Source organism: Macrotis lagotis, chromosome 1 (genome assembly GCF_037893015.1).
Source record: "Macrotis lagotis isolate mMagLag1 chromosome 1, bilby.v1.9.chrom.fasta, whole genome shotgun sequence".
NCBI classification, from domain to species: Eukaryota; Metazoa; Chordata; class Mammalia; order Peramelemorphia; family Peramelidae; genus Macrotis; species Macrotis lagotis.
This window is the reverse complement of record NC_133658.1, coordinates 24,537,519-24,825,876: the sequence shown is the minus strand read 5'-3', so window position 1 is coordinate 24,825,876 and position 288,358 is coordinate 24,537,519. Positions and strand designations below refer to the sequence as shown.

The following is a 288,358-nucleotide window of genomic DNA, read 5'->3' as shown; positions in this document are numbered from 1 at the left end:
AGCTGAATGACCACTCGTCAAGGGTCCTGGTTCCCTTTCGCTTGGTCTGGTTGACTTCCAAGGTCCTTTCCCAATGGGGGGATTCCCGGATTCTGTGAATTTCCCTCACTGGAAGTCTCCAAGAAGAGGTTGGATGAGCACTTGTCAGAGATATTATTGAGGGGGGAGCGGTGTCTTGTTTAAATCAAAGTTCTCTTGAGAGGACATGAGCTCCTGTGGGTACAGGACTGGTTTACTTTCTTCCTTGTATCCAAGAAACCTTAAAGTGCCTGGCACTTGGTAGGATTAATAAATGATTGCTGATTGATTGATTGATTGATTTTTTGATTCCATCTTCTAAGGGTTACCATTTAGTATAGAGCTTAGTGGTATGACGTCGCCCTCTAGTGGTCAACTTGGAATTCAATCTGTTAGAAAAATTCATAGAAATCAATGACTTGGAAGAGACTTGAGAAGTCATGTAAAAATAATACAGAATAATGAAGTACCAAAGCGTTATCTTGATCTGTGGAATCTTAAATTTCTCAGAAGTTTTCTGAGGTTTTTAATTCATTCATTTTGTTTTTTCATTCATTCATTCCCTCAATCTCAAGATTTACTGGTCCAACAGTTCTCTGATTCATCCAATGGTTTTCACAGACAGTTTGTTGTTCCGTTTTCAAAGACATTTGAGGTTTTCTTAGCAAAGGTACTGGAGTAGTTTGTCATTTCCCTCTCCAGTTCATTTTTTTAGGGTTTTTTTTTTTTGCAAGGCAATGGGGTTAAGTGGCTTGGCCAAGGCCACACAGCTAGGTCATTATTAAGTGTCTGAGGCCAGATTTGAACTCAGGTACTCCTGACTCCAAGGCCGGTGCTTTATCCACTGTACCACCTAGCTGTCTCTCTCCAGTTCATTTTTACAGATGAGGAAACAGAGCAAATAGGGTCGAGTTACTTCCCCAGGGTCACACAATTCCATCTGATATGAACTCAAAAAGATGAGCCTTCCTCACTCCAAGTCCAGCATTCTACTATTCCATCTAGTTGCCTTTAAATTGAGATTTACATCTCTTGACTAAGGACCTTTTTGCTTTTAGTCTAAAAGTTTGTAATTGGTTGATTTCAAATAGAAGTGTTCTTGTCTAAAATACCAAGGCTTAGCATATTGACTCCCCCAACTCTCACCTTAAGACGGGTGGGATAATTCAACTAGTTTCCCCAGTCATCACTCTTACACTATCTTTCCCATCTTCTTTTTTAAAATTTTTATTTCTTTAAGGCAATGGGATTAAGTGACTTGCCCAAGGTCACACAGCTAGGTAATGATTAAGTATCTGAAGTCAGATTTGATCTCCAATCTTCCTGACTCCAGTACTGGTGCTCTATCCACTGAAACACCAAGTTGCCTCTCTTTCCATCTTCTTACACCTTGTCTCTTCCAGATATTCTATAGTCTAGACACATTGACCTAATTACTGTTTCTCAGAGGGTGGCATCCATCTCATATCTCCATGTCTACATTTTTTGTCCCTCCTCCTGTCTTCTCTGGCTTCCTTCATGAATCAGTTCAAATGAAACCTTCTACAGGAGACCTAGCCATAGTTTTCTTCCCCCAACCCACCCCCCAGATGTTCCGGATTCTCACTAGTGCCTTATCCTCTGAGATATATCCTGCCATCTGCGTGTATCTTGCATTTTCATTTTCAAGTGTGTTGCCCTCATTAAACTTATCTTGTTGAGGCTAAGACGTCTTTGCCTTTCCTTAATTCCCCCATATTTAACATGGTGCCTGGAACATAACAAATATTCATTGTCTGACTCATATTCAAGGATATATATATGTGTGTGTGTGTGTGTGTGTGTGTGTGTGTTTAGAAATTAAATATAAAGAGAAAACATACCAGGTTGTTTTTGAAGAAGGGATAGAATGAGTGGGATCAGAAAAGGGATGATGTAGAAGATGGGGCTTAGCTACATCTTTTTTTTTAGGTTTTTTTTTTGCAAGGCAAACAGGGTTAATTGGCTTGCCCAAGGCCACACAGCCAGGTAATTATTACATGTCTGAGAGTGGATTTGAACTCAGGTACTCCTGACTCCAGGGCTGGTGCACTATTCACTGTGCCACCTAGCCCCCCTCGTATCTACTTCTTTTTTTTTTTAGGATTTTTGCAAGGCAAACAGGGTTAAGTGACTTGCCCAAGGCCACACAGCTAGGTAATTTTTAAGTGTCTGAGGTCAGATTTGAACCCAGGTACTCCTGACTCCAGGGCTGGTGCTTTATCCACTGCGCCACCTAGCCACCCAGCTTAGCTACATCTTAAAGGAAGAGAGGGACTCGCTGAAGTAGTAAGTGAAAAGGATAGTATTCCAAGAAAAGGAATGGGTTAACACAGGCACAAGGATATGCTGGAGTATTGTGAGGGAGGACTAGAGAGAAGGATAGTTTGACTGATCACAGAGTGAGAGGAGTTAAGGTCAATGAAGTTAGGGGCCATATTGTGAAAGACCTTCAAAGCAGTAGACTTTGGATCTGGAGGAGAGACTAGAGATGGGGAGACAAATAATCATCTGAAGAGAGTTATATGAATGAATGGAGATGAATGAGCTTTATCCCAGGAGTAATAAAGAGCCACAGGACTTGAATGAGGGGATCACATGGTCAGATTTGTACAAAGATTACGTCCAGTTGAAGCAATCAGGGAAAGCTTCATGAAGGAGATGCTATTAGAACTGGGCTTTGAAGCTTGTGTATTTATGTCAGAAGATGATCACTGATTAAAAAGAATTCAATGGCATCCGGGAAGCAAAGTTCTGATGGTCTCAGGAAGCACCAGTTAACTTAAAGACAACACAGCATAATTTTTCCATTTTTTCCATTCCTTGCCATATGTCTTTTGACTCTATCTCTCCCCCTGAAATCCCTCACCAAGACTATTAATGATCTCTTTTTTTTGTTTTTTGGAGACAATCAAGGTTAAGTGACTTGCCCAAGGTCACAGAGCTACTAAGTGTCTAAAGTTAAATTTAAACTCAGATCTTCATGATTCCCTGGCTGTCTTAACTGCTCTTAATTGATCTCTTAATTGCTAAATCCAGCGACCTTTCCCTTGGTACTCTTGACTTCTCTACCACCTCTCTTGGAGAGGTTTCTAACACCTCCTGCTCACTGTTTTCTTCCCTATGCCACCCCCATTTGTGGATATCTTAAATGACCCAGACCCATGTCCCTTTCTCTTCTTTCTTTCTTTATATATTTTCTCTCTCTCCTTAATTTTAGTTTTTCCCTCCTTCATTCCCTTCCATTACCGTATGGCTAGTCACATATATTTATATAGGCAATAGGGAGATTGATAGGTAGATAGATGATAGATAGATGGATAGATAGATAGATAGATAGATAGATAGATAGATAGATAGATAGAGGCACTCTTCAAAAGTAGGATCTATTTTTTTGCCTTTCTTTGTTTTGTTTTTTAGGTTTTTGCAAGACAAATGGGGTTAATTGGTTTGCCCAAGGCCACACAGCTAGGTAATTATTAAGTGTCTGAGGCCAGATTTGAACTCAGGTACTCCTAACTCTAGGGCCGGTTCTCTATCTACTGCACCACCCAGCTGCCCCTTTGCCTTTCTTTGTATGCCTGGCAATTAGCACACTTCATTCTTCATTCTCAAGAAGACCATGGCATCAGGGAGATGGTGCCATGATGAGCCAGTAAATTGGATTTGGCGGGGGGGGGGAGCTTTGCTAAGTCACTAGTCTCACTTTCTTCTCCGAGTCATCTGGTTCCAATGTCCAGATATGGTACCAACCTGAACCATAGTAGATACTTAATAAACACTTGCTGTTTTGGCTCTTAGATTTCCTATGCTTCCTCTGGTTCAGTTATTATCAGTCTACAGCTGACTCCTGTTTCTAAATATTCAGCCTTCATTTCTCTGAATTCCACAGCTCCAATTGCCAGCTGGATGCCACCTTCTGGATGTTCTCTCTTAAAGTCAAACTCAATTTGCTGCCTTCTCCTTCTACGCAACTTGCACTCCAGCCTACCCCTCTTCCAAACTTCCATGATTCTATTAAGGACACCACCATTTGGCATATCAGACTTCTCCAGTCTTCCATCTGACTCACCTCCCATATCCAAGCAGCAGATCCAGACTCACTGAGTCACTCACTTCACAATGCACCTCTTTCCATTCATGCATATAACTCTCTTCAGATGCTTATTTGTCTCTCCATCTCTAGTCCCTCCTCCAGATACAAAGTCTACGCAGCTACCAAATGAATATTTCTAAATCAAAGATCTGAGTGTGAAACTCCCCTCCACATGAAGCTTCAATGGCTCCCTATCACCTCTAAGAGAAAATGCAAACTGCTCAGACTGGCAGTCACAACCTGTTTTTTTCAAGTTAATTTCTAATGACTACACTGCATTTATTCTGTTTTCCAATACAACTTCTTGCTGGTCTCCTAATCTTATATTCCATTTCCCATCTAAGTCGCTTTGCTCATTTACACATTAAACTGGGAATGGACTGGAATCTTTCAGTGCCTTTGTTTCCAAAGTAATCAATGATATGAAGAAAAAGAACAATGAGAAGTTTGCCACCTAGAGGGAGAAAATATATTACACTGATTTACCAAAACTACTACAGAGACCAGTATGTCATAGAGAAATAATGAACTAACAAAGGCTCCATTGAACAGTAATTACTGATAATGTTTTGAGGTCTCCATGCATTAGCTTATTTGAGTCCCACAACAAGCCTATAGGTAGTTATCCCTATTTCACTAATGAACAAACTGAGACTCAGAGGTTAAATGACTGTTCCATGGTCATGAGGCTAAACTAGGTGTTCCTGTCCCCCAAATCTGGTACTCAATCCACTAAATCAGACAATCCTCTGCATTTTCTTAATTAATGCTAACCATTTACATGACACTGGGGGGGGAGGGCCAGATTGAGAGATTCAAAAGCAAAGGTAAAACATAACCTGTCCTCAAGGAGCTCACACTCTACTAAGGATGGATCATAAATGTCAAATACAAGGTAATTTGAAGAGGGAAACTGTATTTTGGGGGAGATTCTTGGAGCAAGTGCCATCTCAACTGAGCCTTAAAGGAAAGAGAGTCTACACCAATGGGATTGAATTGGTATTCTTCTTCTACTGGGGAGAAAGAAAAAGGACACAAAAAGTCAGTCAATAAACATTTATTAAGCTCCTACCATATGCAAAGTAGGAGCTTAATAAATGTTTATTGATTGACTTTTCATATGCATTAAGTTCCTACTATAAGCAAAGTGGATAGTCTGATGGAGCAGTAGATAGAGTCAATAAAACTCAACTTGAGTTCAAATTTGACCTCAAACACTTATTAACTGTGTGATCCTGGACCAGTCACTTAACCTTGCTTGCCTCAGTTTCCTCATCTGTAAAATAAGCTGGAGAAGGAAATAGTAAACCATTACAGTATCTTTTCCAAGAAAACCCCAAATGGAGTCACTGAAAAATTACTAAACAACAATATGCAAGGTAAATACAAAATAATTTCAAAGCAGTTGTAGGATCCAGGAATCACTAATTCCTAGGATCAGGAAAAGCCAAATGTAGGAGATAACCATTTCACTGAGCCTTCAAGGAAGGGCAATAGGAGACATAAGTGGGAAGGGAGTGCATTCCAGACTTGGGGGGCAGACTAAGAGACAGAATACCACATACATGAAAGAGCAGTAACCTAGATTACTGAAAGATCAACATTAGTATTTAACTTGAAAGGGAGTCGTCTGGAATCCAGTTCTGGATTACCTTAAGCAGCAAGTTGATAATAACGTGAGTTATTGCCCATACAGGTGCTACTGGTAGCTTTCAAGTGAGAGTGGAGATTCTCAACCCTGGGTCTTCATGGACTATTTGGGCATCTGTATGGAGGTGGGGGAGGGAATGGATCAGGGAGAGGAGAGACTGGAAATAGGGTCACTAATTCGGAAGTTATTCCAATAGGACATTATTTCAGATCCTCTATTATTATAAGTCACTAACTATAACTTTCTGAAGACAGGTCTGGACAAAACTGGAAATCGTTGCATACTTTTTTTAGATGATTTAATAGCTATGAAAAGTCTTTATAAACTGTGCTTCCCTTCTTCAATGACTACAATGTCACTGGTATGGATGGGTGCTCCCCTGGATAATATAGACAGAAACCCCATACTTGATCATGTTCTTCCACCAATCTTGGGGGTTGGGGGGACCCAACACAGTCAATGCACTTTTTTTAGGTGAGGTAAGATTACTTGGGTACCTTATAATGTACCTTTCATTCTTTACCCTTATTAAGTGATTGGTTCACTTCCTAACATCCCTGAAATAGTACCTTCCCACCCACTCCCCAAATTTGTATACATAAGTCATCCTTAGCACTGTAATAACAGCTTATTTACATATACTACTAATCTCTCCTTTCTCCTTCAGGCCACTTTCAATTTTGATTTAATGGTCAACTATGATCCATAACTAGACATATACATATATATATATGTATATATATACATATATACATACATACATATATAGCATCAGTGGAAGAATACTGATGTTTTTAAAAGTTGGGGTTTTATTTCAGAAAGAACCTTGAGGATGCTGAAAACATTGACCAATTGCTCAAATCCAACCTGTAGAGGGTCAGCTCCTAAGAGTCATTTACACATATTTTTGGTGACCTTTGCCACCAGAGATATGCATGCATTCTTATGCATTAAATGGATTTGTTGGCTCACCAGTGAACTCTGACCTCAGACATTCTGTGGCGTCAAGAGGTGTTTGCAGACCTAAGTACAAATATTGTAAATTTAATCCAGGAAGCTATTCAGCAGGGTTTCATCCAACCTGTCATTTCTGAGAGAAGTTTTTGTTATAAAAGTCTGAGTATCTAGAATAGACCAACACCTCACACCCTATACCAAGATAAGATCCAAATGAACACAGGATTTAGACATAAAAAACAATATTATAAGCAAACCAGAAGATCAAGGAGTAATTTGCCTGTCAGATCTATGGAAAGGGAAACAGTTTATGACCAAAGAAGAGATAGAGAACATCATTCAAAACAAACTAGATAATTTTGACTACATTAAATTAAAAAGCTTTTGCACAGACAAAAACTATTGTAAATAGATCAAAAGAAATATAGTAAATTGGGAAATAATTTTTGCAACTAATATTTCTGACAAAGGACTCATCTCTAAAATATATAGCAAACAGACAAATTTTCAAAAAAACAAGCCATTCCCCAATTGACAAATGGTCAAAGGATATGCAAAGGCAATTTACAGATGAGGAGATCAAAGTGATTCATAGTCATATGAAAAATTGCTCCAAATCATTACTTATGAGAAATGCAAATTAAAACATCCCTGAGATACTACCTCTCAAACTGGCCAATATGACCAGAAACAATAATGATCAATGTTGGAAGGGATATGGGAAATCTGGAACACTAATACATTATTGGTGGAGCTGTGAACTCATCCAACCTTTCTGGAGAGCAATTTGGGATTATGTCCAAAGGGCAACAAAAATGTGCATACCCTTTGACCCAGCAATACCACTACTAGGTCTGTACCCTGAAGAGATTATGAAAAAGGGTAAAAACATCACTTGTACAAAAATATTTATAGCAGCCCTGTTTGTGGTGGCAAAAAATTGGAAATTAAGTGAATGTCCTTCATTTGGAGAATGGCCTAGCAAACTATGGTATATGAATGTCATGGAACACTAGTGTTCTATTAGAAAACAGTAGGGATAGGAATTCAGGGATTTGCATGAACTGATGTTGAGTGAGATGAGCAGAACCAGAAAAACATTGAACACCCTTACAGCAACATGGGGGTGATGATCAACCTTGCTGAACTTGCTCATCCCTTCAGTGCAACAACCAGGGACAATTTTGGGCTATGGAGAATACCATCTGTATCCAGAGAAAGAATTATGGACTTTGAACAAAGACCAAAGACTATTACCTTCAAATAATAAAAATAAGTTATGTTATAATGTAATTTTACTAACTCATACTTTATTTTTCTTCCTTAAGGATATGATTTCTCTGTCATCACATTCAGATGACATCAATTTATAACATGGAACCAATGTAAAGACTAGCAGAATGCCTTCTGTAGGGGGATGGGGGAGGGAAGCAAGACTGGGGCAAAAATTGTAAAATTCAAAATAAATAAAATCTTTCTTAAAAAAAAGAGGAAAAAAATAAAAAAAATAAAAGTCTGAGTATCCAAGAATAAAGCAATAGAGTTTGTATCACAATATTTTATGTTGGGCATCTCTATTTGACCTGACTCTTGTCAATGTTCAGATCCATGCAGAGTTATTGTGGGAAATACCAACCCATTCTCCAAGTCCTGTTCATGCCAAACCCATCTTATTGTCTTTCAAGTGTGTCTTTCAAAAGTACTGATGAACCAGTTCTATAGAGGATTACATACTCTGTGGCATCTTGTATGTAACCAATAAGCATCCTTCATACCTGCGATTTTTCCTGAGTAAATAAAGAAGCTGAACTCTTTGTAGTATTTCAGAACCTGATGCAAACCACATTAGGCCAGTCAGTGGCCTAGCACCTCATAACCTAGTTTATACATACCAGATTCAATCTTTGGGGCTACTCAAAAGTTATGTCCTATCCAAAATTTCTTTGGGAAACTTAGACTATAACTTATATCTAAGTCTCCATGAATGTGGTCAAATTAGCCTTTAGTTTTAGTACAAGAACTCAAGATACCAACATCTATCAGAGATAGGACAATCTTTATTTCTCTCCACAGCAAATTCAAAACAACAGGAAAGCTCACTGTAGTCCATAAGGAATAAAATGTTTTGGTCAAATTCCAACATTCTAATAAGTTCTGCCAAAACCCATAAAGGCCTCCTGCTTTACATGGCTATCTTAAGGACTCCTCCATGAGCTAAATTAATTTGAAGTTGTTAAAAAATAGCAGAGGACTATCCACCCCAGGGACCCATGTAAGCCAGGAGCTGTTTAGTATAGTAAGCCTTAGAGGATAGTTAGGATTAGGATTCTCCCCAGTAGGAAAACAAATTCTGTTGCTAGAGAAGCTATTCCAATCCTATCATCAGACCTGTACTATCAGAATAAATCAAAATAGAACCAAGAGGCAAAATGCAGGTCTTGCTCCTTCATATCATGATTTACTTTTCCTTTGCCTTTAGGGTAATATACACATTTTTGGTCCAGAAAACCTTGACACTCTTCCCCAAATCTGAATTCTCCCAGTCCTTGCTACTACATCATCACCACCACCCCCCAGCTGTTGCCATCTCTAGGATCAAAAGTTTCCATCACTCCTTCACCACAGTTGCCAACTTTGAATCTAGAGGGGAGAGGCAGAAGAAGGTGTTTCCAAGGAACTGAGAGAACTTTACCCCCCATGAACCCAAATCCATTTGGCTGTCACCCTTCTCAGAATCTTGAGTTCGTTGGTGAGCTCAGTTACTTCAGTACCAATGGGACTTGCAGAAAATAAAATGCAAATCTAAAAGAAAACCAATTTTCTTGAAATTCAGATATTATGAAATTTTACAAAACAATTTCATAGATGCTTTTCTTCACCTTTCAGCCCTGGCCAAGAAGATATTGACCATTAAATTGTAATCACTCCACGGCCCCATGACTGGCAGAGACGTCATTAGCTGGGATTTTTGAGAAGGAGAAAGGCTATTGCATTATCATCTACTGGTGAATAATTCAGCCAGACTTGTTTTCCTTTCATCTTTCTTCTTATCAATGCCTTCCCTATGCTGATTGTCTATGTGAATTATGTATTATCAATCTATCTCCAAAATACCTCATTTGTACATGATGGTTTGGGGTCTCCTCCGCTGGCCTGTGAGTTTGTTGAGGACAGGTACTTGCTTTTTTTCCTTGTATACTTAGCCTGAGACACATAGTAGGTATTTCCTTAAATTTCTGCACTCTAGGAGTCATCCAGGTTAAACTCGTTAGGAAATCATTCATGACCGTATTCATAGGTTTGCAGAGTTAGAGTTCATCTAGGCTGATACTTTCATTTCTATTTTTTTAATTTCATTTATTTAAGGCAATGGGGTTACATGACTTGCCCAAGGTCACACAGCTAGGCAATTATTACATGTCTGAGGCCGAATTTGAACTCATCCTCCTGACTCCAAGGCTGGTGCTCTATCCATTGTGCCACCTAGCTGCTCCCACTGACACTTTCATTTCACAGATGAGGAACCTTGCCTGGACCCAAAGAAATTAAGTGAACTGGTTGAGGCTATACAGCTGCCTTTTCAGCAAATCCCTGAGAACCTGGAAGCCAAGTCTATTCCCCAAGTTAAGATGCCATCCAGTGCATGGAGCCCTTTAAAAAGTCTCAGATGGAGCAGACTAGAGAAAGGCCCCTTCTTGGAAACATGTCATATTGGTGCTGGGCCATTCTCCCTCTGAGAGCCAAGCCAGCCACTGTTCCTGACCTTGGCACCAACTGCTTTCTCACCTCCCTCCTCAAGTTTCTCTGCCCTGATGGTTTTCTGTTGACCACCTACTTATGGATGACAGAAATGGACTTGGAACTCAGCCAACTCAATGTCCCTTTCTCTCTTCAAATCCAATCTGTTTTCAAGGGACCCAAGAGAGATGGGCAGTTCCTGCCATGCCTGCCTCCTTATTTGTCTTATTTTTCCTTTTGCAGCTTGAAGATAGAAGCTGGCAGTGACTGCAGAGCCCGTAGAAATTTGAGCTTCAGAGCATGAAGAAGAGGCTTAAGAAATGTCCAGAAACGGACGAGACCAAAGAGACCGGGACTAATGTCTGATGGCTGTGAATTTGGCTGTTGTAGTTTGATAGCTGGGATACCTCAAGTTCCGAAGCCATTGGAAGGAGATTTCCCCCTCACTAACAGAGATCACCCTCATATGTAGGTTGAGTTTGTGAGACAGAGTCCTAGTCTCTTTGGTCTCATCCGTTTCTGGACATTTCTTAAGCCTCTTCTTCACGCTCTGAAGCTCAAATTTCTACGGGCTCTGCAGTCACTGCCAGCTTCTATCTTCAAGCTGCAAAAGGAAAAATAAGACAAATAAGGAGGCAGGCATGGCAGGAACTGCCCATCTCTCTCGAGTCCCCATCACCATCTTCCTCAACTATTTCAGGGGACTTTCCCTTGGGCGAGAGCTAGGATTCTCTCTTGTATGAACTCAGTTATCTCAGTCCCAGTGGGAGAGCTCCTTCACTCTGTATCGCTAGTCTCCTCTCCATACCTTCTCTGATTTCTATTTTACTATTGACTTGAATAAATGGATTTCTTTGCTATCTGCTGTATGTTCATTATGGAACTGGTGCTGGCTGGGGAAAAAAATCAAGCCTTGGATATAAAACTTGGGGTTCTGCTCTTATAAGAAATGGCCATAGGGGGTAGCAGATAGAGCACTGGCCCTGGAGTCAGGGGGACCTGAGTTCAAATCCGACCTCAGTCACTTAATAATGACCTAGCTGTGTGACCTTGGGCAAGTCATTTAACCCCATTGCCTTGAACGAAAAAAGAAAAAAGAAAAAAAAAAGAAAAAAGAAATGGCCATCATTAGGCTGAACCTGAAAATCTCATCCCCTTAACTAATAATCTAAGGGATCAAACAGATCTACTTCAACTCTGGCATTCCCTTTCCTGAGGACAGCAGAGTGGCCAAGCTTCTGGTCCACTCTCTTGACAATAAACGATCCTTAGAGAAGGGGGAAGGGAAGAGGCTAGAAATGGCTATTCTATTGCCTTCAAGTCATACAAAGACATCCCTATACATTATAGGGGAAAGGATTCAACTCACACTTCATTATATTTCAAAATGTTTGGTTTTCTTTATTTTTCAAAATCACTGGTATTTAATTTTATATATTTAAAAGCATGATTCTCAGCATGGGTGCATAGATGTCGCCAGTCTCCCCAAGGGGTGCGGGACATAAGCAATGATAAGAACCCTTGATGCAGGAGAGACGGTCTTTGCTACATTGTAGTTACGTTAAACTATTTGATAATAACTCAGTTGGTAGTCCAGGGGTCATTTTCTCATGCTCACTTATTTTCCAAGGTAGGGTTTTACCAGATTTTTACATCCTGACCTCGCTATTACGGGATGGAATTCAGGACTTTATTGAGGTGGTCACAGGGACAAGGAAACATCAAGGGAGCAAGGGTCTTCCTCCTCTCTCAGCTCCAGGGCTGAAAAAGGGGCACTAGGGCAAAGAAGAGAGGTAAGAAAGGATCATAGGGCCATAGGCCTAGAACCAGATGGGCCATGGATCTAGAACTCATAGGCCATCGAGCTCATTCCCTTCATTTTACAGAAAGAGAAACTGAGGCTGAGAGCTTAAATAACTTGGCCAAAGCAGTCAGCCAAGTTGTATCAAAGGAGGGAGGTGAATCACCATCCTAAAAACGTTGGGATCTGTCTACGATCCTTCGCATCCAAATGCAGTGCTCTCTTACCTAGGACCTTCCAGGAATGGAGCAGACTTGCTTCTTTTTACATTCAACTGCCTTCCCTCTCCCAAGAGAATGCCCGGCAAGGGCAATATGGTGCTAAGGACAGATGGCAGGATCTATAGTCAAAGGTCCTGGTTTCAAATCCAACTCTGCTCCTTTGTACCTGAGTGCCCCAGTTTTATTTACAGTCGATGGTTCTCTGGCAAGGGTTAGACTGGTTGCTCTGTGAAGGAACCTGAGTCACTAAAGAGGCAGCTAGTAGGCACAATGGGTAAACTGGAGTCAGGAAGACCTGAATTTGAACTTGACCTCAGACACTTCCTACCTGTGTGACCCTAGAGAAGTCACTTACTCTCTGTCTCAATTTCCTCAGTTGTAGCATGGGGATAAGAAGAGCTCCTACCTCCCAAGGTGGTTGTGAGGATCCAGTCACTGTAAAGTCTTTATCATAGTGCCTGCCTGTAAGCATTAGAGAAATGTTCCTTATTATTATTAATGACCCTGAGATCTGCCTCACCAAGAGAGGGCGCTAAGGAGAAAACAGACCTGGAGAGAAGTCTTCCTCTATTGCAGGATTTTAGAAGAGAGTTTTAGGAGAGATGCCACTCAGAAGTGGGATCAGGGGAGCATCCTCCCCTCCACTCCTACTTCCTCACCCCTTCAGCCCTTATCTTCTACCTTCCATCCTCCCACCCTCCCACCCCCCATCCCCCATTCCTGCCTCCATCCTTTCATCTACCCAATTTTCTCCTCCCATCCCAACCATTCACTTCCATCTTCCCACCCCCACCCTCTTAACCTCTGTCCCCCACATCATTCTCCTATCCCCTTCCTCCATCCCTTCATTCCCTCACTTTATCCTCCCATTCCCATCCCCATTCTCCTAATCCCTGCCTCCAGTCTCCATCTCCCCCACAGTGTCCCCCCATTTCCCACCCCTACTCTCAGTTCCCTCATCTCCAACTCATCTTTTCATCCCCCATTTCCCCCATCATCCTCCCACCCTAAACCCCCATTCCCCCATCTTTTTTAGAGAGGTTCCTCAAACCCAAGACTTCACAGAAATCTAAGAGGTAATAGCCAGAGGGTCAAGCAGTGAGGTTTAAGACTGGGACATTTTTTGAGTTTGTTTTGTTCTGTTTTCACAGCAGATCCTCATTCAGGTGGTCTGAGCTCTAAGATGTGTGACAAAGAAGTGGGAAAACTGGCAATCCTGTCCCTCTACCATCTTTGATCTGGCTCCAGCTGGCCCCATTTCTAAGCAGATTTTGTTCTTTCCCCCCTTGCCTCTACCTCCTGCCCTTCTGGTTCTCCTGGAGGCTCAGTTAAATTCTCACTTTCTACAAAGTCCTCTTAGTTCTCATTAGCCTTCTCTCTATGGATCATTTTCCATCTATTCTATATACATATTATTGGAGCTAGGTCATTCCATGCTGCCTCCCCTTCCTTCCCCTCATTAGAATGCAAATCCACCCTCCGCTCCACCCAGTGTTGGAACTGTTTCTGTCTTTCTCTGTATCCCTAGCCTGGCCAATGGTACTTGATTAATGTTTGTTGGCTGAATTTGACTTGTTAAAAAATCCATATCTGACTTAATCTCATTTTTTTCTGTGCTGTGAATTTCAAATATTTGTTATACATGAAAATGTCTGGCTCACTCTATCCCTTGGATCCATCAGCTCTCTGTCCTGAGGTGGATGCTCTGAGTCATCGTGGGCGATCTACAGTCTTGGTAGACCTTAAGCTTGACCAGGTGATTCTAATGGGGAACTAGATGGTGTGGTGGACCTGAGTTCAAATCCAACCTCAGACACTTGACACCAACTAGCTGTGTGACCTTGGGTAAGTCACTTAACTCTGATTGCTTCATATCTAGGGCCATCTCCAGTCATCCTGATTCATATCTGGCCACTGACCCCAGATGGCTTCGGAGAAGAAACTGAGGTTGGTGACTTAGCATAGTCCCCTCCTCACACAAATCCAATTCATGTGCTTGTCATGGCATCACCTTCTGATGTCATGGTCTTCTTTGAGAAGAAAGGACAAACAACCTTTGAAAGATTGATTGACTCAGTGACATGTTGTCACTTGCTTTTCAACTTGTGGGAGGTGGCGTCACTCAGTCTGTGACTGATGCTCATCTCCTTACCTTTATGTACCTGGAAATTGTCCCTGACTTGTTATCTTGGGAGGAACGGAGAGGCAAGGACCCATCTTCTTTTATTGACGTGGTTCCTTCTGAATCATCTTCATCTCCTTATGAAAATTATCAAGAAAAGCTGGTTCCATCTTGTAGTCATCACCAATCCCAAATGATCAGTCTGCCAGATTTCATAACTCCTTTTAATACTCTTTGTCCTGAGTCTTGCCTCATGAATCATGGCAAAAACCCAAACAAAGAAATTTCCTTTTAAACTATGCTAAGGGATGTACAAATATTATTCATTTTATCCCTCACAACAATCCTGGAAGATGGTGTTATTAGCCTTAGTTTACTAATGAGGATACCGAGTCAGAAGGGATTTCCCAAGGATCACACATCTTTTAAGTCTCTGAAGTCAGACTTATTGACTCTATGATCAAGATTCTCTCCACTACCCACCTATGATTTCATTGGTTTAGGTACTCCCAGATGAGGGAACTCCCTTCACCAACACTGATGGGCAACTCGTTTGCAACCTACAGTTTTCAAGAGTCACCTACAATGTTGAGAGGCCTGGTGTCTCACACAGAAAGTGGACTGTCCATCACAGACAGGAACCAGGTTTTCCCCATGATCCAACTCAATGACCCACCATGACTCCAGAGGGCCTGTGATGACCCAGAGCACCCACCTCTGGACAGAGAGATGATGATTTCAAGATATAGAATGAGACATACATTTTTAGGCATGCCAAATGTGAGGATTTGTTTTGATCTATTATATTTATTCATGACAAAATAAGTATATTTTTGGAGAGAGGGGTGGAAAAGTCTAGAAATAAATGATAAATAAAATGGGTTTTTTTAAAAATACAAACCATAGACTCGATGACTGGGAAGAATATCTCTTCAACTTACAGATGAAGAAACTAAAGTCCAGAATGGAAATGGCCTATCCAAGGTATTAAATAGCAGAAAATAGATTTGAACCCACATCTCCTTGACTCCAGACCATACCAAGACAATCTTCCCTCTTCCCAATGTTGACTTTGTCTCCCAGTCTCCATTTGAAAGGAATAGTGGAGAGGGCACCAATGCAATCATTATTCTGCTTCTTCCTTACCACTGCCTCCAAAACAAACAAGGAAAATCCTGTCGAATAATGAGACCAACCCACCCACTAAGTCATGCAGTCCTGGGCCTTGAGTCAAAAAAGAGCTGAGTTCAAATGTAAACTCAGATGTTTGCTAGTGTTTAACCCTGGACAAGTCACTTTACCTCTATCTGCCTCAGTTTCCTCAACTATAAAATGGGGATAATAATAGCATCTCTCTCCTGGGTTTTTATGAGGCTCAAATGAGATATCAAATTATTCTATTTAGGGGTGGCTAGGTGGCGCAGTGGATAAAGCACCGGCCCTGGAGTCAGGAGTACCTGGGTTCAAATCCAGTCTCAGACACTTAATAATTACCTAGCTGTGTGGCCTTGGGCAAGCCACTTAACCCCATTCCTTGCAAAAAAAAAACCTAAAAAAATTATTCTATTTAAACACAGAGTAAGTATTTCTTTGTTTTATTGGCTGTATGCCTCTTTCTTTCCTTTCTTCTTCCTTTTCTTATAGACCTTGAAATGTGTATCATGGGAGAATAGTGAATGTGTGACCAGATGTAATCAGTCTTATGAACAATTTATTTTTCCTTTTCACAAGGGAGGATCCAATTTGGAGAGGGGTGGAGGTGCATTTGCAACAATAATAGTAGTAATAGTAATAATGATTAATGATAATAATAACTTAAAGATAAAATGTACCAATTGGGCATTTTTAAATTAAATAAAATGACACTGATAGAAAAATACATAGTTATATAGAGAACCACCTTCCTGGAAACTGTACCTCTCCTTTATGTTCTTGTAAATAAGACATTCTCCATCCATCAGGGATAGGTCAAGAAGCTTCCTCCACCAGTCTTTAAAGTGGAAATGTCAAGCTTCTCCTGGATACTTCCCTTTAACCCTCTATGTGTTCCCAAGAAATCAGGAAATAGTTGTAAATATCCGAGCTGCAGGGCTGTGGTCAGATTGGCCTCTCTTCAATTGTGTCCAGCTATTTTCATAGAAATTATATTTTATTTAGATTGGGGTTTGATTCTATCCTTTCCCCCTCCAGAAGCAGTAGGGTGTAATGAATGGAAATCAGGATAGAGAATCAAGGATTGGGTCTGGGTTCAAATTCTGCTTCAGGTGTTTGTTATCCGGGTGACCCAGAACAAGCAATTTCATCTCTCTGGGCCTTGGTTTCCCCATTTGCAAAATGAGGCAGCTGGACTGGAAAGCCTCGAAGTTCCAAATCTAGTTCACCCTTTGATCTTCTCACTAAAATGTCCATTTATATTATTTAAACTAGAAAAACAAAAAAAAGACAGAAGTGTTGGACTTGACCTTGGCATTCAAGCAAAATCAGTCATGTACATAAATCTCTGTAAATAGCACTGGAATTCCACAGAGAGGAGTCAGAAAATGATAATCTGATCTGAAGAGGGGAAGAGGATGGGTTGGGGCATGGGGGAACCTACCTCCTTCTTCTCATCCCCTCCATTTCCCCTTCTTCTCTTCCTGTTCCCCCTCCTCCTCTCCCCCTTCCCCTTCTTCATCACCTCTTCCATCTTTCCTTTGTCTGTTGTCCCTCCATCCTTCCCGCCTCCTCCCAATCTCTTTTATTTCCTCCTCCATTCCTCCTTTCTCTTCTTTCCCTTTCCTTTCATTTCCCTTCTCTTCCATCCCTTCCTTCTCCTCCTCCTTTCCCTTTTATTTTCCTTTCTCCTCCACCCCCCTTCTCTTCCCTTCCTTCATCTCCTCCCCTCTCCTTCCCCTCCTCCATCCCTCCTCCTCCTCTCCCCTTCTTCATCACCTCCCTCCTTTCTTTCTCCTCCAACCCCTCCTCTTCCCATTCTCCCCCTCCCTCCTTCTGTTTCTCCTCCATCCCTTCTTTTTGAGCTCCCTGCCCCCCTTCTCCTTCGTCTTCGCCCCTTCTTCTTCCCTCTCTCCTTTACCTTCCTCTTCTTCCCCATTTTCCTCCATGTTCTCCTTCTCCCATAACTCCGGGTCTGGGTCAAGGCAGTGAGTTCAGCAGCGGCAGGCGGGGAAACACTCAGGAACAGCAGCTACTGGAAGGGGGGAGCCGAGAAGTGAGAATGGAGGTGAACAGCTTTGTCCTTGGACCCTGCCTTGCCATGAGCCGAGGACGGCCTGTGGTTGGAGCTCTGACCACCAGAGGGCAGCTGTGGGCCACGATGCTCACCACCGTTCCCAATATAGGAGAAAGTCAAGAGCTTAGGTTCTTCCTAATTTGCTCCCCATCCTCCGCTTCTGCTATCCCCTCCTCCCCCTTCCCCCCTTTCCCCTCCCCTCCCCTCCTTTTCCCTCCCTTTCTCTTCTCTCCTCTCCTCTCATCACTTCCCATTACTCACCAACACCATTCACCACTCACAACCCTCCTGGCAGAACAAGTACAGTCAAACCAAAGTGACATCTCATTCTGTAGCCCTAGCTCACAATTTGAACATCAGTCGTTAGAATCATGATTGGAACCTTCTCTGAAGTCTTTGGCTTCCAGCTTCCCTTCCAGGACCACCCTAGATTCCCCATTCCTCTCCCCAAAACTGCTTTCTATTCCTCTCAAATGTGAACAGTACAGATGGCCACAAGAGAGCTCTCCCAAGGAGCCAGAGAGACTGTGAGTTTCCCCAGGGCTTAGAGCCCAGTTTATTGAGGCCAGGGTCGGTGTCTCAATCTTATCTTAATTAATGAGCTCTTCATGAAAAAAAGATGTTTCCTAGTCACAGGACTGTGATATGATATGAGGACTGACTCTTGGCCCTGGTCACCTTGGTCTTCCCCTACCCAACTCATCCACCAACTAAACCTTCACCCTGTTCACAGACCAAGTCTAACCAAGCCAAGATGAACTTCTAATCCAGTTACATTCTGATCCCCAAATTTGACCCCATACTGAATCCTAATCTAGTCATAACCCAAGTCTCAGTTCTGGTCATATACTGGGTCCTAATTCAGCCACAGCCTAACCCCAATTTAACTCGCTATATGTATTCAGTCTACGATTAATTAATTAAATATCCATGGATCAATTGAGATTTAGATTAAACCAAAAATCTTTCAAAATCCCGATCTTATTAATCAAAATTATTAATAAATAAGTATTTATTTTAATCGATGTAATTTACACATTAAGATTTGCAAATATATATATATATATATATATACAAACAGGTATAGATATATATACATATATATATACCTGTTAGTATGTTTATAAAATCTCATTTTGTTGATTAATCTCTTTTCAGTCAAATTAAACTTTCCATGAACCAATTTTGGGTTTTCTTGGAAAAGATGTTGTATTGGTTTGTCATTCATTGCCAGTTCATTTTACAGAGGAGAAAACCGAGGTAAATAGGGCAAAGTGACTTATCCAGGGTTACATAGCTAATAAGGGTCTAAGATTGGATTTAAACTCAAGTCTTTCTGACTTCAGGTCTGGCCTTCTATTCACTGTCACGCACACACACACACACACACACACACACACACACACACAAACATATTCAGATTTATGGATTCTGCCCACCCATCCCTTGAGCAGTACCTAGAACCATTTGAATGAACCAGTGTCCAAGAGCTGGAAGCCCATGTCTCCATGGGCCTGTTGCATGACCTCCCTCCCAGGATTTCTGTAAAGATAAAATATTATATAAATACTAGTTTTGTGGTTCAATATATTTTCCCCAATTCAAATATTCCTGTGGATCTATTTGTGTGTTCCCTCCAACATTGGTGATCACAACCTATTCATGTCTGTCTATCTTTGCTGCCCCATCAGTTGTCTACCTAGGGACCTGCCTTCCTTCCTAACTCAGGTCAGCCTGTCCACCTGCCATCCCTCAACTTCACCACCTGTCTAGTTCTTCCTCATTTGGAACCATGGATTCACCCAGTGATGTCCTTTGCTCTTGTTTAGCTTCAAAATTCCTTCTGGAGAGCAGGGACCTATTCAGTCAATGGGCATTTCTCAAACAGTCCTTGTGTCTCTGTCTCCCCAGCACCAAGCCCATAGGTGCCTGGCACCTAATAAATTCTTATTGATTGAATATCTGATTTGTATGGGGACCTCACTGGGGGCCTCTCATTCTGAGAGATGCCATCTTAAAATTCTACTTTCTTGGAAGCCTTTCCAAAGCCCCATCCATGCTTTCCTTCCCTCCACTGATTCTCTCTGATTTTCTTCTGTCTACAGTCATTTGCATTTTTATCTTCTCTATTAGACTGGGCAGACTGTTTCTTGAATTTCTTTGATTTCCCAGCATTCATCATCTGGCCCAAAGCATATTGATTGACTATTCCATGTGTCGTAGCCATGTGACATGCAGTCTAAATTTGCTTCTCCATAATTTCCACCCGGGGTGCCCATTTCTATCCTCAAGAGTCAAACAAAACCAGTTTAATCCCTCATTATCTCCACCCCCTCCACAAAAAAAAAGAAAAACCAGTTCCCTTGCTTCCTTCCCTGATCCTGGCGGTGGTGACATCTCCCACATACACAACTTGGACCTCAGATCCCCCTCCTTTTCCTTCAGTTCTTGCATCACCAATCACCAAATGCAAGAATTCCTGTTGACGTGGCTCTTGCTCCCATCCTTTCCTGTCTGGCCCCATTGCCATCACTCAAGGCCAGATCCTTGTCACCTCATGCCTGAACTATTCCAACCATTTCCTCAATGATCTCCCCAACACTCCTCCCTTCCAGTCCTGTCCTCCCTGCACTCAATTATCAGACTAATCTTCCTAGAATATTCCTCTCCCTGGTTGTGCCACTCAAGATCTTTGATCCAAGGACTCTTCCTGCCTTCACAACAAACACTAAGTGACTTACTTGATCGGCCTTTCAAGATACAAGGAGAGTTGCTATCTCGATTCCATTTCCCTCTTTTCCTAACCAGGGACCACTGAGCCATAGGTTTGATCTCCAAGGGACCCTTGGCAAACGTCTAATCCAGCCCCCTTATCTCATTTTATACACGAGGAAACTGACCCTCAGAGGTTTAGTGATTTGACAGATTACAAAGGCATTATTAAATGATGTATGGCTACGGGCGGCTAGGTGGCACAGTGGATAGAGCACTGACATTGGAGTCAGGAGTACCTGGGTTCAAATCTGGCCTCAGACACTTAATAATTACCTAGCTGTGTGGCCTTGGGCAAGCCACTTAACCCCAATTGCCTTGAAAAATCTAAAAAAAGATGATGTATGGCTATGACAGTGGGACTCTAAGGAAAGACCACTGCTGCAGAGTTGATGCTTAGAGTTGTGATGTTGGAGAAGACTTTTGAGAGTCCCTTGGACAACAAAGACAGCAAATCACTCAATACTTCAATTAATTCAGGCTATTCCACTGGATGATCAAATACAGAATCAGAGGCTGAAGTTCAAATACATTGGTCATATAATGAGAAGATGACACTCGTTGGGGAAAAAACCCTAATGTTGGGAAAGATTGAAAGCAAAAGGAGAAAGGAATGGCAGAGGATTTGTTGGATACTTAGTACCATAGAAGCAACAACCAGGAGCTTGGACAGACTTTGGGAGATAGTGAGGACAGAAGGGCCTGGCATACTATGGTTCATGGGGCCATGAAGAATTGGACAACGACAAATGTCTTCAGTCAATCTGTCAATCATATAGGGGTGAATCCAGCCCCCTTCTCCCTGACTTCTACCCCCCCACCACCCCATTCTCATTCCTGCCTTTCTGTTTCTGCCATCTCCCTCATCCCTACTTGGTGCACCACTCCCTGTTCCTTTCAGAATCCTTCCCTTTCTTTAAAAGCTGACTTCAACTCCACTGGCTCCCATGATCCACCATCTCTGGTTCCACCCAGGCTAACCTTCCTGTCCCTGGTTGTGACACTCAAGACCTTCAATCCAAGGACTCCCCTCTTCACAACAAAACCTAAGTGACTCAAAATCAAACCCAACCCCCTTATGGTATAAGACCCAGATCAGTTAAGGGACCTGCCCAAGGTCACACAAGCAGTAAATGGCAGAATTAAGATTCACTCCAAACCCAGAATTCTGTTTGGGATTATTAATTTTAAAATCTATCAAATAAAGTAGAACCCAAGAACAAAATTACATGTATCACAATACATCTATTTGTTTATGCTTTTATATATCACATGTACATATTTATATAGTATATAAATAAACATAACTGATATCTACCTAGTACTCACAAATTTGCATTTTGTGGACATGTTATTCAACCTCAAAACAATACCAGGAATCATTTTTGTTGAGTACAGGACTATCATTATGATTGGGCAGTTAGGTGACACCATGGTACATACCACCAGGCCTGGAGTCTGGGAGATTTATCTTTATGTGTTCAAATCTGACCTCAGGCACTTAATAGTTGTATGATCCTGGGCAAGTCACTTAACCCTGTTTATCTCAATTTCCTCATCTATAAAATGAGCTGGAGAAGGAAATGATATTAAATGAGCAGGAGAAAGAAATGGCAATGGGCTCACCAAGAGTCGGACACAACCGAAAACTGACTAAACAGTAACAATTGGGTTTTTATCATATTTCAGACAAAGACAGAGTCAAAAAATGTTAAGTGTTTGAATATGGTCACAAAACAAGTGTAAGAAATAAGATTTGAACTCAGGTCTTCCTTCATCCCTTATGATCCATTGTCTTTCAGTTATACTGTACATTTTGGCAAAATAGAACAAACAAATAAGTAAATTAACAAAGACACACTCCGAGTGTCCCCTTCTAAATCTGTCTAACACTGCCTTCTCTTTGCCTTTGTCTTACTTCTTTTTTGTTGTTCATTCAATTGTGTCCAACTCTTCATGGTCTCATTTGGGGTTTTCTTGGTAGAGATACTGAAGTGGCTTACCACTTCCTTTTCCCGTTCATTTTACAGATGAGGAAACTGAGGCAAACAGAATTCAGTGACCTGCCCATGTGGAAATTCCAGAAAGATATATTCAGGCTCAAAATGAGAGAACTTCCTAACAATTAGGATAATAATTCCCAAAGTGGAATGGGCTATCCTTGGGGGCAGTGACTTTCTTCCCCCCATCACTAACACTGATCACAGGATCAGAGATTCAGAGCTCGAGAAGACCTAAGAGGTCATCAAAGGCAAGACCTTTCTTTGGTAAATAAGGAAACCACGGCCACCCTTTGGGAATGTTGTAGAGAAGGCATTGGACTAGACGACCTCAGAGGTCCCTTCATTCTCAAAATTTGTAATCATCTGGTCTGGCTCATCATTTAATGGAGGAGGAAACAGAATCAGAGCTTAGCTTACTTAACTATGTTCTCTTAGAGGAAAAAGTTGAGATTTGAACCCACGTCTCTCATTCATTGTGTGCCATCTTTACACCAGGCTGCTACTCTTCTTAAATGTGCTTCCTTTTTAGAGTAAAGCTCAGTGATCCCAAAACACCCCTGAAATGGCTCTAAGCCAACAATCTTTAATATCTAACGTCATCATGAACATCGACTGTGAGCTTGGGTTGGGCTCCATGTCTGAAGCAGGGCAAGGATGGAGTCTAATTAGGGGAGAGATGAAATTATAGGTTGGGATAGAGATAACCTTGGGTGCTACATGGCTTGGTCCATGACTAGAACACCAGGAGAATGTCACTGTACCAGAAGGGCAACTCCCCATGGGTAGGTACCAATAGTGAGAGCTGCCATTTAGATTTTTAGCCTTTCAAACTGCTTTCCATACAATTTTTTTTTCACCTGATCCCCACAGAATCCTTGGGAGGGGAGTGCTATTATTATCATCCTTTATTTTACAGGATGGGAAACTGAGTCTGGGAGAGGTCAAGTGACTTACCCAGGGTCACATATCCCAAGTGGGACTTTTTTTTAGGTATTCCTTATTCCACTATGCCACATAGCTGCCAATGAAAAGAATTCAGCAAAGGGCAAAGATCTGGTAACAAGGAAGATATAAGATTTCCTCCTTTCTGGTCTACCTTAGGATATAGTAGATTCACTAGAGCCCTAAAAAGGAGGGAGGCAATGTCAAGAAGTCTTGGAAGACTTGGAGTCCAGAAGATCTGAGTTCAAATCCTGCCACTGAGTGTTCTAGTTCCGTGCCTTTGGGCAAATCACTTAACTTTTCACAGTCTCTTAAAAATGAATGTTATGAAAATATGCTTTCCATGACTCCATATATATAATAACCTATATCAAATTGTTTACCTTCTCAATGAAAGAGGGAGAGAATTTGGAATTCAAAAGCTTTTAAAATGAATGTCAAAATTGTTTTTATGTGTAATTGAGGAAAACGATTTTTTAAAAAATATTTAATGAAGTGAATTATACCCATGTGAGAGGCAGTAATATCCTAGTGGATAGAGATCTGAGCTCAGAAACAAAAAAGACACGTATTCAAGCGTCACCTTTAGCAGTTTACATCAGCTCCTTGGTGCTCTGAGCAACTCTCTAGGACTTTAAGTAACACAGAAGATGGCAATGTAAGCTGGTAGTGAGTTTCCTCATTTGGAAGTTCCCCCTATCAAAGAAATCATCAATTCAGGTCCTAACCCTATTCCTAATCATACATGTAGCAAGGTTATGAGGATCAAATGAATAGATATCTATCAATCACTATGTAAACACCAAAGTAAATGCCAACCAGGGGGAAAAGGCAGCAGAGTTAAGTGACTTGATCAGGGTCACATAGTAACTATCAGGTTTCTGAGGTCAAATCTGAACTCAGATACTCCTAACTCCAGGGTTGGTGCTCTAGCCACTATGTCACCTAGTTGGCCTGCTAATCACTATTATTATTTAAGGGGGTCCTGGATAACCCCATCTGCTGTGTGTCAGAAAATGATTCTCCTTGGGTGGGGAGGGGGGAAGGAATGGGACTCTCTCACATGCTGGTAACTGGCTTCACTGTTTGTGTCTCTGCCTTCCATGGAACCTGAACCATCTTTTTTCTGGCCTCGTTGGCTTCTTTACCGGAATGAAAACCCCTTGGTGGGGGGGGGCTATGAAGCAGCTTCTAATGGACAACATATGGGGTAGGGATGGGAAGGGCAGGTAGACTCCAAGTTTCTCTTTCCTTTCCAAAAGGAAACCTCTTCTAAGAAATCTTCCCAAACTGTAATACTCAGCCTGTTGGAGTAGAAAGTAGAAAATAATTCCCATTCCTAAGGAAGGGAGTTTTTTAAAAAAATGTTTATTTTTACTTCAAAGCAGTAGTCATCAACAATCAGCAAACAACAGTATACAAAAAAAGATTGCATAAAACACTGTGAAGCTCTGTGATGGGTGTTTTTAAATGAAGAATATATGAAATTTTACAAAGTAAAATCCTAATTGCCCTGTTTCTTGGTGTCCCTTTTTGACATACCTGTTTTTCCTATGTATTTTTTTAACATTTTATTGATGCTTCTCTGTCTTTCTTTCTGTCTGTCTGTCTCTCTTTCTGTCTGTCTGTCTGTGTGTGTGTGTCTGTCTGTCTCTATCTCTGTCTGTCTCTTTCTATCTCTCTGTCTCTCTGACTGTCTCTTTCTGTCTGTCTCTGTCTCTGTGTCTGTCTCTCTCTAACACACACACACACACACACACACACACACACACACACACACACACACACCTCATCTCTATCACTCCCCACAGACTTACCCCTCTCTGCCCCATAATGAATGAAAAAAACAGTTTTTAAGCTCTTTTCAAAGCCAAGGACAATGCTAGCTCTGAGGAATCAAATAAATTACTATCTAACATGTATCTAACGCCTACTATGCTCCAGCCCTGTCCTAATCATTTTACAATCATTATTTCATTTGATCCTCACAATAACTCTTGCGTTGGTATCATTATCATTATTATGATTATTCCCATTTTATAGTCGAAGATGTAAATGTTAGTTATGATTATTACTTGATCGGTGTTTGCTTCCATTTCTTCAACAACAAAAACATTGTAGGATTCTCACCATGCTCAGGATTTTATACAATTATCTCTTTTGAGCCTCTCAACAAGTGTCAGAGCCTGAATTTGAACTCTGGTCTTCCTGACTTTAGTTCAAAGATCTACCCACCTAGTTGCCTCAAAATATGGGCTTCTTGAGAATAGGGGTTGAGACAGTCTTTGGATCTGGATCCCCAGCAAGCTGCACTGTGCCAGCAGATGTAAGTGCTTAATAAATTCTTATGGATTGGTTGAAGTGGGCACCGTTCATATTCACCTACGACTGAAACATCCAGAGCTACGATGATACACATTCCCAGACTTTGGCTACAATGCTCCCCCCAGGGCTCTCTGATTAGCCTTGAGCATCTGGGAGTCATTTTCCTAATGCTGTAGATCATGAGCCCCCACTGGTGTTCTTCCTCTCATAATTATCAGTCAATATCAATTAATCAGTCAGACTTGTTAGCTTTCATAATGGGTTATTTACTAAACTGGCATAATAAAAACAAATAGTATAGGGGCCGCTAAGTGGTGTAGTGGATAGAGCATCAACCCTGGAGTGAGGAGGACCTGAGTTCAAATGAGGCCTCCGACACTTAAATAATGACCTAGCTGTGTGACCTTGGGCAAGTCACTTAACCCCATTGCCTTGCAAAAAGAAAAAAAAGGAAAAGGAAAAATAAATAGTATAAGTCATATCACCAAAAAAGCTGTAACACAATGCCACTAGAAAATGTAGACATGGTAGGGGTATATGAAGTGTTCAAGAAAGACTAGCACCTCTGGGACCCTTTTCAGGGCTGCTCATTCACTTTGGGGATCTATCTGGCATTCGGTTCTCATTTAAAAAAAAAAACAACTATAGCATGTGCAGAGTTCACATTCCCGTAAACCATCTCGGCAGATGGGTTAAGCCAGGCTGAGGGTAACAAACTCTTGGGGGACATCTACCCCCAAGACTGCCCCCCCAGGCAGAGTGGGTGGATGAGAACATTTTGTTCTAACAAGTATGAAAACAAGTGAAGCAGGAATTGTAGGGAGCTTAGAGCTCGGTCAGACATCTAAGATGTCAAAGTCAGCCACTGCATTCTGGGCCATGGCCAGTTGTGCACATTTTTGTTTTGCCACTTCGGTGATGCTGGAAAAGAGAGTGAGGCTGATTTGTGTAACTCTACCTCAGTTAAATTCAATTTATTCTCCAGTCAAGAGACATCACCCCATGATTATACTGGTTCTCTTTGAAAATGAAGGACAGGGGGCAGCTAGGTGGCACAGTGGCTGGAGTCCAGAGACCTGAGTTCAAATATGACCTCAGACACACACTAATGACCTAGCTGTGTGACCTTGGGCAAGTTACTTAGCCCCATTGCCTTGCCAAAAAAAAAAGAAGGAAAAACAACAACTGTCGGGCACTGTGACAAGTGACGAGGATACAAAAAAAGGCAAAAGCTTGTCCCTGCCTTCAAAGAGCTTATTATCTTATGAAAGCAACCCCAAACAAGCAAATATGTATACGCAGCTATGAACAAGAGAAATAAGAAATAAGGGACAGAAGGAAGGCACTAGAATTAAGAGGTATTGGGAAAGGCTTCCTGTAGAAGATGGAATTTTAGTTGGAATTGGAAGAAAGTCAAGAGGACTGGGAGCATACCAGAACCAAGGTCAAAATGTTCTTCCTTCCCCTCCCCACCCCCACCTAACTGATTCCTTATCAAAAAAAAGAGCAGCCAGAATTGTTCTCTCCTGGTTTGTGAATTGTTCAAATCTCTCTCAGTTCCAGAACAGCTTAAACATTTAATGAATGTCCCACAGAGTAGCACCAGGCTTCCTCAATCAATAGGCCTGTCTTCCTGTTATGCCATTATTCTAATTTATATGACTTTTCAAGGATTTTTCACTCCTAGGCCAAGCTAGGTATAGAGTTCACAGGGTGTTGGACCTGAAATCAGGAAGATGAGTTCAAATCCAGCCTCAGACACTCACTAGCCATGTGACCCTGGGCAAGTCATTTAAGCTCTGTTTGCATCTGTAACATGAAGATGATAACCTACCTCTTAGGCTGTTATAATGACCAAAGAAGATTTTTGCATGTATGTGTGTGTGTGTGTATATATACACACACATACATATATATGTGTGCATATATGTACATATATGTACACATATGTGTGTATTTATAACATGTGTTATAATTATTATTATTAACACATTAACACTCTAATAGCATTAGATCACTTATTTTAAGTGGGGTAGGGTGGATTTACTCAATTGACATCCACTCTTATACTTTTATACCCCCTCATTTTATACTCTAAGATTGTAATTAGGGATCAGTCCAGGTTGAGGGAAATTCAGAGTTAAAGGAAACTTTGGAGATCATCTAACCAGCCCCTGCTCATTTGCAGCCCCCAAGTGGGATTGAGCTTCAGTTTGGAGTTAGAGTCAGTGTGTGACTGAGGGGTGTCATCTCCACAGTGGAAAGAACCTTCCTAACAAGTCATCAAGATCTCCCCTACCTCTTCTCAAGCATGCCCTTCGTGGAAGGGGGGGAAGAGTCTGGGCAACAGAGCAGAGGTGGGGCTGGGAGGTTCAACATTTGAGCCCCCCACCTGTTATTCCAAAGGGCACCCAACCCCCTGAACCCTCAGTGACCTGTGTATATGCTTCCTTTAATAGAATGCTTCTGGGAAAATGAGAGACAGACACAAAATCCCCAAGCCCCATTGGAAACCCTGCCTGGGCCCCTGCTTTTCCAATAAAGAGGGAGGAGGGAAAGCAGAGAGGACACAGAGCTACTCCCAACGCAGCCCTCCCTCCACCACCAGTAAAGGATCCCACTCACCATGCCAGAATGGAGTAATGTGAGCCCCTCCTTGCAGTCTCTGAATCTCTGAGAAGGTGAAGAAAGGAGACACTCTTCCCCGCCCCCCCCCGGGGGGGTTGGCTATGTTCTCCTATAAGTGTAGAGCCTAAAGAAGTGGGGTTTAGGGAGGAGGGGAGAAGGGAGAAGGGAAAATTGAGACATTTGTCGACAACACATTTCCTTGGCTCTTCTACCAGACTGGGAGGAGGGGTCCTTGAGATCAGTATCTGGGTCTCCCCCATCAGACCCGTGGCTCCCCGGGCAGAGTCTATGGCTCTCCATAAGACTAGGAGCTCCCCCGATCAGTATCTGGGTCTTCCCCATCAGATCCATGACTCCCTGAGAGTAGGGCCTGAATCTGGGCAGCCAAGGAGCAGTATCTTCATTTCTTGCTATTTCGAGAGTCAGACTGGCCCTTTGAGGAGGACTGGCCTTACAAAGAGACAGAACAGAAGATCATCTCTAGCTCCCCCCATGAGACTCAAAACATCTTCGGAACAGCTCTGGACCATATCCAGCTTTGTCATGCTTACATGATATTATGTTTAATAAACAATTAATTAATTTTATGGGGTTGTTAAACTTATAAAATTAGAGGATTTAGACCCAAAAGGACTCTTAGAAACTGTCTACTCCAACCCAATCATCTTACAGATGAAAAAATTGAGGCCAGGAGAGATGGAAAGGACTTGCCACGGTAAACTACAAAGCAATTTTCAAAGCCAAGATATCAAGTCCTTCTGATAGCAAATACATACTTAAGGGTGATCTATTCAGGATTACTTTGGTGTATGATTCCTTTCGACTAGATGAGATTCTTTCCTAAATTCTATGATTCTATGATTCCAAGGGCAGGTTCTTTCAACCACTTCCACCTGTGTTGAATTCAATTAAATTGAGGAAATGGATCCAGACTTCAGAAGGCCTTCAGACTGTATTCCACCACTATTCCAGTTCCAGACTATTCTGTCCCCCTTCTAACCTCATCGTTGGCTAAAAGACAAGAGGACCTGGGAGAGAACAATCATTTACTGGGTAACTTTTCCCTGTAAAGGTAATCTGCAGGTGGTCAGCTACTCTGCCTCTGGGTAAGGCCAACTCTGCAGACGAAATATAGTTGACTCAACATCCAGCACCAATAATCTCACCATAGACGAAACCAAAAGTCAAAAGACACCCCAGGAGCTGGGAGAGCTAACTTTATATCTGATGAAGATAGAAACTGCATTTCCTAGTTACTAATCACATACTGCATTGTTCATGACAAGCCTTTTTAGAAAGACCCCCATGAAGACAAGTTAACTGTTCACCAACATTTATCCCATTAACTGAAGATCAGGGATTTCATCACTGCAAGCACTCCCTCCTTCCATGCAGATTGAAACCTTTTCTTCAATGTACAACCTCAAGAGAGTTGGTTAGAACCCTGAGGAGTTAAAAACGACTTGCTCAGAGTTATGGTTGGACTTGAACCCATGCCTTCCTCCCTCCAAGACAAACTCTCTTCACTGTGCGATGACTTTAGACAACAGAACATGAGGGAATACTGAAATTCTTCAAAGAACCTGATAAGATCTCTCTCACACACACACACAAACTCAAAAATAACAAATATATTTTTTAAAATGCAGTGACTTCAGTACAAAGGTGAGCATAAAATATATACCCATATATAAATAAATTATTTAGAAGAGTCTGGAGACCTTGGACATAGCCAATGCTAAATAATATCATGAAAAACTTAAAGGAGTTATTATAGTTTAACCAACAAGCAATGGTAGCTTACTAGTGTGGTGAAGAACAAAAACAAAACCAAATATGAAGAGCAAATGGCAATGAGTTGGTGGATACAGAATTGAGACAACTATAACGACCTGTTGAAATAAATTGTTGATGCTAAGAAAAAATGGAAAATGAATAAAAGAATAGAAAGTGACAGAATTATCACCATTTTCTGAGGCAGTTTAGCTGATGAAAATCAACACAAAAAAGAAGCCAAAAGACTCTTTGAAACCGCCCTAGGCAGTAAATACTTGATCCCCTTGCTAAGTGGAGGAATGTGGCTGCCAAGGTCAACACTGATTTAGAATTGAAGCTCATTCATAAAATCCTATGGGGGATGACATTGGAAGATCAAGAACAATTTTGCCTCAAAAGACTAGTAGCAGTGGAGGGAAAATTGTGTTGATAGAAAGCTTGGCAACAAACTAAGCTAAGAAGGATATTCCCAAAGCGTTGAATGATGAACCTGGAAGGAGAATAATGGCCATATCTGAACTGGGATATCAGAGTCTTTCAATGGAATGAGGAAATTGAAATGGCAGTGAGGAAAACAAAGAAAGGAAGAGAAATTGGGTCCAACTAAGGATGCACAGAGGAAGTCAATGTTGAAGGTGGCACCATTTTGAGTGAACCGAAAGACCAATTCTCATAATATTAGTAATCATGGGCATATCCAACATTTGGGAGAAAATCTCACATCTTTTTGTTATTTTTAAAAAGTGATCAATAAAATATCAATAACCACCAACTTGTATGCCTGCTTTTTCATTTCCACAAAAATCTTTAGGAGAATCACATACCTACATGTCGATGTTCTCAGCACAACCTATCAGGGCATTCATTAGAAAAGGAAAAGAAGGGAAGCAGGCTTTTCCAAACAGTAGTTTCTGGCAGAACATTCTTTTTTTTCTTTTTTTGTGGCAATTAGGCCTAAGTGACTGGCCCAGGATCACACAGCTAGTAAGTATCTAAGGTCAAATTTGAACATCCACTCCTGTGTGATGCTTAAGTCCACTGCACCACCTAGCTGCCCCATAGTATAATATTCTTATACTCATGCTTTTGATTGAAACAAGCAAGGAATACATTTATTCTCTGCTTTTTCTTAATAGAAAAAAAAGAATTATTAGAACTTCCTTAAAGATTCTACTCCAATACAATGTCTCCCACACATATGTCAAAATCATATAAGATTGATACAGTAGAAAAATCATTGACCTAGAGTTGGGGGAATGTGAGTTCTAAGTCCACCCTATGACATTCTACCAGTGGGAGCTTAAGAAAATTTTTCTTACCTTCCCTGGGCTTCAGTTCTCTTAGCTTTAAAATGAGGAGCCTGGATTGGATGACCCTTGATTACTTTCCAGCTTTGAATCAATGAATCATTATAATGCTATAGAACCTGGGAGAGCTATAGGGAAGAATGAAGCACTCACTCAACCTCTACCTATTAAGGTGATCCCTAGTTCTAGATTCATATCCAAGGGTAGTTTAGTGATACGGTGGACAGAGTTCCAGCCTGAAGTCAGGGATATCTGAGTTCAAATCTAACCTCAGACACTTACTAGCTGTGTGATCCTTGGCAAGTCACTTAACCCTGCCTGCCTCTGTTTCCTCATCTGTAAAATGAGCTGTAGAAGTATATCACTCCAATATCTCGATCAAGAATACCCCAAATGGGGTCATGAAAAGTGAAGACTGACATACACACAGACCAAGATCAGCCCTGTTACTGGCCAGGGAACTTGACCTCTGAAGAAGGGGTTATTATTCTCAAAATCTCTGGCTTTAATACCTCATCCACCCCAAAACCTCAGGAAAAAGTACTTAAAGGTCAGGTTTGGTTCATATCTATGGCATCCCCCAAAAGGAATAGAAACTACACAATGTACTAAGTAGAACAATTATAGGACAGCTATTTATTTCATGAACACAAAAGAAATACTTACAACACAAAGGCTCATCAGAACACATTGACAAAGATTTAAACAGGAAGCAATGATTTTGTAATTATTTCTTTATCCTCGCAGGAAGTTGATACTTAAACACCAAACATGAGACATTCTGTCAGACTGCGCAATCAGAATTTCATTCCCATCTTGGTGCTATACCCTATGAACAGAAACTTCAAGGTTCTTCTGGCAAGCCAGATCAGAGTTGAGTCCCTCTTTCTGTCGGTGGACATTCCCAAGAAGCACTGTCATAATTGCAAGGGGCTTCTGCCAAATATACCAGTGGAGAACCCCAAGAACCTTAAACACCCAAGAAAACAACTCCCCCAAAGTACATCTTTCATGATCACTATGGTTACCTATACTCAGGGAAAGGAGCACAAAACAGAATAAAACAGAATGTATAGCTAGAGGCCTGAAGCTCGAGAAGAAGCTTCCCTAGGAAGCACAGGTGTTCAAAATCACTTACTTCCAATAGAAGACATCAGGATGTAGAGTAACTCTTTTTAAGGTCTATGGAGTGGCTCTTCCCACTTCAGGCTTGTACTCAATCCCTTCCCTCCATTGCCATCATGGGGTTGAGAAATCGATGAGTCCTCCTAGAGTGCCATGACTGCAGCTCAGTGGCAAGGCCCATGGCAAATGGTGTCCCTCAAAGGGACCCAATCCAGTTTTGATCTATGGGTTACTATCTAGAGCTAATCAGTAGAAATTTCTCTTCTTATATCCATTACACTATGATCCTCAGATCCTTGGAAGTTCTAACAGCACAGGTCACTTTGCCCAATGGTTCTATGATTATTAATGTCATTGTCTTTGTCCATCAGGAAGAATGTCCATCATAATCCAAGTGAAAGAAGTATTTATGGGTACTGATGTCTTCCATATACTTCTTAGAAGACAATGGGCTGAAAGAACCAAACTGTAGAATATTGCAGTCTCCTAAATAAAATCCATAATCAATCATCAAGGGCATGGTAACTAAAGAGCCAATCTACCTCGGGAGTCAGGTCTCTTAGCTTTAAAATGAGGAGCCTGGATTGAATGACCCTTGAGTCCTTTCCAGTTTTGAATTAATGAATCTATTACCCTTGAGAGAGAAACACCTGGATTCAAATCCCACTTTAGACACATCTAAGCTTTCTAACTTAGACCAGTTACTGAATTTCTCAGTACCCTAGATAATTCTCTAAGGACAGCTAGAGGGCACAGTGGATAGAGCACTGACCTTGGAATCAGGAGGACAGGAGTTTGAATCCAGCCTCTGACATTACTAGCTGTGACCTTGGGCAAGCTACTTAACCTGATTGCCTTGCATCCAGGACCATCTCCAGTCATCCTGATTCATTTCTGGCCTCTGGACCCAGATGGTTCTGGAGGAGAAAGTGAGGCTGGTGACCTAGCACAGCACTACCTTACTCAAATCCAATTCATGTGTGCTTGTCATGGTGTCACCTCTCTGATGTCATGGTTTTCTTCCAGAATGAAGGACAAACATTAATTAATTAATAATTCTGGGCAGTTTCAGATTTGTATTGGTAGTGGAAGATTCCCCAGGGAAAAGTCTGCAGACTCCTGGGGTTTTCCCAGGTTTCCCAAAAGTTAAAAACATTTTCATAATGACACAATTCACCTAGTAAAATATTCCTCCTTTTTCCAACTACATATCTGTATGTGGCTGAATTTTTTCACATATTCAAAACAACACATTGCAAAAGATTGACTGTAGAGACAGATAAATGAGTCCAGTTGTCTTCTCTTAAGTCAGACATTAAAGAAATCTGTTAAGAAATATGTAAAAACAATGCCATGTTTCTCATAAAAATTTTATTTTGGAAAATGTAAGTTTTTTCATTTTAGTATATTATTGTTTATATATTTATATATAACAGCATTTTAATGTTTATTGCATAAATATTAATAACAAATAAATATAATAAATTCAAATACAAAATAAATTAACAAATAACAGATGATGCAGCTTATCATTCTTAATGGATTAAAGCTATAACCCACCTGAACAAATGCTCTCTGGGAGCCTACAATAATTTTTGAAAGTGTGAAAGGGTCCTGAATCAAACAAAGATATTTGAGAACCAGTTCCCTATACAAATAAAATCAAAGATAAGGCATTTTTTAAATCACTCTTTAGTCTTGGTCTGCTCTGAAGCTCTGGGTTCATGAGGATTCACTTTCCCATAACGTGAATTAATCAGAATTCTTTCTCCCACTCCAGCCCCTACCACCATGACTAGGAAGACTATAACCATGAAGATATGTACTTACCCCAGCCAACTGGCACTAGATGTTCCAGGACAAGCTGAACTTTAACTACCTGTAAAAGAGAATTGATAATGAATTCCCTCATTAATGTGATATTGGAATCTGGGTTTCTAACAAGAAAGAGAGTTCTGGGACAGTATCGGCTTCAAGAGTTTCCTTATGAATCCTTAGTGTCTTGTATATTTTCCACGAGGTAAAATAAAGACTTTCCCATATCCAATAACTATTTTCTATTGAATGCCTATCTATTAAGGAGTTGGGGACCTGTCCTCCACATTTGAGACACCTGAGAAAAGAGTTGTACTTCAGTTTTATCTTGGAGATTCTCTGGGACTGATCCAGTTGGGCGAGGGAAGGATGAGTCAACAAAAGAGAACTTGATCCTTTGCGGTCAAGTCTACAAAATGGAAGCCAGTCTCTACGAGTCTAGTCTTCTTGAAGACCTTTGGCTTACAATAGCACATGATGAGTTAGCACAGATAGTGATCCTGGAATTGGAAGAAGAGAGAGAATAGTTTACCTAAGGTAATAAGAAAAAAGTTTCCTGGAGGAGGTGCCTAAATTATATAGGATGGAGAGGATTTTAGGTTGGGGAGGAGGGCTAGCAGTCATTCTTCTTAGGAACGACCTAAGGAATGGAACTGGGAATAACATGGCATGGGGGTAGGGGCAAGGAAGGAGGAAGAGGGGAGAGGGGAAATCTGATTTGGTAGGCTGAAGGCCAAAGTCACTAAGATAGGAGCCAGTACTTCAATTCCAGACTTGCCCCCTCCAAAAGCCAGGAATCACATGTTTTCTGGTGACCAATCAACACATTTTCCCCATTGGCCTTAATTCATTGTTTCTGGGGTGGAGTGGAAACTGTGCTAATGGACTCTGGCCCTGGGCTATATTTAAATGGCATCTTGGGTAGTATGCCAGGCTCCATAACTCCAACTCAACAGGCCAAGTGGTCCACACTATCCAGATGAACCCACAATGAACTAGCCTTTCATTTCCTGTGGGTCTTGAGAGCCAAGGTCAAGGGCATCTCTATCAGAGGCTGCCCCCAGTCCTTCAGCAGCAGAAGGACCCTTAGGAACCTGCAGAGGATGCAGCTGTATCTGGGGAAGCAATAAGCTGCCCTTGGGGACTTCAGGACGCCAAAGGCAAATATTATTCTCAGATCTTAGAAATGACTCATGCTCTGGAATGAATGTCACTTCCCTCAACTTAGAGAGAATGATGGAAAGGATATATGGAACTCTAGGTGATGAAGATATCAGCAGTCGTGTTTTTACGGTAATAGGGGCAGAGATGGAGCAGGGACCATGGCTATGAGCCTCCCAAGGAGGAAAATGCACTGGGTTCAAATCTCTCCTCTGATGCCTATCTTTGTGATGTCCTCTAAAATCTCCTTAGTTCTCATTCTGTGATTCTATAAGGGCTCCCTTTTGTAACAGAACATCCCCAAGGCAGGGACCATACTCCTCCCACACATACCAGCTGCAAGTCTTGATTAGATTCGCTTTTTTAAAAAAAAAATTTAATTTTTAACTATACTGTGTGTTCTCTAAACCAAAAGATAGGAGTGCCAAAGACTTGGTCCATTATGTATTTATTCATGCATGCTTGCTTTTAACAAACATTTATTTGCAGGGTACCAAGCCAAAAACTAGGGAAGAAATATAGTTAAGAGAGAGGTATCTCCACCCCCCTTCCTGAACTTACATGACTGGTACCATGGATAGAGTACAAAACTTTGATTCAGAAAGACCTGAGTTCAAAATCGGGCTCAGACACTTACCAACTCTATGATATTAAACAGGTCTTTAATCAGTCTCAGTCTCCTCATCTGTAAAATAGGAATAATAATAGCATCTCTTACCTCTCAGGGTTCTTGGGAGGATCAAATGAGATAATCTATGTAAAGAGGTTTGCAAACCATAACACATTATATACAAAGACTTATTAGTATTATTATTATTACAGTCTACATTTGGGACTCTGTTTAATCCTTATTTTATACAAAGCAAGAGTTTAATAAATTCCTACTGACTGACTAGGGGATGAGGCAGCACCTTAGATGGCTTTACTATCCTATAAGACATGATATGTGGTTTAGAGAGAAGCCAGTCAGCATAGAGTGCCAAATGCCTAAGGGAGACAAGCTGGGGTCCTGGCAAGGGAGGAGGGGAAGTTGTTTACACCAAGTGACTTCTCTGTTGGACACTGACCATTGCTTGGCAGCCCCCCTGGGCCTTGGCCTTGATCCCATCACTTTCCCCCTCCCCCATCTCCAAGAGGATGCTAGGGGCTCCATCCACCATGTGACAAATTCAGATCACCGCAGTGCACTAGAGCAAAGGGGAGTGGGCAGAACTTCAGGGTGTCACAGCTAAAAGAGGACATTAGAGATCTTCGAATGGGAGAGATTTTAGAGGATCTGGAAGCTTTGATGGGAAAAAAATTACATCTTTACTTTCACTAATTTCTAAATGAAATTTAGCATTTCCTTCAATTATCTTAAAAATACTGCTCTGAAAAGTCTACAGTCTTCACCCGACTGCCAAAAGGATCACTCACACACACACACACACACACACATTAAGAACCCATGCACTATTCCAATCCTCCATTTGACAAATGAAGAAACTGAGGCTGGGAAAGGTAAAGTTATTTGCCCACAGTTATAAATCAAATAAATGACAGAACCAAGACATGATCCCCTATTTTTTGAGGTCATTGCTCTTCCCAAACTGGCAACTACTCTCTCTCTCTCTCTCTCTCTCTCTCTCTCTCTCTCTCTCTCTCTCTCTCTGTCTTGCCTTATACCACTCTCTGTTTCCTTATGGGAATTTCACCTCCCAAGAGGACTACCAGTTCTTCGAGGGCAGATACCTTGTCCTATCTTAGACAGAGAGTATGTCACAGTAGGTAGAATGTTGTCAGAAAGATCTGGGTTCAAATCCTAACTCTTGCACTAACTAACAAGGAGAACTGGAATAAATTACTTTAATTCTCTGAAGTCTCAGTTTCTACACCTTGAAAACAGGGGTGTACGGGTCATTTTACAGGGAGTTTGTAAGATTCCAACTAGATCATTTGCAGGGAGTCTCAGAAGCAGAGAGTTTGCAAACTCTGAAGCACCATAGAGACTTCAGATGGACTATTATCCCTCTACACTTAAGCTACTCAGGAAGTAGACAATCAAGATAAAAGCCATTGATCAATGAATGGATGCCATCCAAATATCAGTGTTGAGGTTTAGGGTTGATGGAGGTCATAGATGAGAAGAAAAGAAGGGAGTGGCAAGTGTGATCACAGTCACTCTGATATCACCTTGGAGGCCCACTACGCCTTGTTTTCGAGCTAGATCTATGATTCCATTGGGAATTCCCATGAGCAAATTCCTTCTACCAATACAAAGAGACACCTACTCCATAACTTTTGATCTTAGAGGATTGTCTGGCGCAATTGGGAGGTTAAGTCATTGCCCAGGGTCACATAGCCAAAGTCTGCCAGAGACTAGTGTTGAATATGTATATATTTGTGTCTATATAGGTTTTATATATTATTTCATGTTTGTGTTATGGAATAGATATTTTCCCATATATGTTATAGAATGGTATATGTGTGTATCATCTCTCTCTCTCTTTCTCTCTCTCTCTCTCTCTCTCTCTATATATATATATATATGTATATGTTACAAAATATATTCCATATATATTTTCATAGAAATGTATATGTTTGTGTCTCTATATATTTTATTTATATATTTCATGGAAATGTTATAGAATATGTTTATTTCCTATATATTTTATAGACCGTTATTTATGTGTCTTTATAGCTTTATATTTTTTGCAGATGTTAAAGAATATATTCCATATATTTTATAGAGATATATGTGTGTCTATATATATGTTTTATCTGCATATTTCACATATATGTTATAGAACATGCATATTTCCTATGTATTTATACAGGTATATGTTTATGTCTGTTTTATCTATATATATTTCATATATATGTTACAGAACATGTAGTCCATATATATTTTCTAGAAATGTATATATTTGTGTCTATAAATGTTGCACCTATGTATTTCATGTATGTTATAGAATATATTTCATATCTATTTTTATAGACATGTAAATATTTGGGCGCATTATTTGAAGCAAACACTGAAGGCTGGGAAGGATTTTGCCAGTGGAACCCTATTCTGGGGAAACATTATTCAGGATCAAAGATTCACAGCTGGAAGTCCCTGTGAGACCCTCTGGGTCTTTGTGTCCTTATCTGCAGATCAAAGAAGCTGACCAGGGAGTCCTGACCTGCTGACCCATTCTCCAGGGGACCCGAAACAGTTAGGACTAGCCCTCCCAAACACCCTGGCCCTAGGCCAGCTCTCCCAGGAATCCAGTTCAACAAGCTCTCCAGGGCCAGACACTGGAGCTACAAAGAGAAATCGATGGAGACCCTGCTCTCTAGGCATCTAAAAACAAAAGGGAGAAATAATATAGCCACAAATAACTATGAAGCAAGGAGAGACAAAAAAAGAAAAGCGATATCTAAGAAAAGTGCTGCTTTAAAAAAATTTGAGGAGTGAGCCATCAGCATCACCTGGGGAAGGGAATTTTTAAAAGCATCTGACTCCAGGGAGCACCTAAACTGTTCCTTTGATCGAAGGGAAAGAGATTGGGGGAGGAAATAGTCCTTTATGAGCCTGGCAGGATGGTGATACTACATAAAGAAATAGAGAAGGTACCCAGAAATGGAGGACTGGCTCATGGGGATTAGGGAGCAGTATGTCTGCCCACCCTCACCTCTGACTGGAGCTTCAGGCAGAGTGGTCCAGTCTTGGACTCTTAATCCAGATAGACCTTAGGGATGGTGCCAAGTTCCAGAAGCCCAGGGAGTCAAGAAAAGGACTGGCATCTCTTGAGATGCTTGCTGGATTGGGATCAGAAGATCTGGGTTTGAACCCTGACTCAGCCTCTTGCTAGGCAGTGACAAGCCAATCCCTTGGAGCCTCATTTTTCTTACCTGTAAAATGAAGGATTTAGATTAGATGGCCTCCAAGGTCCCTTCTGGTTTGAGTTTATAACCCCAAAATCAGGTCCCATGTGCTTAATCCCATCCTAATGCCCCCAGTCCTGAGAAGCTGTGGGGTGCACTTAATGATAGGAACTTCTCCATGAAGGAAAGTGGGAAGAATTGTCACCCAGCCCCAGACTTTTTTCTAATCTCATGAAGCCCAGTTTTAGGAGGTTACGTGATGTGGGAGAATGGTATTTCCTCCGTAGTTAGAAGAGCGTTCAAATCTCCCTTAAAACTAACTACCTCTGTGTGGTAAGTTATTGAAATTGTTATTGAATAAGTTATTGAAGCTCTCTGGGCCTCAGTTTACTCATCCATAAAATGAAGACAAGGAAGTAGATGGTTTAGAAGGTTCCTTTCAATCTAGACGTGTTATCCTAAAGAGGAAAATGCAGCCAAATTCCTCAAGGATATTCTAGAATTTCAGACTTATACCAGAAAAAATAAAAACCATTCCCCTCTATCATCCTCTAACAAATGTGTCCAAATATTTGCTTAATGACCTGTAGTGGGGTGGGTGGGGAGAGTGTTCACACCACTGTAGACCGGCTCTCCTTAATTAATCCCTGTCTCTGACATCTTTTAAGTAGTACGTGAATTCAGTAGATGTTCCCCCACCACTTCTTCCATCCCAATCCCCAATTTTCTCTTCTCCAGATCAAACACCTCCCCAGATTCCTCAATGAACCCTCAGAGAGTATGGACTCAAAGCTGGACTTTGTACATTCTTAGGTCAGCCAGGCAACAAATCCCAGAGACCGTTATTGATCCCAGGTCCTTTGGCTCCAGAGCCAGCAATCTTCCCCCAATGCTGCACTGATAATGCAATTAAATGAATTTGGAACTGGTTGAATAGCTAGACTCCAAGTGTGGTCATTCATAGTAAAAATGTTCATTGGGAAGGAGCTCTCGAGTGGAGTGCCCCCGTATATCTATGCTTGACCTGGGCTATTCAAAATTTTTTTTCAGACTTGGATAAAGACCTGGCTGATGATGAGAAGGCCGGATACTAGAAGTGAGAGTCAAGCACTGAAATATCAGGTTAGATGCATTGCCTCTAATAGAATGAAGTGGATTATGGAGATTCTATCTGGGTTCAAGAATCAACCTCACCAGTATAAGACAAGGGAGGTGTGGCCATTAGGCATTTCATGTGAAAAAGATGACTCTGGAAGGATTGTGGAGCAGGTGCTGATCTGCATTGAAAGAGGGAATTTCCTTATTGGAAATTCCCTTTTCCATTGAAATCAACAGATATCATCCAAAAAAAAAAAAAAACCTTCCAACATTAAAACCCCCAATAATCCAATCTTGTCCTTTCCAGCTTCCTGACAATTTAGGTGAATCCTCCCTCTCTCCACTAAACCTTGACCTTCCTAGTCCAAATCCTCACCACCTCTCCCCAGAACCATTTCAGTGGTCTATTTATTCTCTCTTCCCTGCAGGCCACCCTCCATTCAGCTGCCAGAGGGACTTTGTCTGAAACACAAGTCTGACCTCAACGTCCTCCTACTCTACTCTGGCTCCCTGTTATCTCCAGGAACTGGGATAAAATCTCTGATGTTTAAGTACAGCATCACCTGCATTCCTGGAACTTCCTACTCTCACACTTTCTCCCCTTCTCCCCATTTTGCAGTGGTTCCACTTTGCAGCCTGGAATGCCCTTTGGTTTCCTAGCTTCTTTCAAGATTCAACTCAATTTATAGGAGACATATCACAGAATTCTCAACTGCAAGTCTTCTCTGAAATTAGTTTACCATCCTAGAGTCAGGAAGACCTGAGTTCAAATCTGAATTCAGATCTTTACTAATTGTATTACCCTGAGCAAGTCACTTAATCTGTTTGCCTCAGTTTCCTCAACCATATAATGAGTATTTTTTTTTTACCTTGGAGGGTGATTGTGAGGATCGATTGACATCTTTGGGGAAAAAAAAGTGCACTTAGTCTATCTTTATAGTTATCATAGAAATGTTCATTGTTTCTTCCCCATTTATTCTGAACATCTCCTGTATATGGACATAATTATTTATGTATTTTATCTACAAATGGAATAATAAGTCTTCTGAGGGCAGGGACTGTGGTTTTATCTTTCTTTGTATAACTGAGGCCCAAAGTTCATTGATCTAGGACTCTGTAGTGGTGGAGTTCAGCTTCACTTTGTCTCTTGGTGGAGGGCATTGGTTTCCTCCAATGAGGAGCAAGTCCTCTGCTAAAGAACTTTGGGACTCCAGTTACATTTGGATCTGCAGGACTCAGCCCAGTACTTTAATAATTGTTCAATGACTAATATGGAAATAGAGTTAATATGATTGTGCATGTGTAATATATCAGATTGCTTTCTATCTTGGGGAAGGGGGAGAGAAGGGAGGGAGAAAAATTTGGAAATCAAAATCTTACAAAAATGAATGTTGAAAACTATATATGTAATTGGAAAAAATATTGTTAAAATACTATTTTTAAATGTAGGAATTTGTGCATATTTATTAAGATGGGTTTGTTTTTCTTATTTCATTTTTCCAGTGGAGGTAGCAGTATGAAATAAAGAAAATAAATGCTTTTAAATGGAAACAATAATAAAAAGAATATCCTGGAAAACTGCAGATAATGACAATGATTTTTAAAAAATATATTTTACAAGGTTTACAAACTGTATTTTATTTTATTTACTTATTTATTTTTAAATTTTTTTATTTATTTAAGGCAATGGGGATAAGTGACTTGCCCAAGGTCCCACAGCTAGGTAATTATTAAGTGTCTGAGGCCAAATTTGAATTCAGGTCCTCCTGACTCCAGGGCCGGTACTCTATCCACTGCACCCCTAGCTACCCACCAAGCTGTATTTTAAATGATAGTATTGTTTTAATAAAACTTACTTGTTGGCTAAATGGCTGATTGATTGGGAGGTGACAGTTCTGCCATCTCCTGCCCTGTTCATATACCAACTGGAGTTCTGGGTGGTATGCTTCAGGAGGATCATTGATAAACTGGAGACTGCAGAAGAGGCCAACAGATTCAAGGGACTAAACTAACAATGTACTGAGTCCTGAGGCTACAAATAAAAGGAAAAGACAATCCCTATCTTCAAGCATCTTAAAGGTAGATGACAAGCATGACCAGATAGAACCCTTTCCAATATGGAAATCCTGAAAGGATCTCATCAATGGGAAAAGGAGGTTGGAAGGATGTTCCAGAATGAGAAGACAACTGAGTAATGGAGACAAGAGGCCAAGAGAGTCAGCAATGCTGCCTGGAGAGACCAGGAACTCAGCTCCCCAGCTGGGCCTCCATAATATTAGACATTGGACCTTCCGTAATATTAGACATTGATTAGATGACTCAGAACTGATCTCCTCTATATCTCCATTTTTTCTAACACGAGCAACTAGATGTGGATAGAGCTCCAGGGTTGGAGTTAAGAACGAAGACTAGAATTCAAATCCAGTTTCTATGACCCTGGGAGGTTACTTGCACTTCTGTCAGCCTCGTCCCTAAAATGGGGGTAATAGCACTACCTACCTGCCAAGACCACTGTGAAGTTCAAACGAGGTAATAAAAAGGATTCAGCACAGTCCTGGCAATGCTATTGTTATTGCTATTATTTTTTTCCACAGGAACAATCTAAAATGATTTATGTACTCAATCTTTTGCCAAAATCCAGGTAGCTATCCAGCATTCCTCTGACCCACCGCTTAAATGTGGTCTTGTCTGGGCCTGTGATTTCATCTCTTTAGGGAAGTCCCCTTAAGGAAACCCCCCTCCCCAATGAGATTCACTGCAGCTCTACAGTTCAGCAAAGTAGAATTGCTTAGGAAGACCGGAACTTTCCCTGAATGGCCCAGCTGGCCTAGGGCAGAGGGAGCACCCCCTCCCTCCATTCTCCAGGGTCTCAGTGACTTGATGGCACACAGAATGGGGAGAAGACAAGCAGAGCAGGACAGTTTGTTTCCAAGAACCACATTTGATTCTTTCCATTGGAATACCTCTTAAAAATTTAATGACCCAGTAAAAAGGGGAAATAAAAGAAAAAGGATGAAGGCGAATCTGGTCTAACCTGTTCTGGATGAGACCGTGCTGTCTCTTTATAATCACTGCTTTCCTATTTTGATGTCCATCAATCCTCTCTTTAGATCAACAATTTTCTTAGGGCTCAAAATCAAGTTCCCTGATGTAGTAAACATAGACTTCTCTTTTTAAAAAACAATAGGATGATACTTGGCCTTCTCTAGTCTTGAGGTACTTCTTTCAATTTTCCACCACCTTTCAAATGTTACTCCTATGTGTCAGCTCTTTCAGGACCCAAAAATATAGTTTATCTCAACCAGGAGACTTGAATCTATCAAGACACCAGGTTATTTCCTATAATCTCCCAATTTATCTTGGGCATCAACTCTTGATTAACCATATTTGTCCCATTCTTTTCAGTCCAAAGACCGTTCTTCTTGGCAAGAGAAACAGATCTGTCCTCTCTAGGGTTAATGCTCATGGTCCTATATGTCCCCAGGCAGTAATTCTATCCCTTCTTCCAGTCTCCTCTTTCTGCAAAAAAAACTTTTTTAATCTCCTTTTTGAAGTCAGTTTTTCTTTGTTACTTCAGTTATCTCTGAATTTTGGAATTTCTTTTTTTTTATTTTTTTTATTTGCTTGTTTTGCAAGGCAATGGGGTTAAGTGGCTTGCCCAAGGCTACACAGCTAGCTAATTATTATGTGTCTAAGGCTGGATTTGAACTCAGGTACTCCTGTCTTCAGGGCCGGTCCTCTATCCACTGTGCCACCTAGCTGCCCGAGTTTTGAAATTTCTAACTCTATTTTTACAATAGTATGATCTACTGTTTTATTCAATCTCTCTTGCTTGTCCTTGCTACTATCTTGGTTTAATATCTAAGCTGATGGGAGTGTTCCTTATGCATTCATATTGAACCCTTCAGACTATTCTCTTTTTTCCCACTCATTATAATTTTTCTCTTTCAATCAATTAATCTAGTAAGAATTTGTCAAGCACCAACTCTGTTTCAGTCTTTGGGGGGTATTAAAACAAATGCTCAAAGAGCATACATTTTAACAGAGTCACATGGACAGTCTTCATTTTCCTCCTGGCTATAATCTGATTGTATAGACTTCAAAACCAGGCCTCTGTTACTTCCTACAGCATCTGAGATCTCCTCATCCTGAAATATCCATGTGGCCTTCTCACCTTGGAATATGCTTCAGATACTATACATGTCCCATTGGTGGCTGCCGTTTTGTGAAGGGTCCTTTGTTCCCCTCCTAGCCAAGTTCCTAATTTCCAGACTTCATAGCTATCCTGACCAACTCCCATTCACTACTTTTAAACTCTCTTTGAGGTGTTGAATGTAAGCTCCTTGAGGGCAAAACCTGTCTCTTTTATTTATTTTTTTGCTAGTATTTCTCTCCCCAGTGCTTAGTGTGCTACATAGTGAGCACTTGATAAAGTTTGTTTCCTTCCTTCCTATATAAAAATTAAATATAACATGCCTGGGGAGAAGGGGGATGGGGAGGCTGGCAGCTGAGGGTCTTTAAGTCCTCATTCCAGCCTGCCCCATTACAAGATAACCTGACATACTACCTCCTTCTCTGGTCCCATTTCTCCCACAGCCTCATTTCCTCTAAAGTAGTCATATACTTTGGGGCCTCCTAGGATCATCTGTTCTTCCTCTGACATTACTATAGTCAGAGATATCACATATGAAATTTTGCATGGGCATGTAGCCCACCACCATTTTCCCTTTGTTCTCCTAAGCATCTAAAGTGCCATCCCCAGCTGCCTATAGATATAACACTCCCTCAAAACTCACACAGTCTCACTCAGGACCATTATCCAAAACATAATAGCAACAGGCCTACTGGTAGGCAAAGAAGACAGCTTCCATATAGAGGATGATTTCTGATACCTCCAGTATAGCCCTTATCGAATCCGTGGGGCTGTTGGCTGATACCTAAAATGCATTTAATGGAAAATAAAGATAAGATTAAAATGTACAATTTAGCCTTGGGGAAAAGCAATCCCTAGTGATTAGATTCATATGGATGACTTAAGTGTGGTGGCAGAACCAATTAGGGATGTCTAGCCTGAATGGGCAGATTCAGGGGATACCTAAAAGTCATCATCAAGCATTTGAGGGACTGGCACATAGAAGAGGGATTCAGTCATTTCTGCTAGACCTTGAAAGGCAGAACCAAAAATAACTGGTAGAATTTACAAAGGTACACTTTTCAAAGTGTCATTGGGAAGGTCTTCCTCAAATTTGGAGTTGTGATAGCATTGTGAGTTCTCTACCACTGGAAGTATTCAAGTCAAAATGAATGACCACTTGTTCGGTTGATGGAGTGGAAGGAAAATTAGACTAGAAGTTAAAAGACAGTGCACATTTTAGACCTCCAGAAAGTGCTTTCTCTAGACCTATCTTGAAAAAATAACATCACTATGTGAATGACTCACAAATATACACATGTATAAACATAAGTATTTACCCATATGAATATTAAAAAGTGTATATATATATATATATATATATATATATACATAAATATACTTGTGTATGTGCCTATGTCCAGCCTCAGTCTTTTCCCTGAGTTTCAATCCTGCATTGCCCATTATGTATTAGACATTGCCATTTCAAACCCAACATATCCCAAACTGATCTCATTATCTTTCTCCCTAAATCCTCCCCTCTTCCAATGGTACCACCATCTTTCCTATCACCAAGTTTTACAACCTCAGCATTATCCTCACATCTTCTCTCTCTCTTACTCACTCCCACTTTGGATCAGTTGACACATATTGCCTGACCCCTCACACCTGACCTCTTCTCTCTATATCACTCACAATTCTACCTCCTTCATTCAGACCTTCATCTCCTGGATTATTACAACTTCCTAATGCCTCCCCCAGTTCATTCTACAGACTGCTGAGCAACTGATGTTTCATAAACACAGATCCAACTATAGGACTTCCGTACTCAACTGACTCCAGTGATTCCTTAGTATTTTTCATATTAAATATAAACTCCTCTGTTTAAAGTTCTTTCTAACCCTGTCCCTAACCTACCTCTTCCAGTCTTGTTGGGCATTATTCCCCCTCTGAACTCTTCAATAAAAGACCAACCTTCTTTCCATCACTTATACATTCCAATACATCTCTAGCCTCCTTTGTAATGTAATTTGTGGAATTCCTTTTTTCTTTGGTTTCACTTTATAGCATCCTTCTTTCCTTTAAGATTCAGTTCAGGTCCCATCTTCTATATGAGAAGCATTTCCTGATCCCTCTCCCTACCTGCTCAAGCCCTCTTCCTATAACCTTGCTTTTAATTATTTAGGGTAAATTGATATTGATTCACTTTCTATGTATGCTATGTACATACATACATAACATGCATTAGAGAGAGAGAGACATGTCTATATGTATGTAAACATACACCTGTCTCCCCATCAAGATGGAAGCTCATTACAAGTAGGGACTCTTTCATACATCTTCTTGTCTATCCAGTAACTAACATAGTATCTGGTACACAGTAGGAGCTTAATAAATGCTGAATAATTGACTAAATCACATACTTTCTGCTCCTGACTCTCCAGACTTTTCCACCTCTCTCTCATCCAAAATATTCCCCTGCTCCATTGGTCTTCGCCTTTGACTGGAAAGTTTTTTTTCCCAGAACCACTACTTGAAGTATCCAACTATATCAGTTTTCTCCCAGTCCCACTCCTGATCTCCTCATTCAATATTGTCTTTTATGAGTTGTCTCCCCCCATGAGAATGTAAGTTCTTTAAGGGGAGAGACAATCTTTTTACTTATATTTGTTTTCCAAAAGTTAGCATAGTGTTGAACATATGATAAATGCTCTGTCTGTCACCTCATCTGTCTATCATCTCCTCTACCTACCTATTTCTAGCTTTTTTCTGTTACCTACCTAATTATCTATTTGTATATCTCTCTATTCCTCTATTTGCCATCTATTTCTATCAACCATCCATCTATCTCCTTGTCTATCTCTCTGTTACTTGCCACTTACTAGCTCTGTGACCTTGGAGAAATCAATTAACCTCTCTGGATCTCAATTTCTTCTTGTATAAAATAAGACTGGAATACACAATCCCCATGGTACCTTCCAGCTCTAAAATTCATAATAGAAGGTAATTTCTGGAAAGCTGTTTTTGACAAGGTGAAACGTGGGAAAGGTAGAATTAGGAGGGGGTGCAAAAAACCTCTGACTGAGGACTGAAAAGAGGCCTAGGCAAGGGAGGAGGGCTGGGAAATGGAGACTGGAGTTGCCAAAGATAAACCACCCTAGTGTCACAATTTGGCTGCCATGACCTGCCTCTGACCCCATGCCCTAAATAGAAATTCTCCCACCTTCTCGCTTCCCTACCTATCCTGAGTCCTGCTTCCCAGTCCCCTGAGACCTGCCTTCAGCTCGGGGAATGCCAAGTGAATTTGATAACAAATAAAGAGTAAAGAAATATCTTCCCTTTCTCCAGTAATATTTACATTTTCCCAGCATTCCTCTGGAAGTAATGATCCCCAACAAGTGATTGCAATAGTGGGGATTTCAAGTATATGGAAGAGCAATGAAAATATTTTTGGTTTGGTAGCATTTGAAATTCAGGGCATGTGCCTTGTCAAACAGCGTTCCTTCTTAATGTGTGATACAGAAAACTGCCTCAGTCTCAGAGTATGGAAAGGAACTCTGTGAGTCTGTATGTCCTCACCAAATTCTTGTGAGGAATGAGCTCTATAAATCTTCAAGTATTAAATGAAGTTAATTATTATTTGCATAAGTCAGGGTCACAGGTGCTTCAAGAACCAGTCCTCTTTTCCCAAAACTGGAGACCATTTTGATTTGCATAAAACCACAGAATTCCAATGAGAGGGAAATTTAAAGAGCCAAGAAGAAGAGGAAAAGGTCATAGTTTAAGGAAAATAATGGAAAAGTAACTTCTTATGACTTTGTATTCCCTAACTCCATTTGTCTTCTATTGGTACTGTCAAGAACTAAGATCCTCTTTGAGTCTCTTTCCGGTACTTAGTGGATTGATTTAATAAAATGTTAAAATTATTTCTAAAATAATTCATTGAGGGAAAGAGATTTCTTTCAAAATTATTTGTAAGGGAAGGATTCCTGGCCTAAGGAAACAGACCAATATTGCATAAAATTGTAAAGATTTTGTACAAACAAAATTAATGTGACTAAAATTAGAAAGGAAACTGGAGGAAACTTGTTTCAATAAACTTCTCTCTAAAAGGCCTCATTTCCAAGACATATAAAGAATTAAAGAAATTCCCAACTGACAAAAAATGAAAAGGAATTTATCAAAAGAAGATATTCATGTTATTAGTTAATAGTTAATGAAAATATACTTCAAATCACTGTTAGAGAAATGAATATTAATGCTATTCTAGGTCCTATATCAGATTGACAAAGATGATTTTTAAAAACATTTTTAAAAAGATAAATGTTGATGGGACTTCAGGAAAACCAGCACAATAATACATTGTAGATGGAATTGTGAATTAATATAGTCATTCTTTAGAGCAATTTGTAATGATACCCCAAATATCACTAAACTGCAATGCTATTTCATCGAAGAGATATTACTACTACTGGACATTTACCTCAAAAAGAAAAAAAAGTATCCACATATACAAAAATATTTATAGCAGCTCTTTTTTTTATGATGTTAAAGAAAGTGGCTTTGGTGGCCTGTGGTACCACAGTTGTTTCACAATCATGCTTTTAAGTGTGTCCCCACTCTCTTAAGAACTGGGATACATATTTGTGAGAATGGATCTAAGATTTAGAGGGGAAGATATTTTCTTGCTATACCATTTGAGTTAATGCTTCTGTTCTGAGTTTGAGCCTGCTAGTTGATTGCTAATAAGGGGGCTTATGAGCCTAATTTTATAAAGTTGGTATCACAGAAATCTAACCTGAGAGTTCAAGTACAGAGAGTGTTCTAAAGGGGGGTGCTCCACTCATAATTCCATATGGCTGCATAAATTATGGCTTATACATCTAAAGGGATATTATAGCACCATATGAAATAATGAAAGGAGGGATTCAAAGAGAAGATTTCAATGAACTGATGCAGAATAGAGTGAGCAAAACCAAGAGAACAAGTTGTTCAGTGACTATAATATCATAAAAAATTTTAATTTAATAACATTGAACAATGCAGTGACTAGTAACTACTCCAGAAGGCAAATAATGAAACAAGAAACCTTCCACCTTAAAGGTGATAGATTCAAGATGTATAATGAAGGGGCAGCTAGGTGGTACAGTGGATAGAGCACCGGCCCTGGAGTCAGGAGGACCTGAGTTCAAATAAGGCCTCAAACACTTAATAATGACCTAGCTGTGTGGCCTTGGGCAAGTCACTTAACCCCATTGCCTTGCAAAAAAACAACAAAAAAGGATGTATAATGAGATTTATTTTCAGATATACATGGCTAGCATATAGATGTACTTCCTCTAATAGACTAATTTAACCTAAGAAAAAGATACTATTTTAATTGAGGGACAATGGAGTAAAGAGAGAGGGTGAGACAGATTATTTTGGTATTTGTCAGGTATAAATAGGAATAATGACTAGACCAGAGGACTCCTGGATGGGAAAACTCCTCTCCCGATGGAAATCAGCACCATCTCCAAAACTGATGGAGCATTGAAGAGTTAGGTGATTTTTGCCAGCCTTCCTGCTATCAAGTCTGGCACTCTCTATCCCTTTAAACCATCCTTTCTCTCAAGTAAAAAAATTCTAACATTATTTTAAAAATAACAAATATCACCCTTTGTCCATCATGTCTCTGTTTCATTTTGCTGTTTCCTTTTTTTTTGTTTGTTTGTTTTTGCAAGGCCTTGGGGTTAAGTGACTTGCCTAAGTTCATGCCACTAGGAAAGTAATATGTGTCTGAGTCTAGATATGAACTCAGATCCTCCTGAGTCCAGGGCTGGTGCTCTATCGGCTATGCCACCTAGCTGCCCCTTGTTTTTCCTTTCTGATTCATTCACTGAATTAATCTTTACCTCGTGAAGAGATCACCTGGGTCGTAGAATCTGGTCATCCTGTTGCAGGAGAAAGAGGGATAAATGTGCCCACCCAGAGATGCCAAAAATGTTGCCAGAGCAACTAGTTTGGAGAGATACAAGCTGTGGTTTGTTTGAGTGAAGAAGTCACCAATCTCTGACTCAGGGAGGTAATTTACAGGTTTAATTTACAGGTTGCTCATAAATTTCACATGTCACCAAAAAGTTCACAAGTTACTGAAAGGTTCACAAATTAGGTCCTTTGGAGAAGTAGCTAGAAAGTGAGTTTCTTGAAGGACAGACTAAGTAGCAGCAATTGAAGGAAAGAAATGTTAAAGTGAAGACAGGAAACCACTGATTGAGATAGTAATGGAGTTAAACAAAGAAGAGATGATTGAGGGAGAATAGCAAAGGGGATAGGTTAAAGAGGTTGAGTTTCTAAGAAAGAAATAAGGTTAAGCAAAGAGGATGGTCAAGTTAAGAAAGGGAAAGAAAGGGAAAGTAAAGAAAAACTACCAGGAGGCAAGTGCCTTAGAACAACATAGAACCTGTCACATGAAGCTGAGACCCTATTGGTCCAGAAACATGGAACTCAAACACATGGATTCAGCTTGCAGAAGGAAAGTACCAGAGGGTGGCTAGGTGGTACAGTGGATAGAACACCAGCCCTGGAGTCAGGAGTACCTGAGTTCAAATCTGACCTCAGACACTTAATAAGTACCTAGCTGTGTGGCCTTGGGCAAGCCACTTAACCAAAGCCAGCCATCCAGGAGTCAAGTAGGAAAAAAAATGAGGGTAAGTAGGGGTAGAACCTTGCTCAAATATATTTCTATGTTGGGTAAAAGATGGCCAACACCTGGTAAAAGAGTGTTAGAGTTTATTGAACATACTTCAAGTGTAGGACTTATTTCATACCTGGTATGATTGCTAAGTATTAGGCATGAGTGATAGTGCTGCTTGTTGAGCATGCTTGACCTCCATTGGCGCCACTCATGTTCCTGCCCTAAGAGCATGACCAAGGTCAGTCACATGGCCATCCACCAAGTCAATACAGAAGAATACTTTAACAGTTCAGAAAAATCTATAAGATCATTACCAATTCAATAAAAGGGGGCTACAACATTTCTCTGTGTTCAAGAGTTCCCCTGCTACAATTCCTTTTCTGTTAGTATGTTCTGGACTTCCAAGGACCATTTCCTTATAACAGAATCATAATTTTGGAGCTAGAAGGAACCTTAGCTGTCTTCTAGCCCAAAGTCCCTCATTTTACAGATAAAGAAATCGAGACCCAAGATAGTAATGGATTTTCCCAAGATTACACAGGGAACAGGTAGCAGACCTAGCCCTTTAGTTTAGATAGTCTGATCCCAGATCTATTATATTTTCCCATTTCTTCAAATAGGTTTAACCCTTTTTTCCTGTATAATATCTCTTCCAATTCTTGGAGACTGCCATCCTTCCCCAATTGGGAAGTATTTTGGTGACCCAAAGGATAGAGTATTGGGATGGGGGTCAGGAATACTTGCAGCCTCAGACACTTACTAGCTGTAATAACTCTGGACAAGTAACTTAAACACTGCTTGAATCTCACCTGTAAAATGGAGATAATAATAGTACTTGATTCCTAATGTTATGTCTCAAATGAGATTATATATGTAAATACCTTTAAAACCTTAAAACACTATATAAATGATATCATCTGTTACTTTTATTATTATCTATATAGGCCTCAATTAAGCAATGTCTGTACTTTCTCAGAAAAATAAAAATCCTTAGATTAGACTGCTACAGGATTCTTTTTCCTCAAGGCCTTGGTTCTCAAGTTTGCCACCTCCTAGGCAGAAGGTGAGATTTAACTTTTCCTGTCCACAACTCTCCCTATTTCAGATTTGGATCTTTTGGTGAGAAACCTTGCCCTAACAAATGGTGAACATAAAATACATTTCTCAAAACTTCTTGTGGGTTAGACCATAATCAAACTATGACCATTTGTCCAGTAGTCAAGAAACAATTCTGAAGTTCAAGATTCCCCAGTATTTTTTTAGTTTGTTTTTTTTTGCAAGGCAAACGGCGTTAAGTGGTTTGCCCAAGGCCACACAGCTAGGTCATTATTAAGTGTCTGAGACCAGATTTGAACCCAGGTACTCCTGACTCCAGGGCTGGTGCTTTATCCACTACACCACCTAGCCGCCCCAAGATTCCTCAGTTTTTATAACTCTAAGTTCTTTTAAACCCTATTGGTCTGCAAATGAAAGAGTGAGAAAAGCTGTAGAGGTTATTGGACAAATAGCCATAGTCTGATTTTGGCCTAATCTAACAAGAAGTTTTGAGAAATTTATTTTATGTTCACCATTGGTTAACACAAGTTTTCTCACCAAAAGATCCAAATTTGAAACAGGGAGAGTTGTGGACAGGAAAAGTTAAATCTCTGTTTCATCACCTTCTGCCTAGGAGGTGGCAAGCTTCAGAACCAAGGCCTTGAGGGAAAAGAACCAGAAAGGATTGTAGCAGTCTAATCTAAGGATTTTCGTCTCTCTGAGAAAATGCAGAAGTTCCCTAGCTGAGGTCCACCACTGCATCTGAAGATGGCGGTTGTATGCTGTTGCTCATTGAGGAATAACCTCAGAGAATCTAGCTTATCTGCCCATTCGGTATAAATGCCATACACCTCAGTGAATTTTGTAAAGACAATACCAGGAGACAAGCTAAGGGTCCTGTAGTTCCCGAGTTGTAAGTGGCTTTGGTGGCCTGTGGTACCACAGTTGTTTCACAATCATTATGCTTTTAAGTGTGTCCCCACTCTCTTAAGAACTGGGATACATATTTGTGAGAATGGATCTAAGATTTAGAGGGGAAGATATTTTCTTGCTATACCATTTGAGTTAATGCTTCTGTTCTGAGTTTGAGCCTGCTAGTTGATTGCTAATAAGGGGGCTTATGAGCTTAATTTTATAAAGTTGGTATCACAGAAATCTCACCTGAGAGTTCAGTACGGAGAGTGTTCTAAAAGGGGGTGCTCCACTCATAACGAGGGAAAACAGGGAACAAGAAATATAAGGATCAGCTCGGAAAAGGGGTGCAACATTTTGTCTCCTTTGCTTTCCCATTTTTCTATCAAGAGGAGATATGTTTCATTATTTGCTTGCCCAGAATTTTACTTCCTATTAGTGCACTTTTTATTTATTTTGCTATAAATTATTGCAGTCATTGTGTATCCTGTTGTAGCTATTGTGTATACTTTTAAAGTCCTTGTGCATAATGTTGTAGCCATAGTGTAGACTTTTGCAGCCATTAGCCGTACTGTTGCAACTACTGTGTATACTGTTTTAGTCGTTGTTTATATTGCTTTCCTGGTTCTGCTTACATCACCCTATGTTCAGCATAATGGATAATATGCTGAGCCTAGAATCTGGAAGAATCATCTTCCTGACTTCAAATACAGCTTCAGATACTGGCTGAGTGACCCCATGACAAGGTTATATACCATAACCTTGTTTCTCCCAGTTTCTTCATATGTAAATAGGAAATAATAGCAAACCATTCCAATATTCATTGCCAAGAAACCCCCAAATGGGGTTACAAAAATTTGGAAATGACAGAAAAAAAAAGATCAATATCAGTTCAAAAGAATCTATGTGTTATGAGACTTATTACATATGACTTAAAGATAAGGGTGTTGTCTCCTGCAGATAATATAACATTCAGAGAGGGAACTAAAATTCTGCGTAAACAATATGAGTCAGAGAGTTCATTTGACCCCTATGGCCTATGTACATTTTACACAGATCAGTCACCTTAGGAAGGACTTATTTTTATTCCATGGATGGGAGGAGCCTCAACAGGCAAGGTAAATATTAATGAGGGATACAGGTGGGTAAGAGTAATCCCTCATCCTATAAATAACTTAATCCATTGGCAAGTTGCCAAATTAGACAATAAAGACCCAGGCAAGCCCCAGACAGGAATACTACAGAAAGTACTCTTCTTTCTGTCTTTGCTCCTGATGAGCTGTCAAAAAGCAATAATAGTTTTTAAAAAAAACAGTCTGAATGAAGGCAGGAGGAAGACATAATAGATATATTTTAAGTGGAAAAAAATTTGATTTTTTAAAAAATTAATTTTAATTTAATTTATTTAAATTTATTTTTAAAAAGAAAATGTCATTTAATGAAAATTCTAGAAATTATAATACCTAAAAATGAAATAGATAACAAACATAACACTACTTAGACCCAAATTCCAGAAACCTTTCTTTGAACTTAACGACATGAATCCAACAATTCAATTACAATAAATTTAGTCATTCAAAAAGTTCTGCCATTACCATCACAAATAAATTCATTTTTCACAGGATTTGACAAAACATTAAAAAAATATTTCAAGACTTGAACATAGCAGCAGTATGTGGCATTACTTGCCACAACAATAAAACCATAAAGGAAAAATTAAGCTATTAAGAGATCTCAGTTCTGGTAGAGATAGGCACCATCTATACAGAAGAAACTTGAGAAAGAAGAAACTGATATTAATATATATCTGGCATTAATTAGCAATAGAAAACTTGAATGACATATTACCTAATTTCAGGTAACAACTACAACAAATGAAATCTTCAGAAAGGAATCCAGAAAATGAAAATGTATTTGCAATTCTAGATTCCCTTCATTAGTAACCAAAAGCAAAAAATCAAAAAGATTAAAGGGAATCCATAGGGTCACAGAGCAGGAAAAAAAAAAAGTCCAAAATAAGTAATTCAGCATCATTTTTTTTAAAATGTGACTAAAGAAGTAAGAAAGCTAAAGATAATTGAAAATTAAAGAGAGTTCCTGAAAACGGAAGTGAAAGGTTTCTGTTTATGTGCAAAGGGCAGAAGACAAATAAAATGAAAGTGCAACTTAAATCAAATGAGGAACAGAAAATTTAAGGAGGTGACTCTGTCAATTCTCTGCAAAGTGAGAAAGTAGAACAACCAGATAAGATCCATAAACATTGACTCAGTGGCCCATGAATTACTAGCAAGGCCCATTTACAAGGCAGCTTCTTCCCACACTGATAACACCTATCTTAAAAGATTGCCTCATCTATTTATTACCAAAGGATGACAATACCAGTGACGCCTTCAAATACAGGCTTTATACAAAGCATTCACTTAAAAAAATCTATAAACACCTACAAGAAACCAATATATTGGATGAGGGGCATCATGAGGGTGCCACAAAGTTCCAGGTGTATGAGCAAGTTATTACCAATTCAGTAATGATTAAACAAAGTACCACAGTGTTGATACTGCTTTTGTTGATTACCACAAAGCCTTTGGCTCAGTTCCATACCCATCACTTATTCATGAACTACAAATAAAATAGAGTCAAGTATGGACTCTGGATTGATGTGTACATGGAAAACTTCTTTATTTCAAAGACATCATTTGAGATTTTGACACAATTATAACAAAAAAATTGATATAAGACATAGGATTTTTCAGGAAGATAGTTTAAACCCATTATGGCTTTGCCTGGCTGTTAATTATTATTTTTCCTCTTAAAAGAGCTAAAAATAACTTCTAGATTAAAATGCAAATAGAACCAAATCATCTTGCTAATCACTTTTTTGTCCAGGGATGACATCAAGCTATATTGCTCTAGGCAAAAAGCATATTAAAAAGTTGGGGGCAGCTAGGTGGTGCAGTGGATAGAGCACCGGCCCTGGAGTCAGGAGTCCTTGAGTTCGAATCCGGCCTCAGACACTTAATAATGACCTAGCTGTGTGGCCTTGGGCAAGCCACTTAACCCCATTGCCTAGCAAAAACTAAAAAAAAAAAATATTAAAACATACTTCCTGGTCATGTAATAAGGTGTCAGATCAGACATTTTCTCTGATCCCCATTACCTCCCAAATCTCTCTGAAACAGATAAAACACGCCAAAGATAAAGCAACTTCATTTATTTTTATGGTCTAGGATACTCAGAATACAAAAGAAGATTAAAAAAAGTCTTTTCAAACCTAGGAACGGAACTCACTCAGTACCCCCTCCTCCAGACCCCATGTTACTAGCAGCAAGGTTACACTGGCAGACCCAAGCACACAACCCAGGCTAATATCAAAACCCACCCCTATGCCTCAGCTCTCCATCCCTCTTTCCCTTGCCATGAAGACCTTGACCCCCAAGACATGGAAACTTGGACCTCAACAACCAGGTTGGTCACAACCTTTCAAGAACAAAAGCCTGTCAAGGATTGCAATCTGAAAGCACTGAAACCAGGGGCAAAACAAAGTCTGAACTGCCAGTGGCAGGTTAGAAAAGTCCGGATTAGATGCTGAATTGACAGATCATCAGGATAGGGCACTGTTCTGAGGGAAAAGTATAGCATCCAACTGGGGTCAGTTTTGACCAACTGAAAGTGAGTTTGATCAGAAACCTAGTCTTAAATTGTGATTTTTTTTTTAAGGCAATCACAATCAGAAGGGAGGGCGTAAGGAAGAAAGTGATAGGAAAATATGGAGAAGAGGAAGTAACTTTCCACTGAAAGTTTTTTAGAAAAAAAAAAGAAGACTCAAAGACATTAAACTCAGGCAGATGAATCACCAGGAAAAGTACTAACAATAGAAGGAAACAAGTCTAGTAAGCAATTTCAGGTATCTATGAAAAAGAACTGAAAAATGAAAGAAAATTATCCAGCACTTAATAAGAAAGAGAACCCTCTGGAATTTGAGAACATGGAGCCACAAAACATTGCCACTGAATGAGAATGAGAGCAGAATTTGTATTCTTCATAGCAAAAATAATAAACAGAATAGAGAAAGTTCAATCTGCAAAGTCCATTAATAAGGGAGGGAAAAGCTCCATTTACTCCAAAATGTCCACAGCAGAATTTTTATGATGGCTAAAAATTAGGAACAAAGTAGTTGCTCATTAATTGGAGAATGGATAAACAAACTGTGGTACATGCATATAATGGAATGTTAGTAAGTGATAAGAAATGATGTATGTGTGATAAATATGGAGAATATAGAAAGATCTAATTTTGCAGAGTGAAGAAAGCTATTTACATAATAATTATAACCATATAAATGGAAAGAATGACACACTAAAAAATCAAAAGTAAATGTAAATTCTCATCTCATAAAAAAACACATTATGAATGCAAATACACACAAAAGAAAGATAATCTTGGAGAAAAGAAAAAAATTTAAAGGAAATGTGTTTCCTATTCAAGCAAAACATACTAATCTCAAAGATAGAATGTGTAGAGAAGTCTAATGATCAAAGGTCTACCAGAAAAACAGGATGAGGAAAAAACCCTTACCTTTATGATAAAGCAAGACACAAAAGAAACCTGCCTGGTACTTTTAAACATAGAAAATACAATTCTAATTGAAGGAATTCACAGATCACCTCCAGAAACAACAACAACAAAATCGAAGTTGCCAACACCAAGACATATAGTGGTTAAATCTAATATTTCAACTGAGAAACAAGTTCTACAAGCTATTAAGAGAAACAAAGACTTTCAAATACAAAGGAAAGGACATTCAAAAACTGAGAAACTCTTCTGATTCCACTAGAAAAAAGGAGAAGGGAATGGAATAATGTATTCTGAAGAATAATGGAGGTCAGAAAGAGTCCAGGGTGACTAATCCTGCAAATCTAAGCTTCACCACATAAAACAAAAAAAAAATGGAGATTTAATAATAAAGAATAGTTGAAACATTTTTAGAAAGAAAACCAGAACTGAAGAGATTGTTTGCCTCTCAGACACCTCAAACATCTGAAAAGCAGGAAGAGTGAATAAATATAGCAGTTAAGGACAATAACAGCAAAAAAGTGACCATAGAGAGACCAGAAAGAGACTTCTTTCTAAATATACATAACAGGTTGAAAGTAAAAATCTGGTAGAGGTAACCATAAAGAGGCATGTTGAAGGCATTATGGACAGCACCTAGTGACCTTTCCTACAGGTAAATGCTTCATTTGGAGGATTATATTATGGCATGGAAGGGTATGTGAAAGGCAATAGGGGCAAGGGAGGCAGTGATTCAGTAGAGTCAGGATTCAAGGTTAGCAAGGAGAGGAAGGTGATCTTACGGGTCTAGAAAGAGAAGAACCTATAGGGTGAGGCAGTGGAAAATTAAAAAGGGAGGGGGAAGCCTCACTTCGGAGGTGGAAGGAGTTCCCCCAATAGTTGTTCCTATGAATGAAGAGAGATGGCCCATAAAGGGAATCTATAGCCTTATACTGAATGAAGTGGGGGGGTCTAGAGCTCAAAAAATTGACTTATCCTTAAGCAAGTGGTACCTGGAGGAGTGAGAGAGTCCAGTCACATGGAGGAGATTTCCAGCAAATGCAGGGAAAAAGATCAATAAGAAATGGTATGAATCAGTGGTGAGCTGCATAATCAGGAACATGGTGGGTGAAGGATCTTTGTGCAGTGCTAAATAGTGCAGTGGATAGAGCACCAGACCTAAAGTCAGGAAAACCTGAATTCAAATATGGCTTTGAACCCTTCCAAACTGTGTGACCCTGGGCAAGTCACTCTCCTCTGCTTGCCTGAGTTTCCTCATCTGTAAAATGGAGATAACAGTTATACAGACCTACTAGGGTTGTTATGAAAATTCCCAAGAAATATTATGAAAGGTAGGGCCCAAGGTTTGCAGTTAGAATTCCAAGGTCCCACTGAACTCATAGATATGGATGATAATTATAAATACCTTGGCTTCCTTCAGATAAAATACTGAGAACATAGAAGAAGCTGTGGTCAAAGGACAGCTACGTGATGCGGTGGATAGAGTACTGGCCCTAGAGTCAGGAGGACCTGAGTTCAAATCCAGTCTTGGCCACATAATAATTACCTAGCTGTGTGATCTTGGGCAAGTCACTTAACCATACTGCTGTTCAAAAACTAAAAAAAAAAAGGCTGTGGTCAAATGTGTAGAGATTTATCAGCCTTCTGAGGTCAAAACTGAATGGGAAGAATGAGTCTAAAGCAACTATGTGGGGCCTGCTATGTTCTTTCAGAATGGACCAGGTGGTGCAATGGATAGAACATTGGGCCTAATTCCTGACTACAAATCTGACCTCCAACAGTAGGCAAATCATTTCAACTTTGTTCACCTCAATTTCCTTATCTGTAAAATGGAAATAATAATGTATTCCAACAAAGTGGTCATGCTGCCCCTGCTTAAATACCTCCAGTGACAGGGAACTCATCCTTTGGGGGAAGCACATATGTTATTTTGTTATATGTTATATGTAAAGGTTTTTGCAAACCTCAAACTTACATTATTAGGAAGCATCCTGACTTCAAGCCAAAAATCTGCCCCTCTGGAATGCTTACCATCAATCAATCCATATTTATTGAGCAATGCAAATCTGATTCCTTCTCCACAGGACAGCCTTCCACAGGACTTACCTGGAGACATAATACACACATGGTATCCTTAACATCTTTTTTTCTCCAAAGTAAACATCTTGCAAGCAAATCTCAAATGTCATCACTTTGAGGCTTCCTACCCGCCAGGTCACTTCCTGTGTACCCCTCTGTTTGGTGGGGTGGGAAACATCAGAATAGTTACTGTTCCCCACTCTCCTGCAGTTAGGTGATTTGACAGACAAAGCCCTTGTTAGAGAAGCAGAAAGATTTGTTCAATTGCTGCCCCTAGTCTTTCTAGCAGTGTGTCCCTGGACAAGTCACTTGAGTTCTGTGTGCTTCAGTTTTCTCAACTGTAAAATAAGAATGATAATAGCACTTTCTTCACTTGAATCAAAGGAGCTAATGTTGGGGTGAGGGAGGTTTTATTTCTTTTTTATTTCACTGATCAGATATCTTTATTTTATATATGTATGTATATATTTATATCTATGGATAGATAGATAGATAGATAGATAGATAGATAGATAGATAGATAGATAATAGATAGATATTGTTTTATTTTCTGGACACTGAGAGTACCACAAAATACTTTCCCCACCCAATCCCTTTCCACGATATCTACATCAAAAAATAAATAAATAAATAACCCAAAACATTTAGTCCACATATAATTTAACTAAAGGGCTTGTTAATTCAATACAATGAACAATTCAAAATTCAATAAAGATATATGAAGCTCCTTCTAGGGTGTCAGGCAGTAAAGAGACAAAAGATAATCCCTGCCCTCTGGGAGCTTACAAGCTAATGGGGGTGACAACAAACAAATAAAAACATTTAATACTACATTCTCCCAAAATGATTTCTCAGTATTTATTCATATTTTTTTCATTATTGATCAATATACATGTTGTTTCTTTCCTTTTATTTTTTTTGTTTTCTTTTTCTTTTGCAAGGCAATGGGGTTAAGTGGCTTGTCCAAGGCCACACAGCTAGGTAATTATTAAGTGTCTGAGGCCGGATTTGAACTCAGGTACTCCTGACTCCAGGGCCGGTGCTCTATCCACTGTGCCACCTAGCCACCCATCAAGAGGTGATGTAAATTTTCAGCACGAGCCTCTGACACCGTGGAAATTTGCAAACCATACAAATCAGAGGTTGAGTTAATGTTTGGTTGATTGTTAAGATCAAGATAAGAAAATGATAGAAAAATATGAATAATGATGTTTGAACTTTAAAGTATGTTGCTGGTACTTTTTTCTTCTAGAGAGCCAGTTGTTAAATATTTACCAGCAAATAATTGAAGAAATCTATCGTATTTGAACTCATCATTGTCCAGTTTTCTTCAGGTCAGACATTCTCAGTTCTTTCACTTGGGGTTTTGAACCCGAGGTCGGTGACTTTGTCTGATAACTTTATTTCAATGGAATTGAGTTCCTTTAGAATCCTATGAATTTTGTTGTTCTCAATTGTTATTCTGAGGACTACATAAGGTTCACCAGATACCACTGCAGGGGACGCAAGATACAACAAAGAATCAAAACCTTTATTCCAACTGATCCTCTCTCAGACCCAAGCCCCTTCATCATCTCTGCTACTTTCCTACTATTGTTACTGTTTTATTTTATTTTGGGTCTTTTTTTTTTTCTTTTTTTTGGTTTGTGCAGGGCAGTGGGGTTGGGGTGGCTTGCATGTCATACGGCTGGGTGATTGTTGGGTGTACGGGGCCAGATGTGGGCTCAGGTGCTCCTGGCTCCAGGGCTGGTGCTCCATCCACTGCGCCACCTGGCCATACCTACAATTAGTATTATTATTTCTTAATTTTAATTTTAACTTTTTTTCTCTCTCCCCTTTATCGCTCAAGTGAGTCTATATTTTTGGGGGGGAGGGGGTATTTTGTTTACTCTTAAACAAGAATATTTTATTAATGTATAAAAAATTGTACAAAATGAGAATAAATAAATATTAAATAAAAATATTGTCTAATGCATGAATGTCCTTCAACAAAAATTTAAATGTCATTTACTTGACTGGTACCATCTTGGAGACAGAGTATGCGAAGATAAAAATGAAATGTCTGTGACCTCAAGGAACTTACATTTAAAAGGAAAGAAACAGGGGCGGCTAGGTGGCACAGTGGGTAGAGCACCGGCCCTGGAGTCAGGAGTACCCGAGTTCAAATCCAGCTTCAGACACTTAATAATTACTTAGCTGTGTGGCCTTGGGCAAGCCACTTAACCCACTGCCTTGCAAAAAAAAAAAAAAAAAACTAAAAATTTTTTTTAAAAAAATCCTCCAACAATCAGCTCTTGGAGGCTGGTTAACACTGGCTCCAGTTTATTCCCCTATTTAAAGGGCTGTCCCCTGGATCAGCTTTAGATTTGTTCTGTTGGCCCCAAAGGGCAGCAGTGGGTGGAAACTGGAATGGCTTGGTATATACCCAAATCAACCCCAAAGTGTAATGAATCAGCAGCCTTAGGAAATGGTGGGCTCCCCTCCCTGGAGGTTTTCCAAGGGCTGAATTTGTCAGTCATGTGGCAGTCTTGAGGGGTGCTGACTGGGGGCTGCCTCAGTCAAACTGAGACCTGTCAAAGACCTTAGCTTCAAAAGGTCTAGGTATCCACTGTATCCATAGCTTTCTCCTGTTGTTCTGATCCATATCTGGCCGCTGGACCTAGATGGCTCCAGAGGAGAAAGTGAGGCATCCCCTCACTTAAATCCAATCCACTTTCATGTTATGGTATCACCTCTCTGATGTCATGGTCCTCTTCAGGAATGAAGGATAAATAGCAGTAATATCAACTCCTGGCCACTGAGATTCCTTCCAGGGTCACGGGAACTGAGTCATCTGAATGAAAGGAGAATAAATCTTTAAAGGAGATAGGCTTCTAGTCTTATTGGTGCAAAACCCTTCTGACCTCATCTAGACCAATCCTCTCCTTTTTACAGATGAGGAAACTGAGGCCTAAAGAGTTAAATGACTTGTCTAAGGCCACCCAGCTAGTAATTGTCTCTTCCTGCCAGAGTTAATTATTATAAAAGAACACAAGAAACAATAGAAGAGCCAGCCTGCTGTAGACAAATGGTTCAATTCAACCATTTGCAGAATTCCCTGAAGCACCTGGGACCCATCACATGTTCTGTTTGGGTTTTTTATAAGACTGGGCTTCCCCTCCCAGCTCTTCTTCTATTAGCCCAGCATAATTTCCCATCTGGATTTCCAGACTATCAAAGAGCCAAAGTGAGGCCTCCTGGAATAGGATCCTATACTGTTTCCTTGGTTCCCCGGGAGTGCCCCCCCCAAATCCCACAATGACTGCCTGGGCTTCTCCAGGCCAAGGGAGAGTCCAAAGGTGCCCATGGAACTGGTTAGGAATGGGGAATGTTTGGGGCTCCTCTGCCCCCCATCTGGCAAGGCCTAAGTTCTCTCCCATCAGGATCAAAGCCCAATCTGTCCCACCTCCCTGGCTTATTTCTTTCTATTTTTTTAAAATTTATTTACCCAAGCTCTAGGCTGCCAAATATGTTTGTTTACTTATGGATTTCCTGGTGCTGGAGAAGTCACCCACAGTGAAGGAGAGAAGGGTATGAGATGCCAGAGCTGGGGGGTGGGTCTGAGCAGTTGGGAACACAGCTGTTCCATCTGACCCCAGAGGAGCGACTCCCCAGCTCATCCAGGGCTGCATCTGGAGGCCACATCTGGGAGCAGTGACTTCCCTTGCATTTTCCAGGGGAGAGAGTAAGGATGGGTGTGTGTTGGGAGAACTAAGAGAGAAAGGGAGGGGAAATGGTATGATTCATTCCAGACCACCCAGGAGGCTGCAGTGCAAATCCAAAGGGAACCTTGCCACCCCTTCCATGTTCTGTCGCCTCACCCTGAATCTCTGCCTCAACTGACAGATACCCATCCAAGGGCTGTTGGCAATAACTGGCTTTCTCTATGGGATGGACTGCATTGGCATGCCTTGGCCTCAATGGCATAGCCTTCTCTTGGTTTCACCCTCATCTCTCTGACCTCCTCTCTTTCTCCTTTGCTCTCTGTAAGTGAAATTAGCTCTGAATTTGGAGTGGCAGATTCAAATCCCAGCTCTAACACTTACTAGGGAACCCTCCAGGACCATAGTTACAAAACAAGTACCAATCCTATTGGTAGAGTTTTTTCACTGGGAGATGTTTCTACCAATGGAATAGATTTTTAAATAATTCTTTAAGTGTTGGTTAATCCATTGGAGAGTTTATCCATCCTCACAGTCTCCTCTAGTCTCCCCCCACCCCAGATCTTAATTCTGGGCTAAGAACCCTAAAATGAGAGCTCAGCAAATGCTTGATTCCTTTCAATCCCAGCCTCCTCCTGGGGCCATGCTGGTAGTTACTCTACCTCTTGCTGCTGATTCTCCAGACCTTTAGAAGATCACAGGTCACACAGTCCAGTCCCATGCACCTTCACCTAAGGGCAGGAATGGAGAAACATAACAACAGTTCTGTGACCCAATGCAACCTCATCTCCCTCGCTACCTGCTTCAGTTTCTCCATCTGTAAAATGGCAACAACAATCCAGATAGTCTGCTGCCAACACTGGCTGCTTGTCCTTCCTCTATGTTTTCTGTCTTAACTTGCTCACTGGACCGTGTGCTCCCTGAGAGTTGGGACTGGTTTTATTTTGATTTTCATCTCCTATGCCTAAATACATTCTTGTTGACTGATTAACTTCATCTCTCTAAGCCCTAGTTTCTTCAATTATAAAAGAGGAAAAAACTATCTATGATATCACAGGGTTCTTGTGGGTGCCCACATTGAAGGGTTTCCATGAAAAAAGTCCATTAGCATCCTTCCAGGGATATAGAAACGAGTTAAATCCACTTACCTCACAACACACTAGCCAATGTATGTCACAGGCTTTGTAGCCATCAAACACCATTAGCGTGTTTATTATAATAAACATGTTATTATTAATAGTAAAATATTTATTATTATTATTATTATTATTATTATAATTGTCCATACCTCAGCAGTCAAGGATCTGAATGGTGACTGGACAGTACAATAGTAAAGCATCCCTCCTGGAGATTAAGGGAGAGATGGTGGACCACAGGTATAGAGTAAGGTAAACATTTTCAAATTTGGCCAATGTAATGATGCTTTCTGTGACTTAAACAAGCCTCCAGGTATTATTATGTGATCCAGTTTCTCAGGAAGCATCACAAAGTCTCCCACTAAGTTGATCAACTTCAGTCTTTATTGAATAATATATAAACCTCACAGACATCCTCTCATCTTCCTACCCCCTCCTAAGTCACAAGTGCATTTTTGAAGGCACCTTCTGGAGATAATGCCCTCCCATTGTGATCTAACCCAAGAGAATTATTCTAATAGAAGGTAATTCCAGATGGAGTGGAAGAAAGGGACAATCCCAGACAGGTGGAGTCATGGGAAACATCCTTATAATGGCATCACATAGCTATCCACCTGTTCTACTAAAATATGAGTTGGGGTCATGAGGCGATGATGGTTTCCCATCATCATCTTTCTGGGACTCATCATTCTCTCTGACTTTCTGTACTGAAATTGCAACTTTTTCACAACAAGCTGAAGATGGCCTGGGAAGTGAGAAGCCAAATGAAAATAGGATCAGGCAGGATGGGCTGATGCCCAGTTCCCCAAGACATGGAAAACCTCATTCTGGTCCAATGTGACTCAGTCCTCCAGAGAGTGGGGTGCTAAAGGCAGCCAGATGAGTCCCAGACTTCTGACTAAAAATCTATTGAGCAGACCCTGGTCCTCTTTCCACATTTTCCTGGCCTGGAGGAGCTTCTCAAAAATGACCTGGAAGCCCTGCTGAGTTCTCATCCCTCCTTCTAAAGTTCTGGCAGCTCCTCAGTCTTCTTTTCACTTTGAATTATAGTCTCTCTTCTAGCAAGTCTATCTGGATGAACCCCAGCTCCTTCTGCAGTCTATCCACTCTGTCTCTGGTCCTTGCTCTGACTCTCAATGAGTCTTGTGAGTCTGGTGTCTGTTATAAGGTTGGTTGCCCACCTACCATCTCCCCAGAAAAAGACTGAGAATTAGAAGAGACTTCTAATTTTACATTTTACAAATGAGGAAACTGAAACCCAGGGAGCTTAAAATCTTACAAGTGGTATTGGGTGGAATCTGAACCCAGATCTTTTGACTTCAGAACCAATGCTTTTTCCACTTACTTTCTCACACCAGGGGTGCCTGAATCTGTCCTACCCCACCCCCGAAAAGAGCAAAGGAGCCACAGAACCTGATCTTCACCAAGTAATATATAACCCACAAATGGACTTTATGTATAGTTATGTTTGTCATGCAATTTGAAAAGGAAATAGAGAATGAAGAATAAATTGAGGAGGAAAATTCAGGATCTTCCTCCCATGGGAATTTGGGAAGGTGGGCAGACAGGATACCACTCTCCAAGTCTCAGGACTCAACATTTATGGATGGAGAACATCCTGGGGTCTGTCACATCAGGCACTCAAGTACCAACCCCTTCCATCTCACCTATCTGCATATCTGATCTGAGGTAGACTCTAAAGGGTCCCAGACCAGTCTGTATCCTTCTAGCCCTGGCTTCCCAGTGGCATCAGGAGAAACTCCACAGCCTCAGGAAACACCCTTCCCCCTTTCCTTGGCAGTCCAACCCTGCTTTTGGCTCTCCACCATCTGTCTCTTCCACTCCCCCTTACTTGATCCTTTCCTACCCAGAGGCAAAGCAGCCTGAAGAATGGGCAGAAATATTACCTCCATTGGAGGGCTCCTTTCAAATTAAACATTTGCCAGATATGGCGACTTCTGAATACCATAGATACCACACATGAACACTTCCAGATGTGTGGGCAGACCAGGCCAGCTTCTGGACCACAGTCTCCTTACTCTCACATGGATTTCATATTTCTTTTGGCATGGAAAGTGATGGCAGTCACCTCTCCCCAAGTCCCCATCTCTGGGCTACCCCAAAGGTGACAGAGATGGGTTGGTGTGACAGACCCCAGGATGTTCTCTGTCCATAAAATTAGGCAGGTTTCCATGCCCACTGCCCCAGCCCTTAGTGAAATTGCTGTCCCCACCATTCCTCATCTAAGACATTCCATCTCCCAATTGCCTTGTTTTTACTGACTGCCCCCCCATGTCTGGGAGGCATGCCCCCCTCTCCCTCCTCCTCTCTGCCTCTGTAAATCTAAAATCAGGAAACCTTCATTCCAAGGCCTTCCCTTTATGGCTTATCTCCAAATTATCCTCCATTTAACTTGTTTGTACTTAATTATTTGTATGTTGTGATTATACATGTATAACATATCAGATTGCTTTCTATATTGGAAAGGGGGAAGAGAAGAAAGGGAAGGAGATTTTACAAAAAAATGAATGTTGAAAACTATCTTTACATGTAATTGGAAAAAATACTATTAAAAATGAAAAAAAAAATGATTTTTATGTTGTCTGCCCCAGTAGACTCCTTGAGAGGAATGACAACTCTTTTTATCTTTCTTTTTATCTTTAAAGTTAAGCACTGAAATTCTTTCTGGTATATAGTGGGTGCTTAATAAATGATGGCTGACTGATTGCCAGACCAATAATAAAAATAACAACTCATAATGATTTAAAGGATATCAGAAAGTCCCCTTTCTTTAAAAAAAAAATGGCTCTTCATTGGAATCTTGACTGTTACATAACAGCTACCCTGACTTTGGGAAAATCCCTCCAGTTCCCCAAGCTATAGTTTCCTTTTCTGGAAAATTATAAGACTCCTTCGGGCTCTAAATTTGAGAATCCCAAGACATTTTACTATTCACTGCAGTACAAATGAAGCTGTCGGGGTCAGTTCAATCCAATAAGCATTTATTAAGCTCCTGCTATATACAAGGTCTTGAAGCTTTCGATAATAAGGGCAGAACAGACACTGAAAGAATGGGAACTTTGGTGTGAAGGAGCATCTCAGAGATTTTGGAGAGGGTTAAGATACAGGAAATTATTATTATCATTATCATTATTATAGAATATCCTGCTGGTACTGTTATATAGCAGAGACATTGCCTGGAAAACACTGGAGAAATTATATAGACTATAATAGTGTCCAAAGTACTCAAAGAAACATCACAGAGCAGTGTTTTTTTTAAGATTTATAACCCCCATTCTTCTCTATAGCCTTGGAGGTAAAGCAAGTATCATCTTGCCCATTTTACAGAACAGGAAACTGAGGCTCAAGAGGTGAAAAGTTTGGCCCCAAAGAAACACCCAATTAGCCTGAGAAACAGGTTTTCTTTCTTTCTTCCTTCCCAAACCCAGGACTTCTTCCAATGAATATTTGCCTCTTGGAATTTTTTAAGAGCAATAAAAGGAGTATTTTAACCAAGCTGTTTAATTTGGGAGCCAAGGGCCTCCAGTGTTCTGGGCTGGAAAGAGCTGCCAAGACTTTCTCTCTTCTGTAGTCTGGTCCAGTTGTCTCTGAATCACCCTGGTGAAGAGTCACTTGTCTCCCCTCACCCCATATCCCAAAGAGCACATTATGATTCTTCTTGTTGCCACAATCAATCCATCAAATCAACATTTGATAACCATCTACTGTGGCAGAGTTGGAATTGATTATTTAGCATGGGAGACACTGGCACAGTATGGCAGCCCTGAGAGTGGGTGCTGTGCTCTGTGAACAGGGCAGAATGGAAGCAGCTCAAAGGAAAGATGGGATATGTAAGTTTAGAGTACCCAACCCAAATATTCACCTGCACTATCTGTGCCTGACCTATGGTAGAGCCTTCTGAGCTCATATGGATCTGATCAGCCACAATCAGACACATTACAACTCATCTATAAGATGGTGTTATCTTTTGGTCTTCTTCAATAATGAAGGCCAAGAACCAGCCAGTTGTGCTGAGCACTGGGGATTAAAAAGGGGAAAGGGGGGGGGGCAGAAGACAGTCCCTGCCCTCAAGAAGCTTGCAATCTAATGAAAGAGATAACATACAAACAAGTATAGATAAAATGAGCTTCCTATAGGATAAATAAAAAAGAATTAACAGAGGGAAGGTACTAGAATATCCAAGTCAACTCTGCAGGGCAAAGGAAGAAAGATGCCACCTGTATCCTGATAAATAGAAGTATGTATAGAATTTACTTTCATATTTGTGCCTTATGGTAGCCATCTATAAGGGAGAGGGGTGGGGAAGGAAAGGAGAAACAAAAGAAATTTACACAATAACTTTTTGTGTATTTAAATGAAATAGTGCTTAGTGAATTTTTGTTTTCATGTGCAATCATCTTTTTTTATTGTACTATGTTATAGAAATGCTTGTTTTATCCCATAAATAAGATAATAAAACAATTCACTATTTTTTTAAGAAGAGGGATTTGGAAAGGGTTTCTTTAGGCAGTGGGATTTTAGTTATGACTTAAAGGCAGGCTGGCATCAGAGCAGAGATGGGAAAGTATCTAGGCATGGGAACAGACAGAGGGAATGCCTGGAGCCAAGAAACAGAATGTCTTATTCTTGGAAGAACCAGGAGTGGTTCTTGGGTGGTGAGGAATAAAAAGACTAAAAAGTTAGGAGAGGACTGAGTTATGAAGGGCTCTGAATGTCAGATATAGTCTTTTATATTTGACCTCGGAGGCAATAGGGAGCCACTGGAGTTTAAGGAGTAGGGTAGCAACATGACCAGTTGTACAGTTTAGGAAAATTCCTTTAGTGGTTAAATGGAGGATGGATTGGAGTGGAGAAGAGACTTGAGGCTGGCAGACCACCCCAGAAGCCTACAGTAATAAGTCCAGGTGTGGGGTGATGAGGGCCTGAACCAGGGTGGGAGTAGGGGCAGAGGAGATAAAGGGACATATTGGAGAGATATGGTAAAGGTGAAATCAATTGCCTCAGCAACAATTTGAATATGGGAACTGGGTTTGAGAAATCCAAGATGACTTATAGTGAGTTTGAGACACTGAAAGGAAGATGATGCCCTCTACCATCCTAGAAAAAGGTGGTTAAGAGGAAACATAATGTCAGCTTTGAGCATTAGAGTTAAAGATATCTGTTGGCCAACCACTTTGAGAAGTCTGAAAGGCAGTTGGAGGTATAAGATCAGAGATCAGCAGAGAGATTGGGGCAGGAATGGTAGATTTGAGAATAACTGTCATAGGGGTGGCAATTAAATCCATGGGAGCTGATAAGATCACCAAGTAGTGTAGAAGGAGAAGAGAAGAGGATCCAGGACAGAGTCCTGGGGGATACCTATGATTAGAGGGCATGATATGAAAGAGTCACCAGCAAAGGAGGCAGAGGATCATGAGCTTAGCAAAGCATCTGACTTGCCATAGACACTATATAATAATACTAATTATTATATAATAAATACTTATCCCCTTCCCTTTCCCTTTTCTTCCCACCCTTCCAAAATAATGATAAAAACTATTATTATTTCTATATTGCTTTAAGGTTTGCCAAGCATTTACAAAAGTTAACTTATTTGTTAGGTTGGAAATATTGAACCTTGAAGATTATCCTCGCTCCTGTCCCACCCCTTTCTCCATAACATTCACAAACACACACACACACACACACACACACACACACACACACAAGCACAACACATACCAAAGAGAATAGTCAAATGCCTGGCAGACACCCAAGGCTTCCTTTGGGAAGAAGGCCAAGAAGACAGGAAGGAAAATTACTCTAGGAGAAAAGTCACTTTTTGAGATTCTAGAAGCTCCTAATATTTTTGTCCATGGGTGGTGTGTATATACCCTCTGATCTGGGGATATCTGCTGAAATATGCACAGGACTACCACCCCTTTTATAGAGTCCTTTTTGTTGGAAACAGAAAAGCCACTGGGGAAGAGGGGAGCCTCCTCAGAGAGGTCCCTACCTTCAGGTGAGCCAAGATTTGGTACCCTAAGTTAGGTCTGGTCTATGTTCACTTTGGAACTTGTGTGTATTCAAAAGAGCCCATATTCCAGGCTGGGCATAACTTTGAATGATCGGAATGTCTGGGAAACTGATATCAAGGGCTGATTATCATCTGACAAAGGGGGTGCCAGGAGCCCTGGTAGGAATTTTTAAGGGTGCTATTAAAAAAAATTCTGATGCAGAGTAAGGGAAGCCATGATGTCTTGAAGCTGTACAAAGCCTTGGGAAAATACAATCCTTCCCCAAGTTTGACCTCCCAGGTACCTAGATTCAGGGGCAGGCTGAGATTTAGGAAATCAGTTTGGTGAAGTGGTAAGTCCCACTAGTCTAGGAATCAGGAAACCCTAAGGATAGATTTACTTTACAAACAAGAAAGTTGCTTCCCCTCTCCAAGACTCAGTTTTCCCATCTGTAAAATGATGTGGGGTGGACTTGGAAACCTCTAAGATTTCTTCCCTCCAATTTAAATTCAGGTTGGTATTTCAAGACCTGCACAGTCTGCCCATAGATTTCCTTTCTAGACTCAGTTCATGTTACAACTCTTCCCACAATCAGCAGGCCAGTCAAATTGCCCTGTTTGTTCTTCTCTGAATCCCACAATCATTTCCCATCTCTGTGTCTTTGCCTAAGTTGACTGCCTCCCAGATTCCATAGTTCCTATCTAGGGTCAGGGCCTTTCCTGATCCCACTGCTTTTCATTTAATAAGCACAGACAAAGAGCCAGGCAGTCTGCTAGGTACCAGGGGTCATAATAGCATAGAGACAGAACTGGAAGAGACCTCTAAATCTCCTAATTTTGTGGATAAGAAAACTGAGACCCAGAGAGTCCCAGTTTGACTTGTCCAAGCTCACATAGATTTGTTCTCAGGCCTTCCACCTCTGAGGCACCTAGATGGTTCTAAGGATAGAGCTCTGGGTCTAGAATCAGGAAGGTTTGAGTTCAAATGTGATCTCAGACACTTACTATGTAACCCTAGGCAGGTCAATTCACCCTTTGACTCAGTTTCTTTATCTGTAAAATGAGATGGAAAAGGAAATGGCAAACCACTCTAATGTTTTTGCCCAAATGGGATCAAAAAGAGTCAGATGTAGGGTTGGCTAGGTGGCATAGTGGATAAAGCACTGGCCCTGGAGTCAGGAGGACCTGGGTTCAAATCCATTCTCAGACACTTAACAATGACCTAGCTGTGTGGCCTTGGGCAAGCCACTTAACCCCGTTTGCCTTGCAAAAACCTAAAAAACAAAACAAAACAAAACAAAAAAGAGTCAGACCTGAGTGAAAAATGACTGAACAGGTTAGTGATGTGAGAGTTGTACCTGCATACAGTAGGCACTTAATAAATGCTGATTGGTTGATTAATTGACTGTAAAATGGAAATTTCTTGAGGTTAGAACCATTAGATGGATTTTTGCCTTTTATCTCTAGCACCTTTCACAGAGCCTCACATGAAGTGGACACATTAAATACAAGTGGAATTGATTGTTTTTAAAACTCTGATGAATCTTACAGATTTAGGGCTATACCAATCAAATCCCTGTGAAATATTTTCTAGAACCAGACTGAAATAATAACAAAATTCCACTAAAAAAGAAGTCTCAAATCTCAAGAAAAATCATGAAAAAAAAAGTGTGAGTGAAGGAGGAATGCTATTGAATGAGCAAACCTCAGGCTAGATCATAAAATAGTAGTAATCAAAATTATTAAGCCCTGCTGGGGAAATAGATAAGCATCTTCCCATAAATGAACCTAAGACCATCACCTTACACCCTATCCCATAATCAATTCAAAATGGAGGTCCAATCTGAATTTAAATAGTTACACCATTTTTAAACATGAAAAGAGATGGAGATCAAGAACCTTTCCCAACCATGGAGAGGAGAATTTTGACCAGATAAGGGATTAAAGACAAAATACACAATTTGACACCATAATATTAAAAACTCCACTGGGAAATCTGGGATGCTAATTCATTGTTGGTGGAGCTGTGAACTCATCCAACCTTTCTGGAGAGCAATTTGGAATTATAAGGGCAATATAAGGGCAGACCCTTTGATCCAGCAACACCACTACTGAAGAGATTATGAAAAAGGGTAAAAATATCACTTGTACAAAAATATTCATAGCAGCTCTGTTTGTGGTGGCAAAGAACTGGAAATCGAGGGGATGACCATTGATTGAAGAATAGCTGAACAAATTGTGGTATATGTATGTCATGGAACACTATCACTCTATTAGAAACCAGGAGGGATGGGAATTCAGGGAAGCCTGGAAGGGGTTTGCATGAACTGATGCTGAGCGAGATGAGCAGAACCACAAAAACACTGTACACCCTAACAGCAACATGGGGGTGATGATCAACCTCAATGGACTTTCTCATTCCATCAATGCAATAATCAGGGGCAATTTTAGAGTACCTGCAATGGAGAATAACCATCTATATCCAGAGAAAGAATTGTGGAGTTTAAACAAAGATGAAAGTCTATTACCTTCAAGTGTCTTATGTACTACATAATTTTGCTATCTGTAATATTTTTTTCTCCTCAAAGATATGATTTCTCTCTCGATCCATTGTTGACCAACAGTTACATGAATTGGCAAAGATGATAAAAAGCATGGAAACAATGTAAAGGTTCTCAGACTGCCTTCTGTGGGGGGAGGAGTGGGGGGAAGGAAGGGAGGGTGGGAGAAAAATTGCAAAATTCAAAACCTTACATAAAATGATAGGGAGGAGCTACTATTGTATATAACTGGAAAACAAATGAAATATTAATAGAAAAACTCCCACGTCAATAAAATCAATGAAGAAAAAGTAAAAATAAAAACTGTAAAGTAGGAAAATATATTTATATCAAATGTCATTGACAAAGATCTAAAATATAAATATAAAGGGAATTAACATAACTATTAAATCCTTGATGATTCCTCAACAGATAAGTGAACAAAAGAATTTTCAAAAAAAATTGCAAGGGGAAAACTAGGTGGTACAGTGGATAAAGCACCGGCCCTGGAGTCAGGAGTACCTGAGTTCAAATCCAGCCTCAGACACTTAATAATGACCTAGCTGTGTGGCCTTGGGCAAGTCACTTAACCCCATTGCCTTGCCAAAAAAAACCCTAAAAAAATTGAAAGAATAAACAAATCATTTAAAAACATGTTTCAAATTATGAATAGTAAGATAAATGCAAATCCAAACAACTCTGATAGTTTAAACGCTCAGCAATGAAGAAAGGATTGAATGAAAAATATCCATGTAAAACACTGGAGATACAAATAAAAAAAGGGGAGATAGACCCTTACCTCAGAAAGCTCATATTCTAATGGCAGGGAGTTAGATGGAACTATCCCATGATCCTTATGGTGCAGCAGCAAAGGTAAATGGTGATGCATCCACTTCAAAGTCATTTCTACTAGTAAAATCATATCCTTTCATGATGCTGAGCTAGTCAAAAATGTCAAAGACTTTTACTACCAAGAATTTTCTTACTTTAGTAAACTGGAAGAGTCAGAGGCTACCACACCTTTCTATTGATGGCAATCTGTCAGTAAGAGGAGGTGGCAACAAAGGTGGCCATGGTGGATTGACTCACTTGGTATCTGCGGCTACCTCTCTCTTGCCTAGCAGCTTCAGTTGGATTGGCTTGCCTGAAGATATAGCAGTTGGTGGGGATGGCTGGCCCCTTCTGCAGAGATTGTTTTCCCAGATGATAACTTTGGAGACCAGGCCAAAAACAGTAGTCTGGGTCTGGAGCTCTGCTTTTCCTGGTCTTACCTGCTCAGTGGTGGCAGTTTATCAATAGTTACATGAATTGGCAAAGATGATTAAAAACTGGAAAGTGAATGTTGATGGGGAGGACATACATGCTAATACATTGTTGTAGAGCTATGATATATTCCAATCATTCTGAAAATCAATTTGTAATTAAGTCAGAAAAGCAACTAAATAGACCATATTCTTTGACCTAGAAATCTACCATCACTGTGGCATATAAGTAATATAAAATCTCATTTTTCAGTTAAAAAAAAAGATTTAAGTGGGCGGCTAGGTGGCGTAATGGATAAAGCACCGGCCCTGGAGTCAGGAGTACCTGGGTTCAAATCCAGTCTCAGACACTGAATAATTACCTAGCTGTGTGGCCTTGGGCAAGCCACTTAACCCCATTTGCCTTGCAAAAAAAAAAAAACCCTAACAAAAAAGATTTTAAAAATCCACAGAAACAGCAAAAGATTGGTATGAACTGATACAGAGCAAAAGAAACAAAATCCAAAGAACAATTTATACAATAATTATAATAGTGTAAATGAAAAGATCATGAAAGGAAGTCAGATACTTAGTGATAAAAAACAATGATGAAGATCCCAGAGAAGTGAAAATGAGTCCTCCCACCCTCCTCATGAGAGCTCAAGTCTTGGATACACATTGCATCAGTTGTGTTGGCTTAATTATTTTCCTTACTAACAAAGGAGTATTTAGTGTGTAAAGAAAAATAGAGTTACAAAGAAATTACCCATATGCCAAAGTGTATGGAGTAGCACTTCTAGGGTGAGGGTTGCTCATCCACCTTTGGTGGTTTGGCACATGTTCCCACCTGGGGTGACTTATCTGAAGATAAAGCAGTTGGTTAGGATGGCTAACCTCTCTCACCTGTAGCTCTAAGAGGTTACAGCATGTGCAGTAGCTACCCATGAAGGAAACAAATTCAACAGACAAGCCAAACAAGGAATCCAGTTTGGCATGCAAACAATGAATTGTGTCAGCTGGGGATGGGGGATGGGAGCTTCATCCTTGACACATTAAAAAGACAAGTTCAGGGGACCCCTTAATAGTCTTTAATATGGGTAACCAATGGACCTCAACACCAGCAGTGACTTAGAGGGTGTCTAGTAAAGAGGGTGAGGTTGATGACTTTACACCTGTACTTTCTGACTTAAACCAATTCATGCTCAAATCTAGATATTATCAGTGATATCATTAGTCCTCTTTGAAAATGAAGGATGGAGGCAGCTAGGTAGTACAGTGGATAGAGTACCAGCCCTGGAGTCAGGAGGACCTGAGTTCAAATTCGACCTCAGACACTTAATAATTACCTAGCTGTGAGACCTTGGGCAAGTCACTTAACCCCATTGCCTTGCAACCCTCCCTCCCCCCCCCAAAAAAAATCTTAAAACAAAGTAGAGCAGAAAATGAAGGATGGGGGAAGCTAGACGGTGCAGTGGATAGAGCACCAGCCCTGGAGTCGGGAGGAACTAAGTTCAAATTTGGCCTCAGACACTTAATAATTACCTAGCTGTGTGGCCTTGGGCAAGTCCCTTAACCTCATTGCCTTGCAAAAAAAACAAAACAAAAAACAAAAAGAAAATGAAGGATGAATAACAGATGATGTACCCAAAAAGGCATCCTAAAGTGTAATTTTAATAAATAAATATTTTAAGCCTATAGAGCAACTGCTAACAATTGTATTAGCAATTATATTAACTATTTCAAAGTTACTGCTTTAAACTGTTTCAAGGATTAAATAGACTATATACTTCACATTATCCACCTACTAGGGTATTATTTTTTTGTCTTTCTTTAGGCCAAAACAATAATAACAGTGGAAAAACATAATAAAATAAATCTAGGACTTTAAGGCTCACAAAGTACTCTACAAATATTACCCCATTTCATCCTCATAACAACTCTGAGTGATAGGTGCCATTATTATTCCCATTTTACTAATGAGGAAATTGAAGCAGACAGAAGTTAAAGTGACTTGCCCAAGGTCACACAACTAATATGATCTGAGAAAGAATTTACATTTAGAGCTTCCTGACTCTAAACCCATTGCTCTATCCCTTAGGTCACCTAGTACCATTCTAACACATGCTAGATGCTTAATGAATGGTTGGTTGGTGGTTCTTGTCCTTTGTTATCAAAGAAGACCAAAATGGGGGTGGCTAGGTGGCACAGTGGATAGAGCAGCAGCCCTGGAGTCAGGAGTCCCTGAGTTCAAATCTGGCCTCAGATACTTAATAATTACCTAGCTGTGTGGCCTTGGGCAAGTCACTTAACTCCATTGCCTTGCAAAAAAAAAATAATAAGACCAAAATGACATCATTATGTTGGACACAAGTTACAGTAAGTCTAACTGTGGCTGATCAGACCAATATGAATTCAGAATGCTCTACCACAGGTCAGGCATAAATTGTCCATGTGAACACCTGGGATGATTACTCAAAACTTACTTGCACACTGACTTTGAGTTGCTTCTATTCTGCCCTTTCATAGAGCCCAGAACCCCCTGTGATGAGGGCACACCATGTCCTGTGCTAATGTCTCCTATGCTACACAACCAATTCCAAAGTTCTTAAGAGAGACCTTAAAAGTGTCTTCATATCACTTTTTCAGACCCCCCTCCCTTGTGAGTCTTTCCCTTATGTGAATTCTCTATAAATAGTCTTTTTGGCAAATAAATAAGGGAAATATATATATATATATATGTATATATATGTATATATATATGTATATATTTGGCATTTGAATAATATGACCAGCCTAAGCAGTTTGGTTCAGTGTCTGTTATCCTCTCCTGCCAGGAGATCTTCAGAATCTTCCTAAGACAATTTAAATGTAAGCGATTCAGTTTCCTGACATGGCACTGGTGACCCTCCAGGTTTCACAGGCATACAGCAATGAGTCTGTTAAGATCTCCAGTTTGGTGTCAGTTCTCTCCCATTCTTTGTTGCAATCTCCCAAATACTGAGCTAGCTCTGGCAATGTGTGGGTCAACCTCATTGTCAATGTATACCTTCTTGGAAAGGACACTGGCAAGGGAAGTAAACTTGTCCACAGTATTCAGAACTTCTCTATTTATGCTATCCACTGTTCCCTGTGGATTATATGGATGGTGTGGTGCTGGCTGATGGAGAACCTGTGTTTTCTTGGTTAAACTTAATAAATAATAAATAGGAAATTGAGGCTCAAAAGATTAAGTGGTTGGCCAAACAGCTAGTATTAAAGGTGAAATTTAACAAAGGTCATTCTAACTCCAAGTCCAGCAGGTTCCTTTGGCCACTATATGACTAGAATGATATAATTCCTAGTAATTGCCTTATATCTGTGTATCTAAGGATCAGAGGATGTCATAAAGAAGGGGAAGGGGTCCAAGAGACAAAATTCTTCCAACTTTGCCTTTTTTTCTAGTGCCTATCTTGCCAAATAAAACCAAAATAAGGCAATGGCCTGCCCTAGAAACTTGGAAAACTGAGTCCCCCACATGTGCAATGTGAGTCTTCACTATCATATTTATCATAGAATAACCTTGACTTATCACACAATGAGAGATTAAACCCTTGTCTGTCATGGATAGACAGGAAGATACATGTATTTACCCCCAAAAAAATCATATCCAAAAAATAATAACCTAATTCCAATCCTGAATTTTTGTCCAGGAGCAGGGAATTGGTCAGATATATAATTCACAATTGTTATATCCGAAATAATAAGAAGAAAAATCTCAAGGTAAAGAAGCAGGGAGTGGTGACCTCAGAATCCTTCCAGGGACACTGATTTTGGGGAATAGGAAGTAGGGAGAAGCCTTAGAGGAGTTCACCTGGGGTGCAGCTGCTTCAAAGAAGGATCATCTCAGAGCTTCCCATTTTAACCCATACTCCTACTGAGATAGGAGCCAGTTTCAGCTGTCTCTATCCACAAAAGACTGCATATACTATCAGGGTTTTCTAAATGTTAGTAGTCTAGGACAAAGTCCAGGTCATCCTGACCTGGTTACAGCCTTGGAAATTGTGTCACAGAAGCAGAGTTAGGATATCTTCTAGCTTCCAAGTACTATGGCCAGACAGAAGCAAAGGACTTTGAATAAAGGCAGATAATATGAGATAAGGCTGGGAAAATAATCTGGAGTCTGACTGTGATGGGCCTTGAATCTCCGGGGAAGGAGTACAGACTGTATCTGTCAAAAAAAAAAAAAAGCCAAGTTATCGATGATAGAAAAGCATAAGAATAAGGCACATATGTCCAAGGAACAGGTAGCTTTCAAAAGAAGAAATGCAAACCCCCAGGAACAACTGTATGAGATATTTGAAAAGGGTTTTATTTATCTTGTGTTCACAACTAGGGAAGGGAGATGGGCTGGAGGGGGTTGAGAAGGCTTATTGGGCTGATTAAAACACATTTTAAACCATAGGAGAAAATGCTCCAAATCACTTATAATAAGCTAAATACAAATCAAAACAATTCTGAGGTTTCACTTCACACCCATCAAATTAACAAAGATGACAAAAGTCAGAAGTGGACCCCATCAGAGGGGATGCAGGATGACAGACACACTAATTCTAAGTCATGGGGCTGTGAATTCTCCCACTCATTATGGAAAATAATATGGAATTAAGCTTTTTAAAAAGACACTTTACTCTTTGATTTAGCATTACTACTTCTGGGCATAGCCCTAATTAGGATAAACAAATGTAGAGCAATTTATATAATGACATTGCTATTGGAAAAAGGAAAGACTTTGAAAGATGTAAGTACTCTGATCAACTCAACTCAATGATTGCCCATGATTCCAGAGGCCAGGCAATGAAGAATTCTGCTCTCCTCTTTGCAGAGAGATCAATACTCGGAAAGAGACATGTATTTTCAGATATGATCATTGGGGGAAGTGTTTTCTTGATTGTGATTGTGTGTTATGTGGGGACTTTCTTTCCAGTGAGTAGAAGGACACAGGAGGGGTAATAATAATAATGATGACAATATTAATAATAATAATAATATTTATCTAACACTTCATGAATAGTTCATTTGATTCCCCTGGGAGACAGGTTGCCATTATTAACCTCCATCCTACAGATGAAGAAACTGAGGCACAAAACTTAATGCTTTATAAGTGAAAAAAATCCTGTTAGAGATGGGAAGTTCCCACACATATGAAAATATTTATAATAACATTTTTTGAAGGAGCAAAGAATGAAAGAAAAGTGGGTGTCCATTCTCTGAAGAATGACTGAACAAATTGAGATACACATATGTAATCAACTATTATGGAGCTAAAAGACATGATGGATATGAAGAATTCAGAATTTGGAAGTGAAAACAGAACAATTTTATCACCAACAACTTTAATATATAATTGTTTTAAAAAGCTTCAACCTCACATAAATTCATGGTTTTCTTTAAGATTTTGTTCTTGGTGTACTAGAATGTTTTTGTTGATTGCCAATGGTTAGGCTCATTATTTTTAAATCAATTTTATATTTTAAAGCTAATTGGGGGGGAATAAAATATTAGATATTAGAATAAAATAAAATCCACTTTTGAAAAATTCAGAGAAATTTGGAAAGACTCTCATGAATTGATACAAAATAGAGTTAAGTGGCACATAGATACAATACTAGCCTTGGAATCTGGAGAACCTGAGTTCAAGTCCAGTCTCAAGAATTTACTAGTTGTGTGACCCTGGGTAAGTCACTAAATCCTGTTTACCTCTGTTTCCTCATCTGTAAAATGAGCTAGAGAAAGATATGGTAAACCTCTCTAGTATCTGTGCTCAGAAAACCCCAAATGGGGTCACAAAGAGTCAAACAGGTTTGAAACAACTCAACAATAATATCAAAGTAAGTAAACTCCAAAAAAGCCATTCAAAGAGCTTGATAAAATAGAGGAAATCAACAATGAAAGAATTAAAAAATCTAAACCATGCTGTGATTAGCATTTGACTTTAGAAGATTGATGCCTTCTACCTTTTGGCAGTGAGGGGATGGCCTATGGGTTCAGATCCATACCTTTTCAAAGAAGGCCATTATGATTTGTTTTGTTTAACTGTATTTATTAGATAAACAAGAGGGTTGGGGGTTAAAGGGGAAGGGAGGAGAGAAGATTATTGGAAAGTGTTGATAAAGCCAAAACAAAGAGCATCAACAATTTTTAGGTCATTTTAGACCAAGGCAGACCACACCATGTCTCAGAAGGAAATGAAGGGACAGCCGTCAGTCTTGGCCCAAGGTCAAGTGTGATACACAGTCAACAGAAGGGAGGAACATCAAATCCAGACCAGCAGGACAGAACAGAAAACTAAGTACGAGTCAGGTCCAACAAGCCACAAGAAGGAGAGAGGCGGCCCAAACCAGACAGACACACCATGGAAAACATTGGCACGGAATGGCTAGGAATTAAAACCCAGGAAGAGACAGAAATAGACTGGGGTTCAAATGGAGGTAATAGGGGGCCTCTCTGCTCAACTGAGAGCAGGGTGTGGACACCACACCTGTTCTGAATCTCCAAGGTTCACATTCAGAGGAATGATTTCATCAGATCTCTACACTTCGAGATTAAGCTGATAGAATTACTGTGTTGGAAGGTTTGGAAGAGAGATAATCTCATTTATTCATTCAGTCTTTGTTCAACAAACAATCTTCCTGGCCCTCTGGATTCAATTACCATCTACCATCTCTACCAAAGGCCAAGGAGCTGTCAACATGGCCTTCTAAGAAAGAGTGAGGAAGCAGTAGGTGCCAGACAAGCCAAACCCACCACACTGATCACCATCTTCCTTCAGACTCTGAGGGAGACAGCCCAGGATCCTGAATCCAAGATCCTTGGGAATAGCGTATCCCACCTCCCATATCCCTCATTTCCAGACCTTGCAGCAATCACTGAAGGAAGAAATCATCCTAGAGGAAGGGGTCCACTTTCCTCATCACCACCAGCACCAACTGCTAACCCCTGCCACCAACAGACAGCTAAGATAGACTTCCAGGTTTTAACTCATCACTCTCTCACCCACCATATCCAATCTGTTGCTAAGCCTTGTTCATTCCAGCTACAAAATAAGTCTACATGTCCCCTTCTTTCCTCTGACATTGCCATCACACTGGTGAAGACCCATATTACCTTATGGCTGGAATGCTGAAATACTCGGCTAATAATTCTCCTTGCCTCAATCTCTCCCCACTGAGATCCATTTTCCCCTTAGCTGTCAGATTGACCTTCCAAAATACAGATCTGATCATGTCACCCTCCTTTTCAATAAACTTTAGTGGCTACCTTTTAACTCCAGAATCTAATATAAAATTTAACATATATAAATCCGCTGTTTGGTTCTGTAACCTGCTCCCTTCCTCCTCCTTTGCACATCATTTCTCATTATATTCTTTATTATTTTTTTTTAGGTTTTTGCAAGGCAAACGGGGTTAAGTGGCTTGCCCAAGACCACACAGCTAAGTAATTATTAAGTGTCTGAGACTGGATTTGAACCCAGGTACTCCTGACTCCAAGGCTGGTTCTTTATCCACTATGCCACCTAGCCAGCCCTACTTCTCATTATATTCTACAGATCCATGAACCTGGCCTCCTTCCCATTCCTCACTCAAGACATGGTACACCCCATTTCCCTAACCAATCTGTTTTCCCCTGGGTGTCCCCTAGACCTGCAGATCTTTCCCTCCTGTCTCTCACCTGTCGTTCTCCTGGCTTTCTTCAAATCCCAGCTACAAAGCCACTTTCTACAAGATGATTTTCCCTTAGCCCTAGGATTCCAGTCTCCTAAAATGTTAGTGTCTTCTCTTTGGGATTATCTCTTATTTATGTTGTATGTGTTTGTACATAATTGTTCATATTGGGTTGTGAGCCCCAGAAAAGCAGAGATTATTTTTCTTTTCTTTGTTTCTCTATGGTTTGGCACTATATCCAACTTCTATGTAATAAATGGCCAAACACAGTTTGAATGAAAATGGACCTTGACCTCATGACGCTTCCAGTCTAATAGAGGCTAAGCCAGAAGCACAGGTGGCAAAGTAATGATCAGGTAACAGGATAGCTCTGAAACACTTCATGTCCCTATTGCATATACTTTTATTTATTTATATAATTTTTAAATAAGTACAGGTACAACAGAGATAGGGCAGCTAGATGATGCAGTGGATAGAATACCAGGCATGGAGTCAGGAAGACCTGAGTTCAAATGTAGCCTCAGACACTTACTTTTTGTGTGACCTTGGACAAGTCATGTTACCCTGTTTACCTCAGTTTCCTTATCTGTAAAATGAAATGGAGAAGGAAGTCACAAATCATCTCTCTATCTTTGTCCAGAAACCCCAAATAGGGGTCAGGGAGAATCAGAGACAACTAAAATGACCAAACAATAAACAAAAGCTGAAATAGGGCCTGGAGATCTGTTTTTCACTAGTCTAGGATGCTCCTGGGTGAGGAAAAATTCTAAGGATATAATTCTGCAACTTAGAGTCTTATAGGCCCAGAGTCATTTCACCAAAAATCAGGACTTGAACCCAGTTCTTCTGGATCAGAGGCCAATTCCAGTTCATTATGCATGTTGCCTCTCATACATATCTGCAGTTTGGAGTGGAGAAGGGGAGAGGGGAGGTATAAGCTAATTTTTTTACTCAACAGAGATATGTGGTCAAGAATGACTGGAGATGGGGCCGCTAGATTGTACACCGGATAGAGTACTAGCCCTAGAGTCAGAAGGACCTGAGTTCAAATCTGACCTCCCACATTTGCCACTTAATGTTTGGGTGACCCTAGGCAAGTCACTTAACCATGGCTGCTTTGTAAAATAAATAAAATGCAAAATAAATAAATAAACAAAAATGCTCTAATTGAAAACATGTAATTAGAAGGACAACCTAGAAAGTGTTCCCATCAATATCAGTATAAGCTGAACAAATAATCATTCCATAAGTTCCTGTTATGAGCTGGACACCATGCACTAGTGATATAAAGAAACATAAAACGTCAGCTCCTGCCTTTGCAGTCTAACAGATGATGTTTGTCCTTCATTTTCAAAGATCATGGCAAGCACATGAATTGGATTTGGGGGGGGGGTGCTATGCTAAGTCCCCCAGCCTCACTTTCTCCTCCAGAGCCAGTTGGGTCCAGTGGCCAGATGGGAATCAAAATGACTGGAGATGGCCCTGGATACAATGCAATCAGGGTGAAGTGACTCATCCAAGGTCACAGAACTAGTTAGTGGCAAGTGTCTGAGGCTGGATTCAAACTCCCATTCCCCTGACTCCAAGAGAGAGCTCTATTCACTGTGCCACCTAACAGATGAGAAGACATGAAAACAACTATGTATAGAGCAGCCATATATGGGATAAACTGAAGATAATGAATAGAGGGAAGATGTTAGATTTAAGGAGTATCCCAAACTGGGCCCAGAATTCAACATAATCACCCAATTGGTCAATCAATAAACATTTATTAAGTGTCTTTTGTGGGATGGAAACAGAAAGTGCAAAGAAAGTAAACACCCCCACGAGAGACCAAATGTACTTCAGGAAATTTGAAGGAGCCCAAACTTCTCTCAGAAACACAGGGCCATCCCTTTCATCCCAGTATTCTCCTCCTGTGATTATAAGGCAAGTTATAGAACCCAACAGCCACAGAAGAGTTTAAAAGGAGAACCATACAGATGAATGTGGATGTGAACAGATAGTAATATAGAATGATGAAGAATTTTAGAGAACAACCCCAAAAAAGGGAGCTATAAAGGAAATACAGGATGATGAAAAAGAGAAGATGAACTCATCAGGTGAAAGGAGCAAGAGGTGAATGGGAGATGACTTGAGTTCTCCAGGGAAGTCAAAAGAAAACAACATAGAGGGGGACTACCTCTGGCAAGTTTATAGGACAACAAAAAAAGAACTACTCAGGATTGGAAAGCAAGGGTAAGATGCCATCTTCTTCTTTGTTCGAGGCATCATCAAAGTCAGTGTCATCATCTCAGAGTGTCAATATTTATTCAGACTTATTCAAAAATTACTATCTTCGTGACCTTGGGCAAGTTACTTAACCTTGATTGCCTTGCACCCAGTTGTCTTAATCCATATTTGGCCACTGAACCCAGATGGCTCCAGAGGAAAAAAGTGAGGCTAGTAACCCCCCTCACTCAAATTCAATTCTCATGCATGTTGTGGCTTCACCTCCCTGATGTAATAGTCTTCTTTGAGAAGGACAAACATCATCATCATCATCAATCCAAGGGATACAAATGCAAACAAGATAGTACCTAGCCTCTCATGGAGAGAACAGAAAGGAGAGCTGGGAAACAGGGGGAAGAGGAGCTAGTTGATGAGGAGGAGAGTTGTGAGTGACATGAAACATGGTAGGAGCCCCTCCTGAAATGGTAGTACCAGCAGGCATCATTGAATCAGAAGAGTGGGGACCTCAGGACAGAGGTACCTCCAGAATGGGAAGGCAATTAATTAAAGGAGGAAAAATCCAGAGAATCAAGTCATGACTGGGTCATCCATCAGTCAGAAAACATAGATTAAAAAACCAACCAAGTTCTAGGCAATGTGTTCAGAAGAGTTCCAGAGAAAGATGAGAATCATATATCCAGATCCAGAAATAACCTGTACTGAAATGAAAATTGAAACCACCAGAGCTTATGAAATCACCAAGAGAAAATGCATAGAGAAAAAAACTGGAAGAGGACTTTGGAGGACAGCCACAAATAAAGGGAGGGATGTGGATAATTATCCAACAAAAGAGACTGGAAAGTTGCAGACAGATAATTAGGAAGAGAACCAAGAGAGAGCAATGTCAAGAATACCCAGGAAAGAATATCTAGTACCTTGTGACGAGGTTTGAGGGGTGCTTCCTATAAAAAGAGAATGACATACAACATCTATGGAGAGAGAGAATATATTATGCCAATTTCCAGATATCATATTACATTTAAAAGGGAAAAGACTTGGCCAAGCTCACGGGGCTAAACGAACAAGAACCTCAGAGAAAAAGAAAGATGAAACCCCTGAAGTGATGACATCTGCACCACATAGAAAGGGCTAGAAAATTCCATGCGCCATCTTGGCCAAGCACTATCATCTGACAGAATCCTTATAGATCCTCTGGGGAGCCACTAACCCTAGTCCATTTTACTGACCAGGACATTTAGCCAAGGTCCCTCAGGGAGTTAATGTCAGAGTTGGTATGAGACTCTACAGCTCCTGTCTACTCAGAGGTGAGAAAAGTATGTAAGTTCAATGCAAGTCTTCAAGAAGCAAGGAAAAGACAAAAAGGTGGATTTCAAACAGCAAAGGGAAGGACCAGGAAAACAGGGATAGGAGAAATCTCCAATTCCCTTCTCCCCCTCCCCAAAAAAATACTAGAGGGAGAAGTTATCTCCAGGGGAGGAGAGAAGACAGGAGGAGCCTGCCCCCCCCAAAGAAATGTTATGGATTTCATCTTTGTCTTTGTATTTTCAGTATATACATTCCAGCACCTGGCCTATCAATGTTTAATCAATACTTACTTATCAATACAATGATATTCTAATTGATTGGTGTTCCTTAAGGAAGGAAAGAGAATCAAGAATATTTAAGTAGGGGAGGGATAGAGTGAAACAGAGATGATCGTGAGCCCAGTTGAGAAATCTCCTGAGGATATATATCTAGGGAGATTGTTGGGGGGATTTCAATCAATAAACATTTACTAAATGTGTTTAATTATTTATTAAATATTAATTTATTAAATATGTCAATGAGTCATCTCCTACAGAAGTGGTGAGGGAATGAAAAGAATGTGAAATTAGGAATCAGGAGTCATGGGTTCAAATCCTGTCGTGACTACTTGTATAATCTCAGGCAAGTCATCCACCTTTCCTGGTCTCGGTTTCCTCCTAAGGAAAATGAAAGAGTAAATAATTTCTCAGTTCCCTTCTAGCTCTAATAGTCTATGAAATGCAGCTTGGGGGTTAGATGGAAAGCATCTTAGACCCTCCTTCAAGAGAATGGGGCAGAAGGACTTGACCCAGGACTGGCAGAAGAATTGACCAGGATATACTTCCAGATCAGGATTACTCAAACCAATCAATGACATTGAATCAGCAGTGTTATATTATGGAGAGAGAGTGCTGGGTTTGGCAACCAGAAGACTGGAAGATTTTCCCCTCAAACAGCTTACCTCAGTTTCCTTGTCTGCAAAATGAGAATCATCTAGCATCTCCCCCCAGAGTATTATTGTGAGGATCATCTGAAATGAGCAGGTGAAGTGCTTTCCAAACCTTAAAATGAATTATGTAAGTAGCTATGGAAATGTTAGGCATGCCGACTGCTATTATTGCTATTATTAAACCAAAGGAAGAGTCAAGAGTTGGGGTCAGTTCATGAGTCCCTGATCTCAGGAACATGGAGATCAGGATTCAAGCCATAGATTGGAATGGAGGTCGCCAAGTGAGGAAAGTCTAACTCTGGAGTCCAAGGAGACCCTGACTCTGACACTCTTACTATAATCTTAGGTAAATCACCTCACTTCCCTGAGCCTCAATTTATTCATCTGCAATAATAACAACAAAATAATAGTTAATATTGAGATTTACAAATATGATCTCTCTTGATCCTCAGAGCAATACTGGTGCCATGATTATCTACATTTAACAGTTTGAGGAAACTGAGGAGCTGGAGTAGATGACCTTTGAAGTTCCTTCCTTCTCTGGATTCATGATCCTCTGAGCATAAGAACTCAGAGTTAGAAAGAGTGGAAGGTCCTAAGTCTCCAGCTCCTTGACTAGAAGTCTCCATAAAGAACAAAGGGTGGAAGGAAGAAGCCAGAAGGGAAATTTTTCTTAAATGAGTTCAGAGGGAGCCACAATGAAATCCACTCCAATTTAGGATGACAGAGCTCAAAGTAGGAACATGCAGTAAAAACCGGTTGGACTGGAAGGTCCCTCAGGTCTCCAGAAACATTGACATTCTGAGATTCTATAATAGCCTGAGAAGGGAACTAATGGGCTCTGGATAAAAAGTGAATGAGACTAGGATTCATTTGGCTTGTGGGGAATGAAAATGAAATTGAATATGGGGTAGGCAGGTGTTTACTGGTAGATGGAAGAAGAATTGTAAAGATGTATTATGCTAATATTTTTTATGATTGAAAACACACATATCATCAAATCAATCAGTCAATCAAAATTTATTTGTATATTATGAACCAGATACTATACTAAGCATTGGAAATACTACTACTTCCACTCACCACCACCATGACCACCATTCCCGTAGCATTTTAAAGTTTGAAAAGCACTTTACCTATATGAACTCATTCGATTTGTACTATAACTCTGAAAAATAGGTACTTGCTTTACCTCTAGGGAAACTGAGGCACAGAGGAAGTGACTTGCCTAGGAACACATGACTGGTAAGTGTTGTAAGTAGGGTTTGAATTCAAATCTTCATAACTGCAACCCTCAAATTCATTGTAACACCTAAGTCTTTCCATTCTATAATGCCAGTGGGTGTGGATTAGATGCTTTCTCCTCCCTCTCTCCAATTCAATAAATGCAGGGTTGAATCCTTCCCAGGTCTTTCCTATATTCTCCCTGAAAGATAGTTCAAGGCAGAGGCATCAAAATCAAATAGAAATAGAACTCACTTAACTATCCAGAAGCATTCCTACAGGCCATGTATTGACCTAAAAAACCAAATATTCCTATTATTTTCTTCTATCACATTTTTATTTATTTTGTTAAATATTTCTTATTTTAATTTTATATTTTAATCTATTTGGATAGAACTCTGGAGTGATGGAGGCTGTGTCTTTGATTCTGTTTGGTATAGGATGTATTCTTTTCTCCATTTAATTACTTGCCCTTTTTCTCTCTCTGAATATCTAAACAGATACATCCAGTCAAAACAGTTAACTTTTTAACCAGGACTCAGTATAAAGGACCTTGGATCCACATGGTCTTCTCTTCTATTTTATGTAGGTCATATCAGATGAAAAATGAATAGCACAATCACAATATTTCAGAGTCCCCAATTAGGAAATTTTCTACCATTCAGACAGAAGTTTGGCTCTCTGGCCTCATAAATTTATATTTATCTCCAACCACTGATCCCCTTATGTTTGAAACAAAAATAACAAAGGCAACATTTAAAGAAGACATCAGAGTATATGATAGTGTCTGTTACAAAGGAGACCTAGGTAGAAAAAGTTGGGGGAAAAAAAAAGCAGACCTTTAATTTAAAATTTCTTCCCTGTCCTGGCAGAGGTAGATACAACCAGAAACTTTAGCCTAAATCTTCTGTACTAAGATGCTTGTAAAAGCCTGCCCATTGCTCAGCCTTCCTTTCATTTTCTCTTTTCAGCCTCTCCTGTTTCCTCCTTTAGCCTGTTGTCCTAATGGAATAAGTTTTCCTCTTAAATTCCTGGGTGGGGTTGGGGACATGTGGGGAAATTTTTCTTTTCCTTATTCAGGAAAGATTTCATTTGAAAGTGGCACACGAGTTGAATTTTAAAGGCAGCTAGGGATTGTAGAAACCTAAGTGAGGAGGACATTCCAAGTCATCTGGGAAGATCCTGGACCAGAGAGGGAAAGCTCGAAGAGACTCCCATTGCTATAGCATGTCAAAGTTGATCCAGTACTTTCCTCATGATCCCCCCACCCAGGGAATGATCTTCAATCTGACAAATGAGGAAACTCAGGTTCTAAAAGGGTAAGGGGATTTCCTAAGACCTCATAACCAGTAAACAACAGAGTTGGAATTCTAACCCAAGCCCTTGACCTTCCACTGACTCTCATAAGTTGACCAACTATTACAAACTGAAAATGATCTAAAGAGAAATTAGACAAAGAAAACTTAGCCATCACATTTTTGTAATGAGTCAAAACTGGTCATAGGATCGCATAAGATTATGGATTTAGGGCTGGAATCTACCTTCTTTCAACTGAGATGGGAAAGTATAAAGTATGTTATAAACGTGAGGGACTTTTAAATGAATCTGTGAATTAAGTGACTGAAAAAAGAACAAAGAATTCAGAGGCTGTTACTATGGGAGCTATTGTTGCTTGTGTGACTGGGGGGGGGGGGACTTCTCAACCTCTCTAGGCCATGAATTAAATCCATATAAATTCAAGACAAGGACTTAACTGGCTAGAACTGAGATAGGAGAGCTAGTTTGAGAGCTAGTTTCAGTCTTTCTGCTTCTGAGTGGATGGCTCTTTACACAACTTCCTCTATCCCTTCATTCCTCATCCCTCTTCTTTTTTAAAAATTTTATTTTGTTGATATAATACCTCCTCTATGCTACTCCTTCCATTTGTTAGATTCCCAGAAAGTGGTTGCTGTTTCCAGGTTCTGGGGTAGCCTGTGAGTCTGTATATCTAATAAGTCACAAATCCCCACCAATATGTTTCTCACTAACAATCAGCCAGGGAAAACAATTAATAGAAAACAAAGGTATTTATTCAATGGCACTGCAAGGATGATAGCTGCAAAACATTTCCCTCTCTAATTTTGGGCACCCTAAATACATATGCATACATATAGTCCCCTAAATTATATATATATATATATATAGTCTGTGGGAAGATTAGGCGCAATGGTAATGATGCACTTTTGTAGCGAATACATGTGGCTGAGGTAATTCATAAATCCAATACCACTGGGTCTCAATATTATTGATTTCTTCATTGACTCTTCACAAAGCTCCCTGCTAAGCATTGTAAATATGCTGGATGAGTAGTTTGGCTGATCTTGCTATTCACCAAACATGACATTTCTGCTATAGGAGTTGTTCACTAGATGAATCACTTTTCTGGATTATCAGAATATTATTTTTGATACATAGCTATATAGTCTCTCCCATTACTAGCTGCAGGCTCAGCTGCACCCCTTAACTAGAACATCGCTGTGTTCTCTCAGAGGAAAAAAAAGTGGAGACCTTTCAGCTAAGACTTGCAAAAGTCTAGTTCTGTTCCCTTAGATCCTTAGCTCTGAGGCTTGCCAACTCCTAGTCAAGGAGTGGAAGAGCCAAGGATTAGCATTTCCTTTCTACAACTCTTCCTGGGAAGTGGCTGAATCCCGTTAATGAGAATATCACCCTAACTCATGGCAACTATCCATTATGTTTCTCATATCATGTTCAAGCTAAGTCACAACCAGGCCACATCCATTTGCCCAACAATCACCAAATAGTTTTTGGATTCAGCATTCCCCACTTTGTTTTAAAACTTTAAATTCCTCCCTGATGACCCATGTAAATGAGGAGATGGGGAAAAGGAGAGAGGTAATCTACTGTGCCTGTCAATAAATCAAGGTTTCTCATTTCTATAAAGAAGGTAAAAAAAAGTACATTTTCTCAAGTTTTCTCCCAGACCAAGCTTGGGAATTATAAATATTTAGCATTTAGTTTAGTTTGGGTTTTATACCCCCATTTACATTGCTGTAGTCACTGAGTCTACTATTTCTTAATTCTGTTTCTTCCATGCTTCACCAGTTCATTGAGCTTTTCCAATGCTTCTCTGAATCTTCATTTTCATTGCTTCTTAAGACCCAGATATATTCCATTATATTCATGTGTCATAGTTTGTTCAGTCATCTCTCTCTCTCTCTCTCTCTCTCTCTCTCTCTCTCCTTCCTCCCCTTTCTCCTCCCTCTTTCCTATAATCACCTACTTCTCCTTCCTCTCTCTCCTCTCTTCTAAATTCCTCTAATTAACTTTCAATTAACTTTCATTCCTCCCCCTTGCATGGTGCTTGGTGCATTGGTTGAGGGTCTTCTCTGCACCAGTCATTAGGCTAAATAAACATAAACCTTGGGCATTTGAGGAAAGGCAACCAGAGGCCCTGCCCTCGAGGAGCTCAGCTAGGACAGACAATGTGCAAACCATACAAATAGCTAGCATTTTGAGGGAAATAAGTCCTGCTCTCTAAGTGAATTCTACAAGGTCACACAGCTAATAAGTGTCTGAGACAGGCTCTAAAGTCAGGTAACTAGACAGAGAAGAGATATTTAGGAAAGTCATCTGAAAGGAAAAGATGTATGTGACAACTGGGGAGAAGGGAAGGTGACTGGGCTCCAGACCTCCAGAAGAAGATGGCGCTGGAACAGATTCTTGAAGGAGTCTGGGAATGACAAGAGGCAAAGCTAGGAAGGGAGTTGGCATGTTCCATACTTGGGAGATGAGAAATGGAGCATGATGTATATTGTGATGGAGAGAGGAGGGGGGAAAGTCCTCAGTTCTCTGCAGGGGAAGGGTCAACTTCTTATTGCTCTGATTCTAAAGCAGTGAATGAATTCTTCCCCCCCCCAAAAAAAAAACCTGCCTGACTACTAGGGAAGGCAGGACTTATTTCCCTCAAAATGTTACTCTAGTGAAATGTCCACAACATCTTTCCTGGTCCCCCCACCCCTCCTACCATCTGCTGGAGCATGGCATCTGGAACTTGTTTGTTTTTGCATTTCTAGTGCCTAGGACAGTGTCCCCTACCCAGCAATCCCTTAATAAGTAGGTGTTGTCCGTCTGATTGATTCCAAGGAAATGATCTGCTTAGAGAGTGAGTTGGCCATTTTGCTGAAATGGGCTTAAGGTGTAATTACACCAGCAGGTTGTTTATCAGGTTTCTGGCATCTCTGAACCACCAAAGGAAACATTCTGAGCAATTGAGCTGAGGCCACAGGGGATCCTGGTCAGAAGCAGGCATAGACCCATGGGTTGGAGGCTAGGGAGGAGGCCTTTTGATGAGAGAGAGAGAGAGAGAGAGAGAGAGACAGAGAGAGAGACAGAGAGAGAGAGACAGAGAGACAGAGAGACAGAGATTGAGACAGAGAGACAGAGACAGAGACAGAGATAGAGGCAGAGGCAGAGGCAGAGGCACAGAGACAGAGAGCAAGAGAGAGAGAGAGAGAGATCAAGAGAGAGACCAAGAGAGAGAGACCAAAAGAGAGAGACAGACAGACAGAGACAGACAGAGAGGCAGAGACACAGAGAGAGAGATACAGAGAGAGAGACAGAAGAGAGACAGAGGCAGAGGCAGAGGCACAAAGAGAGAGAGAGAGAGAGAGAGAGAAGAATGAAGAGGAAGAAAAAGAGGGAGGGGGAGAGGCACAGGCACAGACAGACAGACAGAGGGAGAGGGAGAAGGAAAGGAGTGGACAGGGAAGGAGAGAGAGGTAAGTGTTCTGGGCAGAAGGTATCCCTCAGGTCAAGAGTCTAGGAAACAGAAGCTCCTGGGAGCTGACTTACACAGAGAATCATTAAATCCTCTTCCAGTTGGAGAAATCTCTGGCCCCTAGAGAAGATTAAGTTAATTGAGGACAATCAACTCGGCCCAAGGGAAGAACCCTTCAGAGGGAAAAGGAGTATATGAACAGGCAGCTTTCAGATGAGGAAGTTAATGCCATCTATAGTCATATGAAAAAATGTTCAAAATTACTATTGATTAGAGAAATGCAAACTTAAACAACTGGGAGGTAGCACCACACTCTTATTAGTTTCACTAATATGAAAATGATACATGTTGTAGATTTGTGAGAAAATAGGAACACTAATGCGTTGTTGGAATTGTGGACTGATCCAACCATTCTAGGGAACAATTTGGAACTATGACTGGTAGGCAATAAAACTTCATATACCTTTGGATCTAGCAATTTCACTATTAAGTCTGTATCCCAAAGAGATCAAAGAAAAAGAAAAAGGACATATATGCACAAAAATATTTATAGCATTCTATTTGTAGTAACAAAGAATTAGAAGTTGGGGATGAACATCAATTGCGGAATGGCTGAGAAAGTTTTGGTATCTGATTATGATGGAATATTAATGTCTTTTAAGAAATAATGAGCAAGTAGATTTCAGAAAAACTTATAAAAACGTACATAAATTAAAGCTGAATGAAATGAACAAAACCAGGAGAACATTGTACACAGTATCAGCAACATTGAGAAATGATCAACATAAACGGACTTTGCTCTTCTCGGCAGTACAATGAATGATCCAAGACAATTTCAAAAGACTCATAACGGAAAATGTTATCCATATCCAGAGAAATAACTATGGAAACTGAATGTAGATGCAAACATACTATTTTCACTATTTTTTATTTTTTGCTTATTCTTCCTCATGGTTTTTCCCTTTTATCTTCTTTCCCAACATGACTAATGTGGAAATGTGTTTAATGTGATTTTACAAGTAAAACCCATATCAGATTGTTGTCATGGGGAGAATGGGAAGAAGAAAAATTTGGAACTCAAAATCTTATAAAAACAAATGTTGAAAACTATCTTTACATTTAATGTGAAAAAATAAAACACTATTAAGTGGGGGAGAGGAAAAGGGGGGGGGGACATGATCTCAAGTGTCTAGCTAAGAGAACAAATCTCTGTTGTGAATCAAATTCAAAAAAGGCAGTTAGGGAGATTAATTAAATTCAACAAACATTTATTAAATACTTTCTATGTACAAAGATAAAAGGATACATCTATAAAAGGCCTTTGCAAACCTTAAGGCACTAGATACATGTGAGCTATTATTATGAGGCCAAGAAGCAAGGACAGTAATTGGTAATGAGCCCTCCTAGAATATTACTTTGTTTCGTGGTTTCCATTGCGACTGACTCTCTGTGATCCCATTTGAGGTTTTTCTAGGCAGAGTTACTGGACTGATATGCCATTTCCTTATCCTGCTCAGTTTACAACTGAGGAAACTGAGGCAAACAGGTGAAGTGATTTGCCCAGGATCACCTAGTGAATCCAGGGGTAGTGCTCTATCCTCTGCTCCACCTAGGTGCCTCCCAACCATCCCTACCTAGATTCTAATGGGGGAGATGCAAAATATATCCACAGTGCTAAGACCAAAAGTTTTAGCATCATTTCTGTACTTTGAAAACCCCCTCTATATAAAACATCCAGTCAACAAACATTTATTGAGCTTCTCTTTTGAGTTAGGCTCTATGCTATATATATAGCTTAAACATAAATTACATAAGCACAAATATGTTTGAAGTTGTTCAATACAAGCTAGGTGGCACAGTGGATAGAGTGCCAGCATTGGTCAGGAGGACCTGAGTTCAAATCCAGTCACAGACCCTTGACACCAGTTGTATGATCCCAGGCAAGTCACTTAACCCCAACAACCTTGCCAAAAAAATAAATAAATAGATATTTGTAAAGGAAGACAGAGAAGCAGGTGACCCAGATCAGAAAGGATTTCATGCAGAAGATGGTGCTCGCCTAAAGATCTATCAATCAACAAATCTTTTAAAATAGAGCTCAAATTAAAAATATAACATAAATTGTTAAAATAAATTTAAATCCATTGAAATAAAGAAATACATTTGCCAGCCACTATGGTAGCCATTTGGAATACAACTATGGAAGTAAAGGCTAGGGGGAATGCAAGCAATTCCTACCAGGGGTATGCAAGCAATCTCTGGGAGTCAAAGTCAGACAAGGGAGTATTCGCCTTCCAGGTTGTCATAGGCATTGGGAGCTGAGCCATTGGGGAGGAGATTGTCAAGGCCTTTCCAGTAGTAAGGATTATTGTTCTCTAAGCTAAGTTGAGAAAGTATTGAAGAAAGATCAGCTAGTATGACATAAGCAAAAAGGGATCAGAAGCTGGAAGTAGGCCTAGAGTACAAAAGGTGGTCAGAAACAAGAGAGGTTAAATTCTAAAGCTAGAAGGAAACTTAGAGATCATCAAGTCAACCCCCCACATACAGAAGGGAAAACTGAGGCTCAAAAGTTAAGGGACTTGCCCAGGGTCACATAGGTAGTAGAAGAGCTGAGATTCAGACCCATTGCCTGTGACTGCAAGCCAGGATCTTTCCACTAAGCAAGACTGTAGTTTGGGTGGTGAGGGATCCAAGGGGTAAGTAGAAAATGCTACCCAAAACCAGGCAAGTGTTCAGAGAAGCTATGGGTCCAAACTGATTCAGTCTGGATCTAACATGTCTTCTTTCATTTGTCACATCTATCAGGACTGGTATGGCAAGTGTGCCGACATCCTCTTGAGTCCTGGCATGTGGTCCTAACTGTATTTGCCTAAGCAAACATTAGTGATGGGCATGTCCTTGCCTTTGCCAGGATTCCCCTGTACCCTGAATGCAAGTTATCTCCAGCAAATCATTGATGCCTTTTGTCCTCATCTGTAAAATGGGGCTAGTTATACCAAAGGAGCATCCTTCCCTTCTGGTAAAGGACCAGAAAAACTGAAAAAAAACAGAGACCATTCACCTTGCTCTTCCTCCTCTTTCCTTCTCTACATCTCCCAACCCTTTACATTAATTCCCATTATCTCCTAAGAAGTACATTGTCCATCCAGTCTCTCTTGAAAATGTGGCTCTTTTACCAATACCAAACCCCCCTAAATGAGCTCTTCGCTTACAAAAATAGCCCCCCCCCAAATCACGAACTCCTCTCTTACTAAATTCTTATCTCTCTCTACTGGCTTCTTCCTTGGCTCCCTATAAGAATGCAGGGAAATATAGGGCAGTTAAATGGCACAGTGAGAAGAGCATCAGTCCTGAAATCAGGAGGAACTGAGTTCAAATGTGACTTCAGACACTTACTAGCTGTATAACCCTGGATGAGTCAATTCACCCTGATTGCCTCACATCTAGGGCCACCTCCAGTCATCCTGATTCATATCTGGCCACTGGATCCAAATGACTCTGGAGGAGAAAGTGAGCGTGGTGACAAGCACAGTACCCCCTCAAATCCAGTTCACATGCTTATCATGGCATCACCTCCCTGATGTCATGCTCTTCATCGAGAACAAAGGACAAACAGCACAGATATGCCTAAGTCTATTCCATCCTGTCAAAAGAAGGTCCTCACTTGACCTCACCAGACTTTCACACTTTCATCACATGTCATTCCTCTGTCCCCCAGCCAAAGTTTAAAAAAATCTTCTCCCATTGCCTCTACTTCTTCCCTCTGTCATTATTCCTTAACGATATGGCTTCCAATCTCTTCAGCACCATTCCTCTAACTGCAATTGTCCCTTAAGACCCTGTCCTGCACCATTTTTAATTTTCTTACTGTATTCTCTCTCCTGATAACATCATCAGCTTCCATGGGTTCAGTTATCATCTTGGCACAGATCTTTCTTATCTAGCCTTAGAGAGGGCTAGGTGGTACAGTGGGTAGAGCCCTGAGGCTGGAGTCAGGAATACCTGAGTTCAAATTTAGCCTCAGATACTTACTAGCTGCATGACCCTGGGCAAGTCACTCATCTTCTGTCTGCCCAGTAGATGATAATAAAGGGGCAGATAGGTGGCACAGTGGATAGAGCACAGGCCCTGGAGTCAGGATGACCTAAGTTCAAATCCGGCCTCAGACACTTAATAATTACCTAGCTGTGTGACCTTGGGCAAGTCACTTAACCCCATTGCCTTGCAAAAAACAAAACCAAAAAAAAAAAAAACAGTAGATGATAATAAATACTCATTTTTCTTCTAGTTGCTGTTCTGAGTTCCAATCAAGGATCCCCAAAGGACTACGCATACATTTCTAATCAGATGTCTCAAACTCATTATATCCACAAGAGAACTCATTTTCTTAAGCTACTCCTCTTCTTCATTTCCCCATTTCTATGAAGGCAGCTAGGTGACTCAGTAGATACAGCATTGGACTCGAATCAGGAAAATTCATCTTCTTGAGTTTATATCCAACCCCAGACTTTCACTAGCTGTGTGATCCTGAAACTTTAATCCTATTTGCCTCAGTTTCTTCATCTGTAAAATGAGCTGGAGAAGGAAATGGCAAACCACTCAAGTATCAGATCCCGAAGAGTGAGACGTGACCAAAACAAGTGAACAACAAAAATATCAGGTCACCACCATCCTTTCGGTCAGGAAGGAATATTTGTCTCAAGGAGGTTGGGCTAGTTTCACCTAAAAGGAGCAGGGAAGGCATTCTGTAGCCATGATCAGACTGTTGAGATTATTTCCTGGTTACCTGGAATAGAATCACAGGTTCATCCTTTGAAGGCATAGTCAGTCACTACTGTGGCAAGCCAACACACCACTCTGACTCAGACCACATGAATGTGAAAGCAGAGGGAAGATGACTCCAACCAAATTAAGGCTGTAAACTTATTGAATTGCCTTTTAATTGTTAAGTAAGCTTCCTTTTATTGAATGCCAAATAGTCCACAAATGCTTCATTGTGTCTCAATTCCCCAACCTGGACCCCACCCCCTCTTGATTATGAGCTAGACTGGCCTAGAAGAGCCTCAGCAGCTGTGGTCCTTTTTGGCCGACAGCCTTCAAAATAAAGCCAGTTTCTCCACTGATCTAAAGTTCAAATCAAATTCCTCACTCCCAGGAATGTCTAATGATGTCATGGAAAGAACATTGGCCCAGGAATCTGAGACTAGAGTTCTAGGCCTGGTTCTGACACCATATATGTAAGTATAAACTGGTAAAAACCAATTTGGTATGGCCCCAGCCCTGCTCCATTGCCCCATCTGTATTAAGACTAACACACCTGGAAACTGAGTGTTACTCCTGCCTGGATCCTTCTTCCCAAGCTCCAGCTTGTTTGGAGCAGAGTGAAGTTTCTTGGGTCCCTTGCCCTCATTTCTTATTGTTTATTTGGCAATTCAGAAAATACCATCATTTCACTAGTCCACATTATCCCACTCTTTTCTCCCACAGATGATGGGGAAGCCTCCTGTGAGTGCTGTTATCTTCATAATTCTAAGTTTTAGCCCTGAGTGGGCACCAAAAACACTCCAATGTGAGCTGCCCTCTTACTAAGGGCAATGGAGGTCGCAAAATGAGACTCTTCCCCATTAGGGCCTACACTTCTCCTCCCCATCTTCCACCGTGTTTCAGTGATGCTGACGCCCTTCATCCAAACAACCTACTCCTCCTTTGCAGTCCATAGAGTCATGTGGTCATAAATCTTAGAAATAAATGTTCTTCTTGTCCAATGAAAGCAGGAATCCCTCTACAACATCCTTGGGAGGTGACCATCTAGTTTATACTTGATCATTTCCAGTAATGGGAGCTCACTACAAGAATGAATGAGTAAGCATTCATTAACCCCTTACTGTGTGCAAGATCCATCCTCTTTTGTGGGCAGTTTTCATTGTTAGAAAGCTTTTATATGTAGCCATTCATCTCCCTGTAACTTCTTCCCATTGGTCCTGCATTTGCCTTTTGGAACTACATGGAGCAAGTCTATGACCTATGAATCTACATTTACCGTCAGTACATCATCTAAGATTCATACCTCCAGTTTCCTCTGTTTTTATGGGTTCTAGAATCTTTCCAGCCTGGACACCACCCCTGGACCTATTTCAGTTCTTCAAGGTTCCTCTGGCTCCTAGAATTACAGGTGGTCCTCCAGATAGGGTGTGACCAGTGCAGAGAATAGCCAGTGTTCCCTTCCCTTCAAGATGCAGCTCAAGCACCATATTCTACAGGAAGCCTTTCCCAATCCCTCTAATAACTGGTAGTTAATGACTTTGTACTTATTTCTTTTTATTCTCTCTTTTTTCTTTGAGCACTCCTATATGTTCCCAGTGTTTTACCATGTAGTGTTTTACCCTCCTTCCAAGGAGGAATCATTTCATTTATTGTATTGCATACTCAGGCTCAGATATATCTAATAGAAGCCCATTGATTAATGGATTTAACGATGCTTGTCAGAAAAATGAAGGTTCACATCTTACCTATGGGCAAGTCACTTCAGTTCTCTAATAAGTCTTATCCATAAAATGGGGATAAGACTATCTCCAGTACTGACTTCACAGACTCAAGGGAACTAATGCTTCAGAATATAAAATGCGTGTTGTAAATTAGAAATCATTATCCAAACACTCAATATTACCATGACTATTGTCCTTATTGACATCTGACAGAAGACAACTATGTCAAACAGCTAGTCTATAATGTTCTTGACATCCCTTCCCTACACGATCCCCAAATTGACTGGGTTTTCATTGCATTTAAACTACTGTCTATCCCAATCTCACAGGAATCTCCATCTGTAAATGATCCTGATCAATCCTTTCCTTGCCAGACCATTTTGTTTGCCCTTCTTTGGTATCTTGTAAATAGCTATATACATGCATATACATATATATATATACATATACACATATATGCTCACTGCCTTCCCCCATTGCAATGTTGACTTCTTTTGTCTTTGCATGCCCATCAATTTGCCTCAACTAGTCATAATCAACTCCAATGATGGTCACAAAATGGCAGCTCATAAAATTGATTGATATATCTCTCAGTCTTTCTTAGATAACCATGTTAAGTTTTTTTAACCCAAATTTAACACAGATCAAACTTTTTTTTCCCGGTTTACTCTCATCTTGGGAGATTTGCCCATCATTCTGACCTATCAAAGAAGGGCATTGTAAATCATAGTTTGCCATACAACCTATAAACAGTCATCTTCTAGCTTCATGTCACAGTTATAGTAGACAGAACAATGAATTTAAAGTCAGAAGTCAGATTCTACTTACCTCTCCTCAGCTGTTCAATGATCAAAGACAATTTTAAAAGACTTGAGATAGAAAATATCATCCACATTCAGAGAAAGAACTAGGGCGACCAAAGCAGACCATTTTCCATTTTTAAAATTTGTTTTATGCTGTATGGTTTTCCCTCTCAAGGTTTTCCCCATTTGTTCTGACTCTTCTTTCATAACATGATTAATATGGAAATGTGTTTAACATAGTTATACATTTATAACCTATATCAGATTACTCATCATCAAGGGGAGGGGGAGGGAAGAGAGGGAGGAAAAGGTTAAAGTCAAAATCTTATCCAAAATGAATGTTGGAAACCATCTTTAAATGTAATTGGAAAAATAAACAAATTTATGTTTTAAAAAACAAAGAAGATAGGTTCCAATGATGACTCTACTACTTAATACCCTGGGGACCTTGATACTTGGGACATTTCACTAGTCACTTCAGTTTCTCACATCGGTTTCTCCCTATGTTAAATGAGGGTGTACTAAGCTCCTCGTTTGGGTAGTACAGTGGATAGAGCTCTGGGATTTCAGTAAAGAAGAGCTAAGTTCAAATCTGGCCTCAGACATTGACTAGCTGTGTGACCCTTAAACCCTGTTTGCCTTGGTTTCTTCACACATAAAATGGAGATAATAGCACCTACCTCCCAGTCCTGTTGTGAGCATCCAATGAGATCATATTTATAAGACGTCTGACACCTAGTAGAGACTTAATAATTTCTTTCTTTCTGTCTGAATCTACATCCTCTTTCACTCATAAATTTGATAAACATGAAATCTATGCTTTTATTAAACTGATAAGGAAAGATTCGTTAAACAACATTGAGTATTGAATTTGGGCAAAATCTCACTTCTGCTAATTCCCACCTGTATCACTTTGGACAAGTCACTTCATAACTCCTCATGGTTTGAGTCTTCCCATCTGTAAAAGGGGAGGTTGGGCTAGCTGGTCTCTGAGATCCCTTCCTCATCTAAAATTATGATTTTGTGGCAATCAGGGTCAGTATCTGAGAGGATGAAGCAGCAAGTCAAGAGCTGGGACTCAGACCCAGATAAAGGAGAAGGAAATAAGCCTCCTTCTATTCACACTGACTATAAAAATAGCCACGTCCTCTTTTCCCATTTCACCTGGAAGGTATTCCAAGCAAATAATAACTGGTCACGGGGCGATAGAGATAAGAGAAGGTAGTGAAAGTGATAATCCTTGGAAGATCAGGACTGGAAACTCAAACATACCCAAATGTGCGGGGACATGGGAGTAGAGGGGCCCAGCTTTCCTCCATCCCAGTGCATGTTGGGGCAGCCCTGCCTCTTTAACAGCATCCTCAGCTTCCCAAGTTCCCTTCCCCCAAGCTCTACAGGGCCCTGCCTCAGAAAACATTGGCCTTACTGTCCTCTCTTCCCTTTCTGCAGTAAAACCCAAGGGTCTTCTCAATGGCAGCTTTGTAGAACCTAGTTAACTATGGCCTCCTAGAGGTGGCTGTGGGGGAAGGAAGGGATGGAGGAGAGGGCTCTGTCCAAAAGGTTAAGCAGAGACCATCTGTGTGGGTACCAGTCACAGAAGAACCCTTCGCTGCTACCACCATCATCCCCACTCCCCCAGCCCCTGGCCCTCACACACACACACACACACATCATCTTTACACCCTGAATACAATGAGACATTGACAGGGGGAGACGCCAGGTCCAGCTTCACTTGTGCCAATTATCAGGGTTGAGAATTAAGTTCAAGGATGGAGAAAAGAAGGGAAAGGATGCTCTTGGGAAGCATGTCTCCCAAGTCTCTCGATGTCCCCCTTTCTGGACCTGGATCATGGCTCTGGCTCCCCAATCTCCCACTTTCCCAGCACAGAGTAAAAATAAATCTTACAGTCTTTTGCCAAGCATTTGTTAAATGTTTGCTTTTGGACCTTCTGCTAGTGCTAGTAATTTATTGGGGCTCCTGTCCTCAAATAGCTTGTATTGAATTGAAGTCCTCCCTCCTAAGAGGGAGTATGTGTGGGAGAAAATTATATTTGAAAGAGGATCCTTAAGGGAAAAAAGTTTTAAAAAGAGGCATCTGCCTCAGTTTCCCCATATGTAAAGGATTCCTAAGGAATTTTCCAACTTCAAAGGACAGAAGCTTTGCTAGTGGACTTGCAGGCACCAGTGGAGACAATTTATCTGGAACAAGGAGAGTCCTGTCCCAGTACCCAGCAGATCACAGCTGAGAGACAACCACTAAATTTCAGTAAGACTGACCTTGAGTTAGCTGGGATACAAGAAAGACTAGACAAGAAAGTCTGCCTCCCACCTGGGAGAATGAGGACAAATCACTGAATGTCTCTGAGCCCCAATGTCTTCATCTATAAAATGGGACACTGGTTCTTGCACAATTGCCATCTCGGAGCTGGTTTGAGAGTTTGATAGGAATGTTCTAGAAAGTGAATTGTTACAAAGGGAAGGGTGGTGTGATGGAATGAGTTCTGGACTGGAAGCCAGGAGACCCAAAATCAAGCTGTGGGACCCCAATATCATCTATAAAATGGGGATGAGCACCTGGATCGATCTACCTTTACCCAGAAGCATCAGGGACAGAAGGGGTCTGGTGATGTCAAGCAGATTTTTTCACATGAGTATTTTGAGGGCCCAAGGATAATGAGTCCCTGACCAGAGGGGGAATACAAAGGGGGAGGGATGTGGTGTATGGGAAGAAGGACATAAGGAGAAAATAAGAGGAAAGTAAGGAGGTATTGCTGGGAGGAGAGACTGGTGCCCAGGAGGTGGAAGGGACATGTAGAGATGAGAAGCTCTAGAGAGACAATGCAAATGGAAAGTTTACTAAAGCATGGAGAAGGGTCACCAAGAGAAGAGCGACCTCTAAAATAAGGGTATAGGGGTGGCTAGGTGGCATAGTGGATAAAGCACCAGCCTTGGAGTCAGGAGTACCTGAGTTGAAATCCAGCCTCAGACACTTAATAATGACCTAGCTGTGTGGCCTTGGGCAAGCCACTTAACCCCATTTGCCTTACAAAAACCTAAAAAAATAAAATAAAATAAAATAAAATAAGGGTATAGGCCTCTATCCTAAAAGATTCTGAATATTGAATCATAAAGCCAAAGTTTGGGATTCAGGTTAAATTCTCACCTTGTCTACTTTCCGTTAACTGCCCCACCCCTTGTCCTTGTCCACAGACTGACCACAGTCCTGAGGAGAGACTGACCCTGCCCCTCCCTCCCAACTCTAGCCAGGGGGTTGAACTCTAACATTGACCCATGGTCTGACCTCAGCCTCTGGATCACAGATTCCTTCCCTAAGCCCCATGAAATGTGAGTAGCTGAGAAATGCCACAGTGCCGAACCTTGCAGAATCATTCTGTGTTGGGTGTGGATCATAGCAAACATGGCAGGCAAGAGAAGGGGGGACAAACAGACTCCTGGGGAAAGCCTTGGGAGAAGCTTCCAGGTCCATGCCCACATAGTCCAAGCTGCTAAAGACACTTCCAGGAGGAGGAGAACATGGGCCAGATGGCAACATCCATCTGGGCTCAGAACACAGAGCATCTCTTCTCCTCTCCAACTTTGGAGAGCTGAAAAAAACTCTGCAGTGTCCTGGTCTCTCTGCTTGTGGCAATCGAGTCACAGACAGAAAGACAAGAAGAGAATCAGATCACAGGACTTTGAGCTGGAAGGAATCTTGGTCCAAGGAGCCCATTTTACACAGAACTAATGACTCACCCAAGGTCACAGAGGCGATCGAGTACCCAGATCGGAACCCGTGTTCTCTGATGTCCCAAGACAGTACCAGTCCTCCAGTAATTGTTTGAGTCTGGCTTCTAATTTTTTATTCTTGGACTTTTCAGACAGATACCCTAGATCTATGGAGATTAACTAAAGAATCACAAAACCTTAAGAGTTGGAAGAGGACTTCAACCCCATTAGAGTAGCATGGCCTAGAGGCAGGAAGATTCATCTCCCTGTGTTCAAATCCAGTCTCAGTTAGTTACTAGCTATGTGACCACCTAGCTGCAAGTGATTCTGGGCAAATTACTTAACCCTGTCTGCCTCAGTTTCCCCATATGGAATAAGAGTATAATAGCAGCTGGCTGGGAATGATGTTGGAAACTTTTGTCTGTCTCAGTTTCTCCCGTAAAATAAAAGTAATAATAGTAGCCACCCTGCAAGATTGTCGTGGTCAAATGGGATAACCTTGTAAAGGCACATAGTAGATGATATCCGAATGATTATTCTCTTTCCCTACTTGTTGATGATATAATGGACATCCTTGGAGAGTTAAAAGATTGGTGCAAGGGGCGGCTAGGTGGCGCAGTAGATAGAGCACCGGCCCTGGAGTCAGGAGTCCTTGAGTTCAAATCTGGCCTCAGACACTTAATAATTACCTAGCTGTGTGGGCCTGGGCAACCCACTTAATTCTATTTGCCTTGCAAAAATCTAAATATACATACATACATACATACATACATATATATATATATGTATTATATATATTTAGATTGGACCAAGACTCCCTCCTGCTCAACTCTGTAACCTCTGAATTTAGCAGAGTGGTCCAGTGGTTAGAGCACCAGCTAGATATGGAGTCAAGGGGACTTTTGTTGAAATCCCACTTGATTGGGGGTGGCTAGGTGGTGCAGTGGATAGAGCACCAGCCCTGCAGTCAGGAGGACCTGGGTTCAAATTCGGCCTCAGACACTTAATAATTACCTAGCTGTGTGGCCTTGGGCAAGCCACTCCACCCCATTTGCCTTTCAAAAATAGATGAGCTGAATAACCTAGGGCAGCAACCTCTGTAGGGTGGTAATTCCTATAGGACTTCTCTCACAGAATGTATGAGATTCACAGAAGAGAATGTATATTTAAAAAAATGCTTTAGGGGCGGCTAGGTGGTGCAGTGGATAAAGCACTGGCCCTGGAGTCAGGAGTACCTGGGTTCAAATCCAGTCTCACACACTTAATAATTACTTAGCTGTGTGGCCTTGGGCAAGCCACTTAACCCTATTTGCCTTGCAAAAAAATTCCTTTAGAAATGTCCTCAAATGTCCTTCCCAGCTATGTGACGCCCAGCAAACCAATGAGGCTTTAGGAATCATTAACATCGGGCTCACCCCTGCAGTACTTACTTCCCAAGCATACTGTCAGAATCAAATGAGAACATATAGATATGATTTCAAATATAATGTAAACCTGAAAGTCCATAAAAATGTCAGTTAGGATTGACATGAATTCTTCCTTCCAGAGCCACCCAGAACAAGTTAAAGTCCAAAGGATGTTGAGGAGGTCCCAGGACAGTTGTATAGATCATATCACTAGAGGGAACAATAGTCATTGAAAGTGAATGCAATAATAACAACATTGTGTGATGATCAACTCAGATGGACTTGGTTTTCTCTACAGTACAATAATCATAGATAATTCTAAAGGACTTGTGGTGGAAACTACCATTCACATCCAGAGAAGGAACAATGGAATCTGAATGCAAACCAAAGCTTTCTATTTTCAATTTTTTAAATTTGTTTGATGCTTTAGTTTTTTCCCCTCTTGTGGTTTTTTCCCTTTTGTTCTGATTCTTCTTTCACATGATTAATATGAAAACATGTTTAACTTAGTTATGCATGCTTAGCCTATATTAGACAATTCTGTCAGGGGCGGGAGGAAGGAAGGGAGGAAGGGAGAAAAATGTGAAACTCAAAGCCTTACCAAAAAAATGACTGTTGAAAACTATCTTTACATGTGGTTGAAGAAAATAAATAAATGTATTTTATGAATGCAAAGTCTGGGTTGTATTAAGTCAGGGAGGCAGGATTTCCAAGAATATGAAAGTGATAGGAGGAATAAGGCAAGGATGATCCCATTGTACTCTCCACAGACCACAGCAAGAGATCTGTGTCACTGGCACAAGAACCCACTATGGAATGGGGGGGGGGGGCTCAGAGGAGGGCCTCTAGGCTGGTGAAAGGTTTTCCATTTCTTTTAAATAGGATGGACTGAAGAAAGAAGAACCAGTTCATCGTTAGCCTGGAGCTGAGAAGACTTAAGAAGATTAAAGGTCGTCCTGCTGTTCTATGTGGCCTAGAGGACCCCACTAGGGGTCTTGGGGGACATCACAGAGAGATGGATCTGGATTTGGTGTCTCTGTTCAATTGACTCTCTCCTCCCACACCCTGAAGTCATTATAGAAAGCAAGGAACAGGTAATGAATTATTAATATGTTTAGAAGCCTTGTTAAAACCCTGTGATCCCCTTAAGGATGGGGGATTGGACCTGAGATTTCATTGATATGGGGAGAGGAAAGTTCCATTCACCCAATCAGGTCAACATCTGCTCTTCCGTGTGTTCTAAAATGCCAAGGTGAGGTGACTTGTTCATAGTCACAGTGGGAGTGGGAGGCAAATCTCGCACTGCGCTCTTCCAGGTTCACCCCGGCACACCCAGATCCTTGATGGATTTATTTTGGCCTTTGTTTTATTTTCCCCAATGACTTGTACAAACATTTTCTTCTTGATGCAATTTGAGAGGCAGCTGCCCAGCCACACCTGTCATCCCCTTGTGAAGATGCAGGGCAGAGCTGAGGAGGGAAAATCACCTCTCTCCTGCTGGAAGCTACCTCCTGATGTCTCATTACATTTTTGGCCTCCATGTCACAGAGCTGACTCAGCTTCTAGCAGCCAAACTGTGATATAGCCTTCATCGGGGAAAGCAATCCCTAGGACCATTGGCCTTGGTGTCCTAGGAGCTGATACTCCCACATTCTGCTGCCCAGGCTAGCTGTCAGACCAGCCTTCCTTGGACTGTGAGCAGTCTCCAAATGAGAACAGGGCCATGGATAGGCTATTCAAGGAGGAAAAGACATTAGATATTATTTAATCCGAGAAACAAAATGAATAGAATATGTCACAGTCAAATAATAAAGCGCAGATGGAAGGCTGTGATCCACTGACATTGACCTTCTACTTGTTCCTGGCTAGGGATGCTCCATCTCCAGTCTCTTGGCATTTTCTCAGATTGTCCCCTAAGTTTGGAAGGCTCTACATACTCTTCTCTATTCCTGGTTTCCTTTAAATCTGAGTTGAAGATCCACCTTCTGAAAGAAAACATTCCTTTGTTGTTTTTGTTGTTGGTTGGGGTGGCGTGGTGGGGGTGGGGATGGTGGGGGGTGGTGGCTCCTTCCCTCCCCTTGCCTATCATCCTTGCATGGAGAAACACAGCATTGCTACAGAAAATCTGGAGAGTATTTTAAGAGGTAAGCCTTGAAAAGGCGTTGTGAAAAAAATGATTTGTTATCACCATCTAGCCCCTTCTATACCTCATTTTTCAGATGGGGAAAATGAGGCCCAGATCCTGAGAGGTGGTTTATACAGGGAGGGTATTTGGAATAGCTGAGACCAACCAAACCCCGATCTGCTGACCCCCAGGCTGAAGTATGTCCATTTATGTAACTTTGCTCCTCCCAAGCCCCATCCCATTCCTTAAAGTTAAGGCAGTAGATTCTCCTGTTGCTTTCTCCAATAGCAACAGACCTTCCATAGAGTAGGTTCTCAATACATCAATATGGATTGATTTTGGCTTGTTAAAAATAATAGGATTTTGAGCTGGAAAGGATCTTGTTCAGTCCTTTCACTTCAGTTGTGTTTGACTTTTCATGACCCCATTTGGGGTTTTCTTGGCAGAGATACTGGAGTGACTTGCCATTTTCTTCTCCAGCTCATCTTACAGATGAGGAAACTGAGGCAAATGGGATCCTATTTCTTGTCCAGGGTCACAAAGTTAGTAAGTATCTGAGGTTAGTTAGATTTGAGCTTTTGAGATGAGTTTTCCCGATTCCAGGCCTCTATCCCCTGTACCACCCAGCTGCCTGAGAAGGTGAAGCCACAGCGAGTCCCTACCTTCAAGGAGTTTACAATCCAATGTACGTAACTTTCCTTATATTTTGTTCCAGTCGGGGATGTATTGGTAAATATTTAACAACTGGTTGGCTTCAGCAAGCTCTTGTGAAGTCTTACTAGATAGCCAGGCACTGCTAGAGAAATAAAGACAGAGAGAGAAAAAGAGCCTTGCCCTCAAGGAGTTTATATTCTATTTGGGGAGAGCAAAACATAAATAGAAGCACAAAATAAATGCGGAGTAATTTCAGCGGTTGGGAGGGACTAGGGGAATCCCAACTCTTTTAGGAGGTAGCATTTTGACCCTAGTCTTAAAGAACTAAAACATCTGGGAAATAGGGTCCCCAAAAGAATAAGTGATTTGTCAGGACAATTGCAACCATCTCCTAAAAGGACTCCTATCCACTCTATAGCCTTTTTCCATGCATCCGCACCATAGCCAGAGCTATCTTTCGTTTCAATGTCTCCCTGTTGCCTCTAGAACAAAATACAAATTCCTCACTTAGACACATAAAAGTCCACCAGGATCTGGATCTCACCTAATTTATCATACTTTATGCATGTTCATTCATTCATTCAATAAACATGGATTAAGTGCCTACTATGTGTAAGGTAGGCTAAGGCTAGGAATACAAAATAAGCAAAAGTCAGCCTCTACCTTCAAGGAGTTTACAGTCTAATGTACATAACTTTGCTTTATACTTTGTTCCAGTTATGGATGTATTTGTAAATATTTAACAACTGGCTAGAGGGTAGAATGTCATTGATACTTTTAAGCTTACACCAAATCATTAAGATTTTTCTCTTTCACTTTCTCTAATCTCAACAGTCAACAAACCAATCAACCAAGCCCTGATTTATGGGTTGCCCATTTCTAAAGTGCAAATGCCCACAATGAAAAATGTAATAATCAATCTGGTACCAGATAAACTGGTCTATCTGCTGTTCTCCAAAGTCAATACTTGACTTTCTGTCCTTTTACCTAAACTGTGGCCTTGTCTACAATGCCTGCCTTTTTGTCTTCTGGCTCAGAGCTCTGGCAAACCTCTCCTGACTCCTTTGGTTCTGGGGTTCTCAAAAGGCTTACCAGGCTACACTTTTGAGTTTTGCTACAAGGGACACAAAATTTTGGAGGTCAGGTTATTCTTGATAAAAGAAAATTTACAAAATAATTTAGTTTAATATAAATTTGACCTACCTTCCTAGTCTATGGGGTTCAATAAGCATAGAATTCACAAAATAAACACAACTTGTCTATTGCATGTAGAACCTAACCTCAAAACACGTTAGACCTTGAACTCACCAAGGACTCAACAAAAACACTTTTTATTAAAGAGAAACCACAACTGCGTCTTCCTTAGTGTTGCCAACTTTGATGTTCAGGGAGCTGTGATTTCCCTTGGCAAAGAATACTGTGCCATGAGCAATAAATTTAAGAATTTATTTCTCTGGGGAGTGTTAGATCCTTGCTCCTCAAATTATCATAATAGCCATAACAATAGAGGACAATTCTATAACATTTTAAGGTTTGCGAAGTTCTTTATAAAAATTATTTCATTTGATCCTTACAACCATCTTGAGGTACTGTCGATACACCCATTTGACAGATGAGCAAACTGAATCAGAGAGGGTCGTGACTTATTCAGGATCACATAGCTAGCACGTACTTGAGGAGGATTCTGAACTCAGATCTTCCTTACTGGAAAGTCCAGTGCCCGATCCCCTGTGCTATCTAATTGCTAAGTCATCTCGGAGAGGTAGGTGTTGTTAATATTCCCATTTTACAGGTGACAATAGCTAAGGGACTTACCCTTATCTAAGGTCATACAGCTAGTAAATGTCTTAGCCAGGACAGAACTCAGGTCTTCCTGACTCAAAGATCCAGTGCTTTTTCCCCTGGAATATATAGCTGCCAAATTATGATTTATCTATATTACTATATATAAAATATGTATTTTATCATATAGATATCATATATTTGTTGTATATCATATATTATGCTTTTATACCATGTTATATCATATATGTGTATAGTATGCCATATATATTATATGCATATATATTTGTAGTAGATCATATATTTGTATTTATCGTGCATAGGTATCATACATCATACATATTTATAAGTATATCATATAACATATGTGTATCACATATACTTGTAATATGCATATGTTTTCTGTATCACAAATATGTGTTGCATTCAGACATAGCATGCATATATCACATAGGCATTCGATGTATTCACATGGCATATCATGTTTGTGGTACATGGTATATGCGCCACATGTGTGTATCATGTATGTTTATAGTCTACCATTTCATATATATCACATTTGTAGTGCAAACTTGACATATATTTATATATCACACATGCATATTATGTATCATATATTTATAGAATGTCCTAGATGGAACATAATTTCCCCAAAATTATGAATTGTCTTTCTGTTTTGTTTAGTTTATGTTACCTACAGCCCAAGGAGGTGATTAGTTAATGCTTGTTGGGCTACCCAGTCACTCTGTCCCATTCACATGAGATAACAATCAAGTTCAAGGGGTCACATCGGTGAGAGGACCAGCCCTGTGAACTTGGTATCAGTCGTGGGGATCTAAGTATAAGGCCCGGTAGAGTTGATGGTGAACCTTTATCAAATGGATGAATCCCCAGCCAACTTTATGATGCCAGGGCATGGCCCTTGGTCTGAAGGGCATCTCCCAGGAATGTACCATGTGCACCTACCTAAGATGACACAAGGGACTCTTGATGCTTCCTCAGTGACTAAGGGGTTGAAGAGGCATGCTTTCTGCCCTGCCCTTTCCTATGAAGGTCAAATGGGAGGGAGAAAGAAGCAAAAGCAGGGAGGAGGAGGAAGAAGAAGAGGGGGGGAGGAAAAAGAGAAAGAGGAGGTGGAAGAAGGAAAAAAAGAAGAGGGGGAGGAGGGCTATGGAAGAAGAGGATTCACTTAGAGTTGGGTAGTGAAAGGAACCCAGGACTTGGAAGCCAGAGACAGGTTCAAAGCCCAATTCAGCTCTTGCTGGGATATCACTTGGAAATCACTCTCTGGCTTCCACTGTGCTCCTCCAATGTGTAAATACAACAGGAATCTATTAGATTGCTGGTCTCCATCCCTTTTTGATCATGCACCGCTCCCCAGCAGCACATTTTTCTCCCTGAGAAATGAGTATAATTCTCTTTTTCAAAAGGATTTTTAAAAACCATTATTTAGTTAGTCGATCTGTATTTATTAGACTCTGCTGTGCTAAATACCTATTCTTCTCTGTCTCGCCTGTTCTTCCTCCAAGAAAAAAACCAAAACCCTCGAAACAAATGTAATCAAAAATGGCACAACAATATGCTTCACTTTATATATTACATTAAGAGCTAACATATATTATTGTTGGTATTGCTGTTTGGTTATTTTTCAGTTGTATCTGACTTTTATAACCTTTATAGGTTGTTCTTGGCAAGATATTAGAGCATTTGCTAATTCCTTCTCCAACTCATTTTACAGATGAAGAAACTGAGACAAATAGGGATACTTGACCTGACCAGGGTCACTCAGCTAGTAAGAGTCTGAGGCAAGATTTGAACTCAAGAAGATAAGTCTTCCTCTCTCCAGGCAACATACTCTTACCTACTTTGCCACCTACTTCCCAGGGTTGTTGTGGAGGATCAAATGAGATCATATTCGTAAAACACTTTGCAACCCTTAAAAGGTTATACAAATATAAATGTCAGCTATTATTATTAGCTAACAGGATAAAGATAGAGATGACTGTATAGGAGGCAAACCCCATGATTGGCTATCTCAGGGAAGAAAGGATGTGACCAGTCTTCCTTCCTTCCCTCAACAAGTTGATCATGCATCCCTTGGGATAAAGACATAGCACCCCCTTTCCTTTGCCCCTACTTTGGAGAATATTGGACTGGAAGATCTCAAAGGCCCCTTCCAATTCTCAATCCCAGGATTTCATAAACCACAATTTCAGATCCCTGGTCAACAGCAGAGGGAGAGGCCCATGACTTATTTTATCTCCTTAAAACCAAGGACAACTTTTTTTTTGAAAACTTGGGGACAGGATGGAAAAATTCTCTTGGCTAGAAGGACTGGGGTATTTTTTTCTGTGCATTGTCTAAGAGTAGGTGGATTCTATGGATTAGTCTGAAAGTTATTTACTTGGTAAGAATCCCCTTTTATTCATACATTTCACTTTGAGTGAACCCTAGGCTGACCTGGGGCTGCAGAAGGAATGAGAGCAGGTCCAGAAGGCTACAATGAGTCTTGGGGGCTAGAACTCCCTATTCAGAGCCCAAGCATCTCAGAAATAGAGAATGTTTCTCTGTGGGTCACTCATGCAGGGTGGAGTTGTTAGCCACCTCCTATGTACAGTGCATTTTGGGTACAGAAATGAAAGACTCCACAATCTTCATCCTCATGAACCTCACGAGATAGAAATCAGTCATTCCACAAACAAAGATTAACCTTCTTCTATGTGACAAGGACTGTCCTAAGCAATGAGGGTTCAGAGAAAGACCAGAACAACCCCTACCTTCTAGGAGATCATGTTCTAGTGGGCATGTTAACATACAAACATGTGCATACAAGACGTAAGTATGGATATGGATATCATAAAATGTGAAATGTTTAATCAGAAGTCCTGAAAACTGCTTCATGTTTAATTGATTTTATGGATCAAGAATATCAGCAGTTACTACTTCCTGTTACCAAATGTATACTTTTCAGTGTTTTGCATTTAACATTTTCTTAGTGGGTAAGAGATAATAACTATCCCATACCTGATTTATATTGCATGCTGAATACCACCCTACTCCTCCCTTTTGGGAAGACCTTAAACATAAGCCAACATCCAAACCTTAATGGAAAATGACTAAAGTGACCAGAGAGATGAGTCTTAAATGAGCCAATGAATGGGAAGGAAAGGAGTCTGATTCCTCTTCTCGGAGGTTAAGCTCCCCAAGAATTGAACCTGGCTCTGGGAAACAAGAATAGAGGAGCTCTGGCAAATGCCAGCGGAAGATTGCTCCTCATCACTGGTCCTAGCACTTCTTTCTATTAAATAAGGTAAATAAATATAAATGGAAAATTATTTCAAGAGTGTTCACAGCTAGTGAGATCAGTGAAGCCTTCACGAAAGAGGTGGCACCTGAGTTAGGCTGTGAAGGAAGCTAGGGAATCTAGGAGGTGGAGGTGAGCAGGGAGCCTATTCCAGTCATGGGGAGCCACTCCTGCAAAGGCCCAGAGGGGTGAGACAGAATGTCATTTTCAGAGAAGAGCAGTGACCAGGCTAGTTTGACAAGAATGGAGATGAGTAATGGGAAATAACACTAGAAAGGTATCTAGGAATTAGATTGTGAAGAATTCAAATGTCACCTTGAAGATTCTGAATTTTATCCTAGAGACAAAAGGGAAACAGTAAAGATTTGGGAAAAGTGGCAGGCTGACACTCCTTTTTGTCTGAAACAGAACTTATTCAGTTTCCTCCCAGACCCTTCCCTATTCCAAACAACTGAGATCTGGCCTTTAGGAACATTAATGAAGCAGCTACAAAGAGGATCAACTGGTAGAGGGAGGGAGTGACTGGAGGCAAGGGAGTCAATGAACATTTATTAAGTCCTTGTTATATGCCAATCTCTGTGTTCAGCATTGGGGATACAAAACAAGACAAGAGACACATCCCTGACCTCAAAAGCTTAAATCCTAATATGGTAAATACTTCATAAACAAACGAGATCCAGGGGCAACTAGGTGGTACCATGGATAGGGCACAGTCCTGGAGTCAGGAGGACCTGAGTTCAAATCTAGCCTCAGACAATAATTATGTAGCTGTGTGACCTTGGGCAAGTCACTTGACCCCCTTGCTTTGCAAAAACAAACCAAAAAAAAGATCCAGTTGTTGCTGTTGTTCACTCGTATCTGACTCTTGTGATTTTCTTGGCAGAGATAATGGAATAGTTTGGCATTTCCTTACCCAGATGATTTTACAGATGAGAAAACCGAGGCAACAGGATTAAGTGATTTGCCCAGGGACAAGAAAATTGCACAGGCCAGATTTGAACTTGTCCTCTTGACTCCAGGCCCAGCTCTATCCACTGAATGACCCAACTGCCCCAGCATAGATGAGATATAATCTGAAAGGGGAAGGCATTTGCATCTGGAAAGGTCAAGAAAGACCTCCTCAGAAGATAGGCTTGGAGCTTAGTCTTGTGGGAAGCCAGGAAACCTAAAAGGAAGAAGTGAATGGGCAGATCATTCCAGGCATGGGACACACTGACACCAAGATGGGAAGGTAAAATGTGTGCTGATGGATCACAGAATGTGAGGGGTGGGAGTCATGTGTAGGAAGAATGGAAAGATAGAAAAAGGGGGCCAGATTTTGAAATGCCAGACGAAAGCAAATAGGAGACTATTGTGATTGTTCAGGGGAGAGAAGTGATGAGAGCCTAAATCACCTTAAAGGTTGGATCATAAGAGAAAAGGAGATAATATCATGGAGGAAGGATGGACAGAACTTCACAACTCACTGGAAGTGGGGTTTGAGGGAGAGGGAAGTAAAGAAGATCAGTCTGGATGATTGGGATGTTAATTATAATACCAGAAGAAATAGGACAATCTGGACAAAGGTCTGGGGACATAATGACTTCTGTTCCAGACAAGTCAGATGGGAGATGACAGACAGCTGGTAAAATGGGAGTTGAGTTGGAAAAAGATATATGAGGAATAGATACGTAGACTTGGGAGTCATCAACACGGAGAGGATACGCTTCCGCCCTTCTGACGATGGTGCCACCTTCCTCTCAGCCATCTGGTTCATCTCTGCCTCTTCCTACTCCCTCAGGTCTCAGCTCCAATCCACTGCCAAGTCTGGTTCATTGTGTATAATTGAATCAATGGAAGCACCAAGGAGGAAAGTACAGAGAAGAGAGAGGAAACAAGGATCCTAGAGGATGATCACGCTCAGAGGTCAGGTAAAGACTGATTGGCTGAATGGTTAGAGATGTACATAGAGAACTAAGACTGAGCAGTGTCACTAGAGCCAAGGAACTGAGAAGAATGGGTTCAAATCCCACCTTAGATGTTATCTACAAGTACAATGTTAAGCAAGCTATGCCTGTTAACAACTTTGGGCCTCAGCTATAAAATGTATAATGACTTGAGTTCTCTTTCAGGTCTAGACATAGCATCTTAAGAGAGATAATTTAGGAAGGAGATGTTAAAGTATCATGAGAGAAAAGGAGATAACTATCTTGGAGGCAGGATAGACAAAGCTGCAAAAAGGTCATTGGCTTTACCTGCTAATTTTTTGTGATGGCAAAGACCTGGAAATTGAAGGGATGCCCATCAATTGGGGAATGATCTAAGAAGTTGTAGTATATGATTGCGATGCTATAAGAAATGAGAGAAGGATGCTCTCAGAAAAACCTGGGAGGACTTGTGAAATGTTCCAAAGTGAAGTGAGCAGAACCAGAACATCACAACGGTAATATTATATGATGATCAGATGTGAATGACTACTTTATTCTCAGCAAAATAATGATCCAGAATAATTCCAAAGGATTTTTGATGAAAAATGCCAGCCACCTGCAAAGTAAGAACTGATGGACTCAGAATGCAGAGTGAAGCAGACTTTTTTTTATTGTTCTTGGGATTTTTTGGTCTGCATTTTCTTTTGCAAGGTGGTTAATAGGAAGATGTTTCACATGACTGCACATGTATAATTAGTATCACATTGTTTGCCTTCTCAAAGAGGAAAAGAAGGGGAGGAAAAGAGGGAAAGAATATAAAACCTGAAAGTTTTTTTAAAGAATGTTGAAAATTTTTGTTTACATGGAATTGAGAGAAAATAAAATAAAAATGAAATAGATTTAGCAGTGAAGGTGATCCTTAGTAACCTTGGAGAAAGCAGTCTGAATTGAATAAAGAGGTGGGAAGGAAGCTTGCAAGGAAATGAGAAGTGAGTGGGAAGTGAGTAAAAATTAAAGTGAAACCTGTCAGCTGTGGAGGATAAGAGAGATCCAAGTCACTTCCCTTCTCCTGTTTGCAAGTTTGCAGAGTTGTGATCCTAGAGCAGGTGTTCGGATGGGCGATTTAAAAACAATGCATTTCAATACATTCATTCCCTTGGTAATCGATGATGTGTAAAGACATCGTTCTCGAGATGCCCACCGGATGCCCACTGTCTAAGGGGTCCGTGACGGCCTGGATCGAAGGGGCTATTCAACAGCCTGATTTCCTATTTGGGTAGAGTTCGCCTCTAGCTCTAAGGAACCCAGAGCGCAGGACACAGAGAAATGAAGGGGCAGGTGCCCCCGCCGCGGTGCCCTCCGTGGGGGCGGGGCCCCCCGCCGCGGTGCCCTCCGTGGGGGCGGGGTCCTCCCGTGCCCTCCGTGGGGGCGGGGCCCCCCGCCGCGGTGCCCTCCGTGGGGGCGGGGCCCCCCGCCGCGGTGCCCTCCGTGGGGGCGGGGTCCTCCCGTGCCCTCCGTGGGGGCGGGGCCCCCCGCCGCGGTGCCCTCCGTGGGGGCTTTCTCCTCGTGGCGGGGGGCCATCCGGGGCCTTGGCAGGGAGACCCCGAGGCGGCCGGGCCGCGTCCTCGCTGGGGGCAGGGCGGCCTCCGTGGGCGCCCCCCCCCCCCCGACAGGCGCCCCCCCCCCCGCGTCGGCCGCGCAGGCGCGCTGCCCGGGCCTGACGCCGCTTCTGCCCTCCGCGGCCCGGGCGCATCCGGGTCCCTCCTCCCCTCCCCCCGGGCGGCCTCGCCCCGCCCCCCGAGGCCCCGCCCCCGGGAGCCCCCGCCCCGCCCCTGCCCCGCCCCTCGGCGCGAGGGAGCCCCAGACGGAGGCACCGGCGCGAGAGGAGGAGGAGGAGGAGGAGGAGGAGGACGAGGAGGAGGCGGAGGAGGAGGAGGAGGAGGACGAGGACGAGGAGGAGGAGGAGGCGGCGGCGGCGGCGGCGGAGCGCAGCAGCGGAGCGGGAGCGGGAGCGGGAGCGGGAGCGGCCGCCGCGGCTGCCCTGTCCGTCCCGACCCCCGGCCCGGCCCGGCCCGGCCCGCAGCTGTCCGGCCAGTGAGTGGGGGGCGGGGCGGCAGGGCGGGCCTGGGGAGGGGGCAGTGAGGGGCGCCGGGGGCTGGCGGGAGGAGGGGCCGGGGAGGGGCGCCCGGGGGGCATGAAGATGGGACAGGGCAGGGAGGGGCCGAGCCGAGGATGGGGTCTCCATGGAGACGGGGGTGACAGGGGCTGAGGAGGAGGGGGCACCCGGCGGTGATGCTCGGGCGCGGCGGGCGCGGGAGGGGAGCCGGCCCGTGCCAAGGGGGTCCTGGGCCTCCCCGGACCCCCCCAGTTCCTGCTGCTCAGGGATGGGGCAGGACTGTCCGTCCTCACTCTAGCCCCGAAAATACACTTTCTGTGCCCGTTGGAGAGGAGCCCGGACAATGGGAGATGCCCTCTCCTGCCTTCAGATGGTCCTGGGCATCAGCCATCCCTTGGCACCGCTGTGCCCCGCCAACTGCCCCCCTGCAGGCCGTCAGAAGGGGGGGCGAGAGTTGGCTTCACGAGGCATCTGTGTCATCCCTAGACACATGGACCTCCGAAGAGGGGAACCTGCCTCTTTTCTGGGGTCACCAGAGAATGCTGCCCCCCCTTCCAAAGGGTGTGGGCTGCAGGACAGGGGCATACCCAGCCCTCAGCAACCTGCACACAAAGTTTCTCTGCTCCAGGCAGTGGTTCCCTAGGACTCCAGAGAGTGCTTTGGGGGTGGACTGGAGGTTCAGAAAAGTGAGGGAGGCGCGGAGAAGGACCTGGAAGTCACCCACACACACGCCTGCCTTTAGAAGGGTTCTTTCCTTGGCCCGATGGGGCTTGGGGGGGGGGGGGTTTCTCTGGCATGTTCTCCATGGCATCCCTCCCTTTCCTTTGTGGAGATCTCCCATTTGTCATTTATCAACAGTTCACACCTTTGGAGTGCTCCCACTCTAGAGAAAAATCTCTATTTCCACTTGAGTATTAACAAAAATCCACCTTCTACGTAGCCTTCTGTCCTTGGTCTCTATTATTTGGAAGTATTCATACACATCTATACTGTATATATTCACATATATATCCACACACATGTACATGTATATATGTATCATGTATGTGTGTATGTATGTATACATATATATGTACACATATATATGGGATATAAAAAGTCTCCTTTGTTGCTAGCTCCTGCGTGGGTGGGTGGGGCACCTAGAAGAGACTCTACAATCAGAATTATAAGGGCAGGGATATAAGAGAGTTATTAGGTCATCCATCCATTTTCCTGATTTTGTCAATTTGGAATCGTTCCATACATTTGTGGCTTAGTATTTTATCAGCTCATCCTAAACCCAGAAACCTTGTGCCTCATTAAAGTTGCTGGGCTTAGTTGGATGCCAGTGTACATTCAGCCTTTAGTAAAATGCAAGAGCAGAAAATGTGGTCTTAGCTCTTCCCATTTCCATGGTGTTCAAATTACAAGGTGGTGCTTTTTTTTTTTAATTTAACCTTTTAGCAAAAGGTTTTCTTATGGGTCCCCTTTGCTTTGATATGAAGTTCCCCTGTTTTTAATAGTCTGGTAATGCAGCTCAGCTCACTGGCTCCTCTTACAGGACTGCTGGGAAACAAATGCTAGACTACATTTTCTCATTGTCCTGATTCTCTGGGGCCTACATTCCTGCAGAATTTAATGTTGACAGGCAGACTTGGTCTTACTTTGTCATTTTGTATGTCTGCAGGTGAATTTTACTATAAAGGGAACCCCTTACTCTATAGCCAGAGACCCTGCCATCATTCCTGCCTTCTTTTTCATTTCGTTTTTATCTTTTTTCAGGTTGAGCTTGACAGTTTTTAGAGTTGTTTCTACAGGGACAATTATATTTTCATATATGATTGCTTTAATCGGTCTCCTCAGCTCCAAGAATAGGACATGTCTCCAAAGAAATTTTTGGCCTCACCATTTTGAAGGGGGAGGCAGTGGTTAAGAATATGCTAATGGTAAATAAACTGCCAAATGTTAAAATCATCTAATATTGTCTAATCCTTTGATATGGCTAAATATAAATTATTGATTGATTACCTTCCTATGATTCCTTTTTTAGCCAAATGCTTTTGAATCTTTGAATCTTTTAAGAGAAAATTGTTTGTGACATAAATAAAATTTATATTCTTCCTGTGGAAAAAAGTTATTTTTATTAGGGGGCAAAAATTGTTCTGCTACATAGCAGTATACATTTTCAAAGCGTACATGCTCATCTTGGGTTTTATGATGGTGGAAACTGGCAAAGACTGAACTTTTCCTTTGGTTTTATGTCATACTGTTTAACAAGAACCCTTGGCAGGATCTTCAATATCAATAAATCAACTCCAGGGAATCAAATTAAAAATTTTGAATTTTGAAGGATTCCAAATTTATCATGAACTGCCTATGTCAGTTTGATCACTGCTTGAGAAGTGTTTAAGAATCCTGTAAATTCAGGAGATTTTTGGTCAATAGAAAGACCTAAGAGAGATGCACGGAACCTTCCACACACCGGGATTCTATTCATCTAAAGCCCTGCAAACTCCATGTCTGCTATTTTATAGTATAAGGATGATGAGATAATGTTGGTAATGATGTTCCTGGCATAATGCAGAATTGTGAAGTTACTTCCGGATTATCACAGAGAGATTCTGTTCATACTAGATAGTATGAGAGCTATATCCTAGCACTAGATAGATCTATCCTCCTTATCCCGAAATGCCTTATACCTGGACTTCTCAAACTCAAACAGCTCGTTGTCCTCTTTACTGCTCTCTCACCCCTGGTGGATTATTTAGCCTTTTATTCTTTTGTACAGAATACATAATCAGATTAACGGGTCTTTGTGAAAAGAAATGAAGATTAGGATAGTAATACAATAAACATAAAACAGACCCTGAAATTTGAGACTATTGGTATGCTTTGGTAACTCTCCATTTACTAAACTATTTGAATGGAGCACCACCATTTTCCCTTAATAAAACCAGATATATTTAAAGTTAACAAGCAGATGAATTCTGTGTTTGCTTATTTTGCTAATTCTAAAATCAATCAACCAGAAAAACATTAAGCAACAACACCTAGTTAGAATTTATTGTGGATTAAGTTAAAGATGTTTCTGCTGTTTAAAAATTTATAATCCATAAATTCACAGTTTTAGAACACTTTGTGACTGCCAGATCCCATGAATCAGTGGAAACTACCTGGTCCTGTGTAGTTACCTAACAGCAAGAAAGATTCCACTGCCAAATTATTCTTTTGATTCCTATAACCCCGTGGCATTCTTGATTAAAAATTGAAAGCCTGTTCAGAGGAATCTTAAAAGCATGTCTGCCTGGCTTTAACATTGAATCAAAAACAATTTAATTCTTGGTTTTTCTTTCCTTCATTGATCATAGGTTCATAGATTTAGAGCTGGAAGAGCCCTTAGAACTCCCTTTGAGATTATCTCTAGGGTACTAGCTTCTAAACTTTGATGGTTTGCTCCTACTAATACAAAAGCACCCTTCCCATGTGCATATTTACTTATTGACAAATTATATACATGCTACTGTAATAATTTCATCCATCATAAAAACTTACACACAAAATAAGCATTTTAAAAGGGGTCTTTAGGCTCTTCAACTTTGGAAAAGATGAGAAAAAAACTAAGAACTGCTATCAACCCTTCCACTATCCCTCATAGCCAGGCCAGGGGCTAGGCCTGCCACTGTGGGGAAGGGGAAACCCTGATGACTGGGGTGCTGGGAAAAAGGGTCCTCTGTTGGTCCTGGTCCAGAGCCTAGTGGTGAGAACCCAATTTAAGGCAGAAACAAGCAGGTGAGATTTAGGGCCAATGAGAAAAGGAATCCTGGGCTAATCTGGTGATCTCTGGCCCTCATGGAGGGATTTTTCAGTACTTCAAGGAACATGATTAGAAAACTCCAAAATCAGAGGCAGGTTTCCACCTCTTTCTGCCTTTGCTGGTTTTTAGGAATTGTGACCAAAATAAAAATCATCCTCTGGCTAGTAATGGGGCAGGAGCAGTAGGACTGGGTGCTCCTCCCCCTGGGGAAAGGGTGGGCAGAAGCTATGACATTGATCACCTTTATAGCAGCAATATCTCCCACCTAGCCCCAGCCTTTCTCACCCTTCTAGATCAAGATGAAATAGCATTAGAACTTGGAATCAATGGGAAATCACTGGAGTTATTTACTGGGATCCTGGTCAGACTTGCACTTGAAGAATAGCACTCTGGCAGCTGTTTAAAGGATAGATTGGAGAAAGGAGAGACTTGAGGAAGAACCAGTCAGGAGGTTGGCCAGAGGAGAGGTCCAGGGGACCTCTGGGAGTCTGAAGTGAACAAGGGCTAGAAATAAGAAGCTAGAGTGACGGGTCACAGGTGACTCCTACATTGCAAACCTGAATGACTGAAAGGATGGTTGTGCCCTCCATAGGGTTAGGAAAGTTTGGAAGAGGAGGGAGCTTAGAGGAAGGGCTAATGGAATGATAGCTATATTGTCCTGTCCTGTCCACCCATGTGCTGTCCTGTGCCACTCTCTGAACCCTAGCCAGAAAGAAAAGGGAGTGGGGGGGGGGTCAGTGACAGGGTTCATTCTCATGACTGCCTCCCAGGGCTACTTTTAGGAAGTGATCCAGGGCTTGGGGGGTTGGGGAGAGCAGGGAGGATTATTACCAATGCCCCTTGTTCAGTTACTGTTGTGGGTTCCCCGGGAATATATGTGAAGCTAGGGGTCCTTCACCTGGTGGTCATTATTTGTTATAGATATAGGTATATTTCTTTTTTTTTTTTTAGGTTTTTGCAAGGCAAATGGTGTTAAGTGGTTTGCCCAAGGCCACACAGCTAGGTAATTAGTAAGTGTCTGAGACCGGATTTGAACCCAGGTACTCCTGACTCCAGGGCCGGTGCTTTATCCACTATGCCACCTAGCTGCCCCAATATAGGTATATTTCAAAGTAATTGTTTTCATTGGTAATCTCTGTATTTTATGCAGTTACAAATATTTTGAAGAGTCCATAGATTTTACCAGATGGCCAAAAGTCCCTAACTTAAGAAAGATTGAAAACTCCTGGCGTGGGTTCTAACTATTCTGAGGTGCCCACTCCTGGCCTAGAATCAAGAATGTCGGTACCTTGCACAGATGAGGGAGATGAGAGAGCGAGGAAGTATTGTGATTTAAGCAAAAGTATAAAATGTGTTGGAGACAAGTCGTAGGATCAGCAGAAGGCTGTGCTTTAATCCATTCTTCTTTTGGCTGATCACACACTTTGGGACCAGTCCACTGCCCCCTCTTTGGAGACAGAATTCATTGATAGCCCCACTTTGAATTTATCAGTATCCATGATGTATTTTAAAGTATGGAAGGGATTTTATTTCTTAACTTCACTACAGTGACAATCAGTGATGGGTGTGATGAGTGACACAACATGTCCATCATCTTGTACAATATCAGCCTATTGGTTTCTAACACAGGGCTCTTGTCTTATATGATCTGGGCTTGTAGAGCAGCAAGTTACCCATTCTGAATAAACTGTTCTTTCTAGCAGAAGTTTCGGGAATCATCAGAGTATCTCTTGTTCCTCAGGAACAACCTGGACCATCTCCTCCCCCACAATCTACCATCCATCAAGACCATCCCACCTTGTACAAAAGAGGTGGGCTCCTTCCAGTGATAGTTCTTAGCTTTTTCTCATCTTTTCCAAAGTTGAAGAGCTACACCCCACAGCTGTTAAGTTGGAAAGCAGCTGTTTCTGCTATCCATTCTTCATGGCATGAGGAATTTCATTCAGATTGTAGGAATGGAGTCTGCCTAATAGTAGCTATTCTTATATAAATGTGGATCTATTTAAGGTCTAGAAAGAGTTTTCCTCACAACAATCCCATGAGGTAGGTTTTGCAAGTGTTGTCTTTATTTTGCAGATGAGAAACCTGAAGCATCAGAAGCCAAATGACTTCTTATCACATAGCTAGTAAATGCTAGGCAACATTTGAACTCAGGACTCTTTTCTGAAACAGACAAGGTGGTATGATGGAAGGAACAATGAGTTTTGGAGTCCAAAGGCTTCAGTTCGAATCTGAGCTTTGTTCTTTGATGCTTGTGTGATCTTGGGCAAGTCGCTACCCCTCTGGGCCTTGGTTTCTGTATCCACAGTTGTTCCCGAATAGTAGTGATGTTTCCTCTTTGCCTTAACTCCTTTATTATTGCTATTTGCAAAAAGATTATACAGCAGTCTCCTACAGTGAAGTGATTGGCATTGACTTCCTTTTAGCTATCATTGTTTGCTGGGTCTAGTTTAAATGTGTCAAACACTCCCTTCAGGAATTGGGGAAAATTTAACAAATTAAATACAAATACTGTACAACATAAATAGTGCTGATTTGTGGTTTTCTCTCATGTTCCAGTGCCCTCCCCCCACCCTCAAGATCAATGACCTGGTCTGTGAAATGGGAGTGGGAGAGTCTGGAGGACTTGGCTCAGGGCTGGTGTTAGAACCAAAGGAGATGTTGTGTAGGAGACTCATCAAAGTTTAATGATTGTCAGTCTTTGTTTTGTCCTGGGTCTGTGTGGAGACAGTTATACTTGACATGGTCTCTCCCAGGTTGGAGAGCTGCTGGTACCTTAGGCATGAAGCGCTCTTCTCAATAATAGTAATAATGATAGACACAATAATAGCAGTTGATATTCATTTGACACTATGTGCAGGGGTATGCTCAGTGCCTTACAATTATTTTCTCATTGAATCCTCACAACAATCTGAGGAGGTAGGAGGTTGGTTTACAAAGGAGGAAACTAAGGCAAACAAAGTTAAGTGACTTGCCCAGGGTCACACACCTAGTGAGTATCTGAGGAGGATTTGAATTCAGGTCTGCTGGACTCCTAGTCCAGCTCTGTCCACTGCCACACCTGGCTGCCTAGGTTCTTAAAAAGGAAGACTGCCCTCTCCCTGCAAAGTTACATTGCTTCCATATGACTAGATTCTGCTTGGATTCCCTTGCCTGCCTTATGTGCTCTCTACAAGTCAGTCCTCACATTAACCCTAGCAGAGAGCTCTTTATCTGACAAAGAAGCTGAAGTCCATCACAACCACTGGATTGACTGTTGTATGATTGGGGCCATGGTCCACTGGTTCATGCTTCCTCCACATTCCTCTCCAGACTGTTTCCCTAGTGGACAGGAAGGGCAGAGATGGTCTCTCTTTTGTACTTAGTGCTCAGCACAGTCATTGGCATTGTTGATTAGTAGATTGTTTCTAGAAATAAAATTCTTTCAAATATCTCAATCAAACAACAAGTACTTGAATAGTTAAAATGAGTGGGCTTGTGCTAGACCCTCCCAGCCGTACAAAGAAACATACTGGTAAGGATAATTGGCATTCGTCTTGATGGCTAATTAACATTTTGTGCTCATTATTATGATTTGAGCCCAACAACTCTATAAGGTAGGCACTGGGATTAGCTCCATTGTACAGATCAAGAAATTGAGACTCAGAAGATATAAGTGACTTGCCAATGGTGATATACTTAGCTAGTGTTGGAGATGGGAATGAAACCCAATTCTCCCAGTGTGCTCTACTCTTCCAAATAAAGCCCTTACTTCCTGGCAGTTTACTTCAGTTGGGAAAAGTGTAAGACATGCACATGAAAATAATAACAGTGAAAACAGAGTTGGGATTTGAAATTCATTCTACTTCCTCACTTTAAATGAAAGTCTGCCCTTTTTTCATGACCCCAGATCCTAAGCAGTAAGCTCACACCTGATGCTTCCAGGATGCCCCCTTCCAGTCTTCTTCAGGGACCTTTATTTGAAGTTAATCTTGCAGTTTTTATGCCAGCTTCTAATCTTTTTTTGTTGTATTGCATTGCTTTCCAGGCTACTCTCCGAAATTTCTCAGTGACTTTATTTCTTGGCTCTTTGTCTCTTTTGCCACCCATACTCTCATATCCTTATTGGGTGACTTTTAATAGTCATCCTGACAACCCCTCTGCCATAGGGTTCCTCAGCCTTTCAGTCATCTCCTTAGTCATCCAGCTTCTGTAGAGTCACAGCACGGTCTCCCGCATGCCTTACCAATTCTCAGAATGTACCTCCTCCTAGTTCAGAAACTTTGACATTCTTCTCTGCACCCATGCTTCCTTACATCTAGCCTCTGCCATGAAACTGAGACTGTTCTCTCAGAAGTCTCCAGTGGCTTCCTAATGACTAAATCTGATGGCTACTTTTCAGACCTTACCTTTTTTGTGAGTGTGTAGATTTTGACAATAAGCCTGGATATTTCCTTCTCTTCCCTTCGGAGGCATTGAAAACAGCCCACTTCTGACTAATATCTGACAGTTATCTAGTGACTGTAGTTTGCAAATTGTCTAACATACATTATCTCACTTAATCCTTATAACAATCAATCAGTGAAATCAATTAAAAATGTATCAAGCTCCTTCACATCAAGGAACATACTAAACTCTAGGATCCAAGAAGAGAAAAAAGATTGTCCCCACTGTCGAGGAATTCACATTCTAAGGAGCAAATAAATATGTAGAAACCATGTACAGTCTAGATAAGAAATAATGAAGAGAGGGAAGGCACTAGAATTAAGATAGGATGGGGAAAGCTTCCCTAGAAGATGGAAGGGAGATACTGTTTTGTTATCATTCGATCTTTTCAGTCATGTCTGACTCTTCAGGACCCCATTTGGGGTTTTCTTGGCAAAGACATTGGGGTTTGCCATTTGCTCCTCCAGCTCATTTTATAGATGAGGAAACTGAGGCAAATAGGGTTGAATGTCTTACCCAGAGTCACACAGCTACTAAGTCTGAAGCCAGATTTGAATTCTGGATGATGAGTCTTCCAGACTCCATCCCCCCACCCCACCCCTCTCCATTCTCTCCATTGTAGCTCCAGTAGGCTCTCTAGGCATTCATTAATATTCCTGCTCTGTAGGTAAAAAAAAAAACAAAACTGAGGTTCAGAGGGGTTCAGTGCACCATGGAAACATCAGTTATTATCCTAATAAAGTGATTTGCTCAGGATCACCCAGGTGAATAATATCAAGAGGGTCAGGTTCTGAGGCAAGTGTTTGCCCTGGAATTCTGTATCTGAGTCTAAAACTTTTTGCATCATGTCCTGCCGACAGCAGAGAACAGATGATGAAACATGTTTCCAGAAGCCTTCTTTGTCAGATAGCTGGACGGAAAAAATGATACATCATATTTCCGGACATGGACATTGCATAGCTTTATTTTGTTGAATTGCTTATTGGTTACAAGAGAAGGTTTTAAAAAATTTAGGGAAATAGAGTGTATGAAGGGTAATGCAAAAAATGATAGCATTGATGAAATGTCTTTTTTTTAAATGCCAGAACAAGGAGAAGTTCAGAGGGACACAGACAAATGAGACAATGACTTTGGAACAACGTGCTGAATGAATGATAGATATTCTTTAAAAATCAAGTGAGTAGGGGGCGGCTAGGTGGTGAAGTAGATAAAGCACCAGCCTTGGAGTCAGGAGTACCTGAGTTCAAATCTGGTCTCAGACATTTAATAATTGCCTAGCTGTGTGACCTTGGGCAAGCCACTTAACCCCATTGCCTTGCAAAAAAAAAAAAAAAAACAACAACCCTAAAATAAAAAATAAAAAAATGAAGTGAGTTGTAATTAAGACTCACTGCTTCATGCACAGTCATCAGTTTTTTTTCTTCTTTGTATGTGGAAATGATAATTTTCTCTGGTATTTGTCAAGTTCAGAGTAAGGTTGTCCTTCATTCTCGAAGAAGACTGTGACATCAGAGAGGTGATGCCATGACAAGGACAATAAATGAGTGGGGGGCTAAGTCCCCAGCCTCACTTTCTCCTCCAGAGTCATCTGGATTCAGTAGCCAGATATAAATCAGGGCGACTGGAGGTGGCCCCAGATTTAAGGCAATCAGGGATAAGGTCACACAGACAGTAAATGTCTGAGGCTAGATTTGAACTCCTGTCCTCCTGAGTCCAAGGCCAGTCAGTACCCTATCCACTGCAGCCAAGTAGCTGCCCTCAAGTTCACAGTAACAAATATTTAAAAGGATTTTTAACTTTAATTTTTAATTTTTAACTTTAGTTCTTATACCTCTTTAACAACTTGATTTTTATCTTCCTGAACCTAAAAAAGAAGTGTGAGAGTTCCTCAGTCTACTTCTCTTCTATTTTCTATCCAGGAATGATCTCATTCATTCCTACAGCTTCAGTTATTCCTCTTCTAGTTCCAACCTCTTGTTTGGGCTCTATATTTGCCTCTCCTCAGGACATTTCCACTAGGTTGTCCCAGTGCTGTGCCTCTAATTCAACATACCCAAAGTCAGCTTGTTATTTCCCTTTCCTCATTCTATTTCTTCATCTGACTTCCTCTTTCTGTCCTTGGTACCACAATACTCTTGCTCATGTTCATAATCTTAGGGTTTATCTTTGGCTGGTCCATCATTTCTCTTACCCAATCAGTTAAGTCTTGGCAGTTCATTTCAGTTATACCTCTCAAATTTTTCACCACCCTTTTCCCCTCCAATACTAGAAAAGACAAAAGGTCCTTATTTTCACCCACTTAAACTACTGTAATAGTTGTGGCATAGAGCACTAGGCTTGAAGTCAGGAAGACCTGCCTTGACAACTTACTAGTTATATGACCTTGTGCAGTTCACTCATCTTCTGACTTAGTTTCCTTATTTGTAAATACCTAAACTAACCTTAACTTCCCAGGGTTATTATGAGGAGTAAATGATATTGTATACAGAAAATAATTGGCAAACTTTAAAGGGCTATATAAATGGTGACTGTTATTAATATTATTACCATTTCTTCCCACTTCAACCTTCCCCCCATTAAAAATATTCCTACCATAATAATCATTCCAAGGCAAAGATCTGGTCAGATTATTCTTCTCCTCGGAAATCTTCAATTACTCTCTAATTTGTCTCTAAGTCAAAGATCTCGACCATAGGACTCCATCCAGACTTACCATAGAGACAGAATCACAAGGCCTTTCAGTAAGGAGAGACCTGGGTTCTGATGGTGGCTTTAACTCTAGATTGTGAATGGGCAAACCATTCCATCTTTCTGAGCCTCAGAATCCTCATTTGCAATGTGGTAATTATTAAAAATACCTTCTCCAATCAACAAGCTCACATTAAAAGCCTCTCCTTTGTATGGCACTGGGATACCAAAATTAAAATGGCAAAGAATTGTGGGAAGATAGTGTATAAAGGAACTCAGATCATCTGCAAACACTCCAATAAATTTCTATAAATAACTATAAATGCATTCATCCAGGTCAGAACTTCAGGAAAAGACCATGAGGAGAAGCCTCCCATTAGGATTATTGCAATAACCTGCTGTGGGGTCTTTCCCCACTCAAATCCATCCTCCACCAAAGTGATTTCCCTAAAGTGAGTATCATCCCCCACTAAATAAACTCCAGTGTCTCCCTCTTGCCTCCAAAATCAAATACAAAATTCTCTGTTTAATATTCAGAGCCCTTCATAATCTGCCTCCTATCTTTAGAATTTTCTTACATCTTTTTCTTTCACTTATATTATTCAATCCAGTGACACAGGCCTCCTAGCTTTCCACAAACAAGGCACTCCCTCTTAGATGTCTGAAAAGCAGTTGGAGAATGTGAAATTGGAGACATCAGAGACTGGAACAGGAAAGGTAGATCTGAGAGTCAGAAGAGATGGTAATTAATCCATGGGAGCTAATGAAGTTACCAAATGAAGTAGTATGAAGGGAAGAGAGAGATGAGGACCCAGAAAAGAACCCTAAAAAATACCTGTGGTTGGGGGGGGGGTGATCTGGAAGAGGATCAAGCAAAGGATACAGAGAGGAGTGCTTTGAGAGGAGGAGAACCAGGAGAAAGTGGTATTTGGAAAAAGACCAAGAGAAAATGGAGTATCAGCAAGATTAGAGTGATCAACAGTGTCAATATTGCAGAGAGAGGTCAAGGAGAATGAGGTTGGAGAAAAGGCCATTGACAACTAACAGATCATTAGTAACTTTGGAGAAAATAGGTTTGGTGGAATGATAAATAAGGTTGGAAGCTAGATTGTAAAGGGTTGTAAAGAATTGTAAAGAAGAGGGGTAGCTAGGTGGCACAATGGATAGAGCACCAGCCCTGGAGCCAGGAGTACCTGAGTTCAAATATGGCCTCAAACACTTAATAATTACCTAGCTGTGTGGCCTTGGGCAAGCCACTTAACTCCATTTGCCTTGTAAACCCCCTCCCCAAAAAAAGAATTATAAAGAAGAAAGTGAGAGGAGAAAAGGTGGAGGCACCTGTTATAGTGCCTAAGTGGAAGTCTTACTGAAGAGTTTCTCTACAAAAAAGCAGAAGACAGCAGGGGTGGAAGGATCAAGTGAGAATTTTGTCAGGATGGGGGAGACCCAGGCATATTTATAGTAGCAAGGGGATGAACCAGTAAACAGAGAGAGATGGAGAATAAGTGAGAGCTTGGAGATGATGGGGGATCAATCTCCTGACAGAGCAAATAGGGTGGAATGGGGTCACTTGAGCTTGTAGAGGAATTGGCTTTGGTAAGGAGTAAATACACTTCATTAAGAAAAAATGGAGAAGGATTTCATGGCAGGTGGCCTTATTCTTGTCTGCAATATATGAGCTGAGATTTTGGAGGTAGGAGAAGCTGTGGGAGGTCTGAGGAGGGAGGGATGAAAAGGTTTAGAAGAACTGTTGTGGAAAGTGGGAGAGTGAGTGATAGGGGAAGTACAGTAGGATTGCTGAGCAGCATGGTCCAGTTGAGGTTGTGTATGATAAATCTGTGGTGGGCACAGTCAAAGCTAGTGCATGATTTTCTCCATCTTGGTGTAGTGCTGTATATGTAGGTGATGAATGGTGGGAGTGTTCCAAGTCTGAAACTTGGCAGGGGTACACTAACAATAGGATAAAGGGGCCAGGCTTTGGAGGTCAGTTTAGTTGGATTTGTTTACCAAGGGTGATGTCCTGGGAAAAAACTGAGGGATCAAGGGACTGGAGGTTATGGTGCAGACAGAGAATAGGATTTGGTAAGAGCAGGCAAAGGGAGAGGTAAAAAGGCAAGAGACGGTGATCAGAGATGGGGGATTTCAGAATTCTTGAACACAGAGGTGATACATTTTGGGGTGATGGCAAGATCAAAGATATGACCCTCTGTGTGTATGTGTGGCTGTGATGGGATGAAGTAGTAGGTCATCAGAAGTGTACGGGCTGAAGCACTAAGTGATTAGGCTGTTTCAGGGAGAGCCCATATGTATGCTAAAGTCCCCTAATTTGACGATAGGAGTTAAGGAAGAGAGAAAAATTGTAAGTCATTGAGGGAGGGGAGAACCTTGGAGGGTTTGTATTTACCAGGATTTTGATTGAATGGTAGATATGAATAGCATGAATTTCAAAGGAAGAACATTTACTGAGTAATGGAGGTGGGGGAGAAATTTGAATTTGGGGTTGGAATTAGGGTTAACCCTAGGGTGGAAGTCAGGAATGGGATTTGGATGGTGATCCAAAGGGCCACCCTTGGGAAGTATCTGAAGTCTTGCAGGAGACCTACTACCAACACAATAAACATTTCGTTGAGGCATAGCAGAATTATAACCCAGGACAGAGTTCACTTTGAGTTTGGAGGCAAAAAGGAGGCAATAGAAAAGAGGTCAAAAACAAAGCCCAAGTTGAGCCATTAGAGGGCTGAGTCAAAGCTAGTATCCCTTCAGAAGGCAGTGCTAGCCTTAGCAAAAGCATCCAGGAGCAAGTAAGCTCTGCAGCCTATACCATCCAGGAACATGGAAGAGAACAGCATCTGATCCCCAAACAAAGCACCAATCCAGAAACTGACCCTCAAGGAACAGAAGAAAATGCCCAACTCAGTGAAGAATACCTTGGTCTGAGAGAAGCCCAAGAGGTAAACCCAAAAGAAAATGTGACCCCATAGCCAGCCCAAAGAGAGCCTCAGGAAAAGAGCATTCTGTACCCAGGGACTACAAGAGAACCTAGAAGAAATGAAATAGGAGATCTGAAATGTAATGTTAGATGAAATGACAGCTAGGGTAGAAAGATTGACAAGAAGAACTGATGCTTAAAACATGTGGTGATAAATCTTATCCAAGAATTAAATTCTTTAAAAATTAGAATAGACAACCAAGATAGCATTGAGTCCATGTGATGACAAGAAATAGTAAAATTTTAAAATTGGAAAAGCTGAAGAAAATGTAAAGTGACTATTTATAAAACAACCATCCTGAAAAAAAAGGATCAAGGAAAGACAATCTAAGAATAACCTTAATACCTGCTAAACATGACCCTACCCCTACTCACCATTACCAGCACCCCAAAATAAAACAAACTTTGGATACCACATTTCAAGAAATTGTGAATAAAAACTGCCCACAAGGCAAAGTGAAAACAGGAAGAATCTACCAATCTTTTCTTGAAAGAAACCCCCAAATGAAAACTCCCAGGAATTTTATAGTCAAAATTTAGAGCTTTCAAGTCAAAGACAAAATAGTGGAGACTGACAAAAAGAATTCAAGTACCAAGGAGTCACAGTCATGGTCACACAAAACTGTAGGAGAGGAGAGCTTGCACTATGGAAGTGAGTTTAATTCTACTAGAGGGAAAAATATGTCTTAAATGAAAGAGAGGATACTGACGAAAATGCCAGAACTGAGTAAAATCTTTGAAGTACAACTTTAGGAGTCAAGAGTAAGTTTAATGATATTTTATCTTTTGAAAGAGCCTACATGATGATGAATTATTTATGAATTTATGAATTATTTACATTCCAAAAGAAATAGAAGAAATTGTTCTCTTACAACCAAAAAGATAAATATGAAACAGTCCCTGCCCTCAAAGTGCTTGCATACAGAAGAGATACAAGCATATATAACAAATATTTATTAAATAAGTAAACAGTTCAGGATGGGAGGAGGGCACCAGTAACAGAAGAGTTTGTGGAAGGGTACATGTATAATACATCTTGAGCTAAAATCTTTTTTTTTTTTTAGGATTTTTCAAGGCAAATGGGGTTAAGTGGCTTGCCCAAGGCCACACAGCTTGGTAAATATTAAGTGTCTGAGGCTGGATTTCAACTCAGGTACTCCTGACTTCAGGACTGGCGCTCTATCCACTGTGCCACCTAGCCACCCCTTGAGCTAAATTTTAAAAGGAAAAAAAGGGACATGGTTAGACCTCCCCATTAGGAAAATCATCCAAGTAGTTGAGGATGAAACAGAGAGGAGAAAGACTTGAATCAGGAAGAATAAACAATTGGAAGGATCTCAACTAGGTGGTGATGTGAACAGTTAATAGATTTTGTGAAAATAGAAGTGACAAGATTTGGTAACTGATTGGTTTTATATATATGTTGAAGGACAGTAAAGAGGCAGAGAGTTAGTATCCTTGGGTAGCCAGAAGGAGAGTCATGGCCTCACAGCAAAAAGGAATGTTTAGAACAAGGATGGATTTGAAGGGAAAGAAAAGTTCTGTTTTGGATTGTTTGAGATACCAATAGAACACCTAATGTGAAATGTCCAAAAGGCAGTTGGAGGAAGGGAGAGAGACTAGGGCTAGATATAATAGACCTGAGTGAACCCCAAGTGAGAGAGCAAAGGCAAGAATGAACGCAGCCCTGGAACAGAGCCTTGTGGCAGGCACTCCTAGTGAAAGGGTGGGGTGTATATGAAGAAATGTAGGGGTCAAATCAAAAGAGAGCAGGATCTCAATAATCCTGAGAAGAATTATCTCTTCTCCTTCCAGGAGGAGATGGTCAACGGTCAAATGCTACAGAGAGGACTGAGATAAAGCCCTTAGATCAGGGAATGAAGAAAGATCCTTCCTTTAGAGAATCATTGCTGTTGAGTGATGAGGTCAGGGACCAGATTGCAAAGGATCAGAAGTCAATGAGACTCTAAAAGAAAATGAATACAGTGAACTTATAATTCTTTTTCTAGTTTTGCCTTGGAAAGGGAGGGAGCATTTACTATGAGAGCTTGAGTGGAAGGAGCATTTGGCGAATGTTTTCAGGCTAGGGGAGACTCCTGTGTCTCTATAGTCTGTCGGGAAGGAACCAGTGGATTGTTTGGCAGAAAGTGAAGATTACAATGGAGGGGACGATTGGGGGAAGGATTCAATCTTCAAGAAAAGAAATCCAGGCTTATTGTGAGGGAAACATACATGATCATTGTTAAGATGGATGCCAGCAAAGTCATTTTATTCTTCTATTTGCACTCTCCTTCAGCTCATGTGCAATAAAAAGACCTTTGTACAATAATACTTTTTTTAGTTTAGTTGTTTGGTTTTTTTTTGCAAGGCAATGGGGTTAAGTGGCTTGCCCAAGGCCACACAGCTAGGTCATTATTCATTATTCATTATTAAGTGTCTGAGTCTGGATTTGAACTCAAGTACTCCTGACTTCAGGGCTGGTGCTCTATCCACTGTGCCACCCAGCCACCCCAATAATACTTTTTTATTAAAGTTAGAATTGTATTATCTCCTCCTCCTAACCTGTTCACTTCCTTCCCAACTCAACTGCCACCTCCTCCAGGAACCCTTCTCTGATTAGCTACAGACATTTCCATCAGACTCCTAATCATTTCTTGTTCTATGCAGCTCTAATGCACTTGATCTCTTGTGTAAAGTACTTGTGTTTTATCCCCCATCTAAGTTACTAGAGGGCAGGAACCAGGTCTTATTTAAACATTCTATTTTTTCTAAACTTTGTCTTCTCCATATTCTAGAACAATACTCTGCACTCAGTAGGCATTTACTACTTGTTGAATGAACGTTACAGCAAGTGCTATAGGAATTCAGAAGAAGGAGAGATTTGAAAAAGTCTTCAAAAAGAAAAAAGATGGTTCCAAGTGATATCAAAATTATAGCCAAAGAAATTTGTAATTTTTGATAAATTTTATTTTTTCAGTTTATCCTCGTACACTGTACTATTTTGGCATGGGGTTTTTTTAAGTGTCATTTAAAATAGATTGCATTACTATTAATGATTAAAATGGTCTCTCATAAGTCATTAAACTTTAAAGAAAATATTTCTTTCAATTTCTGTTTCTCCCTATCTAGAGAGATAACTGGAACCACCGAATAATAAAGTACCTCCCTAGTGAACTGAAGGACTAGATAGATATCAGAGTGTCCAGTTGGGTAAATTTAGGTAGGGGTCTAAAAAATCCCAGATGTCTTTGATAGGACTGTACACACTCCAACTCGTCCAGTCCCTTGTGAGCCAGCTGGCTGCACCCTGTCTGCCGTGGGGTCAGAAGCCAGAGTGCAGCCACTTCTCTGGGCCAGCTGGCCCTGGAGAATTTGGTTGGCATCAGCTGGCTCCTCTTAGGGAAGCTGGTCTTGGCCTTCTCTCTGCCCCAGGGACAATCTCGAATCATAGAGTCGTCCATGGTCTCATCTCTGGAGAGTCAGACCAGGCTTTGTAGTTGGCTCTAAATATATGAAGTACAAACAAAGCCACTTTTTAAGAGTATTGCAAGTTTTCCTCACTTCTGAACAATAAGATTAGGTTACTGTAAATTGAGCACTAAAGGAACTATTATTTGAAGGAACACTGCGTTTTGATATTTTTGAATTATTCAGTTTTGCTTTACTATTTTAAAAGTTCTGATTTTCATAGATCAAGGCTTCTTAAAGTGTGGTTCTAATTGTTCTTCTGAAGGAATAGTCATTTGGGTCAGCAATGCTCAGTAAATCTGATCATTAAAGCATTAAGCTTGTTTTTAAGTAGACTCTCATTTTGAGTCCCTAACTTAGCAGATGCTCCTGTCTATTAGAGCTCCTTCCTCCTCTATCAGTAAATTCTCTTCCATATTAATTTTGGAGTGGGAACAAAAGTGATGTCAATATGGTACTGCCGATGGAATGGCTTTTCAATTTATTTGATAATGAGTAGATTCTTAAGATCACATCCAGTCAGGTCCTTAAGTTTTCTCTTTCCTTATCAAAATTTATTTATGCACAGTGTTTATGTCAGCACCAATTAGATGTAATTCCTTGTCTTAAATTTAAGGATTTGAAAATATAGAGTTGATTTTTTTTTTTGAAGAAGAATCCAAGTTTCTAATCCCAATGTGTTTTGTCTTCAGTGAAAAAGGAAGAACAATGGTAGGCCATGTAAAACCCAGTCCTGAACGGATTGTGGTTTATGGGAAAGGAATGGGGGAAGGAAACTGTAGAAGGGCCAAGCATTCATTTTCTTTCTTTCTGTGGAAAATAAATTTTACAAAGCCTCTTAAGAAACATGTCATTAAAGCAAGTGCATACTTTACCATTACCAATTAAAATGAAGCCAGGTTTACTAAAACTTTATCCCTCTGTGACAATAAAAAGTTATGGTCATGAGACATGGATGGATGTGTGCGTGTGGGCTGCTGGCAGGTATGGGTTGCCAGTGTAAGCAATCCTGTTTAACATTCCTGGGTGCATCATTGTTTTGCTATGCAGATGCACACCCAGATGTTTATAGCTATCGATTTCCATAACAGTCATAGGAAACTTCTTAGAGGATAATTGGAGGAGAAGCAGGCCCTTATTTTCAGGACCCCCTCCTAAACCCTCTCTTAAAACCATTCCCAAGTGCCTGAGTGCTTCAATTCTATAGTAATACTATATGGGGTGATTAAAAAAGAGCAATTTCTAGGCTGTGCCCAAAGGGAAGACCTAGCCTTAGTAATAATTCTTGATTCTGTATGCCTCCCCTCCCTTTAAAAATGTAATTAAGCACTTTATTTGGCTGCCTCTGGATTCAGGCTGACAAATATTAGATTAAAATAAAGGTGTTTATCTACATAAACACTCTTAGAAATAAATCAGAGATACTCTTATGCAAAGATATGCCAAAGTACCATTCTATGATTTTTATTGGTAAGAGTTAAATTCTTTGTGATATAATTTAAATTTCCCAACTCTATTTCTGTTGATGGCATCACCATCTCCCCAATGACTCGGCTTTAAAGCTTCAGAGTTATTTGTGACTTTTCCTCCTCCTCCCACAACCAATCACATTTGCCAAGTCCTGTCTGTTATTATTCTGAATTATCCTTCATACCCAGTCTCCTGCTAATTTGTAATGCCACCATCCTATTCAACCTGTCATCACCCTTCACCTGAACTATTTTAATACAAACCTAAATGGTCTCCCTGCCTCTTCTCTCTTCCCCTTCCAATAGCTATAAAAATAATCTTCCTAAATTTCACCAGGGCCCCTCAGCTTGATCAGGAATTTTCAATAACTCTTCATTGTCCACAGGATTAAGTACGAACTCTTTAGCATAGCCTTGAAGTCCCTCCCAAGTGTGGTTGCAACACCCCACACACACACACACACACACACACAAACTTTATTTTATATACCTCTGATTTAGATACATTCCATTCCAGCCCCACTGGAAAATGGATGGGACACTGGTTGCCGGTTTCAGCTTTCACTTTCCCTATCTCTCTGGGTTTATTTTCTCCTTTCAGACCCAGCTGGGAGGATACTTCCTCCATGAAGCTTTCTCTGACTTTCCTCAAAGGCTCAGCTGTTCTTGTCTTGATCTTAATCTTCGCCCTGCCTATTTATTGTACTGATCTCTGTGTCCCATCCTCATGCCCCAGTTGTGAACTCCTTGAGCAAAGGGACTGTAGCTTTCCTCTTGGTATGGGAGTTTCTGGCACATAAGCACAGACTAGAGACTGCTGTGGTGGTGGGCACATTCTCTGCAGTTGATGTCTCACAATAAATGGGTGTCAGAAATAGGACTTGAACCCAGGTCTTATCTGACTTTGAGCCTGGCTGTGAATTCATTGACATGGACAGCAGAGTTCCTTGGACTTGAAACTATTCTAAAAGGGATTTGGAAATGGAGCCCTAAATACAAATGTAGTTAATTCCCTTAGTCAGTGCTTCTAATGGAGTATGCATGTCTACAGCGCATTGTGCATATTGCTTCCTAAAGGTTGTCTTGTAAGTCTTCCAAAGACAGAAGATGAAGGAAGCACTGATTTCTTAAGAGACAAGTATTCAGATCTTTGTTGAAAAGAAACCCTCTGGATTCATTGCAGATCACAGCTGTGGATTCCTTTTTTCCATGTCTCATTTTTCTCACTGTGAGTTTATTGTCATCACCATTTGGAGTTTCAGAATAGTACAGAAATATTGCATAGTTAGTTGAGGATAAGGAGAGAAGGTTATAAAACAAGTTGCTATATAGAAAGTGCAACTGAAAGTCATATTTTCTTTAAAATTATATTTGTTCTCTTTAGTAGATCTATTAGTAAATTATTTTTTAAAATAATATCTATTGTTTAAATATCTGGTCATACAATGTAAGAGTTTTTTTTTAATGAAGTTACTAGGCCCTGGGCAAGTCCCTTACCTCTCATGGCCCCTGACAACTCTCTGAAAGTATAAATGAACACACCAGGCCTATTGGCATTAGCTAGAATTTTTTCCCTCTGCCAATGAAATCTAAAGTCAAATTGACTCTTCCCTCTCCCCCATGGGAGTTTATTGGAGAGAAATCAAACAAATCAAATTTGAAATCATCCTAAGGAAATGTGAACTTGTTATAATTTCAAATATAGAGAGTACCAATACTTCACCTGAAGCTTTGAGAATGAAGGACAAACATCATCAAGGTTGGGTAGGGATCAAACAAACTTTTATAGAATAGAGTTCATTTCAATAAATATTTAGAATCTTCCAACAAGAAGAAATCTCAGGAGATTATTTGGTTCAGTGCTTTGTACACTGTGGCAAGTGGGTTTTTATTTTAGTGTTTGCCAAACTGATTTGCCCAACAGAGCGTTTGAAGGCTTCGAGAATCCTGACAGAACTCATAAAAACTGGCCTGGGACTGGTCTACAATCAGTTAAAGAGCAAATGGAAATTTTAGAACATAACAGAGAAGTTTAAGTCTGAGTTGTTTTTTTTTCCTTTCATATTCTTGTTTGATGGAGTCCCTATTTACATTGAAAACTATCAGAATTCCTTGGAAAACACAATCTAAACCATTCCTAACAGTAAGAATCACAGGGAAAGTTACAGAATGACTTCAAAATCATTACAAAATTATTTCGAAGCCCAGGATAAGAAAAAATTTCAAATAATAAGACTATCCTAGAATGGCATGGGCTGCTCTGGAAGGTGGTCATTCCTCCCTCACTGAAAACCTCTAGGCTGGGATTGCATTACCGGTCCAGCTATTCTGGAAAAAGAGCTGGAAAGTCACCAAAACATCCATGGGGGGGGGGGGGGGGGCTGCTGAACTCAGGGTGGGGGGGGGACACTTGGAGCCACAGGCATTCAAGTCTTCAGAGAAAGTCTGTGTGTGTGTGTGTGTGTGTGTGTGTGTCTGTGTCTGTGTGGCTGTGTGGCTGTGTGGCTGTGTGGCTGTGTGGCTATGTTTGTCTGGGGTGGGGGGGAATGCACATGAGTCCAACGAGATAGCATTATACAGTTAGAAGCCATAAATAGAAAGAGTTCAGGGAAGAGTGATGAATCCTAGGACCCTCCTGAGAAAAGGGAAGGGGAGCCGAACAGGAAGAATTTATGAGACTTTAGATATGTTATCTCATTGGAGCTTTACAGATGGGAAAACTGAGGCAGGCGGAGGAGAAATGACTTGCCCACAGCTAGCATCCAAGATGGAATTTGAACTCAGATGTTCCTTTCTCCAGAAAGGGTACATTAAGAAGCAAACAATGCAAAACCAAAACTTCTCAATGAAAATAAGATTAAAATGAATATTATGTGTTCAGTGCAAAAAAAAAAAAACAAGGAATCCCTGCCTCCCTTCAAAATTCAGTTCATGCATTGGCCTTCCCCATCACCCCATCTACCATTGTTATCTGAAATTATTTTGTATTTAGCTTTTGCCTACTTTGAATTTATTTATAAGTTTATTTGTTTTTTCTTATACATATATATTTCTTCCCTAGAGAGTATTGCGTACCTGAAGAGCAAGAACTGGGCTTGGGGCAGCTTTCTGTTTTTTTCTTGGTCTTTTTCAATCCCAGAACCTAGCACAGTGACTGGCAAATAGGAGCTGCTTAATGAATACTTGAGACTTGATGACTTTATTGTTTCTCATGATGCGGTAGTATATTCCAAATCATTCACAAGATCCCATATAGCATCATTTGTCAGGTTGTCTCCCAACTTTGTTTCCCATCCCTTAATTCCCCAGAAAGCCTGCTGAGGTTTTTGGGGGTCTGTGGGATTTTTCTTTCTTGGTGTATATGCCCAGCAGGAGAATCTCAGGCCCCAGAGGGCAGACCCCATTTAGGGAGTTTTCTCTCATAATTGCAAATTGTTTTCTATAATGGTCAGACCAATTAGTAGTTCAATCAAAAGTGCTTGCCTTCCCACAGTCACTACTATCGACTATTTCAATTTTTTGTCATCTTTGCCATTTTGTATTTTCACTTGTCTTATTACCAATGACTTGGAGCAGGCTTTCAAATAAGTATTAGTAGTTTGTGGTGCTCAGTTTCTTTAAAAACCCAACCCAAGTTATCTTCTCTGGGAAATCTTCCCTTTGCCTTCCCAGGAATTTTGCCTTTTGTGCCATAAAAAAAAATTAAATTAGGATGGATCACTTTGCTCTTCTCAAACCTCCATGAATGCACACCATTGGACTTGTTCTTGGACTTTACTAAGGAATCAATGTTACAGGGTCGTTCTCTACAAAGAAAAGTATGATAGTTGTCCTTTGTTTAGTCATTAGAAACTTTTCATGATTTCTTGAGGACTAATAGTTCTAAAATGACATTCCAAACTATTTTATATCCTAGAGTTATGTTACCAGGCTCTGATTTATTTGAATGCATCTAGTTGTTTTGGAGGGTTGGGGAAGAGAAGACTGTAATTATTTCTTTCTCTGTTTTTATTTCACTTTACACCCTTCTGTTACAATTAGAATTTCCCTGTCCATCTCTGCATACCATATTTTCCAGAAAAAGATTAAGATTTTTTTTAAACCTTTGTCTTCTAACTGGCCTTTATTACTGGTTCTTTTTTCCTGTATATTTGGAAAACAAAATTTTCAGTGGTCTCCCACTTGCCTTGATATTGAGAAATTATTTTTATTAATATTTTTGTGTTTATGCTATTTGGCCTCAACTTGAGACAGAGAAAAATCAGGGTTTTTTGTTGACATTTTTAAAGGCAGAGATTTTATTGAAATAAACTCTATTTAGGATAGATCCCTCAGCTTTTTTCTGATGTTAATACTTCTTGTGTGGTAGGTAGCATTCTACTTTTCTTTGCTTACATCTTTTGACATTCCTATTCAGTAAAACTAATTAAATATCTTAGAGATTCATTCTGTCTCTCACAGTGAGATCAACTCAAAGGATTACTGGCTCAACACATTGATAAAATTACAGGGATTAGATAAGACTAGATTTCATTGTGCCTATCCGGCATTATTTGGTAGACACACAAATGGTGAGAGTTTAGAAGAGACCAGTAGGATATTTCTTAAATGAAGACGAAAAACCTGGCATAGAAATGAAGAGAGTGTCGAAAGTGTACTCTTTATCTGATTTCAAAAAAAAAAAGAAAAGAAAAGAAGTCTTCTGCATCTATATATGACAAAGCCAAGATATTTATTGCAGGTGATTTCTATCCAGTTTTTATCTATACAGATTTGACCCAGTTTGAATTTTTTCCTCTAGACATTTGCAAGGAAAAGATGAATTTCAAAACCAGTTTTTTCCTGCTCTGTTTTGTCTGCTACTGGATAACAGAATCCTACAATTCTAGTCTCTGACTGAAATGGAAATATTATCTTACGGCGCTCTTAAACAGTTCAGCTTACAACCTATTTTGTTGCTGATGGGTTTTGGCAGTTGTTTTAATGTACTTGGTTAGAGGTGAGGAAAGAGCTGATGCTACAACTGAAAGTTCAGTCCTTTGAAAGCTGGCCCTCAAATGTTGTTTCTTGAAAGGAATTTGAAATAACTATTTGACCATCTTGATTCCCACTAGGCTTTGGATTTATGGGCAAGGGCATCCCCAAACGTTTCTTAACACTGTCCTGCTTTACCTTACAACAAACCCCCCACAAAACAATCAAAACTTAAGGAACAGAAATTAGGGGAGGTACCATTTCTAACCAACTATAGGACTTTTCTCTCTCCAGGAAGAATTCTCAGTAGGAATTACCTAGCCCATCAAAGAAATTGTTTATATGTGCTAGTCTTACATCCTTCATCTTGTTAGGGTCTTTTATTAGGACAAAAACTCTGGCTAATTCTACCCATCTCTAAGGATTTTTAGCATAGTGGACCAAGGGTTCATTAGAGATGATTATCTCCAGGTTGGTTGCAGTCATGAAGGTTTTGGCCGCAGCATCTCTCTAAGACCTTCTGCTAAAGTTTAGAGACATTGTAAGCTACATGGATTCATATGATCATGGGTATTGATTAGGAATGGATCTTAGAGGCCATCATGTCCAAGGCCTTCAAACTGAGGACCAGAGAGTTCAGGGACTCTTACAAGTCACAATTCTAACCCGTATCCTGTCTCTCCAAATCTAGCACTTTGCCCTGGGAAGTACCCCCAGTGATGAAATCACAGATCCTTGATGTACTGACAGACATTTTCTTCTACAACTTTGACTTGTTAACTATATTAAAGATAGCCCTGAAACAAAAACATTTCCAAAGTGAAATGATATTCCTTGAAGGGTTAGGTGGTGTTATTGAGGGGATACTTGTTCAGGTTCAGATTTGATTAGATGACTTTGGAGGTCCATGGCTACCTTGATAAACTGTGATTCTGTAAATTAGTGAGCCAAATATTGTTTCATTTATAAAATCTGGTGTGTAGGCTACTTTACCAATAATATGTCCAGTTTATAAAAATCATGCATTTGTTATTTAACTTATTCACTTTGTTTTTAAAAATGTTTTTCAAGCATATTGAACAAAAATACTTCACTGAATAAATATTTACTGCCTAATAAATAACTTTATTAAACCTAGAATTTACATTAATTAGTAGAGTGGCTAGAGCACTGGCTCTGGAGTCAGGAGGACCTGAGTTCAAATCCAGCCTCAGACATTTGATACTCACTAGTTGTGTGACGTTGGGCAAGTTACTTAACACTATTGCCTCACAAAAACAAACAAAAAAGGAAAGGAGTAAGCTGTCAGAATTTGGCTTTATAAATGAAAATCAATTTCCTCAACCAGAGTCATCAAACATTCTACAACCCTCCCAATTGTAGTTGGAAACTATGTAATTGAGAAATATTTATCAAAATAAATAATAATAACAAAATAACCATAAAATAAAGATAACATTGATATGTGACTTTCCAAGTCAGTATACACCTGCAGGGATTTTTATGTATAGTTTAGTGGGCCCTGTTTCATTTTGTTTTAACATCATTAATTATACTTGATCTAAAAAAGAAAAAATAGTTAAGCCTAGACATCCTCCCACTCCCACCCCAAGAAAAAAAATTGTTTCATGAATGCTTAAGAGGACATCAACTTTCATCAAAACAACAAAATCTTAGGCATGATTTTTAAACATGTCTATTTAAATATTATAGGAATAACCATAAGCAAAGTGCCTAAATTACTTTGATCATGGTTAGAAAGCAGTCAATTTGTGCTTTCTTCTTTCCTTTCTTTGTTTACATTTCTCAGCATTTTATCTGGATCTGTCTTTCCTGGGCACTTATGACCAGTAGTGGGATTCAGCTGGTTGACACCAGGTCGGCAGAACCAATACCTACCTTTATGTTGAGTTTGGTAAATAGATGTTAAAATAGCCCTTGTAATCAGGGTTCTCTCTAAGTGGGCACCTGGGCAGTTGCCCAATGTGGAAATCACAAATTTTCACTTCTTATTCTTTTTTTTAACATTCTTCTACACAATTTTCTAAGCACCCATAGTAATGTTCAACTCTGCTTGTAATATTTATTTATTCATTTCTTAAAACTCATTATACTTTTGATGAAATACTACATTTTAATTACCTCATTTTTGTTACTTCAGTAAACAAACATATGAAGAGAAAAATGCCAAACAACCAGGGGTAACATGTTGTCATTTGTTTCTGCTTTGGGTTACACCCAAAATTTCCCCAAGATGCTATGAATACCCTGGTGTTCCCACTACAGTGAAACCAACAGGAAGCTGGGACATAATGAACCAATAGAAATATAAATTTCAAGGGTTACCTTATTGCCCATTTCAGAAGCTTTGGAAGTAAAAGAAAAAAAAGAGTTAGAATAAGTCGGATGAGCTTTGTTTCTGCCTGTCATACACCAGTGGCTGCTGTGGTCCCATGACTGCTTTTGCTCCATGAGGATACATTTGCTTCATAATCTAGTTTTGTGTAGTTTTTTCATTGTTCTTATCTGAGTATTAAATGCATGAAACATCTATTAAACTATCAGTATATCTTTTTGCATACTTAAAACAGTCATTAGATCAGAGAACGGATTGTTAATTTATGGGAATCCCACCACTGCTTACAACATTCATTTTAGGCTCACTTTGCCCTCTTAGAGCACTCTGTTTTAATCTAGTTTGAGTTTAAACCATGTACTTTGAGCTGTTACCTGGTCTCAGAAAAAGTATCCTTTGGTAGCAAATGAAAATTTAAACATTGTTTTCTCAGTTAATAAGATAGAAAATTCTATAGCCTACTGAATGACAAGTATCCCTGGACCAGCCCTGAATGAGAAAGAACAATTTCTTAAAATAATTATTTGGGTCTTCTTTAAAGACACAGATGACTACCATGGGAGAATGGGACAAAAGACAGATTCACATGTGCACATCCCCCACCAGCTTCTCTCTTCCAAATCAGTTGAACTGGACAGAAAGTTAACTAACATTCAGGTGATTTCTAAGAACTAGTAGACAGCTAAGTGTTAGCAAATATCTTTTTTTTCTACAAGACCATTCCTTTGTTTAATAAATATTTCAGGTTCTTACTATGTTTAAGGAGCTGGCTAATTGACTTATGAGTAAGCTCATCTTCCAGGTGAAGTTGCCCTTGAGTCAGCATTGATAAAGAAGGAGACTTGAGTTCAACTCTCAGATGGACCACCAACCCACTTTGTCAAGTGAACTCACTTCAACTCTCTGGGGCCCCATCTGCAAAATGATGAGTATTAGAGGATATGACCTATGAGATCCCTTTAAATCTACGATGTTCTAGAACATGTAGAGATGCATGGATGGGTATGATGAAATGTAAGCTTTATACACACACATACACACACACACACACACACACACACACACACACACACACACACATCTCCCTTGATAAAATTTAAGTTCTTGAGAGTAGAATTTGTTTTGTTGGGTTTTTCTGGTTGTTTTTTTGAGCTTTTTTTTTTCCCTTGTCTTTATATTCCCATTTCCTAGCACAATATCTGACCCTTAAGAAATGCTTATTTACTGAAGACTACTTTGCAACTTGTGTGACCTTGAGCAAATGGACCTGTGTCCTTATCTATAAAATGATAAGGACCAGAACCAGTAGAGCTGAGCTAAAGAATCAGAATATTAGATGGGAAGCTTCTTCAAAGATCCTCTAATCCAATAAAAGCCATCTTGCCTTTGTTGAAGACAACTAGGAAAGAAAGAAGTCACTTCTCTCCTGAGAAAGCCCAGTCCATTTTGGTTTGACAAAATATTCCATTTTATCAGCTGCTCTAAGGTGATGGATGGTAGGGGTAGTGCTCTGAGATTGCCTTCTCCCACCTTATCATCTTTGCATTACTCATTTTTTCCCCTTTCATCCTTCTTATTTTCTGTGCCCCAAATCAATTTTGTCCTTCTCTTTTCCCTCTTTCCTTCCCTTTTCCTTCAAGCCATTTGTGTCATTTTTTTTCTTAGACACCCAATGCTGTTATTTCCTTGTTTCCTTGTAAAGATTACATTGAGATAGAAATTGTTCTTATAAATTTCACACAACATATATCTTGAGGGCCAGTCCTTCTTAGTTTGGCATGTCCTAAAGCTGCTATAAAGTTAAGTCTGCCCAATACATTCCTTGAAATTCTTTTGGATTCCTAAATGATCATGTTATCTCCAGAAAGTATATTTGGCTTTGCTGGAAAGCTAATTTAGGTATAAAATGTTAATTCCCTTGACTTTTAGTGTATCATATGTCATTCTTTGGCATTGGCAAAAAGTCTGTGCAGTTCAGTTTAAAAAACATTTTCCTTGTGCTAACATGTAAAACAGATCCTTGTTATTGTAGTTTTCAAGCTTGATGAGTGTCTCAGTGAGCTGGATCTGGGATTGATAATTTACTAAGAATTCTGTCACTCTTCCTAGGAATCTCAGTAATCTGCTCCCTTGTTTTTAGTATTTCCTGGAATGTTTCCTATATAATTTCCTGCAATAGAGAAGTCAGACTTATTCTTCCTGTTTGGGGAAAAATATAATATCTTCAGTTTATCTCTCCAACCTCAGTTCTCAAAATCCATTAACTTTTATTTGCTAAGGTTCCTAGAATTCTTTATTTGGATATGGGGGATTTTTTTTGCTTGCTTTCTTATTTATTTTTGTATGTGTTATTCTCTGACCTCTAATTCCCCCCCAAAAAAAACCCTGTTTTTTTATTAAATCCTTTGTATTTTTATAAGTAGTCTTCATAGGTTGTTCTAAGCTCTTGAATTTCAAGCCATCTTGAGCCTTCTTTATTTCATCCTAATAACCTTTTCCTTTATTTTCTTCAGTCATTTCTTTATTGATAATAAAATGTACTCCTTAGAAGGCTAAGTTACCCAAGCTCTTTATTCTCTTTCACTTCCCATGTCTTCTCTGCTGACTCTACCTTCACCACATCTCTGATGTACAGCACTTCTTTCCTCTTGACCCCACTAGTACCCTGGGGCAGGTCCTCATCCCTGGACTCTTCTTGGCTGGACTATTCGAGAACCTTCCAGTTTGTCTCCTACCTCAAGTCTCTCCCCACTGCAGGCCAACCTCCGCCATCACATTGATTTTCCTAAAGCACAGGTTTGACTGTGCCATTCCCCTGTTCCATAATCTGGAGTCACTCCTTTCTGCCTCCAGAATCTGTTCAGTTTTTGAAGCCCTTTTTAACTAGCTCCTTCCTCCCCTTCTGGTCTTCTATGCCCTTCCACTCTCTCATGTCATCAGGGATGTTCTAGTTCCTCATTCTACTCATTTTTTTCCTGCCTGGCCTCCAATGCTGGAATCCTCCCCCTCCTCACCTCTTGGCTTCCTTCAAGCCTTTTCTAACATCCCCCTTCTGCAAGAACTGCTTCCCAATTGTCCTTCATCTGTGTGTCATCTCCAGTTCATGTTGCCAAGGCTGGGCACAGTTGTCTGCATGGCGCTGCCTCATTAGACTGAGAGTCCCTTGAGGGTAGGTCCTGGTTGAGCCTTTCTCGGGTACATAGAGGGTACTTGATAAATATTTGTGACCCAACTCTTATCCATTCTAATGTTCTTCAAAGCAGTGTCAGCTTCCATAAAGAAAACCTCAGAGTTCACTAAATTTTCCTCTCCTAGTTCAGCTTCATGTCTTTTTAATCCAAAGCTTTTTTGGTTTGCTCATTTCTTTGATTGTTCCCTTCTAGAAAGCAAATTTTGTTTGAAGGTTTGTGGCAGTCCCATTTTTCCCCTTCTAATTCATTTCCTTTGTTTTTCATCATCTACATCATGTTGGGCCAGTGACAGGGGCTGTTGAAGGCTATGCCAACCAAGCTGAAAAGACTTCCCTATGGGCTTGCTCCTGAGCTGCAGGTCCTGCCCAAGGGCCATCACCAGGTTGTCTTTAAGGCAGTTATTCTCATTTTGTTTTTCAGTTAACTACAAAACTAGACTAAGTGCTTGACCACAGAGAAAGCTTGCTGGGGACATGGTGCCCAGAACCCTGAGCCCAGAGTCAGGAAGACCTGAGTTCAAATGTGACCTCAGATGCTTGTGTGACCCTGGGCAAGTTACTTCACCTGCTGAGCCCAGTTTCCTCCTCTGTTAAAGAGGGATACTAATAACCGCTTCCTCCCAGGGTTAGAGAGCCTGACACCTGACCCAGGGCTGTGATGAGTGCTGGCCACTGCCCTCCAGGAGCAGCATTTTGATGTGGAAGACAGCCTGTAAAGAGCAGAGTACCAATGAGATAGTCACTGCCAGCCACTGGCTTAGGAGCTGGGAAACTGGGGAGTAGGTGCAGGGGAATGGGAACAGCAAATCACCATCAGTTTGAAAATACACAAATAATGGACCTGTAAAAATAGTACAGCAGGTGGTGCAGAGGATGGCACCCTGGACTTGGGATCAGGAAGACTCATCTTTATGAGTTCAAATCTGGCCTCAGACACCTACCACCTGTGTGACCCTAGGCAAGTCACTTCACACTGTTTATCTCAGCTTCCTCATCTAGAAAATGAGCTGGAGAAGGAAATGCCCAACCCTCTAGTGTCTCTGCCAGAAGACCCCAAGTGGGGTCAAGAAGAGTCAGACATGATGGGAAATGGCTGAAAAGTGGGGCGATAAACACAGACAGTAGGAGCAATGAGAACATCAGGCTTCCCAAGGAGAGTCATCGATTATTTCCCAGTCACCCCTGCAGTTGTGAATAAGATCACAAATACATTGAGAAAATTACTCTTGTCTTAGCCTCCTGTCCCACTGCTGCAGACATCCACACCACAGAAGCTGGCGGTACCCACCGGGTCATTGCCAGGGTCATGCTCTCCCATTGGTTCCTGGGCAGAGCATCACTGAACACTCCAGTTTAATCTTGCAGAGGACCTGTTCTCCAAAGGTACATCCCATGGATGATGACACCCCTAGGGATGCCTGGAGGCTGGGTATAGGCAGGCTCACAGAGGGATTATGATTGGCATCTGTGGGGGCAGTCCCAGACCCTTGGACTATTGAAGCAGGCGTTAAGTATTTCCTATGTGCCACTTACTGGGATAAGTACTGGAGAGACAGAAGCAACAGGAAGTAGGGTCTCTGCCATCAGGAGCATCGGAGGAAAGAAAGGGGAGCTGAAGTGGGAGTGAAGAGCGGCCCACCTAGGGCCGGGTGCCAAATTCCACAGCATGCAGAAGCAGAGCCTGCTGGGCCTGACCCACAAGAGGCCCCTGAAGGGACTCACCCAGGGAGACGGGGGGGGGGGGGGGGGGGGGGCAAGGCAGAGTTCTGGTGAGATGTCTAAGGGCCAGGGCCCTAGAGACAGGGATAATCTTAAGATCTTGACCTGTGGTCTCCCTGGAGCAGAGCCTCAGGGGGTCTCCAAACAGTGCAGTAGTAGGGACCATGGCTAGGCCTCCAGGCTCAGCATTCTGCCATCCTTGTTTTCATCTATTAAGTGTTCCCCAAACAACTAAGAGGACGAATCTTGATCCTTCTGCTTCTCATGACAAGCAGGCCACCCCACCTTTTCTGGCCCCATGAGCTTTGGATTTCTGCAGCACTGAAATGTAAATGCTTGGCATCGGGGGGACTCCATGGCACACCCTTTAATAGAAGGAAGCTGACCAGGTGCCCTTTTGCTCAGAGAAACTCTGGTATTCCTCTGGTGCTCCAAAAGGGCATCAATAAGCCCCATAATTTATACAAATATGAACACTCAGGTTTGGGGGCCTTTAGACCAAGCAACTCTAGGCCTCCATTTTCTCTGGAAGGTGGGGGGGTTGCCTTGTCCTTCACTCTCCAGGGCTCCTCCTGCCTCCCAGGATCCCCCATCCCTCTGGGCACTCCAGGACACATTGCTTCTGGCTGGCACCCAACCAGCAGGCTTAGTTGGGCAGGAGACTTCTTCGTTTTCCATCTTCCCAGAGGCACTCCCTTGGCAACCAATCTGTTGGTGAGGGGCTTCTGCTAAATTGAATTCAGTTGTGACTGGTCCAGCTTGGGGGAGCAGCTCAAGCTTGTAATCCATCACCTTTAAGGAGCCAAACTCCCCCAACGAGGCAGCCTTGTCTCTTCCTCACCCTTACCCACTGCCACAGGAGCATACATTTTCTTCCCCACACCCCTCCCCTCTTTTCTCTAGCTAGCTTCTTTTGTTAGCATAAAATATCTGTAGAGTTGAAGAGAGCAGCAAATAATGCTAAAGATGAAGAGCATGGGAAAGAAACTGGGGTACCTGAATGCCTCTTCTTCTCCTTTCCAAATTCCCTATGCTTATGCTCTTTGAATTGACCATTTCCTTTGTAATCTGATCTGATTTATCAACACATATTCTTCCCCTTAATCCATTTTTTACTTTATTAAAAGTTTTCATTTTATTTTTAAATTATTTTATCATGAACTTAAATATCAAATAAAATGAACATTTACACATACAAAGTTGAACAGAAAAAAGAGGATTTGTACTTGTAACTATGAATTTCTATTTTATCCAGCTTGCTTTTTCCTTTTAAATATATATAAATTCAGCATGTAGCTTTCAAAGCTATCCTGCTTGTCTGTGTTTCCTTCTCCCCCTTCTTTCTATTCTCTTTGGTCATTTTTAACGTACTTTTACCAACCTTTTCTTCGTGGTGTTGGAGAAGGCAACATTATCTTTAGCCACCCCCCCCACCTTCCAAATTTTGAGACAATAAAAATGCATAATCAAGCAATGCAAAGTTCCACCTTGGTCATGCCCCACATGATGCATCTCACCATGAGACTATCGTGCTTTCTCATCAGCAAGCGTGTTGACTCATACTTGTTAGGGAAAACCAAAAACATCAGAATACTCTATTACATCTTACTTTAGAATATAGCTTCTGGCATGATGACAATGGGAGGGCAGGATGGCGGATCATTCTAATTCTAAAAATTTAAAACTTGTCTCTTTAGATGACATGTTGGCAGTTACTTTTCTTTTACAAGCTAAAAAGTAATATCTTACAAAAGTAATTAAATCAGTTGTTCTTTTTTATATTTTAACTTGGAGTCTCCATTCCTTCCCCCCCCCAGAAAAATAAAAAAGAACTGCATTTTTTTTATATTTTCTGTAGTGAATCCAAAGCTTATCTTCTTAAAAACAAAAAAGATAGTTGGAGAAAGAGACCAGGGTGACCAGGCATGACAGAAGACCACACAGACTCTGTTCTCTCTGTTTCCCTTTTCATAACTATGCTTACTGATTATATAGGAGTTTTGGACAGAATGGTGTGATTTGGTTTCCATAATCTATGGCCTATATTAAGGGTTTGTTATCTGGAGTCAGAAGGACTCATCTTCCTGCGTTCATGACTGATCTCAGATACTTCCTAACTGGGTGACCCTGCGCAAATCACTTAACCTTAATTGTCTCAGTTTCCTCACCTGTAAAATGAGCTGGAGAACAAAAGTGCAAACACTCCAGCATCTCTACCAAGAAAACCCCAAATAGGGTCACACAGAATCAAACTTAACTGAAACCACTGAAAAACAACTTTTCAACTTCTCTCTTGACTTCTCCAGCTAACGCCTAATGATGGTGTAGTGAGATAGTGTTCTTTGATGTTTGTTCAGATTCCACAGAGAGAGAACAGCCTACCTGTCCTGCCTGCCCTGCCCACTCTGCCCTACCCTGTCCTGGAGAGCTGAGATGACTCTTTTATAGCAAAGATGGCAGGAAGCCCACAATTCAGTGTCAGAGCCATAAGTAATTGAAAATTCTACAAGCCTGGCAGGAGTTGCTAACCAAAATATAGTGGTCTTGATTTACCAGGTGAAAAGGATTGTTCCACATTAGTTTTTCCTGGCCATAGGAATATATAAGCAATCACTTTGGTCAGAACCATTTTTTAATATGAAAGAGAACTCTCTCACCCTATATCAGATTAGGTGTAAAAACATAGTGCCATTTTTCTTTTTAATTCTTTTTAATTCCCCCCACCCCACCCCAACCTGCATATATTGTTTGTTAGCCAGGTTTTCACGATTCATTTTTGTCTTTCACATAGCACCATAGAGTTATAGGATCTTAGAACTAGACAAAGTTCACCTAGTCTAATGAGAATTCCCTTCTTTTTCTGCTCCCTAAAAGTACACCTCTATTTCCCTGATCCTGCCTCACTACACACTACGTACCATCCTATATTCTCCTGTTTTCAGACTCAAAAAACTATCTATTATCTGATGTTTCTGGGATAGACATAAACCTGTCCCTGACCGCAAGCAGATGGAAAATGTCTAACTTTCAATTAATTTTTGTGGGGGGGGGGAATAGATTAACTTCAGTGAGCTTCAGTTTATTTACTTGGCTGCAAAATGAAACTAATCAGGCCTTGTTTGCTGAGAATTAATTGTCTTATAAAATACTTATGAAAGAGAAGAGACTGACGGTGCTAATCATTTTTAATGTACCAACTCTTCATGACTCAGTTACAGTAAAATGATTCATTCCTTGTGGAATGTCTGTGACCTGCTCAGAATATTTGGAAGGAGAGCAGCATAGAAACCAGACACACCCCAGAATGTTGTGTGTAGACTATGGTTCAGCTGTCTTACTGTCTCCCTGTTTCTAGTCCATCTGACTAGAGTTCCATTTAACAGAATAAAGTGATAATGACAGGCAAAGAAAGAACTTTGCAGCAATAGTGTTATGTGGAACAGCCCCAGAAACTGAAATACTTTTCCTCTGAAGCAATTTCATGCTGAGATTTTGCTGACCTGAAGAATACTGTCTCAATCATGATGGTGAAAATACTGTTGTATGATAACTGAGCTATGCAGCTTCTTTCCTCAGAAACCAATATCTGAAATGACCCCTACATGACAGGCCTTTAATTCACACAAGTTGGCGATATGCAGATTTCTATTAAAGAGGTGATGGTGGGGCAGCTAGGTGGCGCAGTGGATAAAGCACCGGCCCTGGAGTCAGGAGTACCTGAGTTCAAATCCAACCTCAGACACTTAATAATTACCTAACTGTGTGGCCTTGGGCAAGCCACTTAACCCCATTTGCCTTGCAAAAAACCTAAAAAAGAAAAAAGAGAGAGAGAGAGAGATGATGGTTAAACTAAGCACTTTCCTCTGAAATACTCCCCTATTCCTCTAGAAAATAGTTCAGTTTGGGTTCAGCTTTGGTAATGTGGGACATGGGCCCTGGAATAGCCCCAGTTCATTCCTAGTTGAAGAGAACATATAAACTAGGACTAATTGTAAAGATCTTAGAAAGCTCTAGTCTTATTCTAAGGAAAGAGGAATCTTGTTGGAAAAGCAGGACTAGGCATTCAATGCCTTTTCTCCAAGCTAGTGAACATCAAGATAATTTAACCCAGATGATTCAGTCACCACCTTTTAAAACTCTGTAATAAGGTAAATTCCAGAATTTCCTTCAGTGTAGTCTGGTGTACTATTAAATACTCTTTCAGTTCATTTCTTTCATACTTACCTTTTATTGTTAGTCCTATCAAATAACCAATGGCCCAAAATTGAAATAATTGTAAACTGAGTGCATGACCATAAGGAGGCCATCAAAGAATCGTCTCATACCTATTTCTTGATCTTGGGGCACCATAATATTTCGGTTCATACTTTGGAGGAAGGAAGCTTATTATTGCCTCATAAACATTCCAAGGAGTTATCCATGGTCCTTGGAGACAGGGAGCTATCTCTAATAGATATTTGACCTGACTTCCTTCAGAATTCTAAAATATTCAATTAGATTTTTGAAAATCTGTAGTTTCTTAAATAACTAGAGATTCCCCAGTAATTAAGCTGCCCAATTTTGATTTTTCATCATGAGAAGTTAGTCTAGATTTGCAAAGGATCCTCCACTGCCAATGGATAGTTTTAGAGAATGTGGGCCTATCCTAGGATTTAGCATGTAAATTGAAGCTCCTGATGCTTTCTATTGTCTCCATAGTTGCTATTGCCTTCTCGTAATGAGGGTATCTTTTTATTTCAAATTCTTCCCTTCTCTCCCCTTTTCCCCACCTGTTAAGAAGGCAAGAAAAACAAAACCCATTATACATTTATATTGTTTTGCAAAACAAATTTCCAATTAGCCATGCCCCCCCCAAAAAAAACAAAAAAAAAGTTAAAAAGGGAAAAAAATATGATTCATTCTGGACTCTGAGTCCATTATCTCTGTCTAGACAAGTAAATAGTATATTCACCATAAGTAACCTGGAATTGTAGTTAGTCATTGTGTTTATCAGAGTTACTAAGTCTTTCAAAATTAATTACCTTTATTAAATTAAAATGTTCTCCTGTTTCTGTTAACTTCAGTTTGCTTCAGTTTATCCAGGTCTTCCCAGATTTTTCTGAAACTATTCCCTTCATCATTTCTTAAAACACTATAGCATTGCATCACATCCATACAGCATAACTCACCTGGCCATTCTCCCAATTGATGGACATTCCCTCAGTTTCCAGTTCATTGCCATCACAAAAAGAACTTGCTATAAATATTTTTGTACATATGGATCCTTTCCCCTTTTCTTTGATCCCTTTGGGTTATAGATCTTGTTGCAATATTGCTGGGTCAAAAGATGCATACAATTTAATAGCTTTTTAATCAATAGTTCCAAGTTGCTGGACTAGTTCACAGCTCTATGAACAGTGCATTGGTGTTTCTATTTTCTCACATCCCCTTCAGTATTTGTCATTTTTTGTCAACTTAGATGACTGTGATTTAGTATTTCAGAATTGTTTTAATATGTATTTTTCTCATTTTTAGTGATTTAGAACATTTTTATGTATTTTGTGATTTCTTTCTCAGAAAACTGCATAACAATTTTTGACCATTTATCAGTTGAGAAATGGGTCTTATTCTTCTAAATTTGGCTCAGTCTCCTATGTAGTTTAAAAATGAGACCTTTAGCTGATAAGCTTACAAATACTTTTCCCAAATTCCCATTTTCCTTCTAATTTTAGCTACATTGGTTTTGTTTTTATGAAACTTCTTAAATTTTATGTAATAAAACTATATTCATTTTTTTCCTGGGAAGCTCTCGATTTTTTATATGTTTATATGTCAGATCCACAAATATGACAGGTAATTTCTTACCTGCTCCACAAATTTGCTTATGATATAACTTTTTATGCCCCCACTTTTAGCTTATCTTAGCATAGTATGTGAGATCTTGGTCTTGCCTACTTTCCACCAGACCATTTTCTATTTTTCCTAATTGTTTTTGTTGAATAATGAGTTTCTGCCCCAATATTTGTAATCTTTAGGCTTATCAGATACTAGCTTACTGTGCTCATTTGCTACTGTATATCGTATACCTTATCTGTGCCACTGATCAACCTATTTCTTACCCTGTCCCAAATTATTTTGATGATTACAGTCTTATAGTTTGAGTTCTGGTATTTCTAGACCCTTTTCCTATCCTATCTTTTTATTGATTCCCTTGACCTTTTTTACCTTTTGTTTCTTCAGTTATTACTTTTTTCCCCTAGATGTATAAAATAATTCTTGGCAGATCGATATGGTATTGAATGAACACATTAATTTAGGCAGTATTGCCATTTTTTATTATATTGACATCCTATCCATGAGCAATTAATATTTTCTCAGTTATTTAGATTTGTTTTGTTTGTGTGTAATATTTTGTAATTGGGTTCATATAATTCTTTTATATGATTTGACAGGTAGATTTCCAAGTAATTTTTTTTAACTTTCTGCACTTATTTTAAGTGAAATTTCTCTTTCTATATCTTCCTGCTGGATTTTATTGATAATATACAGAAATTCTGATGACCTGTGTGGATGGTAGATATCCTGCAATTTTATTGAAGTTGTCAATTGTTTTAATCAGTTTCCTATTTGACTCTCTAGGATTCTCTTAAGTCATCATATAATATGCAAAATGTGATAATTTTGTTTCCTCTTTTCCTGTGCTTATTCCTTCAATTTCTTTTTCTTGTTTTCTAGTTAGCATTTCTAATACAATATTTAATAATAATTGTGATGATGGACATCTTTGCTCCATCCCTGATCTTATTAGAAAGGCTTCTAGCTTATCCTCATTATAGATAATCCTCTCAGTCTGGTTTCCAGCCCTGCTCAGCAGCAAGTGAAAGTCAATGGCTACTGGGAGTAAAGCCCTGCCTAGAGCTTAGTGGAGCATGAGTTGTAATAGGAAAAAGGGGACTGTGACTCGAGGTAGAGGAAAGTGTGGACTTGAACCGGTCTACCAGTGGGTGAGATGAAGAAGGGGACTGTGACTTGAGAATAGAGAAGAGTGTGGATTTGAACCAGTTTACCAGTGCGCTGAGATGAAGAAGGGGACTGTGACTGGAGAGTAGAGGAGAGAGTTTTAGTGAGAACAAGAAAATGAAAGGAATCAGAAAGGACTTGATTTAAAATGAAGACAAATTTCCTAACTCTAGAGAGCAGGCATTCTAGAGAGCATAGATCTACATTATGATAGCTGGGATTCAGAAGCACTGAGTTAGGGAGAATTTGAAAGGGTGGGAGTTGGTAATCATTAAGAAATGCATCCAGCTTTGAGTCCCCTGGGGACCAGGCAGTCAGGATGGAGGTGGAGCAGATGAGTGGTAATGGGAATGTCCAAAAAAATCCAGTGCTCTTAATCATTCCTCTAATGTGCCTTTGCTTAGAAGCAATCTCACTGAGGAGTCAATATCTGTGGGCTATGTTCTAAAATGTCATTTTGGTTTGTTGGTAATAAACAGTGCTTAAAACTTTAAGTTCCAGGCTCTTAAGTTATAAACTTCCTGATGGAGGAACCAGAATCATTTTCTTTTCTCTCTTCCCTGTAGTATCTAATACAGTGCTCAACACTGATGCATACAATACTGATGATCTTCTAAAAGCATCTTGGGGGCTATGATGTCAGAGTCTACTTGTTCCTCTATCTTTATTGGAGAAAACAGTTAAAATAAATTTTGCAAATATTTTCCATTTTTTTAATATTTGTAATCCAGCTTCCAACTTGAATGTCTTTGAGAAGACTTTGTTTAGTTGACTATTTTGCCATGCTTTTTTTTTTTGGAGGGGAGAAGGGGGAATGGGGGGAGTAAGATCACAGCTAGTATGTATCACGTGTCTGAGATAGATTTGAACTCCGATCCTGTGTCACTTAGCTGTCCCCGCCATGTTTTCTTTAAATTGATATTACTGTCCACTGCTTCTCTTTGCTAAATAAAGTAATACCATTCATTATTGTTTTTTATACTTCTTTGTGAGTTTATAAACAAATTTAAGTTCAAAGTCAGTTTTATCTTTGGCAGGAGATGCTTGCCCAGTTTATGGACTCTCAAGCTGGTTAAACCTCTGGAAGAAATCTTTATAATCAATATTGATTTCACTTCTTTTGTCCACTTTCCATTTTTTGATTTTCAGTTCAATAATTTCTCATTATTATTCTTTATTCTTTTTTATCTTACCTCTAATGTTTCTGTGGTCTGTGCATTGACAGTTGACTCAGGGATAGTTCTCCCATCAATAACAAGTCACTTCTTGCTTATTAAAATATCTCTTATTTATAGTATCATTTATGGCTTCTGTGTCCAGAGCCTACTGAATTGCTTTTAAATGTTCATGATTTTTTTAAAGCACGACTCTCCTGTGTAATCTACAAGTCTTAGCCTTATTTCATTTTTTCAGATCCATACTTTGCCACATTTCTCCCCAGAAATGGTCAAAATTCAATAAAAATAGTATATTTAATTTCCATTAATGTCAGTAGTTCATTTCTCATAAACCATTTATTTGTAAAATCCTGAGTATAATTTTTATTTTTTTAAGAGAAACTAATCCACCAAATCTGACTTTTCCCCTCCTAAACTGATACTATGAAAGCATTTTCTTACAGAAGAATTAGCTGTTAAGGAGCTGTCAGTCCAGATTCATCATGCAGTTTGGGATTATTGGTTTTAATAGTCAAATGCCATTTTATAAGTCCCTTCTGGCTTTTTCATTTTCTTTTTTCTGTTAATATCCTTAAAGTTGTCATTGTTTTTTAATCCTTTACCAGTTCTATAGAAGCTCTAGTGCATATTCATTCAGCAGAATTTTAAGTCAGCATCTTTAAAATGGCATAGAGAGTCATCCTGAGCATCGGCCAGACCTGGACTGTAAGGTCAATCCTGACATAACAGTCATTCGTTCTATTTCATGTTCCTTCTCCAAAATGAAATAGAGATCTGTGAGCACAAGGGCAGGATTTCTGTCTCAAGAACTATATGGCTTTTCTTCTTGCCTGTTATTCTTTGATGTGTGGACCCTTTTTAATGGCAAACTAGTCTGTTTTAACTTCCATAATGAAATGACAGCTTCATTTTAGTCTCAGTGAGCTGATATCTTCTCTGGGACCGTCCCCAGTAATGATGTCACCAAGGCTGTGAGAGTACTCAGTTTGTTCACCTCTTTGTTCACTGAGGCCTCTCCGTGTTGGGACTCACATTCTCCAAATACTTGCTAGGGAAATTTTGTGTTGTTCCATCTTCTCATATCTGTCAGGGGGTTGCCAGTTTTCAGAGGCATGTCTTATCTCCTGTGATTCTCCCAAGAATCCCCTGGGGAGACTGGCATTGCCTTGTTTTACAGCTGTCAAAACCCACTTCCACGTTTTTGTACCGTCGGCATGTATCTAGATTCAGTTCAACAACCATAAGTGCAGGGCCCTGTGCAAGGGCTGGAGACACAGAGCCAGCTCTCAGAGGGAGCTGCCCTTCTCCTGGAGGGATCTAAGACCAGGAAGGGAGGGATCAGTCCAGACATTGAGAGCAGGTGGATCTGTGGCTGGCCCATCTCCACTAGGAAATGGTGAAGTTTTCTGCCCACTGATCCACCCAGATTGTCCCGAGAACAGTGGACACCTTGCCTGCCTGGCTAAAACACAACTGCTAAGGCTGACTGTGTCTTGTTTGCTCTGAAGTGAAGTGCCCCATCTCTGGCTCCCCGCCTCAAGGAGTGGGGAGGGAGATGCTGGTAGAGAGTGGGGAGGGCCAAAGCTTTCACTGCATGGGGCCAAGTTACGTTATTGATCCCTATGGCCCACGTCATGGGAAGGAGCCTCTGGCTGCTTTCTTTTCAGAAAGAATGCTCATAGAGTTGCTGGAAGAAGAGGTTGGCTCAGGCTTTCATTGGATGTTTTGGGACAGAGATGCTGGGGTTCTTTAGGATGGGGCTGCAAAGGAAGGTTCAATCTGTGTTTCTCTTTCTTTTCTGTAACTCTCTCTCCTTTTTTCCCTCCCTCCAATTTACTTCTAGCTGTTCATTCTGAGATTTACTCTCACAGAAAAATGAATGAAATCAACCTCCCAAAGACCTGCTTAAAATTATAATCCAAGCATGTCACTAAGGGAAGGTAGGAAGGGACTGTCTGATGCCAGTGGTTCTCACAACAAATTCTAGTCCCTGGTCATCATTAAACTAAAGGTCTATGAAGAATCTATGCATGGGGGCTTCATCAGTGGGGAGCGGAGAGGGCCCAGGAAGTTTAGTTTTTGTTTTAGGTGCTTTTCGGTGCTTTTAGGCCTTCATAAGGTCACTGATTCCATTTTCAGATCTCCACAAACATCTCTGCATTTGCACAGCAACATCTTCCGATGCCAGCTTGCCAGGTACTTTCACCTGGAAGCCCTGTGGCTTCTCAATTAAAGATGTCTAAAACTGAAGACATCACTGCCCTTCCCCCCAAACCTATAGCTCTTCTAAATGCCCTTCCTCCTTTAATGTGGTCATTGCAGACTCTCTTAAACCCCACAGCCCCTCAGTGACTGAGCCCAGGGAAGCTCTGTACTCTCTCCAGTCTCCTCCTTTCTGTCCATTCACCCAGCTGCCATCTTTGTCATCAACACTCACCTTGACAGCTGCCTCCCATGTGCTCTCCCCTGCTTATCCTCTCTTCCCTTGCCAATGTGTCTCTCACACCTACCAAAATAATCATCCTAAAGGACAGGTCTGGCCATATCACTTCCCCTGTTGAAAAAGCCCTCCCATGGCTCTTGATAAAATGTGGCCTCTTGCCTCCCTTTCCAGTCTTACTGTTTTCTATGGAGGCTCATACCACATTCCAGCCAAACTAGACTATCTCCTGCATTCACACAAGCCTCTCCCATACCTGGGATGAAGTCCTTCTTCAGGTTCATCGCTGAGAATCTTGTCTTCCTTTGGGTTTCTGCCTCCTCCATGAAGCCTTCCTCCACTTCCCTACTTCCCAGTGGCTCTCTCCTTTCTCCAACTTCCTAGATTTTTATTTTTCTAAGTACATAGGACCATGTTGTATACCTCTCAGGAGAAGGAGGGTTCCTTGAAAGCACAGTCTGTCCTGTTTTTGCCTTCTGACTAAAGAGAGGACTTCTAAGAGAGAGTAATTCTATCAGAATTGAATCAGTTATTTTCATTTTTCAGGTTTTGTGGTCAAAATTAAAGTAAACTTTGTAGGCCATGATTTCCATTTTTTTTTTGTCTTGTTCAGAGTTGGCATCAAGGATGCAGTATTGTTGAAAAGAAAAATAAGATTCAGTTATTTTATAGATATCAGAGCAGTTTAGCTCCCATGTTAAAGAAAAAACCAGATGGTTGCCAGTAGTTCATCTACCTAATAATTAGATATTTTAAGCTGAAATAAAAGAAGAAAATAGAACAAATTTTCTCTTCCATGGGCTGTTACTTTGGGGAAAAAACATTTCTGTGTCTTTTTTTAATCTTAGAAAGGATAATCTACCTTATGATCCTGTTTAAGGAATAATCAGTGAATTTAATTATAAGCAAGTTAGCAATAAAAACTATTGAAAGTTCCACAAACAGATGTTATTTTTATATCTCAAATTCCTTTTGTTATTCATTTGATTTGCTTTGGTGTCACATCAAAGCAAGGGTTCTTTGACTTTTTTGTGACATTTTGGCGCAGTCTCATGAAGCCTATAGGTCCCTTCTCAGAATAATATTTTTAAGTACATAAAATAACATGCAAAAAATTACAAAGCCAAGAATAGTGAAAATAAAGTGTGATTTTTTTGCCATTCACGTTCCAGACCCTCTGAAATCTCTCCCCAAATTCCTTGGGGGACTATAGGCCCTAAGTTGAAAAGCTCTGCATTAAAACAAGATAGAAGATAGAAATGAACTGAAGTCTCTTTACAAAATTTCAGTGTTAAATTCTTACTTCTTTTCATCTTTCTATGAATAAGTTCCATTGATTGACCATTTTTCTTTTCCATTAATATTATATTGCATATAAATCTACCATTAAGAAGAGGAATAAATCTTTTATCTTTTGGCTGGCAAATAAATTTAATGGGGTCACTGAAATATCATTCAGCCATTTACCTCTTTTTGTGTGCTGAATGATTTTCTAGAGACTCAAAATAAATATTTGCAATTTTGAAAAGTTTCAAAAGGAAAGATGTTTGTCTTTTTTGGACAGGGAGGAGAGGAAATAAGTTGTTTTCTCATTAGGATCAGCTTGTAAAACAATCCTCTTAAACTGATTGCATTAAAAGAAAAATGACTTAACTGGAAATAGAGATATATTAAATCTTACTTTTAAATTGCAACAATGCTGCCTACCTGAAGCACAGAACAAACTGTAGCCTCTTACTGTGAAACTCTCTTTGGCTATTTTCCTTCAAGAAAGACATAATGGAGTCAGACAGAGATCCAAAAAAAGAGCACCCAAAATTAACAATGGGATGGAGAAGCTGTCACATAAACACAGACTACAAAGCTAGTACTCTTTAACATGGAAAAATGAAGCCTGTAAAATCATGAATATGCCAGAACTAAGTAGTCAGGGAAGACCAAGAAAAGCATACTGAAATTTTAAGTCATCTCAAAAAGATTGAAATGAATTTGTTAAGAATAGATTCACAGAACAGTCTTAAAGAAAAGCATTGATTTTTCAAGGTCGATATAATAAAGAACTACCCATAACATGGATCCAACCTCCCTTGGTATCACTGTCATGGACAGACTATTGGGTAAGATAGACTTGTTGCCTGAATCCTTGTTGGATTTTGGTGTTCAAGCCAATGTATATCTTTTTATATTTGAACACAGTGGTTTCTGTGTTTTCTAGTACAAGGACCTGTTTTTAATACCAAATAATTTCACGGACACATACCCAATCAAACATGTGATAGTACCTGTATTGTTGAAATTCATTGATTAAGAAAATACATAAGTGGTGCAGTGGATAAGACAGAGCACCAGCCCTGGAGTCAGAAGGACCTGAGTTCAAATTTGGTCTCAAAAACTGTGTGACCTTGGGCAAGTCACTTAACCCCAAGGCCTTGCCAAAAAAAAAAAGAAAGAAAATACATGAAAAAGAAAAGAAAATACAAATTGAAAAAACCCAATAACTATGAATTAGTAATGCTTTATTTTCAGCAAACTTTTAATTTCTCTCCTTGACACCTCTCACCTCCATTATAAAAGGGGAAAGAAAACTCTTATAACAAATATGTATAATCAAGAAAGACAAATTCTCACATCATCCATGTCCAAAAATGTATGTCTTATTTTGCATATTAAATGATCTCCAGTTTGTCAAGAGCTCAGTCCTATCATTGTTCATCATCAATCCTCTGGAGCCTAATTTGAACATTCCAATTTTTGGAGGTGATATTGGAAATCATTCACCTATCAGATAAGTTTCTATGTCAAACCATCCAGTGGTGGTGGTTCAGTCATTCCAGTCATGTCTTACTCTTTGTGACCCCATTTGGGATTTTCTTGGCAGAGATATTGAAGTGTTGGCTGCTTCCTTCTCCAAATTGCTTTACAGATAAGGAAGCTGAGGCAAACAGGGTGAAATGAGTTGCTCAGAGGCACCCAGCTAGTAAGTGTTGGCGGCTGAATTTGAACTCAGACCTTGCTGACACTTCTCTCAGTCACCAATGTGATTTTCCTGAAGTGCAGGTCCAATTGTGTCCCTCCAGTGCCTCCCCAACTTTGTATACATATAAAATCCTCTGTTTGGTCATCAGAGTCCTTCATAGCCTACTAATCCCATTTTCCATCCAGACTGGGCTCCTGTGGCATTGTTCCCCAGGCCTAGAAGGCATCCCCTCCTCACTTCTGACCTGTCTTCCTTTAAGCCCCAGCTAAAATCCTACCTTCTCCAGAAAGCTTTCCCCAATCCCTTTTCATTCTTGTGCCATCTCTCTGTTTATATTTATATGTAATCATTGTCTGTTGCCTCTTCCATTAGGTCATGAACTCCCCGAGGGCAGGCACAGTGCTTGACACATAGCTAATAAATGGTCATTGATTGACTAGAAGTGTTCAGATGTTGTCAAGGACTACAGAAAATTGGAAATAGTTTGATGAAGAAGGAGACCCAAGCTATACATTTAGAGAGAAAAAAGTGTAGGATTGGACTGGAGGATCAGAAAGAGCATCTGAGGGAGGAAGAACATCATGAGGAAAGAAGCATCCTGAGGGAGCATTCAGGAAATGAATCCATTTGGTCTGAATCAAGGAATCAGAGGAATAGAAGATAAGATTGGAAAACTCCTGCCAGTCCAGTCCTGGGAAGGGCAGTGCTGAGTGGGGTGTCTAGGGCCTAGGAAGAGACTCAGGGCTTCAGTGCTTGATCGTCACTTGGACTGCTTCAGTGCCATGCATTTCCTTTGTACCAAAGCATTTCCCTTCACTTACTGATCTCATCAATCTAGTTGGGTTTATGATGGTGGATGTGAAAGATGTTGATCTGAACCTCATTTCTGCCAAATCAGACCCCCACTCATTGGAGTCATCAAATACTCTGTTTTTCTTTTGGCCTCTGGCTGAAAGTGAATTTGGGGGACTGACTCCCCTTACATCTGAATTGGTCATTTTCTTCACTGTCTCTGGACTGTCCCCCTCCACCAGTTAGGAGTTTCTTGGTTAAGGCCGAGTGGAAAGTGGGGTGTCTGGGACCTAGGAGGAGACTCACTAAAGCCAGTTAGGAAGGTCTTGGTTAAGGCCAAGAGAAAAACAGTAGAAGTCTGGGCACGTGCAAAGGGATATTTGGCTTTGAGGGAGACTGCTTAGGAAGAACTTTGCCAAAGGTGAGAGAGAAAAGGAGAAGGATGAGTCAGAAGGACTCCAATGTCTCCCCCCCCCCAGGAACATGGAGGACAGTGTGTGACACTGAGAGAATGTCATCCTTCCTTCAACTGGCCCTACCCTGCTCCAACCATCCCAGCAAGAGCAGTTCCAAGAACTTGGGGTAATCATATTAACCTGAAATAGCAGCCTTCAGTATGCACAGTGTGGGCTTATGGCTTTATTTAGAGGCAGGGGATAGAACCTGAAACAGGGAGTCAGAAAGACCTGAGTTCAAATCCAGTCTCAGATTCTACTAGCTGTGTGACCTGGTCCAGCTAGGCAACAGTTGTGAGGATCAGAGGAGATCATATTTGTTAAGAGGACACCTAGCCTGGTTCTTAACACACAATCTTCAAGAAACTGACCCAAGGAACTTTTATTTTAGAAATAAGTATTTGGGTTTAAGAACTTTGTTATATAGAAATTTTTGTTGTTATAGCATTTGGTATAATAAAACTTGATCCTGTGCTTTGAATGTATTTCAAGCAAACAGTTTGCAACTGTTAGAAAAGTGAGTAAAATGGGTAGCAGGCTCAGCTTGATAGATGCTCAGCTTGGTGGTGCAGTGGATGGTGTGGACCTAGCATCAGCAAGGTCTGAGTAAAAATTCAGCCTCCAGCACTTATAAGCTGGGTGACTCTGAGCAACTCACTTCACCCTGTTTGCCTCAGTTTCCTCATCTGTAAAACAAGTAGGGAAAGGAAGAAGTATCTCTAGTATCTCTGCCAAGAAGATGACCAAATAGGGTCACAAAGAGTCAGATATGACTGGAAAACTGAGCAACAACCACCACCACTAGATAGTTTGACACAGAAATATAGCTGATAGGTGAGCAGGTTTCCAATGTTACCATCAGAAGTTGGAATATTCAAATTAGAGAATGAGTTGTTAGATTTTATTTTTACCCAATCACATAAATATATAATATTTTAAGGTAAGATTTACAAGATAAAAATCCAATGATAGTCTTTACAATACCATAGTTATTATTTATCTTTTATAAAAAAAGAGTCACTCCTTATGGTTTCCCAAAGTATCTTTCATCTTCTGGGTATTTCTCATAGAAGAATTACTTTTTTTGGAAATTCCCAGCTCTTCCCATTTGGACAGAGTCCATCTGTTCAGGTCATCACAGAAGATCTTTTTTTTTAAGATTAGACTGTACCTGTGGCAAAGCAAAAGTTCTCTCTGTGGAAACATCTTAAAAATAATTTAATTATTTGCAGATTTTAAATAGATAAATTTGATGCACATCCTTGTTTCAAGGGGGTACAAACAGATACAAAAACTTGAACTTTTTCAGGAATTATGCATTTTTATGAATACTTTTGAGAACAACTAGGCTCAAAAATTCATATAAAGAGAAACATGATAGTTTTCAGGCAGTTGTCCCTGAAGATAAATTGGTCTAGCTATCTGTGATCCACTGACCAATTTCCAAGTAGATATTAGGTCTCTTCCAGAAAACCTCTTAATCTTGATTTCAGTAATAAAAAAAATTTTATTTTGTAATTTTCATCAGGGTATTTTTTCCATAGTCTAGAGAAGAATTATAATTTAATAAACTTGAGGGAAGAGATTAATGCTTTTGCTCACCTTTACTCCTCCATTATTTAGTAGTTCCTTCCCCAATGTGTATTGAAAATGTAGAAGCTACTCAACAATTATTACTACATCTACAATTATATAGAATAAGTACAACAAAGTACTTTCCTGGATTTTGGTAATTCCTACAAAGGACTTTTTCCTCTTTTAACTATGCAGAAGGGATAAGTCAATTTCTTTTCCCTTAGGATTCATTATGGAATTCTTATTTCACTAGCTCTGAGTAGCCAAGTTATATTTCAGGCCTCTTAAAACAGAAACGAGGCTACATTTGAATAGAGAATTTTTCTTTTATTTAATGTACTCCATTTCAGTGGGTTTCCAGCTTATCAAAACAGTAAAGTTAAAATGTACCATCTCCTATGAAGTTACTTCCCATGTGCTCTATATTTTTCTTGCATATTCTCATATATATATGTATATATATATACATATATATATATATATATATATATATGAATCACCCCCATCCAAATGTGGGCCTTCAGGGGAGAGACCATTTCTCCCTCTTTCTCTGTTTTGGGGGCATTTTGAATATTTGTGATTGAGTTGTTTAATAAAATTTTGGTATCTTCGAGTAGGGTATAATTAAAGTATTTCCTGTTTTTTCCTCAAAATTCAGAGGCACAGTTGAGATGACAGAACACAAACCTAGACATCAGAAGAGGATTTGGGGATCAACCAAGCTAAATTGGTGGTTGTGGACAGGTCGTCTTTACCACCCATATGTCAGATGAGGAAGTTGTAATAAATGATTTCTCTGAGCTTTCTAGTCAGTCTTTCTAGTTGTTTACTCTGCCTTAATCCCAAATAGGATTTTTAAAAATGTTTTAGAAATAAACTTTGTGATATGGGTTTTGTTTTCAAACTCAGCCCTTTTCCCCCTGTTCTTCTCCTCCTCACTTGCCTGCCCTCCCCCCCACAAACCTCCACCCTAAGCCTCAGTCAATGACTCCTTCCCCAGACCACTATTTCGTGAGTCAAGGTCCAGACTTCTCTTCACCAGAAAGAATCCCCAGAAGTCTTTTACTCTTCATTCTGCTCCAGACAGTTGTGGCTCAATGGTCCCCCCTTTCAGTTCCCTCTACTGGGGTGTCTCCATCACTAGACCAGTTCCTTGAGGGCAGGGATTTTTGCTTCCTCAAAACATCACCTTCCTGATGTCATTAGACAAAACAACAGTAATATTCTCAGAAACTTAGTAAATGCTTCGTGAATTCTTTATCTGTCTGTCTTATTTAGAGAAAGAACACACATTTCTCATTCTTTCTTCATCATCATATAAGGAAAAAAACTACAAACTTCCCAGGCTTCAATTTTTAGAAGTCCAATGAATTCCTATTTCTCCCCCCCTCAGTCATCCCCCTCCATCTTTTCATTACTGCGTCTTACATTCATGGCCAATTATTCTGACTTTCTTGTTCACATATATAATTTGTTATTTCTTCTATCAGAAAAGAAATCATAAAAATGATTCTTTAGTTCTTTTTATCCCTTTTAAAAAAATTTTATTTTAAGGCAATGGGGTTAAGTGACTTGCCTAAGGTCACACAGCTAGGCAAGTATTAAGTGTCTAAGACTGGATTTGAACTCAGGTCCTCCTGACTTATCTACTGCACCACCTAGCTGCACCCCTTTTTCTCCCTTTTAATAAGGTCCTATAAATTGTGTGTTGGTACAACTTGACTTATTTTTCTCCTAATCTTTTTTACATTTCTTTTAAAAATATTTTTAAATTTTTGGAGGGATACCACAATTTTCAAATCTGTATTCTCTTCCTCCCATCTCCCCTTCCCTTCTCCCCTGAGTAAACAAAAAAACAAAACCCACTGCAAAAAATTTATACTTAATCAAAATAATTCCCAAACTGACCGACAGATTTATCAGATACTGCTGTACTGCCCTAGGACATGGAAATGACATGAAAGAAAAATGAAATCAGAAATAACATTTGGATTGCTATAAGCTCACACATGCAGTTTTAAGAGTATCAATGATGATATTTAAGATGTCTCAGAAGAAGGTAGCTACCAAAGAATTTATTTTTAAAAAAATCACCAGATGACATGGATGGTTGGTTAAGGGCCCAAACTGGTATCAGAACAACCTGGATTCCAGTGTGACCTCAGCCCCTACTGACTGCATGGCCTGGCTGAATCAATTAAATCTCCATTTCCCAAGCTATTCTCTAAGAAAAGCTACAGAATGGTGTGGATATGTATGTCATATCAATGAAAGCATAGGTTCAGATCAAAATAAGAATGCCGTGAAAAAAACTATTCAAGTACACCAATAATTACTGACCCATGTGTCAGCTTTCTTTTATTTATGTGTACTTGTATGTAAAAATGTTTACATTTTCTGTACCTATAAATATAACTGTATATGTGTGCAGTTATGAACTTGACAAAAATCTAGTAAATATGAATAGTTCTATATACAGTGAGCAGAAAATAAAATTATGGACCTCCTTATATATAAGTGTGTGTAATTGATTTGTCTTACTAGTTCCAAAGCTATCCTGCTTATCTGTATTTCTCTTAGAACATCTTTCTTTTCATTTTTATGAAAAAATTTTTATGCTCTTAATCATTATTTTCTTTATTGATCATTATCATTAGCTTCCTTCTTCTTACCCCCCCCTCCAAAATTCATTTTTCATTTCATCCTCCCTCCAAAAAAATACTTTTTTAACTAAGAAGCATAGTCAGGGTCAACAGAACATGTTATCATATGCCCACTTTCTCACTTTTTCAGAAATCTTTGAGGATGTTCTGCACATATATCAAGTATAGGTGAAAATATAGGAAGTTAAACAAGTCAAACTTCCACAAATAATTTTCATCTTTCCATCTTTACAGTTATATAATTGATTGAAAGGTACAGAAAAATATAAGATCCCACAGGGATTGACTATTTAAAGGTATTTGACTCAGCAGCTCATGCCAGATTTTTTGACAGAATTTAACAAATCATAAAAGTGATAAATAATTTTGCTCAATCCTCAGATTTTTAACATGGAAGAGTACTCCATAGCCCAGCCCCCCAGTTGGGTGCACTAGTGTTTGCAAGGGATGCCAAGCTAATTATATTAAGACCTACAGCTCTGTGGAACTTTTTAAGATGCACAATGGATTGTAGAGTTTGACTCTAGAAAAAAAAATCACACAGTTCATGATGTGATCTGCAGTTGAATGGTCAACCCAAGGACCAATTTCCCTTTTCCTGGTCAGACACAACTTAAGACCAGAGCTGGATAGGAGAGAGATAGCAGGCTAGAGAATCAGAAGCCCAGGTGACCCAAAGCTCAGGGCAGAGACAGTGAAGAGAGAGCAGCAACTTAGCACAGTGACAGCTGAGACCTGGGTGTGTCCTAAAAGATGATGTCCAAAAATGGGGGATGAGAAAAAAATAGGAAACTGGCCCTTTATCTGGAACAAGGAATGGATGGTCCTCATGTCATAGCATGCACACTCCTCTCCTTTCTGCTATTCTGTTATCAATAAACTGTATGTGAGAATGTATTTTGTACATTCAGAAGAAAGAAGCAAAAAGGTATAATGGATAAAGCAGCTGGCCCTGGAGGCAGGAGTACTGAATTCTAATACAGCCTCAAGTCCTTATTATAGCTGTGTGACCCTGGGCAAGTCACTTTACCCTGTTTGCCTCAGTTCCTCATCTGTAAAATGACCTGGAGAAGGAAATGGCAAACCACTCCAGGATCTTTGCCCCAAATGGGGTCAGGAAGAGTTGGACATAACCAAAATGACTCAAAAGCAACAAACTTTGTGGAAGGTTTATTTTGTAGGAAAGTGTATGTTGTGTCAATAATGTTTTAAAATTAATGGAATCTAAATGAACTCCATGTGCAGCATTCTCTTGCTATACTGGTGTAAATAACCTTGTCTCGTGTAGTTTAGCCCTTCTGTGGGTCAGGCTCCTCTTCTACCAACACCATGCAGGGAGCCAAAATAAACAAAGCTGAGCCATGGACAAACTGAAAGCCAAACTACTCACTGCTGCAGGAAATTTTCTGTTACCAGGGCTGCTTACAGAATGGAATTCTTTAATAAATCACATCTTCTGTTTCATACAGCTAACAAATAAACATTATATGAACGACCAATTGTAAAGAATCAGCACTAAATTAGAATTATAGTGATGATAATTGCCTTGATGATTGAATAAGGTGTTCAAGATTATCATATGAATATTAATTATCACTGTACTTTGTAAGCCAAGTAAGCATTCTGGCTGACAGAATGCTATTATAGAAAAACAGTTTCAAAATATAGACTGCGTGGTTAAACCATATGAGTTAACGTGATAGTAAAGATATCACAAAGACATACATAGCTCTTGCAACCTAGTTTATAGTTGCTGAGTCAAACAGCCACATTTCTAGCTCTAAATCATAATGACCTAATCTAGATACTTGATTGGAGCTCCATGTTTCTGTCCTATGTGGCCCTTCAACAGGGAGGATCAACACCCACCTATGCCTTCTTATGCAGTAGGATTCTTGCTTGTGTCTTCTCATCCCATATATCTTTAAGGTTTGAATTTCATTTTTTCAAAGAATACAATATCAAGGAGGTATTACCATGACATGCATCTGAATTGCATTTAAATGAGGGGGGGCTGTGCTAAGTCACCAGTCTCACTTTCTCCTCCAGAGCCATCTGGGTCCAGTGGCCAGATATGATTCAGGACAACTGGAGATGGCCCTGGATGTGAGGTTGTCAGGGTGAAGTGACTTGCCCAGGGTCACACAGCTAGTCAGAGTCAAGTATCTGAGGCTGGATTCGAATCACCTTCCTCCTGACTACTAGTCCAGTGTTCTATTCACTGCACTACCTGGCTGCCCATACATCTTTAACAGGGAATCCACTTCACATGCCAGGTATCTTTAACTTTAATAATATAATATTAATGTTGTCCAGAATTTTGTTGACCCTTAGTAATGATTTCATTGTATATATTGTTCTTTTTCATTCTATATTACTTTATCTGTTAGCCATATATTTATCCTAGGCTATGGTTGTAAGGTAAGAGTCATTTGTTGGAGACTCTGGTCCTGGGGAGCACAATGCCTGGGGCCCTGGTTCTGGAGAGGAATGGTCTGTTGAGTGAGTCAATGGTACCACATTATGTCCTGAATATCCAAGGTTGATTTGAGAAATACAGGGAAAGGGAGAGGGAGACCTGGAGGTTTGAGAATCTGTTGGTCATCGAACAGAAATCTCAAGTGAATATTTCTAGTTGGTCAAAAAACTATTATTCTTTTTATGCTTTGTTCCTTTTTAAAAGAAGTGTTTTATTGGTGATTTTCTTACACAGCTGTCATTTGCAAATGTCTCCCTCCTCCACAGAACACCTTTTAACAAAAAGTGATAATTTTTAAAGGCCTAGCAGATTGACGATCCCTAGCCATCTACCCTTCTTGCTTCTCCATCTCCACTTCGCCCATAGTGACCTGCTTCTGTCTTCTCAGGTTCCTTCTGATCTGAACACTGATCAGCGCTCTACATCAGTGGAGTCTTTTTTCCCCCTTTGCATGATTGTAGTCAGTGTGGTCACCAACATGACTTGGGTCTATTCACATCAAGGAGATGCATCCCTCGGGCCTCCCCCCACCCCCACCCCCCGTGCTGGTTCTCCTCCGTCTTCCTTTTAAGGACTCTGGTCAGCAGGGTCTTTGTTCCTCTCCAGGCTTTTCTGAACTTAGTCAAGTAGAAGGTATTTATTAAGTAACTACTGTGTGTTGGTTTGAACAGCTGGGTAGTGTGGCAGACACCCTGGGGACTCTTACTGAGCTCAAGCCCAGCCTCAGACACTCCTAGCTGTGCAACCCTGGGCAAGTCACTGACCTTGCCTGACTCAGTTTCCTCATCTATAAAATGAGCTGGAGGAGGAAATTGCAAGAAACCCCCAATGAGGCCAGAGTCAGACACGATTGAAATGATTAAGCGACATCAAAGTCCCAGGCACTGTACCAAGTGCTGGAGAGACAAGAGGAAAAGCTTCTGGTCCTTCATCTGACATGCCATTTCTTCATCATAATGCCCTCTCCGGTAGGGTTGGACAAGGGTTTCCAGAATCACAAATGTTAGGTCTAGAAGAGACCTTAGAATAATCTTCTTATTGCCCATTTTACAGATAGGGAAATTGAAGCCTAAGACGTTTCCAGAGATCACACTTGATCAGTGGTACTGGTGGAACTAGAATCCAAGTCATGTTTTTCTACTCAACTCCATTTATGACTCTGAGGAAGACTGTGACTTGCCTATTGAGTGGCCAAGCTGGACTTCGGCCCAGACCCACTGACTCGAAGCCTGGGGTTCTTTCCACATAAGCCACAATACCTTCTACTCCTTCCTTTGTTCTTCCTAGACTATTAACCAGTTCATAGCTGACTCAAGCTTAACAGTTTTGAAAATGATAAAAAAATGTTTTATTAAGCACCATCTGTTTAAGGGAGGAAATCATTTCACCATTAAACAGAGGGAATGGTTTAAAACTTAGTCATGGCTGGTTCAGAAGCCTGGGAGACTAGTAAAACCAGTCATGAAAGTTGAGAATGCGCTGGGTCATTTTATATGGCCATCATTTTCTGGTGTTGGCTCGATGGGTGAGAGGGACCTGTTAAAATTGCTTCCCAGCTTTCTCTCCCAGCTTTCTCATGCAGATCTGAGGGTAGGAAGCTAAAGCAAAGGGGAAATACTGTATTTGAGGAGAAATTTGTCCAAACAAAGCCAAGACTGGGGGGGGGGGGGAGAAAAAGAGTGTTTGGGTTGTCATTTTGTTCAAGTTTTCTTGCTTCAAGTTTGCTTCCAGTTTTAAAAGGGGAAATACCATGGGTGGAAGTTGATCTCTGACCAGCAATTCTCTGATACAGGCAGTTCTTGAGATCCTGGTATACAGGATGGGAAATTAGAAATGAGTAATTAAAGTATTTCTTTCTGGCAGCAAGGTGTGCAGTGAAGAAAGCATTGTCTACAGTGAGCATGACAACACCTAGGTGTGATCTTGGGAACCAGGGAGGATGGCAGTGCCCTTGACAGATAACGAGTTCAGTTTTGAACTTGAAGCTTTAAGTTGTTTGTGAAGATTCACTTCCAAATGTCCTGTAGGCTGGGATTTGTGAAACTGGAATTAGAGGAGATGTTAGAGCTCGACAAAAAAAAAAAAACCCTAAGACTCATCTGCATAGAGATGATGGTTAAGAAACATGAGAGCTGCTCACCAAGCAAAATAATAGTAAGAGATGATGAGAGGGCAGCTAGGTGGCACAGTGGATAGAGTACCAGCCTTGGAGTCAGGAGTACCTGGGTTTAAATTCGACCTCAGACACTTAGTAATAATTACCTAGCTGTGTGGCCTTGGGCAAGCTACTTGACTCCATTTGCCTTGCAAAACCTAAAAAATGAGAGAGAGAGAGAGAGAGAGAGAGAGAGAGAGAGAGAGAGAGAGAGATGATGAGAGAGGAGAGACCCAGGTCAGAGCCTTGGGGCTACTCACAGTGGTTGTTCCCCGAATGAAGATCCCACAGAGGACACTTAGAAGAAGAGGTCCGAGAGATAGAAGGAGAACTAGGACATAACCGCAACCACAAAACCTAGAGAAAAGAGAGAATAAAGGAAAAGAGGTGATTGATAATGTGAGAGACACCAGAGAGGTCTCAAAGGATTAGGATTGAGAAAAAACTATTAGAGTTGGCAATTAAGAGGTCACCTGTACCTTTGAAGAGAACAGATTAAGCTGAATGATGAGGTTATAGAGAATATATATAGAAAAACCTGAGAAGCAAAGTGGAGGCACCTGTGATAGATGACTGTCTCAAGATTAGCACTGAAAAGGATGAAAAATATAGGAAGATGAAGTTAGTGAGGAGGATAGGGTCCAGTGAGGTTTTGTAAAGATGGAGAGGGGAGACATGGATATGTTTGTAGACAGCAAGGAAAAACCCAGTAGTTGAGGAGAAACTGAAGATTATTAAGGAAGATGAGAGAAGGGGCGAGTTCCTGGAGAAACCAAGTGAATAGGATCATTTGTGTTTATAGAATGACTTGCCTTGGCAAGAAGAAGAAAGAAATCTTCAGGTGAAAAGAGTTGAAGGAAGATTTGGGGGCAAAAGGCATTTAAGTGATGTGAGATGAAGAGGAGGGATGGTTTTAATTTTTTCAGTAAAATGTGAGGCAAGGTCCTCAGCTGCAAGCATAAAGGGAAAGGATGCTCTCAGAAGTTTGAGAAGGGCTGAAGAGGTTTGGAAGAGCCACGATGGTGAGTGGGAAAATGAATCAATTAGGAATGTGCAAAAAGATTGCCTTGCTTCAGTGAGGGCCTTGTTGAAATGTTGCAGATTTGTAGTGGATCCAGTAAGCATTGTTGCCAGCTCCATTCAGGAGCAAAGTAGTAAAAGCAAAAACAGCAGATGGTGGGAGAAGTCCAGGGTTTGAGGTTTGGCAAGAAAGATAAGGGAGCAAGGAACTTGAGTCCTAAGAATGGTGTTGAGATGAACTGGTTTGCAAAAGAGGAGGAGCGTATAGCCACTGCCCAGGATGTTGTCCTGGGAAAGAACACAGGGTAGAGGGAGTGGAGGTCACCAGAAGAATGAAGAACATGAGTAGGGGTCATAAGGTGGAGGGGAAAATAGAAAGATAAAAGTTTATGATCAGATAAAGGAATTTCAGAGATCACAAACTTGAAAGGAGCACTTGGCAACATCGAGGGTATGCCCATCACTATGTATAGCCAAGGTGGACATGAGGAGTAGGTCATGGGAAAGAAGTAATTTGAAGAACTGAGAAGTTCATCATTTATTTAGCCATTCATTCATTTATTGTAAGCTATCAGAAAAGACCAAAAAACTTCTAGAGAGAAGATAAATTTGTGAATAATCCTTCCTATTTATTTGCTCTCCATGTCATTCTCTTTTCCTGGTTGACTCTAATCTACTCCCACCCTTCTTCTCTAGCCCCTCTTCTGAAAAAAAAATCTAGCCTAGAATTTTGAGGTTATTGATCTGTAAATACAGCAGTCTCTAAAAAGGTGGTAACTGATGATCAGTCTTTTGCTTTCCTGTCTTCTTTAATCTTCCTTACAAAGATAATCTAATGAGATTTTCCCCGCTTCCCTTCATTTTTCTTTTTCTACAGCATATCCATGAGCTCTGATTTCCAGTCTTACAATTTCAGAATGCCTAACATCGGGTTCCAGAATCTGCCTCTCAACATATACATTGTGGTTTTTGGCACTGCGATTTTTGTCTTCATACTTAGTTTACTCTTCTGTTGCTACTTAATCAGGTAAATCAACTTTGTGCTTCCTTTCTATGTCATTTCAGCCTATTTTAAGCAATAAAATAGATAAAAGTAAATACATTTTCAGAATTGATATTTGATCACCCATATATATGACTTTTTTCCATCTAGCAATTCAGTTATATAAGGATTAGATAGTCTTTTTTTATAGTTTTCCTGGTAGATATGGGTAGATCCATTCCCACAGGTTTCGAATTTCCTCCAATCTTCATATGATCATCAAGAATTATACAGAATCACTGTTCAGGAATGTAGGATATTGTCAAAAATGAAGAACTCTGATACTATACAGTACACTTCAAAAATCAAGTTTCTCTTCCCTAAAACATTTAAGGTTTTTATTTCTCACTTGACAGGTTGATCTTTTTCAGTAGATCTCTTTCCAGTCATAAGCAATTAGATGTCACGTGTACATTGGTCTTTCTGCAGCACCAGCTACAAATTAGTTATGTCTAGTTTTGATGACCTGGCTTAAAATAAAAAAAATCTAAGAGTAAGAATATATGACACTTTTATAAAGCATGATGAGTGAAAAGAACTTTTTATGTTAGAAGTGGAAATGAGTCACATGGTATTAAACAACTATATAATTAATATTGTAATATGTTTAATTATAGTTTGGAGTGAAAAAAAATCATTGTACAAATTGTTTTTATAATAACGTATTCTAACAGTTCTCAGAGCCAATCAATTCTTCCTAATGGTTCAAAACCAAAGAATACAATCTGGACTTTTTTGTAACAGTGATTTCATATGATATAGCTATGCTGTGTGTAGTGAGTTATTTGCTCTTCTATGAAGTTCTAATGCACCTAAGCCCCCTCTCTAAATGAATATTTAGACCTTGGCCATAGCTCTAACTATGTTGTATTTTCCAAAGTTAACTGTAGCTGTGCCAAGAGAAGATCCTCTGTTTTAAAACCTATTTTTTAGTAGAACCCTTGTTTTCCCAGGCTTCTTTCGTACAGTTCACAAATTGGTTGCAATTGAGTTTATTGAAAAGTGTTTCTGAAATCTGTGTAACACATAGAAGTTGTAAACCCCCACATGGGCAAGGCCTCAAGTCAATTTGGTTACCAAAAGTACAGATGACATGAAGCTGGAAGGGATGACAATACACTAGATGATAGGTTCAGGCTCCAATAACATCTTGACAGGCTAGACCATTGGCCTGAATCTAATAATATGAAGTGTATCAGGGATAGGAATAAACTCAGGTTTCAAAAATCTACTTCATAAGTACAAGCTGGGGGAGGCAAGGGAAGAAATCAGCTTGAAAATGATTGGCAGGTTCTGGCCCCTCGTTCTGGAATAATCCATGCAAGCATGATCTTAATGAACCCGGCAATATGTTGTCTTAATTTTCTCCAGCTTTACCAGCAAACAAATGCTTTGAACAAACAAAGGCATTGGATGGTAGGAGTAATCTCAGATTAGGGTTTAGCAAGGTCTGATCAGTGACAGGAGAAGGAAAGAAGGACCTGAGGGCTCAGATAGGGAAGGGAGAGAAAAGAGCTGAGGAGCAGAGGGAGGGGAGGTCAGCAGAACAGGATCAGGTGTCATCAAGAAAAAGATGGAAGGAGGGGCAGCTAGGTGGCGCAGTGGATAGAGCACCTGCCCTGGAGTCAAGAGTACCTGGGTTCAAATCCAGCCTCAGACACTTGATAATTACCTAGCTATGTGACCTTGGGCAAGCCACTTAACCCCATTGCCTTGCAAAGAAACTAAAAAAAAAAATAGATCTTCCTTACCCTGTTTGCCTTGCAAAAAACTAAAAAAAAAAAAAAAAAGAAAAGAAAAAGAAAAGATGGAAGGAGAGGCAATGGAGTGTCATGTAGGAGCACCAGGCAAGCCCTTGGATCAGGACCATCATGTTTCTGGGGGGGATAATGCCTAAAAAATGGAAGCAATAGGAAGGGGCTGCTTAGGGGAAAATTCCTGGCAGAGTGGCTTGGAGTTTCTACTACAGATAATGGGAGTGAGGAGCAGCAAGATGAGTGGTAAATAGAGCAGGAAGACATATCTCCCCGAGTTCAAATCTGGACTCAGATTCTAGCTGGGGGACCTTGGGCACCTAATCCTGTTTGCCTCAATTTCCTCATCTGCCAAATGAACTAGAGAAGGAAATGGCCAACCACTCCAATAGCTTCACCAGGAAAACCTCTCAGATGGGGTCACAAGGAATTAGATACGCCAAACAACTGAATAAGAACATATTCGGGGAGGAGGGCTAGGAAGTGGAGGAGAGGATTATATGATCAGGCATTTATTTGTATGCTTTAGGAAAATCAATTTGTCTTTTCAGAGGATAGATTTGGAGTTGGGAAAGACTCGAGACAGGAGCCTAGAACAGTGATTCATCAAGAGGAGATAAGGGCCTGAAGTCCTCAGCTCTCCCTTTTGTAGCCAGCCTCCTAGTAAAAACTGGCCATACTTCCTCACCTCCCCTTCCATTTACTCTCTGCAGTCCAGCTTCCTTCCTTAACTGCTGAAGCTTTTCCTTTCAAGGTCACCAATGATCTTCTCACTACTAGCTCCAGCTGCCGTCTCTTAGTCTTCTTGATGTCTCTGCAACATCTGAGGCTCTTGGCCATTCCCTTCTTCATATTCTCTCCCCTTTGCTGGATCATCAGCTTTCTCCTTCCTGGTCCTCTACTTTATAATTTCCCCCCAAGTCTATCTCATCACCTTCTTCTCCACAGCTCTAGTCCCTCATCAGCTGGGTGATCTTGAGCAAGTCACTTATCCTGATTGCCTCACATCCAGGACCACCTTCAGTTGTCCTGATACATATCTGGCCACTGGATCCAGGTGACTCCAGAGGAGAAAGTGAGGCTGGGGACTCAGCACAGCCCCCCCCTCCAATCCAATTCATATGCTTGTCATGGCATCACCTCCCTGATGTCACGATCTTCTTCGAGAATGAAGGACCAACAACAGTCCATCATCTCACCAGAGTAACTCCCAGACATCCCAGACTCATGATGGCCAAAACCAGTATTAGGTTTTCTCCTCACTACCGGTTCTGGAGCGGGAAGGACTTACAACATAAGGATTCATTATGGGGACTAGGAACATTTATCTTGGAAAAGAGAAGGAAGACTCGGGGAGTCAGATTGCTGTCTTCGAGAATTTGAAGAGCTTTCTATTTGTTTCACTTCCGAGGAGCAGGAGACTTCACTGTAAAGAGGCAAAAATAGGCCAACTTGCTGACAATTAGACCAGAACAGAAAGGGATGGGGCTTCCTGGAGGGGGCATGGCCTCCTTGACTTCAAAGAAAGAATCGATGATACTTGTTGGAAACGTTCTAGTGGAGAGTTTATCTTCGGATGTGGTTTGGATCAGATGGTTTCTGAGATCCTTCCAGCTCCAAAATTCTGTAATTTTGTGATCATTTAAATAGAACGGCTTTCAGGACCACTAGAGTCAAGAAGAAATAGATATTATAAATGGCATTTGGTAGATTATAGGCAATTTGCCAGTTTAATGCTTAAAACCAAAGCTATTAATAGAAATGATAGAATAAATTTCACATGAAGCATAAGGAAAAGGAAACAATTATTAAGTGAGGCTTAGGAGAATAAAGTATTTCATTTCACTCCAAAATGTATAAGGGCCCAGTATAGGCTGTTGATTATTTTAAAAACCCACTAAGTCCTTAATCTTATTAAAGGAGTGGAAAAATCCTAATAACATCTCTCAGTCTCTTCTGTGTAAATTCTTGAAAGCATGGATTTATGCAATGGCATTGTACTTCATGGAATAATGTATTTTAATGAGCCAACAAAGGAAAAAGAGAAGCAAATAATTTTATTTCATTTACTATGAAAACAAAAGCAAAGGAATAAAATCTGATTGTCAACAGGGATAATTTTTTCATTATACAAAGCTAACACATTACATATGTAGGTTAGCTAATATTTTGAATTTTCAATTATGGAATTTGTTTATTCCTTTTTAGCTTTTCAAATTCTAAATTTAGAAGAAAAATAACTTGGTCTGGAGAACTAAAATGTAATATCTCAGTTTTAATGGAATACAAAACATTTTAGTTGTCTATTAAGGAATATATGAATGTTAAGGTAAATTTTGTGGTTTCATATTCATATTTTTCGTGATTAGAAAAATTGTGTTTCAATTTATGGGCAATAAAAAATTATATGAAATCTTCAGGCTAGAACCAAGCTATTTTTTATTTGGTGGTATGTAAGCCATTATCTAGAGGCCACTATTAGATTTTTTAAAATGTTATTATATGAAGAATTATGTTCTGGAAATAAATATGGCTTGCCATAGAATTATATGATGATGGCTGCTCAGCTAGCAGTTTAATTATCAGTCTTCTGTCCATGAGACTGGCAGTTTTATTCATTTCTGTATCACTTTTGGCATGTAATAAATGAAAATAACTTTGGGTAATAGTTCTGCTATTACTGACTACACAAACATTGACTATTTGCTTTTAAATCAATTCCTTGAGCTTTAAGAGAGTTTTGGAGAGGCCGAAAAGCTGGAGACTCAGACTCATGGAGCTTTGCTTTGAGTCCCAGCCCTGCTACCTAGTGTCCTCTTCTCTAAGGTGGGTGGGCCTGGACTGCCTCAGAGCTCTCTTCCAGGGCTCAGTCTGTGACTCCTGAGATCAATGTGCTTTCAGAAATTTCACAACCCTGAGAGATCCAGATTTAGAAGAGAAAAAAAGTGTAATGCTGGCAGGCTACAGTCAGTTCATTCAACAACTTTCATAAAGATGTCACTTGTTAAAAAGGCAGGTGTGAACAGATCCCTCTGGGGGAAGCTCCCTTCAGTAAGTTCATTGAGCTCATGATTAGAGATGCTGCATTTTTAGATTGGAGTTCTTGCCACCAGTTTTATAATAATCCTGGGGAGGGAGTGACAATTCAATCTATCAAAAGTTTTTTGCCTCTTTTTTTTCACTTTTATAGCTTATTCCCTTAACATCTGAGATAAATCATAGCAGTTTACAAACTTTTAAAAATATGAAATATTTTTCTTTTTTAAAACTTAGTAGTATATTGTGCAAAAGGTTCAGTTTTAACTAAAAACTTACATAGGAAGTTTATATATATTTGGCTTGTCATTAACCATAAAATATAAGGTGTACTTAGAATAAAATGTATCCAGGGCAAAAGTTAAGTTCAGGGTTTTGGGGTTTGTTAGTTTATTTGCCATTTTCCTCAGGAAAAACACTGTGTGTGAAAAAATTTTAATTTACATTAAAATTTGTTCATCATTATTAAACTGTTAGGTGCATTTCATTTTCTCCCACCATAAAAGCATTTCCTAATATGCTTGTTGAGGTGAGAGGGTGATGTAATTCAAATGAAGTCAGTGCTAGGTACTGAACATGCTATGTCATGGGAGTCTATAAAAAATGAAAACCAAATGGACCCATTAAAGAATGATAATTTGGATGACAAAAGAATTCTTCGTCTTATAAAACAATCTCTTTCAATAGTACATCACTAGAAGGAATCTTGGAGGCCATTTAGTTCAACAGCTTCACTTAGCAAATAAGGAAGGAGAAGTCATTTGCATCAGTCATACAGCTAATAAAGAAGAGGATGATGCACATTTATGCACTATGAAGGCTTACAACGAAATTTCCTCACAGTAATCCTGTGAAGCTTGTCCCTGGTACACCTACTACACCCCCTAAGGAAATGGAGGGGCACCCCAAAGGAGCGACTAGAACTCTGGTCTCTCTTAGTTCTTGTTACTTTGGGGCTCAATCCCAATGTAGAGAAATCCAAGGGACACAGAGAAATTCTGCATTGTACCTCTGGGTCCAGTAGGTCTGAAAGGCCTGGACACCAAACACCTGGAGTCAGTGGGGTTGAAATCAGTGGGGAAAGCTTCCTAGACTGGGGTCCAGAAGGATACTGAAGGTACTGAATGGAGTGAGTGTTCTGTGGGCAAACAACTCTCCCTTTTGGCTAAAGTACATTGTGGGGGTAATATGAAGTAAAGGGGGGGGGGGGAATAGTCTTTAGAAAGGTATTTGAACTTTAATCAGGAATCCATAGTAAGCCAATGAAGATTACATCTCTACCACAATGAACAGTCCCAATTTTTTCCTGTTGTATAGGAAGAACCACCAGTGGGTGTGCCCTTCCCCTTGGCCCTCTTTGTGTGTGGCCCTCCCACGCCCAGCATCCTGGAGGAGAGACCTGGTTTCTCCCATTGCTTATATGAACTAAAATTACTGGAGTAATACATCCAGGGAGATAGAGGCCTCCCAGGCCTCACCATCTGCCTTGCTTGCTACTCTGTCCAAAGGTCCTCTGGCCTTCTAATCACCTGTCATTATGCCCTCCAGTCCCCAGGCTTGGCCATCTGACCCCAGGGCTTCCAAAGGGCTCCTCAGTCTCTCCATTGGTCCTGCAGCTGAAGTCTGTTATTTGTCTTGTCTTCTCCAATTAGATGAAAGCAGGAACTATCTTAATTTGTCAATTTTTTCCCCCCAAAATTAACCCAGTTCTTGGTTTGCTCTTTTGTGATTTGAGATATGGGATCTCACCTTCTTCCTATTCTTTTCTATTTTTTTAGGCTAAGACACCAGGCCCACAAAGAATTTTATGCCTACAAACAGGTGAGATAATAAAAGGAGTTTGTCTCTTTTCTTCCATTTGGTTTCTTTGCTGAAAAAGAGAATCCATACTCTGAACTGCTGCTTGGGAATTGTACAAAGTCATAAGGCTTCTTTCTTCTAGTGCTTAGCATGGAGACCAAGGCCACCTAGGAGCTGGGTACCTTGGAAAGCCTGTCAATTAATCCTTTTCTAATTTTAGCAATGAAATTTTAGGCTGTTATGAATTAATATATCCAGATCAAGTTTTTTACTTAGAACTTTGAAGCTTCAGAAAACTAAGAGCCCAATGTAGAGCCCATGGCAATGGAGAGCCCAATGGCAGGAAACAGACCACAGCTTGGTTTTAAAAAAAGTTGTTGGGCCAGTTGGAGTGAGTTTTCTTTTCTGTTATATGTAAGGAATCTGTTGTTCCTACATTTAATTTTTCATTTGCCATTTGTAGATGCTCCATAAATTTGAATTGAACAATAAAAATATTCATTTCAAGCAGATGCATATATGAAACGAGAATAGTTAAATGTAGAAAGAGTTTGGACCAGGGGTGGCTAGGTGACGCAGTGGATAGAGCACCGGCCCTGGAGTCAGGAGTACCTGAGTTCAAATCCAACCTCAGACACTTAATAATTACCTAGCTGTGTGGCCCACTGCCTTGCAAAAACTAAAAAAAAAAAAAATTGGACTGAAAACAGGAGGAGCTGAAGAAAGTATGAATAAATGAATAAGCTACTTACTGAAAGCTGTTAAATTAAATTTAAATGGGTACATTTTAGCTCTAACCTAATTTAACTGAATGATTTATAAAGGCAACAACAATTTCATTTGTTATAGTATTTAATGATCCTTGAATGAAGTAAACTGCTTCTTCATACTCTTTCTAATTTTTGATCACCCTCAAATCCAATGCATATGTATCAGTGTCTGCCTAAGAATCCTTTTGACATTATTTTCAAGGAAGTCTATGTGAATGCTGCGTATATTGCTTTAAGTTTGGGGCATCCAAAAGTGAATTGACTCCTGTATTTGGATGTTTGCATTTTCTGATTTAGTGTGCAGATATCCACACCATAAAGAGTTGTTGGGCATCCCATTAAGGAAAACAGGGCACAGGATGCTAGCTGGAGTTACTGAATGTGGACTCTGGTTTGCACTGATCAGAGTCCCTCTCCTAGCTTTTCTGTCTAGAGTTAAAACAGACTAGACTTTAAATGGAAATTTTGAGGGTATCATTCAATAAACCATCACTTTGACTTTGATTTCGGTGTTGCATCTCATGCTAAGATTGACTGTCATCTCAGACACTACACCCACTTATCAGCCTGTGCTCTGCTTGCCTGGGAAGTAACCTAGCAAAGAGTTCAACAGAGACCTGAAAGTGATGCCCCGTCCCAATGAGCCCTTAGTCCAGTACATCCGACAGTTCTCAATTTTCTGGCTCAGTAGTGATTGCCAAATTTGGCCAAGTAAGCCCCCAAAAGTACTTTTAACTGTTAGCAACAGTCTCCCATTCCTTGAAACAATCTTAAAGGTTCTTCAAAAATAACAGTTTTAAGTTACTATTTTTCTTATCTTAAATATGAATGGTAAAAAAGGTTGACAAAGGGAAGAAACATCAGTAACAGAATTGTATTATTTAGCATTGGTTGTCCCTTAACTTTAGCGAGTAACTCACCCCAAACATCATGTTCTGATGTTGGAACATTCCCACGCCAGCCCCCAGTGGGCGGGCTCAGCTAGAAAGTGAAACTGGACCCTGTGTTCAGGCAGAAAGAAAAGCTTCCTCCAGAGGGGAAAGGAAACTTTTCTTTGAGGGAGTGAGATTAGTAACAGTGTTGGAAAGGCAGAGAATGGAAATATGTGAGGATTATTTTTTTAACGTCACTTACCCTAAAAGTCATTTTGCTTCTTTGGTGGGAACAGGGAAGAGATCTGTCTCTGTTCTAGAAGTTTTATTCTTAAACATGACTTCCTTGCTTTTCTATTTTAAATTGAAATGTAATTCCTATAACATCAGGAAGATGTCTTTCCTGAAAATACTTTGCCAGGGTGGGGGGGGGGCTGCTTCTTAAAGTTGGAAGAGATTTCATCATTCTGATATGCATTTTAAATGTTGTCTCTTTTTTTCATATCCTCCAGTAAAGAGAAACATTTAAATATTTAGATTAATTTTTAATCAAAGCATAAAATTGTCTTGGGAGTGGTCACTGAGCATAATTCATAAAATGATTAATTAAAATATTATGTGAGTTCATTCCATACAAAAAAAAGTGATAAGCATTAAACTTCCAAGGGAATGATCTACTTGTGCAGAAGGAAAGCTGCTAAAACCTTTGTAAATAGAATAACAACAAATTCTGAGGACACGAACAGGTCAGCATAAAAACTTAAGCTTTTATTTTTCAGGTTATATTAAAAGAAAAAGTAAAAGAATTGAATTTACATGAGGTGAGTAGTGAATCTTATGTGGTAGTTAACCACACACATTATTGTTTTAAACAGACCCCTGTTCTGGAAGCATGAATGGCATTTCTTAATAGACTTCATGCAGGTGGGGCCTGGGACTTGTCTCTGAGAAAGCCAGACAGTTTGGGGGAGGTGGAGTTGAAGGCCAGAGCTGAACTCAACTATTTTCTCTCATGTGGAGGTTTGGTAGGGATTCCTTTGGGTGGTTTGGCCTCCGGCTGCTTGTGAGCAAAGACCAGTGGTGGGGCTGGAGGACCAGAACAAGGCATGACCTTGATGAACCAAGCCGAGCTGGCCCACCAGGGGCCCCTCGGGCTGACCTTAGGAGCCTCACCCGCCAAACACCAACTACATTCAGGAATGCTTGTCACTCCTGTACCGGCCATCAGCTTTAAATCCTTGGTTAGCTAATAGATAGTGTGATGATAGACTCAACTAACACTTCATATGTTCACCACAATACTTGTCATGGCAGAGATTTTTCTCTGTGCTTACTGTAACAAAGACCTTTTAAAAAATGGTCCTGGGGCAGGTAGGTGGTGCAGGAGGAACTGAGTTCAAATCCAGCCTCAGACACTTATTCCCTAGCCATGTGACCTTGGGCAAGTCACTTAATCCCATTGTCTTAAATAAAAAGAAATGGCTCTGGCCTTCCGCGCAAATATAGAGCAGGCCATAGGCCCAGGACAGTAGAGCCGAAAGTGCCTACAGAATCCATCTGAGGTGTTTTTATGGGGAAGACCAAGGTCAGCCCTCTGGCAGAGGAGGCCCCAGGGATGTGGACAAGGAGAGGTGAGTGGGAACCCACATCAGGCCCAAGACAGGAGACGGCAGGTCAGGTGTGAGGGCTGGGGTGATAGGACTCTGGAGGCTGGCCTCTAATGTGCGTGCATGAAGGACAAATGGGCAACCTGAGGGTTGGGAAGGCTCTCAAGGCCAACTGGCCCTGCCAGAACCTCTTCTAGGATGGGGAGGTGAGGGGCTCAAACCTGGGCCTCTTCCATCCCTTTGGCAGTTGTACAGAAAGCTTAGTGAGGGGGAAGATGAACTAGGAGATTGTTACAATAGGCCAGGGAGGGAGCATGAGGGAGGGCCGGGTGGAGGGGAAGGGGGCTGAAGGGGTGCAAACAAGATCTGGCAACTGAGGGCTCTATGGGCTAAGGGAAGGGCCATCTAGAAGCCCAGGTATTGGGTTGGGGCTTTTTCAAGATAGCTATTTATTATACAATTTTTACTACAACTTCCTATTTGTAAGAGTGTCTGGGTTTCTCCCCCTCCTCCACATAACCCATAACCACAGAGATATCTTCACCTAACTTAATGGGTGCTAGAAAAATACAAAATTAGGTGAAAGAAGTAGTTAATAATGGTAATGCAGTTTTATAAATCAGGCAGTCAGCCAGTGACATTAGAGTGAGTTCTGTGACTTTTTTTTGGGGGGGGGGGGGTTGGGTTTTAAATGTCTTATTATAAAGTGGTCTTATTATCTAGGAGATGCTTTTAGCTAATAAAGTTTGGGGGTTTGTTTTAGGGGGTATGGGTCAGACCTGTGATGTCATTGTGGGGGAGGGGACTTTCCATTTTAGCAGAGATTACTAATCTTTTGTAATTTATAGCTTTAGAGAGATTTCAGGTACATTGAGAGGTGAAGCTGACCAGCATCACATAGCCAGTAAGTGTTAGAATCAGGATTTGAACCCAGGTCTTCCTGAGTCATCTAAACTAAATTCTTTGAAACTTTGGCTCTTTTACCCAGTCTTTTCTAACAGAGCTCTTTCAGGTGGGAGTGTCCCACCAATCTGCTGAATTCTAACCTTTCCAAACCCCAGAGCCTGTGTCTGATAAGCTATCTGGCCTATCTGATATGCCTCTTTAATGGTGGTGAGTTAGAGGTTGGCATTTCAGACTTGGGTGGTATCAGTGTTGAGTTCATCAGGCAAAGAAAGAGTCTTGTTTCTTCCTGCAACCCCCTCCTGCTTTCAGCACTTTCTGGGGGATCACCTGCTGACCCCACTTTCCTCCACCCTCCCGAGGCTGCTGGCCCATCTGGGACTCAGAACTTGAGAAGGCCCTCGCTTCAGTCTTCTCCCAGGTCAGTGAGGGCACCTCGCCTTGACTTGGCTCCATCCTCCTCGGATTGCTCGTGGCCAAGCCTTGTCCCAAGTGTTTTTCTTTGTACATTCCTGTAGCTTAACCAAACAAGGCCTGTGCTCAGCACCCTGTGGTGGATGAACGCTTCCTGACTGAGCAAAATGGTTATGTGTTGAATGTTGTTTTAATATTGATACTGAAACCAGGAGGCAGCTGAGGTGCCATCCTGTGGGAAGCCTCGGGTGACTTGGGCCAGGCCAGCCGGGCAGCCTTGACTCCTTCTGGCTCAGGAGCCTGGACCAAGGCTAGACCATGGCAGTCTTCAGGGGGTTCGTCTGTGACCTCCTGGTGAGTCAAGGGACCCAGCTATGGCCCGGTTTTCATCATTTTTCACCAAGTTTTGCTCCCAGTTGCTCTTCAGTGTCTAATTAAAGAGATGGTTGGTGATCACCCAGAAGGGAAGCAGTGATGCCAGAGTGCAACTTGGCTCCAAGAAGAGTTCATGGCACATGACCTTGGAATTACTACGCTTAATGCTGTGGATTATCTAAATCTCAACAAAAGTTTGGATCAAGGATCTAATGCTTTTCTTTAGGAGATGGAAAACCATGGATCCAAGATACAATACAGTTAGGCAGAGGGTGTCTTGAGAACACCAGTGTGGGGAGAGGACTGGGGTCCATCATGGGTGAGGGTTGGGGGAAGGGCCTGGGTGGGTCAGCCTGAAGGAAAAGAAGTGGGGGACGTGAGAGCTGCCCCAAGCATTGGAGGAGAACCCAGGTTTGCCCTTGCTCTCCCATCGCACCTGCCTGTAGCCATCTAAGCTCAACGTGTCCATCATCTTTTTCCCTGGTGCCTCCTCCTCCTCCATTCCCCATTACTGTAGAGGACACCACCATCCTGCCAGGGCCCCGGACCCCCACACTCCTCACTAGCTCTCTCCCCCCCATTTCCAAGATGTTACTAAGGCCAACTGATCTAAACAGGGCACCATCTCTCAAATATGCCCCCTCCCTCCTCTCACATGCCCCCCCACCGTCAGACCCTCCGTGCCCCAGCCTAGAGGGTTCAATAGTCTGATGGGCCTATCTCCTTCCAGTCTGTCCTCCCTTCAAGGCTTCACAGTGCTCGAGGGGGCTTTTCTAAAGCACAGGCTTCATCATGTCACATACCCTCCCAATAAATTCCAGTAGCCCCTGTGGCCTCCAGGATCAACTACAAAATTCCCTTTATAGCTCAGCCCCCTCCTATCTTTCATTCTTCTGACATCTTCCTCCCCACCTGGGGACACCCCGCCCCAGGACTTTAATGCTCTCCCTTTCCCCTCCATCTACTGAGTTACTAAAATCCCATCTTCTATAGGAAGCCCCTCCTTCTGTTAATTCTTTCCCATTTATTTCTATAGCTTGCTTTGTATAGTTTGTTTCCATGTTGTCTCCACCACTGAACTGTGAGCTCCTCGAGGGAAGGGCAGGTTTAGGGATGTTTTGTACCCCTTTACTTAACCCAGCACCCATCAGAGGTATCGATTGATTAGCCCTAGAGAACCGACCCAGAAGGAATGGGTAGAAGTCTTCCCAAAAGGGTAGTTTCAACTTGATGTCAGAAAAGCTTTGCTCTAGACCTGAGAGGCCAGATGTCCACTCATCAGGTATGATGGAGTGGGGATTCCTTCATGTCTGCCTGAGGCCACCTGGAATGGACCCCCAACGTGCATAGGGGATATCATGGAAGTGAAGAAGACCATTTAGGAAAAACAGTGGGAGATGCAGAAGAATGCATAAAGGATTGCAAGAAGCTGTTGCCTGGGATCATGTGAAGTCTGTGTGCATACTCTAAAGAACTGTAGAAAAGAGAAAAGGAAGGCAGCGTGTCATGGAAGAGGAGCTGGCCTCAAAACTGGGGGACTCGACTTCAAGCCCAAGCCAGCTGGTGGCCCCTGTCCCTGGGGCAGTGGAGCAGAGCTCCCGAGGCTGGCAGAGGGTGGCACCAGCAACGAGCTTCGAGAGGAAAGAGGAAAGCTGGCATGGATTCGAAGCTCTTGCAGTTGGTAGACCCTTTGACAGCATGGTCGTTGGAACATCAGCATTGCCCGGGGATGGAATCACAAATCCTGGGACTGGTCCTGGGTGAAAGAAACCCACTTGGATCAGCAGGGTCAGGGTTGTCACTCAGAGAATTACCAAATTCTGATCCAAAATTATTTAATCCTTTTCAAGGGGAGGATCAGTTTGGGAATAAAAACTGTGAGTGAATAAGCAGTATTTTCATTCAAACCTTGGACCTTGTGATACAGCCGAAAGTGGACTGAAGCTGGAGTCAAAGTCCCTGACTCCCTGACCCCGACTCTTTTGGACAAGGGACTTCCTTTCTGTTCCTTTGCTCCCTTAGCCGGCCAGCCCCTTTCAGCTCACCAATATGCTCCTGTGACCCCATCACCTCAGCAGTTATGTCTGAAACCACAGGACCAAAGTTGTAAAGGCTTTAGGGCCAGGAACCTCCCCCCATGATTATGGGGGAGCCTAGAAGTCCCTCTACATTTGAGAGGCTTGAGCATTGGGGCAGGGGGCAGGTGAAGAGCCCCCATCTTGGGGGGGAGTATGCTTAGAGTAATGGTGGATTCATTCTGATGTTTGGCGACTACACACCTCAACAGCCTCATCAAAACAGGGTTCACCACCACTGTCATCCAGCCTATGAGAAGGGCTGTTTGCTTATGTGAAATAACGGAACGAACAAAATGTGGGTTTTATCTTAGGGCCTGTTTCCATGTTTGTGATCCCCCCCACTCATATACACACACAGGTACACACATGTGTGAGCACCCATACACACATGCATGCATGTACCAACACACACATACACACTGACACACATGGACATACATGCACACACCTATACTCATATACATGCATACACAAGCATATGGACACACACCGACACACATGGACACACATACACAAGCCCACATACATATATATCCATGCACACACCGACACATGTATGCATGTGTGCGCATACACACCGACTGGTACACATGCACCATCCATCTCTACAGGTTCAGTGGAGGCAGGCTGGAAAGGCTCAGGCCCTGCCTGTGACCCATCCTGGCTTTGACCTGCAGAGAAAAGGCCAACCTGCACAGAGGGGAGGAAGTTCCTTATCTGGGAGTTTTCTAGATCAATGAAGTCCTAGATTCAGTCCCAGGCCCATTGATATAATAAAGAATTAGAAACTCTTTTTCTCCCTTTCTTTTCAGTTGGAAAGGGTTCATTTATAAATCATGTCCCCAAAGAGCAGGAAAATCTCAAGTTAGAGAACGTTATGCTCCTACCCCAGAAACTTAAAATCCTGTTGGGGAACAAACATGTCAACAGCCTATCTGGGGCACAGCCAAGGGCTGGAGAAGCCACCAGGTGGATGCTTAGATTAGAAGCTGGAGGGCTTTGAGCTCATTCTCTGCCTCCAGCCACTTGCATATGATCCTTATTCTAGAACTGGAAAGGTCTCCAGGACCATCTAATCCAGTACCTCTGAGGCTTTTGGAAGGCAGATGATTTATCCAAAGTCATACAGGTCAGGAAGAGGCAGAGGGAGCATTTGAACTCAGTTCCTCTGATTCTGAAGGCAGCTACCGTCTGCATTGAGGGTATGTCCAAATAGTGACAGTGCCTAAGATGGTTCAAGATGTATAAGGATAATGTCATTCCTTGTGTCTGATGTGAGCCACTCCCGAGCATCCTTCTGGGGCTGGAGGCTGTGAGACCCAGGACCTTCAACCAGGAGAATGGCTTGGGTTTATCCAGAACACAAAAGCCTCCCTTGCTCTGAGGAAGGCCCTGTATGAAGAAGCGGGAGCAGCAGCGTAAGGGACTGCGACTTGACCCTTCCAGGGGAAAGCTATTTTGGGAGGCCCTGACCCGGTGGTCAAACTTGGGTCAGCACTGACCCACCGAGAGGAGGGGCTCAGCCCACCGCTGGCCCAGACCACCAGGACAGCTGTCTTCCCGAAGTGTGCTGTGATAGAAACTTCTTTTCATGGTCACTGGACCTAACTTAATGGGATGCTGTCCAGACAACTTTTTAAGATATGTTTTTGTTGTTTTTCTTTTCAAATGTCAGATGAAAATAGGTGCTGACAGACCTAGGGGTGGTGCCAGTAGCTATAAATAGCATTTTACTAGAGGCAACGGGTTGTTTATAGGGTTTCCATGTCACAGCAGGAGCAGCAGAAAGGGGAGACCAAATCCATGTCCCTTGTGCGTGCCCAACCTTTCCCATGGACTCTGAAATCCTCACATGCTGCCGTATAAATAGCATGTGCTCCTATGGCCTTGGCCAGCCCACCCTCGGAGTATCCTGATGCCCATTCCAGAGAGAAGGTGCCCTAGCTGCTGAGGAGCCCTTCCACGCGAAGCTCTCAGATAATCTTCGGTGGAAAGTTGGCGTGTATATTTAGAAGCTCTCTGCTAGGGGCTCTTGGCTGCCTCCCTGGCAGACTGGGACACTGCAATGAGGGGCCACCAAGGGGGACTGGACTGGTCAGATTCACACTCTAAGCTTTTCTCTTTAGCGTATTTACGTAACGCTGCCTCTGGTGAAGAAACGTAAGCGTGAAAGGTGACTTCCTCATGCTGGGAGTCGGCAGAGCTGGTGACAGAGCCAGGCCTACAATAGCTCTGCTCTTTGGGTCCCTGTCAGAAAGCCTGACCCTCAAGGTTAGCCCAGAGAACACCATAGACTGGCAAGAATGCCGCTGATGCTTCCATTACCTTTTTGATGTTTTCATGGTTTTATTAATCACAACACATCTGAATCAGATTAGCAGGCGGCCGAAGAGTGCCAAGACAGGAAGCTCAGACCTGAGTTCAAATATGGCTTAAGATGCCTACTAGTTAGTCTGCCTCAGTTTCCCTGCCTCATAAGATTGTTGGGGGAATCAAATTACATATTTTACATTATAAATTACATATTCTTAAAGTTTTTAAGAACCAAGATGAGCTACTTCTTGTTGGGGGATCTGCCTCCAGTTATTTTGTGGTATATGAACAGCCTCGTCATGACCTCTCTAGAGGTGTGAGTAGCCAGATAGATCAAAGAGCACAGCTTTGAGCTGTCACCTGGAGGGTTCACGGGCTTCTGCATCTGGTGTCTGGTTCTTTGTTTTGTTTTTCCAAAGCTACCTCCTATTTGAAAGACAGGCACATCTGAGGGAGAGGCGATGGGCCCCGACAGGTGGGAGGCCCTGGAAAGGATCATGTAACCCCTGGCCTGGGCTCAGCTCTTTCCCATGCTAGAGTGCTTCTAGCAATAGATTCTTCTCACTCGGGAATGTGTCTTTCAGATCTGTGCAGTTTGTTTAGAAGATTTCAAGCCCAAAGATGAGTTGGGGATCTGTCCGTGTAAGCATGCCTTCCACAGGAAGTAAGTATGGCCTTATTTCAATGTCACAGTATATTTCCTAGCTCATGTTGGAGACAGAGCATTCTGTTGTTCAGTTTGAAATTAAGATCCTATCAGGAATAGGTTCAAATACTTCTATGTATCCCTCTACCCTAAAGGCACTGGCCAAGATGAGACCCCTTACCTTGGCTGTCCCCTTTGAATTTGAGCTGTGTTTACTAAATCACAGAAAACCCATTTACTATCAGAACTATCTTAATGGAGAACAGTATGGGCATTCAGAAGCAGGAGGATAATCCAGGTGACTAGCTCACTTTTGTCTTCACCGATGATTCCTTCTGCTTAGAAAGGAAAGATTCCCAGTTGATAGTATTTTCCCACTTGGGGTACAAAGTCAAGCTCAGAGGGTGAGAGTGGATGACAAATCATCAGGACATGGAAAGGGGAAAAGGGAAGGAAAACATCTTGGCCAGGCTCTAGGAGCAGGTGATCCATCCAGCCTCCTATCCCTCTGCCCTGGTTGGGACCAGTCCAATGGAAAACCATGTCTCTGGAGCTTTCCATTTTGAAGTCATATCTCCTAAAATAGTCTGCACATGCTACACAATTTGATTTTTAAATCAGAATCTGGAGCTTCCCAGAAATGTCTTCCTGAGGTCCCTTTTATTAGTCCTAACAAAATTGCATTTGCTCTATTTCTCTATAAGAAGTTAATTCTCCTTTCCTTCTTACCTTTAAGTGATATTGAGTGCCAAAGAATACTCCAGAGTATGGCCTTTCAGTTCCCTCCCAGGGAAGGGAAGATCTCAGGGGTTTACTTGCTGTCTGTGTAATGGAGAGACCCCAACAAAGCCTGAGATACCCTACTCTCCAGAAGGGACAGTTTTGGTCCTGCCAAGGCCGAGCTGTTACCTGTCAAATCCCCATAAGCCAAGACGCACACAGTGCTCATGGTACACTTTAGTTTGAAGACTTAAGTAGTCAATGTATGCGGGTTTTGAGGGAGTGTTACCTGCTCCAGAAATGGGCAGGGAGCTCCTTGGCATGATGAAGGGACTACTGCCGCACAGGCAACTGATGCCCCACTTCCTCCTTTGTCTTTCCCTTTCCAGATGCCTCATTAAGTGGTTGGAAGTTCGAAAAGTGTGCCCCCTCTGCAACATGCCTGTTCTCCAGTTGGCCCAACTGCACAGTAAGCAGGACCCTGGCCCCCCACAGGGACCCCTCCCTGGAGCAGAGAACATAGTGTAACTCTTCCCAGGGACAGACTCTCACACACACATTATCAAAAAGAACCCCAGGCAGAGACTGGCAAGTCTCTGAATTGGCCGTTCCCTGCAGTGATGCACCAGTGATCCCCATGTCTCCTGAGGAGCTGCCTGGAGCCCAGATATTTGGATCTTGTCACCATCAGAACCTTCTGTGACCACCCGATGCCCTGGCGCCAAGGGCCCAGCAAGGCCTGAGCCTGCAGAGGTGAGGTCAGGGAGCATCGGCTTCAGGAGGGTCTCCTGGGAGCTTTGTCATGCAGTGCAGCCCAAACACTTGTGTCCAAGTAGAGTTTGTCTGTGCTAAGCAAGAGTGGGTGACGGAAACTGTGATCGAAAGGAGAGAGGGCTGAGCCTTGGAGACCAGCCTCCCAACCCCTGCACTACCAGGTGACAACACGGGCAGACCCTGCATGAAACTTTGCAGCAGCAGAGTGCTTCCTGTGGTCCCCGAGCCAAGTTGGCCAATAGTTACTTCATGAGAACCAGTGGTTGGTGAGGTCGGCAGTGCTAGATCCAGGCTCCCCACATTCTTCCCTTGAGGGAGGCTTCCTTGGAATCCTCTGGTTCTAATGAAGATCCTGAGTGGCCAGGGGCCTCTCTCCCATGGGCAGGGGCATTTTCACCTGGAAACATGACCTGTGCAGGATTACACGAGGGCAAAAGGAGTTTGTGACTCTGTTCTGTAGAACTTCACACTGGATTTTTGCTTCTATTCAACCTCCAGGCATCAAATAAGATGAGACAGATTAAAAAACCGTGAGTGTTTGGCAAAGTCTGATAGAAACCATCATGTTCTCATTAGGACTTCCAGTCTGCCAGAACTGAGTACCCAGACTTTTTCAGAAGCGATGGTGGCAGCCAGGAGACCCAAGTGTTGATGGACCTGGTCATCATTATCCACAATCACACCCGTCCATGGTCTGGGCTACCAATGGATATACTAATGATTGCATAGTTAGTTTGGACACAAACTCCCCTGAAAATCAGTATCCATCCTTAAAAGAACCACATACCCAAGACTAGGCTGAGCCAACTTGGCAAAGTGAAGAATGTTGTTCCCTCAACCTTTTCCTTCCTTTTGTTCTCCAAAAACCTGCCTATTCAACCCCAGTTCTCCCCCTTGCTTCTGGCTTTCCTCTCTCCATCTCTTGTTTTTATTAAGACAAAATGTCTTTTGTTGAGTTTCAAGTTAGTTCCATGGCACTGCACTTAAAACATCCCACAGAGGGAGCACTCAGTATTTTAAAATATATTTGAACTTGTAAATATTGTCTTCAGCAGCACTGGGTTAAGGACCCACTGGTTGTGTGTTGTTTTATACTTCTATCTGGAGCACTTCATTAGTTAATACATATTTTTAGATCTTAGATGACTTCTTTTCTCCTCAGAATTTTATAGAAATGACTCAGAAGTATCTGATCTTTGGGGATACCAGAATATTTGTAAATTAACCCTTATAAAGAAGCAGATGGCCTGGTTAGCTATTTTCCAAAGTCCATCCTACTTGGCATAATTTCTTGTCTGCCCTCTTCATATCCAAATAGGCTATAATGCCTTTATATTTTACCACAGTAGTGGCACCTTTTCATTTTGGCACAAGGCAGACATGAGATTGAACGAGAAGGAAGAGATTTCCTCTTCAGGGTCTTTAAATTTTGGCTGTCCCCCTAATCCCCACTATCCATTAGAAATCAAAAAGGGAAGCATCGAATATTGAGTTCACCTTGGAAACCCCTGCTTTGGGAGCCACCATCAACTACTTCCTATGTATGAGCTATGGGTCATCGGCAGACTGCATGGTTTCCTTAATGAGGTAGTGGAAGTGAAGGCTATTTTTGATAGTCAAGCTTTAACCCGTTCAGTTCCATGCTTGTTTCCTGAGCTTCTAAGGGAAAGGATACCAGTTACAAGCACCCCTTCCTCCCCTCGGACTTAGAATGTCTTTCCTTTTTCTGTATTTCTGGCAGTCACTTAATGTTGGGAAACCAATAGATCTGCCTGAGCTTCAATAAAACAGGTTTACAGTAAAATATTTTTAGTGACCAACGTCAAGAGAGAAGGTATGGCTTGTCTCTAGAGCTCTACAGCTTAGTTATATATTGTTTACAGCCAGAACTTAGAATTTTCCAGGAATGTGGAGCTTTGGAATAAGTGCCATTTCTTCCATATAGGGCTGGCTATAATCAAAAGAGAAATCAGAAAACTGGGGATTGGTGAAGAAGCCTTTAGCTGTCTGAGCTTCTCCTTCCCTTTCAAAGCAAATTTCTTCTATCCCAGCTGTCTGAGCCTGTGTCCTTTGGGGCAGGCTGTCAGACCGCCCCACTTCGTTGGGTGGGGACCTCACCAAGTAACTTTATTTTTTAAGGAAAAACATTTCAGGCCACTATCTCAAATACTGTTTCCAACTGCAAGTTTGTTCAGATATTTACTGTGGAATCCCGGCTGAATGCCAGTCCACTAAAGACCAAAGCAGCAGACCCAAAATGTCTTATCATGTGTGGATCAGAAAATATTCCACCTTGGTACAGTCATTACAGACATCCATCTCATGTCTACACTGTGGCTAATGGTCTAAGCAGAGAGTCAAGCCAGTCCCCACCGGTCCATCTTGACCCTTATTAATAATATGCATTGTGGACTGATGTTAAGATCTAAATGGATAGTGGTTGCAAGGTGAGGGATTACAGAAATCTGCACTCCTAGATCTGCCTAGTCATCAAACTCCGGTAGTATGGAAGGACAGCATGTCAGAAGGCAAGCACAGCTCTCGGTCTCTTAAGCTTCATGACTCTAGTAACCCTGATCCAGTAGATAATGGAGGTGTGAAATCTTTATGCTGGGTGGGACTGAAGTGATCCTTAAGGCCAAGGCAACAGGTCCCTGCTTGAAGACCTTCACCAGTTGAATTCTCTGCCCTTTCCCCGATGGGTTCTGCACTGATGGAATTGGACTGTTTGTATACTCCTTGAAATCTGGCCAAAACGATGAAGAACTGTTGGGTTATTTGTAGTTAGAAATTTGACACCAGTAGTAAATCCAAGATTGAGAAAGAAGAAATGAGGAAGGAATCCTTTTGATCCTTGCTTCAAGCCAAAAGCCCTGGTCAAGTCTCCAGGACCACCCACTCTCTTGTCCCTGGGTGAAGAGCCAGGGGGATCTTAGCTGTTTGTTTAGAGATTTGAGGACCTCTGCCTACTTACTGATCCATGCCTTTTGTGCTCTTAACTGAAATGTGAAGAAAGGAAGTTGAGAAGTTGAACTGTACCAACAGGCTCCTAGGACCTTAGAGAAACACTTTCATTCACCTTCTGAAGCTGCTGAACTGGAATTTATCATGTTCATTGGGATTTGGGGGAGAGGACTTGGACACTGGGGTGCTTTGCTCCCTGGATGGCAGTCCAGGCCTTCCCAGCTTCCTTAGCTATTCCTGTTACGAAATAAGTCAGTTGGTCTCTTCTATAGCAGAGTCTGTGGCATTTTTCACTTCTTCAGATGAGTTGAAAGGAGAAAGGATACCTGCCAGGAGGCTCCTGAAAATAATGAATACATGAACAAGCTAAAAAGTATTAAATACCTCCTAGCCACGCCCAGCATTGGATGAGGATACCAAGGCAGAAATGAGGCAGAGGTGCCCTGCCCTCAGAGGGTTTCTTCTGGTCTAATAGTGGAGATAACACTTGTAGAATCAGTAGAGCAGAAAGCAGTTGTGCTTGAGTTTTCCCCATTTGCTCACTCCCTCACTCCTAGAACCAGCCTGGATCACTCATCAGGGGTATTGTTATTATCTGGATGCCATATCACCCCATCAGGACTCACTGGCAACCTGATCAAACCCGGATGACCAACAGGCCAGCACCCTTTGCTTCCAACATGGACCCAGTTCTGATTGGTCACTAACCCAGCAGCACTGGAACCAGGGGCCTGCATCCTTCCATTAGGAATGGTTCTTTCCAGGCCAAAACCTCTCCCTGCTCTGATAGCTCATCTAGTCATTGTCCTGTAGTGTTCATGACTACCTCAAATGCACCATCCCCACAGCTGGGGTGGGGGAGATAGTGGCCCCCGTCGGGGCACTCAGCAGCTGCATCCTCACACATCACCCCAGCCCCGTGATGCACCCCCAGAGCCCATCCCTGGGATTGGCTAACTGGTGACAAACATTTCAGAGAGGAGGCCTCAGCCCTCCTGTTGGTCGTAGTCAGTTCATCTGGAAATACAGATTCCAGAATCACGGAACAAATTGAGTTAATATTTTTGAAACACATTCCTTTCCAGTAAGGCATATCATTGGCTTGGTTGCAACATAATGAAATTCTTTGTTTCTATACAAATTAGAAACTTTCCATTCCCTCCCTCAGCCTTGCCATAGATGCCCTTGGTTTGACCTTTTCAGTGCCCAACTCATAGTGATCAGATCTAGACCTCATCAGAGCCTGAGTGGTGGCTTGAGCCAAATTCATGGGAGTGGCAGCAACAGGCCTTGTTCTTAACCTCCCTTAGTTTAGCCAGGTCTTTTCCATTGATTGTTAGAGCTCATTGAAGCTTTCCCCTTAGCCTCAGCAATTCCCTAGTAAAGATGAGGACTCCAGATGTGACGGGCAGCAGGTAGAAGGAAAGGAGCCACAAATGGCTTTCTTCTCCCTCCCCACTCCCAGCCCCCCTCCTCCAGGGGACTTACTTGTATGTGGAGGTCAACCTGCACTGTTGTCCAGTGAGTGTGTTGAAGAGGCCCAGAGTCTAGTGGCAGCTAAACTAGATTGTAACCATACCATGCCATGGAGACACCATATTAACATTTATTTTCCTTTCTCTTTTAATTGCCTTGAGGAGAAAGCATTTCTTTTAAATATAATTCCTTCCCTACACATCCTTATGTCCTGTTTTGAAACAAACTGCCAGGAGTGGAGTCCTCACTAAGCCAAACCATGGCTTACCCTGGTTGGGAAAGGGAACCTTCTATGGGTGAATTTTGGGGATCATGGAGGTAGGCCAACTTATCTTGATTCGGGTCTGGTCATGGTTTTTGAGGTCATGAGAACACTGTTAGAGTTACCCATTTTTATTTCCGTAGTTCTCCATTGGTCAGAGGAAGGCATTATATTAAAACAGAAAGAGCACTAAATTCAGAACCGAAAGAACCAGGTTCACATCCTGACATGTTACTCAAGGCTTGGCTTGGGCAAGTCACTTTTTGTCTCTGGACTTTTGTCTCTGTAACCTAAGGATCCTGGACCGCCATTCTAATCTGGGTATTGAGTAATATGGGATGATACACCACCCTCCCATGGAAGAGTCTCTTGTAGGGTCAGTGAATGAGTCCTATTCAGAGCTCTTTTCGGGTCACATCTCACCTCTCCCCACTCAAATAAGTAGGCTGAAGGTTTGCAAAACCCCTTCCTCACAATAACTCTTGATATGGGGACTATCCTCTAAATTGGATTGAAACTCAGCGAACTTGTCACTTGCCCTAGATCATACAGCTACTAATTGCAGAGTCGGGATTTGAACCCAGATCTTGTGACACCAAGTCTACTGCATGTCCCACTCTGGTCACTCACAAATTGTACAACAGATCACACCTGTAGCCTCTGCTCTGAAGATCTCAGAACCAGGTCCCATTTCCCCCTTGTCTCTTCTCACTCTGGGCTGGGCCATATAAGGCTCTTTGGTTGTCCATGGCCTGTTCTAGCCCTGGGCCAAAAGCACTTGAATCCTGAGCCTTGAAGCTGAAACTTGAAAGAAAAAGCACTTTTCAAACCTTCTTGAACTTTCTCCTCTCTATCCATCTCTCAGATACACAACCAGACTTGAAACATTTCTTTACCCAAACTGCAAGGGATTGTTGAGGAAAGGGAGGAATGTTATCCAGTCTTTATTGCAATGAACTTTGCCGCTGGTTGCGGTGTGGCTTTCTGGGGTAGTAAATTGCTGTGTTGTTAATAAATGAAGATAAGAATCTCAAAAATTATTGTAGACTGCAGAATGGAACAGGAAAGCAGGCCTCAAATGTTTACTCCCATTTTAGAGTATATAAAAGTATCTTGAAAACAAAGTATTTTGAAGGTTAAATTGAGGACCTAGGTTTGTTACAAGAGAAAAGGAGTTCTAATCAATGTTATTTAAGTGTCTATTGTCTTCATTTGCTAGAAGAGTGGCCAAGGACCCCAAAATCTGAACTGTGTACCTTCACTCCCCCCCCACTGTGAGATACGAAATCTTGATGCTGGAACAGATTTCTCCTAGAACTCAATCCCTACAAATGGCAATAAGACATTTCTGAATAGGGTAGGGCCACCCAAATCCTGATGCCAGCACCCAGGCCCCAGAATCAGTGCCATTTTGTTGACTGGGGACACAACTCCACCTCCTAGTCAGCTTGAACAGAGTATGCCAAGATACTGCTCTTCAGGGAAGCTCTCCCAAGATTCCTGTTTATCATTTCTTGACCCTTAGGATGACTGGAATGCCATTCTCCTTTAACAAAATAGTTGCAAGTCGAAAGGTCAGGATTACTAAATGTCAGTGAATGTCTCCAATGGAAAAAAACTAGACAGTTCCTCCCCTCCCTCTGAAAGGGAGTGTGTCTAATCACTGGGTTGGTGTCTTGTGGCAGTTCTTAAAGGTAATCTTTGTGTGGTGTGCCCATGGGGTTATTCAAATAGATAACATATAACTCCTAAGAACGTTTATGAAACTCTGAGCCTCTGGTTTCATAGACATATTTGTACACTAAGAATTCTGCAGCAGAATATTTTTTAAAACATTCGCTGTTTTTGTAAGCTATATTTTTGTATATTTAATTGCTATTTTAAAATTCTAATGCGTCTTTTGCTAATCACATTCTTGTTTTAAAAAAATAAAGTTTGCATGTGATTGACTTGAAATGTAAATAAAAGCAGATTTTGAAAACACATATTGTCTGAATGACATTCTTTCTGTCTGTAGAGATCTTTATTGGGATCACCCAACCAAGTTCCCAGTCTGTCCCTAAGTGTGATGACCCCGGCCGAGCCCTTTGCTGTGAACATCCCACACTCTGTACTTGACAACAGCAGCAATTCTGCTTTCATTGTGAAGGTGAGGAAAAGCCATCTGAGTCATGAAGCACTTGTGCCTCGGAGACCAAGAAAACTTCCAGTACACCGATGGGAAGGCAAAAGAGGTTTCTTTGGAAAGAGCTAATCACTATTTCTTCCTCTCATTTCACATAATTCTCATTCTAACCTCTTGACTCTTGGTGCCCAGCTACGAGTTTTCCAGTGGAGCTTGGACAACACCAGGAGTGAGCTGGAGAGGGCCATGGCTGCTGAGTAAGGCAGTTAAGGAGGGAGTATGGGGAAGAGTTGGAGAGTAATATTCTAACGCAAAACAACTTAGCCCAGCATGCCACCATGGCTGCTGTGGTCATGACCCACGAGAGAGGTGGACACGTCTTCTCTGGACCTGGTCCAATCCTCTTCTATACTTGCCCCCCAAACACCCACTCTAGAAACAATTTTAGTTTGTTCTTGAGAAATTCTTACATTCATTTCTTACCTCTTCATTCCTAGTCTGATATGCCTTGGCCTGTGCCTTTGGGGCTTACTTGAGGCTTCTAGGTATATGACAAGGGTTAAATCTTAGTCCCAGATTCCCTGCCCAAAGAGACCACCACACCCTGTGGTTAGCCAATTGGTGGTGGTGACAGAAGAGTCGTTCACTATGCCAAGCCTTGGGAACTGCAGGACAGTAGCCACAGGAAGGCTTTGAAGGTAGGATGACCTCCATCCTCAGAGAAAGGTTCTAGAGATAGAAGCAAAGAACTAATGGGTAATCAATAAGCACCTAAGACAAAGTCTCAGTGGATCTCAAATTCAGAATTGAAAAGGGCATTAGCAGCCATCTGGTCCAGCCTCCTTATTTGACAGATAAAGAAACAGAGAAGAAAGAAGCCGACTCTTGATTCTTTCCCCAGCACCATGCAAGTTGAAAGGGCCAAGCTCACCATTGTGTACCTGGATCTCTTTTGTGTCCTGACTAGACAATAATCAATACACTTTTATTAAGAGGTGTGCCAAGCCAACTTGATAAGGGATGATGAAGGCACACCTGGTTCTTTGAGTCCTCACTGGAACAGACCATGACTAGCAACAGAATATCATATATTAATTAAGCAGAGAGGATATAAAAGCCATCAGTGTGGTGATAGGGAGGACAGCAATGTGAGGAGATGAATCACATCACCTGCAGCAGCATGAACCTTTAGGAGGTGGAGGAGTAATTGGGGATCAGGAGGTTGAGGTCTCATTTTATAGGTTTTTGGGGTGAACAGACTAACTTCTATGCCTTTTGGGGGTTCATTAGCATATCCAGATGACCTCAAAAAACTATCAATAACACTGAAGTTGACACAATCACATCATCTCAAAGTTATCTTCATGTTTTTGAGGGTCTGGACCTGGGGAGGTCTGGAGTTTGTCTGGTATTGGTGTATACGTATAGGATAATTGGAATAAGAAAAAGAATCCTAACAGCCTGAGTGGCTTCTGCCTATATAGCACCTATCACCAGGATGTAAATTTTGGCCACTGGAGGATACCATTTGGAAATTCTGTTTATTCTTTAGGACAGTTTTTAAGTGACTTCCAGGGTCCCTTTTCCAATCTCATTTCCTATTGCCTCTTTATCCTGGCTTCTTATAAACCAACTCTACTAACTGGAAGGGAGCCAGTCAGAGAATCAAAATCAAATATAATTTCAACCCATGGATGCTTTGCAAATTCTCATGTCATCCTCTGAGGGCCAGGCCTCCATAAGATGGTATAAATAAGACATAAAGCATTTGCCTCCAACATGCAGGACCCCCAACTCTTACCAACTATAGGTACCAGGCATCTCTCCATCTTGCCATATTGCCTTGGAAGCATTCTCTCCCCTGCCCCTCCCTGGATGAGTATCTCCTGCCTGTCTAGGACCATCATGCTAGAGGATAGCTGGGTCACAGCAAGGCACAAGGCAGGGAAAAGTCAACAAGAGATCAAAGAGAAGAAAACTTGGTGAGAATGTGGACCTATTGACAAAAAAATCTACACAAACAGGATACCTGTGGTCTAGTCCCAGCTTCTCAACCAGATGACTAAATGAGTCACTTCCCAAACTGGGCCTTCCTTGACTCGGCCATAAAATGAAAGGGGTTACATTAGATCCAACTTTTTTCCATCTCCAATATTTGGAGATTCTCTCCCTCTTCCAATGTTCTTGGAGCACTTTGCAGCACCACTCAGACCCTGGGTGGCCGAGCCTCATCCATGCCCAATCCCAATGATGAGCAGCGTCTCCAGAGTTAAACTTGCTCCTTTTCCCTCTCCTTCTCTAGGATTCTAGGAGTAACCCTGAAGGGTGAGGAATACTTCTGGGTTGTCATTGGTTCATGCCCACCCTCATGTGTTTCTTCCAAGATTATCCATCAGTCAACTTTAAGTAGCTTCTAGAACGGGGTATTTACTAAGGTGATGCAGTGGTACAATTTATACAGAATTGTCACAATATAGTTGCCCAGGGAAGTTTATCGGTAATTGTACGTCAATCTCATGATAGCATGCTTTCCCAGGTTCTACACAGTGGACAATGCTCTCGAGATTTCCCAGTCACCAATAAAGTGAAACAAGGCTGTGTCTTTGCTTCCATGTTTTTTAGCATGATGTTTTCAGTCATATTGTCAGATGCCAGGATGAACCTAGCACCAAGGTCAGCTACCACATGGATGGTAAATTCTTCAACTTGAAAAGGCTGCAAGCCAAGAGCAAAGTACATGGAGGGTTGGTGCATGATCTTCTATTTGCAAATGATGGTCCACTCAGTACACTCTCTGGAACTGAGATGCAATGAAGTATAGATTGATTCTCTGCTCTTGTGTGAATTTTGACCTAACAACACCAAGAAAACCCAGGAGTTCCATCAGCCAGCACCACACCATCCACACATGGAACCATTGTTTACAGAAAATGAAGAAATTTTGAGTAATATGGACAAATTCACTTACCTTGGCAGTGTCCTTTCCAAGGAGGTACACATTGACAATGAGGTTGACACACACATGGTCAGAGCTAGCTCAGTATTTAGGAGACTACAAGAGAAAGTGTGGGAGAGAAAAGGTATTAGCCTGATTACCAAACTGAAGATCTACAGAGCCATGTGCTGACTTCACGTCTGTGAAACCTGGACATTCTACCATATCAGGAAATGATCACTTCCATTTAAATTGTCTTAGGAGGATTCTGAAGCTCACCTGGCAGGAGAAGGTACCAGAAACTGAGGTCCTTTCTAAAACTAAACTGCCCAACATGCCAGCAGCACTATAGAGACTGCAACTATGATGGATTGAACACACTGTTAGAATGCCAGATGAAAACTACTGTATTTCCCCATGTATAAGACACTCCTATGTATGAGACACACCTTAATTTTGGGAACTGAAATCTGAAAAAAGTATTACATAAAGATATTGAATTCAAGTTTTATTCATCATAAAATTCATGCAACCCCTCATCACTGTCAAAACTCCTGTCCATTAGCTTGTTTTCATCTGTGTTTGATGACAAATCACTGTCTCAGGAGAGGCTCTGACTGCTCTTCTACCTATGCTCTGGTCTGTGGTTGACCACAAGCCCTTCCTGGGCAAGTCTGGTGGGTGGATGCATGCTCAGTTCATTATGAACCTGAAGCACCAATTGTGTCCTCCTTGGAAATCAGTCACTTCTTTTTCATCAGCAATTCTTCTGGCCTGCTGAACCATCTTTGTGGACACAAGAATTCCAGTGGCCTCTTGCTCTCCAATCCATCTCTTCAATTCCCTCTCTAACTCAGGCCATTTGACTGCCTTGCCTCTCATAGCCTTCTTCTGCAGGTGTGTTTTCAGTTGGGTTTCTTCTTCCCATAGCCAGTCTTGGCTTGTTTCCTCAGTTGGAGGAGGACCAGACTGACGTTCAGCAGCATGATTTCCATTCACTTTTTCAAACTGAATCAATATGAATTTGAACTCAGCACTGTAAGAAAATCTCTTCTGAGCCATTTTTAGGCAGAATGAGGCAAAATGTAACCTAATATACCAGTAACAAATGTAAAACAAAGCGCAAAGACAACAAGCATGAAAAAGCAGGAAATGCAAGTCAAAAATTCTACAGCCACTGCATAAGATGCTCCCAGTTTTTAGTTCCCAAATTTTTTGGAAAAAAAATGCATCTTCTAAATGGGGAAATATGATATTTTATGGAGAACTTACATAGGACAAGCACTCACAAGGGTGTCAGAAGAAGTGATACCAACACAGTGGATAGAGCACTGGCCTTGGGAGTCAGGAGTACCTGAGTTCAAATCCGACCTCAGACACTTGATAATTACCTAGCTGTGTGGCCTTGGGCAAGCCACTTAACCCCATTGCCTTGAAAAAACTAAAAAAAAGTGATACCGAGACTGAAGGTCTCATTGAAGAACTTTAGAATTGAGTGTACAGCCTGGGAGACCCTGGTACAGGACCACCCAGCATGGCATGCCCTCATCAGAGGGGGGGGCTACACTTATGAGGAAGGCATAATGGAAGCAGCTCAAAGGAAAGATGGTATCTGTAAGTTTACATTACCCACCCCAGGGGTTCACATTTGTGCCCAACCTATGATAGAGCTTTCCAAGTTCCTATTGGTCTGATCCACCACAGTCAGTCACATTGTAACTTGTCTCTAACCTAGTGGTGGCAAGAACCAACCAACCAACCAACCACCCCCTACAAAATTCTATGATGCACACTGCCCTCAACCATCCAGAACTGTCATTTAGGACACCAGTGAGAAGGTAGAAAGGTAAGTACCCTCCAGACTCTTTGAAGCCAAGATGGGAAGGAGAAAGGAGACCTGGCACAGACTTTACCTTCCCCTTCCCTCCAGGGATGATTCCTGTGTAGCGCCAGAAAGCCACATGCTCCAGTGTCAAATTCCTTTCTGTTCTTCCCTGTTGGATGATTTATAAATGATCCCTAAAACTTCCTTGGCCTATCGGAACATAATTTTTTAATAAATATTTTATTAATATCTCCAACTACACACAATGGTAGTTTTTTACCAATCATTTTTGTGCAAGGCTTTGAGTTTTTATAATTTTTCTCCCCTTCCTCTCTTCTCTCCCTGCTGCCCCCAAGAGAAAGCAATCAGTAACCATTAGATCGAAATTGAACATGTTGTGAGAGAAGAATCAGATCCAAATGGAAGGAAGAAAACGTTAGAAATGGCAAAATTACATAATAGGTAATATATGACAACTTTTTAAAAAATTGAAGGTAATAAGCTGCAGTCATCATTTAAATGCTGCAGTTCCTTCTCTGATATGGATGGTACTTTTCCATCACAAGTCTCCCGAAATTGTCTTTTTGCTGCTGAAATGAACAAATCCATCATAATTCTTGGGCAATGTGTAAGCTCACGTACTTTCTAAGACTTGGTCTATGGCCTCTTCTTGACTGAGTCAATGGGATTCAGACATACTCTCACATAAATAATGTATCAAGGCTGAAATGGTGTAGAAGTGAGGTCTCTTACCTTAGACCACACACTATGCTCAATTGTAGGGGCCATCTTTAGAAAGGATTGTCTACATTTGACACTTCCATTCCCTCATCTCCCACTTCTCAAATCCAGTCACTTCTCAAATGCAATCTGGTTTCCAACCCCACTGAGCAGTTGAAGCTATTTTTTTCAAGGATCTCCAAAGATCTTTTCCCAGGACTTATTCTCAACGACTACCTTTTCTTGGACAATCTCACCTCCCTTGGCCTCCATGATGTTCTTCTCTTAGGTCTCTTCCTATAGTCATCCATCTAACAATTATTTGATTTCCCTTGATAGATCTTAGTGTCATTTCCTCTAAGTCTCCCTCCATCTACATTTTCCCTTGGTGATCTCTTCATCTCCCAAGGTTTCAAGCATCTACATAGATGACTGCCAAATCCATATTTACTAACCTAAGCTCTCTGCTGAGGTCCAGTCCCATATTATTGACTGCTTGCCACACATTTCAAGAAGACCCAAGTTCCAATTCTACCCTAGATGCTATGTGCCAAGGTATGACCACAAGCAAATCACCTTTCTCAGCCTTTTTCCACATTTGTAAAATGAAGATGTTGATTTGTAAAATGAAAAAGTTGAACTTGAAGGCCTCAGTGGCCTTAGTGGTCTTCATATGACCCATAAATAGCTTAAAATCAACATGCCCAAATCAGAACTCATGTCTCCTTTCAAATGTGCCCATTTCTGATAATGGTACCATCAACCTTTTAGTACCCAGGTTCCTGACCTTGGAGTCACCTCAGAGTCTTTACTCTGCTTCAAGTTCCTGGTTTAATCATATGGCAAATGTTGCTTATCTTTTCCCACAATATTGCTTGTATCCATCCTTTTCTATGCACTTATAACCTCTGCCCCATTTGAGACCTCTTATCACCTCATACAGCAAGCATTGCACCATTCTCCCAATCACTCCTTGAATATCTGACCATATTATCCCATCCCCACCCACTTCTCAAACTTCTTCCATGAATCCTCATTGCCTCTAAGAGAAAACTCAAAACCTCTGCCCGACATTGAAGGGCCACCAATATCTAGTCCCCACCCAACTTTCTACTGCCACTCTAGTCATATATAGTCCACCATATTGGACATTGCATTTTACCTCTGAGCCTTTGCCTAGGCTATATATGTGTCCCCCCATGCCTTGGCATGCCCTCTTTCTTTACCCCTACCTCTTCAACTCCCCAACTTCTTTCCAAGCACACCAAGTCACCTCCTAAAAGAGACCCTCCTGATTCCTCTCAACTTACTTTGAGTCAACTTAAATGTGTCACATCTTTCTGATTAAAGATAAATTCCTAAAGGGCTTTGGTCTGATGCAGGGTGCAAGCACATGGCATGTACTTTCTTAATGATTGCTGATTTGAACTTAATTGAACTTGACAGAGAAAGGAAGCATTTTATGTAAATACTCAAGGTCAAGCAAAGACTTTCCCTAAGGAAAACAAACACATGGACATAATTATAAAACACTTTTTATACAAATAAAATCAGATTTAAATAATTGGAAAAATATTAATTGCTCAGGGATAGGCTGAACCAATATAATATAATTGACATTTCTACCTAAATTAAGCTACTTATTCAATGCTATTCCAATTAAAGTACCAAAATAATTTTTATTGAGCTAGAAAAAATAGCAATTCATTTAAAAAGGTCAAGAATATCAAAGACATTAATGAAAAATATTTAAAGGAAGGAGGACTAAGCAATCTTGAATAGATCTTAAAATGTATTATAAGGCTGTAATTATCAAAACTTTTTATACTGGCTAAGAAATAGAATGGTGGATCAGTGGAACATAGTATGCAGTATATAATTTTGTCAAATTTATATGAATATACATCATTCCCTAATTGAGATATGAACAAAATCATAGACAGTTTTTGGAAGAAGATACAAAAACTGTATATAGTCATGTAAAAAAATGCAGCTAGGTGGCATAATGGATAGAGCACTGGCCCTGGAATTGGAGGACCTAAGTTTAAATCTGGCCTCAGACACTTAATAATTACCTAGCTGTGTGGCCTTGGGCAAGTCACAACCCCACTGTCTTGAAAAAATGCTCTGAATCATTATTTATCAGAAAAATGAAAATTAAAACAACTTTTTGATATCATCTCACACCTATCAGATTGATTAAAATGATAAGGAAAAAATGACAAATGTTGAAGGAAATGTGGAAAAATTGGGACACTAATTCACTGTTGGTGGATTTGTGAAGCGATGCAACCATTCTGGAGAGCACTAGGGAACTATGCCCAAATAAATACAAAACTATGTACCTTTTGACTCAGCAATACCATTATTAGGTCTATTTTCCAAACTGACCAGGGAAAATGGAAAAGAATCTAATTGTTCTAAACTGTTTATAGCAGCTCCCCTTGTGGTGGCAAAAACGGGAAGTTGAGGGGATGCCTACCAATTGGGGAACGATTGAACAAGTTGTGATATAAGATTATGCTGGAAGACTACTGTGCTATGCTGGGTATTTCTTTCACAGCATGACTAATATGGAAATATGTATGACATGATTGTGCATGTCTAACAGATCAGATTACTTGCTATCTTAGAGAAGGGGAAAGGGTGAGAGGAAGAAAACTTTACAAAAATGAATGTTGAAAACTATCTTTACATATAATTGGAAAAAATAAATTAATTTTTAAAAAATAATTAAAAATTTTAAATTTTAAAAAATTAATTTTTAATTTAAAAAAATTAAATTAAAAAAAAAGAAATGAGCAGGTTGATTTTAGAAAAACCTGCAAAGACTTGAATGAAATAATGAAGAGTAAAATGAGCAGAACCAAGAGAATGAATACAAGAGCAATACTGAAGGAAGAAGCTAACCACCTCTGTGTGGTATGCATATGTGTGTGTATTTTCCCACCTTCTATGTCAAATGTATCAATAAATATATTTTTTAAAAAGGGAAATAAAAACCAAGCCCTGGGGATGATTTCTTCAAGGGGCCAGTGGAAAGGAAGGAATGGATGAATGGGTTGATACTCCCTTTCTAGAGACATGGAAGATACTTATTTCATTGACATCAACTATTTAATCATCGTAGAGAAAGGTGAGAGAAGAGAAATATGTTGAGTTGAAGATGGACAGAGAGTCTGTGTCCCCCAGCAGACCAGAGCCTCCCTAAGGGCAGGAACCATGTCTCCATCATGTCAAGGTCTCCTGATCTCCCAGAGGACTGAGCCACAGAATTCCAGAATCAGAAGGGACTCCAGAAGCCAGTGATTCCATCTCACATCATCCAACTTTTACTAGATCACTTTTGTTGCTGAGTCACGTCTGACTCTTTATGACCCTCTGGACCATACTGTCCTCGAGGTTTACTTGGCAAAAGAAACTGGAGAGTTTGCCATTTCCTTCACCAGTGGACTAATGCAAACAAACAGAAGTTAGATGATTTGACCAGGGTCATTCAACTAGCAAAATGTATGAGGCCAGACAGTCCCAACACTCTATCCACTGAGCCACCTGGTTGCCCTGGCAGATCACTAAATAAGAGAAACGCATTACCTCCCAAGTCAGCCCGTTCCATTTGGGCATAGTAGTAATTATTCAGGTTTTCTTTTCATCAAGCCTAAATCTGCCTCTCTGCCATCTCCACCCCTTGTTCCTAACCCCTGCTTAAATCATCTTGGTCCCCTTCCTGTGGCCTCACTACAGCATGTCATTGTCTTTTGAAGTGGGGTGCACAGAACAAAGCCCTCTGCTCCAGATGTGGCTCAAGGACAGCAGGCTCCTCAGATTCTAAACCCCTTGGGCTTCCAAGTGCAGCTGAAGGAAAACATTTACTTGATTGCTCTATAACCCTCCTAAGTCATCCTAAGTTTGTGGGCCACCAAATCCCCCCTCACTAGTGGGGCCACATATTCCACTCCCTTGGTCTCACAGTGGCCAGCATGAAGTAGTACTCAATAGGGAAGGATATAGGACCTTGAGATAGACCTGGGAGCCTAATATCTATCCCTTTCATATTTAATGGGAGAAGCTGGAGCAGCTCAAGAATGCTGGGAGAAAATTCTGGAATAATTGGGATCCTTGGGAGGAAAAAATCTCCCTCATTTCCTTCTCTTCCCCAAAATAGGCTTCCAGAACCAAGATTCCCAGTAAGAGAAGAATTCAAAGAAACTCTCCCTCCCTACACCCACATCTGCCTCTGAGGGAGGGAGGGAGGTGCCTAGGCTGACCCCGGGACTCATCCATCCATCTGCTCCAGACTGGAGTCTCTTTGAGGACAAGTGACTCTCCACTTCCAAAGATTGTCTCCAAGAGAAGAGATGTGATATCAAAGAGAATGAGAGAGGGACCTAAGTCTTCTCCTCAGAGAATCCGCAGGACCCAAGTATCCAGGGTCTTGGGCCACTGCTCATCCAAAGGACCCACCAGATTAGCTTGTTTCCCTTTCCAGAACTACTCAGAAGAGGTGTTCAAGGCACAGGCTCTGTCTCCCCCACCAAAGTTGCTGGGATTCCTGTCTCCCATTTCCTATTCTAAACCCATCAAGGACTGGAAACATCAAACCAGGTCGGATGAAGCATCCGGGTTCCAAGATCAATTTTAGCCACTTGGCACCTATTTTGCCTTAGGAGAGTCTCCGTTTCACTGGGTCTCAGTTTCTTCATCTGTAAAGAAGGAGAATGTTCTGTCTAACCTCTGAGGTCCCCTCCAGTTGCAAATCAGTGTTTATATGAGAAGGGGCAGAAGAGTATCAGCCTGAATGAAGGAATTCCAGTCACCTGGCTGCCTTAGAGTCAAACTGCCTTGGAGAACCAGCCTTCTCCACACCTCTGTATAGATCCTCATGTCAACAGAACCAAGATGCCCAGGTCCTTGGCTGATTGACATCAGGCGGGCATGAGCCTCAGGCAGAATCAGAGATTCTAGGGAAGGGCGTTACCTCTCTGGCATAGCCCACTGTGGGAACAGGAGCCAGCCAATCTTTGGGAGGAAGTTCCAGGCCCTTCAGGAGTCACTACAAAGACAAACCACATCTTTGAGCTGCTCCTGGACTCAAAGGGGTTTGGCATGACCAGGAAGTAAGACGAGTGACAAGGGGAGACATTTCTTTTTTCTCTTTTAGGTTGTTTTTTTTTTGCAAGGCAATGGGGTTAAGTGACTTGCCCAAGGCCACACAGCTAGGTCATTACTAAGTGTCTGAGGCCGGATTTGAACCCAGGGACTCCTGACTCCAGGGCCGGTGCTTTATCCGCTGCGCCAGCTAGACGCCCCTGGGGGAGACATTTCTATAAGCCAATATCAGAGGTTTAGAGATGGAAGGGAGCTTAGAAGCCCTCTGGTCCAGCCTTATTTTACAAGTAAGAACAAATGTTGCCAGGTGAGCGTAAGTGATTTACTCGTCACACAGGTAATAAGTGGCAAAACAGGGGTGGCTAGGTGGCACAGTGGATGGAGCACCGGCCCTGGAGTCAGGAGGACCTGGGTTCAAATCCAGACTCAGACACTTACTAATTACCCAGCTGTGTGACCTTGGGCAAGTCACTTAACCCCATTGCTTAGCAAAAAAGAAAATAAGTGGCAAAACAAGCAGGGTCCCAAGGTGAGGATTCCTTCTCAAAAATGAGCAGGTGGGCTCCCCTCCCTTCACAGGGAAGGCACCTGATCCCTAAGGTGAAGGAACCAATACCCTCCTTTCTCCCTCTTCTTACAAATCATGTGGGTGGTCACACTGGCAGGAAACTACAGCTAAGACGTCCAAGATGTCCAAGGGTCCCCGACTATGTGATCAGGGGCAGGTGGAGAGGATAGTATAGAAGAAAAAGCATTAGCTCTTTGGTGTATCTGAGGACCAGGCTCTGCCCCCCAGCTTGGCTGCCTCCACGTGGACAAGGGGAAAGAGGCCAGTTTTACATCTGTCTAGGAGGGTCCTAAACTTGACCTTCTTCTCCAGGTCAAAAAAGAGGTCTCTTGAGAGCAGAAGCCCCTTCCATAAGGGAGGCAGATGATACTGCCCCCCCCCAAAACTCCTGGGAAACTTGGGACAGAAGCATTTCCACAATAGTGGGAGGGCCTGCCCTCCAGTCTGGGCTGGGCTGGGCTGGGGATTTTCCATCCCCTGTTCCCATGCCTGCCCCTGACTCACACCCTGGCTGGGAAGGGAACAGGGTGGTGGGGGTAGGGGAGACCAGAAAGGCCAGGGTCTGGGCTGGCCATGCCCAACAGAATCCTCCCACTCATGGCTTGTTCTCGGGGGAGAGGTAGAGGGAGGTAGCGGGGCCCCTGCCTGTCAGTGAACCCCGTGGGCTTCACATGAACCCTGCGGTCCACGCACAAGCCTGGCTCCCCCACATCTGCCAGAGTGAAGCCTGGACACCGGACGCTGGAATCTATCCCACGGGGCACGCTGCCCCCTGGTGGTAGCCAAGGCCACCGGCCCAGAGAGGGGAGGTGACAGTTTGGATTCCTTCCCCTGGGGCTCATTGACAACCAGATTGGGTTGCATTGGTGGGCTGTGGGGGTGTGTTGAGGGGGGCTAAGATGAAATAAAACAGGGATTGGCCCCAGAGGTTTAGATGATATGGTGACTAGAAGCTGACATGATGTGGCAGTGAGGCATGATGATGATGATGATGATGATGATGATATTTATATTGCACTTATGTGCTATGCTTTACAATTTTTATCTCATTTAACCCCCACAGCCCAGGATGAAGGTGATATTATCTTCATTTTACAGATGAGAAAATCGAGGCAGACAGAAGTGACTTTCCCAGGGACAGAGAGATCGTATCTGAGGCTGGGTTTGAATTTAAGTCTTTCTGACTCCAGACCCAACCCACTATCCACTGTGTTGTGGTTGTGCTAGAACAAGAGTTCTCATCATTTGTAACATTCCATCACTCTCAGATATTTTGTTTTCATGCCTGAGATAGATCCCAAGCCATGGTCCACTAGAGATCTTCTGCCCCTACTTCCCACCTTGTTCTCCATGGTAATAGAGCATTAGACATCTGAGCAGTTGTCAAAAAAAACAAGGTGCCAGAAGCCCACACGGTCAACCCTCCCTCTCCCACGAGGCCTACCAGGGTACATCGGCCCTTTAGGAGGTTGTCTTGCGCCATGATGCTTCTGATGGACTCTTTTTAGCCAATCATTTGGAGAAGTCTCCTTGGCATTAATGGACTTTCTTATTTTCTTCTCAATCAGAGCTCCAATTAGTTTTAAAAGTCAACCAATCAGTTTGGGCCTTGACTCCCTCTGATGCCGCAAGAATATTCATACGCTGATGAAGGAGAACAAGCTATATAAAGCCACGGCCAAGTTGCAGACAGCCTCATCTAAGTAGCCTTGAGACCTGACAGAAAACGTCTAACAGAAGAATAGCACGTATTTAGAAGGCAGGAAAAATAACAAACAAAACCACTAACTCTTCCCAGAACTCAAATCATTTATAGGAGGAGAAACACGTTGGAGGCGCAGATCAGACAGCTAGTGTCAGAGCCCACATTTGAACTCAAGTCTAGATCTGGTGATTTGTCCAAAGAGAATTCAACTAAGTCAGAGTCAGGAAAACTGGGGTTCAAATCCATGGGTGCCCCTGGATAAGTCATTTGACCACCTAGCCCTCAATTTCCTCATTTGGAAAGACAAGTCTGCATGGTCTCTAAGGGTCTTTTCACCTCAGCTCTATGATTCTGGGCAAGTCATCACTGTTTCCTCAGCAGTCAACAAAGCATCTATCAAGTGTCTCCCATGTGCCTCAGCTAAAAACTAGGGACACTGATAAAATTTAAATAGTTCCTGCTTGTGCAGAATGCGTAGAGAACATATATACATAAATACAAGGTGATTGGGAGAGGGATACCTGAGCAGTTGAATTGAGGAGTGTGGTCACTGCTTCCAAGGCCAACACCGCTGCTACTTCGACCATTGGCTTTCTAATTCTGGGTTAAGTTGCAACCTCTCAGGGCTCCCAGCAACCTCTTTCAGTCTAAATTTCAAAGTAGCGGCACTTCCACACTCTAATAAAATCACAGGCTTGGGGGGGTGGCGCACCACCTTCCTGGGCTGCTGAGGGTTAATCAAACCATGGATACAAAATACTTTGGAAACCTTAAGTTGAATTAAAAATTGATTTTTATTATTAATAAGAAAGTGCCCTCTTCTAGGGCTTTCCTTGTGAAAAGGATTTAAGATTTAAGATAGGACCAGTCTCAGGGCAGCTGAGTTGGACATGCACCTGAACACATCTTAAAGGGCCAAGAAGGAACCCTGTTAAGGACTGCTGTGGTGTGGGAGCAGGAGCAAGCCAAGCTTTGGGGGAAACTCCTAGGGACTTGGGTAGGCACTCCCAGGACAAGCCTTCTCTCTGGACCATCCCCTGGGGATATGGGATGGCCACGGAGGCCAGATTAGCTGAGATTGGAAGACAACACACCCACTCTGATACTGGTGACACCGCAAGAGTCTTTCACACAAGGCTCGACAGACATTTAGCAAATGGATGAGAGGAAACGTTCCAAGTCCCCAATAGCTAATGGGAAAAACCACTGGCCACCAAAGGAGACCACAGAAATGCTTCACTACAAACCAGACTGCTCAGGGAGTTTGTGGGCAAGGCAAAAGCTTTCAGCATCTCGCCATGCTAAATGGCTCCAAGACCCCAGAAAGAAGAAATCGTTATCAATGGCTTTGAAAATTTTCATCAAGAGAAAGAAGGTGGTACCACAAGCACTGATCAATCCTCAGATCTCTAAGACAATCCTTCATGATGCAGCTTATGTGGGCAGGATATGGAGTCTAATTCCTGCTGCAAACTGGTCCGGAGAACTGGCAGATGAGGCAACTCCAGGGATATAGATGGGCAGAAATCTTGTCTAGGATCTCATGGAAAATTTTGATTTCATGAGTTTCTTTCAATAATCGTTTCCATTTTGTTCTTTGGTCCACCCATTAAGATTTTATTGTTAAATCTGCATTTGGGTCTTTTGTTTGTGCTCTCACCTGATTACTCTTTTTTACGTTATGGTTTATAGAGGATGTTTGCAATTTCTGTGCCCAATACATGGTCAGTTTTTGTAAAAGTTCCACATGATGCTTCTTTAGCAGTCCTCATTCTTTAGTGCTAGCTTCTCTAATGGTTTAATTCTAGATTCCCTTTTATCTTTCCATTAAGACTTATGAAAAACTGAGAGGAACATTGAACGTTCCAGCTAGCGTCATATTACTAAGGATGTCTCAGAGCTGTTCACTTATAGGTGCTAAACAACTTGGAAAATATATTTAATATTGGTATTGGTTTGTCATCTAGGGTTCCTTTCAGCAGTTTCCTAGCTGATCCCTTTTCATGGTTGCTTTATTTTTTGCTTTGTCTGAACATCATTTCAACTCCTGGTTTTGGGATTCAGCTGATGTATAGTAAAAAAAAGATTTCCAGTCCCTCATTTTTAATATATATCTTTTTGGGGGGGTTCTAAATGTTTCATGTAAAATATCAATTTTTTTGAGTTTTCTTTTATCTAATCTTTCACTTTTTTCATTTTATTGTTTAATCCATTCACATTTAGTTATGCATTAGATTAAAAACGATCAAATTAAGTGGTTTTCCAATCCTCCAGATGTTTCATTTTAGCCTAATCCATTGTAAAGGCAACCCTATTACTACCGTCTTCCCCTTACCCTAAGTCCACTCCCACCCCCCTCTCATTCATTACCCATTTCCTTCATTTTGTTGGCTTTCTTATTCCTTTTGTCTAGCTATTTTATTCTTCCCACTTTTCCAATAGTCAGGCAAAATTCTTCACCCTTTCAACTGATTTTATTCATTAAGCTTTAAGATTTCATTTTCTCTATTATTCTTCTTTCCAATATTTCTTTCCTGGTCATTCTAAACTACTTATCCTACCAGAGAATACAAGATGTACAGAAAGTAAATACAAAGAACACAAAGCATTTTATCTTAAGAGTAAAAGGATGCCAACAACTACCTCTTAGAGGAGGTGGCATCTGAATGCTGTTCTGAAGGAAGCTAGGGATTCCTCCAAGTTGACATCAACATATTACTGTTTGTGTTGGTAAATATTCCCCCAGAAGAATGCAATCTCCTCATAGGAAGGGAATTTCTCATTTTCCCTAGTACCCAAGATACTTCAGATACAAGAAACATTCCAGACATAAGGAATGATCAATGAAAAGGCAAAGTGGTATGTTTTTTGAGGAATGAAGGGGTTAATTTGTTGGATGGCTGAATTCCAGAGGGGGAGTAACATAAAATGAAGCTATTAGAGTAAGTTGGGGCCAAACTAAGGATTTTAAAGCCTAAAAGAGTCTGTAATTTATTCAAGAGTCAACATACTAGATACTAGACTTTATTAAGGATAGTGAGATGATCAGATCTGGACTTAATGAAAATCATTTCACAAATGCTCTTTGCAGCGGATGATGCCGGGCTTGGAGTTAGGAGGACCTTTCTAAGTTTAAATCTGGACTGAGCCACTTAACAGCTGGGAGACCCTGAGCAAGTCACTTAATCCTATTTGCCTCAGTTTCCTCATATGCAAAATGAGGTGAAGAAAATGGCAAACCACTCCAGTATATTTGCCACAATAACACTAAATAGGGTCACAGAGAATTGTTCCCAATTGAATTAAACTGGCCAGCTTCAGAAAGTGAATAATAAAGAGAAAGACCTTAAAAAAGGAAATTTTTCACTTCTCACACAAATTAAATCAGATTTAAATAACTGTGCAAATATCAACTGCTCATGGATAGGTAGAGCTAATATAATAAAAATGACAATTCTACCCAAACTAAACTATCTGTTTAGTGCCCTACCAATCAAAATTCCAAAAAATTACTTTAACGAGTTAGAAAAAAATTAAGTAAATTAAGTAAATTCATATGGAGAAATAAAAAGTCAAGAATTGCCAGGAGCTTAATGGAAAAAAAATGTGCAGGGGTGGCTAGATGGTGTAGTGGATAAAGCACTGGCCTTGGAGTCAGGAGAACCTGGGTTCGAATCCGGTCTCAGACACTTAATAATTACCTAGCTGTGTGGCCTTGAGCAAGCCACTTAACCCCATTTGCCTTGAAAAAATCTAAAAAAAAAAAAAAAAAAAAAAAGTGCAAAAGAAGGTGGCTTAGCCCTACCTAATCTAAAATTATATTATAAAGTATCAGTCATCAAAACTGTTTGGTATTGGCTAAGAAATAGAGTGGTGAACCAGTGGGATAGACTAGGTGTAAAAGAAGGAGATGATTATAGTAATCTGCTGTTTGATAAACCCAAAGAGTCGAGCCACTGGGATAAAAACTCCCTCTTTGATAAAAAACTGCTGGGATAATTGGAAGTTAGTATGGAAGAAACTTAGATTAGACCAACACCTCACACCCTTTACCAAGATAAGATCCAAATGGTTACAAGACATAGACATAAAAAACAATACTATAAGCAAATCAGAAGATTAAGGACTAGTCTACCTGTCAGATCTATGGAAAGGAGAGCAGTTTATGACTAAGGAAGAGTTGGAGAACATCACCAAAAACCAATTAGATGATTTCGATTACATTAAATTAAAAAGCTTTTGCACAGATAAAACCAATGTAACCAAGATCAAAAGAAATGTAAATTGGGAAACAATCTTTACAACTAATGATTCTGACAAAGGACTCATTTCTAAAATATACAGAGAACTGAGTCATATTTTTAAAACAAAAAGCCATTTCCCAATTGACAAATGGTCAAAGGATATGCAAAGGCAATTTACAGATGAGATCAAAGCAATCCATAGCCATATGAAAAAAAATGCTCTAAATCATTATTAGAGAAATGCAAATTAAAGCTTCTCTGAGGTACCACCTCACACCTCTCAGATTGGCCAATATGATCAGGAATGATAATGATCATTGTTGGAAGGGTTGTGAGATATTTGGGACACTATTACACTGTTGGTGGAGCTGTGAACTCATCCAACCCTTCTGGAGAGCTATTTGGAACTATGCCCAAAGGACAACAAAAATGTGCATACCCTTTGACCCAGCAATACCACTACTGGGTCTATACCCTGAAGAGATGAGGAAAAAGGGTAAAAACATTACTTGTACAAAAATATTTATAGCAGCCCTGTTTGTGGTGGCAAAGAATTGAAATCAAGTAAATGTCCTTCAATTGGGGAATGGCTTAGCAAACTGTGGTATATGTATGTCATGGAACACTATTGTTCTATTAGAAACCAGGAGGGACGGGATTTCAGGGAAGCCTGGAGGGATTTGCATGAACTGATGCTGAGTGAGATGAGCAGAACCAAAAAAACACTGTACACCCTAACAGCAACATGGGGGTGATGTTCAACCTTGAAGGACTCGCTCATTCCATCAGTGCAATAATCAGGAGCAATTTGGGGCTGTCTGCAAAGGAGAGTGCCAGCTGTATCCAGATAAGGAGCTGTGGAGTTTGAACAAAGTTCTATTCCCTTTAATTTAGAAAAAAAACAGATATCTTTTTGTCTGATCTTGTTACCTCTTCACTTCTTTAAGGATATGATTTCTCTCTCATCACACCCAATTTGGAGCAAGGTACAACATGGAAACAAAGTAAAGACTGACAGATTGCTTTCCCTGGGGGGGGGGGGGGGAGTAAGATTGGGTGGGAAATTGTAAAACTCAAACAATATCTTTAATAAAAATTAATTTTAAAAAAGAAGTCTTTTTAAAAAAGTGGGAAAATGAAATTAATGAAAGAACACTACTTAGTATAAATGAGAAAGCAACAGGGAAGGCAAATCTGCTTCTGATTCTGTTTGTTTGAATTAGAAGGACCAAACAAAAATGACTTTTCTTACCCAAGTAAGGAAAAAATGAGAGACAACCTATTTGCCCTTGAGGAGCTCAATTTGACATCCCCAAAGTACATCTTCAGTATGAAAGAACAAGCAGATTTGACTGCTGAATCTCTCAATATTTGAAAGCACAAGTGAGCAGAAGAGAACAATGTACACACTAACAGAAACATGGGGTGATCAACTCTAATGGATTTGATCATTTCTGCAGTACAATGATCAAAGACAAATCTAAAAGACTTGTGAAGAATACCAACGACATCCAGAGAAGATCAAAGCTTACCATCTTCAATTTTTTAATTGTCTATATTGCTTTTTCTCATTTTTTCTTTTGTTTGGAAGTATTCTTTCACAGCATAAATAATATGACTCTATGCTTAGCACTGCTATAGAAGTAGAATCCTATATATTACATTGCTCTCTGTCAGGGGAGAGTAGAGGGGAAAAAATCTTTAAAAATGATTGTTGAAAACTACCAATACATGTAGTAGGAAAAAGAAACAGAAAAACAAATTTAAAATCACAGAGTAAGGGGTCACAGAACTGGAGGGCAAAAAAATTCTGCTTTCCAAAAAGGAAAATCTACAAAGTATATATGTCAATGCTAGAATGTATGGTTATTATATTGCAGATTAAGTGCTAGGAGCATCCTTGGAAGATATCTGCTCAGTCAGCAAGCATAAAACATGTTGGGCCTTGGGGATGCAAGCACAAAGAATCAATCCCTACTTGCAAGAAACTTCTAGTTTAATGAGGTTGACAATAAGTATATATAATAAAACATGATTGTTACATAAATGAAGTACTTAAATAGAAAACATCTGAGCATCAAAAGGGGGAACGGGATTCAGTGATGGAGTGTATTCTGGACATGGGGATGGCCAGCACAAAAATGGGAGATGCATCCTAAATGAGGAATCCAGAGGAAAAGTTAGTTGGGCTGGACCCCCATAGTGCAGGGAAAAGTAAATTTGCACAAAAACTGGAAAGAGGGTGGAGAGAGGCCAGGACTTTAAAAACTAAATATGGTTTATATTTTTATATTTGATTCTCAAGGCAATCCCTCAAGCCATGGAGTTGCTTTGGGATGGGAGTTATGGGGTCAGATTTGCAGTAGAAAGGACTGATGTGTGGATTGATTTAAGGCAGGGAGACCATCTGGAAGAGGGCTTGAACTAAAATAGGAGCTATGTGAGAAAGGTAAATTTTGGAATTTTGCAGAATCAAGGACAGTGGCAAGATTATGAAGCTGAGACACTGGAAAGAGGAAAGTGCCTCCAAAAAAACCAGCAAATCCAAGAGGGAAGGATTAAGGAATTCTATCCCAGTTACAGACCTGTCAAATTGTAGGTCTTTGGGCATCCAGTCTGAATATCTAAGTTCAGGGGAGAGGATGGCTCTGAAGATCTGGGAGTCACCCGCATGGCAGCTGAGCAGGAGGCAATGAGGAAAGCATTCAGAACTTTGGAGAGAGTGGTTTCAGTTGGTGAGGTTAAAGTTAGAAGGCAAAGGGCTGAGAAGTGGAAGAGAATATAGACGTCTTTATCAAGGAACATGGCTGAGAAGGGGACAGGACGGGAGCCCAGAAGAGAGGGGATCTAGTGAAGGTCTTCATTTTCTTGGTGGCTGTTTGTTTTTGAGAGGGAGGCTTGGACATACTTGACAGCAGAAGACTGGAAGCAACAGACCCGAAAGGGGGAGGGAGAGGAGTCAATGGACTTCAGATGCAAGGGATGGAGTGTACATTGCAAAGATAGAGTGGGAGACATCAAGGAGTTTTGAGACAAAGGGGAGAAGAGGGAACTCCTATCGAACAGCTTCTGGGGGGGAGAGATTATCAATTAAGGAGAGGGCTGGCTGGCTTCAATGAGGATTCATTTGAAGTTGGATGGTATGAAATCCAGGTGACAGAATTTCTCTGACTTATACAAGAGTGGGTACAGTACAAAAGGTAGAAAATATCAAGGGCTGACAAAGAACAGTCAAAGAAAGATGATCTCAAATACTAAAGGATGGTGAGAATGCAGGATTAGGAGAGGAATGTATGGAAATGGAAAGATAGGTCATGGTCTGATGTGAGAATAACATTGGCCAAGACTAATTGGGGAAATGGCATATTTGTGGGCAAAGGCAAGATTTAGTGAGTGAACTTTGTGTGTGGATGAAGAGGAACATAAGGAGACTGAGGACAGAGGATGAGGGAACTTGACTCAACACTTATTTGAATCTATTCAAGTCCCCTTGTATAACCAAGAGCTAAGTCAAAGAAATGGCAGACCAAGTGAAGTCCATGAGAAGGGAGGGATCAGTTGTCATAATAAAGCATAAAGGGTGAGAGGCACTGTAGTAAGCCCTGGAAAGAAAAACACTAAAATGGGAACTGGAGAGAGGTACCCAAATGAGGGTGGGTCAAAGGGACCGGAGTGATGGCTAAACCGAGTTTTGACTGGGTGGGAAATTATAACTGTGTGGAATTTAAAAAAAAAAGTATTCAGTGAAGAGGGAAAGGGGAGTTTGGAAGTGAAAATGGAGAAGAGGATTATTCTGACTCTCCATCCAGCAGCACTGTGTGGGGAACAGTATTGCAAACAATGGAGAGGGGTACATTGGTTTCTTAAGACTAATGTATGTGAGAGAGAGAGATATCCAGTATAAAGAGAAGTTTGCTCAAGGAAATACTACTAGCTTATAAGACTTAAATGATGAGTGATACAACAGGGCCTATCATGTTCACCAGGACCCTGGAATTCCATCTGTAGATGTTCCCAGTTAAGCGGATCCTCCAGTCCACATCAGGATTCCCATTTTTGCTTTGGTCATTTGATTGGAAGGTCAAGGAAATGTGGTTGTAGTTATCATTTACCAAGGGTTTTCCAAAACTTTTAACAAGATCTCCTATACTATCATGGTAAACATTACAGTGAGGTGGATTTTTGAAACTCGGGATAGGAATTAAGGCTAATTCCCCAATTTTTAGGCTGCAAATGGGCAATTTGTCTTACCAGCAATAGCAGACAAGGATAGAGCCCTGGCCAAGGTGCCATCAGTCAAGGAAAGACTATGAGTGTCATGGCAACAATGGCTTAAAAGTTGCGTCCAGGTAGCCCAGCCAGGCTGCCATCCCAAAGTTGCCACCTAGTCCTCCCTGCCTCCTCTGCCCTGGACTTATCTCAAGAATTATATTTAGTTTTAGACACCATCTTCTAGGAAAGGCATCAATAAGCCACACCAGAAAGAGGTACCAGATAGAAAAGGGCATTGTCAAACGATTTGCTGAAGGCCTGAATCTTGAGTTACAAGTCAGGTGTGTTGGAAGATCTGAAAGGACCCAGCTTGTTCTGTGTAGTCCCATAAAGCATAGTGAGTGGGACAGATAAAAGTTTCAAAAAAGTCAATTTAGAACTGATGTCAAGAGATACTTTATCACTTCAGAGCCAATGGGCTGGTTTCAAAGAGACTGGGTTCTTCCTCCTTGTCAGGTACCTTAACCGGGGTTTACCTGGGGATGGCCTCCATAACTGTTCAAGTCTCTCCCAATTCTAAAATTCTGTGATCCCCAAGTTTCAGTTGTCACCTTGGTAAAACAGGGATAACACTCAAGCTGTTGTTGTGAGGCTCTCACAAAATAACAAAGCATTTGTACCCCACACAACAGCATAGAAATGCTAACTTGCTAGTCCTCAAGTGAATAATTCATTTTTGTTTCTACCCTTGTAGCACAAGTGTTGCCCCCCCGAGGTCTCCCGTCCCCAACTCGGCTCAATTCCACACATTCCTTTTGAGACCCAGGGCTAGGACCACCATCTCCAGGAACATTTGACTGTCTCAAGCTAAGGTCTATGCCAGTTAAGTTGGCTTTTATCTGTTCATATGAGCCTTTTCTCCATAATTTGTGGGCCATACCTCTAACCACAAGGATACATGCAGGCTACATGGCAGCATCTTGCATTTATAGAGTTCAATAATCGTTCAAGTACTCTTTTAGGGAGGTCACACAAGTACTATCTATCTCTGTGCAAATAGAGCAGATGAGGCTGAGAGGCAGGGACCTCCCTGCTCCTCTACCCTTTAATGACACCTTTCTCTTGGTCCTACTTCCTAGCTACCTGATCCCTCCCTTCCTAGTCCCCACGGATGGATCTTCATTCACGCTGTCTATTCACCTGAGCCATGGCCTAAGCCTTTGTCCTGGGTCCACTCTTTTCTTGCTATACTCTCTCACCCAGTGATCTCAGCTCCCAACATCCAATTACTTCTATACATTAAACTATTCTCTGATCTATAAATCCATTCCTAAGCCCTGCCCTGAGCTCCCATCTCTAAAGTCACCAGCTGCCTTGAAGACATCTAAAACTCAACATTTTCTGAACACAACTCATCATATTCCCAAGTCACCTTCTGAGTCACCTGGGTTTGCAACCTGTCTTTTCTCACAAATCCAGCCTTCTACCAAATCTTTTTTCAATCTTCTCAACAATAACACAATCCCTTCTTTCCACTCACACAAACACCACCCTGATTTGGATTCTCGTCATCTGGCCTATAGTTAGGGCTATGTGAACAATCAATTCCCCCACACTATTTGATGCTATAATTACACACAATATCTTGAATGGTTCCAGCCTAGTGGAAATACATAACAGGAATTTTAATTATTTGCACTAACTGGCTGCCACAAATCTTTCCCTGGAGTGCAGCTCTAACCATCCACCTGCAGTGGCTCTTGAGCAGCTCCAGGACCAAGCACAAAGACGACTCTGGTATACTCCTCCTCCTCATCTATCTCTTGACTTCCTTAAGTAGCCCAAACCCCACCTTCCACAAGGGGTGTTTCCAAGTCTCCTTCAATGGTCTCTCCTGGAAGATGCCTCTGGCCATGCTTCACGTTTGTGGCTCCCATCAGAATAGAAACCCTTGAGATCAGGATGTTAGGCTCTTGTGCCATTCCCTGGTGCAGCCACCCAGGGAGCACCAGGGCTTGAGTCAGTCAGGATTCGGTCCAGTCCAGTGCTTTCTACGCCCCAATGTGCTACCTTCCCAGTAAAGACTACAGTTTCAAGAGAAGCTGACCAGAGTCCCCCCTCCATAGTGGTAAATATCCTATGACTACTCACCCTCACTCCCATGATAACAGCAATCATTCTTTCCCCTCAGAGATAAAGATCATTTAATTCAACCATAACTTGGAGAATATAAAAATGATTATAGTATATCCACAGTGAAATTTTAAAAGCTGCTTTACAAAAAAATAAGTTTTTAATACATCATGCATACATAAATTCAATGTTCAAAATAAAGAGGCCAAGTTCTCAGCCCTCTCCAAAACAGTTTCCAGTATTCCAAGGCCGTGTGTATACAGGTATAGAAACACTGATGAAGCAGGCAAAAGTAGAGAAACAAAGGGTAAAGAGGAGATAGTGAGGGCAGGCTCAGAATCGCTGTGGTCTGAATAAAATACATAATTGCACCAAGCCAAACTACTTAATTTACATGGGCAGCAAGAAGGATGAAAGGACAGAAAAAAATAAGGCAATTCTGGTCAACTGAAATTGTTGCAAGTCTCTCTATAATGAGTCTTTTTTCTGTCTACATCCTACTAATCTAACACAAGGGCAAAAAGTAGACTCCAGGGAGCTAATTTCCAGCTCCAAAGTTTCATTCCTCACTGGTTCCTGATCACTGCTCTGTATAACCAACTCCATGCTTCTGTTGACTAAGTTTCTGAAAGAGGTCAGGAAAACAGATTTGCAAATGAAACTCTCTTAGTAGTTGCTGTTAAATGGGACTAGTGCTGACACTAACAGATTGAAGTGCCAGAAAATCCTGACTTGGGCTTTTCTAGAGACTAATTACTACGCTAAGATCAAGGGAAAATGGAATGGGCTATTTCAGCACACTGTTAAGGAAGCACATCCCCAACTAGGGGCAGGAATCAAATGATCAATAGCATACATTCTCTCATTCTCGTTCTTGTATTCCAGAAGTTAGTATATTGCTAACAAAATAGCAGTTGTGCTTTTTGTTGAGACACCTAATTAAAAACATACTACAAGAGATTAGGTAAGAGTCAATAGACTGGTTAACCATTGAAATTCAAGCAGAGAGCAGATCTTTGTTCCTTTTTAACCCAGAACCCCCCAAAACAAAACTGCTAACAGGGTTTGGGAAGACTGGTAGAGGGCAGGGAAAGGAAGGAATAGTTATACCTGGACTCACAAGAAAAAGCTTTACTCATAAACAATTAGAGGACAAAACCTTCATGTTTAAGGGAAATATTTGCTCAAAAAACTCTGGTACCTAAATCAAGAGCCAGAACTTCATCAGCCTGGGCCCTCTTTGGCAGCTGAGGCTTAATTATGCTATCGGCACCAATGAAGTAATGCCAAGGGGCCACTCACATGTCAATTCTAGGAAGAGGAGTCTTGGACTCAAATTTTCAAAATTCCACCAATCACATCTTTTTGATCCCCAAACTGCCTTCTTTGGCTTCCTACTCGACCCTCAAACTTCTTCCTTTAAACCACTTTTCCTTAAAGGGGGGAAAGGAAAAAAATGCCATGCAGGTTGAGAAGACAGACTAGAGGAACATGAAGAATCTGGGTGAGGACAGCACCCATCCATGTCCTCCCTACTCTAGGGGAACAAATGGCAGCCAGGCAGAGTGGTTAAGTTTTTTGAGGGGAAATAATTTTGATCCTGTAATTTCAGAAAATCCAGTGTTTGGACTAATTAGCCTATTTAGATACACCAAACCTCCAAGTTGAAAATTCAAGTAAGATTTAAATTTTTTTTCCTCTGCCAGACTCTAAAATTATTTTCTTCTGATTACTTCTGATTATTCTCCCCAAAATAGCAAAGCATATATTTTCCATAACTTACACAAACATTTAAAAATGTTATATTTGTTTTTAGTGAATTTCAAATAAAACCTCCAAATCATTTTCTCCGGAATCTGCAGCAGTCACCAAGTTCCCACCTCTTGACAACTTGTCGATTTTATTACTTGCTTGTCTTTTTGGGTTAACAAAAACCACCAGATTTTGCTTTATCAATTAGTTCATTCACATACAGACTATACAAGCTATGTGACTAAGAATGTTATGTGTCTCAATAATCCAGTCCACAAAAAGGGAAGGAAACACTGCCACTCTTAAAAGGAAATATTTTCAAAAAATACTTTAGCCCAAGATTAAGAAATTATAATATAATCTGACAAATTGCCTTTTTAAAACATACTAGTTTTTAAAGTTAAGTAAAATGGCTCACAAACCATTAAACTTCTAGAATTGACTACACAGAGCCTTTCAGAATAAAATACTTTTAAAAAAAGATACACATACACACACACATCATAGTTACACTTTGACATTGTCATCAACACAAAATTCTGAAAACCAACACTTCAGTAGTAACATGGAGAGAAAAGACTCCCAAGAGTATCTATACCAAAGATGTGATTACATTAGAATACAGACAAGGTAACTGACATTTAACATTCTGGATGAGACATGAACAGCTGTCTGAAGACAGACCAGCATCCCTGAAGAGGCTCCATCAAGTGACACTATTTCCCACACAGCAGGTTTACCGTGACTTTACTGAATGAATTTAAACAGGGGATACTCAATGAATGAGCAGAGTCCACCCCTCTATATTCATTTTAGAGGTTTCTCTTGGCATAACTCAAGATTTCTTTTCACAACTTAAAAAAAATACTTCTGTCCTTTCTCTCACTTTGATTCAGGTCATACTCTATTATTATAAAAGTCACTGGAATACATTTCTTTTTTTTTAAAGGGAAAAAAAGTCTGCATATTCCATTGTGGTTGTGGAAGGCTCTGGTGATTTCAGACAACACATCAGGGTAATCTCAGTAGCTCTAGGAGAGCGCCCACTGCTCCAAAGTAACCCTAGAAAAGCAAAAAAGTTAATATACTTATTAATAAGGTATAGACAAATGCATGTTTCTAAATAATTACTAAAATCAAAGCATAATTGGGAGAATATGAGAATAGTAGATATGAGACTCCCAATCTATGTTCATATGTTCAGGAAAAGCAACATGCAGAAAAAACACAGAACCTTATTTATGAAGATTTCTAGTTGTTCAGCGGCAGGGATTGAGATCTCTTGCATCAAAGAATATCCTGCTTCAGATATAACTTCAAGAAAGGCAAGATAATCACATATTAAAGATGCGATTACCACAATGATTTTGTTTTATTTCAGGGTGGAAAAGTAGGCTATTTCCTATAGAATTTCCCTATTTCAGCCAAAAATTGGGAATTTTTCTTTTCAATACAGCAAAACAAAAATCTACCACTTTGAGCTTTATAGTTGCATACCTTAAATTATTCATGCTAGGCACTCTTCCTCCCAAAAGGAAGAAAACATTAGTGTTCATTATTTTTACTTCTACTTCAAACCAATGAAAAACACAGTAATTTAACTTGTGCCTCAAACATTAACAGAAAAAATGTATTTTAGTTTATGATTTTTTTTGAATGGGCTTACCTCATGCTCTGAAAAAAGTGCTTTCAACTGTCCCTTGGACCAATAATCCAAAGCATAAGCAAGAAGTCTCATGGAAATGGTATTAATTCGCAAAAAATTTCCAACAAATATCACCTGGTTAATGTTCTGGGCACAATGAAAAAAAGGCAGTTAGATGTCAACATGGTTTCCATTCCATTTTTAAAACCAGACCCAAATAGCATTTCTTTTGCTTATCTTTAAGACTTATTTAATTAGACAAACTTTATTGGGGGGGGGGGGGGAATAAAGGGTTTAAAAGTATTTGAAAGAGCCAGGTTGCTATTACTTGTTCATGAGCTTAGCTTTCCTAATTCTAAGCCCCCTTTTCACAGGATGCCAGAAAAGGCAGACATCTCTGCAATAAGTGACCCTCATCTAGTATTTATATTGTATACCCAAATTCCCATGGTGGAATCTCCATCTCCTTCCCCTTATGTATAAAACGAAGGTTGATGGTATCTCTCTCAGATTTTATACTACTTTAAGAACAGTAAAAAATTAAAAGGAACAAATTTCATTTCAATTCATAGTAGAAATGAAAGAAGAAACATACTGATATAAAATGGATTTGTTCTTGTTATGGTTGGCTTTTATTGTTTTGTTTTGGTTTTGGTGAAGGCAATCAGGGTTAAGTCAACACAGCTGGTAAGTGACTGAAGCTGCATTTGAACTCAGGTCCTTTCTGACTTCAGGGTCAGTGCTCTATCTATTGACCTCCAAGCTGCCCCCTAAAATGGAACTCAAAGCCTTAATATAAGCTGATATAAATGAGGTGGTCGCATGAAAGCACATCAGGTATATTTTCAAATACAAGGTTCTTAATTTTAAAAAAATGTCTTTTTTGCACTTTATACACAAATGTCACTTTGCAAAGTAAAAAAGATGCTTAGAGGGGGGTGTGCTTCCTTGGTACTTCAGACAAAACCACACATTTCCAACACTAAACACTGCTCTGACAGGAGCCACTAAAAATTAAAAGCATCTTGTCTAAAAACATACTACCACCAAAGGTAAAACACCAAAACTGCCTCCCCAATTCACTTTATCTGTAACTCTATTCGTCATTAGGGAGGGTTGCATCTTCCAGTGACAAAGAGTCCTGGTTTATTAGGATCAGAGCATTTAAAGCCAGGAAAGCTTTATATGCCAAAGCTTAATGTTGTAGAAAAATACTATACAAGGGAGCTAGAGTCAGCACTTCCCACCAGTGACTTTCTAATTTAAGAGACTACAAATAAAGCAAATTTTATAAACTCTTATCTATCCTTTTTTTGGTTACAGATTCTTTCCTTAGCTGTAAGTTATAACCTCCCTTTCTTTTTTTAAGATTTTATTTTTTGAGTTTTACAATTCCCCCCCCAATCTTACTTCTCCCCCCCCCCACCCCCCAACAGAAGGCAATTTTTAGCATACCATCTATTTAGAATTAGTTGCAACATATGGTAAAAGATACTGGTCTCCAAGTCTATTTTCTACCAAATTTTTCTCCCAATTTTTACCAAACAGATTTCCTTACCCATGGACAGTGTTCTTAGGGTTATCAAACACTTGATTGCTATGTCTGTTATTCATTCAACTAATCTACTTTTCTTCTCTTAATTCATAGAAAAAATAAATATCACACCGAGGGCAACAGAGAAGTACCCTCTGTGGAAGATAAGATCCATTAGAACAGAAGAAGTGTTATTCATTAAATTGAAACCTCCCCAGAACCCAGCATCTGGCACTTAACATACATTTACTGCTTATGGTAGGTGAGAGCAATGAGAAACATGCTCCTCCCCTGAAGCACCCAAAGCAAAATTCAGCCACAAAAGAAGAGGAAATTAGCAGAAAAGAAGGTCTTCAGTTCACCGGATTTAAGCCCTTAAGCCCTTGTAGTGAAGTTATGGCAAGACATGCCCAGGATGGGCAAGCCTGGATAGACTGAGAAAAGACATAAATGTCTCCCCCATTAGGTTCCTTAGAGGCAGGGACTGTGTTTTGCTTTTTTGCTTGTGTGAAGGGGGCACTGGGACTGGAGTCAGGAAAATCCGAATCCAGCTTCAGACATTTAATAGGCAAGTCATTTAACCTCATTTGTAAAATGAAGATAATAATATCAAACTTCCAGGGTTGTTGTGAAAATCAAATGAGATGATAATTATAAATGTTATTATTATACTTTATTTGCAATATAGTAAACACTTAACTAGGCTTGTTAACTTGACTTTTAATGCATGTATACATTAGCCTTTCAGTACTTATGTGAGGAAGTAGCTATCAGCTGAATATTTAACTTAGCCCTTTTAGGGGTCTTCCATTATGTGTGGAATGGACACCGATAGATAGATAGATAGATAGATAGATAGATAGATAGATAGATAGATAGATAGATAGATAACAAGCAAAAATGCTTAAGAGTTCAGCAACATAATGAAAACCAGAGGGAATATAGGGACTTGATGCTGACCAAATATGATGACTACTTTTAATATGAACAAGTAAGATGGTAGACACTGTCCAAGGCTCACCTAATTTTCTAAATATACATAGTCTTGGGCACAATCCCTCTACACCTCACTTTCTTCACCTTATGGGGGGACTAAGGGGGAAGTGAAATAATAGCTTGATGTGAAAATTTACTTTAAAATATCTTCAAATTCTATAAGTTCATGTTAATAAATACCTGTCTTCAAATTTCCTTCTAATTTTGAAGTTATAGGGAAAAAAAAGATTACATTAAATGAGCAAGCTACAAAAAAGCCAGAGTATACCAAAACCAGTCAAATTACTGAAATAAAATTTATATAGTTCATCTGCTACATCTTAATGGGATGTATATAACTATCACTAAGCAGCATATCAAGTTGTTTACAAAATGAAGTCAGTACACTGGAAAAGCAAGAATTTCTGAACTGGCCAAAAGGGGAAGGTCTGGAGAGGGAGAAAAAGAAAAAGAGAAGGCACTGAGTGTAGAGAAAACTAAGCCTTGGTTTCCCCTTTCCCCACTAGTAAATTTGAGGTTGAAAAGACTCAGCCCGGTCCACCCCCATGTTAAACCAACTCCATCTCAAAATCCTGGTACCAGACATCCCAGTGCCCAACACCAGGGAGTGGGCAACATCAAAGCAAGCACTCTCAGAACACTGGAGTTTCCAGTGTCCTCTTTTCAGTCCTTGATTAAAAGAAAATGGATCACTAAACCTGTCCCCAGTAGGGATATTAGGAAACTGAGGGCTCATTGGGAGAATAAAGTGACAAATGATACCTCCCTCTAATGAAGCAAGAAAATTTGCCTGAAGGGTTTTTAATTAAAGCTTACAGCTACTTAAACTATCAATTAGAAGAGAAAGGGAGAAAAAGGCAAACCAAAGAGCAGGATACTCTACTAAAGTCACTGCCCCCTGCAATAATGCAGACTGTTTTCCTCAGGTCTAGGGTAGTGGACGGAACCATACAAGGTCCATTCTGGAACACAGGACACTGAAGATGGGAGAAGCCCAAGTGCAGCTATGTGACAAGGATTCTTGGATAGTCATGGGGGCCTGGACAGAGGGAAGTCTTAGGGGATAGTAAAAAAACAATGAACAAATCTTTCCCTACTTTGACCTCCGATACTTCCTCGAAGTATCATTTGCCTTTTCTACAATCCAGGTCTGCCCTGATCTTCCTGATATCATAATCACTCAAATCTTTTCTTATCTACCAGATATTTCCTGCTTCAACACAATGTTGGAGGCCTAGGTATGGCTCCAAGTGACAGGATCATTATCAATAAACTGTAAGAACACTGGCCTCTCCCTCACACCCTTGGGAGAAATAAGATAATGTAAGAAAATAACTGACTTATGGAGCCCTTAAAGGTTTTTTGGATCTTTACAGCAGCCCTGTGAGGCAGACAGTTCAGGGATCACCCACATTCTACAGAAGATAAACCGAGGCATACAAGGTTTAAGTGACTCGCCCAGTCACACAGTCTGTGCTGAAATTCAAACTCAGGGGTTCCCAACTCCAAACCTACCCTTATCAAGTTAACTAAATGCTGACTTCAAACAGAATTCTCCAAATTAGGAGGCAAAGTGTAAAAAACTAAATGCTCCTTTAATGTTAAGCTCCAGCTCACTGCTTCTGCCCAAATGAAGTGAAGATCTGTCTTGGTTCTTTCATAGCCCTGTACAATGCTGCTTGACATCAAGGCAACAAGGCAGCACTGTAAAGAAGCTGAAAGCCCCAAGAGAGAAGTGTCCAGTCTCCTGGGACCATTGGCCCGGCTTCCTCTTTGCCCCACAGTCCCCTTCCCTTCCCTCTTGACCACCAGCTCCCCCCCCACCAACACCCAGAGTCCTTGATGCTGCCTTCTCCTCCAAAATGTTACTTTTATTCCCACTAATGCTAGAATCTCAAGAGTCCCCCAACACGTGGAAAGACGTCTCTCTCTGTCTCTCTCTCTTTTTTCCGAGGAGTCATGAAAGATTCGTTTCTCTTATTACCTCATTAAGGGCACACATTCGTGCTATGGAGCCAATGTTGTTGGTGATGGTGATCAGAGTCGCTCTGGCCAGGTCCTCCTTACTGACTGCCTCTCTTTTCTCCTTGCTCATCATGTTTCCAAAACTATAATGAGAATATTGAAAACCCAGCACTATATGAGGGGAAAAACAAGGCAGTGCAAAAGATATTGGACACTTAGTACAGTTAAACTCAATTCTGAAACAAATAAATTTTTATTTTAAAACTATAGGGGAATTAGCCAAAGAAAAACATTTGTGTCAACAGGAATACAAAAGTAATCTAAACCAATAAGCAGCTATGTAATAGGGTTGCAGTGGCATTTTAAAGATGAGCAGAAGAAAATCAAGCTATTCAACTGGGTCTGTCTTTACTTATTACCTCAATCCACTGGAAGTCATTCAGCCTCCTCAGTCAAGGTCCAAGAAGATTCCGGGCCTTGAACCACTTGGGTTCATTTGATCCCTTTCCTTGTTCCTTTCCCAGCCCCAATCCCAAACCTTTCTTGACCACTCAACTACATGGTTGTTCCCTTTGGATTGTTACAACAAGATGTGTGACACAAAGCCGCTGGCCAGAAGAAAGCTAAAATATCTACTCCCCAATTTCCATAAAGTTAGTTTAATGAATACAAGAGAATCATAGTCTCTGGTCAATACTTCTGGAACTCCTTAAACTCAAGGTATTTAAATAGAGAATCAGATTTCTTTGAAAATCTTAGAGGCATTAAAACTAGTGTGATATCTACAACTTTTTCTTTTGTGTATTTTTTTTTTTGTTTTGCTAGGCAGTGGAGTTCAGTGACTTGCCCAAGCAATTATAAAGTGTCTGAGGCTGGATTTGAACTCAGGTCCTCCTGACTTCAGGGCCAGTACTCTATCCACTGTGCCAGCTAGCTGCCCCTCTTTTATGTATTTTTTAAAGTGAATCTTTATTGATAAACCTTCACTTCATCTAAAATTCCTCCTACTATTCTCCCCCCCCACAAAGACCGATCCAATAACAAAAACTGTTTTATTCAAGAGAAAAATAAAAAAAAGGAAAATAATGAGAGCCAAATCAATTATCATAATAAAAAACTGAAAATATGTAGACAACGTTCTGTGAATCTCCCACCCCTGCAAAAGAACGAGCAGACACCTACAATTATTACAACACTAGAAAAAGTAAATTGGACAACTATACCTAGAGGGATAACAAATTCAAACTGCAAACACATTGAAACTATAATTATTAGTTTAATTACTTACCAAAAAATTAGCCAAAAAAAGTGCTTAAAGAAATGCTATCTGGTCACATTTTCAAGTACATAAAATTAAATCACAAAGCAGACATAAAAATATTTTATTCCCAACTCCTCTTTCCCACACACAATCTTACCTGGAGGCTACAGCCCAGCCTGGCAATGAAAACCTCTCGTAGTCCCCTCCATAGATGTCTCGTACTAGTTTATCCACTTTGGTACTATCTCCACGAGATGCCATTTCAAGAGCCTCTTCAAAAGTGGTGCAGCCAGTCAGAAGACAGCAAAGACCAAAAAAGGTTCCTCCCCCAAGACTTTGATTAAAAAAACAAAAAAAACAACAACAGAATATCACACATTGCATCATTCTCTCTATACTTCAAAACAGAAACAGAAGGATAAGAACTTTTTTACAGAACTAAAAGCACCGCCCCCAAGACAGGCACCATGAACCCCCAACTTCAGTTTATCCAGAGAATTCAGAAACAGAAAGATGACAGTCTCATCTAAGAGCAAACAACACGAAAATGTCAACATTTAAGACAATTCATATCCATGCTCTAAACACATTCACCATCTAGTCATCCAAGCCAACAAGGAAGGAGAAAGTGTTCTAAGCTGATACACTGACCTGTTGCACATTTTAAAAATGAATAACCTCACAATGTGCAAAATCATCTCAGACAAATGCCAAGTGTCAAAAGACTGGAAACTAAACTTTTCAGAAAGCTACACTAAAAAGTTTGGCTATCAATGACAAAAAAAGAGAATCTATTATATAGCAAAATAATTAAAAATGTCCTCAAAAGCACACTTTTCAATACCTTAAAAACTGAACTAATATTAAAATTATGTTGAGGACTACCTTCATTGATGGACCTTACCTGGTACCAGTAACACGCTTATAATTATCTTTGGAATATACTGCCAAGATGCTAACCCCAGAGCCGATGTTCACCAGAAGAAGAGGATATGGATTTTTCAGATTGAAGGGTAACTTCCGACATTTTTCAGAATCAGCTGGGTTTTCAAAATAATAGCACTGTGACCGTCCATTGAATCCAACAGAATCAATGTATAAAATTCCTTTAATTAAGCAGTCTAGTTCATCAAGTTTGCAAAGCTGTAGATCACCTATCTGTAATGAAATAAAAAAAATTAGGTAATTTTTTAAAATGTTAAAGGTAAAGTCAAATTCTTCCAAAAAGAGTATTTCCTCCCTCAATGGAAAACAAGACTAGTCATGAGAGTCTATATCTTACATGTTTTATAGAAGAGAAAGGGTAACCTGTTTGGGGAAGGGATTGGGGAAAGGGAACAGACAGACTGGGCAGTATGATGAAATCTAAATATCCCACACACCTAAATATATTTTGCAAATGTAAGCTCAAGCAGGTCTATTAAGCTGTTTTTCTACAGCCAAATACAAATGTGTCTTTATCAACTGGCCAAGTAGAAAACAAGTCACTCCCTCATACAAAAAAAAAGTTTTTAAATTACTAAAGCAACATGTCTATTACAGAATACCCACACATAATTGCATTTATAAACAGAAGAACTAAATTCCACATTCTTCAGACCAAGGGTCTATTCAGACTAGTATACCTTCACTGAAAAGAGTATTGAAAGGCAGAGACCAAGGGACAGGGTAATGCACTGTTAAGTTTAATACTCTGAAATTTTCAAAGATTAGGAATAGTCTGATAATATTTCATTTATGTCTAATAACCTAAACAAAATGTTTCCAAGTTTAAAAAGCATACACTAGGGCAGCTAGGTGGTGCAGTGGATACAGCACCAGCCCTGGTGTCAGGAGGACCTGAGTTCAAATCTGACCTCAGACACTTAATAATTACCTTAGCTCTGTGGCCTTGGGCAAGTCACTTAACCCCATTGCCTTGCAAAAAAGAAAAAAAAAAGAATATGGGTTTCCTAGTCATGAGCAACCTAACAACTTTGCCACACAGGGAAAGGATGCCTGCCCAAAGTGTGGCTCTCCTCTGGGGATGATGAACATAAATTGAGGAGCCTGAAAATAGATGAAGAGCCGGAGCCCATCTAAAGGGAGGCTGACGCATGGCCTGGCAGGGAAGAGGGCTGGCAGAGAGCAATGCCACTGAGATAGTTACTGCTACTTCCTCTCCTTCTGTGACCATGTCTCTTCTTCACAGAGAGGCGATGCCTATTTGTGAGTGAACGCAAGGTTTATGGAGAAATTTTTTTTTAATTTTTATTACAATGTTACTTCATTAAATGCCTTTTTGGGGTGAAACAACAATGATCTACAAACTTCAGAATATCTTAAGATAAAATAGTCATCTGTCCTACCTGAAGAAACATATACCTATTAGAGTATACCAACTTCCTATGATTACTTAGTTCCTAATAACTAAATACTTGAAGTTTTTTTTTCTACTTGACAGAAATTCATTTTGTTGATAACTATTGCTGTTTCTGGAGAGGGATAGTTTAATCAGTAACTTGTTGTATTTCTTCATTTCTTTGTTAGACCAACTCAACTATCCTTCAGTAGGATCTAGAGTGTCAGGTTTTTTTTTTGAACCCTTAATAGCATCTTTTTAAAAAATTTTATTTATTTGAGGCAATGGGGTTAAGAGTGACTTGCCCACGTAGTGGATAAAGCATCGGCCTTGGAGTCAGGAGTACCTGGGTTCAAATCCAGCTCAGACACTTAATAATTACCTAGCTGTGTGGCCTTGGGCAAGCCATTTAACCCCATTTGCCTTGCAAAAATCCTAAAAAAAAAAAAAAAAAAGAGTGACTTGCCCAAAGCCACAGAGCTAGGTAATTATTAAGTGTCTGAGGTCAGATTTGAACTCAGGTCCTCCTGACTCCAGGGCCAGTGCTCTATCCACTGTGCCACCTAGCTGCCCCTTAACATCTTAAAAAAAAAGTTTAATTCTTAGCTACCAAAGAGCAAACTTCCCAATATTAAGAGATTACCTGACTCACTCTCATTCTGTTTGGGGTTTATTATGACTTTTTTGTCATGTTTTGTCTAATCAGTCTTTCCCTCTCTTTTACTTTTCAAGGTTGTTTGTTGTCCTGAAATGTTCTGTCTCATACTTCCATCTAGTGAACCTGACCTGCAGTCAGTGAGTGCCTCTTACTATGAATTCACTAATACAAGTTATTGAGAATTACAAGGCACATTCCCCTCCTGAGAAAAGTCAACATATCTACTTATACAAAATTAACTCCTTTTCCACAAACAATTCAGAAGATCCACAATGTCTCCATTTGGGTACCACACCTCAGTCGATGGTCAAAAACATCACATCTAACCTTCTGGTGATGGGTCTCATGCTCCTTTATTACATTTATCAGACAAAGTTTCATACTCTATTATTATTTCTTGAAGTTGACTATACTATGTATGATGTGTCCCAAATATCTAAGTGTGGTTAACTGCACAAAGACTTTTGGAACACCCCATGGCTTTTGCATAACAAATCTGATTCACCCCTAATTTTTCAGGAACATAGCTAGTATGTAAAATGAGGATATTTGTTCAAAATAAAATCAGCCCCAGAATGAATCCCTATGGGACTGGCTTTAATAGACTTCTCTTTCCAGATGACTGAGACATGATGTAATTTTCCAGATGATTTGGACCGCCACATAACAAATCATAATGAATGACAACTTAGAAGTTGCCTGAGAGAAAATTAGGATCATGGCATGCATGTGATTTTTGCCTTCTTCATTACCTCCTCTCAATTTAATAGTCCAACACCCAAGCTTTAAGAATTCATGACAGAAAACAAAGGAAAAAAATCATTTTAGTGGTATAAATGAGTTTCTAACACCTGTAAGAAAGGATAGGAAGGCCTCTAAAGAGTCATTAAACGGGGCAGAATTGGGAACTATGTAATCTATGTAATTAAAGGACAATTTGACTAATCATTTTAGCTTTTAAAAAGATAAATAATTCATTTATAAGATTAGATGTTGGAGAATTAAAATCACAAATCACTTTTTACCATTAATAGTAGAGGTTATTATTTTCTTAGCCTCAAATGACTCAGAATAATGGTTAATTAAAAATAGGCCCACGTAACTTTTGTGTCCTTATATCAAGGTACTTTCCAGTCACTGATGGATACTTTTGGACAGCCACTTGAATGAACTGTGTTTCAGCAGCAAGTGCTAAATCTGAAGTTCAAGGATATGGGGTTTCAATATCATCAACTTGTTAGCATTTCCTACTGTGTGATCTTAATTAAGTCCCTATTTGAGACTCAGTTTCCTTATTGGTAAAATAAGGATAGCACTAGATGTGTCAGATGATCTCCAAGATCTCGTTCACCTTTAAAGCTATTATCTTGAGATGCCAAGTAAAAAAGTTTTCCAAAAATATAGATTTAAAATTATGTTTCTTTCAATTTGTATGAGGTCTTTTTAAATTTTAATTAAAGAAGTAGTCAGAAGTGATAACAACAATGACAAACCAGAGAACCAAAGAAGAAAACTACAGCAGACTTTTCTTGAAAAGTCTATGTCATAACCTTTCAGGACATAACTACACCCCCCCCCAAAAAAGACTACTTTGCTGTACTTTTTTCACAACTGTGAGCATGAATCAGCCTTTCCAGCACCTGCCCTACAGTTCAAACAGGAGGCCAGTGCTGACATGCAAGATGTCTTCAAGAGGCAGAAGAGGACAATGGAAAGAGACGTGGACTCAAGAGTCAGCAGAGTCTCAGGCTCAGGACCCCTGGATCCAAGATTCCAAGTCCTTCTATGAGTCTCTTTTCCTCATCTGTAAAATAAAGAAAATTCCCAGCCCCCAGTTTGGAATATTGTCAGATTCAATGAGAAAAGGAAAGAAAGTCCCTACAAAAGTTCCAGGTAATGTGCTAAGCACTTTGCAAATAGCATCTCATTGGAATCTCACAACAACCCTGGGAGACAGGTGCTTTTACAGATGAAGAAACTGAGGCAGTCAAAGTAAAATGACTTGCCCAGGGTCATACAGCTAATAAGGTCTGACACTGGATTTACACTCAAATTTGCTTGACTCCAGGCCCTATGGTGCATTAACCACAGCTACCTTCCAGGGATATAAAATGTCCACCTAAAACTTAGTAGAAGAAAATTCAGAGACAATTGTGTTCTCTATTTTGTGGCTTTATTTCCCCTCTTGGTCAATTCACCCAATCCAAAAATGTTTTGTTTTTCAGGAGGAATATACGAGGAAGGGAAGAAGAAGTGTCTTAGCCACCTCCTGAAACTCATTCCTAAACTCCATTTCATTTGTTTTCTACAGAATTAGAATACTGGGAACTTAGAAGGTCCTTAGAAATCATCCAGTCCAATCCTCTTATTTTACAGTTTAAGGTGTCTAAGCCTGAATAAAAGCACACAGAAAACTAAAATATCGATTTCCAGCTTCTCTATTTATTGGATTTTCAAAATTTCTATCTATTTTCACACACACACACACACACACACACACACAGAGTTTCTCTCTCTTCCCAGGTAACAGGTAATGAAACAAAAGTAAAGTTCTTATGGTCTAGAAGGACTAACATGCCAACATTGGTCTAAATACAGTACTTAGATGCACAATGTTCAATGAATCAAAAGGAAGGGCAAATAAATCCCTTCTTCTTTGCTCTCTGTAACTTGAAGAATACTGGTTTCGAGCCATAAAAATGAAAAATGTGTTTCAAAATAGCAATTAACTTTGTTACATTCTTTTAAAAACAGGACTTGAGGTAGTAAGGCAGAGCCAATGTTAAGATACTTATTTTTGTCCTTTTTCAATTAATATTTGCCTGTCTTCCTTTAATTCTTAAAAAAAATTAAAATTGAGTCATTTGGTAACAATTCTGAAATAACCTAGGAAATATAGAGTACATATTGATATATATATGGCCTAGCAGTGAAAAATTGCTTCTCAAACATTTCCTTCCCTGTTTGTGTTTAATTTTTTTTTCCCTGTTTACCATACAGAGATCAAAAACCAAAATGTTAGGGGGTGGCTAGGTGGCATAGTGGATAAAGCACTGGCCCTGGAGTCAGGAGTACCTGGGTTCAAATCCGGTCTCAGACATTTAATAATTACCTAGCTGTGTGGCCTTGGGCAAGCCACTTAACCCCATTTGCCTTGCAAAAACCTAAAATCAAAACAAAACAAAATGTTATACTTTAGTGACTGATTCTTGCCATCATACATGAACAGGAATTCATATTAAATTTGATCTTAACTCAAAAAGCTAAATTTAGAAGGTTAGGACTTAAAATAGTTAAGCAGATGAAAATGCTTCCACCATTATTTACAGTACTATATTAAATAAATTATTAATCTACAAATTGTATATAAGCTAAAAGAATGCATACTGTAAGAAAATCTTGCTCAAATTTGTATGCTCCCCCTCCAGTGGCACAAAAGACAGTGTGGAGACTTGAGAAGTTTTTATCTCTGCCCATTTGAATAAAAGCAGGCATGTCATGAGTAGGAAAGCGTATAAAGTGCAGATTGCCTTTACGTCCACACAAGGTCAGATCCTTCAATTCAAGGTGGACATCCCGAATGCCAGTGGACCCATATGCCACATTTGAGGTTAGGTATTTCCTAATGCTTTTAAGACTTTCCACTTCCTCCTCCTCTTCTTCAGCAGTGATATCTTTGGGTTCGAAATAAACCAGCTTGACCAAGGTTCCACCAATATCCAAGCCAAACCACGGAAAGACTGAATAGGAAATAAAAGGGGGAAAAAAAAAGAAAAAAAATTCTTATTTTTTTCTGCAGCTGCAATAACCACAACAATAAACTCTAATTCCTGTCTACCAATTAATAAGCAATCTGTGTTCATTCCCTGAAATTTACAAAGAAACTATGGATTGCAAAAATTTTAATTATCTTATTTTCAACACAATTCAGGAGAAGTCTTATTATACTCTTAGCATAGGCACTATTTGATGGTGAACGTACTATTTTAAAAAATTCAAAACTTAAAATACTTCATTAAATGCAATCACTTGAACTATCCATATTTTTACATCTAACTTGCATAGTTTCCCTCATTTTCATATTTAATTGCAAAATCAAGAAAACATCAAATCCAAAGAGTCACATTCAGATCTAACAGAATGTAGACTTTAAAAACGTCATCTCTGAGGGCAATTTTCCTCTAGCTATTGCCTTAATTAACTTTTAACAGTCAAGAAAATACTGTGATTCTGAGTAAGGTGGTTAAAATTTACCCATCAGGACTGGGTCTAAAAGCAACTAAACAGAAATTCACATAGAAAAATTTTTTCCAAAGCACAAGGTGAAATAAGATCTCAAAATCATGTAAGAAAGTACATAAAATTAGGACAAAGGTCAAATTTAGAAATTAAAACTAGTTACTCTATATCTCTAGGATGATTTTTTTAAAGAAAATGTTAAATTTGACAGTCAAACTGTTTAAGGTATCTAAAAGAGTGCTTTACAAGCATAAATATTTGGGGAAAAGGATTTAGAACAATGACTTATTGTCCCTCCTCCTCATCCCTATCAGCCTATGGGAGGAATATCTATATGAAGTTATCAAGAATGCCATGGTTAAATTTGCCATCTAAGCAAAAACTAGTAACAAGAACTGAATTTTGATTGGGCAGTTTACCAAAAAAGGGAATTTCAAAGATGTATCAAGACTAGGAAAAGAAAAGTATCAAGAAAACTGTATCTCTGGTTCATTGGTCAAAGATTTAAAGTTGGAAGAAATCGTTTTACAAATGAACAAACAAAAACCTAGAGACACTAAGTATCCTGGTTCCCTACCCTAAGACAGCACTCCTTCCACTAGACACAAAGAAAAGAGCGAAGGTCCCTCCAAGCCCACCCAACAGTGTGGTCTCACCCTCAAGGCTCACTCAGATAATAACATTCCTTTGGCTCATTAAGGTTTTATCCTAGTAAAAAATTAGCTCTGGGGATCCTCAACCCAACCCTGGAGCAATCATTATCCCCATTTTAAGAGGAGGAAACAAAGTAAAAAGAGGAGACTTGCCCCGGATCCCACAGCTGGTTCTCACTCAGGTGCACTGGACTCCCAGCCTCCCATCTGGTACCTCCATGTGCAGAGTCAACAGAGGGACCGCAGCACAAAGCCAACAAGCATTCCTGAAGCAGCTATGTATCAGGCCTCCTACAAAAATTAATCGCTTCCTGCAACTCAAGGTTGATACTGAAATTGCTACTCAATTCTGAAATTATTTTGATATTTTAATTTGTCAAAAGCAAAATGCAAGTGCTTGAGTTCTCAGGTTTATGTAAGATATCCATTTGAAATCTAACAAGTTCTAATAATACCTCTGTTTTAAAGTTTTACAAACATATAACGTAAGGTTGGAGGAGTTTGATTCAAGAAATATTACTATTCTTGCTTTGTAAAGTTAAATCAATGCCACATTAACTTTATTTAGCTTCTATTACCTATAAAAAGGTTAACAATAAACTGAATGATACATTGTGGTTTTATTTTGTCAACTGAAGGAATCTACAGTTTTTCTATTATTTTCTTCTCCCATTCTCTGAAATTCCCTCCAAATTTATTCAAACCCACACCACAGAACAAAATCTGCCAGACAACTTCTTCAAACTCTATTAATAAAGCCGGTTCAAAAAAAAATCCCACTTGCCCTCACAGTTTAATTGAGAAACAAGTAATTATTTTAGTTTCAAACACAAAATAAAATTTATTTGAAAACATCAACATAACTAAGAGGAAATTTAAGTCATTCTTAATGGTAAAAAAGGATATGGATTGCCACTTGCATATTTAAGATTAAAGATCATTTTTTTATTACAAGTTGATCACCTTTAAATTCAGTCTTCCCACCATGGGAGTAATAAAGCACACAACCAATATGTATTTTCAAAAATGCATATTCTGCAGTCACCACATGAATACATCTAAAAGTATTGAAATAATAATGATCTGTGGGAAAGTTCTACCTAGGTCTTCCTTTGGTGACTGAAAATTTATTCTAGCCATATATGTAAAATGAAAGACTATAGAGATTTAGCATTATTAAAACTTGGCTAAAATTCCAGAATGCTATTCTCCTGACTCAAGAAAAGCACTAAGAGTATTATCCTTACCCAAAGAGATTGAAAAAGTCTTGATTGCTATTTACAGAAAATATGTAATTTCTAAAAAGTTCTGACTTCAGTGACAGTTTAATAATACAAAGTGTCCGGAAAGCATTTTAAATTTTAATAGCTTAAAACTACCCTAACACTCTTATAATTGTTAATTACATAAATCAAATTCCTCCAACCTTAGGTTATATGTTTGTAAAACTTTAAAATAGCGGTATTATTAGAATTTGGGTTTCAAATGGATATCTTACATAAACCTGAGAACTCAAGCAGCCACATCTTGCTTGACAAATTAAAATACCAAAATAATTTCAGAATTTCTCAGAACCAAGTAAAATTTCAGTATCAAAGGAAAAAAGACAATGAAGGAAAGACAAAGGATAATAAACAAATCATTCTATATGCCTTTGCATGGTTTCTGATCTTGACAATGGATCAAATTGTTCATCCTGGTGAAAGGTCTAATAGAAGGCTGTTTTTTGATGGTTAAAACTTTTTCTGGGGGCAGCTAGGTGGCACAGCTGATAGAGCACTGGCCTTGGAATCTGGAGTTCCTGAGTTCAAATCCAGCCTCAGACACTTATAATAATTACCTAGCTTTGTGGCCTTGGGCAAGCCACTTAACCCCATTGCCTAGCAAAAACCTAAAAATAACACCAAAAAAAAAAACCCACCTTTTTCTGCTAGGTAACCTACATTTCCATTATTTCCTAATGTTTTGCCAGTCAAAGGGCTCAAGAAATATTACTATTCTTGCTTTTTAAAGTCAAAACCACATTAACATATCTATTAGATTATACATATCTCCCAGGGTCTAAGTCAAAGCTGTCATAATTGCCCCTGATAAGCTGTTATCTGCAAATCTACAGAATAAAAACAAAATTCACACTTTTATCTCCCTGAAATATTTCCTTTTTTACTTATTAGGTGTCACAATTGGTTCTTCCAGTTATGTTTCTAGAATTTTAATGAATTTTCACACTGGGATGTGCCATTTGAAATGAATAAGGTCCTAATATTCCATATTATATGTCCCTAGTATTTTTAAAAGCATATCTACCATACTTAAGGAGAATATATAATCCATACATTACCATTAAGTTTCAATACACAACATATAAATAATGTAACCAAATGATGAGAAAGTTATTTCTGCTCCCACAAAAGGGGCAGTAAATCAGGGAATCAACATTTATACAACACTGCATAAGCACTCAAATCAAGAAATACTCCCAAAAGAGTCAAAAAGGCAAACACTAAACAAGGATAAGGAGACATCAAGTTATGAATTCTAAGACTCTGGATTAAAGCTTTAAAACATCTTTACTGCTTTTTTAAAAAAGAGCCAATTTGGAAAATCCTTCCCACCCACCCCTACTCCTTTTTTTTTACAGCCTACAATATAGAATAAGGGGTTTTTTCCCCTTTCTCTCAATAAATTAAGTTTAAGTAAGATGTGTTTGATAGCATAAATACAGTGCTTTTTGCTTGTCCTCTCTCCAGATAAACAAGAGAGCAGAAATGCTGAAACAGACCATATCATTACCCGAATGCATGATTCATATGTGCAGCCCATTGAAGACCCTGAAAGACAATAGATGCCCTGCACTATTTTATCACTGCATAATTCACTTTCCTTTTAACTATATTTAGATACTCTCAATGTTTTCTATTCCTAGTTTTATTTCTATGAGATAATAGGTCATGTTTGCTTTGGATTCGTGTACATTCAAAGTTGGCAAAACACTCCACTCATTTTGTCACAAGTGCCAGCTAGAGGTTCAACTAAACCAAAGTCTAGCAAGAGAATAACAAAACACCCCCATGCCTTACCATGATCCTCTTTGCCCCAATTCAAAACATGTCATAATTTGGTGCAATTCCTAGCTCTGTGGCAATAACAAGATGAGAAAACAAGGGTCTACTAAGTTGCATGTTCAATTTTCACAAACTCCAGAGGCTCATTTTCTAGGATAGAGGGTTAAAGCCATCCCCAAGGGGAGTGCAGTTATTTTAAAACCATGTCATTAAGGGAACCAGCCAAGTGCAACAAGCTTGGCAATACCAGAGTGCTAGCTCCCTGCCTGTTCTCTCGTCTATGGGTCATGGGCACCTTCCTGTGTCCATCTGACCTCCTGGTCAGATGACTTTTTCTCCCCCACTCTCCTAGAATCAACTCATTAAAGATTTGCTTCAATCTTAGATTACCTGGTATATCTAATCTAATCCCAGGACCAAGTGAGCCTCATCCTCTTCTCTCACTTCTTACTGATTGCAAAAATGGACACCCTTGCACACTAATTTTTATCAGTGAGTAGGCATGAAGGCACCTCCGCATTCTTGCACATCCAAATCTCACTCATCTTTCTGGGGGGGCAGCTTTAATCCTACCTCCTCCATGAATCTCTTCAGAATAAAATGAACACTACTCTCCCTACTCCTCTAAACTCCTACAGCATTTTTAAGTTTACATCATTCGCTTTGGCCCTTGCTTGTTCTAATTATTTCATATATATATATATATGTAGTTCCCTGAATGAAAACTTGTAAACTTGTAAGACAGAAACCCTATTTATTATTGTTCCAAAGTGTCTACTGCATACACAGCAGCTAATTCTAATTGAAGAACAGGTTTCAAGAAGTTCTCAAGTACTTTAGAAGACACCAAAGGAGAAGTGAGTTGAGAAAAAATAAAATGATAAATAGTCAACAGTCCGAAATCAGACTTAAAAATTTTTAGAGCTAGATAATACCTTAGAGATATTCATTTTATATATGGAAATTAAAGCCTAAGGGAAGGTTAAGTAACAACTTGAAAAGCATTAAGTTAGTGAAAAGCCAGGAGTTAATTAGCAAGGCACAGCATATTCCCTGAGCAAAGAAAGGTTCCTTATTTAAGAGGGGAAAAAAAGATTTAGAAATAGTACAGGGTCCAATATAAAGGGATAGATAAGCTAACATTCAGAAAGAACAACTACATATACTCAGGCAATCTGAGCCAAAGAAAGGAGGGGAGAGCAAATTAAAAGTCACATACTTCATGCTCATAAAAATACACTAATGGAAGGGAGGATGAGAAGTCAACAACCAGTGGAAACCTTCCAAATTTCCCAGTCATTTACCCAGCAGAACAAAATCAAAATCAGCATGATAAAATTCAGTATTAACCCAGCCTCAGCCCAATCCGTATTATTGTGTAGCTCTAGAAATCTTGAAATGTCAACAATTCTTGGAAGCAAATAAGACAAGGTCAGCAACAGAGCACAAATGGCTTCCTTTGATTTTAGTGTCAGCACAGCAAAGTAACCTGATCTGTCACTCAGGTAAAGAAAGAACATTAGAAGAAATAACCAAAAGGGTTGTTCCTCTCCTGAGCATGACTCCCGCTGATCAGGAAATATTAGATGATAATTATATCCTCCAAGATATCCTTTAGAAAACATGTGGTTTCCTCCATCAATTCGTATGGGACCAGGGAAGTCATGTTTGTTCATAAGCAAGAGCAAGGACATCATATAGAAACAGCATATTAGAAACACATATTAGATAGGTGTGAATTCACTTCCTGAAATCACCCCACAAATCTTCAAACATTCTAACCTTAGGCTTTTTCATCAAGTGGAAATATGAAAACAAATGTCCACATTGCTTACAGGATTTGACCAAAATGCAAACACCTAAGGGACCAGTTTCGCTTCAAAATAAATGGCCACAAAACAGCAGCCACCAGACTATCTTTTGATGGAGCCTCTAGGAATCCATCGCCACAAACATCTAAGCCAGGAAGACCTGGGTTCAAGATCCAACTCAGACTATGTGGGTATGAACGAACTCCTTGGACTCTGGTCTAGATATAAGTTGCAGGAGGGGAGGGAATCCAGCCCCTAGCCTTAGAATAGTTGATTCTTCTCCAAATGGATACAGAGCCTTTAAGGAGATCATTTGTGTTTATCATCTCATTGGAGTAAATGCAATTCTTCACTCCTAGAACATCGGGTGAGGAACAATACTGCTACCTTTCAGAATCTGTATTATTAAAATAAGGAAGCGAAAAGACTAGTAGTCAAATATTCAACTTTGCAATGCAAAATAGACCTACACTCTCAAAGCCAGCTTCTGAGATGAAATGAAATGTCAACGTGTTTGGTACAACCACAATTCATGAAGACCATATGGAATTAATATCTTCAGATAAAATATTCTCACTTTCTCCCCGTATTCTGCACAAAATTTTTGATGCCAGGTCAAGAATCCTGATTAAGTGACTAAAAAGTTGCTTCATGCCCTGAAATTAATTTGTATGAAGTTCAGTTTCACTGGTCGTTTTGCTGTCGAACGTTAAGTTTCTAAATAATCGTTTAAAAATTATGAAACGCGGTGTGCTACAATGGGAAGCGGAGCCCAAAGATGCCCGGCACGGGCTGGCACGGGCGGAATTCCTCCCGGGGCGAGGGCTCCTGGGCCGGGCAGGAAGGAACGATGCCCTGCGCTCAGGAGCGGGGCGCAAGGCTCGGGTCTTCCGTCCGTGGGGCCCCGACCCCCGGCGCCCCAAGGAGGCAGCTGGGGCCGGGGGCCGCTTCCAGAGGACGGCTAATGCGGGGGGAAAGAGCCCCGGGGAACCGGAGGAACACTGTGCCCGGGCAGGGTCTCGGGGGCCCCAGCCGTGCAGCCCCCCGCCCTCCGGGGCTCAGTAGGGAAGAGAAGGGGCGAGGGAGGGGGCGGGGAGGAGAGGGGCGGGGCGAGCCTGGGCGGGGCCGAGGGAGGGGCGGGCGGAGGAGCGGGGTGGGCGGGGGCGGGGCAGGGAGAGGAGCGGGTGGGAGGGGGCGCGCGGGGGCGGGGCGGGCGGGGGAGCGGGTGGGCGGGGGCGGGGCAGGGAGAGGAGCGGGTGGGCGGGGGCGCGCGGGCGCGCGGGCCGAGGAGCGGGTGGGCGGGGGCGCGGCGCGCGGGCGCGGAGCCGCGCGGGGACGCGCCTCGGCTCCGCCGGCCTCCGCAGTAGGGCGGGGGCGCGCGCGCGGGAAAAAAAAAAAAACCGGCGGCGGGGCCGGCGCGGCGCGGGCCTCACTCACGCGGCCGCTTCTTCTTGACGCTCTCCAGGCGCTGGCGGGTGGCGTGCGTGGCGCCGCTGTAGGAGCCCGGCCGCTCGCGGGTCACGCCGCCCGCCGCTCCCCGGCACGGGCTGGCAACGGCCGCGGCGGCGGGCGAGGGCGAGGAGGCGGCGGCCGAGGTGCTGCTGGCCCGGCGGCGGGTGGGCTCCCGCCGGCGCGGCTCCGGCCCCCCGGGCCCCGGCTCTCCGGACGAGGACGACGTGGAGCCCGGGGGCGCCGGGGGGGGCGCCGGCCGAGGCGGCGGCGGCGGCCCTACCTTGGTGCTCCATGGGCGCCCCGGGCCGGCCCGCTCCCATCAGCTGCGGCCGCCGCCTCTCCCGCCCGAGCCAGCCCCCCGTGCCCACCGCCGCCGCCTCCGCCTCCTCCTCCTCCACCTCCTCAGCCGCCGCTGCCTCAGCCGACGCCCCGCCCTCCGCGGGCCCCCTCCTCGTGCGCCGGCGCAGAGCGAGCCAATCGCGGCGGCCCGCCCAATGGGCACCCGGAACGGGGGAAGATGGATGGCGCCTCCGCCCAATGGGAGAGGCGCCGAGTAGGCGGGGGAAGGGAGGCGAGCCGGCCGGAAGGCAAGGAGGGGGTGGGTTGGGGACGGAGAGAGGCGCCCTCTGGCCCAATGGGCTCTGGAGAGCGGAGACTGACGGAGGCTGCCGCCAATCGCCGCGCGCGCCCTGTCCCATCGTCCCGTGGGCGGGAAGACCGATGTCAGGGGAGGAGGCGGAACTCGGCGCTCCCGCCTGTTCCAGACTCCCGCCCCTCGGCGGCGCCCGCCCCGCCCCCTTCCCGCCCGGCGCCCCCTCCCCGAAGCCCATCCCCCAGATCATGTCATCTGCCAAAAATAACTCCGAGCTCCCCTCAAATAACGTCACCCCCAAAACTTTTAAAATAGCGCGACTCCCGCCAAAAACGGGCTGCCGAAGTCCCTCCGCCCCGGGGCCCCCCACGAGCCTCCCAGGACGCGCCTCCTTTATGTGGCCAAGTCCGGCGGGGCTCCCGGGGCGCCCCGAGCCCCCCCTCCGGAGTCAGCCCCCCCGATGGCACTGCCCCCCAGAATCAGCTCCCGAACCCCAGGCCTTTCCGCAGCCCCCCCCATGGGTCTCCCCGAGCCTCAGCTTTCCACAACATCCCCACCCCCAGCCTAAACCCGAACCCCTTAAAGCGCTGCCCCCCCATGGAGCAGCCCGAGCCAGCCGGGGCCGCTAGGGGGCGCGGGGCACAGAGCCGCGGCCCCGGAGGCGGGAGGACCTGGGTTCAAGTCCGGCGTCAGACGCTTCGCCGTGACCCAGCCGGCGGCCCCGGGCGAGCCCCGAACCCAGCACCGAGCCGGCCCCCTCCGGCTCTCGGGACGCGGCCTTCCCCAGGCTCCGGGGGGCCGGAGGCAGGAAGGCCCGAGTTCGGGTCCCGCCTCGGGCCGGCCCCGAGCCCCTGCACCAGGCGCCCCCCACCCCGGCGGGCGCAGCTTAAAGTGGGGCCGCGGGCGGCGCCCGGGCAGGCGGCAGCTGTGGGCGGACGGGACGTGCCCGGCACAGAGCCGCCCCCGGCCCGGCCGCCCGCTCCCTTTCGGAGCCCTCTTCTCGGCCCCCCCCCCCCCCGGCCACGGCCGGCCACGGCCACGGCCGGCCACGCGTCAGGAGCCCGGAGCGGCCTGAGGCGCCGGCAGTGCGGGCCTTGTCCCGGCGCCCAGGCGGCCGCCCGCCGGACACCCCGCCGGACACCCGCCGGACCCCGCCGGACACCCGCCGGACACCCCGCCGGACCCCGCCGGACACCCCGCGCCCCCCGCCGGACACCCGCCGGACACCTCGCCGGACACCCGCCGGACACCCCGCCGGACACCCGCCGGACCCCGCGCCCCCGCCGGCCTGTCCGTCCTTCCCTCCTCGGTGAGGGGCGCCTGTCGCCGGAGGAGAAGACAAGGACCGACCGGGAGAGAGGCGGCTCCGACTCCTCCAGCGGCCGGGGGGCAGCGGCCAGCCCAGCTTGAGAGCTGGACGGAAGGACAAAGTAAATAATAAAGCATCAGGGTGGCCCCGACCTGGTCTTTGCCCCCCTCCGACAAGTGCGAAGACAGTCGGGTGACACGGCCGGCTCATGGGCGGCGTGGGGTGCTACGGGCCGGGAGGAGGGGGTGCGATGAGAACCCAGAAGCGGCACCAAGAACAGCGCGGAGACCAGTCTTGCTCCTGGAGGAACGATGGCTAAAACACATTGAAAAGCAATAGGCTGTAGGTGCAGGGTGAAGAAGGCATGTGCCATCAGGAAAGGAAACCACTCCGGCTTGTTTTGCTGCACTGATGTTTGTTGTGCCCAGGGAGCGTTTGTGGAGCTCGCTGGGCAAGTCATGTCAGCTCCCTAGGACTCATCTCTCCAGCTTCAAAAGGAGATGGATCAGACAATCCTGAGTCATTGCCATCACCTTCAAGCCTGCCTTTTCCTTTGACCTAAGGATAATAGCCCTGACTACCCAGGGATGAACACCTCATACCTGGTCATACTCTCCACATCCCTGGAAACTTCATCCAAACCCCCTCTACACTTCCAACCACCCCATTCCTCATTCCCAACCTCCTCCACCCCAGAGCTTCATCTTCCCTCCCCTCAGACCTTCCACTGTGCCCTCTAAAATGCCTATTCAATAAGCAACAAATTTCCCTTCATCTTAAATCTTTGCTTCTCCCAGTCCTTCTAGTAGGTCTTACTGAAACCTGGCTTTCCCTTGATGACTTGACCTCTCTGTTCATTCTTTGCAATACTGGCTTCGCCTTCACTCTCTGACTCGCTAGGCAAGGCAGGAGAGTTGAATGACTCCTCGTTCCCATTGCCACTTCTAGCTTCTCCCCCTTCATTACTGAGTAACCTCTCTTCCTTGGAGGTTTGTGTCATTCATATCTACCACCCAATCAAAATCCTGGTAGCTGTTATCTGCAGACCCTTCAAGTTGCTCCCCTTCATCAATGAGTTCTATACGTAGTTTTCAATCAATGTGTCTCTCTTCCCCCACCCTGGACCTCACATTTGGGGACTTCAAATTATATATTAATTCTCCCTCAAGTCCCCTAACTACTTAGTTACAGAGCCTACTCACCTCCCATGAGCTAATCCTCCACCCCACCTTGGTCATACCTTTGATTCTTCTATAATCCATAAATGTACCACCTCCATATTCAAAAATGCTAAAATTCCCTTATTCAACAAAAATCTACTAGCATTTCATCTGATTCCATTTCTCTGTCTCTATCTGTCTCTCAATCTCTCACTCTCTATGTCTCTCTTCTCTCTCTCTCTCTCTCTCTCTCTCTCTCTCTCTCTCTCTCTCTCTCTGCCTTTCCTTATATTACATCATACTTCACCTTTTGATCCTTCAGTTCTCTTTCAGGACATATCTCTTCTCATCTTGACTCCTCAATGAATCAATTCAACTCTATACTGTGTTCCTCTTTCAATCCCTCTCTCTCTTACATCACTAATTACATCCCACCTACATATGTGCTACTGAATATAGGTGAGAAATCACACAATCATTCTAACTGTGAAATAACCTCAAATGGGTTTTCCCTGCTAGGTTGTCCTACCAAACTTCTCTTAGCACCTCACTCTCCCACCTTTTACAGCGGCTCTTCCAAACATTTTCATCCTTCCTTAAATCTCCCATGACTCCCTCTCCCCCCACTCTTTTGTTTTTTTAGGTTTTTGCAAGGCAATAGGGTTAAGTGAGTTGCCCAAGGCCACAAAGCTAGGTAATTATTAAGTGTCTGAGGCCACATTTGAACTCAGGTCCTCCCGACTCCAAGGCCAGTGCTCTATCCATTGTGCCACTTAGCTGCCCCCTCCCCCTACTCTTTCAGCAGAGACCCTGTCTTATATTTTATTTTAAAAAAATTGATGCCATTCACCTTGAGCCCCCCCTTCTCCCCTCTTCCTCATCTATTATCCTTCAGATGTCTGGCCCCTCTCTCTGTTCACCCTTGTCTCATATGAAGAAACAGTCTTGCTCCTGATCAAGGCTAACAGTCCTATTTGTCCCATCTATCTCATTTCATCTTGTCTCTAACAGCTTGTCCCTTCTGTCATCCCCATTTACTTATTTATAATTTCTCCCTGTCTACTGGAGTATTTTCTACTGCCTACAAACACGCCCAAGTCTCCCCCATCCTGAAAAAAACCTTCACTTGGCTATCCTCCTCATCTCTTCTCTCTTTATGGCTCTACTTTCCTCTCACTCTCTTAACTCTTCTCAACTTCTCATTCCACCAAAACTGCTCTCTTCAAAATTACCAGTGAGATCTTCATCACCATATCCTCCCCTGCCTTTTCTCTATCCTCGTTCTCCTCTTTGACAGTACTGATTACCCTCTCCTCCTTGAAACTCTCTCCTCTCTAGGGTTTTGGGACACCCCCTGGGACACCCCCTCTCCGTCTGATTTCTCCATCTGCTTCACTTGCTGGATCCTTCTCCAGATCACCCCTTCTACAAACCATGGCTATAGGTGTCCCTCAAGGATCTATTGACCCCTCTCCTCTTTCCCCTATACTACTTGACCTGGTTATTTTATCAGCCCCCATGGATTTTTCCCATCTCTATGTTGCTGATTCTCAAGTTTATCTTTCCTGCCTGCTGATCTCTAATCTCACATCTCCAACTGCCTTTCAGACATCTCAAAGTAATTGTACGGGAGACATCTTCAGTTCAATATGTTCAAAATAGAACTTTTTAATCTGTCCTCCTAAACCCTGTCCTTCTACCTTCCCTATTACTATGTAGGACAACACCATTTCCCCTGTGGCCCTCCGGAATCAGCCCTCATCTTCCTCACTCCAGTCCATCTTTCACTCTGAAGCTTGGATCCTATGATACCACTCTTCACTCAGTGGCATCTCCAGTGGCCACTCCAATGGCTCCTCTTACCTTCAGAAACAAATACGAAATGTTCTGTTTGGCATTCAGAGCCTTCCCTAACCTAGCCCACTCCCACCTTTCCAGTTTTCTTACTCCACAAGACATACTCTTCAATCAGTGACTCTGGCCTCCTGGTAGTTGTTGCATGAACAAGACCCACTACCCCTTGGCTCTAGAACTCTGTCTGGATGACCCCCCCTGCCTGGAATGTTCTCACTCTTCAGTTTTAACTATTGACCACCCAGCTTCCTTTAAGTCCCAACTAAAATCTGACCTACAGGAAGCTTTCCTCAATCCCCCCTTAATTCCAGTGCCTGCCCTCCCTCTATTTACTATTTATCCCCTATAAATAACTGACTTTGAATATTTTAGGTTGAATTTCAAGCTCCTGGAGGACAGTAGACATCTTCTTACATTTTTTTTGTCTCTTTCTGTATCCCCCAGCACTTGGCACAAAGAGTGGGCATTTAATAAATACTGATTGATCGATTGATTGATTCTTACTCTAAATTCTGTGGTTGAATGTATTCTTTCCTCAGACACATCTAACCCATCTAACCTCTAGTCTGTACTCAATAGGTAATTGTTAAAATTGTGTTCTTGATGCAGACCAAAGCTTACTACCTCCAATTTTTAAAAGTTGTCTTATGTATCATGTTTTTTTCCTTTCTAATGCTTTTTCCCATTTTAATTTGATTTTTCTTTCACAACATGATTAATATGGATCAATGTTTGGCATAGTTATACATGTATAGCTTATGTTAGACTGCTTTTTCTCTAGGGGAGTGAAGTGGAAAGGGAAGGAAGGAGAAAAATCTAAAACTCAAAACCTTGAATAAAAAGGATTGTTGAAAATTATCATTGCATGTGGTTGGAAAAAATAAATAAAATAATTAAAAAATAAAATAAAATTATCTCATTGAAGTCCTATTTCTGAGAAAACTTGAAGAAGTTAGGTATAGAACAACATTCACACTGTAGACCAACCTAAGCTCCAAAGGGAAATGTGAATTAAATGTGAAAGGTCACATCCAAAACAAATTAGAGAAGCAAGAAAAAAAGTTCCTTTTGTGGGGAAGAGTTCAAGACCAAATAAGGGATAAAAAGGATTGCAAAAGATAAAAATGGTAAATTTTGATTACATAAGAAGAAAAACTTTTGCACAAACAAACCCAATGTAATTTAAATTATAATTAATGTAGCAAGAGCTCACGTGTTGTGGGGACTGTTCCCTGTCATTGTGCAGCTTGAAGGAAGCAGAATAGACATCTCTGGCCTTTTCTCCAAGGAAGACTTTAATTCTTGCCAGGATGAGTTGCCGAAGTGGAAGGCGGATGCTGCCACCCTGATCTCAGAGAGAGGGGGTACTAGATTAGAATTGTTTTTATCTGCTCCCTTAAATATTATTAGAGTAGGGGATAAGGTGAATTTCAGGTTCAAGCAAACTTCTTATCATTATTCATTATTGGAGAGAAGCTTTCTATCCAAGGCTTGACTCACTTCCCACAAAACACCTGTTTCATGATGAAAAAACACAGCAATTAGCCAAAAAAAATTTATCCAAATCAGTAGCAAAGCAAAATACTTTTGGAGAAAGTATGCGTAGGAGAATATAGATCAGATAATACAAAGTGAGAGAGTTCTCCCATTGAGAGCAAGATAACTGCTCAGCCATGAAAGAGAATTCTAAGGGGCAACTAGGTGGTGCAGTGGATAGAGCACTTAGCCCTAAAGTCAGGAAGATCTGAGTTCAAATCCAACCTCAGACACTAGCTGTGTGGCCTTGGGCAAGCCACTTAACCCCACTGCCTAGCAAAAACTAAAAAAAAAAAAAAACCAACTTCACTTCCAAAAACCCAAGCAAATCTCACCATCCAAATCTGGAAACTTTCTGGAAACTTCACTGCTCATTATTTACCTTTTAGAGATGATAAAGAACTTCCAAGCCATCAGAATAGTGAGTTAAAAAAAGATGCCAAACAACAGAAATAAATCTGCACTGAGGACAAAGTCATCACATGGCAAACATACCTTCAGATGTCCACCAGTTTCTTCCGCCTTAACTAAGGAATCAGAAATCCTACTTTTCTTTAAGAAATACTAGAATGGACACATGGAAAGGAGGCTGGCTGCTCATCGGGTTGTCAAATAAAGTCCAAGTTTATGATGGAACAATTATAGTAAACTAGGAGGAGAAACAATAAACACAAATGAAATGTATCAAGGGCCCGATCCACCAAGAGTTAGGGGAAGATTGGCCTTGAAAGAGAAGCTTCATAAGCCTGAGTAGCCAGGAATAACAAGTGAAGCTGAGAGGAGAGATTCAACTCTTGTTCTTAGGCCTTCTACCTGGAACCTAGCTCCAGGGCAGATATTTTTTCAAAAACTGTAAAACAGGGGCAGCTAGATGGGGCGGTGGATGGAGCACCGACCCTGGAGTCAGGAGGTCCTGAGCTCAAATTCGACCTCATAATGATGACCTAGCTGTGTGACCTTGGGCAAGTCACTTAACCCCAATGCCTTGCAAAAACGAGAAAGAAAGAAAGAGAGAGAGAGAGAGAGAGAGAGAGAGAGAGAGAGAGAGAGAGAAAGGAACACCCACAAAAATAAAGATACATCATGACTCAATTGGGGGATGGCTTAACAAACTGTGGTATATGTACATGATGGAACACTTTTGTTCTATTAGAAACCAGGAGGGACAGGAATTCGGGGAATTCCCTGGAAGGATCTGCATGAACTGATGCTGAGTGAGATGAGCAGAAACAGAACATTTTGCACCCTAACAGCAACATGGGAGTGATGATAATCCTTAATGGACTTGATTATACCAACAGGGCAACAATCAGGCACAATTTTGGGGTGTCTGTGATGGAGAATGCCATCTGTATCCTGAGAAAGAATTGTGGAATTTGAACAAAGACCAAAGATTATTACCTTTAATTTTTTTAAAAAATGTCTTTTTATATAATTCTGCTATATTTCATACTATATGTTTCTTCCTTAAGGATATGATTTCTATCTCATCCCATTCAACTTCAATCAATGCATACCATGGGAATGATGTAAAGACTAGCAAACTGCCTTCTGTGGTGGGTAGGGGGAGGGAAGTGAGATTGGGGGGGGAATTGTAAAACTCAAAATAAAACCTTTCTAAAAAAAATCATGCCTCTAAACATGGTGCCAAGTAGGGCAGAAGAGCTCACCACTGCCCTTCCTGCTACTTCTCTTGAGGGCACCAGGGCAGAGATTAGGTAGATTGTCCTAGAGATTGAAATGCCCTTCCCCAACCAAAGGCAATGAGAAAAAGGTAAAGAAAATCAGCCTCCCTCTCTCAGAAAGAAGACTGGCCCCTGGAACACTTATCTAAACAGGTGAAGCTCACCCCAAGGATTTAGGATTTGTGACCAACAGGAAGCCATTTCCCCAGTTCAATCAATCAACAAATAAGGATTTATTAATGTGCACTGCCATGTCCCAAAGATTGTTGAGAACTTGAAGCAAAAGACTGTCCCTGCCCCCAAGGACCTTACACACAAAGCAAGCTCTATACAGGATAAATCCGAAATAAATAAAAGAGGGAAAGCAGTGGAATTAAGGGGGATTGGGGAAGACTCTTGTGGAAGGTAAGATCTTAGCTGGAACTGAAAGGAAGCCAGGGAGGTTGGCAAAGTGGAGGAGGGAGAAGACAGGCATAGGAGACAACCAGAGAGTCAAACTGAAGGATCTGGTTCATGCACCAGACAGGACAGTTGTCACTGGATGGAAGAGTCCATGGTGGAAAGTGTAAGACTGGAAAGGGGGGGAAGGGGCTAGGTAATGAAGGGCTTTGAAAGTCAAATATTTCAGGTGAGAGATCACAATATCTTTAGTCAAAACCCTTCCATGATTCCCATAGCAGAGGATCCTCCAACTAAGATCTGGACAGAAAAGCATATCAAAGTTTCTCCAGAAGACCCCAGTCTAGGGTGCTAGACAAGTTTTCTCAGGTTACTATTTCAACATGCACCCCAAATTTCCCCAAAATTCCCTCTCACTAAAAGGGCAATCAGAATTGTCTTCCAACAATGAGATAATCAGGCTCAGTTCAAAGGTACCAAAAGGGGATTTGGTGCTTAGAGTTTATTAGTTGGGGATCCTTTGGACTTGCAGCCAATAAGAATATCACAAGGAGGCAAGCATTCTAGACCTGGTAAAAAGCAAAAAGGAAAGGAAATGGACATTTACAAGTTATGACAGTATGCTGTTGGGGAAATCTGAGGCACTTCTGGGTGAACAAGTGAGTAGAATAATGCAAAAGATTGTTATTACTAAAGAATCTAAACAAGAAAAAGTTACTACAAAGAAATAGATCTTACTTACAAAGGAGAAACATCCAAAAATTGATATGCCATTTTTAGTATTGAAAAAAGACGAAAAAAATTTCTAATTTGTCCTTGGTGGAAATCAGATTATTCAATAATAAAAGTCTCAAGTGTATAATCTCTTGGGTAGGTCCTTACAAATGGAAAGGATTCAATATCATCCCAGACTAGGCCCCCCACACGAAAGGCCATGAAGTCATTCTGTCAACCCTACTCTCACTAGCAGATTACTGACTACTATTCCTGTCGTGTTCTAGAAGCATCCCTGAGGGGTTGGGATTTTCAGGACTATCACTCATGAACCCCATCTCTAATATGTTTTCCCAATACCAATCAAACGAGTTGAAGTCAAATAAGCTTCTTTTAAAATACACACACACACACACACACACACACACACACACACACAGAGAGAGAGAGAGAGAGAGACACAAAAGCATTTCCATGTACAGAAAAGAATACAAAAAAAGATTTTGACATGAAACAGAGTCTCCATTTCAGATCCCTTGCTTTTTAGGGAACATACATAATAAATGCCACATGTTACTTTTAAAACTGATCTGTTTCTCTGGGTTTCCTTCTGAACTTCCTCTTCTGTGCATTTTTAAAAAATCTTTAAGAGGTCCTTTTTTTTCCACTAGGCTGACTGTAGCTAATCCTCTTTTCCCTCCCAAACCTTCTTTTGCAATTTAAAAAAAAATTATGAAAAGAACAAAAGTCCCTTGCAATAAATAAACCTAGTCAAGCTAAAGGAATTCATATATTTTGCCCTTGTTCAGTCTCTTTGTGATCCCATTTGGAATTTTCTTGGCAAAGATAATTGAAAGATTTGCCATTTCCTTTTCTAGCTCATTTTCAGAGGAGGAAACTAAGGCAAACCGGTCCAGGGTCACGTAGCTAGTATCTGAAGCTGGATTTGAATTTATGACGATGAGTCTTTCTGTCTCCAGGTCCAAAGCTTTATCCACTGAGCCTCCTAAAAGTCCAATTAGCTGTGACCTTGAATCTATTCCTTCTCTGACCCAATGTGGATCATGCCTTTCAAAACAAGGTTTCCAGAGACATGGATGGTAATAGCATTATTCAGGATTCTTAAACCTTCAAAAGCTGACTTGCTATGGGGCGGCTAGGTGGCATAGTGGATAAAGCACTGGCCGTGGAGTCAGGAGTACCTGGGTTCAAATCCAGTCTCAGACACTTAATAATTACCTAGCTGTGTGGCCTTGGGCAAGCCACTTAACCCCATTTCCCTTGCAAAAAAAAAAAGCTGATTTGCTTTACCAGATTGTCATCCTTGTTCAAACAATATTCTCTTGGTTCTGCTCATTTCACTCTGCACCAATTTAGGCTTCCCCAGATTCTCTGGACACAGATTCCTTCCTCATTTCTTCCACTATTATAATATGCCACTTTCATCCTGGCAACAATTTGTACAGCTATTCCTCCAATTGATGGGGACCCCTTGGATGCTAGTACATTGATCCCTCTTCAGGATCATGAAATTTGTTTTTCTTACAGCTTTTTCCACCCAAGTAATCACCCTCCCTCTTACCTGTCCCTTCTCAATCTCACTTGTTTCCCTATTGAATTGAATGTTTTTCTATATTAAACATATGTCCTTTTCAGATGAGAGCAAGATTCATCTGATCCTTGCTCTCCCTATAACTTCTTCCATTACTGAATACTTGTTACACAATTTAATTATGAGCATAACAAGTTTCCACCCCTTCTTCCCCCTTTCTACACATATGTATTTATTATCCTCCCTTCTCTTTTTCTCCTTAAAGTCCTCAGAATAAAATCAATGCTTCCCCAACACTTGTTTTTCTTGTTTAACTCCCTCATACATAGTGTGCTTGTGACTCCCCCCCTTACTTACTTCCCATAGACTTTTGGTTAGTTTTTTGTGTAATTCTGAAACGCAGTGAGTTGCTTACTGTGGTTTCTCATGGGATTTCTTTAACATTATTTGGTCTGGCACAAATGTCAGGATTTTTCTGGGCATGTGAAAGCTGGATGATCTAACAATCTCTTATTACTGAGAAGGTAGAGGAAGCCTTCATGTATGGGACAGAAGTCAGACAGAATTGCACATGGTCTCTATAACCTTCTAAAAAAGGAAATTCGAATATAATCTAGGGACTGGCTATTCTCATTACATCCATTTTTAGTGTCTTTTTGAGTCCATTGTTTGACACTAAACACCAAAGATTTGTAACCCTTTTTGTAGCATGCATACCCATTTGGCAGACTGATAAAACTTTAGAGACCCCTTCTCAGAATAATCTCTATTGCCTACATTCATAGTTGAAGGAAATGCTAATATCAGGTTGCGATTTATGAAAACAAAAATAATTTTTTCTCATCTAGGTTCATGGAATAACCATTACTTGATACTAATATGTCAATGTTACTCAAAGGTATGTAAAGAACATTACAAATGTTAACTCAACATAGCTTCACAACAACCCTTATCTTCTTCATCAAGCCCCCTCCTTCAAAGCTATTATCTCACTCTACCACTAATCATGGGGACCTTTTTAGAGTCATTTGGCTCAATTTCCCCTCCTCTTTTCTTCCTGCTCTATCTTCCTGACCTTGGACTCTGACACTGGATCACTTCACTTCACTAAGCCAGCTTTTGTCTCATCTTTTTGATAATCAAACCTCCATCTCCTTCCCAGACTTCTCTATACCCCCTCCCCTTCTGCCAACTATATACTCAAAACAATTTTCAGGTCTCCTTTATGTTTTATCATCCTTGATTAAAATACAGATTACTTGAAGGCAAGTATTGTTTTGTTGGCTTGTATTTATTATTTTTTAATTTCAGTTCCAGATTCTCTCCCTCTCACTTCCCTTCCCTACTGAGAAAGTAGGGAAAATAAAATCCATTAAAATATATATCATCAGGGGCGGCTAGGTGGCACAGTGGATAAAGCACCGGCCTTGGAGTCAGGAGTACCTGAGTTCAAATCCAGCTTCAGACACTTAATAATTACCTAGCTGTGTGGCCTTGGGCAAGCCACTTAACCCCATTGCCTTGCAAAAACCTAAAAAAAAAAAAAAAAAAAATATATATATATATATATATATATATATCATCATCATCAAGTATGTCCACCTATATACATATGTATCCATATGTATGCATTTATAAATATATATGGACAGATATATAATTTATGCAGCACATATACATTTAAATGTACAATTCAATCTGCCTTCTGGGTCTGTTGGTTCTCTGTCTTGAGATGGATAGCATATTTTCATCATAGATCCTCTCACACTGTGGTTGGTTCCATTAACTTGATCAGAACTTCCAAGCCTCTCGGAGTTGTCTGTGGAACAATACTGTTGTTATTGCATAAATTGTTCTTCTAGTTCTGTTCATTTTACTTTGCATCAGTTCATACAAGTCTTCCTAGTTTTGTCTGAAACCGTCCCTTTCATCATTTCTTATAGACTCCATCACATTCTTCTTTTCTAACTTGTTCAGCCCTTTCCCAGTGGAGGGGTATTCTGCTTATTTGCATTCCTAGTACTTACCATAGTATCTGACACATAGTTAACACTATATTGATTACATAAGTTTGATCTTTCTCTAAGTCTCTCTTATAGAATGGAGAATATTTTACTTACTTGGTATAGGAGAGCTTTCCACTGTTCTAATATCCTGTGTTTTAAAATTTTATTCTGAGAGGGCAGCTAGGCAACATGGCAGATACAGCACTTAGCCCTGCAGTCAGGAGGACCTGAGTTCAAATCCAGCCTCAAACACTTAATAACTGCCTAGCTGTGTGACCTTGGGCAAGTCACTTAATACCACTGCCTTGAGTAAATAAAATTTTTAAAAATTTATCCTGAACTTCAGAAATAAAACAAGTATTACCATGACATAGTAGGTTAGAAAAAAAGATGACTATTCATGAAAGTGCAAATGTACAACTTGCTGTTCCCTAAAATATATGCTAAAGTTATCATGGAACTTTCTTTTACCCCTTTGTCCTCCCTCTCCAACCTAGAGATGGCTACCATTAGATACAGTTATGTCAAATCATTCTATACATATTTCTATTTATCGGTCCTTTCTCTGAATGCAGAGAACTTCCTGCCTTGGCTGAAGTTCTTGGCAGAGAACTGGAACATCACATGGAGTCCGTTCCTTCCTTTCTATTGTAACCCCCTCTTGCCTTTGGGGGAGTTAGCTGGACTCCCTAGTGAACAGGAAGACAAGAGGGATGGAGAACCAACCAGTGGAGCTCAGGGATCTTGTTCAACATCTGGAGAGCTCATAAAAACTCTGCAGAAGAGGATGCAGATGAGGGAGAAGGTCACTGTGTCTCAGGGTAAATGGGTCAAAGAACCCAGCCAAAGCTGTCGCGTGACAAGTTCCAGAACTTTCTGGCCAGTGATGATTGAGTTAACTGGAAGGACTTTGGGAGCAATGGAGGAAGTGGTGACGTATGGAGCCAGATGAAATCCATTGTGAAGGACACGAAACAAAGACCTTATGAGTAACTGCAACATGTGGTACATATTATAAAGTGTATCTGTGCTCCCCATGTGCTCTTCGAGTTGAATCATTCTTTGTCACTCTGCCTCTGACATGCTATTGTTATACATGTATCTGTCTGATTCATGCTGCCATGTCATTCTAGGTGTTAGGAGATGTGTGTTCGTGGTCTACCATATGCGGCCCTATCATGGCTCCTACACGGTCCCAATCCACAGGATGAGGACAGCTTTGTCTGAGTTCCTTGGCTCTGAAAGCTAAAACGTGCACACAGGTTGCGGCTCTGCCCTGGAGTCTGGATAATTTCCTATGATGATTATGCTTTCATTTATGATGTTTATATTACATGCCTAAAGAAGAGGTATTGTGTTTTTAAAACTATATGTTCATAGAAGCAGCATGGTGTGATAGGCAGAGGACCTTCCTCAGAGCCTGGAAAACCTGAGTTCCAGTCTAGGCTCTGACAACTCCTGGCTGACTTTACTAAACCTCTCAGTTTTGTAGGGTCATAGGTTTAGAGCTGGAAAGGAGCTGGAAGACCTCAATTCCAATGCCCTTATTTTACAAAGAAATCGCCAGTCTAATCCAGAAATATATAATATATGCTACCGAGGTGCCAGCATTGTTTTTGGTCTTTTGGTAGCGTCCCAACTCCTCATGACCTGGTGGAGCACAGAATGCTGAGGGTGTCCATGGGATTTTCTTGCCAAAGATACTGGGGTGCTTGGCTATTTCCTTCTCCAGTAGATTTAAGGCAAACAGAGCAAATAAGTAGCTGAGGCCAAAACTGAATCCAGGTCTTCTTGACTTAAGGTCCAATGCTGTATCCACTGAGCCACCAGGTGCTTCCTGGTACCAGAATACTCCTTGGTGGTGTTCAGGGACTACAAATTTTCACAAGAAAGATGATGCAAGAAGAGCATTCTACTCTCTTTGTTAATCTATCACACATCTTCTGCCGACTCCTAGACTGATAATAGTTAAAAAAAAGAGGATGCTGACTCCTCCAGCCTCTTGACAAGAAGACTTTGGCAACCAAACAGAGGGTCTGAAAGGCAGTGTGGCATCTGAGCTCCTTCTGTCTATGACAGACTTGGGAACAGACAGATTGAAAGTCACTCATTCCTGGCAGGTTGGGTATTGTGCAGACAAGGACATGAGCAGACTTGGGTGAATGAAATGACGGAGGAAGGAGCCTTGAAACTCTTCCCATTTGCCCAGTCAACTGCAAAGGGATGAATCCCCAAAGTTTCTCCAGAGCTCTCTGATCTAAGCATGGTCTTAGGCACACAGATGACCAGCTGGAAGGGCCATAGAGACGTCTAGTCTTGCTTCCTCATCTGAGAGGAGGAAATCAGAACGCAGAAAGAGGAAGAGATTCTGAAATCTGATCCAACCACAATTCCAGAAGGCAGAGATGATGAACCATGCTCCCCACATTCTGTCAGAGAGGTGACGGACTTGTGGACAGAATAGGACCGAGGTTCAGATTCAGCCAACATGGGGAATGATTTGGCTTTTGTTATGTATAAAATTTTGTTATAAAAGTTTTATTTTTCCTTTGTATTTTCCAATGGAGATGGAAGGAAGGTGAAGGGAGCACTGTTATGGAACAGTGAGACAAGAAAAGAGGCTCATTGAGACATCTTTTGAATATAAACTGTGTTTAGGAAGTTGAAAATAATGATTACATGACACTGTATGTCCGTATGAATTGGTATGAACTTGGAAAGGAGAGTTTCTTCTTCTGTAGCTTCGAGAGAAGAGCAGATGGCTCCAAACTTTTTTCAGGGAAAGACTGTTGGAGAGAGAAAGATTTTGAGAAGAAGCAGAAATGTAAGGGGCAGCTAGGTGGCATAGTGGATAAAGCACCTGCCCTGGAGGTCAGGAGGACCTGGGTTCAAATCCGGTCTCAGACACTTAATAATTACCTAGCTGTGTGGCCTTGGGCAAGCCACTTAACCTAAAAAAAAAAAAGCAGAAATGTAGAGGAGTCAGCACCTCAACACATCTCTATTTCCACCTCACTGGAGTACTTTCCTTCTCCAGTAGATTAGGGCAGAGGATAGGTGACTTGGCCCAGAGTCACAAAGCAAGTAAGTAGCTGAGGCTATGATTGACTGCACTAGAGATTTTGAGAAATTTCTGTTGGAGAGTGAGATCATTGTCTCTGGCTCTCTCTCTCTCTCTCTGTCTCTCTCTCGCTGTCTGTCTCTGTCTTATCTCTCTCTGTCTCTGTCTCTCTATGTCTGTCTCTGTCTCTGTCTGTCTTTCTCTTGCTCACTCTTCTCTCAGGTAAGCTACATCATTCTTAGGAGAGATCATTCAATTTGTGGGGGTTTTTGTTTGTTCTAATATGTATAATTTCTCTGATTTTTTGTTTGCTATTTGGATAAATGGGTTTATTTGTTATTCACTGTGATTGTCTTTGTATAATTATAATTTGGTAGGAAGAGAATCAAACCTTTGCAAATAGCTTAGGGCACTCTTTCCTTATTTAGGCATAGTGACCAGGATATTGATTTGAATCTAAAAAAACATTTCCCCTAGATTACAACATTTAGAGGGGGAAGAAAGCTACAATCAGAGTCTAGTTCTTCTCTGAAAAGAGCAGAACAGTCTAGTGACCTAACTCTCCTGCTCCCCTCCAAGGTAATATCAAAGATTCCCTTGAAAAGGACTAGGCAAGATGACAGGAATATCTATTAATGATTATCTGTGAGCCACATTTAGGTAAATTCATATCAGTTTATATGTAATCTTCATGGGCAACACATATCCTACATGGGCCATCTTTGAAAAGTACAAAGAGGAAAAGAAAAAGACCAAAATGGAGCACAGATATTTAAGACAGCTTTAGGCGGCTAGGTGGCGTAGTGGATAAAGCACCAGTCTTGGAGTCAGGAGTACCTGGGTTCAAATCCGGTCTCAGACACTTAATAATTACCTAGCTGTGTGGCCTTGGGCAAGCCACTTAACCCTGTTTGCCTTGCAAAAAAACCTAAAAAAAAAAAAAAAGACAGCCTTGAAAACTTCAGGCTGGATTTATTATATACTTAAAAAGAAAAGTAAACTATATGTAATAGAAATCTGCAGTTCTCATGTTCAATCTTCTCTTTCTGTTCTACTGGTATATGAAAATACACATTTTATTCAGTATTCATTAGGTTAAGAATAAAAATAATTTTTTTAAAAGAAAGATTAAATGACTTGTTCAGGGTCATAATCAACAATTGTCAGTTGTGTGACCTTGGGCAGTTACTTAACCCCACTGCCTTACAAAAATATCAAAAACAAAACAAAACAAAGGTCAGAAGTTCACTATCTTTGTCTGACTCCTATCACTGGAACATAGGAGGTCTAAAATAAGACAATGAAGGATATCTAGGTGGCACAATAAATGATGAACCTGTCCTAGAGTCGGGAAGATACATCTTCCTGAGTTCAAATCCAGCCTCAGACATTTATAAACTGTGTGACCCTGGGCAAGTCACTTCACCCTGTTTGCCTCAGTTTCCTCATCTGAAAAATGAGCTGGAGAAGAAAATGACAAACAACTCCAGGATCTTTACCAAGAAAACCCCAAATGAGATAAAATATGATTAAAAAATGACTGAACAACAAAAATAAGACAATTAACTTCTAGGTTAGTTCTCTCTGCACCACTCCTATGTAGTAGCTGGGGGAATAAAAAGATGATAGAATCTGACCTCAAAATTGCTGATGCTGGGGGTGGTACAGTGGATAGAGCACCTGCCCTGGAGTCAGGAGTACCTGAGTTCAAATCCGGCCTCAGACATTTGATAATTACCTAGCTGTGTGGCCTTGGGCAAGCCACTTAACTCCATTTGCCTTGCAAAAACCTAAAGAAAGAAATAACTGTTGATGCTATGGGAGGGGCCAGGCCCAGAGACTGAAATGGAATTTGTAGCCTATGAAACACTCATTCAGTGCTTCTACTTTAACTATCAACTGAATGACCTAGTGGATAGAGTACTGGATTTATAGTATGGATGACATGAATTCAAATCCTATCTTAAACTCTCCCTGATGAGGTTTGTCCTTCATTCTTGAAGAAGACCATGACATCAGGGAGGTGATGCTATGACAAACTATGAATTGGATTTGAGTGAGGGGGATTTGAGTGAGGGGGTGCTAGGTCCCCAGCGTCACTTTCTCCTCCAGTGCAGTAGCCAGATATGGATCAGGATGACTGGAGATGGCCCTGGATGTGAGGCAATCAGACCTGGTTAAGTGACTTGCCCAAGATCATACAGTCAATAAGTGGCAAGTGTCTGAGGCCAGATTCCAATTCCCATTCTCTTGACACCAAGGCCAGTCCTCTATTCCCTGAATCACTAATGGTCCTTATAAACACTCCCTAGTTCACCTCTTACTTAAACTGCAGGATTAGACTCCTGATAGGTCTCCCAGATTTCAGATTCTCCTTCTTCCAATTCATTCTATCCACCCTCTGTGGATTCGATCCTGTCTCCCTCCCACTCAGAAGCCTTCCTTGAATCCCTGTTTGATGAACAAAATCCAAACTCCTCAGCCTGGCATTGAAGACAATCTGGCCACAATCTGCCTTCCCAGCCTCCTTTTCCACTGCATCCCCACACTTATACACTTTATACTCCATCTAAAACAGCCTATTCATCTCTCACTGGTCAAACCTTGCACTTTCCTCACTTTGAAGTTTTTCTCATTCTTTGTCCTAACTCTACTGCAGAAATCTTATTCAACCTTTCAAGGCTATTCCTAAAGTCTTCTCTTGGCAAAAGTGACTTCTCCCTCATTTGAGTTCCTAACTTGAGTCAACTCAAGATAAGATAGCATTTAAGTTCACCTTTTTTCTGTAGCTTCCTTGTCTCTCCAATTAGACTAGTAACTCCTTGAGGGCAGGTGCCCTTTTCTATTCACCTTTGTGTAGCACATGTTGGGTGGCTACCCCAATTCTCACTCATGTCGACAAGCTGGGTAGCGTATATCTACTATATTTCCAGGCAGGGTTCTAGGGATAAACCAAGGTGGGGAGGAAAGGTGATCTTTCTAGTTTTCTAGTTTATAAGCCCCCATCACCATATTGCTTCACCCATGATTATCTGTTGACATCAATTAATCAGGCAGAATTAATCAGTTTTTAGAAAGAGACATCTGCCTATATGATATAGTAAGAACAATTTTTAAGAACTTCCCCCCCCAAAAAATAAAATCTGAGACACACTCTCTCCCAAATACATGTAGAGTCTAAGGAGACAAGGTTTCAAAAGTCTATGTGGTAAAGACTGACAGATTGCTTTCCGTGGAGGGGTGGGGGGAGGGAAGTAAGATTTGGGGGGGGAATTGTAAAACTCAAATAATATCTTTAATAAAATAAAAAATAAAAAAGGTCTATGTGGCAAAGGGAAGGAAGGAAGCAAGGATTTATTAACCACTTACAATGTGCCTCTAATATAGTAGATGCTAGTGTGAACCTATGCTCCCTCATATAAAAAGAGTTGCGATAGAAATAGGGAGAGGAGAAATGGGTACAGCAGAGGATGCTGCCCTGTCAGCTATTTTCACAACTCAATTAAATTGCTAAAGCTCCCACATTATGTATGAATGTAACCACAAGGCCCCCAATACAAAATAACTTATTTAAACATATGTTTAGCATAGTCATAATCACACTTACTAGTTATACTCTAGTGGACATGTTTCCAAAGATAAGTCTAGGTAGCCCCAAGGCACTTGTCTAAACCCCAAATAAACTTCCAACCCTTTCCCTTACTGCTTCTAAAAACCTGTAGATGTTCTAAAACTGCTAAAAACTGTATAAAAACTCATGGTTTTAGGGGCGGCTAGGCGGCGCAGTGGATAGAGCACTGACCCTGGATTTAGGGGAACCTGAGTTCAAATTTGACCTCGGACACTTAATAATTACCTAGATGTGTGGCCTTGGGCAAGCCACTTCACCTCATTTGCCTTGCAAAAAACAAAAAACAAAAATCCTCATGGTTTTGTTCAATGACAAGCCAGCCTTGGCTTGAACAGACTATTCAGTTTGGTCACTAGTGGGATGGGTAGCCTGCCTGCCTCTGCCCAAGGGCAATCACATGGCAGAGTCTTAATGGGGTGATCCAAACTCTTGTAAGCATGGACAGCTCCCACTAGTCTTGCCCAACACCATCCCTGGCCCTAGCCCTGACCCGCTCTCACAATAAACAGCATACTGTCAACCACTCCTGATTGGGTCCACACTGCACATCAAGTTTTTGACACTATAGTTATAAATAGAAGTTAAAAAAGAGTCAATCCCTGCCTTTGAGAAGCTTATATTCTAATCAGGAAAGAAAAACCTGAGAGCTGAAAAGGATGGGAGGATGAAGATGCCTGGCTCTCAGGTATCATGATATTGAAGAGAATAAAGGCAAACCGGACCCAGGGCATTAACAAAATGGAGAAGACGGGTGGGTCTTGCAGGAGAACATTCCATGATGAGTGGGCCCCAAGAATTTTCTGTGGGAGGAAACAGTGGGAGGCATTCCAGAATGCGCCAGCAGAATTGGGGCATGGCTCTGAGGGTCAGAGGGAGGTCCTTGGACTGGAATCTTCTAGATAAGTCTCTTTGGGTGTAGCTTTTTTGATGGACTTTTCAAAGAGGATTAAAATCTTCACTGGTCACATAGACCAGTCTGTCCTTGGCTCCTGGGGAAGACACTGCCATTGACTGTTCTTTGATAGGACACCATGGAAAGTAGGAAGTTCAAAAACCTCTAAGTCCTCACACAGTCCTTTGTTCTCAAAGAGGGTCAGAAATCAGGGTATCTGGCACTCAAACTCAAGGAGGCTTGGGACTTTGTCCTATAGGAACTAGGAGTGAGCTGGCTGGATACCTAATATCTTTGAAGTCAATATTTCTTTGTAAGATCTAATGTGGGTTCAAGGCCTCCTTATCTTTGGGAGTACATCCTTGGATGATACTGGACCCAAAGGAAGAGCCTAGGCCTCCAAGGGCACTGGATAGCCCTGGGGGAGGGATGATAGCCAGGATAGCTAGTGGCACAAAAGGAATATTAGAAAATGCTGTATTAACATGAAAAACCGGGCCATTGTCTATTGTTACCATTTCAAGTCTTCTAATGGATGTTCTTGTCTTCAAAGAGAGGAGAATGGATGGGGAGCTGTGTCTTAGTTCAAAGTGTTCATGGAGACTAATCATGGAACATTCTTTCTTTTGATCTTGCCTGGAAATGAAAGCAATGTTGCTGGTTGTTGATTTTCCTTTAGAAACCATCTTGGTTTCGGTCTGGAATTCCCAATTAAATTGAAGGCCATGTGCATTTTAAGAGCAACTTTAAAGACTGAGAAATGGGAATCAGGGAGAATCCATTGAGACACATGAGAACTGAAATTACAGAATTTTAGAAAGGAGTTAATTTTTAAAAATCATGTATCTCTGTAATTGATTCAAAGGATTCACCAAATAGAGGTTCTTAGGGGACTTGCTTCAATGAATAGACCTTTAGCCCACTTGATGGTTCTAGGTTGAGAGATGTTGTTCAAGACCTTGGAAGAACTTCCTTCTTTTAAACCAGTCACATACTACCACTTGCCTTCTCATCTTCATAATTAGTTGGATTAAAGGCAATTAACTAGCCAGATTTAACCTTAAGTGTGAAGGAAAAATATTAGCGACAATATGAATTATTTTGAATTTTTAGATGTTCCAAAGTGATTTAATTTCAACAAATATTTATATAATAACTACTGAGGGCAAAGTTCACCAACCCTGCTGTCAGGACAGCAGGGGAAGACAAATCCATTCAGAACATCTGTGTAATATTTGCTAGCCATGGTCAAAATGCGAATCTTGTTTGCCTTGCAAAAATTTTCTTTTTTTTTGATGAGGAGATGGAGGAGAAGAAATCAATTTTCAAGGGAAAATCAATAAGCATTAATAGAATTATGTGGGAGACACTGTGGGAAGCGCTGAGGATACAAAACATACAAAGAAAAGCAAAAACCAATCCCTGCCCTCAGTGAGCTTACAATCAAATGGAGAAGACAACATACAAACAACTATGTACAAATAAGATATTGTCAGAATAAGTAGGAGAATATCCATTAAGGGAAGGCATTAAGATTGTGGAGGATTGGGAAAGACTTCTTGCAGAAGGTAGGGGACATTAGCTGAGATGTGAAAGAAACCAAGGAAGCTAGGAGGCAAAAGGAGAGAGTCCTAGGCATGGGGAGCAACCAACACAAATGCCACCAACTGGAACACAGATTTTTTTTGTTTGAAAAACATCAAGGAGATCTATTTCCCTCAAGTGTAGAGTACTTAGAAGGGAGAATGGTATTAGAAGACTAGAAAAGCAAGAAAGGCTCAAAATATAAAGGGCTTTAAAACCTGAACAAAAGGTTTTATACCTGCTCCATCCTGGAGACAATAGGGAACCACAGGAGTTTATTGAATGGGGGGGGGGGGGGGATTTGATATAACTAGACCTGCATTTTAGAAAAATGTTAGCTCTGTAAAGTAGTTCTCTGGTAGTTTGGTTTATATGGCACTGAATAACAAAATCAATTTAGGTAGTATATTGATTGCCATGATCCAACTGTGAGGAATTAATCTCTCTGTTATTATATAGGTTTTGCTATTTCCGTAAAGAGTATTTTTGTTTCTTCTTTTATTCCATTATTTGTTCATTCTCTCAGGAGGATGGACTACAGTAGGAAGAGAGAGGATGGGCTACAGTAGGAAGAGACTTGAAGCAGAATTTAATTTTTTTTTTAGTTTTTTTTGCAAGGCAGTGGGGTTAAGTGGCTTGCCCAAGGCCACACAGCTAGGTAATTAATAAGTGTCTGAGGCCGGATTTGAACTCAGGTTATCCTGATTCCAGGGCTGGTGCTCTGTTCACTGCGCCACCTAGCCACCCCAGAATTTAATTTTTAAAAAGAAAAAAAAGGAGTGAGATACAAGGTCCTGGGAAAATGCTACAAAGAATTCAAGAAAGGAGAGATGACCTCTAACTGATCATGGAGGAGGTGACATCTGAAATAGAAGAGACAAAATCAAGTGGTTTCTTCAGATCCCTTCATAATCGTGATAAAGGGTGAACCAGAAATCGGCTGGTCAAAGTATATGCTAAGAATGGAAGAATCCTTGAAAAAGCATCACGGCAGTGACCTCATCCCTCATCCCCAAGAGATGCTTTAAGGCCACCCTGAAATATGAGATGAAACAAGGAACCTTGGAGACTTCAAGGAAAATGTCGATTTGAGATATCTCAAGGGTACCCCTGCCTCTTCATAATCTCCCTTAAAGATAGAAGCAGAAATACTCCAAAGAAGGAAAACTGCCAGAAGTTCTCATCAGAAAGTTCATAACTACTCAAAGAATGAGGAAATCAAAGAAGAATCCTGAGAGAATGAACAAATATGGAATAAAAGAAGAAACAAAAATACTCTTTACGGAAATAAAAAAACCTATATAATAACAGAGAGATTAATTTTGCACAGTTGGATCATGGCAATAACAATACTACCTAAATTCATTTTGTTATTCAGTGCCACATCAATCAAACTACTGGAGAACTACTTTATAGAGCTAGGAAAAATAATAAAAATTCATCTGTATGAATAAGGACAGTTCAAGAAATCCCAAGGGAAATAAAAAATAAAAAAGTGAGAAGGAAGGAGGACCCAAAGTACCACGTCTCAAACAATTCCAACGAAGCAGAAGTCATCACAATTTTTGACAATGATTAAAAGGTTGATCAGATATGATCAGATTAGGTACAATTAGATAAAATAAACAAAAGAAAGTAGCATAATGTTCAACAAACCTCAATGACTAGGGTAAGAACTCATTCCACAAAAACTGCCCAGAAAACTGGAAAATAATATGATCAAATGTAGAAAATTTTCTTATATCATCAGCACAATAAGCAACAAATGAATAGATGATCTAGATATTAAAGGTTTTATAATTAACAAATTTGAGGAAGTGGGAAGGATATAGAAGAACAAGAGCCACTGACCAATAAATAAAAGGATAAATGATCTGAACAAACAGTTTTCAGGAAAGAAATTCAAGATATCGACAGCTATATGAAGAAAAGGTTTCAAATCATTAATAAGGGAAATACTCATTACAACAATTCTGAGTTTCTAAAACTCACAACTGATGGAAAGCATATAAAAACCAGTTGTACTAATGCACTGTAGGTAAACTTCTTGAAAGTAATTTAGAAATATAACTCAAAAAGGTCACTAAGTTATATATCCCCCTTGACCCCCCAAAATCTCCTAAAGATAAAATGAGAAAAGAGATCTATTTATACAAAAATATTCATAAGAGCATTTTGTTGTTGCAAAGAATTAGAAACTAAGAACACATCCAGAAACAGGAAATGATTGAACAAATGTGAATATGATAGAATACAATTATGCTGTAAGAATGATGAAGATAATGAATTTGGAGAAATTTGGGATGAAAGACCAATGAAAGACCATACCTGTCTTCAAGGAGCTTATATTGGAAGACAACACCAAAAAGAGAGGTGAAAATGGTGGGAAGAGAAGGTGCCCTCAAAGGAACATGGTGGCACAATCAGAGGGCACAAAGAGAGGATGGACTAAGTCCAGATCAAGACATATTTTCAGATAAAATCAATGTGTGGATTTCTTTTTTTGTTTGACTATGTTTCTTTGTACAAAGAATGAGATTTTTGTTTTTTTTCCAATTTGGAAGTATGAGAGTTATGTGGGAAAGGGGTTTAGTAATAATGATGGTATAACCAAGGAAGAAGAGTATAACTGATACATTTTTTTAAAGTCCAGAATGTTTTGAAAATTCTTTTAGGGAAATGCCTTCTAAGGGGAATGAAAAACTATGTGAGTGAGTGGTCCATGTGCTCAGCTAAGTTCCAGTAGTATAAGAACACTGAAATTCGTGCCAGATTTTGAGTCGGGAGACATGAGTTCAGATTTGCCATCTTATTCTTATCAAATGTCTTACGGGGGCTTGGTGATTTTACTTCTTATCTGGAAAACAGGGATTCGATTCAGTTCAATGAACTTTTATTCAACACCTACTAGTCAGGTCCCCCTGGACCTACAACTGACAGAACTGAAAAGGTCTGAAAAGTAAACTATGCTAGGGAAAAGCTGGCAAATTAGTTTAAAATACAAATGAAGTAGTTTTATCATTTGATGCAGGGAGCCCTAATAACTTGGGGGAGGGGAATCAGTAAAGGCCTTCTGTAGGATCTGAGTTGTGTAGAGACCTAGGCTGGAGGAGAGGAGGGAGGTGGCTGGGTGACACAATGGACTGTGCCAAATCTGGGTCAAGAAGACTCGTCTACCTGAGTTCAAATCTGGCCTCAGCACCCTAGTTGGGCGGCCCTGAGCAAGTCACTTTGCCCTATATAACTCAGTTTCCTTATTTCTAAAATGAGCTGGAGAAAGAATAGCAGATCACTCCAGTGTCTTAGCCAAGAAAACCCCCAGAAAGGATCACAAAGAGACATGACTGAGAAAAGATTGAACAGCAACAAGGAGGGGGATGTGTCAGGAGGTAGAACGTAATCAATATGGAACGACAACCAGTAGACTAATTGAGTTGAGTGTGTGTGGTGTGTGTGTATATGTGTGTGGTATGTGTGTTTGTGAGTTTGTGTGTGTGTGAGTGTATGTGTGTGAGAATGAGTATGTGTAGGAATGTGTGTGTGTGTGTGTGTGTGTGTGTGTGTGTGTGTGTGTGTGTGTGTGGTGTCAAAGAAGATAGGAGATAAGAATATCTGAACTATTGGGGAACGGAAGGAGGCCTCTCTGAGCCTCGGTTTCCTCTTCTACACGATGAAAGGGACCCCATCCTGATCCAGCATTCTCCAAGGGGTGGGCTGCCTCCCCAACCCAGCCCCCTCCCGCCTCTGGCTCACAAGCTCCAGACCAAATGACCTTGAAGCTTGAATGGCCTCCCTCCAGAGGCGCCCGTCTCTGGGCCGCATAGGAATGAACACCACTGGCTCTTCAGCTGATGACATCTCAGGCCAAAAACCTGTAAAATTGGAAATTTTTAAAAGCCATGATTTCAGCAATTACTGTAGTTTCTGTCTTCAATTCTTCTTGTTAGGTCTCTAGGAAGATGTCGACTTCCAAGGGGGGGTGGGGGGGAATTTGTTTTCCTGTTTTCCTTTCTTTTTCTTACTCTCAGTACAAGCAAATTGATTAAATAAAAGCTGGAATGTGATTGCCAGGAAATGGATTCTGTGTTGGGAGGTGACAGCTGGGGGCTGAATACTGTTCTTTCTAGCCCCCCACCCACCCCGGGCTGAGAGCAGGAGGCTGCCACCCCCCACTCAGGCTTAGAGCAGGAGGCTGGGGGTGGGGGCGGGAAGCCTCCAGTTAGATCTCCCCATCCTCAGATAACCTGTGAGAGCTTCCTGGAAGGGTCCTGGGGACAGGCCCTTGGAGAGGAGCATTAGCACCACTCACATGTCATTTTAAGGCTTGCAACCCCCCTTATAAACAGTCTCCTGGATCATCAGGATAAATCTGAGCACTGCAGAAGAGAAGGAGCCACAGGTACGACTCCTCTGGATCTTCCTTCACTCTCATCAACCTGAAAGGTGCCCCTCCACCCTGTGCCCAGTTCATAAATGAGGAAAGTGTCTGACAAGTCTGCCACAAGATTTGAACTTGGGACTTCCCATCTCCAAGCTGGACTCTGTCTCTGTTCTATGGTGGAAGGCACCTTGCCTCTGAGGAGGCTCCAGGTGGTGGAGCAATCCTGCACCTAGAATAGAGGAGCCTCCAGATTCAGTCTTAGACATGGACTAGCAGGGTGACCTTGGACAAGTCACCCGCCCTTTGTTTGCCCACCTATAAAAGGGGGCTGGACTCAGAGTCAGTCTGACCCTTGGTGGACAAAGCACACCTCCCTGAGCTGCAGATCCCTTATCTGTAAGAGGAGGGTAATCATACTTACATTCATTTATATCCAGGGGTTACTGAGAGGAAAAAGTGGCCTTAAAGCATTTTATAATTTGCAAAGTATTTTACACCCAGAAATTCTCAGAGGATGGCCATCTACAGGTGTTCTTATTTTAGAGGGAAGGAAACTGAGTCTCAGAGAGGTTGAGTGGCTTCCCCAGAGTTACATGACATGATTTGAGCTGTGTCTTCTCAGTAGAAATCTGACTTATAATTGCTACTTTATGAGTTATTGTTGGAAGTTAAGAATGGGAAAGGACAGAGAGGAAGAGCCAATTGTTAAATGTTTGCTGTGAGCCTTTATACATTATGTCTCCAAATACAAATCAGGACTTGATTTATTTTATCTAAAATTAAAAAAAAAAGCAATGGGAAAAAACCTAAACAATTCAGATTCAACTTTAAGCGTGTGCTTGCTTCCACAACCCTCCAAAAGCCAGTTGTTAAACATTGACCAGCACACCAGACTGGAACTCGGCCCTGCCTGAGGAGTCGTCGGATGACAGAGCCTCGGATTTTGCAAATCTGGCAGGATGGAGCAGAGTTGAAACAGTTCCCTGGGGGAGGAGGGAGCTGGGGGGTTGGTGCTGTGTAGATCTGTTCCCACTCAGCCCTGGGAAGATCACATGAGTCCAATATCAGAAGGTTCTTCCTCCTTCCTCCCAGGGAAGGAAGGTCGACCAGTAGACAACCTTTAGCCTTTATGGAGAATGCAGGGCCCCCTAGTAGCCCCTCTGAGGAAGGGATGAGGGGAGTCCAGACAGGTGCCACCCATAGAGACAACAGCTGGGCTTGGGATCCTTCACCTCTCACCCCAAACTACTTGATTGCCTCCATCCCCAGGTCTCCATGGTCCTGGGGTTTAGAACTGCTATTTCTGTGCCAAGTGATCTGAATCCTTCAGCTGGGTGAAGTGGTCAGGGCAAGAGACTCAGAAATAGGGGAGACCTGTGGTGGGTCCCCCTCCCTTCAGAGCCTTGATTTCCCCATCTCTAAGCGAGGGGTTGTGATACAACCTAAAAGGTGGTTGGTAAGAGTTGTTGTTATGGGGCTGTGAGGTGGTGCATTGGATCTCTATCCACAACCTGGAGTCAAAGACCCAAATTCAAATTTGACTTCAGAAGGATGAAGCTTACTGGTTCTGTGACCTTGGGCAAGTCACACTTGCCTTCAACTTCCTGGCATCCAGGGCTGTCTCCAGTCATCCTGATCCATATCTGGCAAATAAACCCACACAGGGAAGACTGTGGTCCTAGGGCAGTGCCCTCACTCAACTCCAATTCACACCCATCACTTTCCTCTGTGACTTTTATTTGAAAAGAGCAGGGGGTATCAGAAGACCTAAGGGCCCATCCCAGCTCGTCTTCCACCTTGATCCCCACCATGGGGATCAGGGAGCGCATTAAGGTTGACAGGCTTGCAGAAAATTCAAGAGGCCGACTCAGCCATTCTCCAATTCAGCTCCCAGGGACAGCTGGCACCCCCTAAGCTTTCTCTGGCTTCTCAATTTCCCTTCTCTCTCCCTAGCTCCACTAAGTCTAAGACCAACAGCTGGATTGGTAAACTACCATCCTATTTGACCCATTTGTGAAGGAGGATCCTGGGCACTGCTGGCCCATGGTACAGATGAGGAAACTGAGGCCCAGAAGGCAGAAGCCCAAAGCATCTCAGTGGTGCAAAAGGCAGACCCAGGATAGGTCCTGAGGACTTCTGAAACCTCTCCCTGGCATCTGGCTAATTATGTTTGCCATTATTATATTGTATAATTGCTGCATCTCCTTACCCTATCATGTAATCACACTGGTCAGGTGCCAGCTGAGGGAGAGAGCAAGGAAGAGGTCCTTCCCAGCATCCCCACCCCACTGCTCATTTGTGCCTACTTAAGTAGACACACATGTATGTGTGATCTGGTGTGTTTGTGCATTGTTTGTTCTCTCATTAGAACATCTATTTGCATATAGGGAGTACAGAATATTTGCCTTTCATTATCCCTAGACCTTGGCAAACCTGGCAAATAAATCCTACGTCCAATTAGTGACCGGGATGGCACTTTTTCACTCCAGTGTGCCTAGCTAGCTGGTAGAATAGGGAGAAGAACCAAAGCCTGACTGGACAAGAGTTCATATACTGAGCCTTTGGTCCAACAGGAAGGGCCAAAGCTGGTCTGCTTCAGTGGGCATGAGCTTTGGACTGGTCCTCATCACCATACTCTTTAGTTACTACAAAAATGGTCATCTGTCCTTGAATGTACCCCCAGGAAAGTAAATGGGGTAATGTGGGTGGGGGAGGGGGCATTAGTGCTTTAGTAGCATCAGGGACATTCATCTAAATTGGAAATAGTTTTCTTGGCTACAAGGCCATCAGAGTCCCAGAACCCCAAAGGGCATCTGATGGCAGTGGTGGCCGGCAAGTGGGTCAGCCGTCCCCTCCTCAATGGAAAGGGTGAGTGACCAGGTATGGAAACTGGCCATGGCTCAGAAGCCCTTTGGGAGGGGAAGTCATGGATGGGTTTCAAGGGTTTGGGATGTGGGGGGAAAAGGGCAAAACCGTGCTATTCTATTGTGATGGAAGAAATAGGCCACGAGAAGTAGGTGTGTCTAATGTTTTATTGGGAGAAAGAAGGCACGAGCCGTTTACCCCGGAACAAGGTGTGGTCGGTCCTCCTGGAAGATCCGGACGCAGCAGCAACGCCGGGCACGCCGGGCACGGCGCGTTCACCCCAGCACAGGGGCAGCCCGCCCGTGCCACACACGAGGCCCGGCCAGGGGTGCGGGCCGGGGCTGGCCACAACGTGCCAGGGGGTTCTGCCTCTTCCCGGCGCCACATGCCCGCTGCCCCCCCGCGCCCCACCCCTCCCCCGCCCAGAGCGCGGGTACCGCGGTGCGACCCCCGCCGGCCAGGGGGGCCCGGGGGACCCTCCCCCACAAGGGGCTCCTTTGTCCTCCCGCTGTGGCCCGGGGCCCGCACCTACCTGGACACCCCGCTGCGTGCGGCCGGGCGGAGGCAGAGGCGGGACCGAATGACCTCTGATCCCTTTCAAACCAGTCACAGAAACTCAGAGTTGGAAGGAACCTCAGAGGCCAGGCGGGCCCCCCGACGTGCCGCGGGTCCCGAGTGCGAGTGCAGCTCCGCGGCCCTTCCCCCCCCCCGCTCCTGACCCCAGGCCCGCACTCACCGTGGGCAGCAGCCGCCGGGCGGGCGCGGACACGACCCCGGACACGGCCCCCGGCGCGGCGCGGACACGACCCCCGGACACGGCCCCCGGCGCGGCCCGGACGCGACCCCCGGACACGGCCCCGGCGCGGCCCGGACACGGCCCGCACGGAGCGCCGCCGCCGAGATGCCGCCCGGCCGGCAGCGGAGAGCGAAAGGGGCGGCGGAGGCGGGCGCGCCGGGAGCCCGGGGGCGGGCCCGGAGCCCGGGGGCGGGCCCCGCCGCCGTCACTCGGGCCGCCCGCCGCGCTCATTGGCCCGGCCCGAGGCGGGGGGGCGGCGCGGGGGAGGCCGTGGCCCCGCCCCGGCCGCAGCCTCCGCACTGCGGGCCGGCCCCGCTCTGCGCAGCCTCCGCACTGCGGCCGGCCCCGCTCTGCGCAGCCTCCGCGGGCCCCCGCCCCCGCCCCCCCCCGGGACCCCGCAGGGCATCGCCTTGACCGTGAGCCCGGCCTGAGCAGGCGCGGAAGGGACGAGAGGCGCCGCCACAGCGGGGGGACTTGGGGCGCGTCGGTGGCCCCCAGAGGATGGCCCAGCCCTCCCGCAGGCCGGTGCCCACCTGCGCCCGCCCCGCACCTGGCAGCCAGTGAGGGGCACCCGCTGTCCAAGTGGTCAAACAGCTTTATTGTGCACACTGGCAAGCGACGGACTCACAGACTCGGGGGGCCCACAGGGTGGCTCTGGGAGAGGGGGCTGGGGGAGGGGTGCCAGCAGGATGCCCCCCGCCAGTGCCCAGGGTCTGTCAAGACTACTGCCCCATGGCTCTCCCCCACCACGGCCACTCGGAGACAAGGTCTTGGTCTGCTCTGAGGGCAGGACCTCTCCGGGCACAGAGGCTGACGGGGCGGACGAGGTGCCACCCCGGCCTCAGGCGTCACAAGCCTCTGGGACTCTGTCCCTTTCCTGCGCTCCGTGGGGGTCGGGCCAGGGGATCCCCACCATGGTAACCACATGGAGAGCCTTGGGGAGGCGAAGGCCGCCGTCCTCAGAGATCATCAGATCCCCACATTTTACAGCTGAGGAAACTGAGGCTCCAGGAAGGCAGCCCACCCAAGGGTGCCAACACAGCTTCCCGTTCCCCCTCCGTCTGCCAGTGGCCACGGGGCAAGGACAGGGATGGGCAGTGAACCAGCGAGGAGTGCATGAGATGGTGTGGAAGTTTGGGGGAGTGGGGGCAAGGAGTCCCCAGGAGGAGCATGGCTGGGCCCTGGTTTGGACCACAGGCCAGACACAGGGGCCTGCTTAGGAAGGCATAGGAAGAGGGCCCATGCCCCCTTGACTCCACTGGTCGGTCCCGTCCCAGTACAGGGGCCCCAGAGAGCCCCGGGTCCCTGTGGGAGGGCCCCCATTCGGCCCGGCAGGGTGGTCTTCCATCCCAAGGCAGCCCACAGCTCGGGGGCCCCTCACTGGGAGGTTATCTCTGTCGCCCCCTCCACTGGCCGGGGTCGAGCCAGACACTGTGAGGTTAGCGCTCGACCCTCAGCTACGTGCCGTCACGAGGACCAGGAGAGCACGGACAGCCCCCTGCACTCACCCCCCACCGAAGCTAGAACTGGGCCCAAAGCACATGGATGGGGGGATGGGGAAGCGTTTGCAGACTACATTCAGGGGCCCTTCCTGGCCTCCCATCCCACACCCTCCTTTCTACAGAGGAGTAAACAGGTTCCTGGGCATCAACCTTCCGCAGCCTCTTCCCCCAACCCGGCCTGCGACAACCCCTCTGAGCCACCCCAAGATGGGAGGGGGAGGGAGGGGGCCCTGAAAAGTCCCTTATTTTTGGATGCGCTTGTACAAGACGGCCAAGGCCACAGAAAAGAGCACCATGGCCACAGCAGACCCCAGCCACACTCCCCAGGAGCCGTCCCCGCTGGGACCACCTCCAGATGGGGCCGCAGGGCCAGGGGTCTGGTCCGGGCCAGGGCAGCTCCTGAGGGGGCACTCCCCGGGTCTCTCCTCAACATGGAGCTCGAAGGTGCTCAGAGAGGAGGTCTTGGAGCCCCCAGGCTGTCTGGGGGAGCCACTGGCTTCTGGCTTGCCAGGGGAAGGCACGCTGGTGACTGAGGAGTAGTCGTTCTCCTCGGGGAGATTCCCAGAACTGGGGCTGATGTGGAGGGAGCCCATGCTTCCCTGGGCACTGCCAGAGAAGAGCAGCCGCTCGGAGCCACCGGAGTATGGCTCCTCATTGCATGACTTTAGCAATCCAGGCTTGCTTAGCCTGGTCTCATCCTCCCAGGAAGGGGGTGCCTGCCCCAAGGGGGCTGGCCCAGGCTGGGGAGAGCTGGCTAACTTCGGAGTCAATGGCAGAACCTGTGGGGAAACAGAGTCTGGGCTGTTTCTGAGCTGCCAGGGCCAGGCATCACCAAAAAGGGTGGTTGTGCCAGGGGCAGAGGCCTGCCAGTCTCCCCCTCCCACCCCAGTGAGCCCAGCCTTTCAGCCCTGACCATCAGGTCCTCTTGGGGACCGTGGCAAAGTCACTGGTGTTTGGGGAAAGGCAGAGGATATGTAGATGGTAAGGGGGAGAGGCTCCTGCCCAGATCCAATCTGTGTATGTGTGTGTGGGGGGGGGGGGTCAGAGGGGTTTCTTTAGGGTTCTGGTCCCTTCCAGTCCTAGGCTTGCACAGTCTGAGGGGCTAGACCCCCAACAAGGGAGCCCCAAGCTCTCAAGGGGATGAGAGACCCAGAAGCTGTGTGAGGGCAGACCAAAAGGAGAAGACCCTTAGAGGACTTCTCAAGAGGCTGACCTGGGAGGGGGGAGCCAACCTTGTTCCCCAAACCCCAGAGCCCAAAGGCGGTGGCAAAGAGCCAAACCTTGGCTACCCTACTTCCCCCCAGCAGAGAGCGACTCTCCATGAGGAGGCCCCTGGCTGAGGGGACAAACAGGGCAAAGCCAGGCTTCTTCCTGGGAAGTCCCTGAAAGGAGGTGAGGAAGCTCTCACCCCTGCCCTCTAAGGCCAGTGTCAAGGAAGCTTTCTCGGGGTCTGCTAGGCCCCTGTTAGAGGCAGAACCCCCAATCCCAAGGAAGTGGGACATTCTTCTTGCTAGGAGAGGGAGCTCTTACCTCCACAGAGCTCCTGGTGGGGGGCTCTCTGCCAGGGGGCAGGCCTGGGCCTTGGCTGGGGGAGGTGGCCCTTATCTGGTTTTCATTAACCTGAGAGGAAGCCATGGGCTGGTGGGGCGAGGAGGAGGAGCCTTTGCCGGGTGGAGAGGCTGACTGGGGTCCAGATGTTGGGCCTGCCTTCTTAGAAGAGCGGGCCACAAAGGAGACCGATGGCGAGAGGGGGCCATGAGAAGATGTGGGGGGGAAGGCAGAAGCTGAGGAAAAACAAAAACAGCAAAGACTCATCATCACAAAAGGTTCTCCCAGCAGGCTGGCTGTCCCTCACCCCTCTCCACATCTGCTCTGACTCTACAGACTCTACCTCCTCCTCCACCTGGAAGATCCCTTGCCTGCCCCCTCCCCCATCTAAGTTCCTTCTAGAACTTGCACATGATAGACAGCCCCTGGAGAAATGTTCACTGACTGACTGGGGGCAGTTCTCCAGTGGGATGAGGGGTTCATGCTCAAGGTATTGGCTGCATAGGCCCAACAGCTGACCCAGCCTGGGGCTGAGCTCCTTGGGGGTGAGGCCACAAGGAAAGCAGATGACGCCTGCCAAAATGCCACCCATCCCTGTGATCATCCACTGAACTGTGGAGCTGTAGCAGAACCCTGTGACCCACCAACCCTCACTAGCCCAAGAACTGGCCCAGACGAACCCCCCCAACACCCCTCGTGGGGCCATGTGGGGGTTCTGCCTCTTCAGGCAGCCCAGGGCTGACCCAGGCTGAGCGTCTAATTCACTAAAACTTCCTCTTTCCCAGATCTAATACTACCAGTCCATCTTCTATGTGAACTACTGGGTATTAGGAACTTTGACCTTTACCCCTGCTGGACTTCACCTTATTATTATCAGATCTAGATCAACTATCCTGGCCCTATCATCTGCTGCGCTAACTCTGGGTCATCTTCGGATTGGCTCAATAGACCACCTGGGCTGCCTTTGATGGACCCAAGTCACTAATCAATGCTGGGTCCTGCCAGATCCCCAAGCCCTCCACTAGGGTCCTCTGACTGGGCTAACCCTTGAGTCTCCCCACTCAACCCGTGGTGCACTTCTCCATGCATATCCTTCTACCTGCATTACCATCCAGCCCACAGGAATTCATCCAAGGCAGGCAGGAGCTCTTACTATCTCCCTAACTCAACCACCCTCTAGTCGGGCAGCAGCCATCTCTCCATCGAGCAGGAGCAGCGGACTGACACCTCATTGACGCCACTACTTCCTAAAGACCAGATTTGTGAATCCATTCAAATTGGGGGTTTCTCCTGAGAATGGCCCCTCTGCCAAGGTGTGGAGCCACAAGACTTGAATTCAGACCTTCCTGACCCAGCCTCAGACACTTGCCATTTATTAGCTGTGTGATCTTGGGCAAGTCACTTCACTCTGACTGCCTCCCATCCAGGGCCATCTCCAGTAGTCATGATCCATATCTGGCCACTGGACCCAGAAGGTTTTGGAGGAGAAAGCGAGGCTGGTGACTTAGCATCGCCAACCCCCCCATTCAAATCCAGTAAATGTGCTTGTAGTGGCATCATCTCCCTGAGATTGTAGTCTTCTTTGAAAATGAAGGACAATCACTATGACCATCTTGACGTTCTTCACCAGCCTCAATCACTGGAGACTTGAACTCTTCTGATATTATTTTTATCTTTAGGATTCCGTTCATCTGGTTGGCCAGCTTTGCTTCCATCTTCTGTCAGCCCTCAGCAGGTTTGCCAGGGATCCACATCAATCTCTCTTCAAACAGAGGAAGTTGTTTCCCTTTGTGTCCTCAGAGTTTCCTTTTGAGTATTCCCCATCCTTTCTGAGCTGACTTTCCCTATAAAATTTTAGTCCATGGAGTCTATCCATCCTTCCTCTGAACCCTTGGATATTTATTCTCTCAAACTTGAGGATGCAAGTCGGTCCACACCCAGTTTTCCGCTCCTACTCCTTCACAATTTTAGGTGGAAGTGGTCACTCCCCTCTCAGGTGTCAATCATTTTGATCACTGAGAATTCTTCCCTCTAAGTGCCTATCGTATACATCATAAAATTTCCCCTTTTTGTTGATAATTCTTCTACCTTTTGAAGAATAAAATGATCATTAAGGCAAGTCAGAAAGTCATCTATCCTGCATTTGGTGGAGAAAGATCTCCAGGAGAAATCTTAGAGAGCCAAAGTCTCTCATCACTCACTCCGTTGTGTCTGGGTGCCAGTATTCCCACATCCTTCCTCTTCTGGAGAGGCAGAATCTTCACCCCAGTGTCTTCCACCATGCTTCTCTCCCCAAGTCCCCATTCTTGGATTTCATCACAAATATACTCTCTTCACAGACAACACCCTCATCCTCCCCAACCACATTTACTTGTGGGGTTCTTCTGATGAGGGGTTACCTTCAACAACTGCATCTGGAGTTCCAGGGGTAGACCCTCCCATCTGAGTTCTGCCCTCAGCTCCTTTCTTGAGTTTTGGCTCCTGTGAAGCCCTGTGGGTCTCAACTGCGCTTCTCCTTCCTTCACCGTGTCCACAGTCTTCTCCTGTTCTGATCCTTTAAAGCCCTCTGAATGAGACTTTGAAACCCCACAAAAGTTCATTCTTTGGGACCAAAGTTGAGCTCACTCCCTTCCTGGCCAGGAATCTGTTAAGCCATAGATGAAGATTCCAAATACTATCCTCAGTTTCACATTCTTCACATGGTTACTTCCCCAATTTTTCTCTTCTCTATTCCTGGTCGTCAAAGAGCACCAGTATGGAGAACACCACCTGTGGCCCAAGTCTTCAGTTTCTTACCCAGGGTTCCATGAACTTGGCACATATATGTATAAACGTATGCATGCATATACACACATACACACACACATAGTAGGTCTACGTCCCTGTGCATATACATACCACTACACATCCATATACACTTTACACACATTGTATATTCACACATGTATATGAACACACACACACACACACACACACACACACACACTGCAGCAAAGAGGGACAGTGGCTAGATCACTAGGTCTAGAATCAGGAATACCTGAATTCAAATCTAGCTTCAGACACTAGTTGTGTGAGGTGGATCAGTCATTTAATGCCTGCCTCAGTTTATACATCTGTAAAACGAGGATGAAGGTAGCCCCCACTTCTGGGGCTGTTGTGAGGGTTCCACAAGTGCCTGGAACTGGTCCTTTATAAATGTTTCTTCCTAGTCCCACACAGGTCACTGTTGGCATCCTTGGGAGCCACCTTGGAGAGGCTGTGGTGAAGTCAGAGCTTTTGTCTTCAGGATCTTCTCCTCATCTGTGGCCGGCTGAACCTGTGTCCCCCAAAATCCCTCCTGACCCTCCCTTCTCTGGGTTCCATCAATCAAATGCTGCTGCCCTTCCCTGCTTTTTGGAGTCCTGTTTGTGTGTCCTCTGATCAGACATAAGTGTGGAGGCTCTGGGGTCCCAGAGGGGAAAGTTTGCTAGAAAAGATTTTGCAGCTGTCTTGTCCTTCCATTTTTATCTTTAAACGTCCATGGGGTGACTGTTCAGCTGGACTTCTCAAAGGCCTTTAAACTAGGTTGACCTGTGGAGCTTTATGGAGAAATACAGTTTCTATTCATCAACTTTTTAAAGACTTTTTTTTTTGGTTTTGTTTTTTTTAACAAGGCAAATGGAGTTAAGTGGCTTGCCCAAGGCCACACAGCTAGGTAATTATTAAGTGTCTGAGACTGGATTTGAACCCAGGTACTCCTGACTCCAGGGCTGGTGCTTTATCCACTACACCACCTAGCTGCCCCTTTTATGTTCTAAACATTATAAGAATAAAAATTTTAGCTAGGTTTATATTCTCAACTGTTCTGCTTCTAAAGGTTCTTTTAGGCTCATTTGGTCTCCTTGTTAGAATTGATTTCCATTGGCTAAAATTCTGCAGAACATCACTATCATTGGTGTTGGTGGCCAGTCTTCCTTCCATTTGTCATTTTCAGTTTTGATAACTTGTTTGAAGGCATCAGGATTGAATTCTTTCCATTATATCTGCTTATATTTTCTTCATTTTTATTATGTCACCTGGTTTTTTTTTTTCCTACTTTGGCTCTTTTCTCTGACAAGTCAGTGATAAGACAGATGGCAAACCCCGAGCTAAGAGGGGAAAGACTCTCCATTGGGCCCATCACCTTTGTTCAGGGGCCCTCAGGCCCTAATAATCAGCATGATAACACCATCACCACCAAGATCTAACTAGTGGTTCTCTTTACACAACTTTCATAGATACAGAAATCCCCATTTTATAAAGGTTTCAAATACACTGGAGATCCTGACCAATAAACACACAGACTAAACAGTCCTCAGCAATCTCCTGGACATCACATTCAGCAGAAAAACCTCTGATGAGCAGGAGGACACAAGACCACAAGCCTGGTCAAGCCCACCAATGTCTCCAAAAGGTTCTCCAATGGCCCATGCCTGATGGAGTCAGCATAGGACCTTGGCCTTCCTCCAGCCCACCATGAAGATCATACTTAATGATGCTTTCAACAGTGGGGAACAGACCCAAACAGTGAAGAGTCTGTTAACTTTGCCACCGGAGGACCCAGGCCCAATCGTGGCTCTGCTGCTTCCTAACATGGGCCTCAGAGTACATCCCTGCTCTTGCCATAAGAGGTGGCAGTTCAAACGGGCCACTCTGACCATGTCTTTCCCAACCACTCCAAGCTGTACCCCAAGTCTAGGATCCTAGGCTGCTACAGAGTACTATAGACAGCTCAGCAAGGTACCCCCACCAAGGTACCAGAGAAGTCTCTCATGTCTTTGGGCCGTTTTTCATTCCTATCAGAGTTAGGATCCTAGGTGAGAGATACCATGGGTGGGGGGGTGGGGGGGCATATAGACCAACTCTTCTGGGAGAGACCCCAAACTACTCTCCAGAAAGGTCGTTTGTTCTCAGGGTAGTTCTCCTCCCCAGTTTGGGGAAAGAACACGATATGCCCAGTGGGTCCCCTCCTCTAGGCCTGAAGAGCTGTCCTACCTGGGGGGCTGTCACCCGATCCTCCACTTGCCCTGTGGTGCTCTCCAGTGCCTGTGAGGGCAGGAGCTGAGAAAGAAGAGTGTCTAGAGGATCTTTCAGTGTTCTTGGATGTGTCTGCAGAATGGGCAGGATTCAGGGTCACCCCTGTGACCTAAAAGAGGGAACAGATTGCTAAGGAGTTCAGAGTTCAGAGTCCTTTCCGAAGAGCCAGGATCTGGGATCCCCAGAGTCGTGGAAAGTAAAGTCATCTTATCTGAGTCAGTTTCCTCGTCTGTGAAGTGGGGCAGATACTTGTTCTATGGCCTAGCAGATTTGTGGTGAAACGACCGTTTTGGAAAACCATCAAATTGTGTGTCGATGGGAATTCTGCTCAAGAAGAGGATCTAGGGAGGGTGGTCATGGCCATTCACACAAACCCTACTAGCAGCACAGGGCCGCTTCTCTAGGGTCCAGCTCCATATCTGCCGCAGTTTAGGAACGAACAGTTATCTAACTATTCTAAGCTTCTTTAAACATGTGTAACTAGTGTTTGGTCTTTTTATCCTAGTGGAAAAAAAAATATGCCTGCCAACCCCTATTTGAATAAATGGGGAAATTTGCTCTCCCTGATCTTTCTGAGCTTCCAGATCCAAGTCAAATGGGCCACTCTGCTATGTCTTTCCCAACCACTCCTATGTTGTACTTGTCCCTCCCTTCTGGGATCCCTACAGCTCTCAGCCAAGTCTGGGCCTTGTGTTAATCTTCCTAGACTGTAAACTCCTGATGGAATAAGTCTCTTTTGTATCTCCCACCTTAGACAATACATATAGTTGTGGTTTTTTTTTTAATTTAAGGCAATGGGGTTAAGTGGCTTGCCCAAGGCCACACAGCTAGGTAATTATTAAGTGTCTGAGGCCAGATTTGAACTCAGGTCCTCCTGACTCCAGGGCCAGTGCTCTATACACTGCGCCACCTAGCCACCCCAGTACATATTCTTTTAAAGACACTTATTGGGCGATTCCCAACTGCTCTTTCCAAGCCTAGAGGGCTCTGTTCTTCATGGAAAAGTGAAAGCAGAGCAAAGCCTTGGAGGTCTCAGTTCAAATGGTATGGGGTCTCACCCTAAAGACTAGAAGCCATCATCCCAATTGGGGAAGAAAAAAGTTACCTCTGTCTTAGGTGGCTGGGTGTCCTGGATGGGGGCAGTATGGCTGAGCCCTGCCTTCTCTCTCTCCTGCTCTTCTGGGTAACCATTGTAAGTGGTGGTGTCAGGCAAAGAAGGGGCTGGATGGGTAGGTGGATGGGGCCTCGGGATCCCAGCAGAAGGTTGTGGTGGGGTGACTGGGAGAACCTGCTGGCTTCTGCTGCTTGGGGCAACCGGTGGACCAGGGGCAGCTTGATCTCTTAGACGGTTATGGAACCCTACAGAAGGTTGGGGGGCAGGAGGGGAAGAACAGAGACAAAGAGGCAGGTTGGTTACAATAAGGTCAGGCTGAAAAGATCCCAAAGGCATGTAGGCCATGGAGTAAAAAAGCACATCATCTTGGTGGTTCCAACCTGCTCTACCCAATGCCCTTGTTTCACTCTGAAAAAAAGAAAGAAAACATGGGGGGGGGTAGTGATGTTGGGTCAGCTCTCTCTGCCCTCCCATGGCTCCCTTCTGCCACTTTGCTCCCATCCCGAGGCGCTCACAAAGTAGACACCATAGACTTTTCAGGATCCTCCTCCATCCCTTCTCTTCTGACCTTTTGGTCAAGGGACTCCTGCAGAGTCCTGCTCCAAGCCCTTCCTCCTCCAGGCCCAGGACTTTGGCAGGACAAGGCTGTTCTTGCTGTCTTCAATGACCTTCCTCCTCACTTCTGCCTCCTGGAATCCCAGGCTTCCCTCAATACAAAGTCCAAGTCCTGCCAGACAAGGTCCAGCCTGATGCACCCAAGTCACCTTGTCTCAATTTCTATTTATTTATCTTTTCACTTTATTCCCCCCCATAGAATGTAAGCTCACTAAAGGCAGAATTTTAAAAAATGCTTCTAGATTATCAGAACCTACTACAAAGTCTGATCTGTTATTGAGTCATTTCAGTCAGGTCCAACACTCTATAACCCTATATGGGGTTTTTCTGGCAGGGACACTGGAGTGTTTGGTCATTTCCTTCTCAGGCTCATTTTACAGAAGAGGAAATCGAGGCAAGCAGGGTGAGGTGACTAGGTGACTTGCCCAAGGTCACACAGCTTGTGTGTCTGAGTCCCAAATCTGAATTCAGGGGTTGAGTCCTCTTGGCTCCAGGCCTGGTGCTGGTGTGCTTTGGCACCTCCTTGTAGTCATGCCTGGTACGTAGAAGGTGCTTAATAGACCCCTGTGGTGTGACTAGGTCAGATGGACAGATGAGAAAAAGGCACATTCGCATCTGTGAGGAGGGCACTCAGACACCCTGAGGCCAAGAATGGGTGGGGGACTCAGTGGCCTCCTGCATCACCTCCAGAGGGGAAGGAGAAACAGGCAGGAAAAGGCAGGGGACTCACGGGTCTGGTTGGAGGCGTAGACATTAGCGATGACATCGGCCAGGTCAGTCAGCTCACACTCCCTCAGGGCCGTGATGAGGCAGGTCACCCAGCCCGAACGCTTTGGCAGATGGTCAAAGAGCTTCCATACGCTGTCACGGTTTCCGCGGCGGTCGATGTAGGCCCGGATGCTATCCTGGAAGAGAAGGTAGCACACAGTCGCATGCTTGCCTCCCCAAGCTAGGATGGTGACTTTGGGCCCTTGAAGGCCCCTGGCAAACAAGCAATGAGAAGATTTTGTGTGAGGGGAGACTCAATCACGCCTGCCCCCCCCCCCAATGGGATGAGTATCCTCTCCATCTAGGGGCTCCGGGGTAAAAGCTGCCTCTCATCATCTAACCTACCTGGTCGGCGGGGGTGAGGCACGGCAGGTGGGACAGTATCTCCAAGACATCGATGCGGAAGAAGTCGCTGAGATGGAAGCGAATGTACTGCTCGGTCCGTTCCTCTGCCAGGGGCATGGCCCCTCAGATCCTGAAGGGGAAAGGAACGGGCTCTTTGGAGTCCGGCCCTGACGCCGGCGGCTGGGTGACCTTGGGAAGCTCCCTTCTCTTCTGCCTCTGGGGGGGGGGGGGGGCGGAGAGTTGGGTAACTTGAGCTAAGTTCCTTTTAGATTCTAGAACAAAAACTCATGAGGGTAAAGTGCTGGCGCAGCTGCGGCCAATCCCGGCAGGGATGGAGAAGCAGCTAGGGAGGCGTCCTGGGCCCGGGAGGTCGGGGGGACGCGGCAGCTGAGGGGGGCCCCTAGACCCTGCTTTTCTCTTCTGCCGACAACATCCAGTGCAGTCCGGGCCGGCTGGGCCATCTGGCGCGGAGGCAGCGGGCTGGACCAAATGACCTCTGATCCCTTTCAAACCAATTACAGAATGTCGGAGTTGGAAGGAACCTCAGAGGCCACCCGGTCCAGCCGACACCCGAGCCGTCCCGGGCCGTCCGAGGGCGACCTTGGCCGCGGCAGCGGGGCCGTCTTCTGGCAGGCCTGGGCCGGTCCTGACGCCGTGCCCCGGGCCGTCCTGGCCAGGGGTGCCGCTGCTCCGTTCGGCCTCCCCGGGGCGTCGCCGCCTGTCCCCGGGGGTGCCCGGCCCGGCCCGGGCCAGGGGAGGTCACCGGGGAGGCCCTTGGCCGGCGCCCGCGGACCCTCCCCGACAGGCCGGGGCTCGAGAGCGCGGGCCGGGCCGGGCCGGGCGGCTGCCCGGGGGCTCCGCCGGGCCTGGGGGCCTCGGCGCGCCCGGGGCCTCCGCTTCCCCCGGGCGCTGCGGGCCGGGGTTGGGCCCGGGGCGCCGCCCCGCTTACCTGCGGCGGAGGCCGGGGCGCTGCGGGGGCCGAGGAGGTGGCGGCGGCGGCGGCGGCGGAGGCCGAGCCCAGCGCAGGCCCGCGCGGCGGGAGGGGCAGGGGCGGGGCCGGGGCGGGCAGGGGGCGGGGCCGGGGCGGGGCGGGGCGCCGCGGCTCGCGCCCGCCCTCGAGGCCCCCTGCCATTGGCCGGCTGGCCGTGGGCGGGGCCGCGGAGGCGCGGGTGGGGGAGGGGGCCAGGGTGACCTCCCCGAGGCCTGGGCGGGAGCCCGGGGCAGCGGGGGGGGGGGGGGGGGGGGGGGGGGCGCCAGGGTGACCTCCCCAGAAGGCCCGGCCTCGGGCACCTGCCCGCCCCGGGCCGCCTCCGGGCCCCGCCCCGAGCTCCCCGCCGTGACGTCACGCCCCCCCCCAGCCCAGCCCGGGAGGGCTCCCGGCAGCCTCCGCGCGGCCCCTCTAAGCGCTCCGGGGCCCCCGAGCCGGGCCCGGCCGGCCGCGGCCCAAGAACGGCCTCCTCGGTCAGACCCCATCAGCCACCCCTAGTCTGCGGCTCACTGGGCCTGGGCCGGTGCGGGCAGGGGCCTCGGGCGGCCGCTCTGCTGCTGGGGAAGGCCCGGTGCGGGGAATGAACCACGCGCCACCGAGCGATCTTCCGGGGAAGCGTCCCCCGTCCGAGAAGGCCTGGGAAGGGCTCCCGGAGTCCCTGAGGGAAGCGGGGGAGTCCAGG

General features: G+C 41.9%; 3 protein-coding genes across 5 annotated transcripts in view; 1 reads left to right on the top strand and 2 right to left on the bottom strand.

Annotated features, from left to right (window-relative positions):
- Window positions 1–97,959: 97,959 nt before the first annotated feature.
- On the top strand, window positions 97,960–199,872 carry RNF24 (ring finger protein 24). 2 transcript variants are annotated; one of them, XM_074196064.1, is made up of 7 exons: window positions 97,960–98,095; window positions 106,161–106,372; window positions 165,312–173,997; window positions 180,581–180,623; window positions 183,024–183,065; window positions 190,519–190,598; window positions 191,690–199,872. In XM_074196064.1, exons 3-7 carry the CDS (start codon window positions 173,855–173,857, stop codon window positions 191,826–191,828), a joined length of 447 nt encoding a protein of 148 aa, XP_074052165.1. In that variant the 5' UTR covers window positions 97,960–98,095; window positions 106,161–106,372; window positions 165,312–173,854; the 3' UTR covers window positions 191,829–199,872. The 2 variants fall into 2 exon arrangements, with proteins under 2 accessions (XP_074052165.1, XP_074052169.1); XM_074196068.1 differs by lacking the exons at window positions 97,960–98,095; window positions 106,161–106,372 and adding an exon at window positions 117,051–117,144 and having other exon boundaries at window positions 173,848–173,997.
- A 22,621-nt stretch (window positions 199,873–222,493) lies between these two features.
- PANK2 (pantothenate kinase 2) lies at window positions 222,494–246,059 on the bottom strand. Its single transcript, XM_074196060.1, is given in 8 exon segments — window positions 222,494–225,166; window positions 225,771–225,896; window positions 230,264–230,387; window positions 231,663–231,839; window positions 232,410–232,663; window positions 237,892–238,244; window positions 245,710–245,962; window positions 245,964–246,059. Coding segments are annotated over 8 exon segments (1,419 nt in total). The 5' UTR covers window positions 246,045–246,059; the 3' UTR covers window positions 222,494–225,115.
- A 30,259-nt stretch (window positions 246,060–276,318) lies between these two features.
- Window positions 276,319–288,358, bottom strand: part of MAVS (mitochondrial antiviral signaling protein) — a 13,288-nt gene continuing 1,248 nt past the window's right edge. Inside the window, exons 1-7 of one of the 2 annotated variants that reach the window (XM_074196038.1) lie at window positions 287,638–287,700; window positions 286,689–286,818; window positions 286,306–286,480; window positions 284,952–285,205; window positions 283,805–283,955; window positions 278,774–279,027; window positions 276,319–278,022 (exon numbers count right to left, since the gene is read on the bottom strand). In XM_074196038.1, coding sequence (XP_074052139.1) covers window positions 277,486–278,022; window positions 278,774–279,027; window positions 283,805–283,955; window positions 284,952–285,205; window positions 286,306–286,480; window positions 286,689–286,805 — 1,488 coding nt within the window. In that variant the 5' untranslated portion in view covers window positions 286,806–286,818; window positions 287,638–287,700 and the 3' untranslated portion in view covers window positions 276,319–277,485. Of the gene's footprint in view, window positions 278,023–278,773; window positions 279,028–283,804; window positions 283,956–284,951; window positions 285,206–286,305; window positions 286,481–286,688; window positions 286,819–287,637; window positions 287,701–288,358 lie in introns of those variants that run through there. The other variant, XM_074196041.1, reaches the window with a different exon arrangement.

Excerpts from the sequence above, each read along its gene's own strand:
- RNF24 (XM_074196064.1), top strand. The coding sequence starts at position 173,855 with ATGAGCTCTGATTTCCAGTCTTACAATTTCAGAATGCCTAACATCGGG. Across the intron at positions 180,624-183,023 it reads AATTTTATGCCTACAAACAG|GTTATATTAAAAGAAAAAGT; the intron begins GTGAGATAATAA and ends TTTATTTTTCAG. Across the intron at positions 190,599-191,689 it reads AAGCATGCCTTCCACAGGAA|ATGCCTCATTAAGTGGTTGG; the intron begins GTAAGTATGGCC and ends TTCCCTTTCCAG.